At 37.7% G+C, this 243793-nt stretch overlaps 5 protein-coding genes across 15 annotated transcripts in view; 3 read left to right on the top strand and 2 right to left on the bottom strand.

Annotated features, from left to right (window-relative positions):
- The first annotated feature begins 8151 nt into the window (after positions 1-8151).
- On the top strand, positions 8152-17859 carry opnpl.L (pinopsin-like [provisional] L homeolog). The gene is made up of 5 exons (XM_018245714.2): positions 8152-8532; positions 14326-14508; positions 15016-15161; positions 15855-16094; positions 17580-17859. The coding sequence occupies exons 1-5, from the start codon at positions 8196-8198 to the stop codon at positions 17712-17714; spliced, it is 1041 nt and encodes a 346-aa protein (XP_018101203.1). The 5' UTR covers positions 8152-8195; the 3' UTR covers positions 17715-17859.
- Positions 17860-18901: 1042 nt separating this feature from the next.
- Positions 18902-62907, bottom strand: LOC108708317 (inactive serine/threonine-protein kinase TEX14). Of its 4 annotated transcripts, none has more exons than XM_018246903.2 (25): positions 62811-62907; positions 62494-62630; positions 60148-60262; positions 56465-56630; positions 55472-55608; positions 55188-55248; positions 53183-53313; positions 51382-51495; positions 49056-49179; positions 48459-48637; positions 46550-46701; positions 44973-45163; positions 43388-43526; positions 39457-40337; positions 37554-37639; positions 36022-36104; positions 35511-35593; positions 34724-34831; positions 33866-33950; positions 31872-31935; positions 30857-30951; positions 23363-23486; positions 22837-22911; positions 21704-21778; positions 18902-19547 (listed from the first exon to the last, which is right to left on the bottom strand). In XM_018246903.2, exons 2-25 carry the CDS (start codon positions 62627-62629, stop codon positions 19517-19519), a joined length of 3435 nt encoding a protein of 1144 aa, XP_018102392.1. In that variant the 5' UTR covers position 62630; positions 62811-62907; the 3' UTR covers positions 18902-19516. The 4 variants fall into 4 exon arrangements, with proteins under 4 accessions (XP_018102392.1, XP_041438173.1, XP_041438174.1 ...); XM_041582239.1 differs by having other exon boundaries at positions 62802-62880; XM_041582240.1 differs by lacking the exon at positions 51382-51495.
- Positions 62908-62956: 49 nt separating this feature from the next.
- rad51c.L (RAD51 paralog C L homeolog) lies at positions 62957-106670 on the top strand. Of its 7 annotated transcripts, XM_018246904.2 has the most exons (9): positions 62957-63282; positions 65190-65433; positions 72329-72495; positions 73404-73537; positions 87547-87678; positions 97975-98041; positions 100236-100296; positions 103718-103778; positions 106475-106670. In XM_018246904.2, exons 1-9 carry the CDS (start codon positions 63126-63128, stop codon positions 106577-106579), a joined length of 1128 nt encoding a protein of 375 aa, XP_018102393.1. In that variant the 5' UTR covers positions 62957-63125; the 3' UTR covers positions 106580-106670. The 7 variants fall into 7 exon arrangements, 5 of the variants coding, with proteins under 5 accessions (XP_018102393.1, XP_018102394.1, XP_041438176.1 ...); XM_018246905.2 differs by lacking the exon at positions 87547-87678; XR_005965463.1 differs by lacking the exons at positions 97975-98041; positions 100236-100296; positions 103718-103778; positions 106475-106670 and adding an exon at positions 73620-73689 and having other exon boundaries at positions 62958-63282; positions 87547-87681.
- A 14163-nt stretch (positions 106671-120833) lies between these two features.
- ppm1e.L (protein phosphatase, Mg2+/Mn2+ dependent 1E L homeolog) lies at positions 120834-229316 on the top strand. Its single transcript, XM_018246902.2, has 7 exons — positions 120834-121169; positions 206024-206142; positions 209810-210009; positions 210216-210404; positions 222916-223059; positions 225175-225268; positions 228257-229316. The coding sequence occupies exons 1-7, from the start codon at positions 120988-120990 to the stop codon at positions 229288-229290; spliced, it is 1962 nt and encodes a 653-aa protein (XP_018102391.1). The 5' UTR covers positions 120834-120987; the 3' UTR covers positions 229291-229316.
- A 12929-nt stretch (positions 229317-242245) lies between these two features.
- The window catches only part of trim37.L (tripartite motif containing 37 L homeolog), a 49639-nt gene continuing 48091 nt past the window's right edge, over positions 242246-243793 (bottom strand). For both annotated transcript variants that reach the window (XM_018246900.2, XM_018246898.2), the window contains exon 25: positions 242246-243679. In XM_018246900.2, the coding sequence (XP_018102389.1) occupies positions 243676-243679 (4 nt within the window). In that variant the 3' untranslated portion in view covers positions 242246-243675. The remainder of the gene's footprint in view (positions 243680-243793) is intronic.

Raw genomic sequence — 243793 nt, 5'->3', positions numbered from 1 at the left:
TTAGAATCGGACTCAACTGAGAAGGTGTTAATTAAAAATACACACCTTAAATAACACAGCTTAATATATGACACCAGGTTTTTCCTCATTTCCTTTAATGGATTATGCTAGCTCTAAGGCATTGTAAAACAATAGTGTATATTTTTCCAGTAAATAAAAATACACACTTATGAGAAAGAAACATAACACAGCTTGCAAAATAACACTTTACATTACACCAAGTTTTAAACTGGTTTTTTTTGTCTAAAATATTTTACAAAAAACGATATACATCCCAATGCAGTTTTCTCTTTAGCAGACCCAGATTTGTGGCCTTGCCACAAAGGCCGGAGCCTAGGGTGGCACAAATAAAGGGGTGGCATGCCGGCAGCCACATGTGGGGAACTCTGGGGAACTATAGCTTGTGTGTGCAATCCTGGGGAGGTGGTGCGATGTGGAGGATACCTGCCTGCGTGTCCCATCCCCCCCCCCTGCATGTGTGCAGTCCTGAGGAGACGCAGGTGGATTCCACTTGTTTTTTTTTTCACTTTGAACCCTGCCCAGCAGGTAGTAAATCACCCCTATTATATCTGTTGCACACATTGTAAAATTTGCAAATTGCTCTTAAATAAAGGATTGTAATAATCAAATCAGCACCCCAACTGTTTGAAGAGGGTACTGGTATGAAGTTAATAAATATGTCTTTCTTATGTAGAAGGTTACAGACACAGTAACTAATATGGTGAATAAACATAAATCTCCTCTGTGTGCTTTACATTTTTTTCAAATGTGAATATGCTATTAAGGATATTATCTAATATAAGTGTGCCATTTATGCACCTTTTTAATGTGCTTGTTTCTTGTACTTGATATTATAACTGTAATTGTATTCATACTTAAAACTCAGGTAGTTTTCCTGTAAATTGCCGTTTCCTGTTGATTCATTTCAGTGCAGAAAATAATTATCCAAATCCATTTTACCCCTTTGCTCATGGTCATTTGCACTAGGGATTAAGGATTTGGACAAGGGATCGTTTTCAGTACTGCTAAGCTAAACATGACCACTCCAAAGGGTAGAATGGCATTTGAATTCTCAAAGCAGCCTAACACATCTTTGTTAATTGTGTCAGTTTAATAATGTTTGAACTGCTGGATCACTCTATGACACTGGAAGGCTGTTGGGTCCCAGCAACACCCCATGCACCCCTATGAGCATTTCTTTATATAACATTTTTTGATAAAAAAATCCATACCCTGACTAAATAGAATTATAGGGTTATGTAATAAAAGACACTTAGTTTGCCCAGGAGCATTAACCCATAGCAACCAATCAGAAGGTAGGATTTACTGGTCACCTGTTTAAAAGCAAAGTTCCTATTGGTTGCTATGGGTTACTGCTCCTGTGCAAACTTGGTGTCTTTATTGCATATAGAGGCTAGTGTCTAAAGAGTATTTTAAAAAATGTGTTGACTCCTGATCTTATATAGAAAATTTCCGCACCTCCTTTCCTATGGTACTACTGTCTGGTGCCTGGTGGAGCTCCCTAGACGGTCAGCACACGTCAATCATATACGAAAAGCATTGGAAGAGAGTCGCACAAACACCCTATTTCTTGCAGGTGGGGAGCTTACCCCTTTTATTTTTCACCACCTGTGCATCATTGACTCCTGATCTGCCTATTAAATTTGAGTGCAGTTGTCCTTAATCACTGCATACAGTTATTTCTTTCTTGTTACAAGGCACATGTTCCTACTATAGAGCTGTTCAAATATTCTGGACATGTTTGGGTTGTACATGAACTAGAGTTAGAAAGAGGTACATTTAGCAAACTGTAATGGAATGCTTAATAACAGATAATTGGCCAGATTCAATTCCATGAGAAACACATATCTTCTAATTTAATTCTAAAAATTCTAACTAAAAAATCTAAGGCAGTGTCAGGCTCTTTTGGAGACTTAAGTAGGAAGAGCAGTTAGAACTGCTGTTAGTGTACAGCTTGCTCGATGGAAGGAATGCAAGTTGCAGAAAGCGTGGTCGTAGAACACCTGCCTACCGACAAGGGTCGGTAGGCAGGCAGCAGTAAACGTAGTCAGGGACAGGCCGAGGTCAGAGGCAGGCAGAAGATATTCGTAACGATGATCAGGCAGAAGGTCGGTAGGCAGGCAGAAGAGAATCGAAGTCCAAAGTCAGGCCGAGGTCGGTAACAAAAAAGCAAATCCAAGAGATAATCAGAGAACACGGTAACAAGTACTAGCAAGGGAAATCACCAAGCACTGTTTGCTCTTGCTGACGTCTTTTTACAGGGACAAGTTTGGCGCCAAAACGTAACGACGCAGCGTCAATGCGCCCGCGTCCATCGCAACGCGTCCGAATGAACGGACGCGCGCCCGCACAAAGACGCGCGCGTCATACGCCGGAAATACTCAAGATCCTGAGCACCCCGTGCCCGCGCACCAGCTGCAGCTACAGGTACCTTACATTGCCCCCCCCTGAGGGGCGGCCTCAGGACGTCTTTAGCAGGTTTCTCAGGGTGACTCCTATGGAAAGCTGAAACCAACCTCGGAGCATGAACGTTTTCCACTGGTTCCCAGGAATTCTCTTCGTTAGGAAATCCTCTCCACTTGACAAGGTACTGTAATATCCTGCCTCGAAGCCTTGAATCAAGAATCTTCTCCACCTCAAATTCAGTCTCGCCTTGACAAGAAACCGCTGGAGGAGGAGGAGGAATACGACCAGGAAAAGTATTTGGTAAAAACCTCTTGAGTAGAGCAGAATGGAACACAGGATGAACCTTCAAAGCCTTTGGTAAATCAAGTTCAAACGAAACAGGATTAACAACTCTTTTAACAGAAAAGGGTCCCAGAAACTTCGGAGCCAGTTTCTTGGAGGGGTTAGAAAGGCGTAGATTCAAGGTAGATAGCCAAACTTTATCACCCACCTTGAATTCCGGATCCTCTCCTCGTCTTCGATCTGCGAAGATCTTAAAGTTTTGTTGGGCCTTGCTGATGTGTGTCTTCAGAGTCTCAGAGTTTTGCTTCAAAAACTTCAAGCGATCCTGCAGCGAAGGAAGAGTTATTTCAGGCAAGATATCTGGGAACATAATAGGATGGAATCCCACGTTAGAGAAAAACGGTGTTTGACCTGTGGAAGAATGTATAGAGTTGTTATAACAGAACTCAGCACAGGGAAGAAGTGAAAAACAATTGTCCTGAAGATATGAAGAAAAAGTGCGAATATATTGCTCAAGAGTCTGATTGGTTCTCTCGGTTTGACCATTAGTCTGTGGATGATAGGCAGAAGACCGGGATAATGAAATACCTAAAGCCTTACATAAAGCAGTCCAGAACCTTGAGGTAAATTGTGACCCTCGATCGGAGATAACTTCATTGGGCAGGCCATGTAGCCTCACAATCTCTTTAATAAACACCTCTGCGGTAACTGCTGCAGAAGGTAATCGAAGAAGCGGGATAAAGTGAGCCATCTTAGTAAGACGATCTACTACCACAAAGATAGTGTTATATTTGTCAGAAGGAGGAAGTTCCACAATAAAATCCATCGAAATAGAACTCCATGGTCTCTCAGGTAAAGGTAAGGGGCGAAGTAGCCCTACTGGTTTGTTACAAGATGGTTTAGACCTTGCACAGGATTCACATGAACGTACAAAAGAGACACACTCTTTTACTAAAGAAGGCCACCAAAAAAATCGTCTAGCCAAATCTAAAGATCTTCGAATCCCCGAATGTCCAGCCAAAGGATGGTCATGAATATGCTTAAGAGCCTCTAAACAAAGACTAGGAGGAACGACCAACTTGTTGTTTCGTAAAAGAAGATTATCTTGAAGAGACAAGTCATTAACCCCAGGATAATCTGTTAGTGACTGAGGAAAATTTCTTAAACTTTCGATAAAAGAAGATTGCAAAAGTAAAAAATGTCCAGGCTGAAGAATCGTGTCAGGTACCAAATCATTCTTTTCTACAGGAAAAATTCTGGAAAGAGCATCCGCCTTCATATTCTTAGAACCTGGCTTGTATGTGATATGGAATTGAAAACGGGAGAAAAAGAGTGCCCATCTTGCTTGGCGAGGATTTAATCTTTTTGCTGTGCGTAAATATTTCAAATTTTTATGGTCAGTAAAAATGATCATCGGATGCACAGCTCCCTCTAAAAGATGTCGCCATTCTTCTAAGGCTCCCTTAATGGCTAACAGTTCCCGATCTCCTACGTCATAATTTCTTTCAGTAGGAGACAACTTCTTAGAAAAGAAGGCTACTGGGTGTAAAATATCCTTAAGACCTGTGTGTTGGGAAAGAATTGCACCAATGGCCACCTCCGAGGCATCAACTTCAAGAATAAAAGGTTTGGATACATCAGCATGTACGAGAATAGGGGCAGAGACAAACAGCTTCTTTAAACATTCAAAAGCTTGTTGAGCAGCCGGAGACCAAAAAAATTTAATCTTATTGCTTGTAAGATCGGTGAGAGGTTTGATAATAGCAGAAAAACCTTTAATAAATCTTCTGTAAAAATTAGCAAATCCTACAAAGCGTTGAACACCCTTACGATCCACAGGAGGGGGCCAATTAACAACTGCCTCCACTTTTTTGGAATCCATCTTGAAACCTCGATCGGATACTAAAAAGCCCAAAAATTCAATGCTGGATTTCTCAAACTCACATTTGGAGGCCTTGGCATATAGTTGATGTTGTCTGAGGCGAAGTAACACTTCCTTTACATGAAGACGGTGTTCCTCCAAAGAATTAGAGAAAATTAGAATGTCATCAAGGTAAACAATGACGAACTGGTCCAACAGATCATGAAAGATGTCGTTGACAAAATGTTGAAAAGTGGCAGGAGCGTTGCAAAGACCAAAGGGCATAACGGTATATTCGAAGTGACCATAACGAGAACGGAAAGCAGTCTTCCACTCATCTCCCTCACGAATACGAACCAAATTATAGGCTCCTCTGAGATCAAACTTTGAAAAGATCTTAGCACGACAAAGTCTTTGAAAAAGATCAGGAATGAGGGGTAACGGGTAACGATTCTTGATAGTTACTTTATTGAGTTCACGGAAGTCGATACATGGTCTTAAAGAATGATCTTTCTTCTCGACAAAGAAGATGCCTGCTCCAGCTGGGGAAGTAGAATGTTGGATAAAACCCTTAGCAAGGTTTTCATTGATGTAATCCTTTAAGGTAGCCAGCTCAGGTTCAGATAAAGGATAAATTCTTCCGAAAGGGATGGCTGCACCGGGGAGTAAATCGATAGGACAATCATAACTTCTGTGAGGAGGAAGAGAGTCCACCGCTTTCTTACTGAAGACATCTGAAAAATCGTGATACACTTGAGGGACCAATTGAAGAGTCTCATCATCCACAGTGGTAAGGTCTAAAACTTGCGGGGACGGAAGACAATTTTCCCGGCAGTAGTTAGAATTAAAAACAAGTGTTCCAGACTGCCAATCAATACAGGGATTGTGACTTCTTAACCAAGGAATTCCAAGAATGACAGGGAAGAGAAGATTTTCCATCACATCAAATTTTAATAACTCAAAATGCCCCTGAACAGAAAAGGTCAAAATATGCGGGGTCTCCAAGGATACTGGTCCTGAAGCAACAAAATTTCCATCCGCCATCTTAACAGGAACGGGCTGGATCTTGGGAATGAGTGGAATTAAATGAAGACTTGCGAAAGCCTGATTAATAAAACAGCCACAGGCTCCTGAGTCCACCACGGCATCCACTTCAATTCTTCTTTGGTTCCACTGAAACGAGAGGTGAAGTAGAATATAAGATTGCAGTGATGGAATGCAAGGCAACTTGTAAGTTTGGGATGAAGGAACTTTACCATCAGGTCGTGTGGGACAATTCTTAAGCAAGTGTCCAGCCAGGCCACAGTACAAGCATAGATTTAGACGTCTACGTCGAAGTCTCTCTTCCACCGAAAGTGCCTTACGAACCACACCAAGTTGCATGGGTTCTGGGTCAGAAGAAGAAGAAACTGGGAAGACTGGAGGAGGAGCAGTAGGGAGCACCCAGTCCGGAGTAGGAGAGCTGACACCTCTTTCTTGGCGCCTCTCCCTGAGTCTCTGGTCAATTTGAACAGCGAGGGAAATCACTTCCTCCAGTGAAGAAGGCAGACCAACCCTTGCCAATTCATCCCTTAAGGTGTCTGACAGTCCCAAACGAAACTGATGTCGAAGGGCTCTATCATTCCATAGGGTATCTGGGGCCCAACAACGAAACTCAGCCACATACTCCTCTACTGGACGACGGAGCTGACGAAGGTTTCGTAGGGCTGCCTCAGCTGTATCTACTTGGTGAGGGTCTTCATAGATCTTAGACAGGGCCTGAATGAAGGAATCCGTCGTAGCCAAGAGAGGACTGTTCTGCTCCAATAGACGATGAGCCCATGCCTGAGGCTGCCCTTGAAGCAGAGAAATCATCACCCCAACCCGAATCTGATCGGTAGCATGAGACTGAGGTTTTAATGTGAACAGAAGACGGCAACTATTAATAAAGGTTCTGAAAGTCCTTCGGTCTCCAGAAAACTTATCAGGCATAGCTACCTTGGGTTCATGGAAAGGAGAGGAAGAAGTTTCTCCTCCGGCGGCAGCTACCGATTGCCCAGAGGTGCAAGCGGTTGGAGGAATCGTAGACATCTGTAAATCTTGCAACTGCTCCTGCACCTGCAAATAATCTCCCCGGAGTTCCCTCACCACCTGGGTGAGTGAAGCGATTTGTTGGGACAAGTCGACCAGGGTAGGCAGCTCTTCCGAATGCTCCATCTTGGCTTGGTGATTCTGCCAGGCTCTTTTGGAGACTTAAGTAGGAAGAGCAGTTAGAACTGCTGTTAGTGTACAGCTTGCTCGATGGAAGGAATGCAAGTTGCAGAAAGCGTGGTCGTAGAACAGGCAAAGGGTCGGTAGGCAGGCAGCAGTAAACGTAGTCAGGGACAGGCCGAGGTCAGAGGCAGGCAGAAGATATTCGTAACGATGATCAGGCAGAAGGTCGGTAGGCAGGCAGAAGAGAATCGAAGTCCAAAGTCAGGCCGAGGTCGGTAACAAAAAAGCAAATCCAAGAGATAATCAGAGAACACGGTAACAAGTACTAGCAAGGGAAATCACCAAGCACTGTTTGCTCTTGCTGACGTCTTTTTACAGGGACAAGTTTGGCGCCAAAACGTAAAGACGCAGCGTCAATGCGCCCGCGTCCATCGCAAAGACGCGCGCGCGTGCGACAGACGCCGGAAATACTCAAGATCCTGAGCACCCCCGTGCCCGCGCACCAGATGCAGCTACAGGTACCTTACAGGCAGTGATCCCCAACCAGTGGCTCAAGAGCAACATGCTCACCAACCCCTTGGATGTTCCTCCCAGTAGTCTCATAGCAGTTGATTATTTTTGACTTTCAAGCTTGGCGGCAAGTTTTGGTTGCATAAAAAACAGGTGTACTGCCAAACAGAACCTCCTGTACATTTCCAGTTCACATAGGGGTTACCAAATAGCCAATCACAGTCCTTATTTGGAACCCTCAGGAACTTTTTTCATGCTTGTGTTTCTCCCCAACTCTTTAGGCATTAGCAATATTAGAAATAGAACTCTTTAAATGTGACAGCTTGATAACAGTTGCCAATTTGTTTTCATTAATTCTACATTACTGTTAGATTCATGTAATTTGGATTGTTTTGTTGTTGCCTGTTAGGAAATATGTACACACACCGCATAGCACCCAAAGCAAATAAAAAATCAAGCAACATCTTGGAGGTTGTTTAATGATGAATTGAAGGCAAATATAGCAAATGAAACAAAATCTTGGCTCCTAAAATAAATTCAGTAAATGTCAGAGACATTTCTAGATTTTGAAATGCACATACAATATGTTGCCATTGCTCAGTGGTTTAACTTTAGGTCCCACTGCAAATCCTCTTGTGATGCTAATCGTGTTAAGAAAAGTACAACATTTGTATATACTTTGTTAATTAGGTTATGTGCCTTTGAGGTAGGTCACCTTCTAAATGGCATCTGTTTCGGTTGATCTTTGTTTAAGTAAAGAAAAAGAGAGTGGATTACAAAAACTCCACTGTAAGAAAGCTTACTGTCATTTAAGAAAAAGATCCTCTTTGGAACATTAAACCTCCTGGACTTTATAAACAGGGCTTTTACACACAGAGGAACACTTTTTTTATTCTACTGCAAGCCTGAACTTAGTACAACGATGCGTGCTGGAAACATATCCGCTTACGAGGCCCTGGGACCCTTTGATGGCCCCCAATGGCCTCATCTAGCCCCTCGCAGTACATTCTTCACAGTTGCTGCAGTTATGTGTATGGTTGTGATCTTAGCTTTCTTTGTTAATGGGATGGTGATAGTGGTAACCCTTAAGTACAAGAAGCTAAGATCCCCACTGAACTATATTTTGGTGAACTTGGCAGTAGCAAACTTGATGGTCACAATTTTTGGGAGCTCTGTGAGTTTTTCCAACAATATAGTGGGCTATTTCTTTATGGGCAAGGCAGTGTGTGAGTTTGAAGGCTTCATGGTGTCCTTAACAGGTAAGGAAACATCTTTTAAAAAATATGACTTTTAGACATGTTAAAAATGTATTATTATTTTTTTTTATAATACAAAAAAGCCATGAATATCTTGTAAATTATATCCTTATAAACGGTGAGTTCTGATGTCATCAGTTATAAATGGTGAGTAGTGATGTCATTTCTGTCACATGACTCACTGAAACTTGTGTATTATAATATATAAAGTACCCCCTGTTGCAAAATATAAGGATATTAGGAGTTACCTTGGAGTTCCATGACCTGTATAAAAACAGTCAGCCTTCGGCCTTGTGTTTTTATATGGTCATGAAACTCCACGGTAACTTATAATGTCCTTATAATTTACAAGGGGGGGTACTTTATTCACTATATAAACATGCACGCACACTCCTACACAAATATTTTTTGTTTTTTACATTTAAATCACAGATGATAAAATGCAATATTACTGTAGCCAGTAACATGTTTAAAACATATATGTGATTCTATTCACACACATATGGGGTTACCACAAAGCCTTGTAGAACTAAACTTCTATTGGAGAAGTTTCTGCCTGGTCCAGTTCCCTCTTGCATTGTTTGTCATGACAAGCCGGGACTGCTTTGTGGTCAGGTTGTAGATTCTACTAGATAACCAATTGTAATGTTGATAGAAACAAATATATGCTGCATTGCACTATAGTAGTTTTAACTGGATGGTCTATATTGACTGTTACCAGAATAGTTTGCTGAAATTTAGATATGGTAAACATAGGGCTGATTGATGCAAAACATTGGATAACTCCTTTGTATTTTAAGCATGTAAGCTTATAGAGTAGGGCGTGCCTAAATATATTGCAGTAGTCAGCTATTCTCCAAAGTAGACTCTAGTTTCCAGAAATTAGAAATATACCGCCTTCAATAGCAATCACATTTACAAATAACCTTAACATAGAACATTTGCAATTTAAGTTTATTGGAAGGATGCTTAGAATAAAATTTGCTTCTTTTATTTGCATACAAAAATTATTTGTAAAAAAATGCAAATTTGGCTTTACAACCCATTTAAGACAAGAGCTTGACCAAACAAAATTCAATACAATGTACCGATATGGGATCGGCTATCCAGAATGCTTGGGGTTTTCCAGAAAAGGGGTGTTTCTGTAATTTGGATCTTCAATAATGATTAATTAAATGTCAGTCTAAATGAAGGACAAGGTACTGTTTTAGTATTACAGAGAAAAAGAAAATAATTTTTTAAAATGGAATTATTTGGATAAAACTGAGTTTATGGGAGACGGCCATCCATTCTGGATAATGGGTTTCTGTATAACGGATCCCATTCATATATATATATATATATATATACAGTATATATATATATAAAGTCAATTTAGTGAGCGCACTCTTACCGGATTTCTTTCGATGTGGGTGCGTTGGTCAAAGTTTCTAGTACAAAATAGTAACCCGCACTCCAATGTTTTTGTGAAAAAAAGTGTTGAATTTTATTCACAGGTGTATATCCAACGTTTCGGTCCACAATGGGACCTTTCTCAAGGATATATATATAATAGTCCAAATTCAATTTGAATTTGCAAAAAATTTGAAAATTCCAATATCTAAATTTATCATGTACTGTCTCTTTAAAAATTCGATTTCGACCTGACGAATTGCTGTTTTAGCCTATGGGGGGCTTCCTAGAACCTATTTGGAGTCAATTGGTGGACTCTGAAAAATCTCTGAATCAAATTAGATCGAATTCGGCTGAATACGGACCCATTCAATCGAAAACTGACCTATTCGACCCAAAAAAAGTTGACTAAATTTTCTGTTGGTCTTTTTGAATTCGAATGTCGAAGTTTCTTCAATTGGAAATTTGACCCTTGATAAATATACCCCTTAGCAATGTGAAGTAAAGTTTTTCTACCATGTTGGCAAGTTAAAAACTTATAAGTATAAAACATAACAATAGTGGTGTAAATGTGATCGCTTTATTGATTAACTACTATTAGATGTGAAACATTCTAATTACTTTAAATGGCAAGTCAACCCTAAAATAAAAATTTGCTTAAAGGGATACTGTCATGGGGAAAAAAATTTTTTTCAAAATGAATCAGTTAATAGTGCTGATCCAGCAGAATCCTGCACTGAAATCCATTTCTCAAAAGAGCAAACAGATTTTGGGGCTAGTCAATTTCCCAGCTGCCCCAAGTCATGTGAATTGTGCTCTGATAAACTTCAATCTTTACTGCTGTACTGCAAATTGGAGTGATATCACCCCCCCCCTCCCTTTCCCCCCACCCCAGCAGCCAAACAAAAGAACAATGGGAAGGTAACCAGATATCAGCTCCCTAACACAAGATAACAACTGCCTGGTAGATCTAAGAACAACACTCAATAGTAAAAACCCATGTCCCACTGAGACACATTCAGTTACATTGAGAAGGAAAAACAGCAGCCTGCCAGAAAGCATTTCTCTCCTAAAGTGCAGGCACAAGTCACATGACCAGGGGCAGCTGGGAAATTGACAAAATGTCTAGCCCCATGTCAGATTTCAAAATTGAATATAAAAAAATCTGTTTGCTCTTTTGAGAAATGGATTTCAGTGCAGAATTCTGCTAGAGTAGCACTATTAACTGATGTGTTTTGAAAAAAAAACATGTTTTCCAATGACAGGATCCCTTTAATAAAAGAAAACATAATTCTAAGCAAATTTTCAGTATACAGTACATTCATCAAACATTTCCAGTTATTTGTAAAAACAACAATTATGTTTTCTCTAATTAGGCAAAATTATTTTTAGGGTTGACTTGCCCTTTAATCACTTAAAACTTATTGAAAGAGCGACTAGAATATTCTGAAAGCTTGTAGTGATTTTGTTTTCCAATAAAGAGAACACTTTTACACCACTTCTGTTATATTTCATATTTAAAGTTTCACCCTATAACTGAGAAATATGATGTTTAACCCATGTGAGCAACAGAAAGTGCTCTGTTAGTGGTTGTACATTTGCCTCTGTCTTGCAATATTTGTGTGCATACTATTAAAAAGCCAGTTGCTATACAGGATCTAGTTAAATGCAGCATAGGCAATCATGCCTGAGAAGGCTGCAATCTACGTCATACTTGAATTAGTTGAGTCTTCCAAAACTATTAAAAGGTAAGCTTTCCTAGATCTTCCATATTGACACCTAAAAGCTTTTATAAATAAAAGTCACAAGGACATCTGATTAAGTGGATAGTAACCCACAAAGCCAATCAGTTTGATGTCTACAAGCCAGTTAAGTGGTGTTTGACCTCTATTCTGTAAATATGTTTGACCAGACATCCTTTTTAAAAACATTCTATATGTGTGTTGATTTAAAAAAAAAAAAAATATATATATATATATATATATATATATATATATATATACATATACACACACACACATGTCAGCTCCCAATAAGCATAATGGCAAATACGGTCCCTACATGAACTCCAGGCTCTTTGTTCTGAACACCCAGGATTTGCAAACAGAATCCAGATTATTTGTGCTGTAAAACGTAAGTAAAGCCAAGCAGGCTAAAGCCATCTTCATGAGCTGAAAGTCAAGTTTGAGAGATGCGCTGAATTCTTTAGAAAGAGGATAGTTCAGGATTACCAACGGCTAAGCTTTGAAACTGAGATTATTGGATTTGTGAGAACTGAGAACTTTCTTATCTGTTTAGTTGGCTAGTTAGTAATAATAGCTGTGGCTAAAATCAAAAGAGCTAAGGCTGATAAGTTATCCTGTCTGGTCCTCAATGAACTAGGGTCATCGGTAAATATGGTGACACCATATTTAGCTTGAAAATTCACTAAGATGAATTCTAGAGAAACTCTACATCTTGCTAATTCACACTAGCAATGTGTTGACTACTGAAACACAAAATTAACAAAATAAAATTATTCGGGTCTAACCTAACAGTTTCCAAATACTCAGAACGGATTCCAGTTGGAATTGTGTTCTTGTTGGAATTGTGTCTTTGGATTTAATTGGTTGCAACTACAACTCCCACACACTATGTGGGTTATTTACTAAACTCCGAATGCAAAAATCACAAAAAATTTAATAAAATAGAATTTTAGTATTCACGTATTTTTCAGGATTTATTAAACCCCGAGGATGGAAAAGGCCGAATCTGAAAATCTGGCATCTCAGACCTGTCGAGGTTGCATATAAGTCAATGGGAGGAGTCCCAATGATTTTTTGATGTGCGCTGGTTTTCGTGCAATACCCCAGTTTTCGGGTGAAAATTCCGACAAAAATCTTGAAAATCGGATGGAAAATTTGTGACAAATGGATTTTATACCGCAAAGCAGATTTTCGGGAAAATGTAAACAAATAAGCGTAAAAAACCTGAGCGGGTTTGTAGCAGAAAATATTGAGATGAATTAGAACTTTGATAAATAACCCCCACAATTTGCACAATTACCAGCTAATGCACGTTATCTGGACATCATGTTAATATGTTTATTTGTTTTCTACATATATCAAAAAAAGCTTGGGTGCTGGTGTGAAAATTTGCATTGTGTTCGCTGGGAGCTCCCACTATAGATTCTATTGATGGTAAAGGTATTATGTGTTAAGTGTGGTGAGTTTCAAATGCATCTTATGAATAAAGATGATCTTATAAAGGTACCCTGCAGAGTGCTGTTTTTATGGCTTCTGTGTTTGGTCACTCTTACAAATTGAATTAAATTCAGATTAATTTGCAGTGCATTTAGCCACCCTTATTTATCTAACCTAACAGTTTCATAGCTTTGTACTAAGCTTTACATAGAGCTATATTAATCAGTTACACTCCTGAAATGATTGATAGCCCAGTGATTTAAACCCTTTGCTTGCTGACTTTGTCACGTCACATTCATCTGGGAAACAGCAAAGAAAAAATCCCGGAACCTTTGACTTTACTTTAATTCACTATGGATGTTACAGCATGAAATGTTCTAAATTTAGCTTTCTTCCACAAATACAAACGCATAATCCCACAAAATGCATATATACTTGTCATTAAATAACAAATTCAAGTGTTTTAAATGTTAATGCAAACTATTCTTGTACTGACCACAGATAGCCTAAATACATTGCTGTCTGGGGAAGACTATTTCTGTTCAGGTACAAAACAAATTTGTATGAGAACAATACCACTACAGCACTTTAAGATACTGTATGTGCAGTTGAAGATGCCCCAATCTTGCTTCTGCTGAATCACAGCACATGTTTTGGGCCACTTCACATTATTTTAGTAATTATTTCAGATTCACATCATTACATGGTCATATAGAAACCTGTCCAATAATGAATGAATTAGTCAAGCAGAACTGTAGAATGCATCACCATAATCCAATTTATGTTTGCCCATCGGTACTTGTTTTATTATTCCTAGACTTCGGAGCAGATTTAGTAAAGGGCGAAGTCGCTAGCGAAAATTCACCAGAAAATCCAATCCGCTGGGAGAAAACAGTCGTAGAGGAAAATTCGGCTTTTAGTGAATTTGCCCCATTGTTTTTATGACATAACATTGTTAAGAGGTTTCCTGTAGGGTATTGCTTACATGCAGTGTGCCGATTATATGTCATACCACATTTTGAGAGCTGATTTATAAGATTATGTAGAACAAAGTTTAAGGAGCACGTGAACTGTGACAACAGAAAACCATTAAAGGAACACAAACAGCCAATAGCCATCCAATTGTATATCGCTGCTGTTGGTTTTTTTTCTCCTGAGCCAGTCTTCTCAAAGCACTTAATTTTGTCTATGAATTCTCAAGATTTTGTTTTGTGCTTTGCAGGTATTGTAGGACTCTGGTCTTTGGCCATCTTGGCATTTGAAAGGTATATGGTGATTTGCAAACCAATGGGAGATTTTCGTTTCCAGCAGAAGCACGCAGTCTTAGGATGTTCTTTTACATGGGTCTGGTCTTTCATTTGGACTTCCCCACCTCTTTTTGGATGGTGCAGCTATGTTCCTGAAGGTATGTTTAACATTTTAACTGCCCACTAAATATAAATGCTTCTTAGCAATGGGGAAACAGACTCCAACTTTCTGGGGCACGTCTGGATTAAATCTTGGTTTACCACCTCTGTATTTAAATGACACATTTGCAACCATGTACTGGTGGATCTATTGGGCTACTAGGGTCGATCCTTATGTTAAATTGCTCTATGAGCAGTAGATAGTTAGAGCTATGTAGTTAAGCTCCCTTGAACCCACATTGGAGCTTAAGGGTGCTTGACTACATAGCTCTAACTATCTACTGCTCACAGAGCTCACAGAGCAATTTAACATAGGGATCAACCCCTACTCTTGCTAATTCTGGTTTGGAAGGTTACCGTCACACTAGTTTAAACTGAAAAGCCAGTGTTCTTACAGTAATTAACCCAGGTTGCTTGTTGATACCACAGTGTGGCCACAGTCCTTAGGTATATTTTTAAGCATTTAATTTTAGTAATTAAATATCTATGGGTTTTCTTTTATCTAGGGTTGAAGACATCTTGTGGGCCCAACTGGTACACAGGAGGTACCAATAACAACAGTTATATTATGGTTCTGTTTCTTACTTGCTTTATTATGCCCCTGAGTACAATCATTTTCTCATATTCCAACCTCTTAATGGCACTGAGAGCTGTAAGTATAATGTCAACAATTATGGCTTTGCATATTCTACAGTTCTGTTTCAAACTGCAAGTTGCTGCTAAATATGTGTGTCCATACTGTCACTAGAAAAAACCTTTATCCCTGTTTTATAAATAGAGGAACCCTAACCCTCACACCACTCTAGATGAACCAAATACCTGTGCAGCATTTTGCTTGTTTATTGTTAATGTATAAAGGACTATGCCATAGCAAACAAAGGAAGTAGTTCCTGTGTATTAACTAGAGGACCACAAGATATTGGTGTGCCTACAATCATCACATCAATGAATACTTTAAACTACTTTAGACTATGTGCATAAAACAGTAATAGTATATGACTTTATGACTGTAAATATCCCTGCTTTCAGTATTATTTTGTTTTTCTTTTAACAGCATAATCTAATTGCCATGATTTCTTTGTAACATTTTTTAATTGTACACAATGAAACCTTAGTTTGCTTCTTGAAACTGTGCAGTATGCTAAAAATTGCTCGGATTTGTATTGACACAACAAAACAGATATCATTGTAGCATGCACGTATTAACTCCTTTTGCTATTGGCACAATATACAGTATAATTTTTAAAATATCTTTACTCCACCAAGATGGAAACCATTACTCTTTCTTAAGAAAAAAAAAAGAAATATATATTCAAATTAACTGAAATTGTCAAAATCTTTTTAGGTTGCTGCACAGCAAAAAGATTCAGAGACTACACAGAGAGCTGAGAAAGAGGTGTCAAGAATGGTGATTGCCATGGTGCTGGCTTTCCTTATCTGCTGGTTACCTTATGCCACATTCGCTGTTGTGGTGGCAGTCAATAAGGACGTTGTCATCGAGCCAACAGTAGCATCATTGCCATCATACTTCTCAAAAACAGCAACTGTTTACAATCCTATTATTTATGTGTTCATGAACAAGCAGGTGTGTTGAATTTTAAAACTTCATTAAGATTATAAAAAAATGTATATTCAGTCTCATAAGTACAAGTTCAAGTGCTCTCTAACCCTTTAAAAATAAATTACTACAACTTGCAGTGACATAATTGGAGTAACTAAGGCCACAGCAAAGCCACAATTGTTTCACTGCTTACTACTCAGGGCTACACTGCATCCTAATACATATCATAAAAATAAGTTTATTTAAACTGCAGGTATATTTTGCTTCTGTTGGAAATCAGTGTTAAGGTTTACTTAGCATATGAAAGCTTTAGTTCTATAGAGCTACAGAGTAGCACATGATCTCCAAGAACATTTTGGTAAAACACATAGGGGCAGATTTATCAAAATGTGAGTTTATAACTTAATAAATAAAAACTCAACTACTTTCTAATCATTCCTATGGGGTTTAGAACCGTATGTATCAAATGGTGAGTTCTAACTTTCACCCATTGATAAATACAATTCTAAATATCCCATAAGAATGTATAGAACGTGGGGGAGTTATTTATTAAGCTCTAAACTCAAATTTTGATAAATCTGACCTGACCCATAGACTCTATTTTATCCAAATAATACAAATTTTAAAAAATTATTTCCTTTTTCTATGTGATAATAAAACAGTATCTTGTACTTAAAGAATTAATCATTATTGGAAGCAAACCCAGCCTATTAGGTTTATTTAATGTTGACATGATTTTTTATTAGACATAAGGTATGGTGATCCAAAGTATGGAAAGATCAGTTATCCAGAAAACCTGAGCATGCTGCATAACATGTCCCATACTCTATATAATTCAAAGGGCATATTATAATGAGACTATATTTCCAAAGAGAAAACAATACATATCCAAGCATAACTTATTTTTGGTCAAAACTCCCATTTTTGGGTTAAAAAAAACTTGAATTTTTGAGATTTATTATACCCTAACCCTGGAAATAGCTTGAATCAGAAAATATACCAACTAAAACCTGTCAAAGTCATGTAGAAGTCAATGGCAGAGGTCCCTTGAAACATTTAAAGATGTTAACAGCCTGCATGATGTTTTTCTTTGAGGGTTTTGCCCGAAAGCTCAAATAATTTAAGGAGTTTTCGGGACTCAAATTCGCAGAATATGGTTTTCCCGATTCAAGTTTTTTCTTAAATAAGATACCCTTCAAGTTGTGAGTTCATTCATGTTCATTTGAGGTATAAAAAATTCTAACACTCAACATTTGATAAATTCCCCCAAAGTTTTCGATATAAAATATAAATATGTCATTAGTCATTATGTCCAACACTTTAGCCTAGAGGCTTTTCGGTGTTGCTAGTTCTGGGTTGTGTCAGGAAACTACCAGTAGCCAAGCACTTTACATTATCACACAAATTACCTTTTCGAATATAATCTTCACCAGTTTCATAATCAGTAAAATAAAATTATATTCAAGATATGCTTCTTTTAATCAAATGTGCATGTATTTTCTATTGCAGTTTAGGAACTGCTTGATGACTCTTTTATGCTGTGGACGCAGTCCATTTGGAGATGATGAAACCAGTACTTCAAGTGCCCGCACAGATGTCACTTCTGTTTCAGAAGCAGGTGGAAATAAAGTCACACCCGCATAATCCTAATACACCCAACCCGCTTCTCTTTCGGTTTCGTTTGGTTTTTTTTTAAACATGTTATAGGTTTGGTTATGTACAATACAATGAGCAAGTTTGGCTTTAAATGTGAAATGCAAAACAAAATAAAACATTTATTCTGATCAAATGAATGAGTATTTGTTATCAATATCTTGTTATTTACTGTTTATCTAAGGAAAAATAAATTGACTACGCATAATTTAGGGGGGAAATGTTTAACTCTAGCTATTCATGCAGAAGCTATTGCTTTTACATTGAATGTGTGTGCATTCCACATCAGCTAAACAACAGCTAAACACAGAACAAATTGTGCATGAACTATAGTGTAAGCTGAAATTGATAAGCATGTGTTGCTGTTGCTATTGCACTGCAATGAATAATAATCAAACAGCACTTGGATCTGATCAGCTGATTGCAGCACAATGTGACTATATACAGAGCAATATATTTGTGACAGTTTGGGCGACTTCTTCCTTATTACCAAATCAATGTTGTGTGCACTGGGGTTTGTGTACCAGAGCAAACCAGGCAAATCTGCTCCAGTACAATACACCATAGCAACGACTTAGCAGTTATATGTGATCAATCTGCTCCAGGTAAAATTTGTTTAGGACTTGGCGCACCATAGATCTTATTCTCAGGGGCTCTCTAAATATTCAAATATTGTAATGTCTTGGTAAGAGTGGAGAAAACCAGCCTGCTAAACAATAGTGTTGCCAGGGGAACAAGTCTACAAATGTATACACCACAGATGTAAATTTAAATAACACAAATCACCCTCTTCCCATCTCTGTTGCTGTTCCATAACCTTTATTTAACCTATGCTTTCACCCTACTTTCCTTCTTTTTGCATCTCTCTTGTGCATTTCCCATTCCCTAGGCAGCACATCTCCTGTAAGATTTATCCAATACAATTAAGGCAAGTTCTAGAAATACTGCTAACCATTAACTAACCACCAGGTAATCCAGGCTTAGAGAATGGGGCAGGCAGTGCCCTGCTACCGAGGTTCTAGTATGGACATTCAGGCTAGCTGGATACCCAGGACTTTAAATAATTGCTGTCGACCGCATCAGTTTGTGATCTGCTTCTGCAGATAAAAGAATAAATTGCTTAGAAGGGTACACTTTTATCAGTATGGGGATATATATAGTAATAAATGCCAGCAAAATTAAAATGTATGCTTTTAATTAACAAAAAATACAACCCAATTCAAAATGTAACCATACATTAAAAATACAAGAAATTACGAATTAACTTGAAACTGTAGATCTGAAAAAAAGGTGCACACCATCAGGTGGTAGGAACCATAAATTACCAGAATGAAGTGGCATTACATAAGAGGATTCTAAGATTCATATCCTAGAAGAATAGTATGTTGTTTTCCAAAATCTAGCTATAAACCATCTATCCAAGCCCAGCTTCTGTTTTGATCCACTTATACATTCGGAATGTAAATGTGTTCCCTATGACCTTTTGCTCTTTGTTATTCAGCACAATATTCAGTAATAATGGGTTTTCCAAAAAATTACTTTTAACTTTAAATCAGAGGATTGCTATGCAGTATAAATATGAAAACATTCTGTGGCTACCATTTCAAATCTTGTTCATAAAGGGCAATTGAAACATTTACCAATTATGTCTTTTAGTATAATGTACTTGGGCCACAAGACTGCTGAACAACCCTGCAGGTGTACGAATCACCCTGCAATTGTATGTGGAACTTTTTTTACATACTGAATTTAAAATGCCAAAAAAAGAACAAAAACACATCAACGGTCTCCATTCAAGGGCCATCCTTGTCCAAACTGCTCATCCTACAAGATAAGAAGACAAGATAAAAAATAATTTCACAAAACAGAGGTTATTTGTTCATGGGTAATAATAGGTCTTGAAATATTCCTTCTCAAACTATTGAAACCAACATTGAAATCAAAATTATTTCAGTGTTTATCTGAAATTAAGTGTGCATTATGCTCTACTACTCTATATATTATGCATGTGAAACAAGCACTTACTGTAGTTGCTAATGTCTTAGTTTTGGGTTAAGGCTAAACTCACAAACTCAATAAGTTACCACCATCATAGAAGCAAAATTACAAAATAATTATCTGTGCGTTCCCAGTAGTGACAATGAAAATGTATGGTATGTTCAATAGTAATATTTTCTACATACTGCATAATATAATAATAATATTATAGTATAATAATACTTGATTTATTCCCATGGTGTAAATTATTGGGGGGAATACAGCTTAGTTTGAGCACCAGGTATTGAGTTGAGTGGCAACGGACCAAAATACTGCACTGGCTGCAAGGGAGCATGAGTTGTTGCCAAGCCTAAGTCAGAGCAAAAGTAACCTTTTATGATACGAAACTGCCTTAAGCAGACTGGGTACTATAGAAATCTCTTGTTGGGCCACATCCAGCATACGGGCCTCCAACTGGACAGCCCTATATACAAACATTTATTAAGAATGTTTGATGTCAATTAATGGAAACTGCTATAGTACACAGGATACTGTATGTACTTTGTATTATAAAGAACCCTTGTATTGTTATAAACAATAGACTAAGATCCTCAATATATATTCCAATCATATCTACATTTAGATTGTCCGTCAAGTTCAGGTTATCTCCCAGCACCAATGACCTGCAGTGGTGGAAATGCACCTCTCTAGACTGCGCCTCTCTGTGTTGTGTACATATATTATATATACATATACTGTACGAGGGCCAGAACTAATGGTAGGCAGAAGAGACACATGCCTAGAGCACTTCAATGGGGCACGCTAGGCACATACCTCTTCTGTCTGGGGGGGTGAGGTAGCTATCTGGATTGCCTTTGGCACCTGTCCGCCTTATACCAGCACTGGCATATACAAATTATATTTTTTTTATTTTTATGTTGGCAGGGTCACTCAACCCCAACCACTACTGTTATTTTTTAAATCCACTGCTGATATTTTACCCATCATCTTTCATGTTGTCACTTCTAACATCCATAATGGCTGGAGATGTGATAAATGGGGTAAAAGAGGGGGTCCACTGGATTAGAATGCTGGGGGTTTGAGAAATCCAATAACTGGTGTTGGACAGTTGCTCAATACTATATCTGGCAGCCACGCTACGCCAGAAGGCAAGGGAAATGACAAAAGGCAGAACTTATTTGCTAGTTAAAGAGCAAATCAACCCCAAAATAAAAACATAATTTTAAGCAATTTTCCCCAATAAAAAATTAATATTCAGTAATTATTCCGTGCTTTTAAAGTTATTTATTGTTTTAAAGTTATCTGCTATTGAAAGCAGCATTTTATGAACTCCTGGTTGTTACTTTTTAAACAATGTTATAAAGCTGGCCATAGACGTGCAGATATATCCTTATGTCCGGAAAACAATCATGCAGAGCCCTCTCCCAACCTACAACTAAACATTCATGTTTTGGTCAGTAATTGACAGCAATCGTAAAGAGTTATGTCCAACAAATAGTAGCAGGCAATACAAGAGATGTCATCAGTAGTCAACAGAAACCTAATCTACCACGTCCAATCAACTGAACTAACCAATCACCATGGTATGAAAAGTGTCGGGATGATCCACACACGGTCATACGAAACGAAGATTCGTATGACTTTATCTTTGCGTCTGTGGCCAGCTTTACTTCCCCAGCAGGGGTCATATTTGGTTGAGTAAAGTTTTGTGAATGATTTTTTATGTAAAACCAGAAATTTGGTGCATACCTATTTATATATTAATTGATATATTAATTGAGATAAAACAACTGCTGTAATACAAAAAAAATGACATACTAAAAATACAAAAAAAAAGACATAGTAAAATGACAACTGTTCCTTTTTTGAGTAGGTATTAATATACCCAGGTAAGTTTTAAAATGAAACACATTAAAAGGAAAAATATTAAAATAACTGCAACAATTATATTTACCAGCTCAAATCCACTGGTTTTACAATACCTGTCAGTAACTTCTGTTTCCTTTGCTTGTGAATGCATTATTCTTTCCAGTGCCTCATCCAATGTGCTGTGAGCTCTAATAGTAAGCAAACAATTTATAAACAAATTTTGATTATAACATTAGTTTAAATTAAAAAAAAAAGCTACAGAACAAAATACAAAACTTAAAATGCCAAAAAAGTATTCCCACCCATCATGGTGTTCAATTGAAAGTGTGCTAAAGCATTATTACTGAACTTTTAAGGCTTCTGCCATTCATATGTATGACTTTTCATATGGAAATTATATAAAATAATATCTATAAAATAATATTGGACACTTTTATTACACATTGCCAAATGAAACATGTGGAGTACTTAACATGCCACTGTTTTAGTTACAGATAATGTAATATTTAGGTTTTGACTAATTTGCTTGTGCAAAATTAGGGTTCAGATTATGTTCAGTATAAAGGCAAATCTTTTTAGGAGGATTTGGTGTATAGCCAAATACTAAAATTACTGATTTGGTACATGCATAGTGTATATATTAAAGGAGAATGAAAGGCATCCTGCACTTGGGGGTGCCAAATATTAGAAACCCCAAGTGTATTGACTTACCTGAAACCCCGGGTCGGTGCTCCTAGCAGAAGAAAACTGCACCAGCTCGGGGTTATACCAGTGAGCACCACAAAGCAATCCTCTTCCGGCTTCTTCTTGCTTCAAATTTCTCGGGGCAAGCGCATGCGCAGTTGAACGAAATAGACTTTTTAGTTAAAGTTTCTGCTTTTGGTTCTATTGTGCATGTGCAGCCGCGCGAAGAAAGTGGAAGCGGAAGAGAAGCACTCCGTGGTGCTCACTGGTATAACCCTGGGTGGGTGCAGTTTTCTGCTGATAGGATCACAAGCCCGGGATTTCAGGTAAGTCAATACAATCACTTGGGGTGCCTTACATTTGGCAACCCCAAGTGCAGGATGCCTTTCCTTCTCCTTTAAAAAGTGATACTTAGAACAATTTATTTTACAGCTGTTCACTTTTTTAAGAGAGCACAAAAGACACTTTTTACCAGTCCACAGGTAATTGCTGCTACGAATCAAATTATAAGGAAATACTAAAAAGATAACTTTGGCAGCTATTAGACACTGTTTTACAATACCTGTCAGTAACCTCTGTGTCCATTGCTTCTGAATGCATTATTCTTTCCAGTGCATCATCCAATGTGCCATGAGCTCTAATTCATAAACAAACAGCTATATTCAAGAACTTACGTCAAGATTGTTGTAAATGAATTAATTAAATCTACAGTACAAAATACAAAATCAAAAATATCCCCACCACCCATGGTTTTCAGTTGAAAGTGTGTTAAAGCATTAAGCACTGAACATCACATGACTTCTGCCATTCATATGTATGACTTTTTGTCTACGAACCAAAAGAAAGTAAGCTATACTATAGTGGCCACATATTTACACCCTCTACACGCAATGACATACTGTATAAACCTTTACATACTGCATAAACCTCGACATACTGTACATCCCTCCCTAACTTGTAAAAAGGCTGGGGGATAAGAAGAGCAGGAATTTGGTACTTTAAAATAAAGCTAATGCAGTAGCCAGTTCATTAGAAAAATAATTAAGAATGAAGGAACTGAAACAATTTCAGCAAAGTTTTTGTTTTACCTGTCAGTATCATTGTTAGAACTAGTGGTTCCTTTATTAATGCCTTTATTTTCTAAATAAATCCTTTTGTAATTGTTCCGGGTTGTATTATTCTCTGCTGTATCCAACACTGAGGAATCTAAAACTGATTAATAACAGAAATAGAATGGAGAGTTGTTAGCAGCCATTAATTACGCTATACAGAATACAGATAACTCAATGTATAATTAAGTAGTCATGACAATATCAATCCCATTTAAGGGTACAAAATGCCAGGGAAGAGTTAATTTTCGAGTTTATTTCTGAAGAGAATGGGGAGGATTCTTTCTGGAGGAATCAGGTATGGCATTCCAAGTCACTGGCAAAAATAGTAGCAGGCAGGAATACGGAACCTCAAAATTGTAGAATTCATGAGACCATTGTTTAAATAATGTAGATTTTTATTTTACATTGTGATTAAAAATAAACAGCCTGTATATTTGTAATCATAATGTAAAATAAAAGTCTACATTGTTTAAACAATGGACTCCTAGATTCTACAATTTTGGGTTCCTGATTGCTGCCTGCCTGTCACTATTTTTGCCAGTGATTAACTCCCTATTGCTGAAGGTCTGGGGCATGAGCACCCGGACCCACTGTTCGAAAGGGTAAACTTATAAACATGGTCCAATGAACTTAGAGTTCCTCATATTTCGTGGTATTCCAAATGTAAGGAACTGCAATAAAAAAAAAAACGGTTTAAAAAGGAAAATGTACATTAAGTGGGAGGTGCAACCAGACTGTGCTATTAGAGGAACAAAGGAATCGGGTAGGAATGAATGGTGATTATTTTGTGGGCTGGTTAAAGTGAAAGTCTCAACCTATTCCTATTTGCGGCTTCAAACAAGTTTATTTTCAACAGCTCCTCTGTCCACTGTAATTGTTCTTTGTTGCTGGATAATTGGCAGCTGGCATCTACTTAGTAGGAGACAATGCCATCTCGGGTGGTTCCTTAGCAGTATTTGCTGTTTGTTTGACCAGGATGCATCGCTGTTCTGCCCGTTTGGGAATTCCATAGTGGCTGGGTTAGTGCACTTAAGCAGGTGAGAGAAGGATAATACAATAGGATATTGCAGGCCTTGGTGAGAAGCCTAGAGGTTGTGTGTCCACTTTCTCCAGCTTGAAGGCGACTACCCCATTATCAAAATGATACTATACACCATGTTATAGGGCTATACTAGGACAATTGCAGATGCAACCACAAACCTGTAAACACATCACCTCATTTATTTAGCTCCCTTATTCTATAATTATGAAGGTGTTCAGAAAAGTGAAATTACATTAACTAACACAGTTACTTGCTTCGGTGTTTTTTAAATGTATATTATTAGCTATAGGCTAGTAAATATCTATAAACATTTGACAAATGTATGTACAGCTATTCAGCTTATTGGAACAGTGCTTTAGAAATCTAGTAGTGTACTGCTGGGAGTTTTTGATCTATACAAGAAATCTCCATAAAATCTACACTTATGTGGTATTGGCGATTTCAGGAGATAAGGGACATACCAAACCAGTTGTATGTGTGTGCATAAAATAAATTATGTTTCTGATATATGTGTGTGAACCATCCTCCCCATTTTTTAGACATTTAGAAGTAGCAGAAGTGCCAAATTGGCTGGCAGTGAGAGAGTTAAATGCAATCATTTCAGTATATATCTACACATATATCTTATCTAAATCTATATCTAAAAATACCTGTAATTTCTAACATTATAATAAACAAGCCATACTTATCCTGTAAATTATTAGTACATTTTGTAAGTAATACTGTAGCTTCTAATGCTAATGGACTTCTGCTACAAAAATATGGCAGCCCCCTCACAGAGGAACATGGGGGATCAGATAGGTAATATAGAAGCATTGGGCAAATACATTTTCAACAAAAGTCCTATTTATTCTGCTCATATCAAACAAAGTAGTACAGGTGTGCACTACCCTTTTAAGTAAATAAACAGGGTCAGAATCATAGCATAGTTCTCTTCACACCTACATTTTGAAAGCCTTTATAATGAAAAAGGAAATATTTTGCTGGTAGAAGACCTATTTTACCTAAACAAGGCTAGGAGTAAAGGTAAGAATGGCAAAAGTACCGTGCCTTGTTTGCATTTTGCACCTGGCAATACCTGAATTTGCAGCTTGCGCCCAGATACATAACTCTTTGCACTCCCAGAATGGTGTGGTATGGGGCACGTGGGAATTCTCCTAGCTTGTGCCTTATTCAGGGAACTGTTTACACACCACTGGCATCTGACATGTTAAATTCAAGGCTCGATTGCCCCTGCTGCAGTCTCCACTTTGTGCTGGATTTTAATCACTAGCAGTGTGGACTCCTGGAAAGGCTCAGCGCAAGTGCATGGGATTCAAAGCACTGTGATTCTGCAGTCCTTAGCACTCTCACACTCTTGCTTATTCCTTTGTGAAGCATTTTAATTGCATTCGTTACAGGAAAAGATGATGCAGTCAGTTATTCCAGCCGAGTATGGACTGTGAAGGGCCAATTTATTTTTACACTACTTCATTATAATCCACATCAATGAAATGAACACAACACTATCATTATTTCTCAGACTCCATTTATACTGCAAAGTGACAGAAAATTGTCATGTAGGGAAAACTGGAAAAGGGCAAAAAAATGCTTAGCTGTACAGTGCCACATAGATAACTAGTGCTATATGAATAAAACTATGCATGCATACATACATACATATACAATAAAATTACTACTTTCCAAAAAGGCTAAATGGTAAAAGTAGCCACCAGATGTCACTATTAATATGCCAAAGAGAAAGAATGTAACAAACCACTGAGTATCATTAGTGAATGCTCAACTTTAAATTCATTGTGTCAACTGATACATTGAGACTTTTGCAATTTTTATCATTTTTTATCAATTTTTAATCATTATTATATGTAAATGCATAATCTTGTATTTTATTCATTAAGTTCATGTAAGGCAGATTAAATGAATTCTAATTAATTATCTGCCCACCATTAAATAAATCACCATAAATTGAAATGAAAGTGATCGACTATCTAAAGTGCGTTAGTGTTAAAGTTTCGATAAATGAATTATTAAAAATACATAAAGTACAATGTGCATATGTCCACCGTCCAGGACTTATTACAATTAATTGATGTTTGATAGAAATTGATAAGTGACCAAAAGTAATAATTAATTAATTAAAATTAATTGTAATAAGTCCTGGACGGTGGACAAATACAATTGCACTCTATGTATTTTTAATAATTCATTTATCGAAACTTTAACACTAACGCACTTTAGATATTCGATCACTTTCATTCCAATTTATGGTAATTTATTTAATGGTGGGCAGATAATTAATTAGAATTGATTTAATCTGCCTTACATGAATTTAATGAATTAGCACCTTAATTTATAAGTTTTAATCATGGAATTCAATTAATATTTTTAATGAAATGGATTAATAGCATTTGCACTTTAATTGACTAAGTATACATTTAATTGGGGTGAATTTAGATTAATTTAAAGAGGATATTGAAATTTGAAGAGGGGTTGTTTTCTCCTTTTTCTCTGTTGTCACAACCCAACATGGTAATCAAAGCCTGCCCTAAAACACAGAAGTGCCATTAGCATAAAACAGCAAATGATGGCAGAAAGTGGCCTAGTGTGCGACCTAGAAACGTAGTTTGTTAGAAGATATTGTAACTGATCTGACCTTCAGATCATACCCGTACTCATAAATAACTGATTGTTGCCTGAAATCGAAACTTCCAGAAGGTAACTCAACCCACTGAAGAAATCTATGCGTATACTGTAGGTAAATATCAGGTGTTTATTTTTTAATATGCTCAAAATCACTACTGATCCTGATGAGACATGCCACTGATGAGTATGGGACATACTGGGAGCATAGGGCAGGCAGAGTATGGCACACACAGGGAGCATAGGGCACGCAGAGTATGGCACACACAGGACGCATAGGGCAGGCAGAGTATGGCACACACAGAGAGCATAGGGCAGGCAGAGTATGGCACACACAGGGAGCATAGGGCAGGCAGAGTATGGCACACACAGGGAGCATAGGCCAGGCAGATTATGGGACATACAGGGAGCATAGGGCAGGCAGAGTATGACACACACACAAGGAGCATATGGCAGGCAGATAGAGAATGGCACATACAGGGAGCATAGGGCAGGCAGAGTATGGCACATGCACGGAGCATAGGCCAGGCAGAGTATGGGGCATAAACGGAGCATAGGGCAGGCTGAGTATGGCACACACATGGAGCATAGGGCAGAGTATGGGACATACAGGGAGCATAGGGCAGGCAGAGTATAGCACACACAGGGAACATAGGGCAGGCAGAGTATGGCACACACAGTGCATAGGGCAGGCAGAGTATGGCACAAACAGGGAGCTTAGAGAAGGCAGAGCATGGCACACAGGGAGCATAGGGCAGGCGGAGTATGGGACATACAGGTAGCCAGAGACGTAACTAGGGGGGGCGGGACGTGCAGCCGGGCCCCACCTGCATTTCCATTAGAACAGGGTGGCGCGCGAGCTGCCGGGGGGCCCTGGCCCAATCGCACCCCCTGCTCCCCCGGTAGTTACGCCACTGCAGGGAGCATTGGTCAGGCAGAGTATGGCACACACAGGCAGAGTATGGCACACACATAGGGAGGGAGAACAGAGCAGGAGACAGGGAAACCACTCTAAAATGAACAGTTCATACTGTGCTAAATATGGAGAAACAGTGCTGGTGCCCTTTGTCTGAGGTGTAATCAATGTAGGAACTTTCATCTGTGTCTGAGCTGTGAACAGTACAGGACTTTTGGGGTGTGAACAATAGAGATGTTACAAGTGTGAACAATGTAGGGGGGATTAAATGTGTGAACAATACAGGGGATAACAGTCTGAACCAATGCAGGGGGCAGTTAATCTATTTTAAATCTTACACAAGTTAAGGAATCACAGCAGGCCACCTTTTATGGGGGCAACACAAGGTACTTTGTGATCTGCCTAAAACCAGTTCAAGAACTACTGGTATATATATTTATGCTATATGAAAAACTAAATTACTTGAGGAAGTAACATCTTTATTAGGAAGCTAACATTACGAAACACCGTTCATATCAGTGATACCCAGCAAATAACAACCAACATATTAAGTAACATCTGAAAAGCTTCAGGGACATTGGAAGATGGGATTTTTAGAGGCTTACGTATCAAATGGTGAACTTTCACCCTTTGATAAATACGACTTTAAAAATCCCATTGAAATTAATGGAGAGCGGTATTTCACTCTATCGGACTATGGTGATCTGTAACTTCACTCTTTGATAAATATACCCCATGGTGTTAGACATCTGCTATTGGTGGAGAGCTGTAGCGGTTTCTGTTATTGTTCCAACACTGTTCAATAGCTCAGGTGCCATGGGTTAATGGGGCACAGTGATACTGGTGTAATCACCCATTAAAAGAATTGTTCAATATAAAAATAAAAATGAGATAAATAGATAGGCTGTGCAAAATAAACAATGTTTTCAATATAGTTAGTTAGGCAAAAATGTAATCTTCCACTGATTCCACTGATTGGTTACCAGGCAGTTATCAATCACTTCATAGAAAGACAATTTATCCAGCACTCACCAAGAGATCAATTTCTTGTTAATAATCTGGTGCACGTCATTCGGTTATCCACTCCAACCGACTTCAAATATCCAAACAAAATGTAGCACAGACACACATGTATATTATATCTTGGATAAAATTGTGTTTCGTGTTCAGCTCTATAATATCACTGGATTTCATATGGTAAGTAGGATAAACATGGCATATGGTTTTCATGGCCATAAAACAATTTAATGACCATTGCTATCCCATCAGGATGTGATATCTATGGTTATCTTTCCCTCTATATGGACAGAGTAAACCATACCAAGCATTGAAGAATATAACTCTCATGTAAAAAGTAACCATTATCATGCAATGTGGAAACCAGGGGTCCAAGCCTACTGGTTGTGAACTCATACCTTTTTTCAATTACTTTTTTAGATGAGAGTCACAGACATAATAATGTATTTTTGATTGGAGTGGCAGAAAGAGGACACTGAAAAGTATGTGGCCTTACTTCACAGGCATGCCATTCCTATGTGCATAACTGCATTACTTTGAGAAAAAGCTTGGCACTCTCACCCTATTATTGTACACAATAATAATATAGTTACTACTTCCTGGCCTTTAAAAAATAGAACATAGTGTGACATGTTTTACTGACATCAGCACACTGTAACATGAAAACATAGAAACATAGAAAAGTTCACAGTCAAAGTGCAAATTTGGACTCTAGTCACCATGTTTTTTTTTACCTATACAGCAGTTTTTCCCAACATTAGATGTGCCTGATGCAATTATCAGATACAAATGATCTGGAAATTTTCATAGATGGGTTGCGTCATTATGATGCGTGAGAAGCTCAAATACAATGCACCTATTTATGCAGCCCTTTGTGAATAGCCCGGAGCTACAGCTACCTTTGAGGCAGAAAGGATGCAGCAGCACAGAACACAATCATGAGTAAATTCAAGTAGTGGCTTTGGATGCAAGTATTTTTAATAAACGTTGTCAATTTGCCAATGTGTGCATCAATTTTTGCACAACCGCAAAAATTAAACAATTATAGAAGTAGGTTCCAAGTATATAATATGGTGAGAACAGAAACATGCAAAATAGATTTGCACCTACTGAATAGAATCCTAAGGCCACTTCTGTTGCCCCTATGAAAGTTTTTTATGGCAGAAAAATGTAAACAGAAGTTACACAAGACTTAAATTCTGTGTCAGTGCATACAACATTTTGAGTGATAGTCAAATCAGGGCAGGCAGAAATTAGAATATTCAGAAACAGGCACAGAGTAAACAGCTGAAATAAGCAAGAACAGACAATTTAGAGCATCCTCAACAACACAGTGCTGGTGTAATAATGGCACAGTGTGTACCAGTGCAACAACTGCTTATTTACATCTGCACTGATAAATCATACAAGTTGCGCTCTTTACTTGTCATGTTTTCTAGTTCTAAAAGAAAATATGTACAATTATACTCTGATACTTTGTTTTCTGTTTAAGATGACAACATATCAATAAACGTTAAATTAAAAAAAAATCATACAAGTTGCATAGCAAGCTATTTGCTATTTACATGGAAATAATGTGGAAAATGTTGCATTTTGGGTAAAACATGGTTGGCTTTCCATGCATTTATAGTCTTGCATTTTGCATATGTGTTCTAGTTTATATTACATTGCCTGCTTATCAACATATCAATAAACGTTAAATTAAAAAAAAAAACATAGAAGTTGCATAGCAAGCTATTTGCTATATACATGGAAATAATGTGGAAAATGTTGCATTGTGGGTAAAACATGGTTGGCTTTCCATGCATTTATATGCTTGCATTTTGCATATGTGCTCTAGTTTATATTACTTTACCTGCTGCAATAGGTGTACTGATTCTTGTGGAAATCTTTCCTGCTCTGGGTGTTGGTAAATTAATAGTAGATAGCTCCTGAATATCTACAAATGAACTGCATAAAAGGAGACAAAAAAATTAAATTAATTAATTAATTTTTTAAGAAATATCATAAGAAAACCAGTGCAGATCAGGATGTCAAGAATTATCTTCAGGGACATCTGCCATTGATTTCTACATGACCGTGACAGGTTTTAGCTGGAGTACTTTCGGATTTGGATTTTTGCATTTAACATTTAGGGTAAGCTCAGAGGCAACAATGTCTGCAAAGTACAGAAAGAAAAGAAGAAAAGATTGCCTCAGTGCATAGTCTAAGCAGAGTCTTGTGACACACAATGATAAATAGGCAATTTTACTAAGGAGGTAGTGAGTAATAAAGTTATAAATAAAAATCTCACAGCACGAAAGTGGTTTGTTAGTAAAACATTCGCCATTTGTGAAAAGAGTGATAGGGAAAAAGTAATCTTTAACCTTGGCTTAAAGGAGAAGGAAAGTCGTTTACCACTTTAGTTAAAGTTCGGCTTTTCACTCTAATGCGCATGCACAGCCAAGAGAAGAAAGAAGAAGCCAGAAGAGGAGTGCTCCATGGTGCTCACTGGATAAACCCCGGGATGGTGCAGTTTTTTGCTGATAGGAGCGTGGGCCCGGGGTAAGTAAACTCATTCACTTGGGGGTGCCCCCAAGTGATGCCAAATAATGTAGCAGCACAGTTTCTGCATTGGAGTATTGAGACTATACACTTTAGTAAGGCCATAAAGTTGGGGACAGTATACTAAAATTTTTCTGGCGCAAGCTGAGCCCGCATACTAAGCAAGCTTTCAAGTGGTAAACGACTTTCCTTCTCATTTAAAAGTCAGTTCAAATCTACAAATGCATTTCTAAATGATTTATTTCAGAAAACTGAATATTAGTTGTAAGGGTGGAGATAATAATGTTTATTCTAACTAACTCGTTGGTTTATTCTAATGAATTCACCTTGTATGATGTATGAAGCTTAATTTGTTTACCCCAACTGTGGCCATTTCAAGCTGGTCAGAGCCTGCAAATAAGTTAAAGTTGATTAGTGCACAGAGATAAATCATAATTTTTCCTTTTACTGTAGGCTTCTCAACAGGCTGCAAACCCTGGGCTGGTTTCAGACTCTTACAAATGCAAAGGAAAGATCACCCAGAGAGACTAATTACTGGGCCAGGAGAGCAGCCAGCAAGTGCTCATCTCCCATTTATTTTCTCTTCCACCTTTTTTCCTGTCTTTGTTTCATCACCCCAGAAGCCTTATTGGTTGGTTTGGGTCAATGAGGGCTGACATTGTCCTATATAAGCCCAGTCCTCATCATTCACTTCATGTGCCTGATCATTGTCCTATGTGCCTGAGCACAGTGACGCATCCCTAGCTCTATATTCCTTGCTCTGGCTCTTTTTGACCTGCCCTTGTTCTCACCCCTGTCCCTACTCCGTCCTGTTCTTGCTGTAGTCCTAGTCCTGTTCTTGTTCTAGTCTCTGGTTTCTACACCCCTCCATCCTGCCACCTGTTCTTCACTAGCTCTGTTATGTTCCAGTCCTTGTCTCTACACCTGCTCCGCCCTGTCAACGTTTTTTCGTCCACTCTGTCTCTATCCTGTCAGACCTTGACTCCTCACCCTTGTCACCCCGTTTTTTTCTGCACAATACCAGACCATGCTTGAAGGACTCACACGTCCCCTCTTTAGAGATCCATGACTATTCCATACAGTTTTGGTCCAGCCTTCTTCATTTAATATACATTTTAAACTAAAGTTGATTATTGATGAACTATCAAAATTGTTGTAGCGTACTGTTGGTGGACAGTTTTCTGATATTTGACAGCAACCCAAAGCGAGAAAGCATTAAACAGGCTAAAGCTGATACAATGTGTGTAAGGAGTTGTAGATGAGGAAGAATGATAGGTGCAGTAAAACAGGTAATAGAAATATGTATACTAATAAGTCAAATCAACTGGACTTGCTGAATTTTTCTTTTTCCTTGAAGACGTTTCCTTGGCTTTTTCAATTCAGAAATATTTCTGGTTATATACCCTGGAATCTTACTCCAATTAGCATAATCTGTTTATTAAAACCAGCACGGGGTCAGAGACCACATGGAAGCACGGTGTTGTTTTGTCACAATGGGTGAAACTAGTGATCTCATGGTGCAGTCATGCTTCTACCTTTAGAATTTATCCTTGTACTTCAAATAGGTGGTACTTAGGCATAGGTCCAATAAGGAACACACTTGATCTAGGTTAAGTTCTGTTGTCAAGAATGTTGGCAACAGTAACTACAGGACACCATAGTTTCTTCTGTGCCCAATACTAACCCTTGGATTTTGCTTGTAAAATCCTGGGAGTTCTAGATGTGATGCTCTGTATTTCCAACCAAAGGGGCTAGGATATTGGCTAGGTATTTGGCCATGTTGTAGGTCACAGAGTTGATGCTGCTAACAATTGTTCTGAGAGGGGCCCCTTATTTATGTATCATAGGAAGTGTAGCCTGATTAATAGCTTTGTGTTTTTGCAGCAGTTTTAAGAGGTATATGACCTTTTTCTTGAACTGTTGGTTGGCAAAATATTTTTGTACAGGACATTCTGAATTGAGAAAGCGAGTCGGATTGCTAGCGAAACGTCTTCAAGGGAAAAAAAACAAACGTCTAGTTGATTTGAATTATTACTATAGATATACCGTGACCTGGATGAATGAGACATGTTATCCTGAATTCTTGGGATCTGGGGTTTTCCAAATAAGGGGTCTTTATGTAATTTGGATCTCCAAACCTTAAATATCTTTAAAAATAATCATTTAAACATTAAATAAACCAAACAGAATTGTTACTCCAATAAGAATTAATTACCGGTATATCTTTGTTGGGATCAAGTACATCAATGAAAAACAATGTACCCAAGAGTTGTATTGCAAAATTGCAAAAAAATGGCAAAGTGAAAATAAAGTTTTATACCTAATTCAGCTTGTTTGTATCTTCCAGATGGACACATTATCAAATTACTTGTGCTTTGTGTTACATTGATTTCCTCTCTAACACTCTAAAATTAAAGAAAACAAATTATCTTATATAATAGAGAAATGCTTGCATACTCAACTAAATATATGTTTCAGTTGTTTTCTACATTGTAGAATGCCATTGTAGACTCACAACATAAACAACTAAAGGTGTGTGAATGAGAAAATGAGTTCTCAACAACAGGTAAGTAAAATATATTCCTTAGATATAAAATTATGCCTGACTGAATCTTGTTTTGTTTTCCTGCAATATCAATGACAACATATAAAAACAGCCTTTTAACTCTGCTTTGTTGCCTGACCAGAGTTTTCTGAGCTGCTACATAATCCAAGTAGAGACTTTCTTGAATTTACACTCATCCAGCTGTGCCTTGATATGTCAGACTAGTGGCCCTTATATACTTGCCATTTGGACTTGTCATTGATGTACATCTGTCAGACCTTTTAGGTTTAGAGTTCTTCCCTGTTTCTTAATGCCATTTGATGACTGACTGCAGGCCACATTAAAATGTAGTCTATGAAATATCCCTCAGTTATGTATTACATACATGCCTACATTTATCTATCCATATGTGACCCAGAAAGAGAATAATGAATAGTGAATGAGCTGGAAATAGTTTTGTATGTGTTCAGAAGACTTCTGATATCTGGTTTCAAGTTTCTCTTGTTTGATTTACAAAGACACAACTTAATCTTAGGGGCCTTTGAAGGCCAATTTATTGAAGAAATGTGTTAACCCTGCGAGGGTAGAATGTTGAATACCAGTATGCAAACAATGCTGAAATGACAATATTACCTCAAGTTCAGGATACTGGTCATTGGAGCAGCAGGAGAGTTCAAATTTGGCAGTAAAAAATTCATCCTCAGTACAGTTCAATGACTTATCCAACCCAACACGTAAGTCCTGTTTAACATCAGAAAAAGAAGATGTTGATAAGTACCATTGGTATTATAGACTACTTCAATATTTGGGTCTCAACACAATGGCAAACTAATTATTCAAAATTAAAAACCTAATGATTATATTTCTTTTAAAAGCATAGATGTCTGATATGCTGTAATTTGGATAAAAGGTAAAACAATTGAGACAGATGCAAATGTTTCTTAATGCTTATGAGAAATGTAACATTTTTGTAATAACCATAGGATGACATGACCATTGTTTGCATTGCTGCTTTGAAGTGGTTAATTATTTGGTATAATTCCGATCTGGGCAATGTCACCATCTTAGTGGGAACGTGCTCCAGCCCCCCCCCCAAAGTCTGAAAAAAACTTAGGTTATATTTGATATATATAATTTGCAGCACCATGTGTTAAGGCTAACTAAAATATGTAATAATAAAAAAACAAGCTAAAAGGTGTATTTTGCCATGAACATGGATTAGTGCTAGCTTAGTTATCATCTCAAGTACAAAGAAATGAGTATCACAAGAGAGCTAAAATATATCAGCCAAATTGTTTAAATAGGATACTATAAGTGGTATTCCCATATTTTGGAGCTTTCTGAATAACAGGTTTCAGCACCCATACCCCAGCTTATACTCAAAGGCACTTAAAAGGTATGGGAACTATTGTTTACTTACAGTCCTCAGTATGTCCGAAGCAGTTGTATGCTCTGGTATAACGTTTCTCAGAGTACATGGTTCTGTTGAATGGTCTCTTGCACCTAAAGTGAACAATGAACAACAAAACAATTTAAAAAAAAAACTACAAAAATTATTTACATCCAGACTACATGGTTCTGCAGTGTATAGAATGCAAAGTAATACAGTAGAAAACATAGTTGCTATACTTTTACTTATCTGTAAAAAAAACTGCAGCATATTAAAAAAAGCAATGCACCATTACTCTTCTTACTCATCCCACACTTCTTACAAATCATTTCTTGTGCTGTTTTTGCTTCTAGAGTGTTCCAACTATGGAAACATTATTTTTGATTGAGTGTCTGGGTATATTTAGGTAATAAATGTCTCCAGATACCTTTGGCTATTTAGCGTATTAATGGACTGCAAATATACAACAACAAAATAGAAACCTAAATACATTTTATAATGATATTAATCAAGTTAGTGCAGATGTAAAAAATATACTCACTACTCCATTCAGATGATGCCATTCCAGTTGTTCTACCAACATTTTCTGTCCTGCCTTGGAGAACATTTGCTTTTGCACCAAATCTACAAAATGACAATTACAGGATCATATACTAATGCTTAAATAAATTCAAGAATAACATGAGTGTAGTCCAAGCTGTAGATCTTCTAACAAGCAAAAAACTCTTTATTGTAGTTGCATTACAAAGTGATGTATTTTATAGGTCACCAGCCATATTCTAGATACATGAAAACATATAAACCAAAGCTTGCTGACAGAGAACTATACACCTAGGGGCAGATATGTTCAAGTTGTTTTTTTCCACAAAAATTAGAAAAAATTGATCGAAAGTTTTTTTTAAAAAACCTTGAATATTGGAGATTTATTATACTTCGACCCTTGAACTAGTTCGAATCCGAAAATACACCCCCTAAAACCTGTCAAGGTTCAATAGAAGTCAATGGCAGAGGTCCCTGGAACCATTTGAAGAGGTTAACAGCCTGCTTGATGTTGAGTTTTTTCTTTCTGTTGAGGGATTTTCACAAATCTTCAATTCGAGAACTCGATTTAAGCTTTTTTTCCGTCTTAAACTCAATCAATCCGAGTTTTCGGGTTGTGGGACTCAAAATCGCAGAATCAGGTTTTTGCCATTCATGTTTTTTCTTAAATAAGATACCATTCAAGTTTCAAGGTCATTCGAGTTCATTTGAGGTACAAAAAAACTCTCAGCCTTTGATAAATAACCCCCTTAATGTCACATGAACATCATAATCCAAGCTTTAAATTCACCATGTAGACATTCATCTAAAGCTATATTTGATCATCAAACTGGCTCTCTGGAACCTTGCTACACAAGTCCTTGGGGTATTGTAAGTGTACTGTGCTCTTCCACAATAAAAAGTTAAAATCCCTACTTAAAAAAAAATGATAGTTGCCCCAATTAGAAGCTCATAGAGGCTTCCTTAAAGGTTTGAAGGACAACTAAAATGATATTATTTTCAATAGAGGGTGCTCCCCCCAAAATAATTGATAACCGTTGATGTGTGGCAGGTGCTCCTTTTCAAAAATGCACAGGGCCGTGGGACCCCACAGTGAGCCCAAAATAACTTTTCTTTAAACTCCCCTTTATGAAACAGTATAAGGAGGCATTATACTAGTGGTAATTCAGTGATATGAAGACTGTCTAAATTAAGTATTTCTATAACTAGAAGCAGTGAACAAAAGGGATGCTGAGTCTTACGTCCTTAATTCATTGTTAGTATCAAAATGAAAAAAATATTTACATATAGGTAGAACAAATATAACAAATATTAAAAAAAACTGTACTTCCTGTGTTTATGAAGAAATTATCTAAATATAGATTAAGTTTTTAATATAAATTTATAAATACTACAATGAAACGGTTTTTATATGTTACCTTTGTGGCCCTCCACCCTATAGGGACAATATATGAAAATAAACATGCAAATATGCAATACACTATATACTAGATGCAAACAAATATATATGTTTTAAAAATATAGACAACTTACAGTATTTCACGGTATTTCTTAGACCTTTTTTTGTTTACTTCAATATTGGAAAATTTTAGGTTGTCTTCAGCATACATTCTGTGAGTCTGTAACAATTCAACAATTTATAATCAGGTGATAAGACACATATAAAATACATAAACAATGTTTTCACAATTTACTGCATAAATAGTATACTCAGAATCCAAAAAATATAACATCTATAACATTAATACAACAATACTGTATATTCAAAACATTAAAGGCCTAATATCACCACAACCCTTTTTTTCCTTGTCATCAATAACAATTAGGAACAGTACGCATGGGTTGGTGAACTTTTCAATGGACAGACACACTGGCCTAGGGTCTAAGTTAGCAATGATATTCACTGGGGGAGGGGGGTGACTAACACATTAGCAACTTCGTTGAATTTCCTTTTCTTTGTACTTTAGAAAACTAAACTAGATTTATAAAACTTGGTTAAAATATACTGCCCTACATGGGTTGGACACGGTCCCCCTCCACATATGACATGTAATGAGTAGATTTAATAACTTTTTATTTATTTATGTTAAAGGGGTTGTTGAGCTTTAAGTTAACTTTTAGTATGTTATAGAATAACTAATTCTAAGCAACTTTTAAATTGGATTTCATTTTTTAAAATAGTTTTTTTTAATGATCTGCCTACTTCTGATTCCTTCCAGCTTTCAAATGGGGGGGGGTCACTTCCCCAATATTACACTACAAGGCAGTGTCTCCCCCCTGTCTGCATACCTCATGTCAGTCAAACCCTCCTGACGCTTTTTGCGCTATTGGGCGCTTCATCAGAGGGGGTGAACAAATGTATTGTTATTAATAATTTTTAATTACTCATCTTTCTATTCAGGCAATCTCCTATTCTTTTCCAGTCTCTGGAATCAATGCATGGTTGCTAGGGTAATGTGGAGCTTAGTTACCAGATTCCTGAAATTGCAAACTGAAGAGCTATTGAATAAAAATTCTCAAAAAATGCAAATCGTCTCAGAATATCACTTTCTGTGAACAACCCCTTTAAAAGACCTGTAAACCCTATTTCATTCGGGGAGAACCAAAATTTTAGGCACCCCCCAGAGAAACAGATCACTAACATGGGCTTGTGCTCCTGTTATGAGAAAACTGAACTGGCCCTAGGAAAATTCTCTTCATTCCTTTGTCTAGCAGCAATCAATAATAAGCAGAGTAAAATGTGTGGGGGTTGCTCTGCTGAGCTAAAATAAATTTGCACCTATTCAAAATACCTGTAATTGGGCCTGATCTGGCATAACAAACAATTAAACATAAAATCCAAATTTATCTAATTTTTTTATTAAACAAAGGCCGACCAAACTCGAATCCAAGATTTTGCCTTATTTATCATTAAGTTAACTCAGATTTGGGAAAAACTCGATAAAATCAGGTTATTGCCCTGAATTTTTCGGATTACTGGGCTAAAACCAGTGCAAACCACGATATCTTCAAATTGGGATAGGGACATCTGCCATTGACGTATCCATAACCTCAACAGGTTTGAGAAGGCGGATTTTCAGATCCAGGCTTTTTGCAGCATCAGGGTATAATAAAAAGCCTGACCAGAAAATCTGAGTTTTAGTAAATATACCCCAATGTGTCAGATGCTAAATAGTATATTTTTATAATTTTATTTTATTGCAGAACCCTGCAATAAAGCCATTTTTAATGTATTTACTGCCAATCCTGTAAAGTAATAATGTCTTCTTTTTGAATACGTTTTTTTTTTAAAGAATTTGGAAAATGTATTGGTTTTAAAGTTTTATACATCAAATATGAAAGCAGTGTTCCAGCTTTTCATGTCCAAGCATTATAGAGCTACATGTTGTGTAATAGTGATCATGAATCTGACAAAAATGAATCATAAGGTCCTTACCTTTTTACGGGTATCTTGCCCCCCATCACATGTAGTTTGAGGTGAACAATAATCTTTACAGGAAAGTTCATTTTTTACAGTCTTGAGACGAGCACCCATAGCATACTCGCTCTGAACATTTTTCTTGTCACTTTGAGTGTACATATGAGAAAGTCTTGGAGGTTTATACTGAGAAGGGGGTTCCACAGCAGACCATACAGCATTAGATTTCATTTTTAATGCTCCACACATGTCATCAACCTCATCCCGAGAGATTTCATCAGATATCTTGCAGGTAACACATTCCTCTGCTTTCTGTTTCTTGTAAGTTTGCATGTGAGTATTATCAGATTTTTTTAACGCATTCTCTACAGAATTAAGGGCTTCATTAAGCTTTTCCAGTAAATTGGAAATGGCCAGTTTGTCAGTGATGGAACTGATGTGCTTCTGTAAGGAAGAAGCTCTGTTACTTCTCACAGTTTCTCCTATCTGGGTGTCTTTGACAGGATCAACTATTTCACATAGGCTATATATTTCTTCTGTGTTAGATTCTGAATCTGTTTCAGATGAGCTATTTTCAGTTATTACTTGATGGTAAACTACATGTTTTTCCTCTGCATGTGATTCTAAATTATAGGTATTTTTACCCATTTGTGGTTTGGTCTTTTGATTTTCCAACTGATAATCTACATCTGTTCTCTTAGAAAATGCATTGACCTGTACACAAGAGATGGTGTCTTTATTCTGATCATCTTGGGCAAAATCACTTACAAGCACACTTTGGTCTGCCTCAGTGTGCAAAGTCTGTTTGTTTGGATTTTCAGAATCCAAGTGCCAAGTCACAATAGGTCGACAATTGCAATGTATTTCAGTCTCTTCATCTCCAAATGTTTTCTTATGATCTGTTCAATAAAGTTAAAACAATAGCTAAAAAATAACTAAAAACATGGAATCTCTAAATATTAAACCATAACGGTATACAGAGGCATTTTATTGCCAATAGATTAGCTGCAATAGTGCATGATAGAATGCTATATTTATTCTGTAGAATGTTTTACCATACCTAAGTAAAAAGCTCTAGAAGCTGTCTGTTTGTTAAGGATAGCAGTTTCAGTATTAGCTTGGTGTAACATCACTTCCTGCCTGAGCCTCTCCCTCTCATGCTCACGTATAGCTCTAGGCTCAGATTACAGCAGAGAAGGAAGGGGGGAAGAGAAGCAAACTGATCATGCTCACGCCCGGGCAAAGAGGTTTAAACTGAAGGCAGGAAGTCTGATATAGAAGCCCATGTGTACACAATAGAAGGAAAGAAATGCAGTGTTTCTTTTGACAGAGGACTCAGAGCAGCACTACTTTGAGGGTTTACTGGTATAGTTAGGTGGATCTTTCTGATAAGGCTATCTTAGTTTTAACCTTTCCTTCTCCTTTAATTGATACAACACATCATATTCTTTAGTGCAGTGATGTCCAACATCTGTGGTACCGAGGGCCAGAATTTTTCAGGTCTACATGGTGAAGGGCCGATTTTGAAAGCCAGCGTTAACCATTCCCTGTATTAAACCACATCCATGTTACCACAAGACTATGTCCACCTGAATTGTGGTAGCACACCAATGGTGCTCACTGCAGGGATATAATTTATCACTCATATGTGAAAAAGGTAAATCATATTAAGACATAATCTTAACACAGCACCTTCCCAGCACATGATTGAACACCTTAGGGGCCCCTAACAACAATTTTCAAATGCTAACAAAACCCCAGGACAAACCCCTACCAGGCTGTTGTTCCACAGGCAGATAAGGGCACACACAGGCAGAGTATGGCACACCCAAGGAGCATAGAGAAGGCAGATTATGGCACACCCAAGGAGCATAGGGAAGGCAGAGTAAGGCACACACAGACAGAGTATGGCACGCTCAAGGAGCATATGGCTGGCAGATTTTGGCACAACCAAGTAGAATAGGGCAGGCATAGAATGGCACACACAGGGAGCATAGGGCAGGCAAAGTATGGCAAACACAGGAGCATAGGTCAGGCAGAGTATGGCACACACAGGGAGCATAGGGCAGGCAAAGTATGGCAAACACAGGGAGCATAGGGCAGGCAGAGTATGGCACACACAGGGAGCATAGGGCAGGCAAAGTATGGCAAACACAGGAGCATAGGTCAGGCAGAGTATGGCACACACAGGGAGCATAGGGCAGGCAGAGTATGGCACACACAGGGAGGATAGGGCAGGCAGAGTACAGCATACCCAGACAGAGTATGGTACACACATAGGGAAGGCAGAACAGAGCAGGAGACAGGGAAACATATCAGGATCACTCTAAGATGTACTTCATACAGCAACAGTGCTGATTCCCCTTCATATGAGCTGTGAACAGGTGAACAATGTGGGCAGTTTTAGTCTGGGTGGTTTCAAGTGTGAACAATAGAGGTGTTACATGTGTGAACAATGCAGGGCGAATTACATGAGTGAACAATGCAGGGGTTTAAAATCTGAATACGAGAGTAAAAACAATGCAGGGGCCAATTAATCTATGTAGTGATACCTTTGAAATTTTACACATGGTAAATAGACACAGAAGGCAAACTTTCGCATGGGGGCAACACAAGGGGGGCTGCCAGTTGGACAGCAATGATTTTGTGTTTTACAGAGATTATACATAATTCAATTTTTTTTTAAATACTACACGTGACTTACCTCCTTTACAGGATTTGCTAAAGTAGGCTATAAATAATAATTATTTTGCTCAGCATTTTAGTCCCCCATAGGGATCTTTTTCAGAACTGTTCAACCAGACTTACAATAGTGTGACAGGGTTTTTGGTGGGGTTTAAATTCTCTTGTTGGCCGAGCTCCTCAGTGATTTCTTTTCCTTTTTTGTCGGGCGCACGCATCATCATGTGTTAACCTTCATATGCTTTGCATTCTGGCTACAAGAAATTTGCAGCACTCCCAATGGTAATAAAACCACCTTTTTAGGTCCGAAACTTTGCTGCTGTGCCATATGTGAAAAATAAAAGCCGTTTTATTACCATTGGGTGTGCTGGAAATTCCTTGTAGCCAGGGGGGTTTAAATACTGTCACAAACTGTGGATCTGATTTTTTTTTAATTTTGAGAAATTTGGCATCTTTTTTTTGGGTAAATAGATAGGCTGTGCAAAATTAAAAAGTTTCTAAAATATTTAGTTAGTCAAAAATGTAACGTATAAAGGCTGGAGTGACTGGATGTCTAACATAGCAGAACAGAACGCCACTTACTGCTTTGCAGCTCTCTTGGTTTCCACAGATTGGTTACCAGACAGTAACCAATCAGTTACTTGAGGAGGGCTCATGGGTCATAACGGTTGCTTTTGAATCTAAACTGAATGCTGAGGATCAATTGCAAACTCATTGAACAGTTCTGTCCCTTGTGCCCCCCTTTCATGTAGCTGACTAGCTCAGAGTTAGAGAGGTGAAAGCAGGAAGTTGGATTCTAGCTATTATGTTAGACATCTGTTCACTCCAAACTTTATAGATTACATTTTTGGCTAACTATATCAGAAACATTTTTTATTTTGTACAGTCTATTTAGCCAGTTTTTATTTTTATACTGAACTGTTCCATTAAGGTTATTTGGCATAGGCTATGCTACTGAAAGCAGTATCTGTCTACAGTGATGGTTTTTACAACTAGAACTATCTGAATCATAGAATTCAGACATCATCAACCTTCATCATAAAAACAGGGTCATTCCACAATTCTTGAATTCTTTATCTGTCTTTGTCACACACCACAGAATCTAAAAATAAAAGGTTTTATTGGCATGTGAAAAAATGCAGTTTTAGTTGGAATCACTGGCATAGCTCAAGTCTGGTGATATGATTCAAACTATTACCGGTAATCCATAAACTTGCCAAAAAAAACACATTAATATTACATGTACTTATAGCATGCATCAACATACCAAGTGTATCAGTCTGAAGCTTGTGAGGCTCCTTACTTAATGACCGTCTGGGTTGGAAAAGGTTATTAACATTAGGATATAGATTTTGGCATTCTGTGCCTAAGGTTTCAGAAGTACTTTTTCTGGACTCTAGAAAATCCTGCAATCACAATGAGATCATGTTAAAACTTAAATGTTTCCACAGTAAGAAATTTCCCCAGAAAATAGCAATAGCGAGAGTGAGTGGCTACAGGGAAATAGCATAAGGGCACAATTTAGAGCATTTTGTAGCTTTGTAAGATGGGTACAAACCCCTCAAAACTGATAACCATTAACTTTTTATGAGTTGCCTGAAGGCGCACCTGCACTGATGGGTATATTTATTATGCTGTGGAAAAAAGCTATGGAAAAATACACCACACATCTGCAGGTTTCACCATGTAAAAAAAAAATATTTTTTTTTTACACAGTTTTTTCAGAGAATTTCGTTTAACACAGCATAATAAATATATCCCTTAGTGTCGCTTGGAAATTAAACAGTCAGCATTTCTATTGCCACTAAAAGTGAACAGAGCTACAAAATGCACAAATGACACGCCTCATACTATTGTAAAAAGGGTAAGAGACTCTGCAACAATCTGTTACTCCCCATATTTCTGTTTCCTTCAGTATAGCTAACATAGAATAAAAGCCAAACCTTATTTTGCATTCTAAGTTTTAAAGTTTGGTTTTTGGTGCCACCACACACACACCCACAATCCTCTTTTTTTTTACATTTTCTAATTATTTGTGCCAGTCAGACATCTAAAACTAAGTTGTTAATATTATGCTCCAAATACATAATTGTACTCTTCTAATATAGTTGGGGTAGAAATGCTAATTTGCTAGCAAACATTTGTAGAACAGTTCTGTATATCTGTTGGATTGCTCAGTTTAATTTGTTCTGAAACAAATCAACATTTCATGTTTTAGCTTTACTGGAAAAATCCATATTCTGCAATAGTGTACGGATTTGTTTATTTTAGCATTTTAAACAAAAGGTAGCCCATGCTCAAATGGTCTGTTTTCCAGCTACACAGACTTATATGATTTACTGTAAATAAGGAGATGACTGCAGTAGGTGCTTATTACAGAGATGAGGAGGAATGTGCTGATCACAAAAGTAGAAGTGAGGTGGCATATAAACAACATCTAACCCTGTAGGACTTGTTTAAATAAAATTTAGTCAAAGGATGTCAGAGGCTATGGAAAGTCAGGTGTACTGCATATAGGCTGTGTTTATCTAACAATATAGGGGATGTCACAAAAAGATTATTCAGCCTCAACACCCTGTATAAGCAACAGCAAGTGAAATGATAAGATGAAAAGAAAATGGCTATAAAATCAAAATTTTAAATGGAAGAGGTCCTTAGCCCAAGCATAACCATCACTCCGCACTCATAAACTTTCCAGTGGTGTTGCCTCCAGGCTTAGAAAGATTTACATAGGGATGTTCTGACCCCTCCACTGTAGATAAACTGATTGATTAAATAATTGGTCAGCGCTTCATTTTCACTGATCTTTTCATTACAAATGAAACCACTCTAATAGGAAATAAAATCATCACCTCAATATCCTTCTTTAGCATCCAGCGAATATCCTGCAAGCTTATAGCACGATCCTTTGCCATCGCTTGAATTCCTGTGCTCACAATTTTATCATAGGGCTTAGCAATTCTGAGATCAACAGCTAAGTTTTGTCCAGAAACCACTGCATTTTTAACAGTTAAACCATCAAGGCCATCCCAGGGAAGAGTGTCTAATATTATTGAAAAAAATATTGAGTTAAATAAAATAAAGACTGAATATGTCAATAATATATATATATATATATATATATATATATATATATATATATATATATATATATATATATATATATATATATGTATATATATATAATTTTTCTATATTTATAATTTGTCTCACGGGCTAATAAGGTACCCTGTGCACTTGAACATTGTAAACCAGTTTGATTACAAAAAAAACATATTTCTCTACACGGCCCTACCTTTTAGTACAGGATAACTGGGTCAAGTTGCTCCTCTTTGGAGACAGGGCAAGCTAAAGAACACTTCTTTCTCCTCCCTTCTCTTTCTGTGTAGCCACCAATTAGTTTTTCTTGCCTTGGAGGCAACAATATTTGTGTCTATTACTGTTTTTTCACTCAGTATTAATCTCTGTGCTCCCTTGTCACTAAGTATGGTAACTAATAGGTTGATATCCTTATACAAACATGGATTGAGCCTTTATATAGTATGCATCCTTAAAGAAACCCTGTTTTGCTCTGCGAGCGACCTTATATCAGTTTTTTAGGGCTATGCCGATGCAGTTACAGAATGTAGAGGTGGCTTTAAGAGAAGGAGTCAATATTAGAAGCTTATCAACACCCTGGCCAAAATAACGTTTTTCACATAGGCTTCAGTGGATCTAGTGAGGTCTTGTTCCAGAGCAATGGCTTTCTCTGTTGTTTGGAGAGAAGCATTTTGTGTAAAAGCATGGAATGAGGACAAGGTACATTTATGCCATCTAGCTTTTGGGCAAATGTTCAAAAAGTTTGTCAAAAGGAAAAACTGACCTGCTTACAGGCAGATGCCTACCATATGGAAATATAGAACAGCACAATACTAGAAAATGTTCTCTCCTAAACCCCTTCTCAAACTGACATCAGTTTTAAAATAAAATTCAAACGTAAGGTGCTGAACGATGATATGGAAAATATTGAAAATACAGTTAGCTAAAATTACATTTTGTAATGTCACAACCTTTGTTTCAATTATTTAAGTGTTCTACTTTGTGCACCCAAGGAATTCCCGTATGTGAAAAGCTTTAGCCCTGCACTAATTAAAGATTCCGTCAATACTAGGGATGCACCGAATCCACTATTTTGGATTCGGCCGAACCCCCGAATACTTTGCGAAAGATTCGGCCGAATACCGAAGGGGAAAACATTTTTTACTTCCTTGTTTTGTCACAAAAAGTCAGACGATTTCCCTCCCCACGTGCAAATTAGGATTCTGATTCGGTTTGGCCAGGCAGAAGGATTTGGCCGAATCTGAATCCTGTTGAAAAAGGCCGAATCCTGGCCGAATCCCAAACCGAATCTGGTGCATCCCTAGTCAATACATGTTATTTTTACAGTTACCTGTTAAAACTTCTTGCATTACAACACAAAAACTAAAAAGATCTGATTTTGTAGAGATTGTTTTCCCCATGATGACTTCTGGAGCTGACCAACGATATAGATATGGTGGAACAGGAAAATGGCTGACATCAGTATGCACTTTGCCATCTTTACTGGAAGACCAAAAGAAACATACCATTAGATGTTTTTTTTTCAATTATTTTATGAAAATAAGTAAAATTGCTAATTTCTAGTTACCGTGGGAATTTTTAACAAAACTGCCACTGAAACTTGATTTTAAATTAAAGCCAAACAATGTGTACAGCAAAACATGCACAACTACTCAATGTAAAACACCACATATGTACCAATGTGCCAGCTGTACCTACTAATATGAATAAGTCAAAACTTTTTTTTTATTCATAATTTTATTATTTAAAAAATATATACACAACTAGGTGTGCTGTACATAAAACATGTTGCTCCCCAACCCCTTGGATGTTGCTCCCAGTGGCCTCAAAGCAGGAGCTTATTTTTGAATTTCTGTGTTGGGGAAGTTTTAGTTGCATAAAAACAAGGTGCACTGCCAAACATAGCCTTAATGTAGGTTGACAATTCACATAGGGGCTACTAAATGGCCAATCACAGCCGTTATTTGGCACCCCATGAACATTTTTCATGCTAGTGTTGCTCCCCAACTCTTTTTACTTTTGAATGTTGCTCACAGGTTCTAAAGGTTGGGGATCACTGGGCTATAAAGTAAAGTAAAACATTTTTCGATACATTTTGTTTTCCTACGTTTTTTTTATTTTTGGCTGTGCGCTAAAAAATTATTTTGTGCAACTTTTAAGGGCCACTGTACATATTTGTGAACAGCATGTTTGGAAAAGTGGCCTCTGTCCTTTAAAACATGCTCATGGAAAGGTTACATTTAGACAAAAAGATTGAATTCCATGGACCTTTGTTATTATATTTGCTATCAAAAAGTCCAATTGTATTACTCATTTGAGTTCTAAGATCTGTAATATGCTATGTTACTTGCTATTTACAATTTCTGTTTATCTATACAGCGTCTCTTTTACTCATTATTTTCAAAAAGCATTCAGTTTAATCTGTGCTGGGTCATTTACAATGCAGACTGATCGTAGCAAAACTTTTATTTTTACTTAGTGGATTTATTTTTTTATGCACTTTTTGCTTAGCTAATTTATGTGGATTATGATGTGGCTACTTGTTTTTTTTATGCTCAGAAGTTATGGATGCAATTTGTCTCCAGGATAAATGTGCATATTTCTTTTTTAGCCCGAATTAGTTCTAGTATATAAGCCAACAGAGACTTGCATGTTTACTCAACAATTTGTATTTATTGCAACGTGTCTGTGATATACCGTAAGCCACAGAGAAAATAATAATACCATCAGAATGTATTGCAGCATTTATTTGGACTTATTAAACTCAGTAAATGTCTATACGGAACTTCTAATTGCATTAGAAGATTTCTTCTTTTACTTGAGTTGAATCTGAACTGTAACTGACAAAGAGACTTCCTATAGAATTTTATATTTCATTCAGTGGTGTCCAGACTGCTGTTTGTGGTTTACTTTTAGTGGATTTATGGCATCATGAGCTACCATTTCGGATGCTAAACTGCTATGGGATACTTTATTGCATTATCCTGAAAAAACTGATTGTGCTGTGATTAAACAACACCTATTTCTGAAGACATTTTATTTAAACTCTGAATAAGGGTGATCTGATGGGAGTTTTTTTTTGTCACAATGGTAGGCTGCTGTGATCTACTTATATACTAATCTCAACTTTGGGCACCCCTGATTTAATTAATCAATGGCAGATGTCTTAATTTAAAATCAAAACAAAAGCATTACATATTTTCTTATTAAATTAGTTAATAGAAGAACACAGCAGTTACCTTTCTGCCATGTACTCAAAGTTACTTAGCTTAGCCAAGCCAGGAAGAATAATATTAATGGCATGTGAAGAAAACGCACAATGGATAAAGCCACGCCAATGCACAAATATCAAAGCATCAATCACTTGAAGAAATATATTCAGAATAGTTTCCATATCCAAAATAGGAAAATCTGTACGCTGAAAAGTAATAATTATGGATTATCATAATTAATCTGATGACAATAAACTATACCGTGAAATTATGTGCATATTATATGGACCTCTAAACAGATTTCTTAGCATAATCAAACATCAAAGTCTAAAACATAATTTGCATTTAAATGCCCCATTCATTGTACACGGTAAAAATGCAGTGATGTCTATTTTTGTGAAGGAATGCTTGTTATGATTGGAATTGGAATGGAAGTAGTGCATTTTCATTGCTTTTGCTCAGATTGAAATAGGGCATAGAAGGAGAATTAGAGGACTTTCTATTGTTATATTTACAGCACTATGCAACTGACATAAACTGTTCCAGAAAGCTATCTAGCATGACATTGACTTTGCTTTTTTCATATTCACTTTAAACAAAAAGAAATCATTGAGAAACATTCACCCTTTCGTGAAGAATGCTGTATAAAGTTCCAGAAATGACCCTCTCAAATACTAGGCGTGTTTTTTCAAGATCAGGGGAGACACACACTGCAAGGAGTTGAAGTATGTGAGGATGATGCAGTTTACTGTTAAAATAAAAACAAATAGAAAATTAGAACTAAACCAAAATGGTTGCTAAAGGTAAGAAAGACTTCACAACTAGCATGACATGTCCAACAAGTAGAAATAAAGGAAAATACATTTTTGTTCTGGTATTTAATGACTTTGCAGTTAAAGTCTGTTATACCACTGTTGCTCAAGTATAAATACTGCAGTCACAGACAAGTTACATTGAAGCACAAGGCCAAAGCTCTCTGTGATAACATCCAATATCTAGTATTAGTATGGGGCACATTATTTATCATAATCTACCGCTAGACATTTCCATCGTGCTCGTGTGTTCAACCTCGTGTCTCGCCCACCCTTTTGTCACTTCTTCCTAAGTAGGTGCCAACCCCTTATGCCTCTAGTCCATTTTGCCTTTATGATCTCCCACCCGTGCTCCTGCACTGCCATCTGCCTGTTCCCCTGTACCTCGTGCCATCTGCTCTTGGTAGGGGATGTTTTTAATAAAAGTCATGGTACTCTGAAGTGACTTCTAATATCCTGCAATTTTACAACAGGCAGCAATTTATTTATTATAATTGAGTCAATTATTGTTATTTGTTAGGAAATACTTTGCAACAATACACCTATTTAAAACTGCCTCCCTTTCATGTAATAAATAAAAACATATTGTGCCACAAATCCCAGAGATTTACATTATTACTGTTTTAGAGAGAGGAAGGGGGTTGCTGCCAAAATTCCAAATATCAGTAAGGCTCAAGCACTTCTACGAATGTCTCTTTGTAATTAATTTGCATACCATTAATCCTACAACCAATAGACTGATAAATAAATAAGGACAATGCACACTAGTACTTATCAGTAATTTCTGCACAATGGCTCCCTCTTTTACTGTGGCTGATCTCTGCACAACTGCTGTAACAAGCAATTAAGTAAGAGCTTAACTGTAATTTTAATAAAGGAAGTATTTTTCTAAAAAAAACTTGAATGTAAAAATATTGAATGAATGCAATCGGGGACGACGACTTAAATACTCTAATTAGTGATGGGCGAAACGTCGATCGTTTTTGACGGCGACGCAGTTTTTGACGCCGGCGTCAATTTTTCGGAAAAAATTTTTTTGGCGCCGGCGAATATTTGCCGCGAATTTTCGCGAATTTATTCGATGGCGGCGAATCGCGCGAATTCGCGCCTGGCGAATAAATTCACCCTTCACTAACTCTAATTGATCGAGTTATCTGCAAAAAACCTCAAATAGCTCAAACCACCAAAGAACCCAAAAATCATGAAGGCTAAAACATCTTCAAATGGTTCAAGGAACCTCTACCACTGACTTCTACATGACCTCGACAGGTTTTAGCTGGAGTATTTTCATATTCAAAGTTTTTTGCAGCTTCAGGGCATTATAAAGATAAAAAATGGGTTTTTTTTTTATCCAGAAAAATTCAAGGTTTTAGTGAAACTACCCACAAACACTCCAATTTTTAGGGAAAAACCTAAACAATTAAACTAGACGTTTACTGCATGCAAAGACCAACTACACTAAGGAAGGACCAGGGGTTTACCAGATAATGGATCTTTCAATAATTTGGATCTTCATACCTTAAGTCTTCTAGAAAATCATGTAAACATTAAATAAGCCCAATAGGCTGGTTTTGCTTCCAATAAGGATCAATTATATCTTAGTTTGGAACAAGTACCATGTAAGTTAGGTTGAAAAAAGACACATCCATCAAGTTCAACCTTTTAAATCTATTTAAACCTGACTAACTACTAGTTGATCCAGGAAGGCAAGCATCAGAGGGGAAAAAATTCCTTCATGATGCCATAATTGCAATCGGACTAGTCCCTGGATCAACTTGTACTATGAGCTTACTTCCATAACCTTGTCCCGTATTCCCTCACTTGCTAAAAAGCCATCTAACAGTACAAAGGACTGTTTTAATATTACAAAGAAAAATGAAACTATTTTTAAAAATGTCTATGGGAGATGGCTATTCCATAATTCGAAGCCTTCTCAATAACGGGTTTCAGGATAACGGATCCCTACCTGTTGTATGTATGTATGTATGTATGTATGTATGTATGTATGTATGTATGTATATATATATATATATATATATATATATATAAAGATTTATAAATATATATATTTTCATGTAAGAATAATCTATTAATGAGGACATGGTTCTGTTGGGTAATGAAATTTACATAAATATTACCTCAAGTATTCTTGCTCAGCAAACAGAAGGTCTGAAAAGTACGACTTGTTGCAGGTTTGCCGTGTGGGCAGCATTAGTTCCTTCACCGTTACCTCACTATAACCCCACATTAAACTATGGGAAATAAGTAAAAAATAGTATTTTGCTTAATGAAATAATACCCTGGGGCTGGGAATTCACAAACGTAAATGAGATATTGGAGTGCAATTCTTGGTTACATCAGAATATAATTTATGAAAATCACTTTAACTACAGTTTGACATTTTTATACCACTTTATGCTGGAATAGTTTAAAAAATTTGGAGTAATGGTTTGAATTTGATGTAATTTAAGCAAGCACAATTGAGATGACACCAAAAACAAACAACTCCAAAATAAGTTAAGTTGTGTCAATCTTAAATGGTACTCAAAATTCATAAAAGTGGCACCAAAGCATACAAAAACATAGCATTCAAATACTGGACTTAGGTCTTGCGAATTTGTTTTTTCACATTTCTACAACCCCATGATCAATGATTCAGGAAGTATGCACCAAAATGTCTAAAACTTACGATATCATTGTAAGTGCTTTTTTTATTCTAATACAATTAAAATAAATGCCACTATAGCATAAAATTGTACTAGCCATGGGATACTCTCCCCCTAATGAGTAATAGGCAAGTTCCTGTGATCCACTATGACGTCTGTTCAGATCCACTCATAAAGCTAGGCAAGGCTGAGCGGGTTGCCCTACAGGAGAGCCCTACCTAGTTGCAGTTTTAGGCCACCAGAACATTAGCCTAAAGGGTTGTTATCTTTTACACACATGGCACAGCAATGGTGAAAATGAATGGTGTCTACTCAAGCAATATAGTCTCAACGTTTTTCTAATTTACCCAGAGTCTAATCAAAGCAAAAATGCTCTTTTGATCCCTCTTATTCCATCCACATGTTCACTGGAATCGCTGTGCAATGTTCCTGTCTCAATTACTTCCACTAGGCATCCTATATTTCTCCTTATACTTTTTGCCTATCTCTGATCTCTCTCACCACTGCATCTGTCTATCCACATCCATAGTACATTATTTCTGTACCAGTTGTTTTTTCTTCCATCATGGCTACTGTCTCTCAATCCCTCTCTAACCTATCTGCACATGTCTCAAATGAGTCTCTCTGACCATTTCAGGTGTCATCTGTATACAGGAAGTGCACAGAGCATTAGGGTTGTTGACATTTGGGCATTCAACAGCTTTTGAGCTTAAACGGGTTAATGTAATAAAATTCACAAAGACAACAAATTTGTGAGTAAAAATGTGCATGTCGCAATGTAATATTCTTCATTAAAGGGGTGGTTCACCTTTACATTATCTCAAATTTCAATCAAAATACATAACAATACACATCACACACATATAAAAAATTACTGTATAGTATTTAAGGGGTAATTTCCCTTTGAGTTCACTTTTTGTATCCTATAGAATGTCATATTATCAATAACTTTTCAATTGATCTTTTTTTTTTAGTTTTTGACTGATCTCCCTTTCTCAAGCATTCAAAAGGTTTCACTGACCTCCCAACAACTCCAAACAGCAAAACTACTATTTGACTGTTAGGCTATTTCTATTTTTATTACTTTTTACTACTTATCTTATAATCCAAATCAAAAGTTTCAAGACCAACTGCAAATTGTGTATGTTACTGCTATATCACTGTTATATTAAAAGAAAATTTAGGGTGAAAAATGCCTTTAAAATAAAGTAAAGTTTCAACATCTTACAAAAATTTGGTTAGACTTGTGAAGCAAAACTATAAGAAATCTTACTTTGTCATGGTCATATATTGTCCAGCAGAGAACGAAAACACAGGTTTATCATTTCCTTGAACTAAATCTCTTTCCTCAACATAAGGAATATAAGCCATACACGACAAGTAACTGTCATCTGTAAAATATAACTGAGAAAACAAATGAAGAAAAAAAGATTTAATCACAAAAGATCTAATGGCACACTACGCTTCAAAGAAGTATTACTTCCTAAGGAAGGAATTAAGTATTAAAGTGATTTTATATCCAGATAAGACACACTCCTTTGTTTTTATAGCTGCCTCTACCTTGCTGGTTGCTTCGGTCATTGTAAAGAGCACTGCAGAAAGACACAGACATATGTCCTAATGTTAAAGGAGTGGTTCACCTTAACGTTTAAGTGACTGTAGTCTGCCCTAACATATTGTTTAAGTAACTGTTTAGTAACATATTAAAATCTTTACCTCAGGTGCACTTTATTATTACTAAAAATAACCTTGTTAGATTTTAGGTTAGAATTTCCAATGTTTTATTTTATCCTTAACGTGCCCCTTAGAAGCTGCTGAGCAGAAATATTGGTTAAAGAAGAACTAAAACCTAAAACTGCTAAGAAGTTAAGCTTAGGGCTTGTTGCAAATCATCAAGCAGAAAATGAGGTTCATGTGTCAGAAGCTGTGCCTACAAATGTTAGGCACCCCAAGTGAATGTAATTACTTATTCCAGAAAGCAACACAGAGCAATCCTCTTCCGGCTTCTTCTTTCTTCAAATTCCTACAGGGCAGTAGAATTTAATAGCCAGCTTTTAAGTTAAAGTTTGGCTTTTCACTCTTATGCGCATGCGTAGCCGCTAGAAGAAAGAAGAAGCCGGAAGAGGATAGCTCCGTGGTGCTGGATGGAATAACCCCGGGCTGGTGCAGTTTTCTGCTGATAAGAGCACCGGCCTGGGGTTTCATAAGTAAATACATTCACTTGGGGGTGCCTAACATTTGGCACCCCCAAGTGTGAAACAACTTTCCTTCTCCTTTACGCATTAGTTCTCCTTTAATAGATAGGGTGTTAAGGAACTGAGCCCACATCACCTGTGTATTGCTAAGTGACAGAAACTTCTTGTTATTTCTACTGATCTAGTATAGGCTGAATTTGATCATGATCATGTTTTTTAATATGTTTATTAAGTATACATATATTTTTGAGGTATAGCTATTCTGGCACTGTAATTTCTAGTTTACTCTTTTATTCCCAAAGTACTACCCTTTTCTTTTGTCATGTTTTTTCCCTCTTCGTGGCTGTTATCCTTGTATTTTAAGTTTCAGATATTATGGAGCATTTATTTTCTCTTTCCATCGATTTTACCATGCTGTTCATCCTGACAATATGGATTACTCCAGCCCCCTACCATGCTACTCTGCACTTTTATTGACATAAGGGCTCAATCCTGATCTTTATTTTCTTGAACTAACAACTGTTATTGATTTACCTGTACCAAGCCACTTGTCTCAAATACAAATGGGTGTAGTTTTGAATGTGTAACAAAAAATTTGACACATATAAGACTGTAATAGGGGATTTGTCAACATAAAAATGTTTGTTTTCAGATATGCATAGAAAGACTTGATTACATGTTTTGGAATTTAAACATATTCCAAATAGTTTATTATTATTTATATAGTGCAATCATTACCCACAGAGCAGATACAGAGTGAATGTATACAAATACATAAAAGTTTAAATACAGTATACATTTCACCAGAATTGATTCAGTTACAATTGAATTTTGTTAGGAGACAATAGGGGGAGGACCTTGCTCACAAGACACATATGGCAAGGGTAACCAGTGTGGTTGAAGAATTTCTATTGGTTAGGATTGTAATGGTAAGTCCATAGTGAAAAAGGATACCAGCAGTTAGTGTGTGTGCTTTCATGAATAGTAGGCACTGGCTTGAAACTGGGTCAAAATTATTAAGCATACTTTATCTACATGCACAGTGCATTACCACAGGAGTATCTCTAAACAGACAAAACATACCTTTCCGTATCCAAAGCTGCTTATGGTCTTTGTTGAAACCCCGCCATATTTCTCAGCATTTCTAAAACAATGAATAAAAATAAATCAATGTTTAAAATGTATTTATGGCTCACAAAAAAACAAGAACACTATGGTAATTTTAACACCATGGATCTGGAAAGAGGCATAATGCACTGTACAGGAGACTTGTGCTCATTTATTTTTGCACTTGTTGGCCCATTTTTCATAAATTACACCTTATATCCTTTTTTAATAATTCATGTACTTTATCATGAATCACATACCCTTGAGAAAGTAGATCCATTAATGATGAATTATGAATAAGAATACTTGATGAGTCCACCTTTTTTAAAGCTTTATATGGAAAACACTGGACTAATGCTTGCATGTGTGCAGTGCAACGGTCAATAAATTCAATCATCTGCAACATAAAAAAGGAATTTAGATATTTAAGATATTATCTTTCAGTGGGATTATTGTGTGCATATCTACTTTGGTAATATAATTAAAATACAATACATTTTATATCCCTTTATCTCTTGAGAGCTTACAGTCTACACATGGAGTTTTCCATTTGACTAAAGAGCAGGTCTTCAGGGGTATGCATAGATTAGGTTTATAGGCTAAGTGCAATCATTTGGATTTTGGGACTCAACTTGCCTTTCAGCTTCAACGGATAGAATTTAAGAAAGACAGATAGCAGTGTGGGTGATTGTAGCTATATATCTATAAAGGTGTGCCAGGGTCTTAGAATCATTGCACAGAACAAGGAATAAATCTGTTGTCTCCAGTCATTAGTATTGCTAGCACTAGGCTAAATAGTTTCAGAAACACAGATGCTTTACTGATACTTTTTGATAAATGTGTTCACAATGGGAGATGCCATAGTCCTAGGAAGCTTCAATTTAGACATACTTAGGCTGAGATTGAGCTAAGGCAGTGAATTGTTTTTTTCTGTAGGGACAAAGGCAGTAATGTTAAAACAAGGATGAGGACTGGATGGCATCGAATCTGAACCATCGAAGAAGGGATGGTTAAAATGGAAACATACACATACACTGACAATGATTGTCATGCAACTATTGACCATTATGTGCCAGGGTGTACATCCAATTCTTATGTGCAGCAAAGGAAAACTGGTGGTAATTTTGGTAATCCTGAACATGAAACAAAAACCTGAACTTACTGTGTACCATAAAACTAAAGATTTTTTTCTGGCCAAAAATGTTTTCAAGGTTAAGTGATGAGAATGCAGTGTTTTATTTATGCATTATTACCTGTGCATTATTGTGCCTTCCAGCTAAAAGGGCCCAGCAGTATGGTTTCCTACAGTCTTGATCATGAAGACGCAAATCTCCTCCAGCGTCAATGAGCATGCTCAGAATCCACTGGTTCCCAGAAAAGGCAGCAGCATGAACGGGAGTGCTCCAGTCAAAACATCGACTTCAAGAAGCAGAATAATAACATATTTTATTATTTGTTTTATTCAGAAAAAGTGCAAGCTAAACTATATTAATAAAATTTAAGCTATACGCAGAAGTTATACGCAGAATAATAAATGACAGCCCATAGGCTGAGCCTATGACTTGTCCAAAATGTGTAAGGCTTTTTAAAGAATATGTAAACCACCCTGCTCATCTTTTTAGCAGGTTACACACACCTGTAACTGCTTTATCTGCCTTCCTGAAAAGTGAAATGCAGCTGACCAGTGACTGAAATTTCCATCTGTATTTATAGCACACAGTACTCTTTTTTTAAATCTATCAGTATAGAATGACGGTGCTTAATGGGAGATATGAGAACTATGTATAAATAAGCCATAAATACAATTGAGTGGAATAGGCCTGCACACTTTTTTCAAAGTTTTTACCAGGTGCAAATCAGAAAAGAAATGTCAGCTCTCCCTTCAGCAGTAATAATCCAAAAAATACTTTGCTGTACTCTAAATACAAAAATATGTATTTATTGTATCATATTGAAGTTTAAACACCCCTCTGTGGTGTCGAAGTGTTGACATGACACAATAAAGAAATATCTTTGGAAAATCCAGAGGACAGCAGAGTATATTTTGGATTTCTAAGGAGCCATACAATAAACTCGCTCATACTTTTAACAGACGCAAGTGCATTTACTTAGATTAAAAGGAGGTTCCATCATACTGTCATAAAAAGGTTTTCTACAGTGAAACAGCTGTGAAGTTGTAGAATTCTCTCCCTTGAGAGGTTGTACTTGCATATTCATTAGATAGCTTTAAGAGGTGATTGAATGGCTTAAGTGAGCTATTAAATTTATCTTTTAGCATAAAGTTGATCCAAAGACTGAGCCTACTGGCATCTTGGGGACAGGAAGAATTTTTTTCCTCCCCTGAGGATTCACTATTGTCTTTTTCGCCTTCCTCTTGATGAACTAGCTAGATTAAAGGGTTGAACTCGGTAATGTTTGTGTAATAAAATCTTAACCTTTTGTAGAATTTATTTAATCCAGCTAGTTCCACAAGAGGTTAAGATTTTAATACACAATCATTACCGAGTTCAACCCTATAATCTAGATAGTTCATAGTTTTTCCATCCTAAATTTGCAATCTGGGCTGCCCATGACAAGGGTTATAGGGCCTTGTAATGTAGATAAATTTGTAACATAGTAAGTTAGGTTGAAAAAAGATACACGTCCATCAAGTTCAGCCTTTTAAATCTATATACAGTATATAATCTACCTAAATGCTAGTTGATCCAGAGGAAGGCAAAAAAATCCCATCTGAAGCTTCTCCAATTTGTCTCAGAGGGGAAAAAAAATCCTTCCTGACTCCAAGATGGCAATTGGACTAGTCCCTGGATCAACTTTTACTACGAGCTGCTACAACAAAATAGGCATGTATGTGAACAATGTTGATGGCATAGTTATACTATTATAAGGCTGTTAAAGTTTAGCATAAAAATAAAACATTTCAAGCCTTATTGTTTATTAGGGGCTGTGTATGCAGTTGGGCTCCATAACAATAAACAGAGTTTTGTTTATACAGGCATTTTTGAATACATGTATTCATGATGCCATGCACACATTTGTACACTAGTCCTTAAAAGCTGCACATATTAATTATGTTGCTCACAGAACTTAAAACATGGATAGTATATTATACAGTTTAATGAAGAGTTCATGAAATACAGTACCAAATTCTTGCTGTATGTGGCAGGTAGTTTGTGTATTTATAATTTGTGGTATGTGAGTATTGGCCTGCTATTTTTAGCTTGAGCTAAGAATTTGGCATCTTACAGTAGATTACCAAAGATATAGAATTGTCTCTGGCCTATTGGCTGGGTGTATTGGAAAGATTTAATCTCTCCAGTTAATTTAATGTTTGAAAAATGGAGTCTATTTTAGTTGCCCTGCTTTTCTTGTTTTTAATGTTTAGAATTGACAAAGGGGAGTAGTGTTGTCTTCTTTATGTGCTTACCACAGGCAAAACAGGAAAGGAATTTTTCAGGCAGTGATTTCTTATTTTTTCTAAAGACCCTAGTTTTAAAAAAAAAAAGATTAACACCTAAAACATGGCAAGCTTTTACTTTAAAATATGTAGGGGAAAAACATCATATTTGTGGGAAAAAACTTTTGCATCCCCCAAACCCGATGTCTGAATAGAATATGATCTGATCAGACTATATTATCAATATTTGTGCTCAGAGTAGATTCTAAACTAACTCCCTCTGAATATTATTTGGCCTTCAGTCACCTGAGCTAATATTTTTATTCAAGTTTGTCAGTTACATTTGGGCATATATATTTATTTTGTAAAGATTTTCCCTTCAATTTAATAAAACATTCCTCCCATTTGTGTCAATATTAGAAGCCAGAGTAGGGTCAGATAGTAGTATAGTGACTGTAGCAGTAGTATAGTGATTGCTATCCCCTTTAGCTTCCGGGTTGAGAGACAGAGGCAACTATTTAGGGGACTGAACACAGATAATAGGCCTTTTGTCTACCTGTATTTCTACACAGGAAGAGAAAAAGTCTAGTGTGCCTCTGGCCTACAGCCAAGGGCAGATGGAGCGTTAGGTTCCAATGCTCTCAGTCTGTGTATTTCAGGCTTGGTGCCCCACCTACATTCATTTAAACTGCTTTGGTGCAGGCACAAGCAGCAGAGGTTGGCCTGAAAATACATATTTGGGCCAACCTCTGCTGCCCTTGATTGCACGCAAGCAAATCTAATGGAACTAATCCGCTTCTCTTAGCTTGAGAAAAATACAAAGGTTGAAAGAAGCGGAGCCAATGCTCCATCTGCCCATGGCTGAAGAGTGTTATCGAGAGTCAGATTCCGTGCTCGTACTTTGGTTTCTGCAGCCGGAATTGATATCTAATAAATACAAGAGATATGGAAGTTTTTTTTAAAACTCAAGGGTAAGTAAAATATATTTCGTGGTAGATCAAAGTATATACAGTATCAAATTTTTTTTGTTAAAAAACGTGCATGCTTGGAAGGTATGCAAGATATTTCTTTGAAGTATTGGGCAGGGCCCTTTTCACCTCTTCAGTATCAGTTATTGGTTGTTTTGTATTTAATTCAGTATGTTCAATGTATAAACCCATTTACAAAAGCTGTGGCACATGTTGGCAAATGTATTTAAGTATTTCTAAAATTACTAAAGTATTACTAAAGATAAAAAAACACTCCAAGTTTTTTTAAGAAAACCTTTAATTACAAATGTATAAAAAAAAACCTGCAACCAAAAGATCAACATATGAGCAAAATAACATCATAATGTTCTTACTAGATCAGTGCACCACCCTGAAATTTCCTAATGAAGTGAAAAATAATAACAGATTTCAGCTCAGCTCCACCTGATTGATGTGAGCCCTCAATACTTTGCTAAGAATTAATAACTAAAAAACATCAGATTATATTTCATGTGAAATATAGCCCTGATTTCACAATAGACAGTAGAATGACTAATGGTAACATGCTTACTGGTTAGGATTTGAGCCATATCTCAAGAGCAAATCAACCATCTTTGAATGCCCAAGCAAGGCTGCAATGAACAAAGGAGTTTGACCCAAGGAATTAATAGAATCTGCAGATATACCTGAAAATTAACAAATTGACAGGTTACTTTACAATTTTCAGAGCAAATACCATACATGTGATCAGTCAATAAAAACTTCCATAGCAGTTCTAGGCAAATCCCAGAAGCAATATTCCTAAAATTCAATGTCATCTGGTCCAAGATTTCAGCATATTTTAAAGCATTTAATAGAGTCCTCTGCCCAAAGACTGACTGAAAAGTCTGATATTCCTTTTCTTACCTCCATAAAGGAGCAGCATATTTACTAGTGGAACTTAATTCAAGTTAATAAAAATGCATCAGCCTGCTCTTAAATATAGCAGACTTGGAGGCACGACTTTCACAGCAGAAAGCTTTCCCATAGCTTACCAATATCTATTGTGTATAATTCATTGCCACTGATTATCAAAACCCACTAGAAAGTTATATTCTACTATTGTTTAATGAATACAGTAACTTCTTTCATCCCCCTGCCAATCCTTGTTGGTCTTTTTCTTTATGACTGAAACAATAAATAAAAATAACCTATAAGGAGAAAAAATATTCATACTAAAGTGGCAATATGCCTCTTCAAGTCTTTTAGAAACAGCCAGAGATAAAAAGACAAGCATAGCTTCACATACAGTAAAGGTTTAGTTAGTAAAGGTTTAGTTATTATTATATATCATATATTAAATATATATATAATACACAAGAGCCATGAATATTCTATAAATTATATTCTTATAAATGGTGCTTAGTGATGTCATCTGTTATAATCGAAACTTAATGATGTCATTTCTGTCACATGACTCACTGAAACTTGTGAATAATAATAAATACTCCCCCTGTTGCAAAATATGAGGCTTCGGCCTTGTGTTTTTATATGGTCATGGAACTCCTTGGTAACTTATAATATATATTTAACAATAGAAGTACTTTATTAACAATTTATATATACAGATAAATAAAACAATATCATTTACAGGATATTCATGGCTCTTGTGCATTATATATATATATATATATATATATATATATATATATATATATATATATATATATATATATATACATCTCCAAATTCTACTGTTATATATATATAGATATATATATACATACAGGTATGGGACTTGTTATCCAGAATGCTCGGGAGCTGGGGTTTTCCCAATAGGCTGGTTTTGTTTCCAATAAGGATGAATTATATCTTAGTTTGGATCAAGTACAAGGTAATGTTTCATTATTACAGAGAAAAAGGATATCATTTTAAAAAATTCTGATTATTTGGATAAAAACAGAGATGTCCTTTCCGTAATTCTGAGCATTTTGGACTAGTCCGATTGCCATTTTTGAGCCTGGAAGGAACTGGAGAAGAAATGGGTTTTTTTTGCCTTCCTCTGGATCAACTCGAAGTTAGGCAGAAGTGTCTTTTTTTCAACCTAATTTACTACATTACTTACTATGGATAACAGACAGGGTTGCCAGGTTGGCGGTTTTCCAGCCAAATTGGGCTACTAATTTAAAGCCCAGGCTGGTTTTGAAAGTGCAAACTAGCCAAGGTATGGATTTGGGCTACTTTTTGGGCCTTTGGCTGGTTTGTACTTTGGAAACCAGACAAAGTTTTTTTTGCCCTAATATGCCAAGCCTGAGTCTCCCAACGCATGTTGGATAATGTAGTTTTTGTTTAACAATTTGCCCACTGCCAAGTTTAATGTAAGACTGCAATACCCAGCATGCAACTGACTTGTGAAGAAGTCTGAAGTTACCAGATTTTGGGCTCTGTACCCCAGTCTCACATTTTTCCGGTGACTTTCCTCTATTTCAAACAAATTTGGGGCAAAAATCTGCTGGCCACCAAAATGTCTAGAGGTTGAGCTGTTTTACCAATATTTATTGAAATTGTATATTTATTAGGGCCTTATAGGGCACCTGTACTTCCTGGGCCCCCTCTGTAGTTATGCCCCTGGTTACAGGCAAATCTGTCTCATTTTGCTTCATAGAAAGATTTGTGAAAGTGAAAATTTGAAAAAGGCATATTTTCACATATATTCATTTATTTTTTAGACTTTTTTCACTGCACGTATTGTGCTATTTTTTGGGCTACTTTTGAAGTGCCTCTTGGCTAGTTTTGGGCTGGTTTTGTTGCTGGGCTAGTTTTGATAATTAGACCTGGCAACCCTGAGAATAGATCCCATACATGTATATACAGGACAATTATATATTAAAAAGGAGTATTAGAATAATACAACTATCTAGGAAATGGCATGCTTTACCTTTTTTGAGCATTTGTTTAACTTTTGTATAACAGCCATATTTTACATCCTCATGGAGTTGCTTTTCATCAGAGTCATATTTAATTGAGCCAATCCGGACAGGACAGGGTTGTAGAAGACGGATAGAGTGAGACATCCTATCATAAAATACATATGACCAAATATATTTATTACTTAACCACAATATTCTCTACGCTACGTTTACCCCTGCCAGTACACAGAGCCCCTATTAATATGAATTACTGGGTGAGTTTTCGGTCATTTTGGGAATCAGTTTATTCGTGATGTTACACAAAACCTGCGCACACCTGCAATACCTTTCTTGCCGCTTATCTTCCACTCTCGCTATCAGTGGAAAAGAAACTACGCCACCTGTGTTCAAACTCCAGCCAATATGCGTTTCCAGCCAATGTCGTCAGACGTCATCAACGCCTGACGACATTGGCTGGAAACGCATTGCACGATTGTCTTGGACGTTCCAGGCGAATCTAGCTATCTCTCTAAAATTGTCCTTCGGTGCTTTCCATACCTGTAGGGGATGGTAGTCGCCATGTCTACTGATGGCAGGACTGGCAGTTCTGCATAATGCACTTAGAGAGGTTGCGGTTCTGTGACTCAAGCACGTACGGGTTATGTACTGTTGGAGTGTATGGGAATCCTTTTTTGGCAGCATGCAGAGGGATGTAGGCAGTTTTCCCTTGGCACCGGCCTTGAGGGTAAAGTTGATCGCTACCGGCTTCCGTACAGTGGATACTATCCTTGAATTCAATGCTGGGGAGCTGAGCAGAGGTAGGATGGGAAGTAAACAACTCGTATTGTGTATAGGCAGTGAGGAGGTGCAGCTTAGTTTACTTGTAAATAGTACATTTGGCAGTATCTATTACAGCTGAAGTACATAACTTTGTGACTTTAAAACAGATTTTCATTTCAGAGCATGGCATTTCAGTGTTGCAAACCGTACACAATTCTATAATGCAAACAATTACTGAAAGTTTATTTTGTGTGTAAATAGGCTCGCTAATTATGATGACATCTGAATGAAAGAGGTTGTGTGGTCCTAATTAAAAAAATTTGAACACATTTGGAAAAGCAACGTTTTCGTTATATATGCAACTATGGCTTATTTGTTGCCCTGGTTGATGATAAAGGATCATTTGAAATATGTTTTATTAATAAATATGTTTTAATTTCATTAAACAGGGCAAGTTCTGAAACTGTAACTAAAACCATGTTCTGCTTTTTCATACTAGCACAATCAAAACAATTCAACAGTCTACAACTGTATGATGAGCAGCTGTCAAAGCTTAACAAAGGCTTCTGGAGATGTTTTTTTTTATAAAGATGGCTTCTGCGTGGGCTGATGATTTGTTTTGGTTGTGCACATATCAAAGGGAAGTAGAATGTGACTTTACTTTCAGTTTCAGATTTTGCCCTGTTTAGTTCAAGACAACAAAAAACAGATATGTCCTGCATGATAAAAGTGGAAGATATCTATATATTGGTTAAAACAATAGGAAATAGTGTGTTTAGCACAGGCTCTGTTTATTTAGCTATTGTTGAAAATGGGGAAAATACAGACACTTTAACAACTTAAAGTGCTACCGAGACATTGTCATAAAAATCAATAGTAACCAGGCTGCTAAAATGGTATAGACAATATTTTCATTTTGTAGAAATTTTCCTCCAAGCCAAGTACAGTAGTACTTTTACACAACCAACATTGAGACTCTACTTTAAATCCCAGAGGTCTTGTTCTGTCAATCCCTCTGGGCTTGAGGCAGCACTATCCTTTAATACTCTGGACTTGAGGCAGCACTATCCTTTAATACTCTGGGCTTAAGGCAGCACTAGCCTTTAATAAGCTTTATTGGTACTTTATTGGTACTCAAGCCTATGGAAAGATAGCACCTCCTCCAGCCCAGCATGGCTGCAGTGTTGTGTTAATAAAACATTTTGTTATACAGTTTATAGTTGACCTTTATTGGCAATACTTTGGCTACTGGAAAAAAAGATAAACAGGATTAAAATGGAACATTAGTGTCTTGCACGCAAGTAAAAATATTAAGTGGTAAGGTCAGGGTGCACAAAAACGGATAGGATCAGTTGAGGGGCCATATATGAGTGTGCATAATTCAAATATATTTTTTAAAAAGTTACAAAGGTAAATCATTAACTCTATATAGCATATATTATTTGTCATATTCGTGACAGCTGTTCTACAAGAGATCATGTTTAAGCTGCTTGAACTTGTATGATTTTTAGCAGTTTTAAGGCAATGTGTATCTCCCCTACATATACAGTGCTATTGGTATGTATATTACAGCTGTAGCTGAACTGTACATTAGCCTAATAGTCAGGAAAATATTTGCAATCTTTTGTACCTACTTTACTGTGCAGTTTTCCTGCCACTTTAGAAAACCACTATTTTGCAAAATACTTTTTGCCTTTTCAGATTGCTCTACAAATACATACTTAAGTGTTATAACACCCCCTCCTTCACGAAACATCACTTTCAAAGGGGGCTTTATAGACAGAATATTAAACACATTTTTGCAAAAAGGATATTTACCCTTCTTTATGTAAGCTGCGTAATGCACTTGCTACCACCTCCCCATTCACTGCATGTTGTAGATTAAATGTGGGCACACTTAAAAAAAAAAAAAAACATTTTTAATACATTTTGTTTTGATCTACAGAAGCTGGTATCACTAATGAAGAGGCTGTGGAAGTTCTACAAATTGTAAAAGGAGAAGCGCAAAGCAGCTCATCATGCCAGATAATCCAGAAGCGCACAGCACTTGATCTGCTTGTGCAGGAACAATCTCAGGGATTTATTATAACATTCTGTTCAGCCCTGGATGAAATCTTAGGTGGAGGAGTCCCAGTAGCCAAAGTTACAGAGATCTGTGGAGCACCTGGTGTAGGGAAGACACAGCTGTGGTAATTAAATGCAAATTATTTGATAATTTAATAGAAAATATGGGTAACATTTTATAATTCCTCCTTTCATCAACTTGTTTTGTTGTGCGAAAGTTCAACAATTCACCGCTAGGCTAATACCACAAAAGATGTTTCCTCTTCTACCAGAGAAAATGCTACTATCACACCATTGGTAGGCACATACTAATACAAAAGGCATCACAGGCTGGATTTCAGTCTAAAAAAGCACACGTGTGCTTTTTTTGATGAAAATCACCACATCTGACAAGATGTTACTGTTCCTGTCACTGTGCACAAACCAGGGGACAGATTTTCTCCAACAATGGTTTTCCACTGTAGAAGAAAATGCCTCAGGCCATTAGCCTTAGTGGAATCTGAAGACAAAAATTAATACATAAGAGATTTAATGTGATAATATACTTTCTATATTGCACAAACTTTGATCAACCAAAATGAGAAATGATGTACACATGTGCACTAACTGCGGGTCTGTATACGTTTATACCTTTGCATAGAAATAAAACATAGCAGTTAAACGTATGCCATTGCTTCTTATGGCCATGTATGTAATGTATCCAACAGTTCAGTGTACAATATGACCTACCAATTATATAACAAAAACTATCTCCCTTAAAATATGTACAGGGACTTGCACACATATATGAGACCCACCTGAGGCCAAATTTAGTCAAACAAATTCCATCACAGCAATATACAAAATCCCTGGCCAAGACGGGTACTCCTTAGGGACTTATACATATCTGGGACCTTATCTCCCCATTTTAAATGCATAAATGCAGCTTACCAGAAGAAGCTGGTAAGGACAGAGCTGGATGTAGTCCAGTGTAGGCAGGCCGGATCTAAAATAAAAAACAATCTTAGAATTGGCAAATTTATAACCATGAACAAGCCGGTGTCAAAGCAAAGGAGTCAACATAAGGATTAGGGAAGTAGAAACTAGGGAACAGCTGCAGCAGGAATCAGAGCACCAAATAACAAGCAGGCTTGACCTATAACTGACAGACAGTGAGCTCAGTAAAGGGGATATATTAGCCAGATTGATTGCTAACTCTGAGCAGGGGTATAACATACTGTATAGTAACCTGCAGGTCACTGGTTTAAATCTGGACATGATGTTACAGGTTCACCACCATCTAAATCCTTTCTGTAAGCTACTATTACTAATACACTGCTAAGACTGGGTAAAGGACCAGTTAATTGCATCAGGCCTTTATCTCTGCTTACCAAATTCACGGTTAATAGACTGAAACTCTTTTCTGTAATCTGTTATGCCTCTATTTTTCCACAGTGAAGATTATGTTTAATGGAACTCTTTCAAGGTTGTGTAACCTTTTTACCAGGACAATATAGGGTTGCCTCCTTTCATCTGTTCAGTAACTGAACTACTCCATAAGAAATAATCTCCAAGTTCAAGGACCAACTACAGCAAACTAAAGTAGCATCAGCATTTCCAGGTGACCGATTAGTGTAGGTTGTTAGTTGTGGGGCTGTAAAGCTGGCTTCAGTCAATTGCATGAATCATATTCATTAAATGCACTTCCATCGAAATGCGCTCCTTTCACTTTTGAATAGTTGCCGTCTGCACAATTGCCTCCTGTCCTGAATGTGAGTGCAGCTGCAAATGAAATGGAGGAACTCTGAAGCTACCACTTCTGCCATCTCCAAATAGAATGTAGCTCCAGGGTTTCCACAATGGGCTATGTTGGTCACCACACTGCAGTTAAGCCAAAGGAACAGGGTGCATTCATCACTCTGGACCAATTTTTTGCTGAATTGCATCCAATTCAATCAAAGTGTGAATGTAACTGCGTTCCTTTTAACATGCATTTTCTGTTTACAATGAACTTTATGGAAGATGGCCTTCCTGTAAAGAGTAGTAAAAGTAGCCCTACTAAAATGTATTTGTTTATTTTAAAGCATAGCTTTGGGACCTATTATCCAGAATGCTCGGCCCGGCTTCCGATTAACAGATCTTTCTGTAAACTGAATCTTCATACCTGAAGTCTACTACAAAGTCATATAAACATGAAAGAACCCGAATAGGCTGATTTTGCTTCCAATAGAATTAATTATATCTTAGTTTGAATTAAAGTTACAGGTCAGTGTAAAAATAAAAATTGGATAAGTAGATAGGCAGTGCAAAATAAAAATGTTTCTAATACAGTTAGTTAACCAAAAATGTATAAAGGCTGGAGTGACTGGATGTTTAACATAATAGCCAGAACACTACTTCCTGCTTTTCAGCTCTCTAAATCTGAGCGACTTGAAGGGGGGCCACATGGTACATAGCTGTTCAGTGAGTTTGCAATTGATCCTCGGCATTCAGCTCAGATTCAAAAGCAAACAGTTATGACCCATGTGCCCCCCCCCTCAAGTCACTGATTGGTTACAAATAAAATGTAGCAGACAGCACCATCCAGGAATTCAATTAAAAAGCCTTTATTTGTTACTTTTTGGCTTCATAATCCGGACAGATACAGATCTGTCTGTGCTACATTTTGTTTGGATATTTGAAGTTGGTTGGAGTGGACACCAAATGACGTGCACCAGATTATTAACAAGAAATTGATCTCTTGGTGAGTGCTGGCTAAATTATCTTTCTATGAACTGATTGATAACTGCCTGGTAACCAGTGGAAGCCAAGAAAGCTGAAAAGCAGGAAGTAGTGTTCTGACTATTCTGTTAGACATCCAGTCACTCCAACCTTTATACATTACATTTTTGCCGAACTAACTATATAGAAAACATTGTTTATTTTGCACAGCCTATCTATTTATCCAGTTTTTATTTTTATACTGAACAATTCCTTTAAAGCACTTTATGATCATTACACCGGTATCACTGTGCCCCGTTAACCCATGGCACCTGATCTATTGAACAGTGTTGGAACAATCACAGAAACCGCTACAGCTCTCCACCACTGGAAACCAAGAGAGCTGAAAAGCAGGAAGTAGTGTTCTGGCTATTATCTTACACATCCAGTCACTCCAGCCTATCCATTTACCCAATTTTTATTTTTACACTGAACAATTCCTTTAAGTACAAGCTACTATTTTACTATTACAGAGAAAAGGGAAATTATTTTTAAGCATTTGAATTATTTGGATAAAATGGAGTCTATGGTGTAAAAGCAAATAAAAATATGTTACAAAAAAATGGAGTCTATGGGAGATGGACTTTCATTTGGAGCTTTCTGGATAACTGATCCCATACCTGTTTATCAGAAGCCCCTATTCCTTATTTCATACTGTATATACTAAGCAAAATGCTGGTTTACCTCATTTGGGGTAAAAACAAAAAAAAGAAACAAACATTTCCCAGGCCTGAAGAACAACCATGTGGGGGTCTGCAACAAAATACTTGATTGAACACCCACAATAAAGTTAGATCAAGAGGGTGCAAACCTAAGGGGCAAATTTATCAAGGGTCGAAGTGAATTCGCGGGAATTTTTGAAGTAAGAAAATTCGAAGTAATTTTTTGGTTACTTCGACCATCTAATAGGATACTACGACTTCAAAATAGTGTCTCTTTAAAAAAAACGTCAACTTCAATACTTCGCCAAATAAAACCTGCCGAAGTGCTATGTTAGCCTATGGGGACCTTCTAGGTTTTTGTAAGTCGAAGTAAACTAAAAAATAAGTACGAATTTACTTAGACCGCAGGATACCCAAATTCGATGAAAAAAACTTTGACTTTGAATTTCAATTCGATGGTCGAATTTCGAAGTATTTTTACTTTTGAAATTCGACCCTTGATAAATCTGCCCCTAAGTGATTGGTTGCAAACACAGGACAGTCCTATGGTTAATGCCTTTTTTAAAAAATCCCCACAGTGGTTTAATTACACCATTGAATAAATACGTGCAGATTCAAGCTGATTTTGGCCAGGAGGTTTCTTTTAACTTTTCATGCTCCATTGTGATTATCAGTAACATCTCTTTTCATTTAACATTGGTGTAATTAAGTAAACGTAATTGTGAGGGCCACCATTAATGATGAGGTAACATGCTCCATGTAGTAACGCAGTGACAAATGCTAGCGCAGTCTTGAAAACACAGGATGTTTTAGCAATTTGTAGTAGCTAACATTTTGTTTGCATTACAGACCATATTGTTGTAAAGTTGATGGAGGTTTTAATTCAGTGCCAGTAAATGCACTGTCCTGCATTTTGGTGTTTTTTTTTTGTTTTGGTTTTTTTATACCCATCGGAAATGCATATTTTTGCCATTTGGCTGATCCAGTGAACTTATTGAAGCTGTATAGATTGAGCATTGCAGGACTATTTTACTGTATGTTGGCTGTAACTTGATACACTTAAAATCTTTATTCAAAACCTTTCTCTTCTTCTGATTCCTCCTCCTCTATTCCTTTCAAATAATAGCTTACCACCCTCCCCATCTAAGTAAACCCCCCCCCCATACAAACACATTTAGTTCTCCTATAATGCTGTATATTCCCAGGTTTTTTACCAACCCCTCTAAGCAATACTGATGCTATACACATGATCTATTAAACATTAACAATGTATAGTTTTTATCTCTTATCTATACATACTGTCATCAAGATTTGTATGTTGTATGTCTGTTAAAAAATAGAAATATCTATGAAAAAAGGATATTACCTATACAGGGGTGTAACTACAGAGGAAGCAGACCCAGCGGTTGCAGGGGGGCCCAGGAGGTATAGGGGCCCCATGAGGACCTAATTAATTTACAATTTCAATAAATATTGGTCAAACAGGTCAATCTCTAGACATTTTGGGGGCTGAAAAATAATTTGATGTGGGGCCCAGTAATATCTAGTTACGCCACTGTATAAAAAATACTTTTCATAACAAACTAAATCTGCTGAATTCCTTAATTACAGCATTTGATCAATGTTTGTTACAGCCAGCAGATGGTGCTGTAAGTCCATCATAGGTATTGTCATCCAAGCAATCTACCGCTAATAAACAGACATTATATACAAAATATTTAGGACTATTCAACAGCAAATGCTGCTATACATTTGTGTTATGTGTGCCTATTTGTCTGTGGTCTCTAGCTTCTGATGTAGGCAATAATATTATCATTATTAATAATATTAACAGGAATAAACAAAGAATGAATTTATTATTATTATGCAAGACTTAGCGTGAATTTTACTATGATAGGCAGGGGCAGATTTACTAAGCTCAAGTGAATAATTCGAATGCAAAAATATTAGAATTTCAAAGTATTTTTTTGGTTACTTCGACCATCGAATTGGTCAAATTTGATAATCGAAGTACTGTCTCTTTAAAAAATACTTCGACTTCATACTTCGCCACTTTAAACCTACCAAGGTGCAATGTTAGCCTATGGGGACCTTCCCCAGCACTTTTCTACGTTTTTTTAGGTTGAATAAAAATCCTTCGATCGATCGCTTAAAATCGTTCTAATTGTACGATTCGAACGATTTCATCGTTCAATCAAACTAATTTTATTCGATCTTTAAGCTTTTGCATTAAAATCATTCGAATTCAAATTTGAAGGATTTTACTTCAAAGGGTCGAAGTAACCCTCGAAATTCGACCCTTGATAAATCTGCAGTTTATAAAAATGTGAAAAAATCTTGTCTTGCAGGTTTATGTTTCCGGAAGGTGACATAGATGTGCTCTATGCCTTTGGTTAACATTGACTTTCATGGTACTTCTACATTATATTAATGGGATTTTTTTTTTCCTCCTGGGCAGTATTTCAAAATTCAATGTTCTGTCTCAAAATAGACAAGGCAAATTCACTCTTTAGAAAATTTACCCATTGCTTCCTATACAGTATTGACAGTGGTATATTGGTATTGGTACCGACCAACAAATGGAAACAAATGTTCTTTACTAGTAGTAATTGTTTTTTATTTTTGCTTTTGTGTACTTTGTTGTAATTATTGGACAATGTTAAAAAAACATTATGTAAGACTAAAGTGTACAGTGCAGCAAAATGTTTAGATACATTCAGATTTGGACAGCATGCTAATGTAGGGAGAGCATTGCTGTATTGTACCAATGAGATCCTAGGTTTGGTTGAATTAGTTGGTTAACCCTAGTAACAGATCATTAATTATATACTTATGGTATGGGACCCATTATCCAAATTAAAACCTGGGGTTTTCTGTATAAGGGATCTTTCCGTAACTTGTCTGTCAAAAATAATTTAAACAATAAATTAACTGAATTGTTTTATTTAGTCTCCAATAATTAATTATATCTTAGTTAGGATCAAGTACAAGGTTTCATTATAGAGAAAAAGGAAATAATTTTTTAAAAGGTGAATTATTTGATTAATATGAAGTATATGGGAGATGGCCTTCTCATAATTTGGAGCATTCTGGATTATGGGTGTCCAGATAATGTGTCCTATACATGTATTATAAATTCATTAGCAATTGCTTTTTATAATCATGTTAATCTGTAACAATGACTGGGCAGATAAAGCCTGCCCCGCAGCTCAACTCATTTAATGCAACAGGACTCACTTAGCCCTAGGCTGCATCCCACCAAGCAGAGCATTTTGCAACATGAATCCTGTTAATGGCATTTGATTAGTGGCAGCGCTGAACCAGAAGTAAACAGCAGCAATTAGGCTGTTGCCATACCATGCTAGATAAGTATACAATATTGGGTCACAGTGTAAAAAACATAATCTGTTCCCCGTTAGACATCTCCCAGGAGACCTTATTTGAATTCCTACTGTAGAACATTATTCAGCTGAAGAAATAGTTTTTGGAGGGTTCTCCTGTTAATACTAAAATTAAGTTAATGGCAAGTTACGTGTGCTTATAAGCTCCTTGTTTGCTACAAATCTGTCTCGTATCCAGATGACCTATTGCTAAAATCCATCAATATCATCTTCTACAGTATGCAACTTGCAGTGGATGTTCAGATCCCAGAATGTTTCGGAGGTGTCGCTGGCGAAACAGTTTTTATTGATACAGAATGCAGCTTCCAGTTAGAGCGGCTAATGGATATTGCTAATGCTTGTCTTCTACATTGCAATCTTATTGCACAGGGTCAGCAAGATGAAGGTATACTTCCAAATTTAAAGAATTGTGCTAAATGGCTTGCATGTTTATTAATGATACAATCATGTGATCTGTTATCTGAAAAGGAGTTGGGTTTTCTGGATTAGGCATTTTTTCTCTCTTACTGTAGATGTTATTAACCTATAACAAACAATCATTGAAAGAAAAAAAAAAAACATTTCCTGAACAGCTTAGCACCGTGGGCCATCCATATAACAAGCTATTTATCTATTATCCAGTACTCATTTTGTATATTTCCAATATATTTTGCTAAGCAAAAATGAAGACTTTCTATTTGCTCTGATGTACAAGGTATTCTCATTATGCATATAAATAGCCCGAGCCCAAGAATACCTTAGAATGAAAGTTGAAAGCCATACCTCACTTTTTAGAACTAAGGGAGAAAAACATAGCAACCAATCAAAAATTAGATTAAGTGTAAACATGGATTACTTTCACACAAATTTGCCTTTTTCAAGGACATATAATATGTGGTGGTGTATTGTAAGACAACTGTTTTTCATCCCAGTCAATTACAATTCCTTACATATGTCAGAGGCTCCACAATGGTAAATGCTGACCAGGAACATGCACACTAAAATCCAAGATCAGGTCATCTGTAAGAGCTTATGTATTGTTAAAGTATTCCTCAGTTTCCTTACTTATATTCCAGACAGTTAGGTTGGCCACTTTGCAAACTAACAAAATAGGTTCCATTATGACAGGGCACCCATGCATAAGTAAAAATTAAGATATTTGTTTGTTTTAAATTACTGCCACTAACAAAGAAGCGACGAAGTATACGAACTGGGTGGTGGATGGTTTAAACGTGTTTTTTTATAAACATATACATTGTATATGTTTTCTTCTTTTTGTTGTAAAACATTGTATTTTTATGTTATAATTTTCAGATCATGTTAAGGCGATGCAGACCTTCACTCTCAATGAAATTCTATCACGGATTTATTACTTCAGTTGCCATGATTATGTTGAACTGCTAGCACAAATTAACTTACTCCCAGACTTTCTTGCCAATCATCCAAAGGTAAATCATTATACCATTGTCTAATATATGTGAATGCCCAGCTTTGATAAATTAACGTGTTTTTTTTTACGTTCTGGTGCAGGACAAATAAGCAGCCAGCTTTTTTCAATTGCCAATACATTTAACAGATATTTTGCCACAGATCATAAATTGTGAGTAATGCTGGAAAAATTATTTTATCCCTGTTTAGAAGAGCTAATATTCTATGTTGCTAAAGGTAGACATTCTTTGTTATGTATGACTATTAAAGGTCTGAGAACAGGAAATATATATGCTGTGAATGTATTAGCACATAATATGTGAATTGTCCGTACTTTTAAAACCTGTCGTTTATGCAAAAATACATGTAGCTTCGTTTTTGTAATGTTTCCAGAATTGATCTTGATTATGAATTATTTAAAGGGGGACATAAAATGACAGATTTATCAAAATGTGAGTTTAGAGCTTAATAAATAAAAACATACCCATGTTCTATTCATTCCGATGCGATTTTAGAACCGTATTTATCAAATGGTGAGATAAAGGGGTGGTTCACCTTCAGAATAAAGTTAGTCAATGAATTCATGGGCATATATTATTCATTTTACTAATATACATTAATTAGCAAAAATGAACCATTACATAGTTAACTAACCCGAAAGACACGACTCTACTGCACTAAATCTTCTCAGACTGTCTCTTTCAGAAGGGTTCGCCGACACCACTCCACGGTCCTCCCCCCTCCCTTCAGTAAGATTTCGTTATCGCTACTGTGGGCTTACAGCTGCTTCAATCGCTTTGTGTGCCGACTCCTGCATTTCGTCTCCTTTCACAAATGCTGGGTGTCATTGATCCCGTGGCCTTCAGAAGACCACCCAGCTTTACAAACACTATATTTACTGCCCATCTTTAATATTTAAGCCACGGCCTTCCTTCTCACTTTGCAAAAAAAAGAAGCGTTTCCATCAAAGCTTTTCTTCTCTGACTAATCACGTGACATGGCTTTTGCCTGCTTGGCTCATTTGTTCAGACACAGACCAGATGGTAGTTTTCTGCGCAGTCACAGATCTGCTCCCCAACGCACTAACAGGGAATGTCGCTGACCCAGCGCATTAACAGAGAAGCGGCTGACAGTAGTCCACTGCCTAAGCGAGTAACAGACCCTTGTTAATACTGATGGTTGTTTGGGAGAACGGGTACTGGATGTTAGGTTATAAAGCTAAAGCGATGGCTATTTGCACAGACTCTGAGAATTGCCTTGCGCTATTGGAGAGCGGTTTCTTCTGCTAGCCAATCAGAGGCTAGTAACGGAAAAACTCCCACATGACACCTCCCCCTTTAAAACTTTCGCCTAAGCCTGTGTGAGATTACCAGCTTTTCGAGTGAATTTAAAATTGTACAGTTGGCAAAATGTACACAATTATTGCGAAAAATAGATTACCATGCTTAGGGGACTATAATCTTTTGTTTTTTGGGTAGCAGTGAAGAAAGGTGAACCCCTTTAAATACAATTTTAAAAATCCCATAAGAATGAATAGAATGTGGGTAAGTTTTTATTTATTAAGCTCTAAACTCACATTTTGATAAATCTGCCCCATAAAGTGTAGTTCGAAACTTGCTTTATAAGATGTTCTGTGTTTTAAATTATGTCAATCAACTATAAACCTTAAAATGATGAGTCGCTTTAAAAAAAAAAACATAATTTTCCATTGATATTGGCTCTTGTATCCATCTGTGTTGAAAGGAACATTAGGCATGTCTGACACAGTGCCAGGAAGTGGTCATCTTTTTGTAATCTATAAACTTCTTTGCAGGATCACCTATTGTTGAAATATAAAATTGTATGAAATGCCCGAAGTTGGAGCAGAAGCAGGCAACAAAGAGGGAATAGATGTTATAATATACAAACATTAGAAATTAAAAAAAATGTGCAGTGAAGATAAAAAGACAAGGCTCTAACCTAGAGACATTACTAAATACTTGCACAGCATAGCAGGGAACGCATGTCACTGGTGTGCTAAAAGCAAGCTCCAAAATAAAAAGATACCTTGAATAAACTCACAACTTAAATATTTTGGTAAAACACAACTAGACCTTTATTAAATAACCCCCTAGGTATCCAAATTCCATTAAAAAAAAAACCCTCAAACAGAATACCTCAGGTCCCAAGCAATCCAGATAATACATTCCATATATGTATTTTTGGAAAGTACACATTCAAATTTAATTAAAAATAAATTCAAAATGGGTGAATGTATTTCAACTCCAAACTATATTAAACATTCAAATATGAATGCAAAGAATTTTCCAAGCATATACCCAGATGCATAGGATTACAAAACTATGGGGCCGATTCACTAAGCTCGAGTGAAGGATTCGAATGAAAAAAATTTGAATTTCGAAGTATTTTTTGGGTACTTCGACCATCGAATTGGTTAAATTTGTTCGAATTCGAACGAAATCGAATGAATCGAACGAAAAATCGTTCGACTATTCGACCATTCGATAGTCGAAGTACTTTCCCTTTAAAAAAAACTTCGACCCCCTACTTCGGCAGATAAAACCTACCGAAGTCAATGTTAGCCTATGGGGAAGGTCCCCATAGGTTTGCTAACCTTTTTTTGATCGAAGGATTTTCCTTCGATCGTTGGATTAAAATCCTTCGAATCGTTAGAAAAAATCCTTCGATCGATCGAACGAACGTTTAGCGCTAAATCCTTCGACTTCGATATTCGAAGTCGAAGGATTTCAATTCGAGGGTCGAATTTCGAAGTATTTTTAACTTCGAAATTCGACCCTTAATGAATCTGCCCCTATGTGTCAAGTATTGACCCAAAAATACTTTAATTGCAAAACAAGTAAACTCTGGTTTTACATTCCTTTATTTTTTGTTTTCCCAAAATGTTATAGAGTTGTTGATTGACAATACTGCCAATTCAAATGCATTTTTATTGGTGCTTTTCCTGTTTTCCCAGATTTTACATCAAAATTGTAACTGTTTTTCAAAAATGCAGTTTTGCAAATTTGTAGCCCTTTTTCACAAGCACACAGAGTGACAGAAAGGTCTCTATATTAAAAGCAAACACATTTTTTGATGCCTTCAATCTTGCTTTGTCTTAGTTTAACAAAAAAAAAAATCTGTAGTGGGACAAACATATATTTAAAGTAGCCCTCATTGAGTATGGTATGCAATGTACCTCAGCCAGTTCCATAACCACAAACAGATTTAGGGATTGTTTACAAAATAGCATGAAAACATATTAAGATGTTACCATCCAGATAATCAACACTATAGTAACTAGGTAACAAAGAAAACCTTCACGGAAACCAGTAATGATCTCACTGCTTTATGGAAGCATAAAATAAATCATATCATAATCCATTATTATGGTCAGAGTTGCTTAGAAACTGTAAAACAGACATATCTATAGAAATGTAAAAGATTTAATTTATATGTACCGTAAGTAACACTAATATCTCTATAGTCTATCTATAGTACAAATTATCTTTTAAATGTGACGTTCTGCAGAAACCAGGATTACCTAGATCTTAAAAAGAAATATAAACAGACTATTACTTTAACTCATTAACAACAAAGTAAAATCTGCACTGCTGTTTAAAAAAAAAAACTTAAGAGTGCCTGGGATAGGAATCCTACTTTTTTGTTTTTATTCAAATGAATGAGGAGAAAGCATTGCTATGCAACATGCTGGTCCCAGAGTGACCATGGATACTGGCAGTTAAAGGGTTAATAGATTAAATACTGGTAAATTAATATTTAGGTTTTCATTTTGAACTATAAATAAATATAGAGGGTCTATCTTATAAATTATGGAAACTCCGGATTACACTTGTGCTTAAAGGAGAACTAAACCCTAAAAATGAATGACTAAAAATGCCTTATTTTATAACTTGAACTTATTGCACCACCCTAAATTTCAGCTTCTCAATAGCAGCAATGATCCACTTGTCGCAGGGGGGTCACCATGTTGAAAAGTGTCTGTGACACTCGCATGCTCAGTGGGCTCTGTTGTTTAGAAGTTAAACTTAGGGGTCATCACAAATTATCAAGCAGAAAATTAGGTTTCCCTGTAATATAAGCTAATGCTACGAGGTTGATTATTAAATGCTGATGCTGGTTGCACTGATTTCTGTGATGCAATGTAGTAATTATCTGTATTAATAAGCAGCCTTATATTGTGACTTCTATTCTATGTGTACTGTATATTTTGAGTGGGTCCCTAAACTCGGTAACTGACAGCAGCATGTGCAGTGAATCATCAGAAAAGAAGATGGGGAGCTACTGGGCACAGATCTTCCCTACTAAAGGGCTGTGGTTGCCTTGGGCTGGTACAGAAGCCCAAAACATAATGTACAAGATTTCTACCCTACATTTTTAGTTAAGCTTTAGTTCTCCATTAAACTTTTCTTAAATCTTAAGGTGGCTGGCTATACATGGGTCAATAAAAGCTGCCAACATACTTATTGGCCCTTATTGGTAGGTTATTGGCCTGTGTATGGGGCCCTCTGATGGGCTCCCCCAACCAATGAAGACATGCAAAATATTGATTGGACTAGTTTAAAAATCCAGATGGAGTGAGGGCCACTTTGGCTTGTTGATGTGGTCCTTGCTCCAACTGCCTGTATCTCCTTTGTTGTGATCCCAGCTTTAGAGTTTGTTCCTTATCCAGTTAGAAGTCATTGGTGATTAAACACATATTGCATCCTTATGTTGAAGAGCAAATCATAATGAACTTTGTTTTTGTGTGTGCTGCAGAGTACCTGGGATGGCCTGCCAGCTTATATGAAAATCTATTGTTAAAAATCACTGTTTGAACTAGACCATCTGAATTTCACAGAATAACAGATAATGACGAATGACATTGGTAGATATAGTGGTGTCATGTCTATGTGCTCTGATAAACTTTAATCACTCTTTACTGCTGTACTGCAAGTTGGAGTGATATCACCCCCCTCCCTTTCCCCCCCAGCAGCCAAACAAAAGAACAATGGGAAGGTAACCAGATAGCAGCTCCTAACACAAAATAACAACTGCCTGGTAGATCTAAGAACAGCACTCAATAGTAAAAACCCATGTCCCACTGAGACACATTCAGTTACATTGAGAAGGAAAAACAGCAGCCTGCCAGAAAGCATTTCTCTCCTAAAGTGCAGGCACAAGTCACATGACCAGGGGCAGCTGGGAAATTGACAAAATGTCTAGCCCCATGTCAGATTTCAAAATTGAATATGAAAAAAATCTGTTTGCTCTTTTGAGAAATGAATTTCAGTGCAGAAGTCTGTTGGAGTAGCACTATTAACTGATGCATTTTGAAAAAAACATGTTTTCTGATGACAGGATCCCTTTAAGAATTCTACTATTGAATATACTTTTAGCCTAAAGTTTAGGCCAAGAAAAAAGAACCTCGCTTTATAAGAGTCCTTCCAACACCAAACAAAGGCATTGTATTGATGCAGATTTGTTAACATTTTTATTGCACTTTGTTACTTGGGGGACTTTGTCTAGTATTATATAAATTGATTTTTTTTCTACTTGTGTATCTCCCTTTGTAATGTTAAGATTGCTTGTGTTATCTTTTTCATTGTGTTAATCTATGCCAGTGCACTAATTCAGTTATGGAAAATGTAACTCTAAGTAGAGAAAGTAAATTGGAAAAAGTGTTTTCTTAAGAGAGTAGTAATGATTGTTTATCAATAACAGAATTTTTTAATACCCTGGAATCATGGACTTTCTAAGTGCCCACAAGGCATAAAACTCGTAAGGCTTTTTTTGAGATTTTTTTTTTGCTTAAATGAATACTTTTTTAACTGCATCTATTAATGGAGTGTGGTCCAGTTTGTGCTAGCCTATCTTTAAATATGTACTCTTAATACATCTTCTAGGCAACAGTAGCACCCCTAAAGATATATTGGATCTAACTGTCATTCAAAATCAGCCTGCCAGCTCCTGCTTGAAGAGAATGAAGAAAGGCAGATGCTGAGAGGAGGATAGTGAAGAGCAACTTGAATATTCCAGAAATGTTTAACTGATTATATTTAGAAAACTTATTATTTCAGTACGATGAAGCTCATATTAATTTTTCATTTTCACAATAGTTCCCCTTTAATGATTCAGTGGAGGTCAATTTTAAAGGGACTCCTCATTGGAGCAATTGATTTTCCAAGTTTCCTTTTTATGATACGGGTATTAAATAGGTATGCAAAGATTTTTCCATTTAGTTTTAAGATTGTAAAATAGTCTCAATTAAATAACGATTTTCAGTTTCAACACATTAAAAGCAATATAGAGAATATGGAGAATAAAGTTATAATGTTGAGAGTTGTCTGTGCTCTTGGCTAATATAAGAAGGTACTTAAATATCTAGAGCTCATATTTGTAAGTGCTGCTGAGTAGCTGAATAGCTAAATAAAATCAGATAGATTAAAATCCAAATTTATCTTATTATTTTCTGAAATATACTCCGACCAAATCCACAAGGGTTATTTCCTTTTATTTATCAATACATTTTTGCCGAAACATTTCCATTGTGAAAATCGTATGGAAATTCGAATTGTACAAATTTTTTGGATTTTAGCCTGAAAACCAAATCTTCAGATTCTTGCATGAAACCCAGAGCAGATTAGGATATCTTCTGGACTTCTCCCATTGACTTATATACAACCTTGGCAGATCTGAGATGCCGTATTTTCAGATTCAGACTTTTTCCATCCTTGGGGTATAATAAATCATGAAAGATACGCATTCGGACTTAAATAACCCCCTAAGGTTTATGGTGTGTTCGCCTTAGGCAGGGATCCCCAACCTTTTAAACCCGTGAGCAACGTTCAGAAGTAAAAGAAGTTGGGAAGCAACACTAGCATGAAAGATGTTCTTGGGGTGTCAAATAAGTGCTGTGATTGGCCATTTGGTAGCCCTTATGTGGATTGTCAACCTACATTGAGGGTCTTTTTGGCAGTGCACCTGGTTTTTATGCAGCCAAAACTTGCCTCAAACCTGGAATTCAAAAATAATCACCTGCTTGGAGGACACTGGGAGCAAAATCCAAGGGATTGGAGAGCAACATGTTGCTCACGAGCTACTGGTTGGGGACCACTGACCTTAGGGCTATGAAACGGTGTTGTTTTAAAATCCAAGCAACGTTGCTATTTGCCTTCCTTTGCCATCAACCAAAGAAACTGGAGGCAAGATCTACCATCTTGTTGAACGCTTGAGTAGCCAGTGTTGAAAATGCTATAGCTGCTTTGATCTTAGATAACTTATTCTGTGTGATGTATGTTATATGGATGGCTTTTGTCTGTAGGCATCTGCAAAATAGGGCATGATTAATTCCATGTAATTGTTTTTTTGTAATTTTCATTTGTATGATTTCAGTGTTCCAGGATGATCACGCCTCTGCCTAGTTATGCAGTACAACAGTTTTAATTCTATTTTGACTAATTTATAGCTTTTAAAAATGTTCACATATAATAAATGTATATGATGGACTATTAAAATGCTTTCATATCCGCCAAATGTAGTTTTCCTAGTCACCCATGGCCAGCATTCACCAATGGGTTAACTGCCCTTCGGGCCAATGGACAGGACTTCCTCCAAAGTTAAAAGTCAACTCCTCCCCCCACTCACCTGTCTTTTTTTGTCCTGTCCGTGGTCAATGGATAATGGATGCAGGTCGTCGGTAATGCGGCCATTTATCCCAGCACTGGGGTTTTTTCTCTCAGCCTCTCTCTTTTTCCCCTCGTTTGCCTGCTGGAAGCCCAAATGCTCCCCTGTTAAGGGGTTAGCTAAGGGGGGCCGAAACTGGTGCAGGGGTGCCAGGAGGCCAGCCATACCTCCCCATAAGCGGGTTAGGTGGCGGGAGCGCAAGACAATGTGGAACAGGACAGCGTTCGACGCTGCTGTGTGGTGCGGCGGAAGCCAGGCGGACGCGCTCTGATGACGTCACTGGAGGCGCGCAGGCTTCGGATACCAGCCGCATCGCTGAACGAGGAAGCGATGAGTAGGGAGACATGCGCCACGGCTGGAAGCTGAGAGGCGCATAGTCAGACGATCCTTGCGCCCTTACATCCAAATAGGATATTGTGAAGAGTGGGTAAGCTGAAGCCTGGGGCGCCATGTTGGGTAAGGGCTGGGCAATCAAAGCCCTTGGCGCCAAAAGTATCAGGGGAAGGTCAGGGCCAGGCAGTATGCATAGGCATAAATAGAAGGTCCTGTGCTGCAGTTTTAGAGTTTTATGCTTTACAAGGCATCCTCTTTATAAGGGGTGTGTCAGGTAGGATCTTGCCCTTCCTGTTTCTGAGAAGTAAGCTGTGTGGCAAGCAGCTCGCGTATGGATCCTGGAATGCCGGGCAAACCACCTCACCCCAAGGGGAAAAGGTAAAAAAAAAAAAAAAAAAGGGAGAGAGAAAGAGAGAGTGTGATGCTTTAAAGAGGTAAACACTTTTTATTTCTGTTGTCATTTTGCAGCCTTCCTGCCGCTGAAAAAAAGGACAAGCCTCCAGAAAAGTCCAGTCCTATGACACAGAATCAAGAGGAAGCAGGGGTGTCACAAGTTCCAACATCCCAAGCTTTTACGGATTCCTTGGCGGAAGTGATAAAACAAGCAGTTGTACAGGGTTTCCAAGAAGTGTCGAATGTCAAGAAGAGACCGAGACATTCCTATACAAGGCCAACAGAATCTTTTTCGGATGTTTCAGAAGGCGAATTGTCTGACATTTCTGAGTTCCACTCATTTGGAGGTTCAGAGGAGGGGGAGATAGACTCTGAAGAGGAGTCAAGTTTGGATCTGGCTATCATAGAGCCATTGATAAAAGCAGTACGTCAAACATTGACATTTCCTTCAGAACCCTCGAAGCTATCCTCAGCAGACAGATTGTTTCCAGCATTAAAGAAAAGGTCGGCCTGTTTTCCAGTCCATGCTTCTATTAAAGAAATAGTAAAGTCGGAATGGAAGAAGACAGAGAAGAGACCTCAAACATCAGGAAAATTCCTAAAGAAATATCCCTTTGAAGAGGGGGAAGCAAAATTCTGGGATGCCACTCCTAAGGTGGATGCGGCAGTAGTGAGGCTTGCTAAGAGGACCACGTTACCCGTGGATGATGCGGCTGTATTTAAAGAACCGATGGAAAAACGAATGGAGTTCAATCTGAAAAAATCATATTGCGCAGCAGGGGCCGCGTGTAGACCGGCAGTGGCGCTGACATCGGTTTCTAGAGCCCTAAAACTCTGGCTTTCAGACATTGATGAAGCAGTTACGTCCAATGTAAAGAGACAAAGACTGCTGGAGATGGTGGCAGATTGTAAGGCGGCTGTTGAGTTTATCTCAGAAGCTTCAATAGACCTTGTACGCTTCACAGCGAGATCCATGGCACTGTCAGTAGCGGCAAGAAGGGCCTTGTGGCTGAAGCCTTGGGCTGCGGATGCATCTTCCCAAGTATAATTTGTGCCAGCTTCCGTTTGAGGGAGAAATGCTCTTTGGAGAGAAGTTGGACGCAATTATAAAGAAAGTGTCTGGAGGGAAAAGCGTCTTTCTGCCTCAGGACAGGAAGAATAAAAGAGGAAGATTTGAGCCTCCTTTCTCGAGAGATAAGGAAAGATTCTTTCGAGGGGCGAGACAATATAGACCGGGGAGAGAGTTCTCCAGACAGACATCATGGAGATCCGGTCGTCAAGTCCCCAGAGGGAATGTTAGAAGAACTAGTGTTTTTCCCACCTCAGCCTCTACCTCACAACGACAATGAGGGTGGATCGGCTCAGACGGCAGTAGGAGGCAGGTTGGCGTTATTTGCTCAAGTCTGGGCCGAAAATATCCAAGATCACTGGGTGTGCAGTACAATACAGGGCGGATTACGCCTAGAATTTGCAAGTCTGCCAAGAAAGCATCATTTTTTAGTTTCTTCTTTTCGAAACTCAGAGGAGAGTTATTCTTTAGTTCAAGAGTACATAGACCAATTGTTCAGGTCGGAAGCGGTCGAGATGGTACCGCAAGACGAAAGAACCGAGGGGTTCTATTCAAGGCTTTTCCTCGTAAAAAAAGCTTCAGGGGCCCTGAGACCAGTGTTGGATATGCGCAGGTTGAACAGATTCCTAATAAAGAGAAAGTTCAAAATGGAGTCCCTAGGCTCGATCATTCAAGCCGTCTCAGTAGGGGATTGGATGTCGAATATAGATTTAAAAGATGCATATTTCCATGTACCTATTTGCCCGGAGCACAGAAAATACCTAAGATTCGCAGTCGGCGAAATACATGTCCAGTTCAGGTGTCTCCCCTTTGGCCTGTCGCAATCACCAAGGGTTTTCACAAAGGTTCTGGTTGTGCTGATAGCAGAGTTAAGGAAAGAAGGCATATCAGTTTTTCACTATTTGGACGACATTCTGGTGACGGCAAGATCACAAATGGAAGCCGAAGTTCACACAAGAAGGGTGCTAGACTTCCTTCAGTTTTTCGGATGGGTCGTCAATATAGAGAAGAGCAACTTGTTCCCCACAAGATCTCTGACGTTTCTCGGGGCATTATTTCAGACAACACAGAATCTGGTAAGCCTACCAATGGAGAAACAAGAGAACATGATCCAAGCAGTTATGTTTTTCAGGAGTCAGGAGATCATAACAGTGAAACATTGTCTGAGGATACTGGGCTTGATGTCTTCAACTATACAAATGGTGAAGTGGGCAAGATGGCACTCGAGACCCCTGCAAAACTTCCTATTAAGAAAAGTGAGGAATCCCCAGTTAAATCTACACAAGAGACTGAGAATACCACAAGATGTAAAAGACAGTCTAGATTGGTGGTGCGTCCAAGACAATCTGGGAAAGGGTACGTACCTGGAAGAACCCAAGTGGACGGTCATAACGACCGATGCTTCAGGAACCGGTTGGGGGGCACATATGCAAGATCAGTGCGTTCAAGGCTTATGGAAGAGCAATCAAGATCCGGCAAATATTCTAGAGCTGAGGGCAATAGGCGAAGCACTTTCTTCCTTCACAGAGTTTTTACAAGAAAAGGATGTAAAAATCATGTCCGACAATGTGACAGCAGTAGCATATGTTCAGAAGCAAGGAGGTACCAGAAGTATGGCGTTGCTAAGGGAAGCAGAAAGGATCTTTCAGTTCGCAGAATCACGTTTAAGGAGTCTGACAGCGGTACATCTGCCAGGAGTAGAAAATCGAAAGGCAGATTTTCTGAGTCGAGTGTTTATAGATCCTGGAGAATGGAGCCTACACGGAGACATCTTCCGGGACCTAGTGGAGACATGGGGTCTTCCAGATATAGATGCTATGGCCTCAGATCAAAACAGGAAGTGTCAAGTCTTTTTTTCAAGGTTCCCGTGCAAGGGAGCAGCGGCCCTAGACGGCCTAACTCAAGATTGGTCCATAGGGTTGATCTATGTCTTCCCTCCGATCCCCCTCATTTGGAAGGTTCTGAAGAAAATAGATCAGGAATCATCGGAGGCTATAGAGGTGATTCCCTTCTGGCCGAGGAGACCATGGTTCCCACTACTTCGCAGGTTGGCGTGCTTTCGGCCCAGGAAGATTCCAGAATTTCCAGGATGGTTATCCCAAGGGATGATCCATTGTCAGGAAGGAAATCATCTATCCTTGATGGCCTGGAGGTTGAAAGGGAGAGGCTCAAGACTCATAATCTGAGCAATGAGGTTATTGATTTTCTTCTGAAATCAAGGAAAAATTCAACCTCAGCACAATATTATAAGATCTGGGAGAGATTTGTGCAGTTTTCAGTAGCAGGTGGTAGAGATCCTTCCGAGGTGTCGGCCTCTCTGCTGGTAGATTTCCTTTTTGCGGGGTATCAAAAAGGCCTTCACATAAACACGCTAAGGGTGCATGTTTCAGCAATTTCAGCATTGTCAGGAAGAAGTTGGGCGCTGGATCCACTAGTCCAAAGATTTTTTAATGCTTTGATGAGGATTAAACCATGTATTAAGAATATTTCCCCACCATGGGATCTTCCATTTGTGTTGGACACTTTATCTCGGGCTCCATTCGAACCACTGCAGGAGACTTCGTTGTGGAATCTAACCCTGAAAGTGGTGCTACTAGTAGCAGTGACGTCAGCCTGCAGGGTAGGTGAACTTTCAGCATTGTCTGCCAAAGAGCCCTTTACGACTATCTTTGAAGATAAAGTTATCTTGCGGCCTGCTTTCAAGTTTCTTCCTAAAGTCGTATCCAAGTTTCATATGGATTTGGAGGTGATACTTCCCTCATTCTGTCCATCTCCAAGGACGGAAAAAGAAAATCGTTGGCATACTCTGGATCTGGTCAGAGCAATTAAAGTCTATCTGGAAAGGACAGAAGACTGGAGGAAATCTGAGCATCTGTTTGTGATTCCTGGTGGCTTTAGGAGGGGCCAAGCTCCCTCCAAGAGGACCCTGAGCTCTTGGATAATAGCAGCTATTGCCAAAGCGTATAACACAGCAGGCAGGAAGGTTCCCCGGGGACTTAAAGCCCATTCCACGAGGGCATTGGCCAGTTCCTGGGCGATGGAAGCCAAAGCATCGCCAGAGATGATCTGTAGATCTGCCAGGTGGTCGTCAATCAACACATTTATAAAGCATTATAGATTAGATGTTTTGGCCTCGCAAGAAGCAAGATTTGGGAGAAAAGTCTTGCAATCAGTTGTACATTTCACTGAATAAATTTTTTTCTTTCACTGCATTTGTAGCGTATTCCCTCCCTAGTTTTTAGCTTTGTAGCTCCCATTGGTGAATGCTGGCCATGGGTGACTAGGAAAACAGGAAATTGTTTATTACTTACCGTAATTTCTGTTTCCTGGTCACCTTCCATGGCAGCATTCACCAGGGATTTCCCACCCTGTACGGACAAGCTTATTACCAAGACAGGTGAGTGGGGGGAGGAGTTGACTTTTAACTTTGGAGGAAGTCCTGTCCATTGGCCCGAAGGGCAGTTAACCCATTGGTGAATGCTGCCATGGAAGGTGACCAGGAAACAGAAATTACGGTAAGTAATAAACAATTTCCTGTTTTAGTCTTATATGTTAAAAAAAATAGGCTGTTTTAATGGCTCAGTTTGTTTTTGCAAAATAGTTTACATGCAAGTAAAACAAAGAAAGCTGATGGAAGTATTCCCATGATATGAATAAACCCAGTAACATCCTTTGAAAATATGTTCTGCCTACTGTTAGTAGGACATTTAGTTTTTATAAATATTATTAAACAGTATTATTAAATGATATACATAGAGCACAAATTAGGTTGCTCTGACTTGGACCCTATACTTTTCCCATCACTTTCTTTGCCACCCCTTATTCATTTCATAATGACACCTTCTTCAGATTATAATGCAGGGCTCCTTATCCCTTCACACTGGTAAGAAAAACTATTTAAAATGCAAACGATTAGAATTCACAAGGATCGACTCAAACGCAGCTTTACTGCTCAAACTTTAGTGTTTTATTGTTTTAACACAACATATTTCGAGTCTTGTATGACTCTTTGTCAAGTCGCTTGACAAAGAGTCATACAAGACTCGAAATATGTTGTGTTAAAACAATAAAACACTAAAGTTTGAGCAGTAAAGCTGCGTTTGAGTCGATCCTTGTGAATTCTAATCGTTTGTATACTTAAGTAGCACACACGGCGGAGGTGCATCACTTGGAATTCAACCTTAATTGAAACTGCATGCGGTTAGAGGTAACAGCAACTCATATTTATTTGTATATAAAATGCAAATCAAGCAAGAAGATGTTAGTGTAGTATACTCAAATGCACAAATTATATTTTGATTAAAATATATATAATATTTTATTTTCTAGGAGTTCAGAAACCATTGGAAGACTGTATACTGAATGTTTTCCCATACAGAAAATGGTTTATGTTGTTAGCTGTTACCCTGTGCCACCTTGTTCTCTGTATAAATGCTGTGCTTAGACTGTAACCTTTGTATACTTTTTTGTGACTTGCTTCATATTCTTGTAAGGTCTTTCATAAAGTTATATATAAATATATATATATATATATATATTACTTTGTTATAGGTTAAAGTTATCCTGATTGACAGCATTGCCTTCCCATTTCGTCACAGTTTTGAAGACTTTTCTTTGAGAACACGACTACTAAATGGTTTTGGGCAGCAGCTCATCAGTTTGGCCCATGATCACAACTTAGCAGTAAGTACACAAGAAATAGTAAATGGACTTGTAATGTTCATGGAAGGCCTGTGTTTTTGTCATATGAAAATTGCTGATTCCAGCGACAACTATTGCAGATCTATATATAGGTATTTGTGAAAGGTCAACTAGTTGAGTGCATTGTTATAACTTATGTTTTCATTATATTGTCATATTTTGGTAAAGAATGGTAAAAAACATGTACTAGTAGCACTAAAGTTTAACTGCATTTGTGTCCTTTAGAGTTATTAAAACTGGTTAAAAAATTGTGTAATAACACAGAGGATGAAAAATAGAACACACAAATGCAAGAAAAACCTATCCTGAAGGGTTTGTTCACCTTTAAATTAACTATTAGTATGGCAGAAACATTGATATTCTGAGACAATTTGCACTTGGTTTTCATTTTGTATTTTTTGTTTTTAACTTAAAAAAGTGTAACTTTTTGTTTAGTGGCTTTCAATTTGGCATTTTATCAGCTATCTGGTTGCTTTATTTTTACTACCTGGCCTTGTTTACCTTCGCAACAAGGCAGTGGTTTTTAAAGAGAGCATGGAATATGAATAGAAGAGTGACTGAATTGAAAGATAAGTCTACAAAGTAACAATAATGAAATTTTAAGCTCACAGAGCACAGAGATATTTGGCTGCCAGGGTTAGTGACCCTCATTTGAGAGCTGGAAAGATGTAGACTAGGAAGGCAAATAGTGCAAAAACTATAACAAAAAATCCTTTTAAGATGGTAAAATGTAGTATGCCAGGGAATGTGGTTGTATGCTGTAAATTTCAAGTCTTTGTGCTAAACATACATCCTGCACATCCCATCTCATAGAATATACAGTAGAGCCCCCATTTTATGTTTTTTCAGTGACCAGAAAAAAATGGTGTTAAAATACGGAAAAATTAAACATCAGGGAATGCATTGTGTTTTTCATTTCGTGTAAAACAAGGGAAGGGGAAAACTTATATCAGGTTATGTAAGCCAAAACGACCTTAGTGCCTAGAATGCTGTGTAGATACTGGTGAAGGATAGCACCAAAGATATAACCTTACAACAAAACAGAATAAATAAATTCATCTGGTCCAACAAACCACCACGCATAAATAAACGTACCATGTATAGATCTCCTATAAGCAGTGGGATAGGACTACCGAATTTACTATAAAAGCAGCAAAACGTTCCCAGACTACGCAATGAAATGATTGGTACAACTGGAAGTATTCCTGGCTCACTCCACAGAATTGACATCCTACTTATGGATGGATAAAAAAGCAGGTCAAATCCTTCCCGATAAAGACACACCATATAAACATGGCATGATATTTTATAGAAATTCCACCTAGTTCAGAGTAAGAGTACCTTAATACAAATCCATAATAACCCACTTTTCCCTCCTGGTTATGCAATCCCCACATATCTATGGTGGAAAGACAATTACATTAACAGGGTGCAAGACATGCTCTTATCTACTGGAATTAAATCATTGCAGTACATGCAATTCACACAAAATCTCCATGAGAAGGAGACTTATAGATTTTCTTAACTCTACCACTTTATCAAGTCGATACATCCTTTAGGAACCGACCACCTACATTACTTAAAACATGTTGTCAATGAGCGGGGAAGCTTAAAGGGGAACTAAAGTCTAAAATAAAATAATGCTAGAAATGTTGTATTTTGTATACTAAATATGAACATGAACTTACTGCACCAGAAGCCCAATTAAACAAATGATATAGGCTTTCAAAGTTGGCAGCAGGGGGCTGTCATCTTGTAACTTTGTTTGCAATCTTTGCAAGACCAAGACTACTACGCACATGCTCAGTGTGGTCAGGGCTTCAGTTGGGAGGTTAAGTTTAGGGATCATCATAAATTATAAAAACAGCAAATAATATTTGCCATAGAAGCCAAAACAGCAAGACTGATTAATAATCCGAATATGCAGACTGCACTGGGTCTGTGGATACAAATCTCTACACGGTAGCCCGCTGCTCTACAGGGAAACAAACAAAGTGTTAGAGTTCTGGGAAGTATGATGGTTTTCCCTGCAGAGCAAGTAGGGACTGTCAGCAGTCAGAGCAAGTAAAACAAATGGGGAATTTCAATGCATACAGTCAGATTTCTTATAAAAACGGCAGACATTTTTCAATTAAAGTATATTGGAGATGGATTTCTTTTTCATTAAAGTTAAAATGGGATTTTATTTTTTTTGACTTTACATCCCCTTTAAGGGAACTCTTTCCCTCCTATATAACAAATTATATCTTTTAATACTGAGGACCCCTTGAAATATATGATCGATTGGGAAGCAGATATAGGACAACCAGTTTCCCAACAAGAGTGGAATTTAAAGGAATTGTTCAGTGTAAAAGTAAAAACTGGGTAAATAAATAGGCTGTGCAAAATAAAAAGTGTTTCTAATATAGTTAGTTAGCCAAAAATGTAATGTATAAAGACTGTAGTGATTTGATGTGTAACATATCAGTCTGAACACTACTTTTCAGCTCTCTTGGTTTACACTGACTGGTTACCCTGGTTACCAGACAGTAACCAATCAGAGACTTGAGGGGGGGGGGCACATGGGTAATTTCTGTTGCTTTTGAATCTGAGCTGAATGCTGAGGATCAATTGCAAACTCACTGAACAGAAATGTACCATGTGGCCCCCCTTCAAGTCGCTGACTAGCTCAGAGTTATAGAGCTGAAAAGCAGGAAGTTGGATTCTGGCTGTTTTATTAGACATCTGTTCACTCCAGCCTTTATATATTACATTTTTGGCTAACTAACTATATTAGAAACATTTTTTATTTTGCACAGCCTATCTATTTACCCAGTTTTTATTTTCACACTGAACTGTTCCTTTAATCTGGGATACCATTTCAAAAATCTCTCCAAATACGGCTATAAAAGAATCCGTATACAAGGTGATGATTCGTTGGTACACACTCCAGCTAGGAAACATAGATATGATCCTTCCACTTCTTGTACTTGTTTTAGGGGATGTACAGATATTGGAGATATACATATCTGATATAAACACAACTGGTGGACATGCCCCGTAGCAGTTCAATATTGGGGGTTTTAACAAACCCATTGCTTTAGATGCTCACTTAGCATTACTAGCTCTTCCCACTAAAGTGCTCACTAAAACTCAAAATAATGTCTTGGGACAAATTTTAGCTGGCAAAGCAATGCTTACAACTGTCTATTGAGTTCATCTCATCTCTATATTTTACCAACTCTGAACTATTAATGTTTGCTCCATTATTAAAAAGTATAAAAAATCCTAATTTCTGATGAACTATCTGAAAACAACTGAATTGAAAATAAGTGTTGGAAGCTTGAACATCCCGTTTAATATTATTATGTAGTTCCTTTCCAGAGGAAATAGAAGTATATGTGGGTTCACTAGAGCAAGGTGATCATGATACAAAGAGGAACCATTATTTGAATACTGTCCTGCAAACAAGTGTTGCAGTTGTATCATTTGTATTGTTTTTTAGGCATTCAACCAAAGGAAACCACCTTACAACGGTCACAAGTAGATAATGGAAAGTAATTGGAAAAAGTCTTTATTTCTGGGTAACTATCTGAAACCAACTGAACTGCAAAAGTGTTGGAAGGTGAAAAAAACTTCGAAATTCGACCATCGAATTGCAATAGTTCGATATTCCAAGTCAAAGTTTTTTTGATCGAATATGGCTATATTAGATCAAAGTAAAATCGTTCGATCGATCGATTAAATCATTTGATTCGAACGATTTAATCGATTGATCGAATGATTTTTTTTTTTTAAAAAAAATTGACTTCTAAAAACTTAGCCAAATGTTAGCTATAGATTCTAGGAGGTCCCCATAGGCTAACATAGCAATTCGGCAGGTTTAAGGTGTCAAAGTTTTTTAAAGAGACAGTACTTAGATTTTCGAATGGTCGAATATTCAAAAATTTTAAAGTTGAATTTGGCCTATTCGATTGTCGAAGTACCAAAATATTACTTTGAAATTCAAAGTTTTTCAATTTGAAAATTCACTTCGAATTCACTTCGACCTTTAGTAAATGGGCCCCCTAGTTGTAATATTAGTGTGTAGGCAGCCACCTCAGGTCATTTTGCATGGTCATGTGCTTTTAGAAAAAGCCAGTGCTGCACTATGGAACTGTTTTCTGACAGGCTATTGTTTCTTCTACTCAATGTAACTGAAGGAGTCACAGTGGGACATGGGTTTTTACTATTGGGTGCTGTTCTTATCTACCAGGGAGCTGTTTTGGTTACCTTTCCATTGTAGTAATGAGTGACTGAAGTTTATCAGAGCACAAGTCACATGACTGGGGGCACCTGGGAATCTGGAAAAATGTCTAGCCCCATGTCAGATTTCAGACATATTAAAAAATATGTTTCCTCTTTCGTAAAAGGGATTTCAGTGCAGAAAAAACATGTTTTCCCATTACAGTATCCCTTTAAAGTTGTTCATTCAAGGTATATAAAACTCCTAAAATTCAATCTTTGACAAATAACCCCCATAGTCTACTAAAAACATTATATTAATATTTAATTAAACCCAATAGGATGGTTTTGCCTCCAATAAGGATTACTTATATTTTAGTCGGTATCGAGTACAAGTTACTGTTTTATTATTACAGAGAAAAGGGAATTTTTTTTTGAAAAATGTGTAATATTTGATTAAAAGGGACTCTATTGTACATGGCCTTCCCGTAATTCAGAGCTTTCTGAATATTGGGTTTCTGTATAACAGATCCCATACCTGTATCAAGATTCTGTAGCTCCAACAATAGGCAATATGAAAAAATCTTTATATTGTGCCCAGGGAATTGCGCAATGAAGGAATTAACAGCACAACATACTGTACCTTATTAGTTTTGTAATGTTGTATATAAGAGTGATGCTTGTGCATATTTTCTGGAATTGAGCCAGTTTATTTTAGCTGAAGAAACAACATCCAAGTTGTCTTGCCTTATTGGGTATTGCAGATTCAGCTGATGTCTGCCTTATTATATTACTTCTTTCAGATTCTATTTTATTTGTATAATGTATTTATTGTTCCAAAGATAATAGCGTGGCAGGATTTCAAATGACTAATGCTGGGGTTTGGGCTGTTGAGCTAGGGCTACAAGAAATAATGCTAGACTGCATTCTTAGAATACTGTCTGCTGAAAGAAATTGCACACCCATAGTGCCAGGACATTTAGGGGGTTATTTATCAAAGTTCGAGTTTTGAGATGCTTTCTACCTCGAATAAACTCAAATGTTTGCTTATTAATGAAAAAAAGCCAAATGTAAAAAAATGGTTTGAATGCAATTGGGGGTAAAAATCAAATACCTCAAGTTTATCGAGTTATAGGCTAAAAAAAAACACCTTAAAAAAAATCCAGAAATCATGAAGGCAAAAAACATATTCAAAAGGGACCTCTGCCATTGACTTCTACATGACCTTGACAGGTTTTATCTGGAGTATTTTCAGATTTGGGCTTTTAGTAGCTTCGGGGCATAATAAATCGTGAAAAATGTGTTTCGTTTCTTTTACCCAAAAAAATCAAGTTTTTTTTTTCTAGTGAAACTATAGAAATCACAACTCGACCTTTGATAAATACCCCCTTAAAGAGCTATTTGGCCAGAAGAAATATTTTTGTGCTAAACATGTTTTGAGTCATGTGAATAAAAATACTGATCTAGAACATAAGTGCAAGGTAGATAAGTACAACGTAGATATAAGTACAAGGTACTCTTTTATTATTACAGAGAAAAAAATATTTTTACAATTTAATTTTTGCTCATAATGGGCTCTATGGGAGTTGGCCTTTCTGTAATTTGGAGCTTTCTGAATAACGGGTTGCAAGATACAGTATTCCTCCCCTTTATTTATGTGTGGCAGATATTCCATAGCTAGTGGTACCACACTGCAGCATTCTGCTTCTTTCTGTTGAAAACATCTACAGGTATGGAATCTGGTTATTATAGAAGTGTTTTGGGGTGAATTTTTCCAGAGAGACAAATGTACACCCAAAGTTTCCTTGTAAGGCAACTTCAGGTGACTTCAAAAAACAAAGCACTGCTTACGTTTTCCCTTCCGCGATTAACTTTATTGCTGGAAGGGAAATAATTTCAGGGAGATTTGTATCCCGCAGTAGCTCAAATTTAAACGCAGGCAACATATCTCCCAGTATGCCATTACCCTTCGCTATCCAATTAACTTAGACTGCAGATGAATGATTCTTATAGACTGTGTATATTTGTCATTACTAATCAGGCAGGCATAGGTTATCTCTGTATATCAGCTTTTTCTGAAGAAGACAGACTTCAAGAAGAGATGTGCATAAAGTGTCTTTGTATATATACAATCTTTTTATGCTGCCATTTCTTGTTGATGGAGGACAATTCTAAATATGGAGATAGATGTAGAACCTCAAAACAAATTAGGGACATCAATCAGAATGTTTTGAGTGGGTACCAGAAAGTTTAAAGACATTTAAATGTGTTTAAATGGAGTTTGATGGAGAACTAAGTTTGCTGTTGTAGCAAAAGAGTAATACAAATAAAAGAAATAGTAGCTATAGTGGACCGATCAGATTGCTTACTGGATACTTAAGGTTACTATACCTCATGTATATTTATATATATCAGGCTCTCTGTCTAGTCAACTCTTAAGCTGGCAGTGTCCATATTTGCACTATAATGAATACATAACTGGTAAGAGTTTTTTACTAAAAATGACTGGAAGTCAAGTCAGGATGTTTGGTGTGGGTTTTTTTTTTTTAAATTTATGCTGTAATATTTCTTGTCATCAAGAGAGGTAGATTATCTATGTTCTTATTGGGCACATTTATGCATTAGATTGAGTATCTATAATAATTCAGCAAGTAGCTGGGGGTTCTTATTTGGTAAACAATTTGGATATCTGCTTGGCATTCCTTCACCGTATAAAGGCATTATGTATGTCTGAAGAAGGGGTCCTCTCAAAAGGCTTGTTAGGTATTTCTTGTGCTCTGCAGATACATGCAGCATGGCTTTGTCTGGGCTACCAAAAAATCTCTGTTTCTCCAACATACATAATGTATGTTGTATAAGAGCATGTGAAATCCTTATATTTTACAACAGGGGATATATTACTTTTTAAAATGCTTCATTGAGAATTGTTGCTTACAGAATGTTTGTGACTTGTTTCTGACTGTATTTTATAGTGAATACTATAGCCCCAGTTGCAGTATAAAAGGATATTATAAATCACTGAAGCTTTTATACAAGTCATGGATCTTTTTATATCCTCACAAAAGGGGTACATAATTTATTATAATACATGTTTCAATGAGTTTACATCACTAAGCATAGATGATAACTGATTACATCTTTTCACATTATTTCACATACATTATTTCACCGTCACTTCATGTAATATGGTTATTTTGTGTATTGTACTGCCGTGCTGTTGTTTTTTATATTTTATACAATCTTCACTCACTGTCACTTATGTAAATAACATGGTTCATCTTGCACTACATCTGCTCTGCTGCTATACTTAATTTAACAGTTTTCTTAATATTCTTATTTTTTTATTTTTTTTATTTTATTGTGTTGCTTACCATATCTGTTCCTGTACCTGATGTGTTGAGGATTGACAACAGGCATTGGGACAAAATAAAATGTTAACCTTAATGCAGGGTATAATTAAATAGTAATACTTCTTAACACTTTTATGGTACATTTGGAAAGTCAGTGTTATCAATGTATTATCAAATTAATTTTAAACAATTAATATCAATTATTTTAATAGAATTCAATTATATTTAATATAAATATTCATTATTATTCAGATCCTTTACATTGTAAACTCTTGTTAGCATGGTCCTCTAACCCCATTTTTATTCTGTAATTCTTGTTTGTTAAATTATTGTAATATCCCTGTTTGTTATAAATTAGTGTAACACCCTGCATAACTTGTTGATGCGATATATTTAAATAAATATATCATGATGATGTATTATTCTACCACATTCTATCACATTACACCAACTCAAGATATTTTCTAGTTATTTCGCATTAACGTTCCCATTTAACACCACTTTTCAGGCACTGATGAATCCTGGTTTCTAGGTGTGGGCAAACATAAGACTTTTTATTACATTATTTCAATATTTTTATTGATTACAACAAAAAGAAATGCAGTGCAATACAGGTATGACATTGATCAGAAAGTACAGCATTACACCAATTCTGTTCCATACAAATCCCATCATAACCTAGTATTACTATAAACAATAAGCGTCAAACGCTTCATGATAGAAACAGTCAAGAAACGTCGCTCTAACAAATGACAAAACCTAGTATTGAAATTACAAGATTCATACACTTAAAGGAGTAACACGGTAAAGTAGTACTTAAATACTCAAAAGAGCTACAGGAGGGTCAGCCCCATATCTATATGCCAGCCAAGGAGACCAAACCGCAAAAAATTTTGGTGGGAGTCCAATAAGATACTGGATAGTTTCTCTTGACCCATAATCCAGTCAATTTTGTTTTTGGTAGCGACAAAAGAAATTTGTTTGGTTTTCCATGACTTTGCAATCGTCTGTTTCGCGACAGTCATTATGGAAAGAACTAATTGGAATTGACTATGGGATAATGAATCTAGCTTCTTACACAAAAGGGCTCTACTAGGATGTTTAGGGATGGAAATATTGAAAATAGAAAAAATCATATTATAGATCCTAGTCCAGTATCTTAGGGCTATTGGACTTTGCCACCATACATTAAACATGGTCCCCTTTTGGCCGCAGCCCCTAAAACATCTATCTGTTACTGTAGGGAAAATTTGAGCTATTCATGCAGGAACCAAATACCAGCGAAATAGAACCTTATAGTTGGCTTCCAATAAAGCAACGTTCCTAGAGGATCTTCTCACATTACTCCATATCGATTCCCAGTCATCAAGACTCATATGATAGTCCATATCCTTGTGCCATGCCTGTATATAGGTTAGATGTTGACAATCTGTAAGTTTAAGGAAATTACTGTAGAGAAGTGAGACTACTTTCCGTGCTTTAGGGGCTTTACAACACCAAAATTCAAAAAAGGTACGCGTTCTAACCCCTTCCCGAGGAGAGTCCCATAGAGAACGAACAAAATGTAAAAGCTGGCAGGCCCTAAAACGTTCATATAAAGGAACATTATATTTAGTAATCAAATCTTGCATGGTATATGGACCAGATAGAGAAAGTAAATGTTCAGGGGTCAAAAAACCTTGGGTGATCCACCATTTAAAGGCCGTTTGGTGAAGACCAGGAGGAAACAACGGGTTTCCAAACAAAGGGGCAGCTGGTAACCTTAAAGATTTCAAGGTGAATCGATCACATACATTGTCCCAAGTTCTAAGTGTATGCCGTAAGCAAACGCTACCTATGTTAGGCCTAGTGCCCTGCTATTGTTTTACTAGGTATTTAAAGGGCATGTAAAGGCAAAAAAATTAAATCCAATTTTTACTTTTTTAATGAAAAAGAAACCTTTCTCCAGTATACTTGAATTAAAAAATGTGTACCATTTTTATAAGAAACCTGACAATGAAATTCTCCCTTCATTTACTGTTGTGGATAGGAATTGTCAGACGGTCCCTAACTGCTGGGCAGGGAAGCAATCATACTTATGAACAGCAGGGGGAGCCCCCGCTTTACTTCAAAGCCATGCAGAACTCAAGCAGCTTTGTTTGTTTTCCTGTGGAGCAGTCAGCGAGTCTGTAGAGATTTGTATTGGATTTTATTTTTGCCCTTACATCCCCTTTACTGTTTCCAACTCCAGCTGCAGGGACAAAGATCATGGAGCCAGATTTAAACAGATAAACTGGGATTCTATTTGGAGGAAACTATAAAATCCACATTAGATTACATGACAACACGGACCCAGTGCAGTCTGTATATTCTGATTATTAATCAGTCTTGCTGTATCTGCTGCTATGGCAGATATTATTTGACTTCTGCTGTTTTGGTAATTTATGACGATCGCTAAGCAGCCCAGACCACACTGAGCATGTGCACAGTCTTGGTCTTGCAAAGATGTTTAACAAAGTTACAAAATGATGACCCCCTGTGGCCAAATTTGAAAGCATTAATCATTTGTTTGATTAGGCTTGTGGTGCAAGTAAGTTCATGTTTATGTTTAGTATACAAAATACTGCGTTTCTAGCCCTATTCTGTTTTAGACTTTACCTCCCCTTTAAGCTTATTGTTTAGGTGTTTGTCTTTAAAATGTGTTTATATTCTTGCAATAAGACTTTGGTGTTTCTTTTTTTGATAGGTAGTATTAACAAACCAGATGACTACAAAGATTGGGCCAAGTGAATCAAAGTTGGTACCTGCTTTAGGTATGATCTCATTTTATCTGGACTGGCTAGTGTTCTTTGCAGATTCAATGGATGTGGAAGTAGTTTGCCTTCCCAAAACTTAGCATTTTCATATAGTGTTTTACATATAACAAGACCTCCATGTTCCCATGAAGTGGGTAGTGTGCCTACCAATGCTAGACTTACAATTCTATACATTCTATACATATTTCATTTCTTGTAACTTTATACTTTACTTGAGTCTGTAAAAGAGATAAAGGAAAAACTTTACATTTTAATTGTTTGGTTAAAGTGAAATCTATGTGAGATGGCCTTTCCATAATTCAGAGCTTTCTGAATATTGGTTTTCCAAATAAGAGATCCCATATCTGTATTTGCATTGGGGAATAATTTAACTGTCTATCATTACATGTGCGTACTAAAATATTGTTGCAATCATTTATAGATAAAAGTATACAAAACTGAATGTAAATAATCTTAGACCTTGAAGTCATGTCACTGAGGATGAATTGCATTATTTAAATAAAATTCCTCTATTAGCTGCTTGAGCTTTATCAGTCGCTGAAAGGCAAGTCTTTGAATAAGAATGACATTTTGTGCCAGAATATTTGTATTTGTAATCTCACTTCCCTTAGGGTTTGGAGCCTTACTTACTGAATGACATTTTATTGACTGTGGGTGCAAGAAGCAAGCTCCAGTGGGACAATTAATTCTGTTTCTCAGCTATTTGTTTTGCTACAAGCAGCAAATCTTTAATTATAAAACAAGCAGAGGCTGCCTTCAGCTGACAAGTTAGTTTATTGGAATGAGGAATTCATTTTCTAAAACATTTATGAACTTGCAAGTAACTGCAATAAGCTGTCCCAGGTTCTGTTTTTGCTGTGCTTCTTAGATATAAATAGCATAGTGGATGCATCATTTTTTTTACAAATAGGGTTACCGGTAGTTATTTTTTCTTGTAGTTTATGAGACATAGATGATTGTTAAATTACATTCATCAACCATGCATCCAGCAATCTAGTTATTATGTAACATATTGGCATTACAGCCTTAATGTGTTCAGAGTCTGAAAAAATATGTAATGCATTTTGTCTAACTTTGTATGAAATCAATAATAGCATTTCAAGGGTAAATTGAGCAGGAAGAATTCTCATCTGAGCATACCATACTTCCCAACTGTCCCGTTTTTCGTGGGACAGTCCCGATTTTGACAGCTCAACCCGCAGTCCCAGATACAAAGTTTCTAAAACTTAATTGGCTTTTGACAGGGAGCCCAGAATACTTGGCAGGTGCACTTAGATACAACTGTAACAATTTAAGATAAGCAAAGAAACAATGGTAACCATTTAAGATAAGCAAGTCTCTCGGGGAAACTAACTGGCAGCTTAAAGGGCAATTCACCATCATTAGCAAAACTCTTATAACACATAAAACCTGACCCTAAAACCCCTAAAAAATGTTCAAACTTTAATAACCTGCCACTGGTGTGGCCACCAAATCTTTTTGTCCCTCTTTCCATTTCCAAAATGTTGGGAGGTATGGAATACTTTTGCATCATTTAGACCACTAGCTCTTGATGATTTTAAAAAAAAAAAGGTTTTTCATGAGGTGTTGCTTTAAGGATCCAAAAACTGGATTCTTGACAGTAACCCTTGATAATGCTGATGAGTTCTGAAATCATTCTGTTGTCAAACTCTTGCAATATTTCGGTGGAAGGACATTGTTATAGAAGATATACCAGTATGTCACCATTATACATTTACTTAAATGTTGTGTTTATTTTATTATTGTCATGGTTCATTATCATTTTCATTTTTGTTTGTACTTAAAGGGGTACTTTACCTAAAAAAATATATATTTTAGAGTCATCCTCTCAACCCAGAATCCATGGAATTAAATGTTTAGTTTCAAAAGGATTTTTGGTTGTGTGTCTTCCAAAACTTAAATAAAGACCAGTTTCTGCAAGTGGGATATACTTCCCAAGCAAGTGTATTTCCATGGCATTTGCCATTGGTCAATGCCATGGAAGTTTGCCGGCACATACATTTTTTTACTTATTTTGTAGTTTTCACATTTTTGGTTTCCATTTTTTTTATTTTCTTTCTGTGTTTTTTAATTTTACAGGAATATATAGTTCCCTTCATTTGCTTAGGGCATTCTTTGTATAAGTAATTGTTAACCCAATACGTCTACAGTGGTGTTTGTGCCTTCACAGGAGAAAGCTGGGGACATGTATCTACCATCCGTTTAATACTCAATTGGAAAAGGAAACAAAGGTATGTATACAGTAACATAGTAGAAGGTTAGCAAACAGGATATGATTGCTGAAAGGGTCATATCTGCCTGCAGCATTTTGTTTAACAACTATGTTAATGCTTTTGTACACTTAGAACACGTCTCTTAAGTATCCTTTCTATTTAATGTAATGACTGTTGTGATTTTTGTAGAGGATAATAATGTATTGTAGATTTTCAGATGGTGTAAGTGAGTTAGCTGAGTGACATGAAAAGTTAAAAATAAATGAGATGAAGTGTTATGTACCACATAGGGTTAGTGAGACGTGTCCTGTTCATGTTTTCTCCAATTGCAATTAATTGATGTGGACATGTGACATTATTTGTGGTTGTGTAGGCACTTTATTTAACCATATATAGGTTTGAGATACAGACGGTTATAAGTTACATACAGCACTACACACCAGCCCATTTCAGAATTTAATTCTTTGGTTATTTGGTTATGAATGGTAATGATGAGATTTGTTTCGTTTGTTGAATTATACAATCATTATACTAGGTTTGTTGTGAGTTTGAATAATGTTTTTAAAGATGAATTTTTTGACTGAAAGGAGAAATGCTTCACTGTTCAGCGTTATTTACTGTTTGTACTTTTTTATTCAGATCTTTGAATAAATGTCATGACATTCGTAGTTTTAGAGAAAGTGACCACTAGAATCCAACTTTTAATAAATAGGCCTCCACATCTTAGTGATTTGTCTAAAAGGCTTACTAATTCAATTCCTATCATCCTATCATGTTAACAAATTGTCTCCCATAGACTCATTTTTAATCACATAATTGACATTTTAAAAAATGATTTCATTTTTCTCCATGATAGTATAGCAGTACCTTGTACTTGATCCAAACTAAGTTATAATTAATCCTTATTAAAGGCAAAAAATCCAATTGGGTTTATGTTTAAATTATTTTTTGGTAGACTTGAGGTATGGCCATTTGTAAAACCCCAGGTCCCGAGAATTCTAGATAACAGGTCCCATACTCTTACTCCCAAATTTATGCATTTCCACATCAATATAATTTCATAAGCCTGATTGTGCTGAACAAAAATAAAGGAAGCAAGAGCATTATCAGCCTGAGTCATAGTATGGGTTTTCTGTCTGATGTTTACAATGAAGGCAGATTAGTATTTGGGGGATATACATTTGCTTGCTTGCATAGATATTCCTGGGTGCTCACCATGGAGACAGGTTTGGCTGACCTTTGAGGTAAATACTTATTTGCTGTCCTGAAACTGTAGCATGATGTCTGAAAACACAGTGCTGATATATATTTTGAGTGGGCACTAACAAATGCTAAGCCAGAAAGGGAGTGATCATCCAACAATTAAAAAAATACAAAGATACAAAGCTTCTTTCATTTATGACTTTATTCTGGATTAGCTTTGTCTGTAAATTGTTGCCATGGAGTCCGCTGTGGAAGACAGCTGTGAAAAAGATTTTATATGACTTGATTTGTTTGGATGAGAACATGTCACTAAGATTAAATTTACAGAAGAGTTTTTCGCACACTTCACACAATAGAGTGCACTCGTTTTACTAAACAGATTTAACATGCATAATACATCTGTAAAAGCTTCTCAGTGATGCTTGTATTTTCTACATGGGTATGGTGAAATTGTCTATTCATTTGGAATGCATTGGGGCAACTTCTGCATGTTGCCTTGTACCATCTTTAAAAATAACAATATTCTTATCATTCAAAATCCTTGCTTTACTGAACAAAATATTACATGGTGAAAAATTACTTTTTTATATTGAGAGTAGCTGCTTTTATCAGCTTAAAGGACACAGAAAGGTTAGAGTGGAAATGTGATAGGTAGGTAGCTCCCAGTGAATTCAATTACTAACTTTGTCACTACCTAACATATTGCCACCATCCAGTAAAATAACCTTATCTTGTCCTTTAATACAGGAAACGTTAACGTGCTAATGTAGTAATCCACAGTATGTTCTTAGTAGCCTTTCCCATCACTGTAAATTTTTAAAGGTACATTATCATGGAACCAGGATTTTAGTTAGTTCCCAATAGCAAGACTATTTTTTAAATGCAATCAAAGCTTTGGAAGGATTCTAGAGGGTATATTAAAAATACTTTTCATCAGTCTTACTATGTGATGTTCTCTACAGGTACATGAATAGAACTCCTTATAAGTTGCCATTTGGGGGTGGATATTTATTTGCAAACCCAGTAGGAGAGTTTTGCTCAAAATCCAAGTTAAGTTGGTCATGAATGTACAGTTCAAGGGGCTTGATAATAGTTTAATAGTAACTATACAGTACCATTTTCCTTCTAAATTTTGCTTCATCATGGTATGATCATGGTATATTTGCGCACAGGCTATGAGGTAAGATGGCAACATCCAAAAGACTACTCAGGTAGTTCTCTAATGTGGCACTAAGGGGTGGCTTAATGTAGAACAGTATGCTTCCAACAAATCAAATTTATATACTGTATTTACTAGAGCTTTATAATGTACTTAGTGTTTGCACTAAATTTATCTAGCATTTTTAGCATCCTTTCATATATAAAATGTTTTGGAATAAATCTAACTATTCCCCTAACTAGATTAGGTGATAATATACAGAAAATGAAAAACATATTTACCATTCAAAAGGGCAAGTAGACTCAACTATAAATATTTATATTATTTAATATTGTTGTTTTTTGCATATTTGTTAAACTGAAATAACTGAGGTTGAATTAGAAAGCATCACTGCTTCACCTCACCATCTGGTAAGCATTTACTTTTAATGTAAATATAATGAGAGAGCAATTGTTTAAAATTAAAATTTAAAATGAAAAGTTTTGGAAAATTACTTATTTAGTTAAGTACAAACATACTGTATTATGTAGATTTTATTGTAGGACAATGCCCTGAGTGCCAAAAATCATATCAACTCTCAGATTCTGTGATTAAAGGAGAATTCAATCCTAAACTTTGAAAATCCCTACCCCCCTACCCTACATACACCCCCTCTCTCCTCCCCCCAGCCTAAGTGTTACCCCGGGCAAATGCCCCTAACGTTTTACTTACCCCTCGGTGCAGATTTAGGCATCTGAGTTCACAGGGGCCATCTTCTCCTCTTCAGAAATCTTTGTAATGAGACCAGCATGTCGGCACATGCGCAGTTGGAGCAATTATCTGTTTCGCAACAACTGCGCATGTGCCTAAAATTGCAGAAGAGTCACATTACGAAGACTAACGAAGCGGCTGAAGATGACGCCCGTAAACTCTGCACCGAGGGGTAAGTAAACCGTTAGGGGCATTTGCCAGGGGTAACACTTATTCTGGAGGGAGGGGGGGGTCTATGTAGGGTAGGGTTTTTTTAAGTTTAGGGTTGAATTCTCCTTTAAAGAAATCCAGTGATACATAGTAATTGTTGTTTCAACAAAATTACAGGTTTGCAACATTGTATAAATCTCCAAGTCAAAAAAAGGCTACTGTACCATATGAAATCACGGTAAGAGGTTTTTACTTATATTTAATTGCTGTATTATTAAATAATGTATCCCTTTCGTTGTCCATGAGTGTCTTTTGTCTACATCCCAGGCTAGACAAAGTTCTGTTAGGTTCTGTTAAAGGGTGGGTGTGAAGTACTGGTTGTTTTGTTCCAGTTATCAACCACATTTTGCTGCTTAAAAAATATATATGTGTGAATTTTAATCATTACATTTCAACTATCTTTCAGTTTTATACTGTATTAAGGTTGTTTCCACTTCAGTATGGGAGATAGTTTATTGCAAAAACTAGACTAAATGAGGAATCATTTTTACATACACAGCACAAAACTTTTAGTCCTAATATGCATTCTTTCAACCAGGGGGACTTAATTTACCTAGAAAAAGTACCAAGATTTTCTAAATCTGTTCATGAAAAAACTACCCATTTTTCATAATATAGAAAAAAGATTAGAAATTTCATTTATTAATTATTAAATGTAATACTGCTGATTTGGAAAGTTCATGTCTCTCAAGAACACCAAATATGTATTGTTATTATTATTATTAAAAATCTTGACCTGTATAAGTCAAAAACCTGTACACTGCCAGATTTTACATGCACCTCTTGCAGCAAATTTTAGATTGCAAGGTAAAAATGGCACTGTTCAGTTTACTCCAGAAAATGCTATATTTTTGGAAAATACACCGTTTAACACATTCAAAATGGGTAAATATACAGTATTTGTACTCTAATCTACCAAACTTCAAAGCTGTGCCTCATTTAGTTTATTTTATTACATTTCTAAAAATCACCTCAAACCGCAAAAATAATTTTCCCATGTGTGGCTCACCATTCGGCAATAGGTCTGTAACATGATTAAGTATAAAAAGATTCAGAGAATCCAGAGAAATCTCTACACTAAGTACAAGGCCAATAGTCAGTATTGAGTGGTCATGATCTTCGGGCTCTAAGGTGGCACTGTTTTAAAACTAGACACAATTCTGTAGTGAAAATCATTGTATGGGCTCAGGAATACTTCCAAAAACATTTGTCTGTGAACACAGTTAACCGATACATCCACAAATACAAGTCACAACTCTTCAATTCAAAGAAGAAACCATGTATAAATATGATCCAGAAACACTGCCACATTCTCTGGACCTAATTACATTTAAGATGGACTGAGGCAAAGTGGAAAACTGCTTTTCTTTTCGAAATCATGGACGCTGTGTCCTTTGGGCTAAAGAGGAGAAGGACCATCCGGCTTGTTATCAGCACACAGTTCAAAGGCCAGCATCTGTAATGGTATGGGGGTGCATTAGTGCACATGGCATGGGTAGCTTATACATCTGGGCAATATATACAGGTTTTTGGATGGCATGTTTTTAAGGAATGCTTTATTACAGCAAGAAAATGCCAAACCACTTTTTGCATGAATTACAACAGCATGGTTCTGTAGTTAAAGAGTTTGGGTGCTATAGTAGTCTGTCTGCAGTTCAGACCTGTCGTCCATTGAACATTTGGTACATTACGAAACAAAACACTATAAAGGAGACACTGAACTGTTAGCAGTTGAAATCCTATATCAGGCAAAAATGGGACAACAATGTTTCCAAACTGTTTCAGAATGTTGTTTAAAGAAAAGGCAATGCAACACAGTGGGAAACATGCCCCTTTCAACTTTTCTGGTACATGTTGCCAGCATTAAGTTCAAAATAAGAGTATATTTTTCGGGAAGGAACAACAATTCTCACTTGTAGCATTTAGTATGTTGTCTTTGTACTAAATATATTTAAATATATGGTTTGCATATCATCCCATTTTGCAAAATGTCCCAACTTTTTTTTGGAAATGTGGTTGTAAAATGCACAATTCTAACAATTAAAAAAAATATAACTATAACTACGTCTGTACGAATGATGATACCTCTTGGAAAAAAATCATGGTACTGGGTTTATGAACTGAGAGATAAGAAAGCCTGTTTTATTTTATCAGTTTTTACTGCATAGAACCATGTAAGACTGTCACAGCTGATAGTCTCTTCACCTGCACTGCCTGCCGCACTGCCTGCCATTGATTTTAATGGCAACCACCTATTACCACTGGTACAGACCACTTTTGTTCTTAAAAATTGCATTTTTGACTTAAAAACACCTGTACTAATGTTTACAGACAGCTGCCATCAAACTCAATGAGAGCTTCTAAACTAAAGCTGCTGGGCATTCTCAGCTTAAAGGACAAAGGGTTTCGTTTTTTAGATATCTACCCAAAAGCTGTGTACTTGAACTTGATTCTATATTGAATGCCAAATTTGAACATGTCCACATTACAAATGAATGACCCCCGAAGTTTATAGATGCTCATATCATATTCACATAACCTACAATACTGATATAATTCTTAATACCTACTTCTTAATACAGAATACCTACTTTTTCAAAATATGGTATTTTATTTGTATATGTTTTAAATGTATTATTGCCCCAATAGCACTATAGATGAAAATATCAGCAATGTTATTTCTCTGTCTTTATTTAGAATGTCTCATCAGCATTCTGGCAAAAGAGGATTAAATATTAAATAAGAAAAAACTTAAAACCTGTACATGTGCAGTTTACTTCCCTTTATGAATTTTCTACCTTGAAGTATGCAGTCACAAACTGCACTTCTGGGAAAATATGTATTATTAATTGCAACACATTTGGTACTCTGCAGCCTCAAGGTTTTCGAGATGCTGAAATTGCAGAACCTGAAGTAGATGCGCTTATACCTGCATCTAACCCACGCAAGCGTCCTCGAGTTGAAGATGATGAGGTCTAACCATATTGCATCATGAGCAGCACCATTGTTTTACTATAGATGTAAATATTTATATTTGTGGATTTATAACAAATAAAATGTATTTTTACAATTTGCCTGATATTGTGTAGAATGTTTTGACACTGTCTTTATTAGCGTCTTTTACCTACCAATAATTTCTATCTGTATTACTTAGTGTGATTGTGTAATAACAATTTTTGCAACATGCACATTTATTACAAATACTCGAGGTGCATTCTGACCCTGTATTTAAGTATAAGCTACCTTTGAATCACTAAAAAACAAATATGATGAGGTAAGAAGCAAGTCTTAAACCAAGGGGCAAGCCAAACAATGTTCCCTCTTCCCTTTTTTGGGGTTTTGTGCACCACAGTACACCACAGTGTTTGACAGAGCAGGCTCAACCACGGTATTTGTACTACATGCCACTACAAATGGCTAGAAAACCTTCAAATCATCAAATAAAAATTTTATTTTGCCCTACACATGTGCCCACTGTCTAGGTAAGTTGCCATGAGTCAGGAAATGTAGGGGGAAGGAGGGGAGCCCCAAAAAAATTTTTCGATCTTTTTCAGCCTACCACCCATAATGTAGAAAACACGCCAGCGTTTTTTGGGACTTAGAAAAATTTTTGACTTTTTTTGAAACAATCCCTATCTACTCTATTGCGCTTCGCCAGGTCTGAGGTGGTGAAGGAAGTCTAGCGTAAAAGGTAGCGTTCAGTACACTGCGCGCGTTAGTGAATTTGCGTAGTAAGTCGCTAGCGAAACTTCGCCAGGCGTAAGGGTGCGAAGTAACACTAGCGAAACTACGCCAGCGTTCGTTAGTGAATTTGCGCAGTAACGAAAATGACAAACGCTAGCGAAGTAACGCTAGCGAAGTAACGCTAGCGAAGTAACGCTAGCGAAGTAACCCTAGCGTTCGGCGCTTAGTGAATTTGATTTTGGGAAGCTAAAACAAATATAAACATTAGTAAATCAGCCCTTAATAATTCCTTTATTTATATACCTGTGCATCAGGTCCTTACCCATGCTGTAGAAATAAAAGTAAAGTAAAGCCCCCTTGTCCCTTACATTAATGACAGATCCTTTCTTGCCATCCATCCCTTATTGTAACCATATCAGTTTGGTGAGGGTCATCCTTTTGTTAAAGGACACTGCATATATCACTGTCATGCTAATGGAATAGAGTTAGACAGTTCTATACCCACCTTAGATTGCTGTCTGTTGAGCAAAAGGGTTTTACCTGCCAGTCTATATATCTAAAATGAGGTTCACAAGCTAAAAGAAAAAAAAAGACTTTGGTTTAAGACCGCAAGCGTTAAGTTCTAAAGGGGGATGGAGGCATTGTATCCAGTTCATTTTCTGTGCTTATAACACCATGACATCCCAGAACAAAATCCATAGTCCAAATGTGATTTTACATATTGAAGCAGCTGCTAAAGCATAATAAAACCGAGAGTTTGGTACACATGTACTTATGAAGATTGAAATTCAACATATTTGTCCTCACCAATGGTTTTAACGTTTTAAAAAACACATTTAGATTTGGTAACATCTGCACACAATCTCTTTTTTTTTCAAACCCATTTTGTTAATAAATATGATATACGGATCCACTCATTTATTCTGAAACAAATAAGGACATGCAGCTGCCAGTTAGCATTTGGAAAATTACATGTTGTTGGTAAAGACCAATACGTTGCTTAGAAACATGCTGTCCTACAGGAAAAAGAGGATACCATGTTGTAGTATTATAGGCTTCTCTAATTTATCAGTGTGTGTTTAAAATTTGCACATTAAAAAAGAAATAGAAGCTTATATTCAATCTGGTATTCTCATTTTCTCAATATAACGTCATGAGTCAATGAGCTTGAATTTAAAAAAGCACTTTTTACCCATTGCATTTTTCCACTTTAGAAATAAATGCCTGGAATATCAAAGTTCCCTATATTGTTATGTGCAAATATCTAATTATAGAGATGGTCATCTAAAACAATGCATTTTCGTTGAGTTGAGCGTATTCATGTAGTGATTCACTGAACCCATCATTTTTTGGATTGTTCTGAATTCATCTGAATACTCATGACTATTTGTCAGTTCATTTTCTGCTTACAAATTACTCTAGTCTAATATTTTTCATCATCATCAGTCAATGCCGTAAATCAGGTATCTTACCCTAATTTAATTCTTGTCCTATTTTTCACCATTATAACCTGATGTCTTACCACTTACTTGAGCTAACACCTGATGCATGCATGCTGGAACAAGGGGTGGGTTCAGTTCAGATTTTAAAATGTAAAATTATTTAAATTTAAGATTATCTTCTGAGCAGCCACATCCTCCTCGCCAGTATGGCCAAGGCCACATTCACTGTATGCTTTTCTCTGCCCTTGTATTGTACAAAGGCAGAGAGTAGCAGATCCACTTCTGTGTAGTGATCCGCTGACAGGGATGCTGTGCTGTTGTTGATAATGCAGTCACACTAAACAGAGATTGGCGCCAAAACTGCAAAAACATGCATAATCTACTCTGTGTAGCTGCCAATGCTGTGTCTGCCAGTGGAGCTACACACAGGAGTAGACTAGAGCAGATCCTCTACCCCCAGTGTGCCCTTGGCATTAGATATCCAAGTCAGCTGTATGGGGAACACATGCATGCAGATTGGGTTAAACATGGACTGGATTATATCACATATCTGTGCATCTATAGTCATCTTTTATCCAGATGGCCTGGTGCAGACATCCAAGCAACAAAAAATTGTATACAAAGCATTTTTTCAGTTATAGCAAACCTAGAATTCCTGCTTTTAACAAACGTATTAATATGCCACATGGTATTGGAATCAGTACAAGGAAACAACCCACTCACCTTTCATAATATAACAACAAGAAATCCTAAACTACCAAGAATAAATGTGTTCAGTTAATGACAAAGCATTTACAACCGGGAGATATACCTGGGCATCATAATGTTAATTTGCTTTATTTACATTGCATAACTTCTGTGAAATTACTTTGCAGAAAAATTACTATTTAAGTTTTTTTTAAAAATGTTGCTTTTAATATTTATTTTTTTTGGTATTTAAATATGTTGCAGTAAAAGGAAAAGTTTGCCAAAAGGTCCCTCTACTATTTCAATCCTCATTTTACCCTGGATAAAAACAATACAGATACATACAAATAGTAATAAAATCCCAAAACCTTTTGTCGTTAAAAAAAATTAAATGGAAATGTGTTTCCAGCACAAATCAGAACTTAATTGACCAGGAGCAGAGAAAGCGCAAACACATGGCATAGTTCTTACTAAGCAGAATTGCCTATTGTTGGACTTCAAACTTTAAAACCCACTAGCAGCCAATCAAAGACTGAGACAATACTGAACTTGTGAAAAGTGAAATCCATTGCATCTAATCATAGAGTACGTTATGTACTAGTGCCAAAAAGGGGAGGTGTTCTTAGAAAGGGAAACTGGAGCTATTTATATTTAAATCATTACAGTATACTCATGGAAAATATTTCCTGTATTGTTTTTATTAAAAAAATTTATAAAACCAGAGCTCATGGAGGTTATATTATGTTACGGTAACCTGTGTAACATGCATATTAAGTCTGATATGAAATTCATTGCAGATGTTATGAACGTTAGGTCACCCAATTATGGTTAAATGGTATATGTGCTATCTATGCTGTTTATAGGAATCATTTTGGTGAAGTTTTTAGATCACATTTATTTGAGAGTGGCACTCATGGCATGAACACTCCCTTCTATAATGAACAGGTGAGGTTCATCTGCCCTTCTATAATCCATTAATTCCTGTCTAGAGTATGCAACCTAGTTTTGGTCTTCAGCACCAAACTACATATATAATATACTGAATACAAGCTATTCTGAGATTGTTATTTTGGAGTTAGGAAAGAGATTCCAAGAGAGTCTAAATCGTTTATGGCTTGAGATGGTCTTTTTCCACTGTCGTTTGGGTCAGTTAGAAGCATAATATGATTAAAATTTGAACCTGATGGTCATCTATTCATCTCCGCTTCTGTATAACTATTTTACATTAGTGCTCAAGATTAGTTGGGGGATGACCTCTAGTTTGTGTGGGTTGACTTCTGTAAAAAAAAGTACATTTGTTTCTTCTGCTAAAGTCATTCAGGGTCAGCTCTACTCATTGTTAATGGGGTAGACATGAATGATGACGTTCGAGATGCAGATGACTTCATTCATTATATATTTAAGCAATTCCTCCTGAAAGAAACCACCTTATAAAATGATTCAATTGATCCATTTTTTGTTATATTATCAAAATGAGATAACTTGGAAAGTTATTCCATTTCATGTCATCTGAGATCATTACATGTTCAGGTAGAATCCTTGAACATGTAACAGCAGATTCAGATGTAACTGAGCTAGTTAATATATAGGATGGACTATGCCAGGAATTTATAGATCCAGATTTACATATGGTGGAATGTGCATTGTGATTATTCTAGGGACAGAAAGAGTCAAAGCATTATAGTGTGTCATGACAATTTCTCATCAACAACCAGCTTACCTCCTAAATGTTCCAGCTGCATTACCAGCATACTCTACTAACTGCGATGCAAATTACATTTGTTAGGTTTGTAACAGTACATTTTAAGCATATTGAGAAATAGCAGCATGAAATTACACCACCACAATTTCTGAACTAGATACTACAGTGTTACTGTAAGTGTAAGTGTTACTTGTTAAGTCTTTCATGTTTTAATTCACAGTTAAGTATTCAAAAGAAAAAGGTGTCTTCTCTTTTTTTTTAACTTAACCACTTTGGTTATTTTTCATCTTAAACTGCACTGGTACAAGAAAACACAGAGAAGTTGAAAGCAATGTATTGTATTGATCATTGTCACCTATGTGCAACTACATGTTAGAATTATGTGGCATTTATAACTGGTGCAATTGTTACCCACAATGCAGCTTGTTACCTCCAAGGTGTTTTTTATAGGCATAATACTTTGCACTCCCTGAATGTAAAGCAAAGGGTGATACTCATCTGTGTATTTAGGCTACAAGTCTGTAAATGGTGACCTCTGGCTCCTACATGATTGATTAGCAGTGAGCAATTCTGTGGAAGGTAAATTAGATTAGGGGTGGAGATTTGAATGGGGTATCATTAATGACAAGGAGGGACCATAATGTGTATATACACAAGAAACAAGCTACCAGTATCCGGCACCGGTATGAATGTTTACAAATGCAAGAAGCTTGGGTGGCAAAATGGGAGAGCTGCAGGTAATGACATTATGATGTCATTGTTTAAACATGATCAGAGTGAATCAACTGGCAGTAAATATATATATATATATACACTCATACATAAACTATATAGACTTATAATAAATAGCTGTAAATCTAAAATCCCTGTAGCCGTGGATATACAGTTATACTTGCCATCCAAGCCACACTTAAAGGCACCCCAACATTCCCCGGCAGGGCATTCCACAATTTCACTGCCCTTACCATGAAGAACCACTTATGCTTTGTCAAATAAAAAGAATCTGTTTCAATCACAAGCCTCTTTTCTCAACACATCTCCAGAGAAACAACACCAATCTGGACAGTTTTTCCTATTGGTTAAATTGTTCCACTCCTTTTACCAGTTTAGTTGCACATCTCTGTACTTTCCCCTATCATCAATATCCTTCTTAAAGGAGAAGTTTAGGCAAAAATCACTGGGGATTGTCATGTTAGGCACCCCTCGGTGATTGTATTCATTAATCTGATGCCCGGGCCAGTGTCTCTATCAGCAGAAAACTGTCCCAGCCAAGGGTTCGTCCAGCAAGCATCAGGGAGCGATTCTCTTTCTGCTTTTTCTTTCTCCATGGTGCTTGTTGAGAAGAACCCTGGGCCAGGGCAGTTTTCTGATAACAGGAGCTCTGACGTGGAGTATCCGGTAAGAATCACTTAGGGTTGCCTAACTTTTGGAGGCTGCCAGAGCCGAAAGCCAGCAGTGTAAGATCGCATGAGGGAAAAGCAGAAGGAGAGGTCAACTCAAACCCACCCGCGACCTGCAAAATGTGTGTTTAAGTCGGACCAAACCTGCATGACGTGTGGATCCCGTGGGCGTTGAGCTGGACCACAGATCACTACTGCATACATACTCAAGGTGAGGCCTTTTCTGGAACCTATAAAGAGGCAAAATCATGTTTTTATCAACGTTATGTTTTAACCTTATTACTATTTTTATGCCTAGAATTACACTATTTTAATCAGAAATTTGATTTGTCTAACACGATCTATTGCACATAAAGCCATGCTGGAATAAACAAAGCATTGTGATTTGCAATGTTTTTAAATTTCTTATATACATGGCAAACTTGCTGAAAAAGCTTTAGCCACACCAAACTTTGCATTCCAGCAAATTCTTTAACAAAATGAAACCACAGCAATTGAATAAACAACGATGACTTAAACAGTTTTTAATAGAGAATTATATCTTTTTGTTTTTTGTCACCAGCCTGTTAGTAAGCAGCAAATCTATGAGTGAGAAATACCTAGGGGTACTTTAACTTGCAATTAAACTTAGCTGGAGAAGAGGTGCTTAAGCAGGATAAGATAACTATGAACATAACCTCTCTATTTCCTTATTTACCAGTAAGTGAATTAGAAAATTAGAAAAAGTTAGTTTAGGATGGCTTTTTAGCAATTAAGGGAATGCAGGGTTACTGAAATTATCTTTTAGCACCAAGTTGATTCAGGGACTGTTCCAGTTTGAACTCCCTGAGACAAATAATAAAGGATGTAGATGGGGTTTTCATCACCAAGGGCTCTAAGTAACCTATGAGCATGTGGTATTGGGTTGTGTGGCTTGTGCCTCAATTCAAAGGTGCACACCTAAGTTTGTTTCCTCCATGTATATACATACCATCTGCCTTAAGTCAGAACTTACATAGTCAGATCTAATCAAAGAGGTTAATGTAGTTATTACTCACTATGTTGGGCAATGGTCGCACAGTGTTGTAGCAACTGTACAGTGGGACTTATATGTTCATTTCAAACCAGCTTTTACTTTTTCATGAGCAGAAACAAAATCTGATCCTCCAGTCAATTTTACTGTATCTGTGTTCACAGTATACCAGCTCCCTTGTCTTGTGTGTATGTTGCCATTGTAGTAATGAAATATACAGAGACATGTTATTTTACAGCTTTTTACTCATTATCTCCTTTTGCTTCTAAATATCAGCTGTTTCTACAGTTACTAAAGATAAATTCTTTATTTTTCCTTACCAAGACACTTTGGCAGTAAAACAAAAATGAAGCTTCAGAACAGAAGGATTTATCTCCAAAGATTTATCAGCAATGTGTTAACACTGCAGAATACAGTGCGTACTTCTAAGATACTGTCACAAATGTAAGCAAGTCTGCAGCAATTTTTTTTCACTAATACCTTTTACATGTAAAAGCTTCTTCTTTTATACATCTCTGCCGACTGAAATGTACAACTGTAAGTACTGAATTCTTAATAGAATCAGATTATTTGAAGAAACTTAAAATAGATAAATGATTGTCTTTTCAGAGCTTAAGGCAATGTCTGCACAGAAAGGGGGACTTTTCATTGTATTTATTTTCAGAAAAATAGTTTTATTATTGTATTGGCAGTATCCACAAGAAAGTAAATTTAGGGGTTTAGCGCCAAACTTCAACTAAAACCAGGAGGACTAAAGAAACAGGGGGTGTGCTGGTCACAGTAGCAACACACAGAATGGAAACCATGGAACAAGAAAAAAATGCACTCACAGAGACTGTTCCAACTGCACCCCCTCCTACCCTCACTGGGGATGCAAATAGTGCAAGTAATCGGATTGGCAGGAAAAGGCCACACATTAATCTTTCATTTAAAACAGCTTCAAATATGGTAATAGTTTTAAATTAAACATTTAAAAACACGAGTCGCATGAGAATAACAAATACATTTCTAATGGGTACATAGATCTAAGAAGCTGGAAAAAAGGCTATACCTTGTTATGCATGAACATGCCACATACTACCATTTGTTCCAAATGAAATGAAAAGAGGAGAAAAGGCACAGGTTAGACAACATATATGCTCTGTAGAATACAATGGGTTCAGATTCACCTGTAAGAACTGAAAACATTGTATTCTACAAGTGGGACTGTCTAGCTGAAAACGGTTGGGAGGTATGCATTATATTTTAATACTCATTTTTTAATGTTACTCTTCCTTTAAAGGGGGGCTTTCATGATAAAATATTAGGGTGATCCCACAGAAATAAGTAACCATAGCCTTTTTAAAGTAATTCTTCCCGCTCTCAATATTCAGTCTCTTTTCAGGGAGGATTCAGAGTCAGTCTTTATGATGCAGAGTTAGACCTGTGTTTTAAAAATCTGATTGCCTGCATATGGAGATATCGTTGGCAGGGGAATAATGAAGAATATTTTGATTATTTCAGAAGTGGTACAGAACTTTACATTGAAAATCAATATGTAAAGAAAACATCTGGCATACTGTACTAAGATTACAAATGACACAGGTATGAAACTTGTTATCCAGAATGCTTGGGACCTGGGCTTTGCCAGATAAGGGGTCTTTCCATAATTTGGATCGCCACACTTTAACCCCAATATGTAATAAAAAGCACTAAGGTTGCCCAGGTGCAGTAACTTATAACAACCAATAGGAAGTTTGTTTTTCAGTGTAAAAAAAACTGGGTAAATAGGCTGTGCAAAATATAAAATGTTTTTAATATAGTTAGTTAGCCAAAAATGTTATGTAAAAAGGCTGGAGTGACTGGATGTCTAACATAACAGAACAGAATATAACTTCCTGCTTTTCAGATCTCTAACTCTGACTACTTGAAGGGGGCCACATGGGACATAATTGTTCAGTGAGTTTGCAATTGATCCTCAGCATTCAGCTCAGATTCAAAAGCAACCGTTATGACTCATATGGCCCCCCCTCAAGTCACTGATTGGTTACTGCCTGGTAACCAATCAGTGGAAACCAAGAGAACTGCAAAACAAGAAGTAGTGTTCTGGCTATGATGTCAGACATCCAGTCACTCCAGCCTTTATACATTACATTTTTGGCTAACTAACTATATTAAAAGCATTTTTTGTATTTACCCAGTTTTTATTTTTTTGCTGAACAATTCCTTTAATGGGCCCCGCCAACCCAGGCCCGTTCCTCTACCCAACCATCCTATCTCATCTCATCACAACCACAAAATTAAGAAGGTAAAAGGTGTGCAGCATGCAATGGCAGGGCAGACACTGGGAGATGGGCCCTTGAAGTTGCAGCCCTGGTGGGCCCCAGAAAACCCAGTCCAACCCTTCTGAGGAAGAGGTAGGCCTCAGTAGGAGAAGTCAGTGTCAGGAATAATCCTGTAATAGTTCACTCTAGGAGTGATAGAGATAGGATAACTGTAATTAGAGACCAGCCAGAGCAACAAAGAGACCAGAAGGGTCAGTACATAGCAGTGTCACCCACTAGTATAGGGACTCATAGGATATTCCTGAAGTAAAGCGGATTTGTGTTTTTTTTAAGTATCTATAAATGGAATCTTATTGTAGCATCTGAGCATAACCACCAAAGAGACTGTGTAAGATCCAGCAAATAGAATTAACTGTTGGTTGCAAGAACCACTGGCACCCAAGATATAAGAGAATCTGTTCTGTGTGTGTGATTCAGTGTGATTAACCCTTCCTATACCAATATAGCAAGAGCCCTTCTGAGAACATCCCATGTAACACCTTTTCTACCAGGAGTTACAGGGGTTTACAAGTATGGTCCTAGGTACCAGAGAGTAGACTATTTTCAAAATAGTGTTAAATAATGAGCCTTTCAGGATAACTAAAATATACACAGTTATGGGATCTATTATCCAGAATGCTTGAGTTTTATGAATGTTTTTTTTTCCATAATTTGGATCACCCTAAATGCAATAGGATTATTTTGCCACCAACACGGCTTATTGCGGCTGAGCTATGATCCAGTAGAAGGTGTTGTTTTATTATTACAGAGAAAAATAAATCATTACATTTTCTAGTTGATGTCTTTTGGAAATGGCCCAGTTAAGACATCTCATACCTATATTAAATATGTTATATATTAAAAAGAAAGCTCCTTCCTTATTTAACACCATTTACTGCGTCTTCCTAGAAATAGAGGCATGTTTTATCAGTCTGAAGGTGTTGTTGCTTTCTGAAGGGATAGTTGTTCTGGTTAAACTTGAAAGATAAATGGGAACAGTGTTCTGCACACAGTGGCAATTGCGGTTTTCTGAAGAAATCCATTTGGCCAGAGCCCAGAGAGTGAATGCACAGTACACCTCGGCTCTTTGCCTTAGCAACATCAAGAACTTCCTGCCAGTAAACATAAAACAGGATATGTCCAAAGGAAATGTAAATAAAGTTTTGTTAGCTGGATTGGCAGAACAAACTGTTGGAACTGGAAGAATTAATCCTTCATCAATTAGGTCTGCAGATGAATACTGCAAACCATGCTTATGACTTCCCATGGCCTGTCTTTAAAGGAGAAGGAAAGGCTAAAATTAAGTAAGATTTATCAGAAAGGTCTATATGAATACACCAGGAAACCCTCAAAGTAATGCTGCTCTGAGTCCTCTGTCAAAAGAAACTAGGGATGCACAGAATCCAGGATTCGGTTTGGGATTCGACCTTTTTCAGCAGGATTCGGATTCTGCTGAATCCTTCTGCCCAGCCGAACCAAATCCTAATTTGCATATGCAAATTAGGGTCTGAGAGGTAAATCGTGTGACTTTTTGTCACAAAACAAGGAAGTAAAAAATGTTTTTGCCTTCCCACCCCTAATTTGCATATTCGGGGGTTCGGCCAAATCCAAAATAGTGGATTTGGTGCATCCCTAAAAGAAACACAGCATTTCTTTCCTTCTATTGTGTACACATGGGCTTTCCAGGGCAGGGCTCAAGCATGCTCTGTTTGCTCCTCTCCCCCTCCCTGTTCCCTCCTTGCTGTATTCTGAACCTAGAGCTATGAGTGAGCAGGGAGAGACTCAGGCAGGAAGTGATGTCACACCAAGCTAATATGGCAGCTGCTATCTTAAACAGAGAGAGTTCTAAAGCTGTTTACTCAGGTATGGTAAATCATTCAACAGAATAAATATAGTCTTATAACTTGCACTATTGTGGTTAATCCATTGGCAATAAACTGCTTTGGTAGCTTTCCTTCTCCTTTAAATTTGTGGTTAATCCATTGGCAATAAACTGCTTTGGTAGCTTTCCTTCTCCTTTAAATGCATTTGTATACATATGCTGAACTGATACTCTCCAAGTAGTGTTATTAAAAATACTTTCCATCCATACATTCTATATGAGTTACACATATGGCTCCAAAAAATATGCAGATTTGTTTTAAACAATGTTAATAATGTGTATGTATGTATGTATATATATATATATATATATATATATATATATATATATATATATATATATATATACACACACACAGTATTTGTATAATATTTTCCATCACTAAAAAATTTTAAGGATATGTCTCCAGCACAGGGCCGCTCCTGCCATGAGGCAAGGTGAGACCCTTGCCTCAGGCAGCAGTGAGCGGGCAGTTACAAGGGCGGCAAAAAGCCACCACTTGTAACTTTAAGAGTCGAATTTCCGTGTTTTAACCTGGAAATTCGGCTCTGCTAGTGCAGAGAGCGCAATTGCGCTCAATGCACTAGCAATGCTGCACGCAATTGTGCTCAATGCAATAGCGATGCTGCCCTCTTTTGACCCGCTCCGACGCTGATTTTTAAGAGCGGAGCAGGAGGGGGGGTGACATCTGGGCTGCTGCCTCAGGCGGCAGAAGCCCGGGATAACCGCTGCTCCGGCATGCTGATTGTACCTCTTGATTTCCTATTTAGAAGTGTAATGGAGAGACTTTAAAGGTTTTCAGCAGTGAACAGTGTGCTTAGTCCTTCCCCTATGACTCAGTTACAAGGGAAGCTATAGCAAAGGGGTGAAGGTTTCATAACAGTCTGTTCTGATTGTAAGGGAAGAAAAAAGTAAGGTAGAAAGAGGAGAAACTGAATGTGACAGACAGAGCAATGTGTATATATATATATATATATATATATATATATATATATATATATATATATATATATATATATATATTTATATTTATTCTTTAGACTAGCTGTTTGATTATATGATTTAGAAATAATATTTTCCACCTTCCTAGATTATAAGCCTGTTGGAGACCTCTATTTGTCAAAATGTTTGTTTTGACATTATTTTTACTTATTTTGTCTACAATGCTGGTGAATTAGTATGTGCACCAAATGAAAAGTAATTACATCATATGGTAAAATATGCCACTCCACAAGTTGCTGTTGCATGGCTATATGGCAGTGATCCCCAACCAGTAGCTCATGAGCAACATGTTGTTCTCCAAACCCTTGTGTGTTGCTCTCAGTGGCCTCAAAGCAGGTGCTTAATTTTGAACTCCAGGCTTGGAGGCAAGTTTTGGTTGTATAAAATCCAGGTGTACTGCCAAACAGAGCCTCAATGTAGGTGGACAATCCACATAGGGGCTGCAAAATTGCCAATCACAGCACTTATTTGGCACCCCAATAACATTTTTCATGTTAGTGTTGCTCCCCGACTCCTTTTTCTTCTGAATGTTGCTCACAATTTAAAAAGGTTGAGGATCCCTGCTAAATGGTATTGAATGCCAACAAGTATGAAAACATAGCTGATGTAGGTACTTAGACTTAACCTCCACTCCAGCCTACTGGCTGCACAGTGAATAGATAACCCCATTACATAGATAACTTATCAAACACCAGTAATTTTGTGACTTGAAACTACTTTTATGTTCAACTGTTGTTGATGCCCTTTGGGAACAAATATTCTGTAAGTGAAATGGGATCAGGTGATAAGATGAGCACACACGCACCAAACATTGCTCCTTTTATTTCCATAAGTTAGGATCTTAGGGACTTTAGCACTCATTTTGCCAAAAGAGAAAATGATCTTTACCCTGCTATAGGAATTAAAGGTCCAACATAGCTTTGGTCAGGAGCAGAGATACCAGCTGACAGGTAAAATCTGATGCTTGATATGAAAGCTGGCAAGCCTTGTCAGAGGTTACATGATCTAGAAATTCCTTTGATAATGGAACTACCCAAAATCATCAAAACAGAATTTTGTAGGGTTCCAGCTGGCAGTTAAAATAAGTTTTTTGATGTCAATGTTATGAATAGGGGGAAAAAGTAAAAAAAAAATAATAAGGCCACTATTTTTCCAGAAAAGGTGACAACCCTAGCCAGGTTGTGTAGAAATTCCTTAGCTATTGGAACTTCCCAAGAGCATCAGAACTAGGGATGCACCAAATCCACTATTTTGGATTCAGCCGAACCCCCAAATCCTTCGCATAAGATTTGGCCAAATACCTAACCGAATCTGAAGCAGTGCTGATTCTGATGAAGACGCCACCTGAGACGGCTCCTCAAAATGCCGCCACCCCCCCTCGCCAGCTTACCTATTGGGAGGGGAGGCATCTGAGGCAGGAACACTAGTGCGGAGAGTGCAACTGCGCTCACTTGCACTAGTAAAGCTGAATTTCCGGTTTCAAAACCGGAAATTCAGCTCTTAAAAGTACCAGGAGCGGCTTTTTGCCGCCCCTGGAAACGTATAGAGCGCTGCTGCCTGAGGTGAGTGCCCCTGGTGGGAAGGGGAAAACATTTTTTACTTCCTTGTTTTGTGACAAAAAGTCACACGATTTCCCTCCCATTCCCTAATTTGCATATGCAAATTAGGATTTGGTTCCGCCGGGCAGAAGGATTCGGCTGCATCCGAATCCTTCTGAAAAAGGCCGAAACCAAATCCTGGATTCAGTGCATCCCTATACAGAACTGAGGTTTGTCTTATAGAATTCCGAGATTTTGGTTTTAGACTGCTTGCATATTGGGCTAATTTTGTAATATTTCATGTCAGTTTGCAATTGCATTCTAGAATACATGGTTGCTTTTTATTCTTTAATAACGACGTAACGTCTCGGCATTTGCTCCAACGTCATCTCAACAACCAATCAGAACCTTAAACTAATAATAATATAGGTCAGGGATTTCTTTCTCGCTTTTCATCTACATTTGGCCCTATAAACACTCGTCTCCTCAATTGATGCTTATGTAGACGTATTAGTCTCTATGGAAACGAGTAGGGTGGGCAGTTCTTGTCTTCAGGACACCAGATTCACGCCCCTTCTTTGGCCCCACCCCCTGCTGTCACGGAGCCCGCCCCCGGGAGCTCTCCAGCAGCTGTGCAGCCCGCACCCTCAACCACTGACAGCGCTGCTACTGGAGGAGTGAGTGCTGCTGCCGCTAGTCTTTCCTCTTGTTCCTCTTGTCTAGGAATGAGAAGCGATGTCCGGCTTATCCAGCGAGGAGAAAACCTGCCGCAGGTTCTTGGAGCTTTTCTTAGGGGAGTTTAGAGGAGCCTTCGGGGAGGAGGACCCTATCCCACTCCGGCCCGTGTCTGACCACATCACCCCTGAAGAGGTGGAAGGGGAATGCCTGGACCTGTGCCTGCAGCATCTCTGCAAATAGTTAAGTGGTTCGTGTGTGGTGGTCGGCGGCAGAGAGCATGAGTGCGTGGGTTTGTGCGTGGGTTTGAAGGGAAGCAGCACATGGTTCTGTTGGACTGGCATGGGGCACATTAAGGGATAGTAATAAAGGGTTTTTATTCTGGGCAGCAAGGACATTGCTGGAGCTTCATTGTATTGGCAGATTAAAGGGGATGCAAACCACCAACAAATACGATTTTGCCTTGGTAAAGACGATGGAATTCCAAGCTATTTTACATACATTAATTTCAGTTTGTAGAGGTTTTAAAGTTGTTTGTGAGTGTAACTGCAACAAATGAAGGCGATATTTTTACATCCCTTTCTGCACTGCTGGTTGTCATTGTTGAAACAGAACCTCAACCCTGCAGGTTTCTTCACAGGTCTGTTAATCAGATAGCACCTGCTGCATTCTTTCAAAAGTCAGAATCACTTAAGGCAGAGAATAGAAAGTAGCGTTTCCAGTAGCAGTTATGTTTGCAACCAACTTTAAAACCATCGCAAGTTGTTTAGAATTGCAATTATTAGGCAAAATGTTATTTTTGGGGTTTACTTACCCTTTTAACTTGGCGAGCGTTATCAGGATCCCCCCAGCTCTCGGAAATTTCTGCAGGTGACCCAGTATTTACCTGACTGCCCTATCACAGAGAACACCAGAATGTTTGGGAGATGATGATGGGCTGAAGCTCTAGATTTCTAGCTGCTAAATGCAATGAATAACAGTACACATTGGTGATAGTAGAACAACGCTGGAACATAAATCAATAACAATCCTATAGCTAAACTCGCGTTTCTCAGAATGGACTTTCCTTCGCCTGTGGCAAAACAATGGAGAAATTGACAAATAATAGAATTTGCTGCACAAGAACATTCTGTTTTAGTTTCATTTGAATTGTGCCATTGCTTCAAAGCTGCTATCTTTTTTTTCTCATGAATGACCAGTTTCAAAAATACATTGTTGAGTCTTTTACTGTGTTATCTTTATAAAGCTGTGTATCTGGGGGAGGGGGGGGGGGTTGCACGGTCTAATTCACACGGGTGGTGTTTGTACTTGTTCTTGAGTGGCATGGAGCTTGCAGGCAGGTCCGACAGAATGAAATGACAAGGACAGTTTTTTCAGGTGTTAAAAGTTAATTGTATAGATTCTATTACAGAACAAGGTACTGACTGTTTGTTCACCAATGTATTATTGACTTCCCAAATAAGGACTTGGTGAACATAAATATATACTAGATGTATGACCAGTCTGTGGGTCTTGGTTTCGATTGCTTAGCAAATATAAAGCAGTAGCACCTCATAATTTGAGCACTAGATAAGTGTTTAGAATGAATGCTTCCTTCACTTTTATGTAAACACAATGTCTGCATCATATTTGGAACAGGTTTTTTGATTTCTAAATGATGCTCTCTAAATGTATATTGTCACATTATTTAAGAAGTTTTATATATTTTACTTATAATGTAAGTAGACCCTCTTCTTTATTGAACATTGTGGATTTTACAGTTGACCATGAACTTTCATTTTACCTTATTGAAATGTATTTGTCCTTCATTTTATGGCCCTAACTAACTTCATTTTTTAAATGAACTTGCGTTTTCCTGTATAAAATGGCTTCCTGTGAAATGTGAATTAAAGGGGTGGTTCACCTTTAAGTTAACTTTAGTATGTTATAGAATAGCTGATTCGAAGCAACTTTTCAATTGGCCTTCATTTTTGTTATAGCTTTTTAAATATTTGTCTTTTTCTTCTGACTTCTTTCCAACTTCAAATGGGGTTCACTGACCCCATCTAAAAAAAAAACAAATGCTCTTTAAGGCAACACATTTTTATTATTGTTGCTACTTTGTATTACTCATCTTTATACTCAGGTCTTCTCCTAGTCTCCTATTGAAATCAGTGCAGAGTTGCTAAGGTAACAATGACCCAAGCAACCAGATTCCTGAAATTGCAAACTGGAGATCTACTGAATAAAAATCACAATAACTCAAATAACCACACGTAATAATAAATGAAAAGCAATTGCAAATTGTCTCCGAATATTACTCTCTACATCATACTAAAAGTTCATTTAAAGTTAAACAACCCCTTTATGGTTCTGCTACAGGGTAAATTGCACTTCTTGTCAGAAATAGGCAGAACTTTGTTTTTTGCATTAAAATTTTGCACATTTCCCACTATTTGAATGAAGGGCAGGCTGATGCATAGTTGAGGAACTGAAACTGTTGTATCCACGCCCACTATGCTTATGCTTTGGTGGGGCACATAGGAACAGATGCAATATTACCAGTTGGTCCACTGTGTACTATCCCTCAGTCCTAAATTCAATAAATAGAAACACTGTTTTAATTTCACATTTAACCCTTTAAATGCCACAGATCGTAGAATCTACGTTCTGTGGCAAAGGTACTTGAAATGCCACAGAACGTAGATTCTACGTTCTGCAGCACTTCCGGGTTCAGAAGCGGAGGAGCGGCTGTTAGAGCCGCTCGCTCCGTTCCTGCTCGATCCCCTGCCCCTAGGCAACGAGCAGAGCAGGGGATCGAGTGGCCCCTGGGGCGCGATCGCCCAGGGGCCCAAAAACAGCAGCAGGCACGTGTTACTTACGTGTCCTGCTACTGCAGCCTGCACCGGATCGTCGATCTCCGCCCCCACAGCACACAGACAGGAACCACGAGGCAGATGTCTTCCAGGGGCTCTTCCTGATCGCCTGCAACAGTCTCCAGCGATTTTTTCAGGTTAGTGCAACAATTACACACACAAACACACCAACACACACTTATTACAGTACTACACACTTAGATTCACACTTACACACACTTACACATACATTTTTGGGGATTGGGGGGGTCACTTACACTCACTGCACTTACACACATGTGCACACGCACACACACACACATAACATGTAATTTACCATTTGTACACACGCACACGCACATACATGGCATTGTGGCTTTTTTTTTTTTTTTTCTTATCGCATCGTCTCTTTTTTTGGCTGAAAAAAATGTTTTATTGCCATTACGAATAGCGTATTCGCTAACCGTACTGTGCAATACCTTTTGTATGTTATTTCGGTGATTATATTGCAATTTTGGGTATTTTGGTGCATTTTTAGCCATTTTATTGAATTTTTAGCCATTTTATTGCATTTTCAGCTCTGCATATGTTGTGTTCACTTGTTTCTAGCCGTAGAACCTGTTTGGCCCAGCTAAAATATTCAAACTGTGATTCTGACGGCCGATAACACTAGTCTGGAAAAAAAAACATTGATTTTTGTGGTTTTATTGGATTTTTTTGCATTTCACTCTTTACTGCCTTATTTTGTTTTGCCTTGTAAATTTATATACTATATATCCATTTGGGGGTCTCTGTGCACCACATAGTTTGGTATATCTATGCATATTGGGCATCAAAGTGTTCAGTAGACACCAGGTGTTCATATTTAGGATGTTTTATGCTGATACGTTACGAAATGTGGGGCATATAATGGGGTAAAAGTCAAGCTTTCTGCCAATTTTCAGAAATTTGATAAAAACCGTTATGTTCAGCATTGCTTTGCAGTTTGGCAGTTTGCAGTAGAAACACATATTTACCCATATTGGATTCGTCAGAATGTGTACTTTCTGAAAATATATGGTTTTCTGGGGTTTCTGTACTGTTAGGGGGGTCTAATGTCGCATAATACACACACCAGGTGCTTATATTGCAGCAGCCAGCGCGTCAGCCGTGAAAATGTATATACACTATTGTCATTTGGTGGTCTCTGTGCGCCACATAGTTTGGTATATCTATGCGTATTGGGCATCAAAGTGTTCAGTAGACCCCTGGCGTTCATATTTAGGATGTTTTATGCTGATAAGTTACGAAATGTGTGGCATATAATGGGGTAAAATTCAAGCTTTGTGACGATTTTCAGAAATTTGATAAAAACCGTTACGTTCAGCATTGATTTGCAGTTTGGCAGTTTGCAGTAGAAACACTTATTTACCCATATTGGATTCGTCAGAATGTGTACTTTCTGAAAATATATGGTTTTCTGGGGTCTCTGTACTGTTAGGGGGGTCTAATGTCGCATAATACACACACCAGGTGCTCATATTGCAGCAGCCAGCGCGTCAGCCTTGAAAATGTATATACACTATTGTCATTTGGGGGTCTCTGTGCGCCACATAGTTTGGTATATCTATGCATATTGGGCATCAAAGTGTTCAGTAGACCCCTGGCATTCATATTTAGGATGTTTTATGCTGATACGTTACAAAATGTGTGGCATATAATGGGGTAAAATTCAAGCTTTGCGACGATTTTCAGAAATTTGATAAAAACCGTTATGTTCAGCATTGCTTTGCAGTTTGGCAGTTTGCAGTATAAACACTTATTTACCCATATTGGATTCGTCAGAATGTGTACTTTCTGAAAATATATGGTTTTCTGGGGTCTCTGTACTGTTAGGGGGGTCTAATGTTGCATAATACACACACCAGGTGCTTATATTGCAGCAGCCAGCGCGTCAGCCGTGAAAATGTATATACACTATTGTCATTTGGGGGTCTCTGTGCGCCACATAGTTTGATATATCTATGCATACTGGGCATCAAAGTGTTCAGTAGACCCCTGGCGTTCAAATTTAGGATGTTTTATGCTGATAAGTTACGAAATGTGTGGCATATAATGGGGTAAAATTCAAGCTTTGTGACGATTTTCAGAAATTTGATAAAAACCGTTACGTTCAGCATTGCTTTGCAGTTTGGCAGTTTGCAGTAGGAACACATATTTACCCATATTGGATTCGTCAGAATGTGTACTTTCTGAAAATATATGGTTTTCTGGGGTCTCTGTACTGTTAGGGGGGTCTAATGTCGCATATTACACACACCAGGTGCTTATATTGCAGCAGCCAGCGCGCGTCAGCCGTGAAAATGTATATACACTATTGTCATTTGGGGGTCTCTGTGCGCCACATAGTTTGGTATATCTATGCATATTGGGCATCAAAGTGTTCAGTAGACCCCTGGCGTTCATATTTAGGATGTTTTATGCTGATAAGTTACGAAATGTGGGGCATATAATGGGGTAAAATTCAAGCTTTGTGACAATTTTCAGAAATTTGATAAAAACCGTTATGTTCAGCATTGCTTTGCAGTTTGGCAGTTTGCAGTAGAAACACTTATTTACCCATATTGGATTCGTCCGAATGTGTACTTTCTGAAAATATATGGTTTTCTGGGGTCTCTGTACTGTTAGGTGGTCTAATGTCGCATAATACACACACCGGGTGGTTATATTGCAGCAGCCAGTGCGTCAGCGGTGAAAATGTCTATACATGTTGTCATTTGGGGGTCTCTGTGCGCCACATAGTTTGGTATATCTATGCACATTGGGCATCAAACTGTTTAGTAGACCCCTATGTTTATTTTTAGGATGCTTTATGCTGGTAATGATACATGGACAATACGATGCTGGAAAGTTGAAGCTTTGAGGCAATTTCCAGATATTTCACCCAAACCGCCAAATTTGGCAAAGCCTTGCGACTCAGTAGTTTGGAGCAGAAAGGCATGGGTACCCATTTTAGATTCTGTAGAATGTGTACTTTCCAAAAATATATGGAGTTGGGGGGTAAACATATATTTCTGTGTTTTTACCCCACAAAAATGCAGTCAATGTGTTGATTTTTCATTAGCTGAAGTTACCCACGGGACTGTTTGTATGCGCTAACTTCATTTTGGGGCCTCTAAATGCCAGATACTTTGGTAAACTTATGAACAATGGCCACCAAAATGTTCAGAAGAACCCTGGCAATCATATTTAGGGTGCTTTTTCTTAGTACGTAATGACACATGGGTGATATGGTGCTGGGAAGTTGAAGCTTTGAGGCAATTTTCAGATAATTCACCAAAACCGACAAATGTGGGAAAGCCTTGCGACTCAGTAGTTTGGAGCAGAAAGGCATGGGTACCCATTTTAGATTCGGTAGAATGTGTACTTTCCAAAAATATATGGGTTTTGGGGGGTAAACATATATTTCTGTGTTTTTACCCCACAAAAATGCAGTCAATGTGTTGATTTTTCATTAGCTGAAGTTACCCACGGGACTGTTTGTATGCGCTAACTTCATTTTGGGGCCTCTAAAGGCCAGATACTTTGGTAAACTTATGAACAATGGCCACCAAAATGTTCAGAGGAACCCTGGCAATCATATTTAGGGTGCTTTTTCTTAGTACGTAATGACACATGGGTGATATGGTGCTGGGAAGTTGAAGCTTTGAGGCAATTTTCAGATATTTCACCAAAACCGACAACTTTGGGAAAGCCTTGCGACTCAGTAGTTTGGAGCAGAAAGGCATGGGTACCCATTTTAGCTTCAGTAGAATGTGTACTTTCCAAAAATATATGGGTTTTGGGGGGTAAACATATATTTCTGTGTTTTTACCCCACAAAAAATGCAGTCAATGTGTTGATTTCTCAGTAGCTGAAGTAAAGTCCTGAACAATTTGGATGTGCTAACTTCATATTGGTGTCTCTAAATGCCAGATACTTTGGTAAACCTATGCATAATGGGTATCAAACTGTTAAGTGGACCCCTGGCAATCATATTTCAGGTGCTTTTTCTTGGTAACTAATATAGTTTGGGATATGCGAAGCAGCAAAATAAAACCTTTGAAATGATTTTTCAGAATTTTGAATTTTTTTATGAAAAACCGACTATGTTCAGACAAGCTTTTATGTTTGGTAGTTGGGAGTAGAGAGACATAGTTACCCATTTTGTAATCGGCAGAATGTGTACTTTTCAAAAATGTATGGTTTTCTGGGGTAAACCTACGGTTTCAGGATTTTTTGCCTTGGAATCTAAAGCATGCCGTTTTCTGCCTTAGTGCTTTCAAAATTCGTTAATATACTGCCGGGAGTTTTTGAGGTACAGAAGTCCTAAATCTCCCTAAAACTATACATATCTGGTATTGGCACGTTCGAGAGACATAAGGCTTTCCAAATCAGTTGGATTTTCCTCCGTAAAATGAAATATTTTTCTGGTATAAATTGATATACGATGAAAAATGGTAATTTTTCTTTTTTTTTTTTGGTATTTAGCACTATAAATTTTTTTGCACAGGTGGAAATACATGAAAACTCAGGCAGATTTAGAAAGCTCAGTTTCTACCGAAAAAAACAATGTATAGTTTTCCTAGGTAAACTATAGGTTTCCCCTCAGAAAATGCCCCTAAAGTGAGAGAGCACAAAATGTTTCAAAAACGGCTGGCATTTCGCGTAACCAAAATGTGAAATTCTGCTGGCACTTAAAAGGTTAAGGTACAGGTCTGGGATCCGTTATCCAGAAACCCATTATCCAGAAAGATCTGAATTACAGAAAGTTCACCATAGACATCATTTTATCCAAATAATCCAATTTTCAAAAATGATTGCCTTTTTCTTTGTTATAATAAAACAGTACCTTGTAATTGATCCAAACTAAGAAATAATGAATCCTTATTGGAAGCAAAACCAGCCTATTGGGTTTATTTAATGTTTACATGATTTTCTAGTAGACAAGGTATGAAGATCCAAATTATGAAAAGATCTGTTATCTGCTCAGGCCCTGAGCATTCTGGATAATAAGTCCCATACCTGTATATATAAATGCATTGCAAAGTGAACACGCTTAAAACAAAAAAAAAATTACAAATGGCCACATGAGTACACAGTTAAACGTTTTGCATAAAAAGGCTACTTATAAAACAAAACCTTTTAAGAGTCTTTACATGGTAAAACAGAACCAATTTTAAATATAGTTTGAAAATCTGAATATATTTTAGGTTATCATTGGTGAAGCGATTGCAGTGGGACCACCAGTCTTTATGTGTACATTACATATAACTGCACAGATTGTTACAGCAGAACTTGCACTTATTGCCTAAAGATGGCCATACATGGAGAGATCCGCTCGTTTGGCGATGTCGCCTTGAGACGGGCAATATCGGGTTGATCCGATCGGATCCTAACGATGGGTAATGGGCGGTCAGATCGCTGGACCACATCAACGATCAACAACGATTGATAGTCCCGCCCAATCGACATCTGCCCGACTTTCAGACAGATATCGACTGGGGAAGCCCATCGGAGGGCCCCATACATGGGCCAATAAGCTGCCGACTCGGTCTGTCGGCAGCTTTTATCGGCCCGTGTATGGCCACCTTTATGCACATCAGAGAAAATGGCACAGTGGAGTATTTTGATCCTCGTAGTGGATTTTAAATGAATGGATAGCCTGGTCATAATGTTCATGGGAAGCAACTCAAGGTAGTTAGCAGGTATTTTGATAGTTTTATCATATTGGCAATGCTTGGGGAATAAAGGGTTGTGCAAAGGCATTTCCCAAGAAATGCATATGCCAAGCAGAATGACAGGCATTTAAAAAAACACATTGTTCATTGTTTAGTGGGTGTTTGCAATGCTTGTTCCCTGCATATAAATAGGCAAAATTGCTAAGCATTTCCTCTTGATAAAGCAGAAGTGTGGTCATGCTATTATGCAAAATCAGCTTGAGGAAACACACTAGAGCTCTGGAGTTTTATTTGTGCTACTAGATGCTGTGGGGCTAATGGAAGGTGTTATTCCTGCTTAGTGAAATGAAATACATGTTGTGAGCTGCACAGTCGAGCAACCAAATATACATTTGTTATGAAGAGATCATTTTTATTATTCCTTTCTATGGAAATGCATCATTATATCATTAGATCTCAGGAACATTTGCATTGGGCATCTTACTGTCTGTACAACATAAAATTCATCACATGCAACTTGATTTCGAAATCAAGCTGCATCATGTAATCAATCATATGCTATTTTCACAAAATAACATTACTTCCAATTTTAAAGGGAATGCCCTTCAAATTTGTGGTCTGATTATATTGGAATTCAATTTGTATTTTTTATGTGACTTCTTGAAGATGAATGAGAGTGCTATTCCTTGAGTACCTACTGGCTGTATCATACCAAGGTTGTTGTTGTTCACTCCCATTCTCATTTGGGTTAGCATGATGTGCATGGATTTGCGTGACAACAAAGGATGCCTCTTGTCATTTTGACTAATGACAGCCGATACCATTGGATAACTGACTTAACCTGTATGATTCAAAGGGCTGATGTACTAACAAAGGTGCTGAATTGTGCCAGTTCAGTACCAATACAATAATGTTAGCTGTGATTAGTCAATGTGTAGCTATGGGTAACTGCACTGCTTTGTACCACTTATGCTAGTAAATCAGGCCAGTTGTGTGCTATTTTTCTAATAGAATTAAATAAGATAAGTGCTTTGTTCTTTGTCAGTAACTTAATAAATTGTTTGTCTTAAGCTGTATTTTGGCAGGAGCAGAAATACTGTTTCATTAGAGCAATGAAGCAGCTAGGGTAAATCTTGCTTTTATGAAATGGCATTAATACCTACTTTTATAGTAAGTGGCAGAACAGATGGTGCTGCACCAGCCTCCCACCCACTTTGTCTGTGTGCAGATTGTCTGTTTTATGTCTTCATAATACAGACAGTCAAACACAGAGCAAAGCTGGAGCCAGTTGTATTATATGGTACAGGAGAATCTGGCAACATTTAGAGGCACATTTATCAAGGTTCGCATTTTGAATTCCTGTGAGTTTTTTTTAAACTGCCATAAATTTGAAATTCAACTAGGCAGCAGCATGCCGCCTCAGACAGCAGAGGGGCCTGGAGCAGTTATTAAATCTATATAAATCTACTTTGTGTATCTATTCATTATACTTACTACCTTTACTAAAATAGTAAAACCCTCTTATTTTCTCTAAATAGGGACACTTGTTAAAATATTGTTATATATAGAAATTATGTTGTATAAAGGTGTTCTGAAAATTGTACAAATATACTGGTGGCTTACCAAGTTTTACCTCTAGTTAAATGTGCCATTACAAAATGTATCTTTAGAATGGAGCTCAATAGAGTGTAGGTGTGTGAACTATACATTTATCTGTGAACACGTGAAAAGGTTTAGAATTTTAATGTGTTGCACAAATTAAGGGTGGGTTTTTGGGCTAATAATGTCAAGTACTCAGTTTTTGCATGGAAATATTTAATTGCTTATTAGTAATGAAGCTTTAATTACATTTCAAGTACATTACATTTAATTGAGCTGGCATAACCTTCATTTTATAAACTGTACTCTTTCTGAGGCAGTTCATTTGGAGAGGGTGAGAGGAGAAGTGAATCATTTAATATTAAATTGAATAATGTGGGTCTTAATAGGTTTGAGGAAACAAAATCATCAACTGTTATTTTACCAACTGAACCGTCAGGCTTAATTGGGAAGTTTTTGGCCACACCCCCTGTGCCCAGTCCACTCCCTCCCCATTCCCAAACTATACCCCAACCCCAATCAAAGGGGGGTTTATAAAAACAAGACTGTCCTGAAAAATACAAAAGAGTTGTCACTTGACAATCCCACCCAGCACATATTGCTTTACTGATTTATTTAAAGGAAAACTATACCTAAGGTCTCTATAAAAAATGGTGTAAAATAGTTCATACCCTGCTTCATCTAAATAAAACACTTTCATAAAAATATACTTTTTTTAGTTGTATGTGCCATTGGATAATCCTAAACCGAAAATTGCCATTTTAAGTACTAAGAGCTGATTCACGGTGTACACAAACAAACAAAGGGCACACATACATGTTAGGTTACATGAGCCAGTTAAAGTTCTGTCTTTTAGTCACACAATTCATCCTTTTACAGGTAGGTAGAAGATGTAAGCAAGGGTAATATTTACTGATTATTATAAGACATACTTTGAACCATGTATTTATACAGATTTATTAACTGAGATTGAGCAGATTTTACATGCTTCTTTGATAAACAAAGCATAATCATATTCACTAGGTGACTGTTTTGTACAGACACAAATATATGATTGCAGCCTATACCTATTGGGGGTTTTCAGCATAAGGGGTCTTTCTGTAATTTGGATTGTCATACTTTGTCTACTAAAGATAATTTAAACATTAAATGAACCTAATAGACTGGGTTTCCCTACAATTATGGTTAATTATATCTTAGTTGGGATCAAGTACAAGGTACTGTTTTATTATTAAATAGAAAAAGGAAACGTCTTAACAGTTTGAATTATTTGATTTAAATGAGTCTGTGGAAGATGACATTCCCATATTTTAGAGCTTTTGGATTACTGGTTTCTGGATAATGGATCCCATTCCTGTACTGTATATCTACCTAACCATAGAGTTTTAGTTGTCACTTTCAAAAATTCTGAATGTTTTCTAGCAAGGATGTTTATAATTTCAGTGTTTGTTGCGTTTTTTAAATTTTAATTATTCTCTATAGATTAAAGTGGAAAAAAAACATTTTAAAATGAACTCATTCTGTTGTGCTAAGTATAAAAGCTACATAAAAATCTGAACTTACACAAACCTACATGATTCCACAGATTGAGTGAATGCCATATTACTCATAAGAACCATCTCCCAACTCCTTCTTCCCTTTAATAGAAAACTGAACTGAATTGGTGGATGTCTACACAGAAATATGCTTCAATTAAAAACTGGACTTCTGATTCAAAGAAAGTTTTTATTTTTGATGAACAGGATTGCAAAACCTGGTATTTCAATAACAAAAACAATACTTCTCAAATGAATTTGCAGAAAAAAACTGGTTCACATGTTTCATATACTCAGGGCAAACACTGCAATAACTCTGCATAATACACATTGTGATTTTTGGAATTTTAATTTTAAGTGAATGTAAAACTCATTTATTTTCTGATCCCCGTGGTTCAGGATGGTCAAGTGGCATTTATAGGAACACAATTCTAATACATTTCTGCATGTGAACTGCTGTCACTTCTAATAGTTTAAAATATCTCCCTAGAGCATGTTAATTTAGTGCTCATTTATCTATGTTCTTTCACAAGGAATCAGTCACAATCTGTACATACTCTTAGGAAGTAATAAGAAAGGCACATGTAAGGTAAGTGGCATGTAGCTTGAGTGACCATGATTCTTCTGCTCAGTGATACTTTTTACAATTCTTTTTTTTTACGCAAAGTTTTCTTGCTACCTTATTGCCTGTTGAAGGATGCTGCCAATACTGATACTATTCTTTCACAAAAAGAGCTGAAATGATGTTCTAGTATCTTAGTACCTCAGAAAGATGTTGCTTATCCCTGTGGGGAAACCATTCAAGTATGAAGGCAAAATAAACAAATCAGAAAACCTTTTTTTCTTCCTTGTTAGTACAGAATGTTAATAGTAACTTTGTTAAATAAATACATTTTTATGTCCCTTAGTTTAGCCCTTCCAAAGAGTGCCCATTGCTCTTACATATAAATTGAAAAATAATTTTCCCAGAAGAAATTAAATTTATTTGTTTATTTGAGTGGCTGAAGTGATGGATAGAGGTGTCTCAGTAGGTTGTGGCAGCATTTTTTCTATGTATTTCAAGACCATAAAACAGATCTCCCAAGTCTTCTTCCAAGGCAAACACTGAGCTTTGTGCCATGAGAGAAGTTTCATGATAATTTGTTTGAACATGGTTGTTTTTAGTGGTTGCAGGTCCAATAGGAAGATTGTTGGGCACCATTATTTCTATAAACAGCTGCTGTTCGAGATGGGATATGTACTTTAATAGCAACAGGGCCACAGCAGTGACAGCACACTACTAAAGACTGTTGCATTCCTGTATTTTCATATTGATTATACCACTGTAACAGATGAGCGTTTTTTCTTGCTGTTCCTTGTGGTGGATCTTTCATGTGTTCCACCACAAGGAACCACATGAAGAAATGCAGCCTATATATTTAAGTCTGGAAAGTGCCAAACACAGGTGTAACACAACTTGGTGCCTTTGGCAAAGTGAGTACAGACTTATTGAAAAGAACAGGCTGCGTTAAGTCCTCCTATCCACTTCAGTGGAACACGTGAAAAATCCACCTGCTGGGGAACGCACTTGTGTAAGAATCCTAAAACTGGACAAACACTGACAGATTTTGTTTTGTGAAATAGTCGATTTTGTGACGATCTGATAAAATTGTCTACTAGTCGTTGCATGAATGTGGTCCGAACGATCGTATCGTTCCGGTAAAATCGTCCCAATTGTCAATCGGACAGGATTAAAAATTTTAATTGTGAACCGATAAAATCCGTCATTGTATGGAGCGGACTGATCATCATCATTAAACGATCGTTTACTGCGCATGTCTGTATTTGGAGCGGCAGATCCAAATGAGGAAGTAAACAAATGAACGATCGTACCCATGCTAGTCAAGAAACTATAGCAGTCAATATATAAATAAAGAGAATACAGAAAACTTTTCTCAAAACCACATTTATTGAATAGTATTGAAATCACAGCAGCATATAGAAAATGTACTATGTGTTCTATTGGAAGAAAAATCACACATTATTATATGAAAAGGTGCATATGTAAATACTGCAAAGCTTGTTACTGAAAAGATTGGTCATCCTTTGATGCCCTATGGCCATAAAGTTTAGAAATGGCGGGATACAAAGAACTTTCGGCCTATGCCCAACGATGGCGACTGTATAACGAAAATATACATTTCTTCCTTTTTCTGGTAGCTTCATCATTTCCTGCTCCACGATTAGATATCGCATTGTAGATGTATAATCGTTCGTACCAGTCGACAACGTTATGATGACATCTTTTCACAAAGTCGTTGCCCGTGGATGGTATATCGTGATAGTTAGACATTTGTGTACAATACGATCGTTTACTTCACAGCGAGCAAAATGTGCTCAAAATCTGCCCGTGTATGATAACCTTTAAGATATGACCTGAATTAGCTAAGACAAGGAATGTTGGCAACCAACAAACATTTCTGCATTATAAAGTATTTGGATCTACCAATTTGCATTCTTATAAACTCCTGCCACTGAAATTAATCCCCATACATCATTATCGAGCATGCCAAATTCACCAAAGCAACATTATGAAATGTCTAAGAGAAGGAAGAAACATCTAATCATGACAGGAAGAAGGAAGAAACATCTAATCATGACAGGATGACAAATTAAATAGTCCTGCTGAGCTGTGGCTGGGAGATATTTGTAGAAAACTTCACCCACATGAAATAACTGTAGAGAATTTCTGAAAAGCCTGAGTAGTATTCTCATTTCCACCAGAGGGATTTTCTTTTGGAAAAAAACTCAGTCACGTAGGATAATCCGGGGTGTCTTGAAGACAGCATTTCCATCAAGCAGCACTAATGTGTACACATAAGAATGGCGTAGGCAGGAATAGGCTGAAAATAAGGGATTCAAAAAATAGGATTTGGGTGGGATGTGTGTACAGCAGGAATGTGTTGGAGAATGTTTTCACAGGTACTAGTGATGTCCGGGCCGGCCATTACCCTGTGGGTTGGTCAGGTTCGGGCCGACCCCGCATCCCACTTTGATGGTGCAGGTCGAGCTCTTCCTCCTGCTCTCCCCGCCCGCCACCTTCAACTGCCGGCTTCTGGCTTTATAGCCGCACACCTGCTCGCCCTGCCCCTTTTGTGACATCATCGGAGGGTTGTGTTGGCGCGGGTCTATAAAGGGAAGTCAGGGCGGGCAAGGGCTGGAGGGAGGGCGGGTGTGGATCAGGTGCAGGTAAGGAAAGACCCAACCCTGTAAATACAACAATTCTGTAGCGTAAATAAATTCGTTAGTGGGCATAAGTAAGTACAGCTCTGTAGGCCCTATTCTTTGTTTCATGCTCACAGTGCACAGGGAAGCTATAGCTACAGTAAAATGAATGCTTGAGCCTGAAGGTGTTTTGAACAACATACTATACGGCAGACTTTGCCAGTTTGGAGATGTCATTAAACCATTAACTGTTGCCTAAAACCAGACGACGCATAAACTTAATACAAATTACATAAACATATAAAGAAGGAATTGTTCAGTGTACCTTCCTAAAAAAGCAATACGTTTTCCGAACGAAAGAGGTGTGATTACCAAAATAATGTGTTATAGAAATGAAAAGAAGTAAAACCCCTCTCTATTCAATTAACCACCAATTAAAGAAAATTCAAGTATTAGTGCAGCAGTGTCAGAGTTTATTAACAGTTTCGTTAAAGGTTACTAACCCAGTGTTGCTTCAATTATTGGGCAGCCATTGCTTGGTTACCCAATAGCATAGCACTTTATAGGGTAACCCAGCAATGGCTGCCCAATAATTGAAGCAACACTGGGTTAGTAACCTTTAACGAAACTGTTAATAAACTATGACACTGCTGCACTAATACTTGAATTTTCTTTAATTGGTGGTTAATTGAATAGAGAGGAGTTTTACTTCTTTTCATTTCTATAACAAATTACATAAACATACTACACACAGATTGCAATCTATATAAACAAAAATAATACACTTTTTTTTTTTGAGAAACAGATTTATTAAATCACTACAGTTAGTATTTTTATAGCAATAGTTCTCCATAAAACTAGTGTTTAGATAGCAGTCGGCCTGGTCAGCTGCTTTCTTACCTTTGGCAGGGGCAGTAGAATGAAGGCGGCCAGGAGACTTAAACATGGGGCTGGGAGGGGGGGCGGAGAATGGGCAGGAGGCAGGTTGGGGCTTGCACTGCGTTGGGTCCCTTCCAAGATTTTTTTCTTGCAGGGGGGCCCGGCGCACTGTAGTTACACCACTGCAGCCAATAAACATTTGTACTAGTCATCTGTTATTAAGCAACAAATAATTGGGTGTTAGAGGTTATAAGACCAGAAGTACCATTTGTAATATTAACTGCATCCTTACCTGCACCTGAAGGTATCCTTGGTCCCTCGTGCCAGTTATGTTCACCAGGGTTATTCTGCCACGTCACACCCTGTTCCTAGCTCCTCCCACCCATTCCTCACCCCAGCCCCATGCCAAAGTCTCCTGGCCACCTTCATCCTCCTGCACATGATGCAATTGTCAACCAGGAGCATTTACAATGCAAATAGATGGTTCTTGCTTCCACTGTGCATGCTCCGGGGGTGAGATAATTCTCCTTTAAACTTGCTGCACTGATCTCATATTGATGTTCTCTGATTCGGAAATCTGTGTCTGAAAAAGTTATTTTAGAATGTAAATCTGTGCACTGATTTAAACCAGAAGCTGTTAGACAGTAAAATAGCTAATTATAGAAAGTGCTTTAGTGTCCTATGCTGGTACTAGTGATGTGTGGGTCGTGTTTAGGAATAGGCACCCTCCCTTCCAACACCTGCGCCCGCCCCACTTCCGGCTGCCCTGGGCGGGGCAAGCAGGCGCACGGCTATAAAGTCAGAAGCCGGCAGTTGAAGGTGGCCGTATCCGCGGATCCTGGACCCGCCCGCCACCCGCACATCTGCTCATCACTAGCTGACACCTTTTGAAGTGCATTGTTAATACTGTAAGCTTAAGATACCAGTGACAAGTAAAATAAAATCTGCTGTCATTTACTGTAGAGTTGTTCTGCTGGAAGCCTCATTATTACTTGGAGCGCATGTGAGGACCAAGCCAATGAAGCATTTGCCTATTTTCCATACATATCAGAGGCACAGTTTGTGCCGCTAAGGCTCACTTTAAGGAGATTACTGGGTGCATATTGTTTGTAAATAGGAAGTTTTGTTTGGTGCTCATGGGCAAAGGGAAGCCAGTCAGTATAAAAATAACAAGCATCTGTAGCTATAAAACCTTTCACAACATTTTGTGCATTTGTTACACTCAGTAGGCCAATATTTTGTAGACTGTACCAGGACATATAGGAAAATTATAAGTGTGGGTGCGTATTAAATTCCGAATGCCCAAAAAATTTGGAGTTATTTTTACTATAGAATACTAATTTTTATAACTCTAATTTTTCGTGATTTATTATACCCCTAGAATGGAAAAAGTAAGAATCCAAAAATCCTGTATCTCAGACCTGCCAAGGTTGTATATAATTCAATGGGAGAAGTCACGAAGATATACTGATCTGCGCTAGGTTTCGTGCAAAAATCCAAAGATTTAATGGTTTTTGGGTGGAAAAATCCGAAAAATTTGTACGATTCTAATTTTTGTCATTTTCCTGATTATTTTTCCATCAAAATGTATTGATAAATAAGGGGAAATAGCCCATGCTGATTTGGTTTGAGCGTATTTCAGAAAAAAAATGGATAAATTTGGATTTTGATAAATAACCCCTGTAGTGTACCAAACTGTTTCTTAAAGGGTTGTTCACCTTTGAGTTAACTTGAGTGATATTCTAAGACAATTTGCAATTGGTTTTCATTTTTTATTTGTGGTTTTTCAGTTATTTCGCTTTTTATTCGGCAGCTCTTCAATTTTCATTATAAATTACTCTAGCAACCATGTATTGATTTGAATAAGAGACTGAAATATAAATAGGAGAGGACCTTACTAGAAAGATGCGCAATAAAAGGTAGAAGTAATAATAAGTGTGTAGCCTTACAGAGCATTTACTTTTTAGATAGGTGCAGCGAGCCCATCTGAAAGCTGGAAAGAGTGAGAAGAAAAAGGCAAATAATTATAAAACTATAAAAAAAAAAAAAAAAAAAATTAAAACCAATAGTTGGAAAAGTTGCTTAGAATTTGCCATTCTATTACTTACTTAAAGTTTACTTTAAGGTGAACCACCCCTTTAAACAACAGGATGACATATAGATAGTTGTCTCTTGTTAGGGAGTGGAATGAATGCCATTAAAAAGAAAATATGCACAGTGCAAACAGTTTATCTTTTGTGCAAACAATTTCCTTTATGTGTAATTAATATAAGCTTTGCAGACCTGTACTGTTAAAACTACAGTCAGTGTACAGCATATGTAACTTTCTATGTGAGTTAGTTTTTTCTGCCCAAAAAAAATTCACCTTCAAGGCAGCTTTAAAAAAGTGCTAAACGGTTACATTTCATATGTAATAACATCTTCTGAAGAATATGAAAACGACATATTCAAATCTTTTTTCTTCATTTTACTTTTTAATAAACATGATTTTCTAATATTCGCTCATTAATCTTTTAAAGAGTAAAGTGGGAGCCAGTTGGAAACTAGAATAGTGATGTTACGCTTAGGCGCCATGTGCACTTGTTTCTGACTGGCTCCCACTCCCCCATTCAGATAGAGCATTCAGATAGAGCATCTGGTGACCAAATAATGAAAGTGTTTTAAAGTAATTCAAATATATTGTATCCTAACATACCAAAAAAGGCATGGTTAGACAACCACTCTTAATCAAGGTCAAGTGGGTCAGTTCTATGTCTCCCACTACAGAGAAAGCAGACCCTGCAGTTGCAGGGGGCCCAGAAGTGTAGGCAAATACAAGGGGCCCTCTGCACTCAACCCATTATCAATATATTTAAGTCATTGAGACATTTTGTGCATACAGCTACTAAAAAATGCCTTACCCTTTAAACAAAACAGGGATTGTTTGTCCATATATTGCAATATATTTAAGCTGGCCAACTACGTCAACGTCATCCCATATCTGGCCAGTCCTACACTCCAATTGCGTCTGATTCAATAAGAATTCTATTGCTTCATTATACATTTTATGAAGGGACAAAGGGCAGGGTTCCATGGACGATTTGGCCGCGAAGTAGTGCAGCAGTTAATATAATCCTCTTGAATTTTATTATGGCATGGTGTTGAATAAATATTGCCTTTTTGTTCATGGTGACCTTTTGTGTGTAGTACAGCAGTAAATATAATTTTTGCACTGTTATATCTAAGTAATTCTTTCATGATTTACTGATGCAAGTCATGCATCATAAACCAATATTTAAGTATTTGTGGCACTCAATACTTATCACAATTGCTGCCATGCATCATTCACGTTTGAGAAGATGGCTTGAAGTCTTATGGGAGTTATCAACCATCTGCATTATAAAAAAGTCTTATACTCAGGGCTCATACAGACAAGTAATTTATTTTCTCCCTGTATGGGATCGTTCATTCATTTCAGCACAGGGGACCACAGGCCTGTGTTTTCTGTTAAACTGTAGGCTAGTGTTCTGTGTTTGCCACTTGCATGTGACGCAACGAGTTGCAGTGGAATGCATGAAAAATCAACTGTAAGCGAATGAAGGACCGACCATACACCTGTGTGTAAGAGCCCTCAAACTCCATTTTGCAATAACACTTGAAGAGAACAGGCTGCATTAAATTAGATCTTACCTAAGGTGCTGTTTGCTCAGGTTAACTTACTAGCTCTAGTGATCAACAGATACTTAAATGGAAATATTCCACATGTTTTAGCAACAGAGATATTGACTGATATGCTTAAACTAAATGTTAAACAAATTATTCACCTGAAAAGCTAGAAAATACTCTGGAGCTGACAGGTTTATTTGCAAGAAAGAAAGGAAATGTTTTAAAAGTGCTAAAGCAAAGTTGCTCCCCACTTCATGCGAGATCAGATCTCATTCTGCACTATATATTTGTTGAGAATTCTGACTCTTTATCATGCTACATTACCAGTGATGTTACTTAAAGCAACCAATCAGATCTTTGCTTTTGTTTTCTAATTGTTAAAGGCTGATTGGTTGTTCTGGGAAACATCACCTGTAATGCTTCACACCACGTTTTACACAGCAGGATAAATGGGCCCCAAAGTGTAGGGCTCCTTTGTGTGTTGTAAAAGGCATTCAGTGATACATCACTTGAGTAAGCACATTCATAAATGTACGTCCATGTCCTGCCTGCAGGTAACCCATATTTTCATGCAAATCTTTGCACATATCTGGCACAACATTTTGCACATAGTTGCAGCAAGTTGCAGTTTAATTGGAATTCTGGGAAGGCATGTGTTGCAATGTGTGTTCAAACATGGTAAATTGAGTAAATGTTTTAAACTCATTTAATTAATGGTCCATTTGGTCTCTGAGTAAAACAACGGTTGTAGGAAGGAAGGATATTCAATTGCAACACAGACAGTTTTATACTGCAGGCAAGAAAAGGGTTTTTTTTTTTTAGGTTTTTTTTTTTTTAATGAAATGTATATTTGTGCTATCAATGTGCTGGAGAAATCTTTTTTGGTTTGATTACTAAGGCACACTGGTTTGTGTGTGTACAAGGCTTATTTGGTGTATTTAATGTTAATGTGACTGATTTTCTGGCAACTAACTTGCTTGGTATGTTACCCTTTAAATATCCTCCTCCATCTTATTGTGATGTAATTTTGGTTGCTAGGGTTCAATGTACCATAGCAAACAGACATTGGTTTCAATGAGAGACCAGATAATGAGTAGTAGTGGGCCTGAACAGAATGATAAGTAACACTAAAATGCTTATCTTACAGATTAAATGATGTTTTGGTTGTAACCAAGTAACCAACTGCAGTTTATGGCCGGCAAGCAGTTAAACAAATGTATGTTGGCATTCAGATTTTTTAGCTTAGAAACCCTCACTGTACACAAATCAGCAGTGTAACATTTGAAATGACCCTCTGGCAATTATGTTCTTGTATGTCTTTTAAAAAACATGTTCCTTCCTCTCATACCCATTGTGGGCTTCTTTAACATTTCCCATCTATTTTTAATGCTTGCTGCCATGAGGGAAAGTTAGCCTACTAAATGCAGCTAAGTAATTGGAGCGTTTAATTTTCTTACACTGAATTTTACATATGAATGAATGTGTAGAGCTATAATAATCCAGTGCTGATCAGTTATAGCAGTGAATGCATAATAAATACATTCATTTCCATGTAAGACCATCGTCCGTTTTAGCAGTGGATATTTACTTATTCTCACCAGTTACTTACTGTGTATTGTTTCTAAGGCAGAGTACTGATATTGGTCTATGGTACCACATAACTTTGAGAAACCAACTGGGCAAATTTGAAATCTGTGGGATTTTATCTAAATGCTGTTAAGGGGAAGGGGTCAGAGCCATAGCATCAAGAATGGAATAAAGAGGATGGGTTGGAGGCAGGCTGCGGCTGAGTTTACTATCTATTACAGATTTTCCGGTTAGTGCATTTAGGGTTGCCACTATTCCTCCCGACTTAACTTCGTGAGGGGAGGCGGGCCATGACGTAGCAGTGGCGGGATGTGACGGGGTGGGGCTGTGACTTAAAGGGATACTGCCATGGGAAAATAATTTTTTTTCTCAAAATGAATCCGTTAATAGTGCTGATCCAGCAGAATTCTGCACTGAAATCAATTTCTCAAAAGAGCAAACAGATTTTTTTATATTCAATTTTGAAATTTGACATGGGGCAAGACATATTGTCAATTTCCCAGCTGCCCCAAGTCATGTGACTTGTGCTCTGATAATCACTCTTTACTGCTGTACTGCAAGTTGGATTGATATCACCCCCTCCCCCCCCAGCAGCATAACAAAAGAACAATGGGAAGGTAACCAGATAACAGCTCCCTAACACAATATAACAGCTTCCTGGCAGAGCTAAGAAAAGCACTCAATAGTAAAAACCCATGTCCCACTGAGACTCCTTCAGTTACATTGAGAAGGAAAAACAGCAGCCTGCCAGAAAGCATTTCTCTCCTAAAGTGCAGGCACAAGTCACATGACCAGGGGCAGCTGGGAAATTGACAAAATGTCTAGCCCCATGTCAGATTTCAAAATTGAATATAAAAAAACCTGTTTGCTCTTTTGAGAAATGGATTTCAGTGCAGATGTCTGCTGGAGTAGCACTATTAACTGATGCGTTTTGAAAAAAAACATGTTTGCCTACGACAGGATCCCTTTAACTACTGGCTTATCGTCGCGTCAATCTTGGGGAACTCTGCCCGATTTTTCTAATTTGGAAAACCGGACAGATAGATTTGACCTGGGCAGCCCTTTAAAAAAATCGTCTGTTTCGGGTCAAAAGCAGACAGGTGGCAACACTAAGTGCATTGCTGCCAAATTTGTAACACCCGCACCGGCCTGTTATTTTACTGACTAGCCTGGTGAAATACCGGCCAGGTGGCTGGTGGTTATAGGTGATTCTGTTAAAAGTTAGATAGGTAAGTAATTTTGCAAGTTAAGAACAGCGGAGCTGTCTTTCTTGTCTTAGGGTATGGTAGATACCAACAGTCTCAGTACAATAGATACAGGAAGGCAGAAGGAGGGTAATACATGGCAAAGAAGTGATTAGGGCAAGTTATTTGAAGGGTTGTTAAGGGATCATATTCAAAAACATGTTTTGGAGAATGTCATTATGAGTAGTAATCAACATGGCTTTATGAAGGATAGGTCATGACAAAATTGGTTGCTTTTCATGATGAGATTTTGGAGTGTAAGTGGCAGGTGAGATTCAATGTTGATTCAAATGTAAGGTCATGCTCCTGGGATGTAAAAATATCCAAGCCACTTATACCCTTAAGAGCACTAAGCATATCCATAATGGAAAGGACCTTGGAGTCCTTGTAGAAAATAAACTTGCCTGTAGCAAGCAATGGCAGGCAGCATCTGCAAGGGCAAACAAGGTTTTGAGCTGTATTAAAAAGGGCATAGATCCCGGGGTCATTTTTACACTTTACAGAGTGCTTGTAAAATATACAGTACAGCTTTGGTCTCCAGTGCTCAAACAGGATATTATTGAATTAGAGAGGGTCCAGAGAAGGGCAACTAAGCTGGTAAAAGTATGGAAAATCTCAGTATCAAGATAGACTGGCCAAGTTGGGGTTGTTTGCACTGGAGAAGAGGCACTTAAGGGGATATATGATAACTATGTATAATATATAAGGAGATAGCCCCCATGCATTTCTCTCTTTATGTCAAATCTGTCTCACATGTTTAACATGGACTGGATTGAAGCCTCTATACAAAAGGAAAAGCTGGTTAAAATTATTTTTGAAACATGGTATACAAAGCGAATAATTCTCCAGGATCCGCCAATTGTACTACAATAGTTTACACCATGTATCATTGAGAAATCGGGGGAAAAAAAAGACAATTGACACAAATGTTATACAAAAAGGGCAATAGCAAGTTGTGTTATGTAAAATGCACTATTTATTTTTTTCATAACGTACACTGTCTGGGTTATGATGAGGTTCTCCATTGCCATATGTATACAATTTTACAAAAAGAGGAGAGAGGGGGGAAAAAAAGAAAAATAATTCCATTGGGATGTTAATTATTACCGGTATATGCTGTATAATTATAATGCTTCTAGATGCATGAACCTGTAATGCCTATGACATAAAAAGCCTGTCTGTTCATCAATAATAAAAAGGAGTTAGATGGCTTTTTAGCAAGTGAGGAAATACAGGATTATGGAAGATAACTCATAGTACAATTTGATCCAGCCACTAGTCTGATTGCCATCTTTAAGTCAGGAAGGATTTTCCCCTTCTGTATCAAATTAGAGAGGCTTCAGATGGGATATTTGCCTTCCTTTGGATCAACTAGCCATTAGGCAGGTTATATATAGACTTAAAAGTTAGATGTGTCTTTTTTTCAATCTAACTTACTATGATACTAAATGGGCAGTTTAAAGCACTACTGTAGGGATAGGCTCCTCCTCAGCGAGGAGGGAACTACAATGGTTTAGAGGAATATGGCCAGAAAGTTTGAGGAGACATTTAAGTAGTTGGGGGAGACAGGGTTAATTGGGTGTATAGTTGGGGGGCATATAAAGTACAGGAGGACTTTTAGTCTGTCAATACAAAATGCAGGATACTGTATATACCCACCAAGGTTCAATTTGAGATTCAATTCAGAAAAACATCTTGTGGTTTATCATGTGAAAACTCTATTGAAGTCTATGGGAAAACTGGAAGTGGATTTGGGGAAAAGTTTGTTTTTTTTTCCTCCTAGAATTGACCGTGAGTTTCCACCTGATAAACCATGAGAACTTTTTCTCACTGAATTTTATCTGGCCCATAGTTTTTGTAATCAAATGTGTTTAGCGATTGTTAGGTAATCTAAATTAAGGACTGATGTGTTCACATCAGCTGCTAGTAATGATTAGTTTACAATATACAAATTGTGTTAAAAACAGCTTGCATGTACAGTTGAGTTACAAAAGTGTATCCTTCTCAAAAAAAGATTACATCCATCCAAAAATAAAGCATGTTTGCAATGGGAGATGTTTCTGTAAGAAGTAGGAAAGATGCCAATGTCTCAGCTTTATAGTCTGATGAGGACCACCTTTTTAGTCTTTAAATTAGCAGTGGCGGTTATCAGACTTTTCTAGTTCAGGCCTCTCTTGAAGGTCCACAATTTGGCCAGGGCCCCTTATCTCAATATAAGGTTAGGGCAATGACACAAGGGGTGATTTGTTGCCCGCACTACAAAATCTCCCCAAAAATGTCTTGCCTCTCCCTAACATTTTAATTGTTACTTGTAGTGTTTCAGATTACTATCTGGAAAATGCCTGCTTTTCAGGGAGAATTGTTGCTAGCACATTTTTAATGCAGGTGACAGATCTCTGTGTGTGTCATTGCCCTAACTAATATATGAAAACATTGGAGTATTCGTTTTTCAGACAGAGTTCAAACAATATCTACCAGACTGTTGGGAAAACTGACCTTCAATTTGGGGGTTCAGGCAAAATAGGAGGACGAATAAGCATTCACCCCAAATTTCACCCAAGCATACCCTCATGCTGCACCCCTTCCACTGCTCGAGCCCCCACATATTTGTGAATCACTGAACTGGAAGAATTTTTAAAAGTTTTTTTTTGTTTGTACAGTAAAATCTAAATTTTGCATACCCATGTTTTATATTTTTCCTCATTTTAAATTGTGTTTTTGTGTCCCACCAATTTATAATGTATTTCAGTGGGTGCTTTTCCCTAATTTTACACAATGTTTTCATGGATAATGGTGTCCCCAGAAATGGCTGTTTGTTCTCCATATATGTTGTTATTGGTGAAATTAAGAAGTTTAAAATACTAACCAGGTGACTATTTAAGCAAATTATGTAAAAAGTCAAATTAGTCTGTGCCTCATACTGTCATTCACTTGTAGTTTTAGGTTGTGTCAGACAGGCCTTGCACAGGCCATCCTGTAGTGTAACATTCATGCTGCAATGCTTAAACCCTTATCAATAACATAGTAAATATTGTATTTCCAAAGTAAAACTGACTCCTGTGCTAATATACTTTAAGTACTTGAAGAATAATTTGCTTTAACACTTTTATATTTTCCTGAATTTACACTATTTTTTTCCTGGTCCCCTGAAAAAATTAAATTGGGGGTTCTACTGTAGATTATAGAGTTTTGTTTTTTTTTTATACTAAATATTGAGAATTAGTGAATGGAGAGAAATTGCCCTGGTCCTCGATTTCACCTCAACACATCAGGAAACCAATTGGGACTGTTCCAAAAGTTTTCTGAAATACCACAAAGGTAAAAATGCCTGCTGTTTGGTTTTGGGGAAAAACAGATTGTTAATAGCTGTGTCCCTACAAGAGGACTTTATACATTTTATCATCATTTGATTTAAAATACTGAATCTACAAGATCAAGTTTGAGAACAATATACCCAATTTTTTTAGGAATGAATCCCTTTGTTTCAGTTTAGTAAAGCTTCATGCTTTGTGAACCGCCTGCAGGTCATACAGTATTTTGTTTCCACCCAGGCGATCATGTGCACAGAAAAGTGAAATCTCTGCTAATAAAGTAACTGAAATGTAAGGATCACACACTGCTAATGTCAATGTGGCATTCAGCTCAAAACAATTGGAAGGTATTTTTGCTGGATATGGAGTTATGAGAGGAACATTACAGGAAATGAATGGTAACAGATGGATTCTTTGCTAAAACGAATCAGCAGCCATTGTAGCATATTCATAGTGGGCTTTGTCATGATTTGTTGAGCCAGGAGAAAAGCCTGAACACTCAGAGGGATAATTATCACAGTGAAAAGAGTCTTAGTTCTTTTCGGTTATAAGTTGGAAGCAAATTTCTGTATTCATATATATGTAATCCAAGATCAAGTGTAGATAATTACTAACTGAAATGACTAATTAGTGTAGGAAGTTGCCATGAAAATAAATACATTGTAGGCTTTTACAACTGTAATGAGGTTAAAGCGAAATATTAAAAACATTAACATTTTCTGGGTGTTCTTACAGTACAGTCATAGAAAATATTTAGAGCTGACAGCGCAAAATGAACATATCAGATTATCAGATATTGTTCAGCATCTAAAAATGAGGGAAAAGTGAAGTTTGGCTGGTATGGGTTAAATGCCATCTCTAACCATTTTTTTCATAATGAAAGAAATGTAAGAATAAGAATCATTCAAATATAAATGTATCATTTTCAGTGGTTTTAAAGTTATTTGTAACTGTAGTTACAAGTGTTGTGTGCCTAGATATTTCCATTTTCAGCACTACTGGTTCTGACTCCTGAAACAAAATAGCTGGAGCCAGTTGATTATCAGACTTTCAAGAGTCAGAAGCAGAGAAGCAAAGTTCTGCATATGTTTCCCCACCAGGGATTTACATTATTGGCGGTGGGAAAGCATTTGCAGGCAATTAGTTGCCCGCTGTAGCAAAGATTTTTCGCTGGCAACTCATCTCCTCATGTGCCAGTACCCTAAGCATATGTGCAATTACTCTAAGAAAGCATGCAATGTTTTTATCAATTCTGGTTTATTTATTTTCGCACATTTGTATAATTATTTTCTATTTAATACACATGGGCATTACAGTTAATCATGGAGTTTATTGAAGCATAATAAAAGAATTATAATGTAAATGTTTGTGTGAAGGGCACTATCCTAATGTCATTTGCTATGTTTTTCTAATACATTTCTTTTTTTTTTTTTAATATATTTTATTATAAATTATCTTTTTGATCTTCAAATGTACATTCTACATTCAATCTAGAATCTACAGTAATTCCGGTTTTTGAAGCCTTTAGACAGAAATCATTTTCTAACTACCAGGGCAGCAGTTTGCATATTAGAGACGGCTACTTCCCTGTCCGTGTGGTGATGAGTTATAGCTGAAGTGCCATAGACTGCCCTGGGATATTACAAAAAATACTTCATTAGTAACTTTGTAGGTTGGGGCCCTGTGGATGTGTACTTTCTGCCCTACTTTCAGTTGCGTAACTACCGGGGGAGCAGGAGGTGCAATTGGGTCAGGGCCCCCCGGCAGCTCGCGCGCCACATATTCCAGCGGTTCCGGGCGTACAGAGGTGGGCAGGGGTAACCGGCTGTCCCACGCCAGGGCCCGCCCCCCTCTAGTTACGTTGCTGCCTACCTTAAAACCATCTCTGCTCCTCATATTTTATATCCACCAATCTAGTTTTTACTAGACTTTTCTGCTTATTAATCAAAAGGGAACATGCTGCACCCTCTGTTTTTTAAATGTGTCCAACAACTGCAGACTCCAACCCTTTGAGTTTACATGTGTCACTGTGTGCATACTGTGTTGTACTGAATATTAACTAATATTTTAATATTTATTACTCCGCAGTCTTGTTTTACCCCTTAAAGTGGACCTGTCACCCAGACACAAAAATCTGTATAATAAAAGTCCTTTTCAAATTAAACATGAAATCCAATTATTTAAAAATCTCCGCTGTCATTCAAATATTGTCTGCGGGGCAGACAATTACTTTCACTTTCCATTCAGCACTTCTAGATGTCACTGCTCTCCATATATTCCCCCATTCTCTTTACTATTTAAATGTGTAGCCAGGGCATGGGGATGGATAACAGGTCCCACATTCTGGTGCACAAACAAGATTCTGAGATTATGGAAGGCTTTTGTGCACAAAATGGCTACTGCCTGCTTGCTATAATTTTGAAATCCCAGACTGAAGGAAACAAGATTCAAATAATTTATATAGTGTAATTAAAGTTCATTTTGCTTGACTAATGTGATAAAATAGGATTTTAAATAATTTTTTTGGGTGACGGGTCCCCTTTAATATACTAAATGTTGAATAATGATGTGATCTGATATAACAAAGGGCATATTGATAAACATCAAGAACACTGCCAAGTGTATTATAAATGCAGGATATGTGCGTGTGCATATGAGTGCATATAATATTAGCTTTAGTACTTGCTTTTAGGGCTACTGGTGTATAGCGACACAGAAGGAAATCAGTGCATGGTCCCAGGATGTTAGGATAACAGACACTGGTTATTTTTTATTTAATATATTGCACCATAATAAACACAGTGAAACCTTACTGTTGTCTTCTTTTACTTTAGGATTCCGAGACATCCGGTGGTTTACAGTGATTTTCAAAATACACTGAAGTGGGAATTGAAGTATAATATTTACCAGAATATATTTGATTTCCCAGCCTGCAGCATTTTCTCTTTTCAATGTGTTATATCAGAATCCCCATAATTGCTATCATTAGTGCTATATACAGACAAGGAGATTATTTATTATTTAAGTCTGTAGCTTATCAAAATAGGATGTTTTCTAAGAAAACATTGTATATGCTATTTTCTTACCTATTTTGCATCTATATTACTCACTGTAATAAATAATCAAAGGAAATGTAATTTGCTAGAAATGAGTTGCTTAATCATTATCCACAGGTTTAATTTGATAAATGAACTCTGTCGTATTCTACTTCTACTGTCAGTTTACATTTTAGAATGAAGATTGATATTTTTTTCTTTGATGGTTCATAGAGTTGCTTCTATTTATAACAGAAATTTGGAGTGCCAATACCAAATACCCACTGCAGTACAATTTGCAATTAGTTTGTGTTGAAAAAATAAAAAAGTTCATCAAATTAAACCCTGCTAAATAAAAATAAAAAAAAAAAAAAAAATATAAAGTTCAAGGCTTAATGAGCTAATCCAACCAATTTGGTGTTGCCAGTAATCAGTATTGACCACTTACAGCGAATTTTTCACATTTCATTTGATTTCATACAACTGAATACTGCTTCGCTAAAAATCTTTGTTCAGAAAACACCCCAGTATTCAGATGTTTCTGGGAAATGAAAGTCATACCACTGTTATCTTTTTTGTTGAAAGTGGAGTAAATTATTATGCAGGCTGAGAGGGGTTCCCAAACTTTTTCATATGACTGTGTATATAAAACACAGACACACACACACACGGGTGCGGGTTGAGTTTTTTCAACCCACACATCATTAACACACACATACCTATAGAAACCTATCAATGGCCAGTAAGGTAAGCACTTCTGTCTTGCAGCGCTGGGGTCCCGAGTTTGATTCCAGCCAGGGAAAGGAGTTTGTATGTTCTCTTCATATCTGTTTGGGTTTCCTCCCTCACTACAAATAAATGATTCACTCCTTATAAAATGCCCCTGCTGTGTGCTGTGAATGTGATGAGGGATCTTAGATTGTAAAATCTACTGGGACAAGGACTTGAAGTAAACAATGTGTAATTTCTGTAAAGATGAGTAGAAAATAAATGCAGCACCTTTTATCGCCTCAGTATATTCATACCAGTAGTGCTCACATCGATTTGTAACAGGTCTTTTTGGACTTCCTGAAGATTCAGTAGAAACCATCCAGGGATTATGGAACCAAATATGTTTATATTTGCATTGTTTGGTGCCCTTTTTCACTGATACAAAATTACAAATTATATTTGGGCATTTATAAATCTGCTTCAAAATTATAGCATACTGTGATAGTGATACTGTCTTGCATTTTATTATTGTCATAAGCTTCTGGACATGGCCTTTCTTTTAACCTTGGTAAAGTGATAAACTGGGTTCTGGTGAAATGCCAGGTTTTAAGTAGCATGCTTTCCTGCTAAGCCAGACATCCTCTGCATATGTGCAGTAGTAACGAAATAAATAAGATATTTGACCTTGATCACTGTCATTATAAAGTTCTCTGCTGCTGTGTCACGTATGCTTAAGGATGCTTATGAGAGGTAAAAGACGAAATGGGAATTATTGCTCTCTCACAGGATTCAAACAGGAAAGATCAACAAAATACAGTGTCATAAATATACAGATATGGTATCTGTTATCCAGAAAGCTACAAATTATGGGTATGCTATCTCCCATAGACTCCATTATAATCAAATTACTCAAATCTTTAAAAATAATAACTTTTTTTTAAAAAAAACGGTAACTTGCACTTGCTCTTAACTACAATATATTTAATCCTATTGGCTTTAGTGTTTAAATTATTTTTAAATAGACTTAGGGGGTTATTTATGAAAGGTCTAGTTTTAGAGGTTTGTGAGGTTTTATACCGCGAATGAACTCAAATGAATTTTTACTAATTTAAGAAAAAACTGGAATCAGTGAATTCAAGGTTAAAAGCCCAAAAAACTTGAATCAATCTAGTTTTCTATGGGAAAAAACTGGAATTGTTCGAACGAGTTTTCAAGCGACCGTAAAAAACCTGAACATCATGAAGGCTATTAACATTTTTAAATGGTTCAAGGGACCTCTGCCACTGACTTCTACATGACCTCGACAAGTTTTAGCTAGAGTATTTTCAGATTCCAGCTATTTCCAGCTTCAGGGTATAATAAATATCAAAAAATTCAAGGTTTTTTTTACAGAAACCCGAAAGAATTAGTTATTTTTAACCCAAAAAATTCAAGTTTTTGACTAAAAACTACCCTAGAAAAACTAATTTTTTTGAGTTTCTTCTTAAAATGATATCCTTATAAATGGTGCTTAATAATGTTATTAGTTATAATCGGAGCTTAGTGATGTCTTTTCTGTCGCATGACTCGCTGAAACTTGTGTATTATAATACATAAAGTACCCCCTGTTGCAAAATATGAGGATATTAGAAGTCACCTTGGAGTTCCATGACCTGTATAAAAACTCGAATAACACTAATAATAAGAAACACACTTTAAAGTGTTAAAGTGTATCAAAACCTAAATCATTAATTTCTTTATAAAGCTCCAAAGGTTTAGGGTTCACACTGTTAAATTCCACAGATTTTTATTTTTAGTAAAATAGAATGCTTAATTCACTGTGCATCTTTTCCCTTCTCATAGAACTCCATGTTATGCAGTGGAAGTTTCAAGAGGTTTTAAAAACTAGCGAGTTATAATTAGCAACTTCATTCGGCATCTGTGCGTTCATTTCTACAGACACTATAAGTCATAAAAGAGGCAGCCTTATAAGGGGACTAGTGATGTGCGGGTCAGGGTTTTCCTGACCCGCACCCGACCCTAACCCACCCTGCTCCTTTTATAGACCCGCCCCACCTTCGTCACAAAAGGCAGACGCTAGACTATAAAACCGGAAGTCTGAAGCCAGCATTTGAAGGCGGTGGGAGGGGAGAGCTCAACCCGCACCCTCCCGCCATCCGCGAGGAGCAGTGCAAGGTCGACCCAAACCCGCATGTCCCACGGGTAAACCACCGGGTCGGCCCGCACATCACTAAAGGGGACCTAAATAATAGGTCTGCCTTCAGGTATTTCAGTGGACAGAGGAGTCTGTTCCCTTTTCTTACTTACTTTCTTTCTTTCTTTGCATTTGTGTATTTTAATTTAATTTCAAAACTAAATGAAAGCTATGTTTTAATCTATATAAGTTTATCACAAACTTTTTGTGGGATCTATATAGAAAGGGTTTTATTACCCAAGTATACATGAAGATTTATAAGCTGTTTTATGGTCTCCATCTACCATGATAACCATTCTGATAAACCTAGCCCTTGGTTCCTGTAAACTGTGACCCCAAAAGCTCTGTTCATATTGACTGAAATTGAGTTTAGTTTTGATGTAATTACATCTATTAGGAATCCATTCCAAATGTATTACAATTAGATGCATAGATACCAGGCACATGATAGTTCATTCCTGCAGGGGATTATGTTTTTTTTCTATTTTCATTTAATCAAAAAAGATTCCTCTGAGCTTACATGAAAAAGCCACCAGAAATGTTGAAAGCCATTGTTGTAACAACCTTTAGATCAGTCAGGTTCCAGCATATAGGACAGGACATTGAAGTGAATGACGCTGATCGCCATGTCATCAGTCCCGCCCCTGACATCACCAACCCACTCCGATGTCACTGGACCTCCCCACTATGTCACTGGCCCACCCCCCTACCCTCTTTATCAAAGAAAAAAAGGTGGCAACCCTATTACAGCACTTCTAATTCCATGACCCTTTTGCAAGATCAGTTTGCATTTTCAAACTTTTAAATAAAGGATTTTCATTCTATGTCTTTACCAATCTTTTTCTGTAACAGTTTCTAGCAAGTTTCCTACACCCATAGGGCTTCTGGGGACACTGGGTGTTTTAGTTTAACGTGTAATTTATTGTGCAAGGAAAGAAAACTTTGGAGCCAAAGCTACATTGCTGGACTCTATTTTTTAAATGCAGCTGCAATGTATTGATTATTACAATTAAAGTTCATTAATTCAGCATACCTCTTTGGTGTTATCCATCTTCAGATCCAAAATGGATGTACTGCTTATTGGATATCTTGCACAAATAAGTCAGAGTGCAGGATCTAAAACCCAAGAGACGGTTAATCCTTCAAACATATTGATGTTTGAAAGATTCTTGGGGTGTAATTTACTGACATCAATAAATTAATCCATTAATGCAAAAGGTCAGGTTATGGCTATTATTAAATAACAGCAATAATGCCTGTGAGTTTACTTCTCACAAGCTTACAATTAATGGATGCTTCACTCTAACTTGGAATTAGAAGATAAAAGGTGTAAATAAGTTTTCATATTTTCATGCCATTCCTGGTTTACTTTATTTTTATACATTTATAAAGCTACAGAAATATCTGTTTGGTATAGATCAGTTTATTGTCACTTTGACCTATTTATTATGAAATTCAACCAAGTTTATTAAACATTTGTCAACTAGTAGTATGCAATATTTTAATAATAGATTAAGTTTTGGAGACCTAAATATCTTCACCTAATGTGTACACGTGTTATGCATTTTCCTGTAGCCTGCAAGGTTTATTTCAACATACAGTACTGTTCCAAAGAAGCAAACCTCCTTCTTACTATGTCTGAAATATCCTACATCTCTGCCCTGGTTAAGAAATTACTTTTTTTGTTTTCTATCAGCTGCCCTTTGATTACTAGTCTTTTCTTACCCCACAGCCCTTTAATAATAATTCCTCATCAGTTTGATCCAGTTTACTTCACATTGCACTTAGAACATTACTTTTTAATAAACATTAATACGGATGAATGCCACCTCAGCGCCTATAAATTCATTAGAGTTATGCAAAAAAGGAAATCTTGAAGAAAACGTAAGAGTTGTTGAGATGAAATGTGACATTGTTCACAAATGGGATCTGTTATCCGGAAAGCCGTTATCCAGAAAGCTCCGAATTACAAAATGACTCCCATGTCTCCCATAGACTCAATTTTATCCAAATAATCCAAATTTTTAAAAATGATTTTGAAAATAATCATGTAATAATCTCTGTAATAATAAAACAGTAGTTTGTACTTGATTCGCACTAAGATATACAGTAATTAATCCTTGTTGGAAGCAAAAGCAGCCTATTGGATTTATATAGGGATTTATTAATAAAGGTTTGATTAGTGTTTTTCATGAAAATTTGAGTTTTTGATTTTGTTTTGGTCAAAACTCACATTTTTGGGTTACAAGTTTTTTCCTTTAGAGTTTTTTCTTAAAGGGATACTGTCATGGGAAAAAAATTTTTTTTCAAAATGCATCAGTTAATAGTGCTGCTCCAGTGAAACCATTTCTGAAATCCATTTCTCAAAAGAGCAAACAGATTTTTTTATATTCAATTTTGAAATCTGACATGGGGCTAGACATTTTGTCAATTTCCCAGCTGCCCCTGGTCATGTGACTTGTGCCTGCACTTCAGGAGAGAAATGCTTTCTGGCAGGCTGCTGTTTTTCCTTCTCAATGTAACTGAATGTGTCTCAGTGGGACATGGGTTTTTACTATTGAGTGCTGTTCTTAGATCTACCAAGCAGCTGTTATCTTGTGTTAGGGAGCTGTTATCTGGTTACCCTCCCATTGTTCTTTTGTTTAGCTACTGGGGGGGAAAAGGGAGGGGGGTGATATCACTCCAACTTGCAGTACAGCAGTAAAGAGTGATTGAAGTTTATCAGAGCACAAGTCACATGACTTGGGGCAGCTGGGAAATTGACAATATGTCTAGCCCCATGTCAGATTTCAAAATTGAATATAAAAAAATCTGTTTGCTCTTTTAAGAAATGGATTTCAGTGCAGAATTCTACTGGAGCAGCACTATTAACTGATTCATTTTGAAAAAAAATTTTTTTCCCATGACAGTATCCCTTTAAATAAGATACCATTTGAGTTGAGTTCATTCGAGTATAAAAAAAACTCTTAACATTCTACCTTTGATAAATAACCCCCTTAATGTTTGCATGATTTTCATGTAGACTTAAGGTTTGAAGATCCATATTAGGGAAAGATCCCTTACCTGGAAAACCCCAGGTCACGAGCATTCTCAGGCCCGGATTTGTGGCGAGTCCCATGCCTATAACAGCATTTTCTGCTGGTAGTTGCTTTTGCTTCATGGACTGAATAAATTGGACAAGTACCCTGACAATAGACATATCCAGAGCCCACAAGCTGGGAAGATCTGGTGAATGGTAATGTTTTTGGAAAGATGTTGGCTATGTTTTCAAGTGCGGGGGTCAGCAAATTCTTTTGTAGTAGATGACTATTGTGATCTTCTTGTGGACATCTAAACTAAAGAAAGAGTCTCTGCCCTTGTCTGTAATCAGGGAAATACAATTATATAATGCTGTTATAAGTAATAAAAAGGGCAAAGAAGACACTGATGAATTTCACTTATGTAGGTTTATAGAAAATGTACTGTATGATTAAAAAGACTATGCGTGATTAAAAAGACTATTATATGCGGTGATAGGGAAGGATGTGGCCAGACAGCCCCATAATAATAGAATCTTGGGCTAGAATAAAACACGTCACCTTTAATTGGAGCAAGGCAAAACAAGAGGAGAAATCTATATGTTAATCTTTTTAAAAGTTCCATTACACAAATAAAAAGGAGTGAAATCATAGGAAGAATAATCTTTACTAATCCATCATTAACAAATGATCTAAGTACTATATTGTTTCCATGAAAGCTAAAACTGCCAATCCATTCAAGGTGTTTTTTAGGTAATGAAGATAAATAAAATGGGTCTTGTTCCAGTTCTCAGATTCCTCTAAAGTGATTTTTGTATGTAACAAAATGCAAATACTGCCGTGGAATGTAAAGTGAATCCTAAATGTATGCACAGTTTGTTTTTTAACTAGTCCTAGCAGAATGCTGGAATAAATAAAAATGTTCATTCAGTTTAATTAAAGAACAACTGCTGCCCATGTCCAATGATCTGGAGAAAACAAGCAATTGTTTCCAAAAAAGTTTTCATACCATTAATTCACACATACACTTCCCTGTTAAGAGAGAGCAGGAAGAACATGGTTCCATGGTGCTTGCTGAAAAAAACCCCCTATACCAGTGCATGTTACCTTATAGACCAGGTAAGGTATCATGATAAGAGTAAAGTTGTAAAAAATTGAGCTGAAGTCTAGTTGTAAAGTAAGCTTTAAGGGGATTATCAAAGGTTTAATTTCAAATTTTTTGAGTTATTTATAAAGGTTTAAATAGTGAATTTGAATGTACTCACAGCTGGAATGGGAGGTTATTTATGAAAAAACTTGATTGTCATATATTCGATCGAATAGTCCTGACCCAAAAATTGTAACCAAATTAGAATCTAATTCAAATTGAGTTTTCCTCCGAAAAAAAACTTGAATGTCAGCAATGCAATTAACATATTCAAATGGTTCAACAAACCTCTACCATTGACTTATATAGGGATGTACTGAATCCAAGATTCGGCCTTTTTCAGCAGGATTCGGATTCGGCCCAAATCCTTTTGCCCGGCCAAACTGAACCTGAATCCTAATTTGCATATGCAAATTAGGGGTGGGGAGAGAAATCGCATGACTTTTTGTGACAAAACAAGGAAGTAAAAATGTTTCCCCCCTCCCACCCCTAATTTGCATATGCAAATTAGGATTTGGTTCAGTATTTGGTCAAATCTTTCGCTAAAGATTCAGGGGTTTGACAGAATCCAAAATAGTGGATTCGGTGCATCCCTACTTGTAAATGAACTCGGCAGGTTTTAGGTGGCGAATTTTCGAATTAGAACTGTTCCCATGATCGAGGTGAGATAAATCTCACATTTGAATTTACATTAGAGTTGGTGATTTTTGACACACATTTTTTTTTTAGAAGATTCTAATTTTCTATTCGAACCTTAATAAATCTTCCCCTAAGACTCAACTATATGTTCTAAAATTAGAATCTTATACCATAGGCCATGTTATTAATAATAGCCTGACTATTCTGAAGGTTCCATTTGTATAAAGGCTCAGTCAACTATTTTCATAATAATGTATCAAACATAGTCATGAATAGTCATCATATCATTGCCCTGAATACATGTATTTTCAGCATTACAAAAGGAGTCTCACTCCATTTATTGCATTCACTGTGTTCTATATGATATGCTATTGGTTAAATCTCACCCAAAGTTTCAGATCTCGAGTGAAACAATCGTTGGTAGTGCAGATTTCAGCTTGGGGACTGGCACACAACCATTTGGGCCACGCTTTATCAATGTATGTATCGCTTAAGCACTTACAAGGTTATGTAATGTCTTAATTAACCCCTAGTAACTAATCAGATGTTTGTTTCTAAAGCTGATCGGTTAATGCTACCTGCTGATTGGTTGGTATGGTTTAGATAAGTAGCAAACAAGACCATTTATTACATAATCCCCATAAATGAGGGGAATACAGAGTGTAAGCTACCGGTATGTGGGAAAGTAGTATGTTTTTTTTAAAATCTTTTTCATAGTATCAAGCTGTATGAAAACATGGGGGCAAATTCACTAAGATTCGTAGTTGCGCCAGGCGTAACTTCGCCGCACTTTGCCGCACTTCGCCACACTTCGCCAGGCGTAGTTTCGCCAGCGCTCCGCAAATTCACTAAAATCCGAAGTTGCGCTCAGGGGTATCGTGAAGTTGCGCTAGCGTTCATTCGCTAAGCGAAGTGAAGTTATGCTAGCGATGGTTAATTTGCATACGCGCCAAATTCAAATTTCAATGGAGGAATACGTAACCTTAAAAACATCAAATAAAAAATTTTTTTTGCCCTACACATGTGCCCACTGTATAGTTAAGTTGTCATGTGTTAGGAAATGTAGGGGGGAAGGAGGGGAGCCCCAAAAATTTTTTCGATCTTTTTCAGCCTATCATCCATAATATAGAAAAAACGCCAGCGTTTTTGGGACTTAGAAAAAATTTGAACTTTTTTTGAAGCAATCCCTATCTACTCTATTGCGCTTCACCTTGTCTGAGGTGGCGAAGGAAGTCTAGAATAAAAGGTAGCGTTCAGTACAATGTGCGCGTTAGTGAATTTGCGTAGTTACGTCGGTTGCGCAAATTCGCCAGGCGTAAGGGTGCGAAGTAACACTAGCGAATTTACGCCAGCGTTCGTTAGTGAATTTGCGAAGTAACGAAAATGACCAACGCTAGTGAATTGACGCTAGCGTTAGGCGCTTCGGCGCATAGTGAATTTGCCCCCATGAAAGAACAAACAAAAGATTACTTCTTTTTAATGTATGTGATCCTAGTCTTATCAAGAGCTATGATAAAAACACAGCATGCTATACTGCACCAAGGGCAATCAGCCATTACTTGATGGAAATATAAGATTTTTTTTTTTCTTATTCCAATAATAATCCGCATTTGTACCCTTTAGTAACTGTTTGAATAAAAATAAATATAAACTCTATAGCATTTACTACTCTAAAGCCAGATTAATAGTTCTCATTTGCTTTTACAAAAAAAAAATAGTGCATCAGAATGTCTGCATCAGATTTAATAAGCAACTGTCATGTGACTACATATTCTGTGTGCCAGGACATACAGTTCTTTACTTTAGATTAGGAAAAAAACCATGCAATAGTTTCCAAGGCAACGAGGAGCATCACATACTGCATGCTTATGAACATAAGAGTACTTAGAAAGGATAATAAATTTGGCCTCATTTTGATTATTTTTATTCTACTTTTCTTCAAGATTTCCTCATTTAGAAATATAGAAATTTAGCGTGCATATATAATTTTATAAAATTCCCTCACTATAAAATTTTACCATCAAAAAATGGCTTTTTAAAGTCATTAATAGTAGTGTAACATGTTCTTTTCCTTTCAAATTTAAAATAATAGCACAGGCTGATTTTCTTGTAATAAAAGCTTCTAACCATGATACATTGTGAAACAGTGTTTGATCCAGCAGAATTCTGCACTGAATCCGTTTCTCAGAAGAGCAAACAGATTTTTTTATATTTTATTTTGAAACGTGACATGGGGCTAGACATATTGTCTCCCAGCTGCCCCCAGTCACGTGACTTGTGCTCTGATAAACTTCAGCGCATTCTGTTAGATTTATGTATAAATGGTGCATAAACGCTACTGTATCTGAACTACCAACTAATATATATAAATGAATGCATGTTTTTTGTATGATGCCAACTAAATGGGCTCATGGTTTTTAATATGACTCTAAACCTACTGGCTAACTGTTGGCTATATTTAGTACAAGGATCAAAAAGAATGTTTAGGAAAATCAAAAAAAGTTTTAAAGTTATTCACATAATACCCGACTGGCCTTATGCAGTACTTGCTGTACTTTATTAATAACTTTTTAAGTGCAAAGTGCACATTACTTTAAGGGCTAAATATTACAAGTAAGTTAGACCTAGAGATTACTTATTTTTCCCCCCTAATGGACTACATCAAATCTTGTCAACAATTGGGTTATTCTTTGTCTGTAAACATATACTTACATACATATATATTAACATACTAAAATTGTCAGCTCAGCCCATATAGATCAATTTCCTTTTCAGCACACACAGCTATACCACAGAGAGTAATTCTACTTTAGAATACCATTCTTCATTATGGCAACCTTGTGTTATACTTTCACTTATAGAAGCCTAGATTCAGGGATAATATTTTATTTAAGATTTAATGCAAGTTTAATATGAAACAAATGTATTATGCAAAACTTTGTGTGCATCTTTTTCTTTTTGTTTCATACATTTGTTTTTACTTAAATGCTTTCATATATGATGTATTATGGGCAGTGACGGAACTACCGGGGGAGCAGGAGGTGCAATTGGGCCAGGGCCACCCGGCAGCTCGCGCACTGCCGATTTCCGGCCGCATCGGCCGATTTCGGGTAAAAGAATTTGGTACGGATACGTTACTGCACCTGGGCAGTAACCCATGGCAAACATTCAGATATTTGCCTTCACTGTTCAACCTGCAGCTGGCTGCAAAAAAAACCTAATCACTGATTGGTTGCTAATTGTTACTGTTTATAAATGAGCCCCGGTATATTTATACTTAAGAAAATTAAAATTAAACATCCCCAAATCAAATAAACATAAAGTCATTTAGGTTTCCCAGGTCAGGTCCCTATACTTGAAGAGACATTTTCGTCACTACAGATGCAATATTCAGCTACTGTGCCCTTTCAGAGAGATTCTATATGTGTGGGCATTTAAGAGCGTTTTTGTTGTGGGTTACTAGTTCAGTTTTCTGTAGACATTTGACAAACACTGAAAGGTTAGGAGTGAGCAAAACTAAAGGCAAAACACATCAGACTACGCAGGGGAATTCAAGTGAAATTGGCTGTTTGTGCAAAAACCTGTATATAAGAAGTGCATGACATTTTCACTGCTGAAATAAGCCTTTAGGTTATTGATTCTTAACCCTGTGCTCAGTCCTCCAAAAATGGATCATATTCTTGGTGATCTTTATGGTCTGAATTATATATCTATATACATACTGAGGGGCAGTTTTACTAAAGGGCAAATTGAGTAACGATTGTGACGATTCACTAGCGTTACCACTTTCAGGCACTTCGCTGATTTACTAACGGGTGCAGGTGTAAAAAGAGCGAAGAGCTAGCGTTCATTCTCACTCTATCACCAGGCAAATTTTCACTCTGGCGAATGGACGTTACTCCCCAAAATGACTAAGATGTGGATTTTACTGAATGTTGCCTCTTTTGCCAGACTTGCCTTTGCCAGCTCAGACCAGCCAAAGTGCATTGGAGTGCATAGATCTTCCTCAATCTTCTGTTACTTACATCACTGACTACCTTGTTTATTCAATATATAGGTCAGTTGTAACAAAACATAGGTAAATTCACAGAGAAACTGTACTTCAAAAAATACAGCGAAAAGCGAAAGTAATCCACGACCATGGCACGTGATCAAGAAACTGCACAATCCACAAAACCCTTTTCATTTTATACACTAGATCAAAGGCTTGGTGTGTGTTTGGCTGTGAGCCAGTAAGGTGGTAGTGATGAGAGTGTTGGGCCAAAAACGTTGGACCCTGAGTTGGGTGGGTCCCAGCCAACAATCTACTTGAAGGCATAAGTCTCAAGCTTACAGACCCATCTCGCTTGGGCAGGCATGGAATTTGTGAATATTGGTACAAAGCTACCAAATTAGTATAGCTTTTCAGAGGATTCTGTGTCAATTTTATTTTTTAGAATTATTTCATTAAATGATGCATTTCCTGTGCAATAAATGAAAATCTTATTCCTATCTGCTGTATTTCTTACAAATGTTTAAGACAACATATACACATGTTGGTGAATATAACACCAGTCTTTGCAGAGGTTTGCAGCTATAATTGTCACTTCATTAGTGATCATTTAACTTGCAATGCCAGATTACTAACTGTAGCTGTGTGACACCTGAGGGACAAGGTCAAGAACTGCAAAGTTTCAAAATCCCTCCATTCATTCCAAAACTCCCACACCATTATTAAACTGGTTGATTTTAAATGCGGGTTATCCTTCTTTCTGGAGTCTAATTAATACTTCATCCCAGGAAATTCATTTTATGCACCAGCAATAATTCAGTCTTATTTTTTTCAAGTTTGTTCTAAAAACATTTTAACTAAGAAAATATAAAATGCAGGAGATAATAACATGGTTAATATGCAAAGTCAAATATACTTGTCTTCTTAATATGCAGCCGTTCCTAAATTGTGTCATAATTAGATAGGGGATAAGAACCTTATATGGCAGTGGAAATAAGTAGATTCAGTTTACAATTTGCATGGCATATTTTATGATAGGGCACCTTAAAGCACAAGCTGACAGATGTAAAACAGCTTGCACTTCTGAGCTTAGGTTGGCTGCAAAAAATAACCTTATTATAAGCAGGGGACTTCCCCTTTTAATGGGATTAATTAGGCAACCATCCTGACATACATTTTACTTTAATCTTCTAGCATTATTCCAGTTCTGGCAGCATTCCACTGTGCTCTTAAACTCATCCATGCTTGTTGAATCTGGTTTGTATTGATATACAGCAACAAATAAGAACTTTAATGAATGCATTATACTCTGTTAATTATGGTGCTTGTTCAGTGCTTAGTCCGTTTGCTTTCAGACATTACTCTCTATGAATTGTGCCTTTTTTTATGGACCTATGGGATTGTAACTGTCCCTGGTTGACAGGAAAGATTGGGACAGGGATGATTCTGCCCCCCCCCCCCTGCTGCCATGAGGTGTCTTTCATTCTTAAAGTTACTAGAAGCAACTTTTTGCTGCCCCTAGTAACTTGTTGGGTGCTGCCTGGATTTGGGGATTTTTTTATCATCCTTTTTTTTATATATATATTTTAATCTGATTTCTTGCAGGCAGCAAGAAAGCAGCTTGTGAGTCATTGTCCTAAGGGTATAGAAGAGGGCACCTTAACCCTGGGACCATATCTCTTTGGAGGAAAAATCTAGTTGACAAAAGTGCCAAGGGCAGATGATATTGTTTAACAATTGACAGATATTTTCTGTAATCCTTTGCTGTTAAAAAGAATCTAGGAGCTGGATATCTCTCTATATCTTTTTTTTTGTCATAATGGGAAACGGGTCTGTTGGTAAGATAGCAAAAGAATGTTGACTTAACTTGTACTGCTTCCATGCAGCACTGAGGTCATGATTTTAATTCTGACATAGGCATTATCTACAAAGAGTTGCTATGCAGTGGCATAACATAAATTAAACAAAATTAGCACCCAGCTTCACTAGGGGCTACTGACATTAAGCTCCACTGGGGCATGGAAGTGGGCGATGAACAATCTCTGTAAAGTGCTGAGTAAAGTGTTGCCACAGTAAAATAAAAGAAATATAGGGTAATTGGGTAGAGTACACACTTCTGCTTGCTTTGTATTTTTTGTTCTTATCAGTAGTACTTGCTCAGCATGTGCTGTTAATCCACTCTCTCTCTCTCTTGGTAATGATAAATCAAATGCTTCTGAGTGATCACACGTTTCCTGTCTGAGATATAGATTTTTGGAGCTATTTCTGGTGACGTCTGGGAGCTTGATATTAGCTGAATAGTTGTGCTATTGAAGCAATTCCCAGGATATTCAATGTGTGCAATCTTTTATGATGAGAGGAGCAGATTCACTAATCCCTCTCTCCTGACTGACATGTGTCAGAATTATTGGTGCTGTTCCAAACCACGCATCAATCTCCACACAAATATATTTAGATTTTTCCTTCTAATTGTTTTCCCTCTACTGTGCATATCGTAACTCTGTATCTTTCTATACTGCATGATTGAACTTTTTTATAGATATAATTCAGGAAGAAAATGCTTTTTGGTTTATTCTCTTTTTGTAAATGGTAATAGGACACTGATACCTCTAAGCTTTTACTATGGGGGTTATTTATCAAGGTCCGAATTTATCTCAATATCGGCTGCTACAAACTGTGATCTAACCCGCTTATTTATTATCAAATTTTCCCTGAAAATTTTCTTTGTGGGAAAAGCTCAGATTTTCACGTTTTTTTTGTGAATTTTCCCCGAAAACATTGTGAAATTGCCGAAACCCCCGACACAAACAAAAATCAATGGGACTGTTCCCATTGACTTTTATGCACCCTTGACAGGTTTGAGATGCTGTGTTTTTTATATTCTGGCTTTTTAACCCTCGGGGTTTAATGATTTTTTTAAAAGTCAGATTTTATAAAAAAAAATCACGAATTTTTGAGATTTCGGGGAATTTCGGGTATTCGGAGCTTCGTAAATAACCCCCTATGTGTTTTGAAGTGAGTGACAGACTTCTTAATTTATTAAATAAGTCACCACTTTGACTTTCCAATATTTCAAATGAAAACTGACAGCAACAATGTTTCAAGACCTTTAAATAGAACATAGCAGCTGAAAGAGTTACTGGAAGACTGGTACTTTGTGGCTGTAATTGCATCATGATCTGAAAAACCCACACATCCATCAGCAATAACAGAGCTCTAAACACTTGTCCAAAGCAATATAAAAGTATCTATGTCACAGGACACAGCTCTATCAAAATACAGGCACCTTTTACATATCCTCTGTGTGCAGCATCTAAGCTGAGGATACATGGAGGGGCATAATATATGATTAATAACACACATTACTCTTTCACACCAGAAAAGAAAAATGTACTCTTTGAACCACTGAAGTCTGTTTTTTGTTTTTTTTTTGGATGGCTTGTGTAAACTAAACTTTGTGATACTCATGTATATTTTGCTGCATTTTGATCAGATGGTTAATTATCCAGAAAGCTCCACAATATGGGAATGGCATCTCCCAAAGCGTCCTATTTAAACAAAAATGACTGATTTTGTCTGTCTCTGTAAATTAAGACCATGCCTAACTCAACATAAATCCATGTCGGTGGCCAAACTTTTTATTTTTTTTCTATCTAAATGTTTTTATTAGCCTTATAAATGGTGCTCCATATTACAGAGGGACCTCTATTTCACAAAACCCAGCTCCCAAACATTTCCGGATAATAGATTCCATTACTCTTGTAATAATATTTGTATACATCTTTGACGATCAGTTTATTTTGGGTACTATAGTTTTAGGTAGGCCATCTGGCCTTAGGGGTCAGGAATTGAATTCCCAACCTGTGCTGTGAGCCCTGATCTCAAAATACAAATATGCATTTATTAACTGTAGGATGATACCTCTGTGATTTACTAAGAATTATAAACGACTGTTTTTACCTTCTTTTGCATTTTGTTTATAAAGAAATCCTTGCTAATATTTGCCATACCACTCAAAAATCAAGAGTTTTTTTCTTTGTAGTGAAATTTTAATAATGATTGGCAGTATTAGGTGGTCATCGGTGCCTTCTAAAACAGGTGGGAAAACAGCTTAGTGTTTCCATTCTTTTAATGTATTGAAACAGTGGCGTAACTATAGAGGAAGCAAAAATGTGGTGGCCCAACTGACAGGTATCCACCACAGATCTCTTGCCTTTGACGTAAACTGTAAATGCTGTGGGCTGCCCTGCATGGCAGATATTAACCAAAAGTGAGCACAGCTATTTATGCACAGAGTGTACATATATGTCTGCTTGTGGGGATTAACTGTATGCCATAGCCAAATCCCACATGCTTTAAGCATTTACTTACTTTGACTTTATTCCTGTTAAGACAAAGGCAGTCAGCTGTGTGAAGATACATATATATGGGGTAATTTATGATTCCCCTAGGCAGAAGAGCAAGAGCAGTAAGATGTGCTCATTCAGACAGGGAATATGGCTTCACAATGTGCCTCAAACTGCAGTAGCAGAAGGCAGTGAGCAAAAAAATGGGTGCATTGCATACTATCCTCAAGTTTGCAAATTACCCCTACTGTGTGGTGTTTTCAGAAGAAATTAGCGTTTAAGAGGAAATAAAAGTAAACCAGTAAAAACAAAATTAAAAATGTTGTTCCACATATAAAAAGAAAATAGAGCAGAGGTTATAGACTTTCCAGATATCACACCAAGGACATGTCAGGCATTTTAGGCAAACAGCCTACAAATTCAGGCTTTTAGCGGTCACTTTTGGCAACAAACAATCAGTCCTGTTTCTTATTGACACTGTAGGTACGATGATACGATGACCTTATTCCATTACTGACTCTTATTTTTCATGCACTGCTCATTATACCATTGTTTGTTTTTGTCATGGTATCTAAGAATTTGTTCTGATAAAACGTGCAGCATAACAAGGACCTCCAGATACAGAGCATCATTTCGGCACAGCTACTGTATGTTACTTTGTTTAACAGTAACAGAGCATTTCCCAACCCCCGGGCAGGACATCTCCAGGCAAGGTGGGGGAGTGTTTGGTCCCTCACAGACTGGTGCAGAGAACTCAATATTTAAAATATTGTGTAAAAAGGGAATTATCCAATGATCTATAATGTACAGAAGGTGTGATTTCTTCTAATCACTAAGAAGCAAATTTATGATTTAAATAGAGCTCTTTATTTTAATGTGAGTCTGTGGGAAAGTCATTCTTATACTGTCTTGAAGACTATAAATGAGATTCTAAGTGGTTTTTCTTCTTGACATTAATTATTGAATACATTGTTGGACTTTACACTGCCTGATAATTTCATCTTCCCTCACATGTGGGTGCTGTGATCACTAGGTGACACAGGGTTATAAAAGTCTGATAATTAGAGGGTATCAAGTCCTGAGGAAAGGTTGGTGTCACTGTGCCCTCTTCAGAACAAGGAAAATCTCGGTATATTCCCTCTGACTAAATATACTCAAGGGCACCAGTCATGAGTCTGTATATGTGCTTTTCCCAAGCGGTGAATGACGCACAGCTGTCCCGGTAATCCTTCACATTTCTAAAGTTAACATGGAGAGGCAGTTTCAGAGGATAGAGTATAACAAAAAGCTGGGGAGGAGGAGTAGTGAGGTTCAGACACATCCAGCTGTTGCATTTAAAAATAGCTGCACATGTCGTGGTGATAAAGGGTTTCCTTGTGTTGTCATGGTAACCACAATTCCAGAGAATCTCCACATATTGTGATGTGGGGCGTTTTCCATTGCATTTAGATTTCAACAAATGGAAACATCAGCCGAGAGGCATTAACCCCTGCTTTCCACTGGTGCGGGCTCTTTTTGCCTGCTGGGAATGATGTATCCATCTGGAAATCAGCCTAGCATTATGTGATAGAAAAGCTGTGCATTGTGGGAGGATTCTGTTTATATGACTTACATGTCAAATGATTGAATTTATTGATTTGCCTGTTATGTGCATCTGACAGATTAATTTGCTATGGCTGAATGTCCTGGAAATTTGTTACAGTATTTTATATGCATATTCTTTTATGCCTTAGAGAATATATTCAAATGTAAATATACAGCAAAAATATGATTAATGCATACCCAGGCAATGGGGGAAGGCTTCCTGGACACTTTCCTAAACATATTAAATATATATTAATCTTTTTCAGTATGGCAGCACTATGGACTGCTATTGTGTATTTTTTATTTTCTCCCATATTGTTAAAGGAGAGGTAAAAATCATGTAAAGTGCCAATTCGTGAACCCCCCCCCCCAGTGATTATCTATCATCAATAATTCTTCCGCAGGTTGCCATCCCATTTTTTCATCCCTAGGCACTGACCTGACAACCAGAAACCAGACTGACTATGAGGTTTTCATTCTATAATCTTCAGGATTTATTAGCTACCTGCTTAGGAGACAGAAAGGTAATTATATAATTAAGTGCCCACTTATTATTCCTGCTAATACTCTCCTGAACCGTCTTAATTGTTTTTTTAAAAAATTTAACTGTTACTAAATCTTGATGTAGTCTATATGCAGAAGATATATAAAACTATCACTATAGTGGGTCCCCTATGTACATGTGCAATTTCACTCCACCTATTGCTTTAATGGGTTGGTAATATACAGTATATCTTTCACCAGATAGGTAAATTCCAAGTTTTAAGGTTCTCTATGGCAGTTTGCAAAACTAAAATGGAACATTTGGTAAAGGTGGGCTAATTTGCAAATGGTAGTTACCCATGGCAACCAATCCTATTTCTGCTTTTAAATTATTCTTGCAGCTGTCTAAAAAAGGCTGATCATTGGTAGGATCCAATTACTGCCCATGTGCAATTTTTCCCATAATAAAGGAACCTTTACTTTTAAAGTAAATACATAACTTCCAGCTTCACTACTATAACCATGGACCATGCCCACATCCACTCTAGCCAAGCTCGCCCACCCAGCCTGCTTCCCATTACAATTGGTAAACCAAACTGCTAATCCACGGATCAAGTCCGTAGGATTTTAAACTGGAAGTAATGGGAACTATATGTAAAGGATGTGCTGTGTGCATCGTATATCAGCCAGATAAAAAGATTAAATCTACTGCCTCTCTAAGCTGCAGCAACAAGCAGAAAAGTATATTTACTTGTCCATGCCCGGCACTTGACTTTCAAAAAAAAAATAGCTTTTCAGCAATGGGTAAACCCAGTTGTGCCAGTTAGGTACACAATATTGTTCTATGTCAGATTTCTTTGATTAATGATTCAATGTGTGAAATTTATTATGAATTAACACACATACATCAAGTGCAGAAAGGGTAGTATATCTTGCCCATTCTTCATTATGTCAGGTGCCTTCTTCCTCTGATATGCTTCTATTCTGCTGCTATTTTGCATAACATTCTATTAGGGCAGAAGGCAAGGCTGCCTAGAAAAACCCAAAGAAATTTTATCAGCTATAGAGTAGATGTTGTGAAGCCTGCTGATTATAGGTGTAGAATGCATACAAATAGTTAATAACCTGGTGCTCTGTTTAAAAGTCTAAAAACATAAGGGCACTAAAGTTGTTGTTTAAATTGTGATAATGCACAATTTTTTTATTTCATGTGACTTAATGTTTTGTATTTTTATCTTAAGCTGACAAAGGGGGCTGCAGATAAAGATGCCTTCCTCTTTCTTTTACAGTTTTGCTGAGAGCAAAGTTTTAAGATCAGTATAAAAAGGCTGATTTGCACATTGATCCAGCAGGTCACTGGACAATTTGACGTTCTTCCCAAACCCCATCTTATTTCCACTTAGCCTCAGCCTTGTATCACAGATCACTATAAGGCAGTCTTAGCTAAACTGGGACAGTGGGGAGGTATGATAGCAAGCCCCGGAAAACGAAAATCTAGTCATCACAATTTTGAAATGCTTATGTAATCTGTGCCTTGGTTTAGTTGAGTAAATTTCCGTAAAATCTCTTGGGGCAAATGTTTCTAGAGGTAGAAGGTAAAAAACAGAGGTTGGGTTACCTTAGTGTTCTGTTTTTGAATCTTCACCATGTTAATCCAGGAGAGGTTTCATAGTATTGTATTTAGTCATTGAAATAAAATTACCCTAGTCAATTTTTACTTTCTGTAGTTATTTAAATAAAACATGCAGTGATGTTGTCTCAGGTTGCTCTTGTTGCTTCAGATCCCCTTTTTCTTTGTTTTATCTGGCGCAGTTGACTCTATTAATATTCTAGCACTTTTCCTACTGTTAAGGGAAAGGGTGGTTACACACAATAGCTCTTAGCAGAGTGGTAATTATAGGAAAGAGAAAGTAACATCAACATAGTATCCTTTTTGCATTTAGCTACACCAGGACTTTTTGTTATTGGAAAATGCCCGGCTTCTCTGAAATTTATTATATAGTTTCTTGAAAAAAAGGCATCATTACAAACACAGATTTAATTTATGAAGTGGTAGATTAGTAGTGATCGGATGAACTGTTTACTTAGCGCAATGTTATCCAAATATTTCCATATAGTGGACCGGTAACTTATAATACTGTTTATCAGGGGACAGTTTATAAGATTTATGTCATCCAAAGAGGTCAGGGGAGATTCGGGGGATAATAAACCTAAATATGTCTTGGAGGGACTCATTTGACCCTAGTGCAACAGTTTCCATTGAACTACAATCAAATGGAGAGATTAAATTCCTCATTGTGGTTATAGGCCTCTGTAGGTGCTCTAATCAGGCTGTGGAATGTGTAGAGCAGCGATTGTGGTGACAGTGGGGAGCTACCCTCTTTTCCTCCATGTGGGCAGCATTCTCACTCAGTTTTATAACATTATTCATTAGAAATTGAGAATAACAGAATATCCAACTGGGAATTAATGCCTACATTTGAAGCAATTATACAAATATAGATACTAAAAGTTTTTTTTCACAATCAGTAACTGTAAGGCTTGCAGGTATGGATGTAAGATAAAATGGTTTAAGGTTTACATAAAATGCTCACCATCTAATGTAATGTACTTGCCAGAGTGCTCCTGTGTCAGATTGGTACTTTTTTCCACAGGTAACAATGCTATTTTCATGAGGCAAGGGTGAACCTTGTAAGCAGTGGGCACAGTAGCACCCCTGTTTACAGTGCAGTAACCACATCCAGAACTGAAGTACTAAAAGGACGAAAATGTTGTGCTCGCTATTTAATATAGTAATTGGTTTATTTCTGTTAATCTTCATGTTAAATGAGAAAATCATTCATTTAGATGGAAAAATTCTACTTCTTGTTGTTATAGTTTTCACTGTAGTGTGTGGGTCAAATGACTGGCCTTGCCTGTGGCTGGGGACTCCCCAGAAAGTTAAAAGAACCGATTGCAGTCACTTTAGATTAAATATACTCTTCTCTTAATTGCCAGTGAGTATAAGAAAAAGCAAAGACTGGTTAATTATGTTAGCTGTACAGAGACCGGGAAAAATCAGCAAATATAGTTTTATTGCTTCTGTTTGGAAACCTCTCCATGACCTATTTAATGCCTGCAGGATCAGGTTTATTAGGATAGATACTATCCAAATTCAAAATAATCCAAAAGTTTCTACTTGCAATAAAATAAAGAGAGAAATAGAAGACAAAGTGGATGCAGTAGTGGTATAAGAACAGAGGGTAAAAGGCATACAGAGGGTGTGGCTAGGACTGAGGCACAATTATTCAATATTTGTGGCTACTTTCCAGTGTCAGTATTTGGGGTCACTCTCTAGTGTCAGAAATGTTAGCATTTAGGGTAGAGCTCAATTTTCTCAGTTTTTCTCACTTCTCTGCTTTTTGCTTGGCTCTTTGATCTATGCCTCAGGTGCTGGCACTCCTGTGGTTAAACGTCAGGATAGATAAAGTATAGTAACAGTAGAATATGCTCATGTAATACTTCTGTACTTTGAAACTGTAGTATCTCTGTTGCTCTAGGTAACATTTTGGTTTGCAGTAAGTTTATCAATCAATAGTTTGAGATGTGCCTAGGGTTATTTTTTAATAAATGAATAGACTATAGTATTCTTGACAGTAGGCTTAATTTGATTGCAATGAATCCGGATATCTGTAATTGAATTTGTGCCAACCTTCTGGCTTTTGTAGGAGAAAGATGTTCCATGTTCCCTCGCTCTTCACTTGAGTACGTAAAACTTATTTCTTTCCTCTTCAAAGTTGGGTACTGGGGGCAAGTCAGACAGAAAAACTGTTTTTGCAGCTTTTGGTTTATACTACAGCAATAAGGCTGCTGTCTAGCAAAGAACTGGAGATTGCGTGATTCTTGCCCTTTTATCATGGGAGAGCTTGAGGGTAGGTCAGAAAGCCTCAGTGTCAAACACATGACACTTACCAGACTTGCTTTTTCCATTACTTCAATAGAATTTTTATTTCTTGCACATATCCATTTTTCTCTTTTAATTTTGCCCCTTTCAATAACTCTCCTGTTTGCCATTTCAGCAATCTGATTGCTAGGGTCCAAATTACCCTAGAAACCATCCATAGATTTGAATAAGAGGCTGGAATATGAATAGGAGATGCCTGAATATAAATATGAGTAATAAAAAGCAGCAATAACAAAATATTTGTAGCCTTACTGAACATTTGTTTTAGATGGGGTCATTGGCCCACATTTAAAAACTGGAAAGAGGCAGAAGAAGCCAATTTAAAAATTATAAAAAAGACAAAATGAAGGCCAATTGAGAAGTTGCTTTTCATTGGCCATTCTATAACTTACTAAACGTTAAACGTGAACCACCCCTTTAAGGGGAAATGTTTTGCCCAAATTTAATATAGCTATTGAGTATTTAGCTGCCTATCTGCCAGTGGAAAGTAGATTTACATCGTTTCATAGCTAATTTGGATTGAAAACAAAAGTCCACCTAGTTCAAACACTCCAAACTTATCCCAGTGCACATACTCATCCACTCCTACCAACCTTTGTACAGATTTGTGTTTTATAGGTTGCACCAGTGCACAGTGCATGTAAGAAAACAACTGGCTACCTTTAAGCAAGTCTTTTGTTATGCACAATTATAATTGTCTAAAAAAAATTGCACAATGTTATAATGTAATGTTACATAATGTAATTGCATAATGTCTAATGTAAATATTACATTGCAAAATTCAAATATTTATTCGTATGTGTGCAAATGCTTTTGCCTGTTTACATGCCTTATTTAAGAAGCCAGGTGGTTTTTTTTTTTTGTACTTTTTTTTTTTTTTTTTTTTTACACCAAGGGGCCGATTTTTTTTACACCAAGGGGCCGATTCATCAAGGGTCGAATATCGAGGGTTAATTAACCCTCGATATTCGACTAGGAACTAAAATCCTTCGACTTCGAATATCGAAGTCGAAGGATTTAGCGCAGATAGTACGATCGTACGATAGAAGGATTATTCCTTCGATCAAACGATTAAATCCTTCTAATCGAACGATTCGAAGGATTTAAATCCAACGATCGAAGGAATATCCTTCGATAAAAAAAACTTAGGAAAGCCTATGGGGACCTTCCCCATAGGCTAACATTGACTTCGGTAGCTTTTAGCTGCCGAACTAGGGGGTCGAATTTTTTTTTAAAGAGACAGTACTTCGACTATCGAATGGTCGAATAGTCGAACGATTTTTACTTCGAATCCTTCGATAGTCGTAGTCGAAGGTCGAAGTAGCCCATTAGATGGTCGAAGTAGCCCAAAAAAACTTCGAAATTCGAAGTTAATGAATCGGCCCCCAAGTGTAGCAGCACTTTATAGTACTAATACTAAAATGTAGCTTACCCTGAATAAACTTCTGTCTGCATTCACAGGGGGTGGCAACTGTCCATGTTCCTAGGCTTAAGTACAGGGCAGCTCTGCAACCCAAGAGCACACTATACTCTGCACCTCGCCCCTTTGCTCTTATATTCGCTCCTGGGGCAATAGTAAACCCTCCCAACTTTTATTGCATTTCAACATTAGTCTCTTAATGCCTTTGCAACTCAAGTCACAAAATGTAAGAAGTTATATTGTAGACACAAAGTATAATTATCAGATTTTCAGTTGTTACTTTTATTTAATAATAAATGGTATTTTATTTTATCTTTCCTTAACCCAGCTATCTCATGGCCTGTTTTTTAATTACACAGAATTATTTTTCCTGCCTCCATTATTCTGTCATAATTAGAGCTAAAAGAGACTTTGATGCTTTTAATTTGCTTCTAATTTCAATCTATTGTTTCTAAGCAGGCAGGCTGGCTGCTAAGAATCAGATGCAGGTGTCTTGGTTCAAGGTGTATTTATTAATAAAAAGCTCTCATTTATTTTATATCTACATTCTATGCCTTAATTGGTTTCTTCTACTGTTAAAGATGTTTAATAGGACTATTCTGGATTTGTGACTTTCAAGTAACATCACACAAATCAGCAGGCAGCCTTAGTTAGAATGTAGTAGATGAGCTAGGATTGCCAGATCAATTAAAAATTCAGGGAGATACATGTTGCAGGGCTGCACTGAGTGCATTTAATTCAATTGCAAAATGTGCAGCCTTTCTAGCTGTTTTTTCTAGACCTCTCCCTAAATTTTCAAGTGATCTGGTAACATGGGGTTACTGTAAACTGAGTAGAAAATGGAGCAAATCTGAGAAGGAAAGCTAGAGGCACGTCACCTATAGCCTACCAACTATTGTTCCTGCCTGCAGATTTTGAGAGAACAGTACAGGGCCTCAGGCACGGTGCCGTTTTTCAATGTCATAGTATTCTATAGTTCATATTTTGCATGATTCTCTTATGTCCTTATCCTTGGAAGACACAGATATTCTCCTAGAATGGAGCTCAAATAACTGCTTCTTGCTTTTAATACAGCACACCCTGCATTGGCAGTGCTGCATTCAAAGGGGGCAGGTGGTGGGTGGAATGTTGGTGTTCTCTAGAACACCCCCTAATTGACCTGTCATTCAGATACACAGGCTAGGGATTGCCAGGGGGGCGGCAAGATGGAGGTGACTGTACAGTGCTCTGCACCTTGCGTCAGATTTTTAATTCAGCCCAAGATGCATAGCCCAACATACACAGATTGCAATCATGCATGCATGTGTCTGTCATTTACACATACCCGTTAAAGGAACAGTTCAGTGTAAAAACAAAAACTGGCTAAAGGGCTGTGCAAAATAAAAACTATTTCTAATATGTAATGCATAAAGGCTGGAGTGATTGGATGTCTAACATAACAGAACAGAACATTACTTCCTGCTTTTCTCTAACTCTGAGTTAGCCACCGACTTTGAAGGGGGGCCACATGGGACATAAATGTTCAGTGAGTTTGCAATTGATCCTCAGCATTCAGCTCAGATTCAAAAGCAAACAGTTATGGCCATGTGATCCCCCTCAAGTCACTGATAGGTTACTGACTGGTAACCAATTAGTGAAAACAAGGAAGCTACAAAGCAGGAAGTAGTGTTCTGGCTATTATGTTAGACATCCAGTCACTCCAGCCTTTATACTTTACATTTTTGGTTAACTAACTGTATTAGAAACTTTTTTTATTTTGCATGGGCTATCTTTTTAGGCAGTTTTTATTTTCATACTGAACAATTTCTTTAAGGAAGAAGTGGTCATTATAGTGCACTTACATTTAAGAATAGTACAGGACCTGTGGTACATTTTACTCATACCTCCCAACTGTGGCGTGCAATCTTGATTTTGACAGCTCAGCCCACAGTCCTAGTATCTTACTGAAATGTCTAGTGTTTCTCTTTGATCTCTTTGCACTGATTCCAGAAAGAGATACAAAGTTTCTGAAATTTAATTACATAAGAGACTTTTGGCAGAGAGGCCAGAACACCGAGCACCTGCACTTATACAGTTGTAACCATTTAAGATAAGCAGGTCTCTTGGGTGAACTGAGACTTTCATCTTAAAGGGCAAATCAACTTCATTAGCAAAACTGTAATAACACATATAACATAACCCTAAATCGCCCAGAAATATGTTCAAACGTTCCATAACCTGCCAAATTTTGTAAAATGGACATGCTATTTAGGGGCCATAGAATTGGAATTTTCACATGCATAGCGCAGCAGATCTTTTTGTCCCTCTTTCCATCTTTCAAATGTTGGGAGGTATGTTTACTAAATGTTACAGGAGGAAAGATGCAGTCACTGTTGGGTGCCAAATGTTCGCATCTCCCTCTTTTATTATACCCACTTAACAGAGACCCCAGGCCTGTACTCCTGTTAGCAGAAAACTGCACCAGCTTGGGGTACTTCTGTACAACACCACAAAGCAATCCTCTTCCACAAAGCAATCCTCTTCCTGCTTCGTCTTTCTTCACATCGGTGTGAATGCCCAGCAGATTGAAGCTGTACTGTAAGCAAAAAGCTGCCATTTGACTTATATGTGCATTCATCAGCCCGGGAGCATTAAAGAATGAAGAAGTAAAAGAAGACAATGGTTCCAGTGTGCTTGCCCTGAAGTACATTGGGCTGGTTTTCTTCTAACAACTAGGGGTGGCTCACATTGACCCCCCCCCCCCCAGTGATTTCATCTTTCCTTCTTCTTTAAGGGGCACCTATCACATCTAAAATGCTTTCTCCATGGAAGCTGCATGTTGACATAATCTACTAATTTGGGGGATGGAATAACAAAACTAAAAGTGCTGTGGCTAGCTAGGCTTACATGACATTATGGTAGGAGCCCTTTTTTTTGGGAAACCCCAGGTCCCATACATTCTGGATAATAGTTCCCATATCTGCATCTAATGGTGGCCATAGACTCCAAGATCCGCTCGTTTGGCGACATCGCCAAACGAGCGGATCTCTCCCCGATATGCCACTAAACTGCGTGGCTATATCGGGGGTAATTCGAACGATCGAATTACGATGCGCCAAGCGGCTCCGACGGGTCGGTTGGGTAAAAATCCAACCTTCCCGATCGATATCGTGGCCAGATATCAATCGCGAAGACCCGTCGGAAGCCCCCATACACGGGCAGATAAGCTGTCAAATCGGTCCAAACGACCGATATCGGCAGCTTTATCTGCCCGTGTATGGCCACCTTAAATCTTCCCAACCAAGAATTGGCATATTACTGGAACATTTTCTATTGGTGTTACAATGATTGTTCAGCTTTAACTTTTTATCTTGTATCAGCCGCTCTTCTTTAACTTAACTGTCACAGGCAATGACCAATGATCCTAGTCACTGTTGCTATAGTTACATTGGTAGGAACATAGACTGATGCCAGCTAACTAAAAAAGGAAAGTGCATGCTGCTTAGTCATCGTTTTCATGTTTTAAATTACTTGTCAATACTGATGGCAAAGTTTGCAGCTTTCTTCCTCCACCCCCCATCAACATATGGGGGTTTGGGATGATGCCATCATCTGCTTAATTGTTCCTTCCTTAGCTTATCACATCAGTATCGTGAAAAAGGCATGTACTATTTAGTAATTCGTTATGCACTGTATAATGTAATGCTTTACAAACAGACGGTCACCTGTGTGATTACTGAGAAGATATTAAACATAGTATAGCAATAGCCCCCAGCCTAAATCCGGGCCATAAAAGAAGGGCAAAGATGAAGTTATCATACATGAAGACTGTAGGTCTAATGGAGGCAAAAAAAGACCTTCAGTACATTTTATTTCTTACCAGAAGAAGACAGCAAGGTTAATGCATGACTATTTCCATCCCTTGCAAAGTTCTTTGGTTTCATATTCATAACATCCTGGGAAAACTGATCAGACCACAAATTAAAAAGCTCTTGACAGTTAAAACAGGGGAAACCACATTCCATTCTGCTACTTTTTACTCTTGTGGAACTCCATCCATCATGGCAGAAGCAATTGGATTGTTTTTTTCACTTACATACTTACAATGAGCCCCTGTACTGTATGTACCAATGTTGCAATTTCCTGTTTAATGCTGGCTTATTAGATCAGGGCACCACATAGAAATGTGGTAAAAAAAAAACTACCACATTGCCACACCAGGCAATCTAAAAAAATATTTTATAAAGAGAAGCAGAAAGCATATTTAAGGAAATTGTTTTGTACTAGCTGATGATAAATTATAGCTTCTTTGTCCTGATTGAATGCTTCAATTGACAGAATAACAGTCAGAGTGCTATTTAGTTTGTTGCCACAGTGATAAAGCAGTAGAATGCTAATAAAGCACAAAACTAATTATGTTCCATGACATTCCCAACATTTGGTCTGAATCTTTATCTCATAGCATAGCCCTGGCATAACATTGTCCATATGTATTATATTTACCCCATATTTGGACAATGGAGTCATTTTGGAGAGTCAACATTTACGTCACCATAGCTGACATCCTACAAGTGATATTCACTTTGCATGGTTTCATTGACCCCCCTCCTTACATTAAGTATTGCAAATCCCAAATAAAATTGGATAGTATTGGCTTTTATTGGTAAAAAAAAATACTTTTGTCCTAGAATGCAAAGTTTATTTGTTACTAATTTCAAATTATGCATTATGAATTCTGTTTCAGATTTTCCACCCTAAAAATGTATTTTACTTAGTATAATTGTTTCTTCATTCATGGTATTTTAGGAGGTGTATCTGTTCACTCACATGACCTCTGATGCAGAGAATAGGGACACATTATTTGAAAAAAAGAAAACGGTTTTCTGTTCTGAGCACTACAGATGCTTGCTTCATGTGGATAGATGTCGCCTGTATCTGTCAAAACCTGTAAATTGAGTCCAGTAAAACCAATGTCAGTCATTCTTCAAATCTTTCATCTAATTAATTTTGAATAAATTACATTGTAATACACAATGGCACTTCTACTGATCTCCATCTTTGTGCTATTGCTTCAGTTGCCATATTTTGTATAATAGGAGGTACTACCTTTGTACAGATATTCGAGGGGCTTATGGTGTCAAGCAGAGTGAGGGAGGTCTTCTGGAATATCTATATATTCCATATAGGAATGATAGAAATTCTATATCTGGTTTAGGATAATTTCTCTAGTATTGGACACCAGTCTGAAAATCAAATCTACTTTCTTTAGATTTAGATTATGCTTAAGAAAATCCTAATGTCACTGCAAAGATAATGGCAGCAGAATTTTTATTGTGGTACCGTAGCAAATCATGCCAGGCAGAGGTGTCTTCTTGAAATGTGTTTCCTGAATAAACATAACTTGTACTTTTTCTTCCAAATAGAAACTCATATTACTAACTCACACAGCAGTACATTGTAACTCATACATTCTCTTTGTGACTTTTGAAAGGCTGCATGCATCATGAGCTTTGGCATTAGGCGGTGATAACCGTGTCAGTATGTCCTTGTGCTTCCATGCATGGCTAAAACTGATTTTCCTTCATACAGGAACATTATCTAAAACTTGTAGTGAAAAGCTAGCATCCATGGGGAAAATGTATGACCAGCTCCCTATAGTAAATGTTTGCGCATGGCAAGGGTTACAGAATTAGACATTAGGTTCAGCAGGCCCTACTCAGAAAAGCTTACCTATGATTATATACATTTTGTGTACGTTTCAGTATGACTCATGCAGGAGGGCAAGCAGTGTGCTGATAAGTCAGTTTCTAAATCTGTGCCTCCCACTTCATTCTCTTGATAGTAGCAATTGTGTGCTCGATTGACAGTTGTTATTTATAGAATTCTATTTTAATTTCTGTGTTGGCAGTTGAAATTTTAAATGCATGTACATTTTTTTAAAGAACTATAATATGTCTGCTATGTGTTGCAACAATCTTTTTATTGTAGGACGATCATTACAGCCATCCCACCGTTTGTCTTGCACACGCAAAGAAGAAAGGTATCATTAACATTTAGAAAGCTTGTTAGAGATGCATGGCAGACACTAAGAATTCATAACTGCTTATTTAGAAATTAAAAGGAAAGTAAGCTATTGATTTGAACTCTTTTAGTGAGGATCTGGAAGTGTGAAGCCCACTTGAGGCTAAGATGATACTAGCACATGACAAGCATTGACATTTACAGATATTGCAAGGCAGACTGGGAACCAACATTACTGACATTGTTACAGGCTCCTGGAGGAGCTGAAGGTGAAATGAAAAGGAGGGATAAAAGCACTTTCTTTGAAAAGAAGCAACTACTGTTAAAACCCATAACCTTGTAAAATAGTCTGTGATATATTTACAAGACCCTATACAATAGGAATTTAAAAGCCAATATTTAAATTCTGAAAATGGCTTAGCAGAAAATGAATGGTTGGAACCATATTTTTAAGTGATCAAGACTTAGGTGTTAAATGTATGCCCTTAATCTAGCACATTTTTAGACTATTGTCTAGTGAGCTGACAAGGACTGTTGTGCATTCTTTACAACTAGTTACCTACCAAGGTCTTGGTTTGTTGATGCCTATTGCATTGTGTTTCCAGTATTGTATTGTTCAGTGATGTAAAAAACTTTGCTGTTTATGAACAATCTGTAATAATAATTCTGATAAAGTTTGTAAAGCAATATCAAATAGTATGGTTAAAGCAGTAGGCTATAAATGATGTACATTATGTTTTAGGCTTCTGTACCAGCCTAAGGAAACCACAGCCCTTTAGCCGTAAAGATCTGTGTCTCTAAAGATGCCTCAGTAGCTCCCCATTTTCTTTTCTGCTGATTCACTGCACATGCTCTGTGCTGCTGTCATTTACTGAGCTTAGGGACTGACTCAATATATACAGTACACATAGAATAGAAATGTCACAATATAAGGCTGATTAGTAATTAATACAGATAACTACATGGCAACACAGAAACCAGTGCAATTACAACCAGAATTTAATAATCAGTCTTGTAGCATCAGCTTATTTTACAGACAAACCTCATTTTCTGCTTGATAATTTGCAACAACCCCTAAGCTCAACTTCTCAACAGCTGCTCAGAGCCCACTGAGCATGTGAGTGTCACACACACTTTCCAAGATGGTGACCCCCTATGATAAGTTTTCAGTCCTGAAACATTGCTGCTATTGAGAAGCTGAAACTTTACAAGTTCAATGTGTAAAATATGGCATTTTAACCATTTTTATTTTTAGGGTTTAGTTTAAATGTGGCATACGTGGCAAAAACTCCCCTTTCCTGTAGATTTGCTATGAAATTGCCTGCAAACACTTGTACCAGTATTTGTCAGGCAATAGTTGCCTGGAAACACACACTAAAATGAGAAGCACTGGCCAATGATTTTAAAGGAGATTTCAATGAACATTTATAGGGTGCTTTTTTGGCTTTATGATTGCAGTGTTATGGTGGCACACTCAAGAATGTAATTAAATAAGCAAAGTAACCAAAATCAATCAAAAGCTTAGTAATTTAGTGCAGTTAGTCTAACTAGACCAGACAGTTGCTGTTACTTGAAAGACCACAATCCCCCATATGTGAAAAAAAAAAAAAAAGGCACTGTTTGTTCAGGAGCAGTAACATATAACAATCAATCAGCAGGTAGAATTTACTGGTTATCTGTTTTAAAGCACACACCTTATTAGTTGCTATGGGTTACTGCTCCAGGGCAAACTTAGTACCTTTTATTACATATGGGGGAATGAGTTTTATCATTACTTTACAAATTTACAAATAATTTCCTTGTTTGGAAATTAAGTGAATTCTACAGCATGTATCAATTGATAAAATGTGTTGTTTATATCATGTTGATGATAATGAAAGGAAGTTGTCAAATCCAATTTCATACATTTGCATTGGTATTATACCCAGTGACTGACTGTGAGGCCAGGAACCCACCAGAAAACCTTCGATCCCTGGACCAATTTCCAATCGATTTTCCTTCTCTCTTATATACTATTGTATATCCTTCCTTCCAATTCTTCTCTTTGTTCTTATATACAAATGGGGAATGTTTGGGTAAGCAGGTCCACTGAAACCTGGGTCTAGCAAGAATTTCCTAGTATCTTTGTGGGCCAGTCTGACACTGATTATACCCTAACTTTTAAACTGGCACTCACAGTGCTAATAATACCAGAAGCATACGTTTTCGAAGCTTATCAGGAGCACAAATGGAATTTATATCAGTTTATGGGTGGCTGGGGAAGTGATTGCACACAACAGATGGCCTACAAAATAGTGGGCATTCTGGAAAATAAATATACTGTTGCTTTAAAGTTTTAATTTTCATAGACTAACCATGGGCACCTAATGGATTTTAAAAGGTAGGGTGTGTGTATAAATTACTAGCTATAGACCATGTGCAGAATAGTGCTACGTGTGCTAAATACTAATGAACCCAAACAAGGGTGTTGCTGTGATTCAATAAGCACTTTCTACAGAAAAAAAAAATGGGCAAGTACCATTTTAAAGGGAATTCTTAGAAAGTGAAGTATTGTATAGATAAATCTAAATTCCATTCCGGAATTCCTGTAATGCATGCGAAGGAAGTGAAACTGTTATCACTGTGCTCTATTATAAGCATCCTCTAATGTTTGCATTTATTGGTAGCACATTAAAATGTAAATGCCCTAGAAGTTATAGCAATAACTAGGTCTTTGAAAATTCAGCACTATTTATAGAAAGTATTACATTTTTTTTTTTAGAAAATACCTGTCAAAGCTTTTCAGGGACGTTTATGAATATTTATTACTGAGGCTCCACTGGACTCAACAGATCAGCTGGGACTTTGTGTAGACACCAGATTAATAAAGATGGCTGAAGTTAGTAGTGCTGTTAGCATTTAATGGACACTTTCACTTATACAGGATAGTATTTTCTATTTCAGATCAAATTAATATTTATGTCAAGTGCTTTAAAATAAGCTGAGCCGCACATTTTTTTACAGTCATTATTAACACAGATATCTATCAAGCTGTCTGTATTTACAGTGTTATAATCATCACAGTAATACAGATGTAGAGCCTATGATCCAGAACGTTTGGGACCTGGGGTTTTCCGGGTAAGAGATCTTTCTGTAATGTAGATCTTTATACTATAAATCTACTAAAAAATCATTTAAACATTAAATAAAACCAATAGGATTGTTTTACCTCTAATCTGGATTAACAAGGTACTGTTTTATGAATACAGGAAAACAAAATCAGTTTTAAAAATCTGAATTATCTGATTAAAATGGAGTCTATGGGAGGCTGCCTTCCTGTAATTCAGAGCTTTCTGGATAATGGGTTAACATACTTGTATGTTGCACAGTAGATTTAACACATTCCTATTTAGTAAACTACAAGTAATTGCAAAGATGAAAAGCACTATTTCTGTAGGGTTCTTCAGTCCCTTAGCCATTGTGTCAGCCTTTCAGTATGGTGGCACGGTAAGGTTAAGAAGAGGACTACATACTGGCATAAGATGCAAGAGGCTGAATTAGGAGGAGGTACTCTACAAAAAAAGCTGCACTTTATCTCTGCCTTTTCTTTAAAGGTATATTATAGTCATTAAATAAATAATGCATTTGCATACGTAACCAAAGTCTAGAAAGAGCTTCTATAATACAGTATGTGTGAGGGCCCTTTGGGAAGATTTAGAGTATTGCAACCAGAGTATAAAAGCTTGTGGGGAATATAGCTTTAAAACTAAAAAAAAGCTGCAGCTTGAATAGCTGTCAGTGTTGGCCCAATGCAAATTTGCAGTTCATTCACAATCAACCCATATAACGTTTATGTGCGCATGCAGCCTAAATATAGCAACACACTGCAGGCTAGAGGAAAGCTGCTGTGGATCTGGGAGGCTCGAACTGCTTAGAAATTCACTTTCAGTATTCTGAAGCTTAGGCTGAAATGTAACTCTTTCAGTGATCTACCCCGCGTACTTAAATAAGCTTGCAAATTCATTCTAATTTGTCGGGCAGTATTTTCATTTATGATTCTGAGATGGTGTCTTATAAAAAAATAATTTTCTGGCCACAGTGCTTTAAAATCTTTATTATATACTGTAGTTACTGTTTCTCAAAATATGGCCATATGGCATCTTTCTTTTTCCCAAGACCTGTCAGTCTGATGATCCTCTTGAAAACCAACATACATTGAAGCAGAGCCTGCCGTGGGTGGGGTATGGTACTTAAATGTGTAAGCATGACAGAGATAGATCCAAGCAGCTGTTTTTTTCTGTTTTTCATGAATACTATGAAACTATCTAACAGTTGTACTTAAAGGAGACATTTTGTGTAAAAAATAAGAATGTACCAGTGCATTATACTCATTTAGATATAGAAGAATTTTGCTTTAAAAAGTAGTGTTTCAGGCTGATTTATTGACTATTTCTGAAAAAACCCAAATAATCCCTCCCTTCCACTTGCTCCCTGAATTCCCAGGCTGTGCAGGGGAGCCGGCAGCACTCAGCTTACTGCAGTGTAGGACCGGAACCAATCAGCAGCTAGCAGGACCTGATAGGGAACTGAAGCCTGTCTGTGCTTGTGTGGCTGCAAGACTGTGATTGGCTGTCCCCTCCTACTGTTCTTCTGGCCGGGACCATTACTACACGCCCACTCCTCATTTGACACAGACAGGGACCAGAGAACATCTATAGGGAGCTCCAGTAAAGGGGCTATTTTTTAAGATATCAATTTTTAGCACCATGTAAAAGCAACATCATATATTTATTATAATTGGCCACAATATTAGGGTTTTTTCATTTATCCTATATGTCTCCTTTTAAGAATTGCAGCTATTTTTATATTTTGAAAGGTTTATGAAATGGAATCCTTGAACCCTGCATAGCCCCTTCCACAGTTGCAAGGGGCAAGCAATGAGCCAAACAGGTAAACTTTCATGGCATTTCAGCACCCCTGTTCTAATCAGGATTGTATGGGTGTAGTGCCTTGAAGAAGGCAAGAGCAGACTCATTTACAGGCAAGCCCCAGGTTGGCTTTCCATGACTACAAAAAGCTGAGCGATTAATCACTGCATTGATGCAAGTTCTAGTGATTTGTGAGAGGTTTAAATCTGGAAATCTGTTCATCACCAAAGGAAGTTCAGTTTGTTTGTTATATGGATATAAAAATATAACTTATGAAGCACAGAGCTTGTTTTGTCAGTAAGAGAATTGTATTTGTATTTTTTGCTCATTTCTGGATTCTAGATCAATTTTTTCTTATTTTTTTTATGAAACCGAAGCCAAAATTCATACATACTGTATAGTAAATAAGACAAGGCACATTTGACACGATCTTGTTCTATTCAGTTTTGTCTCACCTACGAACGTTCCTGTTTGGATGTTTCTTTGCCTATCCTTAAACACCCAACACAGTGCAGTTAGTAATTGAACCAAATATAACAACCCCATCTCACAATGTTAAATCATGTTGTTAGCTATGTATAATATATGAAGGAATATGATTGACAATGGGGGAAATGGTTTTTCAAATGGAAAGCCTGCAACATCACTAAAAATAATCTTTTTTTTTTCTGCCATGTAATGGTTGCCTCCATTGGATTTTTTCCCGATTACAGATTAAAGGGGTTGTTCACCTTCAAACAACTAGTTGTTTTCAGAAAGATCACCAGAAATAAATTTTTCCAATGACTTTCTACTTTCTATGTGTCATCGTTATTATAATATTGAAGTGTAAAGTGTAATTTTTCACCTTCTGAAGCAGCCCTGGGAGGAGGGGGGTCACATACCCTGTAAACTGTTCTAAATGGATACATTTAGTTGATACATGTCTTATCTTTGTCCCTGCTGAGCAGAATCTCTGAGTTTCATTACAGGCAGCTGTTAGAATTGATACAATAGTTGCTAATACTCCAGAGATGCTGCTGAGAAATGTTGCAAAATTCTAATAGTTTTAGAGTCTGCGCCTGAATTACTGAGCTGCCAGACTCAAACACCACAGACAAGAACATTCAACTTTAAGGGACAGATTTATCAAGGGGCGGAATTTCAAAGTGATAAATGCTTCGAAATTTTGAAATACTTTGACTTTGAATATCGAAGTCGAAGTATTTTTCACTGAATTTGGCCGTTGTACAATAGAAGTAAAATTGTCTGATCGAAGTAAAATCGCTCGATCGAACGATTAAACTTTTCGTATCAAACGAACGATTTTACGTCGATGTGTAAAGACTTAGAAAAATGGTCTAGAGAAGGTCCCCATAGGCTAACATAGCACTTCGGCAGGTTTAATTTGGCAAAGTATTGAAGTCAAAGTTTTTTTAAACAGACAGTACTTCGATTATCGAATGGTCGAATATTCGAACGATTTTACTTCAAATCGAATTCAAAGTCGAAGTCGTAGTAGCCTATTCGATGGTCGAAGTATCCAAAAAATTACTTTGAAATTCGTACTTTTTTAACTTCGAAAATTCACTTGAACCTTAGTAAATCTGCCCCCTGAACGTACATTTTGGAAAAATAAATAATGGAAAGTAATTGAAAAAAGTCTTTATTTCTGGGGAACAATCTAAAAACAACTGAATTGAAAAAAGTATTTGGAAGGTGAACAACCCCTTTAAGAAGCCAAATATGTTTTACAGTGGATAACATATTGATCTTCATACAATGCATTTTGTGAAAATGGAAACCATCATTCTTCACCATGTTCTTAATGTTCATTTTATTGAAAAATGTTTATTACTGAAAAGCATATTTAGAGGCAGTTTAGATACTGTGTCACCTCCAGTTAAGCACATTATTATTATTTGTGTCAGGTTTTTTTTTTCAATTTGTGTCTTAACCCCTTCCCCTACACTTTAGTAGTTTTTTTTTCCCATATACATTTTATTGTGGTTATCCCTGCTGCTGACAACAAACAAACAAACAGATCGTATAAAATAGTGTGTGTTCCAGTGAAGAAAGTAAAGCGTAGGTGCCTATGATCACTGTACATATGGCACGGGGGCCAGAGGATTAGATTTTAGGGGCCGTCATCAATGGCACAAGCTCGACTGTCCATGACCACATCCTTTCTTTAGTTCACACACAACCTGCATACACAAGAATTAATGTGCACAAGATGCCCAGCACAACCTTTAATAAGCAATTATCGCTGGAAGCCCCAAGACTATGATATATTATTTGGTGAATTACAGATTATAGAATTCATAGAGGCATAACCACACAATGGCAACGCACAGCAGCTCGTCCAACTTTCACAGAATGTGCAACCACTATGGCTGTACTAATAAATATATCAAAAATTATTTTAAAATGATAGAGGAAGACAAATTGTCTCTTCAATAGTAAGCAATGATATTTTATATTTTGTCAGATGGATGCTTTACTACTTTGCATGTAAGTGTATATGTTTAGCTTTATACGTTAATAGCTATATGCTGGAGTAAAGAATGATCTATATAGCGTTTACAAAACGTAGAAATTCATAGAGATACTTTAAGTACATGCAATCTTTATATATTGGTCTGTGTCATAAAAAGGACAGACTCCTGAAATGTATACATGCTTGGACTTAACATACTGTATTCTATTTATGCTTTATTTAAATAGCATCACTTTGCAGAGGTGGTCTCAAGTGATTCACGTCAATCCTTGTCCAGTGGGGTTTTCAAGTTCCCTTCCATACACAAAGACACACTAAATCCAGTTTCATCAGGAACCAAGTCCAAAAGAGGGGAAAAAATAGCTAAACTGTTATATTTATATATATATATATATATATATATATATATATATATATATATATATATATATATATATATATATATATATATATATATATATATAGTGACAAAGAGCTATGTCCCAATAGGCTGCCTGTATATGATGGGAGGTATATAGCACCCAGCCTGAGGTATTGGCTCCTTTAAATCTCCAGGGTAAGACAGGTTAGGACCCTGGAGCAAGGATATAGTTCAGTATGCTGCCCAATTAGTCCGCAGGTGGGGCTGTTTAAGGGAGCCTGGCGGGGAGTGGGTGTGTGTTGTACTGGGAGTCAGAGAGAACCTCTGAACACACGCTGTGAAGTGTTTTGTGAAACAAACTGTGTGTTTGACTGCAACTCCAAATGGCAAATGTTTGTTACCACCGCAAGGAACTTTCCTATGGACTGTAACACTGCAAACCGGTGAGGTTTACATTATTATTTGACTGTTTAGCACGGAAATTGTGCCTGTTTAAGTTGTCCGGTTTGAACAATAAAACCCCAGGCAGGAGCCTGTTTCACTTTTGTTGCAAACCTAAGCCTCCTGTCTCCTCTGTAAGAACTGTTTTACCTGAGCCCTACCGGCTGCTTTGAGCTATTCCCCACAAATGGTGTTTCGGATGCGGGCAACAGAGAGACAGTGAGCATAATAGGACAACCATTGTTAAAAGGGCAGTGCTATCTGCTGCAGACTGTGGGAGTTGTAGTTCAACAACATGGAGGAACTTGTGTTGCAGCTGGCCAAAGTCAATGCTAGTCAGCAGGAGGCAAATGCTGCCCAGCAAGAGACCAATACCATCCAGAGGCAGAGTATGGCCACCCAGCAAGAGACTAATTGTTTGCTTGCAGCTCAACTGACAGCATTAGCAAAAGCGGTTGAGGCTGATCGACAACTCTTGACGGATGTGGTACAGCAGATGATTGCACTGGGGTCCAATGTGTCGAGTGGGGCCCCTAACACAGATAGCTCCATTAAGGCCAGTCGTTTTCTGCAAAAGATGACGCCACATGATGATGTTGAGGCATATCTGCATACTTTTGAAAGGACTGCCGAGAGGGAGTCTTGGCCCAAGTCCCAGTGGGCAGGTCTGGTAGCGCCTTTTCTGACTGGGGATTCGCAAAAGGCATACTTTGATTTGACCATAGCCGATGCCAAAGACTATGACAAGTTAAAAACGGAGATACTCCACCGCTTGGGTGTCACCTCAGCCGTGCGAGCTCCACGGGTGCACAAGTGGTCATACCAGCAAGAGAGGTCTCCCCGTGCCCAGATGTATGACTTAATTCATCTTGTGAAAAAGTGGCTGCAGCCAGAATCTCTGTCAGCTCCTCAAGTCGTGGAAAGGGTCACTATGGATCGCTTTCTGAGAGCTCTTCCGCCATCCTTGAGGAGATGGGTGAGTCATGCAGATCCCCAGACAGCCGATCACCTGGTGGAAATGGTGGAACGTTATATTGCCGCTGAGGACAACTTAGGATCGTTTCCACAACACCGCAAGCCAGCCACAAAACATCCATCTGCAAGGTCCCCAGGAAAAGCCAATGATTCGTTGCCTCAGGATACTGGGGCTGACCAAAAGGCTATAGAATGGTCTAAAGGAGCTGACAAAACTCAGCTGTCCCCTCCAACCAAGGGTCGAGGCCAAGTGCAATGCTGGCGATGTAATGAGTGGGGTCATGTTGCTGCCAGGTGCCCACTACCTGCAGAGCCCATGGATTGTCACTCGGCTCAGCAGGTGTCGTTGTTTGCTCACCCTGCGTGCACCGCAGACACTGACTTGCATATGGCGGTGGTAAAGGTGGGTGGAAAGTCTGTTCAAGCTCTGTTGGATTCCGGGAGCTTAGTCACAATGGTGCACGCCAGTTTGGTAAGCCCAGACCAAGTTAATGAACGTAATCTTGGGGTGCTCTGTATTCATGGAGACTGTAAAAGTTATCCCACTGCTATAGTGACATTTGAAACTGTTACTGGTACTGCATGTCATGAAGTGGGTGTTTCCTCTGTTTTGATGCATAGTGTAATTTTGGGACGAGACTTTCCCCTCTTTTGGAAGCTCTGGGGAAAGGAAGGTTCTCCACAGGGGTCTGAGAAAGGCATTCCTAAGGATGCACCAGGGGTTTGTAAACCTAACTCAGAGGTAGTAACTGAAGGGGAGACCATGCTTGAAGCAGATAATTTTCCCCTAGAGGTACTAGCAGGTGAAACAGAGTTGCCCTTGGAGCCCTCCGAAGCATCCGATATGCCAGACTTGGAGGTCTCTCGGGTTAACTTTGGAACAGCCCAAATGAGGGACCCTACCCTGAATAGGGCCTGGGAAAATGTTAAGGTAATTAATGGTGAACCTCAGGAACCTGGGGCTGAGAGTGTATTCCCTCATTTTTCTGTCAGTCAAGATTTACTGTATCGGGTTGACAAAGTCCAAGGGGGGGTGGTAGAGCAGTTGTTAGTGCCCCAGCCCTATAGGCGAATGGTCTTGGACCTGGCCCACACTCACCCCCTGGGTGGTCACCTACGTCAGGAGAAAACCCAACAGCGAATTTTACAAAGGTTTTATTGGCCCGGTATATTTGCGGAGGTGAAGGGGTATTGTGACTCTTGCCCAGAATGCCAACTGTCTGCCCCGGTACCTCACTTCCGTAGCCCTCTAGTGCCATTGCCTATCATTGAGGTCCCATTTGAAAGAATTGCAATGGACTTGGTAGGGCCACTGGTTAAGTCAGCTCGGGGCCATCAGTATATTCTCGTAATTATGGATTATGCTACGCGGTATCCTGAGGCAGTCCCTTTAAGAAACACAGCCTCCAAAAATATTGCTAAAGAGCTGTTCTATATGTTTACCCGCACTGGCATTCCTAAAGAAGTCCTCACAGACCAGGGTACACCCTTTATGTCTCGGGTTATGAAGGAACTATGTAAGCTCTTGAAAATTAAACAGTTAAGAACTTCTGTTTATCACCCCCAGACTGATGGGTTGGTAGAGCGCTTTAACAAAACCCTGAAAAACATGTTAAAGAAGGTGGTAGATAAGGATGGGAGGGATTGGGACTGTCTCCTGCCATACCTTATGTTCACCATTAGAGAGGTGCCCCAGTCATCCACAGGTTTTTCGCCCTTTGAGCTATTGTATGGTCGTCATCCCAGGGGTCTCTTGGATGTAGCAAAAGAGACCTGGGAGCAAGAGGTAACACCCCATAAGAGTGTGGTGGAACATGTTACCCTCATGCAGGATAGAATTGCTGCAGTCATGCCCATAGTCAGGGAACACATGCAGCAAGCACAGAAGGCCCAGAGTCGGGTTTACAACCGTTCAGCTAAGGTTCGAACTTTCAACCCTGGGGACCGAGTATTGGTTCTTGTCCCAACAGTTGAGAGCAAGTTCCTGGCTAAGTGGCAGGGCCCGTATGAAATAATCGAGAAAATAGGTGAGGTGAACTATAAAGTTTACCAACCAAATAAAAGGAAGAAAGAACAGCTTTACCACGTAAACTTAATAAAACCCTGGAAGGACAGAGAAGTCCTCACGGCTATAATTCAACCCCTTCCTCCTACCCAGGACGGTATACAAAAGGTGAAAATAGCTGAAACCCTGTCAGAGCCACAAAAGCAAGAAGTCAGGGAGTTTCTGCAAAGAAACACTGAGGTGTTTTCTGACATACCAGGTTGTACAAATTTGATAAAACATGATGTCATTACTGATCCTCAGGTTCGGGTCCGCCTTAAGCCCTATCGGATCCCAGAGGCCCGTAGACAGGCAGTCGACGAGGAAGTGCAGAGGATGCTGGATTTGGGGGTAATTGAGAAGTCTGTAAGTGAGTGGAATAGTCCCATTGTGCTTGTTCCTAAACCAGATGGGTCTATACGATTTTGCAATGACTTCAGGAAGGTAAATGAAGTCTCAAAGTTTGATGCTTACCCTATGCCAAGGGTTGACGAGTTGATTGAACGACTAGGTCCTGCTAGGTACATAACAACTCTTGACCTAACTAGAGGGTATTGGCAGGTACCAATGTCAGAAACAGCTAGGGAGAAAACAGCCTTTTCTACCCCACAAGGGCTCTTCCAGTATGTTCGTATGCCATTTGGCCTCCAGGGGGCCCCAGCCACGTTTCAAAGAATGATGGACCAAATTCTTAGACCTCATCAACATTTTGCCTCTGCTTATTTGGATGACGTGGTCATTTTTAGCAGGGATTGGCAAAGTCACCTCCCCAGAGTACAGGCCGTCCTAAATTCCATTAGAGAAGCAGGCCTGACGGCAAATCCCAAGAAATGTGCCCTAGGTTTGGAAGAAGCCCGTTATCTGGGGTACACTATAGGGAGAGGTGTTATCAAGCCTCAAGTGAACAAGGTGGAGGCAATTAAAGACTGGCCCCAGCCACTCACTAAAAAGCAGGTTCGTACTTTTCTTGGTATGGTGGGCTATTATCGTAGGTTCATTCCAAATTTTGCAAGCAGGGCTGCTCCTTTGACCGACCTGACCAAAGGGAAAGGGTCCACAATGATTAAGTGGGGTCCAGAGGCAGAGGAGGCATTCCATGATTTGAAAGTGGTTTTATGCCAAGATCCAGTGTTGGTCGCACCAGACTTCAAAGAGAAATTTGTTGTGCAAACTGATGCCTCTGGTGTTGGATTAGGTGCGGTATTGTCACAGTTAGTTGGGGAAGAAGAGCATCCAGTGGTCTACTTGAGCAGGAAGTTGACCCCTGCAGAAAAAAATTATAGTATTGTTGAGCGGGAGTGCTTAGCAATTAAATGGGCACTGGAAGCTTTGCGGTACTACCTTCTGGGCCGCCAGTTTGTGCTCATTACGGACCACTCTCCCTTAACCTGGATGTCACAGGCAAAAGAAAGAAATGCAAGGGTCACACGTTGGTTCCTTTCCTTGCAGAATTTCAATTTTACAGTGGAACACCGAGCAGGCAAACTGCAAGGTAATGCAGATGCCTTGTCAAGGGTCCACTGTATGGTGGCTAATGGTGTCCGAAACCCCGGGTTCGAACAGAGGGGGGAGGTATGTGACAAAGAGCTATGTCCCAATAGGCTGCCTGTATATGATGGGAGGTATATAGCACCCAGCCTGAGGTATTGGCTCCTTTAAATCTCCAGGGTAAGACAGGTTAGGACCCTGGAGCAAGGATATAGTTCAGTATGCTGCCCAATTAGTCCGCAGGTGGGGCTGTTTAAGGGAGCCTGGCGGGAAGTGGGTGTGTGTTGTACTGGGAGTCAGAGAGAACCTCTGAACACACGCTGTGAAGTGTTTTGTGAAACAAACTGTGTGTTTGACTGCAACTCCAAATGGCAAATGTTTGTTACCACCGCAAGGAACTTTCCTATGGACTGTAACACTGCAAACCGGTGAGGTTTACATTATTATTTGACTGTTTAGCACGGAAATTGTGCCTGTTTAAGTTGTCCGGTTTGAACAATAAAACCCCAGGCAGGAGCCTGTTTCACTTTTGTTGCAAACCTAAGCCTCCTGTCTCCTCTGTAAGAACTGTTTTACCTGAGCCCTACCGGCTGCTTTGAGCTATTCCCCACAATATATATATATATATATATATATATATATATATAGAGCTTTAATGTCTCAGAGACATAAAAATGGAAAAAGGAACCGCATACTGTTTTGAATTGGTTCAACAACCTAAGCAACCAGTTGGTTTATTTTGTAATTATTATTTATTATTAATATGTATTTATATAGCGCCAACATATTGCGTAGCACAGTAAAGTAAATGTGATTACACAACTACTGCCCCTTTGTTGCATTGTTGCACAACTTCAGCATTTTCTATGGTTGCCTTTATCAAGGGAACTATAGAGTTAGAGTTTGTCCAAGAGGAACACCGGAATTGGTACTGCACTGGCAGATATTTTTCCATTTTGTCTTAAGACTGTGCCCATGCTTCAAAATTCTTTGCAATACATGTACTTGAGCTTTAAACTGTCAGAAAAAAAATCTTGGAAACACATTCAGTCACCAAAGCTTGTACCATGTCTGGTAACCCATGGCACCCATATAGTTAGCATGAAAAAGCTAAACAGAAATAGATTTACTGACACTATGCACAATAATTTCATGTAGGCACAGCACAATGATCAGAGCTGAAATTTGACTCAATGTGGCACTTTCAAAACATTTGCATTTCCATTTGAGTAATTTAGCTCTCCAGCTGTTATAAGATATATCTTCCAAAATCCACTATTACCCTCAGCTGTATTATTGGGGCTCGCAGATTTCCTGTCTGTATGAAATCTGCTCTTCGGTATTGTTCAAAAAAAGTTCAACACTGAAAATACTATGGACATGTGTAATGAAAACATTGGAGATGAGCTTAAACTTCTAATCTGAAACATCAATGTCATCCACAGGAGAGGTGTTTGTTTATGGGAAACAGATCAATGCATAAAACCGGCAGGATAGTGACTAGGGACAGGTTCTTCACTGCATAAATAAGCAGAATATTGAACAATGCACATCCCTGGCTGCCTGAGTATTGCATATGTGCTCAAGAAAGAAGCCTAGAAAATGCCACCATGAATAACAAACCTGGAATTACAACCATGTTTGTACAATTTACAAGTATGCAGTGGACAAGCTATGAATACAACAGGCATAAAATAAGACTTGACTGTGCTCTGCTTTGATGGCTTTACCTTGAAATGCTGCTGCCTGTGTATCCTTTATGTAATCATAACAACAATCAGGGCCAGTCAGTATGTGGCCTGGCCAGTACAGTGACATTGACGCCTACTTAAACAAGCACACCCACAGGTTAACCAGTCTCAAACTTTTCTGTTTGCGTCATACAGGAAATCATGATTAATACAGGGTAAATTGTTTAAGGCTGCTGTACCTTTATCAAAGCATATTAGGTTCACATTTCTGGGTCTCTCAAAGAACGGCATGGTCAAGCGTGGATTTTTTACTCCGTGTAAATATGTGCTACAATGCTCCACCTTTACAGGTGGGTGCAATGATGTACCTATATGGGTCATTCCTCTTGTAATACTGATTTATTTTATCTATGTACTCCAGTGCCCCTATGGCCTTCTGTGCATTGAAGAAACCGAAGTACAGGATTGATTTTCACAACATAGTTCTTCCATTAAGTGCAAGCAAATATCTCTTTCCATTGCAAGACTGTTCACCATATGAACATTATCTATGCAGTGCCCTCCATAATGTTTGGGACAAAGACACATTTTTTTTGATTTACTCCTCTACAATTCCAACCTGATTAAAAGTGCACGTTCCAGACTTTAAATTAAAGTTATTTGCATATATTTCAGTTTGAAAGAGCCTGCAGAATTCTGGAAAAAGGTGTTATGGGCAGACAAGACCAAGATCAACCTGTATCAGAGTAATGGCAAGAGACAAAAGAGGAACTGCCCAAGATCCAGAGCATACCAGCTCATCTGTTAAACATGGTGGTGGGGGTGTTATGGCTTTGGCATGTATGGCTGCTAAGGTACTGGCACGCCTATCTTCATTGATGATGTAACTGCTAATGGCAGTTGCACAATGAATTCTGACATGTATAGAAACATCTTTGCTGCTCAAGTTCCAAAATGCCTCTAAATTCATTGGACGGCGCTTCATCCTGCAACGAGATAATGATCTCAAACATGCTGCTAAGGCAACATGTGAGTTTCTCAAAGCTAAAAAATGCTTCATTCTTGAATGACCAAGCCAGTCACCTGATTTAAGTTCAACTGAGCATGCCTTCCGTATACTGAAGATGAAAGCTGCCTCAGGGGGCGGAGGGATTCTTTGTCATCTTTAGAAAGGACCTGGATGGTCCAAAACGTTGCTGTATGAAATAATAAAGGCAGTTTTATCTTTACAAGATGGGAGTGCTGCTATCTTCTGACTTCAGGCGGTGGAGGGGCTAGTGTTGCCCTGCAAGTGGTCATTGTATGCAAGGGATATGCAACAAAGTACTAAACATGACTGCTTTAATATACCTACCATTACTTTGTCCCAAACATTATTGTCCCCTGAAATGAGGGGTTATAATTTCTACATGGTGAAATGGAAATGTATGCAAATAAATCTGCACTTTAATTACAAAGGAAGATGGTGTGTGTGTGTGTGTATATATATATATATATATATATATATATATATATATATATATATATATATATATATATATATATATATATATATATATATATATATATATAAACTGATGAATTTTTTCTCCAATAAAATTCCTTCAGGGTTAATCATAAGGCTAATGGCACACTAGGCGTTGTTATCTGACCTGACAAGAGTGACGATCAAAATACCCCTATCTGCCTAAAACTTGTAGTAGTGATGACAGGCAGGCTTCTTGGCTCCGCAGATAATACAAATGAAAAGTGAGATAACTGTTATTTATGTACTGTATATGAGCACAAATAACAAGCAAACATTATTTTTAATGCATTTTTTTATTCATTTGGTTGTCAGTACTTGGCTTCTTCATGTATTCTGGAGTAGAGGCTTTCTTGGCAATGACAATTATTACTATTGTTATCCTTTTATATAGTGCTGACATTTTCCACAGCACTTTACTGAGATTATATGTCTTTCACATCAGCCCTTTCATCAGTGGATCTTAATGTGAACAGAACACATTGCACACATTGTTGTAACTTTTGTATTGCTGCATGATTGTTCCACATTCATGTCCAAATAGTATATCTTTTCCCAACAACAACCATCCTCTCAAATTCATATTCCTTCACTTACATATATTCCAATAGCCCTATTTTACACCATTTTTTCTGGTCCCCTAAAAAATGTAAAATGGGGTTTTACTCTACATAAAGTAGAGTAACAACAACAGGAAGAGGCTGTGCACAATGAAACGTTACTAGCATAGAATCTATGTTTATACATTTTATTTCAGTCTAGGGGAAATCTGCTTTGTTCCCAGAGTGGCAGAAGGGTTAAAACATAAGTCATCCAAAAAGAAACAATGGTGGTGAGGTGCAAAAATATATAATGTTATTGATATTTCTATATATACAAATATATAGTGAGGCAGAGGTTTATTAGAGACAGAGAGGTGAGTGTGAGGTAACTCAGCAGAATGAGAAGGGAAAGGGTAAAAGAGGAGAGTGAATAGAGTGAGGTTATGGATAGATGGGGGATTCAATGGAGCAGCGGGGCAATGTGCTTTGTGGCAAATGGTTGTAGGCAAAACCCACAGCCAAGCTGTACCTATAAGATTGAATAATGAATGTAGTGACACAGCTATACATAGGTTCATTATAGTCTCTATAACTTACACACAGTCTGTCAGACCTTCTTAAACAAAGTTACCCTTACACACATAAACACTGGCATTCACGCTATAAGCTTAACACAACAGATTCACACTCATCTGCCCTGGGAAAGAAGCTACTTCATCAGAAGAAGATTCTCTACTATGATTCTCTCATTCCTCACACAGTTGAAGAGCAGGAAGCTTCTCACAGAGGGAAGGGGCAGAGAGGACGAGAGAATATCTTTATTATAAATTCCAGGGGGGGGGGGCAAGTGCCCCATCTGTGGATGCCCATGGGTAGGCAGAAGAGGCACCTGCCTAGTGCACAAAGATAGGGGGGTGTTGTGTAGGTACCTATTATAGGGACTTCTGCCTACCCCTAGTCCGAGATAGTTCCCCTCTGCCATTCTCCCCTCTATCTCCCTCTCTCCTCTGTCGCCATCCCCTCTATCGCTCTCCCCACTCTCTCCTCTGTCGCTCAACCCTCACTCCCCTCTGTCGGTCGACCCTCCCTCCCCTTTGTCGCTTGACACTCCCTCCCCTCTGTTGTTCGATCCTCCCTCCCCTCTGTTGCTCAACCCTCCCTCCCCTGACCTCTGCTGGTTCCCTCCCTCCCCTCTGGAGCTCACCTCTGTTATGCATCATCCAATGCACCCAAAATCTCTCAGATTAGATTTCTTAATATGTCGGGAAGATTGCTGTATATAATAATCTGTATTTATTTTCAGAATCTGGTTAGCTTGCTCAGTTAACATTATGAATCATTTGATTATTTACATGCAGAATGCTGATATGTTTGTAACCTACATGTGATTTAACAAGCTGACTGCTCCCACTTGTTATGCCATCCATGTCACTGTGTACCAATTAAAAGATTTTCTACAAGGCTTACATCGAGTGCGTTACAAGGTAACGCATACAAAATAAAACCATCAATTCCATTTACAATTGATGAATGGCTGTTTATTTGTTTCACAAAAAGTGAAAAGAGGGATGAGTGCCAGAGTGAGTGCCAGAATGTTCTACCAATTCTTCTCTTGGAGGAACAGGCTCTGATCCTTGAGACCTCTCCCAGACAAAGCTCTGATAAAAGCTCTTTGTAACTGCTCCTTTCACAATCCTGTTTGTGGGTGCATATATTTCTTTTGAAACAAAAAGCCTTTCTAGAATGTTCAAAAACATTTTGATGATAAATTGATAAACTGATGTAAGGGGTTACTACCTCTAAAGCTAACACACATGGGAAATAGGGAGGTTTAGAGAAATCTGTGTGAGCAAAATTTTTTTTTGTACATTTTCATTATCTGGAATAATTTTACCATTGCATCAGAAGTCTTTTTACTCTATTTGTAATAAAGCTGAATATGTATAATTACTTTATTTAAGCAGACATAAAGGTCTCAATGTGCACATTTACTTCCATGGTCACCCTTAAACATTTTTGATGTGTGGAGCAGCTCAACTAACCTGTAATCAATAGAGAATTAGTTCATCAGATAACCCTTTTAAAGACAAAATGTACCACCCTTTTTCACATAAGCTCAAACAGTTTGATAATGGTCTGCCTAATGGTCTGCCTGTGACTTGCATGGATCCTATAAACATTCAACCTCCTTTACTAACATTTGGCACCCCCCCGGTGATTTCACCTTTCCTCAAAACCTCAAAAGTTAGGCACCCCCAGTGATTGTATACACTGCAAGAAAGTGCCCTATGTGTCAGAGCCCTAAGAATTGTACATGTGAACTTCAAGGCATTGTGCAAAGCGCATATTTAGCACATTTACTTAACACTTATTGTAAAGGAAATTTTACTCATGGTCTGGAAAGCGTTTCAAGAATTAACATGTTATCAGTGAAGATGTATGTGTCAGTTCATCAGAATGTGCTCCACTGCTTTGAGCTAACACAAACAGCCATTATTACTGCTCTGTAAAAAAGTATACTTGGATAATAAATCTGCTCCTTCATCTACTTCAGTCTTCTGCTCATCAACCCACTGTTTATCTCTTGGTTGCACTTGAAACGCTTTATCATTTTCTGGTGAGCTGACTCTTGACTAGTAGTTTACTAGCAATATGTGGCTGGAATAAATACACATGAGAGTCAGGCTGGGACTGCACGTGGAGACAAGAGGCCATTCTTACCTGGAGGACCCTAGTTGAAACCAAAAACAGCAGCATAACAACGTGCCGCCAGCCCCCCCCCCGACAATTTACTTAACTTCAGTGTCGGACTGGGGGTCCTGGGCCCACTGGGACTGCTACTTTAGGGGCCCACTCACAGGCCTGGGACACCAGGGGCCCACCCAAAAACTTTAGACCAGAATCAGTACTATTATTCTTCCTCTCCTCACTCAACCTTTATTCTCCTAGTCTCTTTTCTTTACATACTATAATCTATTCATCCATCTATTTAGTTTATTTGTTCTCATAGAAATTGATAATGACCATGAGGAAGCAGGCCATACATCCCGGGCCCCCTTGTTCCCCGGGAACCCTGCACGCCACTGCAAAAACAGCCTCTGACTTAATTTAACTCTCCGTGAGGTGCCATGTCTATATATTTATATCCAAACTAAAAGTGTCCCTTTAGTGTGTTGTTACCTCAATAAACCCCAACACCATCAAAATATACAAGGGATCTGCAAGTCTGCACACGTTTTATAGCCTGGACTTTGTTCTCAGATACTTGCTGATTTGTGTTTACTGGAGTGATTGGCTTTAAATATATATAAATATTCGAAATGGCCAAGCACTCCAATGCTGTATTAAACAATTAGCCCAGGTGCTATGTAATTGCATATATATATATATATATATATATATATATATATATATATATATATATATATAGATATATAGATATATAGATATATAGATATATAGATATATATATTCCTCCTCAGACTGGAGCACTCATATAATGAAGGCCGACTGCCTGGGTGCAGGTTAAGAATAATGTGTACAAAAGAGTGTTGGAAAAACCGCACACACAGGACTTGTATAGATGAAAAAAAGAAGAAAAGTTTATTACGACGTTTCGGCTCTGATAGCCTTCCTCAGAGCAGAAACGTCGTAATAAACTTTTCTTCTTTTTTTCATCTATACAAGTCCTGTGTGTGCGGTTTTTCCAACACTCTTATTTATATTTATATTATATATATATATATATATATATACACACATACACTTACACTCAAATTTCATTTCATGCCTGTCAGATATTGCTTTGATGTTGAATTAGGGGATCCACTTATAGGAGTCTTTGCTAGGCTGCAAGAGATGGATTACATTTAATGATCTGTATTCAGCTGTGTCCCATTAGCTGCATGACAAAACCATTTTCTTTTATATATACCATATTTATTGCCCCTGAGCTCCATAAAATACCTGATCTGATATAATCAAAATACGGTTATGAGTCTGTGCACTGATCTTTTTGAAATATTAAGGTTTTAGATAAAATAGAAAAAAACAGCCTACACAATTATACATGAAATTTGGCGTGTGTTTGAGTGTGTTATGAGCTTGGATGTTGAAGGCCATGAAACAGCTATATTTAGTTCTCTGCGTTAGCAGCTACGCACGATTTTCTTTTTTTTTTTGTCTGAAAGAAACCTGCATAAAAACCTGTTTCTATGACAGATCTATCATCATCATCAGAAATATATGGACCTATTTAGCAAACTAAATTCTGTTAAAGCTACCTTTAACCTATGTCGGCCTTTTGTGCCTCACCTTTTAATGATTGATGTGAGTGGGGAGCAATGATTCATGCGAGAAAAGGCACAATGGTTTCACTGTACAGAGGTATTGTTTTGCTGCACAGTAAACAAGCAGCTGAATATTGCAACAAATGGTTTCCCAAATCACTTCGATGCTCCTCATGTTTGTTTCCTCCCCTTATTGTTTATCTATCTGGTGGAGGGAATGCTAGTTAAGAATGGGTAGGCTTATTGTCCTTAACATAGGAAAAAACTGGACCCCTAGCTAAAAGCAGTATGTACTGTATTTCAAAAATTACTTTCAACATTACTGTCATGATCTGTGAAGCAGGAACCAAGGACAAGAATTGGTGATAGAAAAAGTCCTTTTATTGAAAAAATTGGCAGCAAAAGTAACATCAGAGTGTCATGACAATGAGTGCTGCAACCGAACCCCCTTTGCAGAATCATGCATAGGGGCTCCCAAGTTTTCCTAGGAAACTTTCTATGAAAAGAATTAAACCAAATGGGAAGCACGAGTATAACTAGCAAAAACCCAAGTACTCTCTACAGGATCCAACCAGTTCCACTGAATTAAATATTGAATATTACCTCTGGGGTTACAGGAGTCCATGATTTTGTGGACCTGAAATTCCTAATGCCCTTCAACAGAAACAGGAGAACTAGGAAAGGAAACATTCTAGACTCCAGTTTTTCACAAAGCTTCCTTGATCTTGAACAGACCAATAAAATGAGGAGCAAACGGGAAAAGGTAGTTGTAGCGGCTTTCACCAGAGCTCGGTGAGTATAAGTCCAGATGGTTTTGAAGGAACAGTTAAGTGTAAAAATTAAAATGGGTAAATAGATACTCTTTGTAAAATAAAAAAAAAAAATTCTGATATAGTTAGTCAAAAATGTAATCTATAGAGGCTGGAGTGACCAGATTTCCAACATAATAGCCAGACCACAACTTACAATATAATATAACGTTACTGCTCTCTAACTCTTGGTTATCAACTTGAAGGGGGGCCACATGGGGCATAACTGTTCCTTTGTTTGTTTTTGATCATTAGCATGCAAGTCAGATTCAAAAGCAAACAGTTATGACCAATATGCCCCCCCTTTCAAGTCACTGATTGGTTACTGGCTGGTAAGAAAGCTGAAAAAAGCAAAGCAGGAAATTGGGTCCTGGCTATTATGTTAGACATCTGGTCACCTCATCCTTTATAAATAACATTTTTGGCTAACTAGCTATATTAGAAACTTTTTTATTTTATTTTGCATAGTCTATCAATTTACTCAGTTTTTATTTATGCTGAATAATTCCTTTAAAATCACAGAGGAGACAGTTGAGGAGGGAAACCCATACAGGCAGAACATTTCTTTAATGAAAATTTTAGTCAAACAATCCTGAGACCAGAGCTTCCATCATCAAGATCCACTACCGCTAGAATGGAAGTAAGCACATGCAGAGCACATGCAGAGTCAGCGAAGCGGAGCTCACGGGCGCCATCTTCCGTCGCTTTGTTATGGAGAGACAAGATTCCACTGACCCCCTCTATGTCCCCCTACTCCCTAGATTCTTTCCGAGTAAGAGCTGTGGCAAAATTCTGTAAAAACCTGTAGTAAATCCTCAGAAGAATTTGGCAAACCCCAAAAAAAATTGATTGTCTTTCAAATCCACAGGAGTGGGCCCATCCAGTACTATACATACTTTGTCAGGATCCATATCAAAACCAGAAGAGGAGACATTGTTACCCAGAAATAGAATCTTGTGTTTGTGAAATTCGCGTTTCCAACTTGCATAAAGGTTATTCTCTCTCAGACACTACAGAAATATGTTGAGTGATATGTTCAAACAGAAAGGAGGAAAACACTAAGATTTAATCTAGATAGGCCATGACACAGGGTTGCAGTGGGTCATGAAAGATGTCATTGATTAAATCTTGGCAAACTGGTGCAGCATTACATAAGCTGAATGGCATAGCAAGGCACTCACAATGACAGTCCAAGGAGAATGTTTTGGCTCTTTTAAGTCTGTCAGAGATCAGGAATTAGTGGAAGAGGATAGTATTTTTTAACAGTAATTTTAATCTATGCAAGTCTCCCATTCTTCTTTAAAACAAAGAAGAAACCAGCTCCAGCAGGAGATGCAGACTTTCTGAAAAACACCTTTAGGCAATTAGGCATTTTTTGGAATGTATCAGCTCTGGAACCTATTGAGAATAGGGCAAGGCCTTTTATTTTAAAATTGCATCACAATGCATGCAGTAGGCACCTCTTTTAAGTCTTTACTGTTGGATACAGAAGGAAAGCTCAGAAAGGAAAAGGCTAAATACATTGTGGAACTGGAGTCTTGACTAGAGTAGAGCTGACTTCTGTCTAGTTAAGGCTATATTTGGGGATGAATGCTTTTTTTTATTGTCTTGGAAAAAGATTGGGGCTAGGGCAAGGCCTTTTATTTTAAAATTGGTGGCATATTGCATTACAATGCAGTTAAGTGACACAATACACGCCGTAGGCACCTCTTTCAGGTCTTCACAGTTGAAGATTGAAGGAGAGCTCAGAAAGTAAAAGGCTAAAATACATTGTTGATAATGAGTCTTGACTAGAGCAAAGCTTGACTTCTGCCTTAAGGTTATATTTAAAAATAAATGCTTCTTTATTGTCTTGGAAATTCTTACAAATCTAGCAATGCTGTCTGTAACCTTGTTAAAAGACAAGGGGTCTGAACAAGTGATGGGCGAATAAATTTGGCAGTCATGGATTCACGTTGAATTTCCATCAAATCAAAATCAATCAAATCAAAATTATCGGACATCCGTTGACTTCAATGCATTTGGACAAAATAGTTGAGCGTATAAAAATTGTTGCTTGCGTCAAAATTGACGCTTGTCAAAATAATTTTGACACCTATTGACAAATTTTTCGCCCATTATGTGAATTTTTTCAAATTTGAAGCCTGGTGATGTGTGGTGTATTATCCTGCTATTTTCTACACAGCATAATAAATATGCCCCTTAAAGTGGACCTGTCACCCAGACACAAAAAGCTGTATAATAAAAGTTGTTTTCATATCAAACATGAAATCCTATTCCTATTTTTTATTAAAGCATTCATACCTGTTGTAAGCTCATTTAAAAATCAGAGCTGTCAATCAAATATTGTCTGACCCTCCTCTATGCCTTAGGCATAGAGGCGGGGCAAACAATTACTTTCACTTTCCATTTAGCACTTCCTAGATGTCACTGCTCTCCCCACATTCCCTGTTCTCTTTACCATTTAATTGTGTAGCCAGGGCATGGGGATGGACATCAGGTCCCCCATTCTGGTGCACAAACAAGATTCTGAGATTATGCAAGGCTTGTCTTAATAACAGTGTCCACAAAATGGCTCCTGCCTGCTTGCTATAATTATAATTTCCCAGACTGAAGGAAACAAGATTCAAATAATTTATATTGTGTAAATAAAGTTCATTTTGCTTGACTAATATGATAAAATAGGATTTTGAATCATTTTTTTGTGTGACAGGTCCCCTTTAATATTTTAGGATATCTACACAAATGCACAAGGTGGCACAACATTCCAAAAATGCATACTTGGGAAAAAAATGCTATGCAGGACTGTGCAGCTTCACATTATATGTATAGAATAATCAGCCCTGAGCCACCAATATCACAAAGGGGGTCTCTTTGTGGAAGGAAAGGAAATATAGCAAGCACACCAAGCAGTAATGGACAGCAGTTGAGTACCTTATCTGTTCTGTCTCAACATGATATGCTCTGTTAAATCTAAATACAGAGACCCCACCAGGGCCAGATTTACATAGTGGGCACCCCTAGGCCCACAGCCATTCGCCCCTGTCTCCTCCCCTTTATTCATGCAAATTTTCATCATCTGGACCGGAGCAATGTGGATTGGTGCATGGGAAATATAAAAAATGATTGCATCTCCAGCGCATCCCTAGTGTTTTTGAACTAATGTGGGTGTGGTTGGGCAGTATGCGGCCCCCCTAAAATCCTGCCGCCCTAGACCCGGGCCTTGGTGGCCTTTTCACAAATTCGGGCCTGTACCCCACAGAGTTTATAGTTTGGATTACAGATAAATCTTTCACTGTTACATTGTACACAGTATAAAAAGTCGTTCTGGCACTGTGTGGTTGCCTCCATGTCTACGTAAAACGTGTCTTTTTTCCGATAACTAATTAAGGGAAACTGTCCATCATAATCTTCTGAAAAGCGATTATCTTTCTCTTCTTCCCTTTTTACGCTTTAGCAGGGCACTCCCCAGACTGTTAGAAGTGCAGCTGGAAGTGTGTTAGATAACACCCACGCTGCCAGCATCATAAAATAGGATGCATTACCGAACCCGATACTATCTCTAATGAGGTCTTTAGTGACAGTGTGTAGGTTTGGGTATAGTATAAAATACAAGACTAGGAAGAAGAGGTGGGCTATTGACGCCAACTGATGAGCCTCTTCATGCTTTAATCGGCAGACTGGATTCTAATTACAGAGATTAAAGAGATCTATTTTTATTTTGCACTGTGCGTAACAACATCTAAATGCTGCTATTTTCAGACTTTTCTCGGCACAGGTAGCAAAAGAGTGTAACTATATCAATACGATTCTTTTAGAGCAGCATGTTTATTTTGCAGCTAGTGTTTTAGAATAATATCCAAAGCCAAGCTAGAGTAATGTGTGCACTTGCCCAGGCATCCTTATTTTTGTTACTTTGTTACTTAGCTTTGTACTGCTATGTACGGTAGTAACTGAAATGCTTGGTTAGTTCTAATATCCTATTAAGCATTCATGAGGGGTACACATGATACCCCTATATAACAAATAATTATCAGTTCGCAATATATCTACATCTATACTACAAATACTGGAAATATACATAATATTATAATCGTAATAATTTTAAATTGTTACAAAGCATGAAGAATTAATATGCAATGATATATGGTGCTACCTATGCTGCACATACCTGTATGATTATTGTAAGAAGTTATATATATATATATATATATATATATATATATATATATATAATTTTTTTTTTTTCAGTCATTCTAAAGAGGGCTAAGTAATATAAGGTGCTACAGTTCTTAGCACCTATAGCAACCAATTAGAAGGTTGCATTTACTGGTTACCTGTTTAAAAGAGAATGTATCAGTTGCTATGGGTTATTGCACTAAGCATAGAGGCAGACACAAGCATAGATGCAGATTAGTCTGGTGAATAAACAAGAGACCAGAAGGGATAAATAATATAAAACAAGCAAAAAAAAAACAGGGAAACCAGAAGTGGAGAATAGGCCACAATACAAGAGCTAAAGGGTATGCGACAAAGGAAAAAAAAAAAAATTTCAGTGTGGAAAATAGTTGTCCATATCCATTTTCCCTATATGATATTGTATCAGGGAGTAAGGATTAAACACATATTTAGGAAAGTATTATAAAGTAGGAAAGATCAAACTGCTGGGAATCATTCTGGATTTCCCAGTTGAATCATTACTAGATCTGCCGCTTGCTATTCTTTGCACAACCTCTGCCTTTTCACCAAGTGAATAATCCTGTTGCCATTGCATATTACTTTACTGTTGTATGTGGTTTAAGGATATTGGGAATTTAAACTATCTGTTCCATTGTGGAGAAACATATTACACTTGACAAGCAAATCTGCCCTTTTATATGGTAAAGTTTTACTCTGGAAAACTACTGCTTGGTACTTTTCAGGTTACTGGTCGTACAGAATGCTTCTGATGTAAGGCTTACAAAAAACACATTAAGCATTAGGGGTGATAAATTGCCTTTAAATGGATTCCAGTGTGTACAAATTAACGGGATATTGTCTCCTTCATACCAGCAAAGGATATAATGCAATAGAAATGCTTCCACTTCTGCTATTAAATTGGATTTCACAAGACACATCTGCAAGTTTAATCAACCCATTTACAATCGTCCCCTGAAGGAAATAAAGGGCCAGTATTAGAGGCAGCACAAGGCAATACATTTTTTTCCCCTGAAAATTAGATCCACATAATGACTTTCAGGGGTTTTCAGAGACAATTTACCATCCACTTGTGGTAAGATCAGAATTGTCTATGCACAAGAAGAGGGTGAATGGATGTGGAAATAGAAGCAATAACTCAATATGCCTGGAGAAGTCAAGCTGTTAACCTATAACATAATGTATCGCTCAGTGTGACTATAGATTTTTTTCCCCTTTTTTTTCTGCCCTCCAGTTTCAGGAGGCTAAATAACTGACGGGGGGTTTGTTAAACCAGTTGTCTTCTTCTCTTTTTCCTTTAGTAATTGCCCATCTTTCCTGGCTGCTGCATTGGCAAGGGCAACAGCAGATGAAATCCAGCAAAGCGACCTATCTGTGTACTACTCGCCAAAGCATGTGGATGGCACAGAGGGGATCATACGTGAGTTAAAGCATGACTGTGTATTCCAAGGTCGATAGCTCCAAGGCATTTCAGTAGAATAGTGGCACCTGAGGCTTTACATAAGAGCATTGTTCCATCCTGCAAATAGAGGGTTCATGTAACAAAATATTCATGTTGCTGTTTGTCTTTCATTTTTGTTCCTTTTAATCCTTTCACTGACTACAGCAACAACACTAACTTTGGTCAAATATTTTAAAATGTCAATTTAAAGAACAACTAATTTGTATCAGTAATATAAGTGGTTATTCACAAACAATATTGAAAGCTGAGCCTGAAAATGGTGGGAGCCCAGTTTAGCTTGGGGCCAGAAGTTTGCATACACTGACTTTTCCCAATATACTAAACCTGTGTCTGACATGGTTTAGTTACTAATTTTAGTTACTAATGTTAGTTACTAGGGTTCAAATAATATGCATTGATTTAGAAAATGCATGCTTCATGTACCCATGAGCATAAGAGCACATTAGCTAATTTAGCATAAAGCAAGATGCCAAAATGGTGCTTAAATGCGCCTGCCCTGCTGTCAGAAGGAAAAGAGACGTTTTCTAATGTTACTCTGCTTAGCAAGGATATTGGAAAGGGCTTCTGATGCTTCTGGTCTCTTTTCTGAGCAAAGAAACATCAGCATACGCCTTTGTTTTTCTTCTGAAGGTGTATCTCGTTGATAGTCTTTGACTGTGCAGTTACAGGAACTGATCAAGCAACGCTTTTAAAAAATTCACATACAACCATCCTGCTTAATGGGGAAGGGTTGTATACTGGTAATCGAATTACTGTATTTACCTACCAAGGAGCAAACATGGAGTAACTTCAGTTTCCATGTTAAACGCAATAGGTACAGTATGTTCAGCACATCCATATTCATTAAACATGTTCTACCCATTTCCCCAGTGCTGGAGGGAAGCAGCCTTTCTTGTGTGGCGCAACTGTAAATTTCCTGGGGACTGAGCAAGTAATAAGCAGAGAAATATCTCATTGGAAATTAGTACTGATCATAATGCTCCGTAGAGTTTTGGCTCACGTCTGCCTTACTGATGTAGCAGCAGACTCAGTTGTGTATTGTCAAACATCACAATTCTTCACTCACAGTAAGCCTAAAGCACAGACTTTCCAAAGGACACACCTTATAACACCAGAGGATCATTTGCAATTATCCCTTCAGTTTCAGTTCTATTGTTGTTTTTTGTGGATTTCACTTACACCTGCACTTGAGTGACCTTCTGCGGGACTGCCATTTGCAAGAGCTAGAGGTGGGCCCTAAAATGGAAATCTGCTATCTGCATACTGTGGAAGGGTTTGGGTTTGTGGGCGAGTGGGTTTGGGTGAATCACATATCGATTTGGGCCTGCAAGATTTCTTCATTGGTTCCCATTTTTACTTGAATGAGGACCCTGCTAAATTTGTAGTATGGGGCCCCATGTTTACCAATTCCCTTGCCTTTTGTGAAGATTATGTGGGAGAACTATTATTGTTACAGGCCCTGTCCTTCTGGACAGTTTTCAAATGTATTTAATATGTAATTTAAGTAGTATTTAATATTTGCTACTTTCTAATTTGGACACAGCACCATTTCTTCAGTTGTCACTCTGTGCAGTGCTGAGAGCTGTAAGAACAAAGTGTTGCTTTAGCCCAGCTTAATCTCCAAGCTGCCTTCCACCGTCTCGTGCCTTCAGTATGAATTTTTTAAGTGATACTTTTATTCACATAAGGAAAATCCTTGTTTGCTATTGTTACTGAGTCAGTCGGGCAAATAAAGGATCATGAACATGACCTGACAAAAGACAGCAGTGGAAGAGAGGCTTGGTATGAAGGGAAGCCATTCCATCCCTCCATACACAAAAATGAGATCTACTATAATATGTTTTGTGTCTGCTTTATCGGTTGCATGTACTGTAGGATTGTAGAACTGACATGGGTTAACAAATAATAACTCTGCGAAATCCCACCGGACATCATCTGGTAGCCCCAGCTCTGTAATTTATTTTGCTGTAGCACACACTGAGTGGTGTAATCAGTTGCACGTTTAATCCATTTACACAAAGTATCTGGTCCCAGGCTCCCTGCACACCATGCACTCAGACACATCAGTATAATAGCTCTGAGATCAGGTGCGAACACTTTCTTTTACACTTTATACAGCTTACATTATTCGGAACATATGCCATTATGTGTATTTTCTTTTGCTGAGTGTACTGTTTGGTTAATTGTATGCCCTGTCACAGTGGAGGTTGTGCTTTGTTTGCACTATCCAAGTCACATAGGGATACTCTGGAATAGACACACACACACACTGGTCATCAAATTGTTTTCTCAGGATTATAAAAATTTGCTTTGATCTCCCTCTGTTAAGAGATTTGATCTGTTTTCAGAGAGAGGCTTGCATTTTCTGACTTTGCAGTGCACATTAGGCTTGTTTGTGAGGAAAGGGCTTTACTGGAAGCTCATATTAACAGTTTAATGGCTTGCCAGTAAAAAAAAACATAACCTTGATTGAAGAGTCAAGGTCAAGCCATCTACCTGATTTTCCAGCGGATATTCAAGTGGCAGAAGATTGAAATTAATAGCAATCATTTCTCTCCTAGAGAAATACCATGCATACAGACAAAACAGCTGGGCATAGGGATAAAGCACTCGAAATAATAACATTTTTATTTAAGGCTTATTTAATAACTTTTGTTTATTTTTCAGTGAAGGGAATAATTTAATCGGTAAAAGTTTAAATGTTTCATGTTAAATGTCCTTTTTACGGCTAAATGCCTGTTTTGCTCTTTGTACGTTTAGTCTGTCTTCACACTATTTTGGGGCAATGTTCTTAGTTTAAATGTCCCCATGTTTGCTTCCCTCATCTTAACAAATTTGGTTAGAAGAGAACAAACACTTAAAAATATGGTAGATTTGAGTAAAAGGGATCCTGCTATTTGTGTGAGACACAGAACTCTGTCCATTACTTAGTGGCCCTCCTTAACAGTGTGATTACTACATTTGGAATGAAGCAAAATGGAAGCAGTTTCATACCATAATGAGCAGAGGTACATGTAATCAGGAACAGTTTCATACCTAATTATTAATGGTGCATGTAAGCTGGAAGTCTTATTTGTAACTCAGCTTATTAGTCTTAAAAGAGAACTACGGCAAAAATGAACATTTTATATAAGCTTCTTCATAATGAAATAAGATTTCTTTTAATTAGTATCAATGAAAAATTCTGATCTGTTTCTGAAATAATCAAATTCCTCTTCACTCTCCCCCTCTTGGCATCTGTCTCCCTTAATTCTCTCTTCATACAGGAGTAGGGAGTTTGATTTTATATGACAGCTAGATCCAATATCTCTTTTAGGGGGGCTCCTTTTGCCTAGAAGATGTATTAGAGCTCACTCTTTTAAAATCACCAGAAATCCTGTATCTTTACATGCAGGATATGTGTAAGTCAGTTATTTTGTTAGATTTTTTTTGTATTGGAATCAGTTATTTGAGTTAGCTCCAATACATATGCTAGAAAAGGAACCCCCCCCCATAAGTTATATTGGATCTAACTGTCAATGACTATCTGACACCCAACAAGCATGAAGGATTATGGCAGTTTATAAATCATCTGTGGAACTGTTTAATGTTAATGACAGTTGTTTAAACTTTCTCTTCATTTTAGAACTTGAGGCCATTAAACTTGCCCGTGGAGTGTTTAGCAAATTGCATGAAATCTGCTGCAGTTGGGTAAAAGACTTCCCCTTGCAACGCAAACCACACATGTATTATGACATCTCTATCCACGCCATCAAGAACATGCGAAGAAAGATGGAGGACAAGCATGTCTGCATCCCAGACTTTAATATCCTGTTTAATCTGGAGGTAAGACCATCATTTATTGTAGTTTTGGCAATGTGAGCTGCTGGCTAAGCAAATGAAATTGGATTCTGTCTTTTAAATCAAGTGGGTTTTTTTTGTATGAGTACAGAAGTCTATAGAAGTCTGGTATGAAACAGAAACCCCCTTTAATAATAAAAGGCATACTTAGATTTATCTAACTACTTAACTGTTTCCTTTTCTCTGCAAAGGATCAGGAAGAGCAAGCTTACTTTGCTGTGTTTGATGGTCATGGAGGAGTGGATGCTGCCATTTATGCCTCTATCCATCTGCATGTGAACTTGGTGCGACAAGAAATTTTCTCCCAGGATCCAGCTGAAGCACTGTGCAGAGCATTTCGTGTTACAGATGAGAGTTTTGTGAAGAAAGCAGCAAGGGAGGTTAGTTTGGCTTTTGTCTGCTTGTCGTGCACAATTTTTGTGTCACCTATAATGTTATTATAGAACAGTACTTCACTTTTACGGTTAACTACTATAAAATGCTCATCCACTTAGTCTTGCTTTCAGGCCCTCCAAAAGAACTGAAGCTGCCCTCATTTTTTTTCAAAATGAATCAGTTTATAATCCTGCTGAACCTGTAACTCCTCTTCCATGTACAGGTATGGGATCCGTTATCCGGAAACCCGTTATCCAGAAAGCTCTGAATTACGGCAATCTCTCATAGACTCGATTTTATCCAAATAATCCAAATTTTAAAAAATGATTTCCTTTTTTTCTGTAATAATAAAATAGTACCTGGTACTTGGATCAAACTAAGATGTAATTAATCCTTATGTTTTAATGTTTACATGATTTTCTAGTAATAAAAAGAAAGATCTGTTATCCGGAAACCCCCAGGTCCCAAGCATTCTGGATAACGGGTCCCATACCTGTACACATGGGTGATGGGGTGTTAAGCTGCTTTTTTAGAAGCAGGCAGAATAGCCCAGAGGCAAGCTGGTAAGGGGGCATCTATGCCTAAGGCTACTAGCTCTTTTTTTTTTTAAAGGTTAATTTTTATTGAGTTTTAACAACAGAAAATTAGAAGGAAGAAAAGCAAGTGAGAAAGGAAAGAAAAGAAAGGGAAAGTGGGGAGAAGGGGGTACGGCTGAAGAAGTGTCCATTAACAGTTGGTCGAGGTGGCTGGCGACTCGAGCCAAGGGTTCCAAATACTCTCAAACTTCTTTGGGCATCCACGTGCTAGGTACGTGAGCTTGTACAGTTCCAGCTGCGAATTAACCAGTCCAATCCATCTACTCAGAGACGGTGGCGATGGGCCCATCCAGTGCAGGGCAACGACCTTCTTCGCGTAAAAGAGGAGCAACCGCATCAGGCATCTGGTGTTAACTCTAGGTATCACGGAGTCAAGGAGACCCAGAAGACAAGTAGCAGGGTTAAGTATCTGGGGAAGTTCCAGTTCGGTAGCCAGGAAGTTCAAAACTGCCCTCCAAAATCTGAGTATCACTGGGCAATCCCACATTAAATGTATGAAGGTAGCTACAGGGGCACCACATCTCAGACAGCTGGGTGAGGCCACTTTTCCCATAGTAAACAGTTTCTGAGGGGTAAGGTACGTTTGATGTACTATCTTAAACTGTATGAGCTTGTCTCTTACACTTACTAATGGGATATATAAGTTATCTATGATTTCTTAAGGCTACTAGCTCTTTTACCTTGCTTTTGAGGTGGCCCTGCAGTACAAACTGGAATTCTGGGTACTTTGCAGTGTTATTGGACCACGCACTTTTTATAATCATGGAAGTACCCTAAAGGCTAACCATTAGTCACAAATGCATAACAGGTTTAAATTTGTTGGTGTTTCAATCAATATATTCTAGATTTGTATGCCCCCCCAGGTTACCAGGGGTGGCACAAAGATACTCTTGGTAAGTTTAAAAGCCGAAATTCTTAATTTAAATCAGAATTTTGCCCCTTCTAGTGCAGAGACCGCAACTGGGTTTATGCTGGGTATTCTGCAGTAGAACTTAAGTACCAGACACTTTGCATTATACCTGGGCTGTAAAACTGGTTTACTGTTTGCAACGTAAATGGGTTATTACCAGGCATCAAGCAGTACAGGGTTACTGGCACTTTGCACTATAACTAGGCTAATAGTGAGCACCAAGAGTACAGTTGGGGTACTGGGCTCTTTGTGGTGTAACTAAGGCATTAACAATGTGACTGGACACAGGGTGCTTTCATGTATAGAGCCGTCACTTTGCATGTTATTAATGGGATACTGTCATGGAAAAATTTTTTTCCAAAATGAATCAGTTTATAATGCTGCTCCAGCAGAATTCTGCACTGAAATCCATTTCTCAAAAGAGCAAACATATTCAATTTTGAAATCTGACATGGGGCTAGACATTTTGTCAATTTCCCAGCTGCCCCATGTCATGTGACTTGTGCCTGCACTTTAGGAGAGAAATGCTTTCTGGCAGGCTGCTGATTTTCCTTCTCAATGTAACTGAATGTGTCTATTGAGTGTTGTTCTTAGATCTACCAGGCAGCTGTTATCTTGTGTTAGGGAGCTGCTATCTGGTTACCTTCCCATTGTTCTTTTGTTTGGCTGCTGGGGGGGAAAAGGGAGGGGGTGATATCACTACAACTTGCAGTACAGCAGTAAAGAGTGATTGAAGTTTATCAGAGCACAAGTCACATGACTTGTGGTAGCTGGGAAATTGACAATATGTCTAGCTCCATGTCAGATTTCAAAATTGAATATAAAAAAATCTGTTTGCTCTTTTGAGAAATGGATTTCAGTGCAGAATTCTGCTGGAGCAGCACTATTAACTGATTCATTTTGAAAAAATTTTTTTTCCCATGACAGTATCCCTTTAAGCCACAGGCTGGCTTGCTCAATAAATTTAATGATTCAGGACAAACCCCTCCCTTTGCCATTCCCGAATTGATATAATTTGCAGTGTTCTTTGCAGTGTACTGGGAAGTTGACTACTTTGCAGTGCAACAGGGTTACTAATGGTAGAAAAACTGAGCACTTGTAATAATTAATAATTGTCTTACAGTTATTGATAAAATGAGTGGGCAACAACAAAGTCTGTTCTATACAAAGAGTTTTTATATAGATCTATATATTTGGCAAGCAAAAATACAAGGTTTCTCATTGTCCTTTTAATTCTTTTATCATTTTTTTTTGCCAACCATTTCTTCTTTCTAAGAAACGCAAACAAATTATCAGTAGGTGAACTGCCTGTCTTACTTCAAAGGTTAAAACTGTCTTTTTGATGTTTGCTATTGCTATGTGCAAGAGACATTTCTGCTGTGTAGTATTTACCTTGCAGTATTTGTAAGTTACCAGAGCCCCAACCACTATTTACTTGCATGCGTATTACTGGCGCACATTGGGCATAACCTTATACACTTCCTTTATGCCTATTGTTGCCTTTGTTATTTTTTTTATCTCTTCCCATTGTTTCTTTTCTACCACTAATACTGTATGCATTGAGCAAATCCAAAGAATCTTCAGTATTCCTCAATTACTGAGGGGAAAAAGGAACTAAGGCAGGCCTAGATTTTTCATTTTTCATGTGCTTTGAAATTTGGTAGCTATTGCTTTCATACACATTGCAGTTAATTATACCTCGAATGTCAAAAGTGATTAATAGCCCACAGGACTCTGCTCTGCCCATTTCTTTCATGCACAAGCAGGATTTTAATTCAGCTTTAGAAACAGAAGGATACTAGCCAGCTCCTCATTTTTTATGTAAAAGGGTGCTGGTTTTCCAAAGAATTTGCAGTTAGGGAAATATTTTCAAACGTCACTGGCTATGGGAAGGAATAATGGCTAGAATTAATGTTAATACCTGTAGTAAACCAGCTTCTTATACAACATGCAAGAAGAGCAACTGTGTATTAAGGAAACTTTCTTGCCAAAGAAAATGACCTTGATTATCTGCCCAGATAAACGAGATCCCTTTATTGCATGCTATTCTTGTCTCTTAATTCTAGTCCCAGTGGCTTCATATTTCTCCATTAAAGTGCTTCTATATAAAAGCAGAGGTCTTTTTTTTTTTTTTCAAGAATGCAATTTTATTCTCTGCCAAAATTATTATTTTATTGTTTTTCTTTTTCCATACTGGCAAGGCTATAAGCTCTAAAATGTTCCTTATATTTACATTTAGATGCACAAATTGGCACAACAAGTATTTCTTGGCCTCCCTGCATGACAGTGGCATGGTAGGTCAAGCGCCTGATAAAAGGGCTTTGCATCAATATACGATGTGTAGACTTTTTTACCTCTGCTAGATATTAGCAGATCTCACATTCCAGTGTTATAGGACCAAAATAATTCCTTTTTCAAATGAGTATCTGTTCAGTTTTGCTCATTTTGTTCAGTGGGAAAACCCTATGAGTCACGGACCACAGTGAAGAAGCCTTATTTGTGATTAGATCACTGGAACCAGAGCCAAGTGATCATATCGGTCTACCACTTCAATAGCTGAAACAGATAACGGGGATCACCTGGCCAAACAAGTTCATCTGTACAAGCATGGCCAGCTTTGCTCATTGATTAAGCCCACGTTTTGGGGGGGGGAGGGGGGATTTCTACAGGCTAAAAATCACTGGCCTCCTTCCTTGCCTGCACCCGCAAACATTGTATTGGCCCAGGTACAGCCTCTTTTAGTGGTGAATTGTGGACAGCCATTGATTGCATCACATTTCAAACAGTGTCAATACATGTAAAAATTAGTTTTTAGTTTTTTTTTGTGAATTTTGTGAAGTTGCAGTGCCTACTTTTTAGAGTGTGGCATCAATTATGGCACACCAGTGCATGCAGCAACTAAAATAGCATTAGTGTTCGGTTCACTTTAATGCAACACAAGCCGATGGGGCGAGCCTTGAAAATACTCTCGGGCCCAAGCTGCTGGTAGTTAAAGTAGCATCCATGCATGCTATTTTGTGTAGTTTATACCTCATATATAGGTGCAACTAAATTAGCAAATAATCTCTAGGAAGCTGAAAGGATGATCTACCACTCTTGTATATGAGCGTAACGGATTTTGGGAATAGCATCAATACACACTGTAGAAATGCTCTGTAACATATCTCACTTGCACAATTTGATGAGAAAAAGCAAGAGTTTTAATAAATCTCTTCCTCGGTTTTGAGTGTTTGAGATTTCTCAAGAGACCAAACAATAGGAAGCGTCCTTGCATTTTGATGAATGCAAATATGCAGATAAATTAGGCTTACATTATACTATACACTCTATCATTATTAGTAGCCCTTATGAATATAGTAATGACATATCCCTTTGAATTTTACATCATCATTAGATCCTGACACACTGGAGCTTACAGTCTAAGGTCCCTATTACATTCACACACTAGGGTCAATTTAAAGAAAGGATAAACTGTATGTATAACCAGTCTATGTTTTCCTTTGAAACCTGCAACCTGGTATTCACTATTCTCTCCTTACTCTTATGACAGCCACATTCCAGGCTCACAATGTAATCTTCCTTTGACTACACTGATTCAAAGAAGTGAATTGCTAAATGTAGCTTCTGCACACAACAAACAATTTGCTGTCATCCCTTGTGATTGTTACTTGAACCTGGGCCGATCAATGTTTTTAATTCTGGAGCAGTCACAGTGTGCACGATGACATGAATTCTCCCAGGAAGGAGTTTGGAGACCAAATCAGACTAAATTTAGCACCATAGTCATTGCTGTATTCCCTTTGCTAGGTTACAGTATTCTCTTAAATGTGCTAAATTGAATAAATGCACATTGAATGTGAAACTATGCTTTAAAATAATTGATGGGCCTTGCATGGCAATTGCTTTACCTCTTCAGAGATTACTCACACACAAAGCCACGTTTTTGTCTAACATCTGCTCTATCTGTACTTTATCTTATAGCTGTAAACTTAATTAAAACAAACTCTGTTTGCATAAAATAATACAAAAAGGGGATTATGGACTTCACTCACTAAATAATAACCCTATAAGAGAAGGAGGGAACTGCCTAAACCACCTTCAGCCATTGTTAGAGGTTTATTGATGACAACCTGCCTCCATTAAATGTTCACATATTTCAGTTCACAGTTTTAGTGTCAATATATATGTGTGTGTGTGTTACAAAACTAAGGAGATTGTAGGGCTGACAGCCAGATGAGAATAAGCACATACAACTTCAATAATAAATGGACTCCTTGCTCCTTCCTTCCTGCACTGTAAAATAAATCGTAGCTGAGGTTATGTGTTTTGAAAGAGAAAAGAACCAACAGAAGACTCTTATCAAATTGGCTTATACATTTCAAGTTTCATGTTTCCGTTTTGCATATTTAACCTTAATCAATCATTTTATGATGCTGTACATGCTCCCTCGTGGGACACCTGACAGGTTTTCATTGTTACAGGAAGCCAACATAACCCAGCTTGCCTGCGTGCGCATGGTTTGTGTGTGAGCACAGAACCTCATAAGGGCCAGAGGGATTGATTCAATTGTGGCAGTGTTTTATTTTGCAAAGCTCCAGTGGAACATATTATAAGAAAATTAACTTTTTCATTAAATATCCTTATTCTATGTTGAAAATTATTTTAAATCTGGATTCTTTTATTTTATATATTTTAAGAGATCTGCTTCGTTCATCGGTATAGTATCCCTGAAAATCTGCCTTTCATTTTAGTCCTTTTTCTTTTCTTTCTGTCTTATACAATATTAAAATCCTGATACTAAGCATTTAAAATTGGTTTTAGAAATGTAAAGTGATCTGAAACTGACTTTAATAGTCATTGAGATCATATAAGTTGAATGGGCATATCTCTGAAAATCTTATCCGCTGCATTTATTACCTATGTAACTTATATGGTAAATAGCTTGTGCTGACAAATAAATGAGGCCACAAGCGCCTTTCATTCAGTGGTGTTAATTCCATGACATTATCACAGCATTGAATACTTAGGGCAGGAAACAGAATATTTTCAGACCATTATCTGTGTGTTTGTATGTTTTACCTATCTTATTGGCATGTTAAATGGCTTGTGATGACTCAAGAATCAAAAATACTCTGTTCGGTTACTGGCACACGGTGTGATTTGTCACCAAAGATTAACTCTGCGGCACTGCAGGCGACAAATCTCCCCAAAATACTTTTCCACCAGCAAGAAAATGAATTGCTGATGGAAAACATACACTGTGCTTTGTTTTTCTGAGTCTTCTGAAGTTTTTAAATGAGGCAGTCTCCCTGTGTGCCATTACAAGTCATCACATCATCACAAACCAGCCAGTAGGTAGAACATACCAACACACAGATAATGGTCAGATAAGATTCAAATCTGAGACTCCCATGCTTGCAAGGCAGAAATTCTATTTGCTGCTGTAAGTATTCAATGTTCTGAGATAATGGCATAGAATTAACTTTACAGAAGGAAAGGCACTTGTGTTGTTTCATTTCAAGTGCACAAAAAGAAAAACGAATACAGATAAAGTATATGGAAGTACAGTATAAGGTCCCAGTCCTGAATGCTGATCAACTCTATTAATTTATCCTTCTGTGTTTTACCAAGACCTTATACTCAGCTAAGCAAAGGCGAAATTCTTGCAGGGAGTGGCTCATTCTTCATGTTTTTGCTCCCTTGGATGCTTGAATCTTCTATGGATGTCACTGCCTTGTCGTTAAGATAAAATACCACTCCTGTGCCTTGAGCACCTAAAAGACAATTGGACAGGGACATGCTATGACACTCAAATCAACCATGATCAATAATTTGCTTGAATTTTTCTACATGCAGCATGCTGGGTCACTACCAGGTGCAAATTTGGCCAGTGTTTATAAATGACCCCCATTGTGCCTTGATAGAATTCAAGTGGAGAAGCAAGTAAAATGACTATGGGACTTGGACTCAATGAATGATCAACAATCTCTGAGACACACTGGTTAATGTTGTGGTAGAGTGACCAAAACAATATGGGAAAAGGTATGCTTTCCCTTTAAGTTCTCCATAGTGGGGTAGGCACCAGGAAGGGTGTTAATAAACTGAGAATAGGTTCTTAGTTTAAAGGCTTTCATGGCCAGGTCCTGGAAACTGGAGTATTCTGGAAAGAATAGGCAAGCCAGGTACTCCAATCCAGTAGTCCAGCTCACAGATTGAAGGCTGTCCTGTGGAAAGGCATTTAGTTCTAGTGAGGCTGAGGTATCTCTGAGCAGGGCACAGAGCAAGGACACCTGCCTGTACGAGGAACTCCCAGAGGGGCTGGGGTGCTGCCTGCCACTGCAAGGTGCAGAGACAGATGACAGCGAGTGACAGTCTGTCTGACTGAGGAAAGCCAGGAGGTTGAGCAATCCCCCAGGAGATATGTGAGTACAGGGGTGACCCCTACTTATGTGTTTACTTACTGGTGGTCCACAAGGGGCCCAGTTTAGTAAGGGAACTCTTCATGTGTGAAGGTAGCACCAAGTGGGAAGGATTTTGATACCAAGTGCAATTTGATATTTATTTTACAACTGTGGATTATTGTATAGAATATAATAAGAAATTTCTACTGATGGTTGAAGGATTAATAAAATCAGCAGATTTCCCTAAAGAACTTGCACTGATCAATACACCTTATTCAGCATTGTCCTAGGTGATGCATTTGTGTATGATTAGCATTATCAGACTGAATTCAAAGTTGATATAGTACACTTCTCAAACTTCTCCAGCCACCTTGCTCAACACTGCTGTAAAGCATCTATGGTTGATTTTCCCCATCACAGTGCTCTAACATGCTGGCCCAGTGCATGTCTCCTTGTGGATAATAAGCCATAGATGATATCACTAAGGAGACCACTAAACCCATGCATTTGTTGTGTCAAGAACTGCTCTGTAGCCATCTGCTATGCTAGAGTTCACTGGCTTCCTACCTACACACACTGCTTCAATTGGGTTCAGATCAGGTGACTGACTTGGCAATTCAAGAATATTCCACTTCTTTGCTTTAATAAACTCCTGGGTTGCTTTGGCTGTATGTTTTGGGTCATTGTCCATCTGTATTATGAAACGTCTCCCAATCAATTTGACTGCATTTAGCTGGATTTGAGAAGACAGTATGTCTCTGAAATTCTCAAAATTCATTCGGCTGCTTCTGTCCTGTGTCACATCATGGATAAACACTAGTGTTCCAGTGCCACTAGCAGCCATGCACGTCCAAGCCATCACACTGCCTCCGCCATGTTTTATAGATGATGTGGTATGCTTTGGATCATGAGCTGTTCCATGCCTTCTCCATACTTTTTTCTTGCCATCATTCTGGTAGAGGTTGATCTTGGTTTCATCTGTCCAAAGAATGTTTTTACAGAACTGTGCTGGCTGTATTAGATGTTTTTTTTTAGCAAAGTCCAATCTAGACTTTCTATTCTTGAGGCTTATGAGTGGCTTGCACCTTGCATGGCACCCTCTGTATTTACTTTCATGCAGTCTTCTCTTTATGGTAGACTTGGATATCGATATGCCTACCTCCTGGAGAGTGTTGTTCACTTGTTTGTCTGTTGTGAAGTGGTTTCTCTTCACCATGGAAATCATTCTGCGATCATCCACCTGTTGTCTTCCGTGGATGTCCAGGTCTTTTTGCGTTGCTGAGTTCACCAGTGCTTTCTTTCTCCGAATGTACCAACCTGTAGATTTTGCCACTCCTAATATTGTAGCAATTTCTCAGATGGGTTTTTTCTGTTTTTGCAGCTTAAGGATGGCTTGTTTCACCTGCATGGAGAGCTCCTTTAACCACATGTTGTCTGTTCACAGCAAAATCTTCCACATACAAGCACCCCCCCCCCCCCCTCAAATCAACTCCAGGGCTTTTATCTGCTTCATTGATAATGAAATAACAAAGGAATTTCCCACACCTGCCCAAGACATAGCCTTTGAGTCAATTGTCCAATTACTTTAGAACCCCTGGTCCAATTACTTTTGAACCCCTGAAATTAAGTGATTGTTTTAAAAAAAAAGGCTTTAGTTCCTCACATTTTTATGCTATTTTCTTTGTTCAACCTGATGAAGGCTCGAGTCTAGGAGCCGAAACATTGAAATAAAGTCAAGCACACTTTCTTCACTAAAGTCCTAGGAGTGCGGTTTCATTTTGTTGTTTGCATACCTGTATATAACCATTATATTGGGGCTAAGGAACCTAATTGGTGCATCCAACATAGTTTTCCTAAGAAACAATTTACAGACTCCCCCTTAGTTAGGTGTATTGACCTGTTCCAACACCGTATATTTCAAATACGAGTTTGCTTGAGATCTAATAAATCATCATAACCTTACAGATGTTAGCAAAGCAGTAAATAAATCAATTGACTGTTTGCTGTGGGTTACTGGACCACCAAATATGCTTATATTATAATGCACAAGGGAGAACTTCACCAAAACACCTGGCTTCTTTCAGACATTCTCACCTTGCTGTTGATTTTTGCAACAAATAGAATCTGACATATGGTTGAGAAACAACAGTATGAAAAAACTTTTAATAGCAGTATGAAAGTTCTTGATAGCGCTATTAAATGGGAACCCATGTTGCGTTTGCAAAACTGGAGCACAGCTTAATTTGAATGTTCCCTGTATAAAGCAGGTTACTGAAGCCTTAGCTCTCTGAGGGAGATTTCTTAAGCAGCAGATGCAGCCCACGCATTCCCCACCACAGTTCGTACTGATTTTGTGTGGAAGCCAAGAATGATTGACAGGCGCACAGCAGCTTTATGGGAAATTGGAGAAGAAAATGCAGTTGTAGAATAATGTTTACTGATTTTGATGTTTAAGTTGTGAGATATGCTGACACCAAATTCCGCACTGTTTCTTATTTATACATAGAGGATGGTTATATCACTAAGGAACGCACATTAATGTTCAGAAGCATTACAGTTTCCTTTTTTTTCAACTCTGAATCGACTGCATAAAGCTCCATAACTGACAGGGGGAAGAATAAATGATTCTGCGCACGAGAAATATTCACTCGGATCGAAGCAGATGTGTATGTGACATAGTGAGATCTATCATACTGCAATGCAAAGCTCAAGGTGACATTGGCAAAATAACAAACTAAAAAAAACTGCTGTGACCATCTTTTTGTAACCTCCAAAGGGGTTTTGGAAGTAATGTTTTTTTTGAATAAAAAAATTCCAACTTTTAATACATTACACACAGATTTAGATCTCATGTGTTTATGTATTTTAAAACTTGTTTTACTATCACCAGGTCCATTGGACCTAGCACTAGTGCAGAACCAGTTGTACAATTAATATCATATCTGGCACAAGGTCCAGACAGTACAATAACCAGCCCAAATCAGGGATTAAATAGAGGACTCTAGAGCACTTTTGGTTCCCTGGCACTCGTTCTGTGCACATCATGAATGTGAGACACAATAAAAAGGCATGCCAGGGGCCACCCACATCCCCTTTATATGCCTCCATGCTTGAATTTAGCGGGGCCAGCAAGTGCTCCATACACAGAAGGTCAAAACATTTTGTACTTTCTTCACAGAAAGCAACAAGTTAGATCTGTGAACTTGAGGGTGAAATGTAGCCAAAAAACATTGTGGTTTGTGCATGTAATTAAGCCCGTATAGCTCTTAAAGGGGCAGTTTACCAATATATACTAATAATCTCCCTGTATAATGGACCTCTGCTTTTCTGTGCACCACAGATACAAAAATCAAACATGTAGTAGTTCTACATGCTTGTTTGCCCTGTTTAGCTTAAGAAATAACACTACAGATCACTTTTTAGTAATCAAAACAAAAGGCAAAATGTATGTTTGGTACAACTCATGTTCAATGAACTCATTTTGAATAAGAAAGTTACATAGTAACATAGTTAAATTGGGTTGAAAAAAGACAAAGTCCATCAAGTTCAGCCCCTCCAAATGAAAACCCAGCATCCATACACACACCCTTCCATAATTTCACATAAATTCTATATACCCATATCTATACTAACTATAGAGTTTAGTATCACAATAGCCTTTAATATTCTGTCTGTCCAAAAAATCATCCAAGCCATTCTTAAAGGCATTAACAGAATCGGTCATCACAACATCACCCGGCAGTGCATTCCACAACCTCATTGTCCTGACTGTGAAAAACCACCTACGTTGCTTCAAATGAAAGTTCTTTTCTTCTAGTCTAAAGGGGTGGCCTCTGGTACGGTGATCCACTTTATGGGTAAAAAGGTCCCCTGCTATTTGTCTATAATGTCCTCTAATGTACTTGTAAAGTGTAATCATGTCCCCTCACAAGCGCCTTTTTTCCAGAGAAAACAACCCCAACCTTGACAGTCTACCCTCATAATTTATGTCTTCCATCCCTCTAACCAGTTTAGTTGCACGTCTCTGCACTCTCTCCAGCTCATTTATATCCCTCTTAAGGACTGGAGTCCAAAACTGCACTGCATACTCCAGATGAGGCCTTACCAGGGACCTATAAAGAGGCAGAATTATGTTTTCATCCCTTTACTTAATGCCCTTTTTTATGCAAGACAGAACTTTATTTGCTTTAGTAGCCACAGAATGACACTGCCCAGAATTAGACAACTTGTTATCTACAAAAACCCCAAGATCCTTCTCATTTAAGGAAACTCCCAACACACTGCCATTTAGTGTATAACTTGCAGAAAGTATACTGCTTCTTTAATAAAAGGCCTATTCATTATATATATTATGCCTGTTGAGCAAGAAGTCATGATGAAGTGCCCAAAAAATGCCTTCCCATCTGGATCAATTGAAATCACATGTAAAACACTTTACATACAGTGATCCTGCAAATGATCAAATGTGGAGGAAGGCAGTATTGTCATGTAATTACAGTACATGGGACTATTGGTGGTAGCTAAGTAATGCAATATATGGGAATTACAAAAGGCGACAATACAAATATTTATAATAATAATCGTGGTTGTTCTCTTTTTTTCCCTACAGAATCTTCGTTGTGGAACAACAGGAGTGGTGACCTTTATCCGAGGGAACATGCTCCACATTGCATGGCTAGGAGACTCACAAGTGATGTTAGTACGGAGAGGTCAGGCTGTGGAGCTAATGAAGCCACATAAACCAGACAGAGAGGTAAGGACTGTTGGGGCATCACTATATTTTGAGACCAACAATCTCTTTGATACCATTTTTTGCTTGTGTGGTCATGCTGCTCCTTTCAAGCAAAGGGTGACCTAGATATCTAGCTAACCACCTTTATTTCATTGGTAGATAGCCATGGGGCTTAACATTGTTGGCCTGATTTTCTACCACCAAGTAACATGTTATCATTAACTCTAAAGACACCTTGAATGACAAAGCTGAGCCTTCAAATCAGTTTCCCCTTTTAGCAAAGTCTCTCTTATCCATGAACAAAAGAGTGTCAAAACAATGTATTTTAAGTTGAGCTCAAGATATGCTGTGGAACTGTTTTGCGTAAGCTTTGGAAGCTATTTTCTGGTTGTTTATTTAAGAGAGGTATCTCTAATAAAGATAGTGCCTGTTGGCTGGCTATAGTATGTCCCCATGGTGTCATAAGAACCTCTTTAGCACTAGGATGCACACCTTACAGACTTTTTATTTTAGCACTTTAAGGGCATTATAACTCAATAGGGAGGTGATAATAGTGATTGTAGCTAGTCAACTCTACAAAATTGCATCTTTGGGCTAAGATTGCAAGCTGAGCGAGCCAGTAAAAAATATAGACAGTTCTTTTCAGTAGACAAACTCAAAATGAAAATGTATCAAATAAAGGCATGTTGGCCTTTCAATGGCTGCTTTCTATTGGCTAACATCCAGGAAGAAAGGAGGCAAATAAAAGTATAAGGAACAATCTGCAGCAAAAGTGTATGTTTATAAATGCTAAATGTAACAAGCTACAGAACTCATCCCTTATATTATCTTTTAATTCAACTACTTATATTTTCTGTGTAAAAGCAACCAATATTATAGTTCTGCCAAGTTGGTGATAGAATGTTGATAAATATTTCTCTGCAGTTTACTGTGTTATAAAACAATGCAGAAATCTGCCAGCCATAAATGATATCAGACATGTGAATCTAATGGGCATTTAATAAAAGAACAGTTATCCAAGTGGTTACCTGTGATGTGGACAGTGTGTTAAGGCTTTAGCTGAGTTTTGGAAGTCTTCCTGAATAGTCTATTTACACTACCCACGGCCTGAGGCTGGAAGCCGGATACTGTGGAAGAGTGCATTCTATAGAAGGCTGTAATGGTAGTGAAGAGTAAAAATAGTGAGCATCACAAATAAATGACGAGATAAAAGTCTGAACCTGAGATGTGGCACTGCCTGCACTAATTTAGACTAAACCAGACTACGGTGCTCCCAGTCTACATTCTAAAAGAGACCTTAGAGCAGTGTTCGGTTGGATAATGGATGGGGGGTGGAGGGGGTAGGCACAACCCATATAGGCTAAAATGTGTGGGTTTCTACACAGTCTTGGCTACCTCTAAAACAATAGAGGTTGAGATTTCCATAAAAATTTTATATAGCTATAAGCTTGTAATGAACTCACTGGAGCCCAACTAATCATTTCACCATAAAGGGTTATTTTATTGTCTCAATATCTCCTCTTCAGATCAATGTATATAGTCTTATGACCCCTTTCCCTATGCATCTGAATCATACAAAAAAAAACACCACTGTGTATAAGCCCTCAAGTACAAATCAATTTACCCAAAAATAAAGGAAAATTAGGGACTGGAGAGCCTTCCAATGTAGTCTAAATTTCTTTATTGAAGTACTACATGATTCAGACCACAACGGTCCTTCCTCGGGTGCATGGAAGGACTGTTGTGGTCCGAAACATGTAGTACTTCAATAAAGAAATTTAGACTACATTGGAAGGCTCTCCAGTCCCTACTTTTTGTCTATGATACTATGTGGAGGTGGCTACTCCAGCAACTGTCGACGAGTCTTAAAGATTGAAAGAATTTAAACAAGTAGATTAAGGAATACATTGCTTATTTTCCCAAAATAAGTCTAATTTTTTCTGCCAAACATCTGTTTATATTTACTTGAACATCCTGCATATAATGGATATGTGCAAAACCCCTTGCCCTGCCACCCTGATATCTTCTCTAGCATTTGGTTTATAATGGTCAAAACAACATTGAATCTGCTCTTGTCTCTGTGACTCTGTGTGACTGAAAGGAAAATGTGTATGAATAGCTTGTGTTTACTTCTAGGATGAAAAGCATCGGATCGAGGCCCTGGGAGGCTGCGTTGTCTGGTTTGGTGCATGGAGGGTTAATGGAAGTCTTTCTGTCTCCAGAGCTATTGGTAGGAATGCATTTAATTATTTCTTCCTCTCTTCTTCTCCTTGTGGCCCTGATTTTAATTAAGCATCTGATGATCTCGAGCATACAAACATTCAGCAGACGGTAAAGGAATCTGAAACAGTCACTGAATGATACAGGGGAATCCTAAGTCAGCTCATCTAGCAGCCAGTTAAGCCTGGATACATGAACACTAATCAGTGCAGCCTGATATGTCTCAGCTTGTCTAATCATTTCAGTCTATATATGAAGAGATGAGATAATGACTGGTGACCTTCAGTGGGCTTCCATTAGCTCCCTAGGGGAGGGATGTCTTGATATATTTATATATATATTTTTTTTCTGAATTGCAAATGCTTTGTTTCTAATTTATTGGATTAAGTTATTTATTGAGAATAAATTAAATTATTAGAGTGCTTAAACCATGGCATCAGCACTGCGCTTTTGATCCATAGTTTACAGTATTAAGTTAAAACATGTTTGTGAATTGGCAACTTCTTATTTTATGAGAGAGCATAGTTATGGAATACATTTATTATACAAACTTATTGCATATTCCAAAATTGAATTAAAACACTAGGGTTTTGTATAATAACCCCATTCCCTCACTTACTCAACTACCTGTGTAGCTTTAAGAGAACAATGGTAAAATGGCTGCATGAAGTGAAACTCATTAGATTACCATACCTCTCAACTGTCCTGTTTTCCACGGAACAGACACGATTTTGACAGCTTAACCCGCCGTCCTCCTGGGTTTGTTAATGAAATGTCCAGACTTTCTCTTTGATCTCCTGCACCGAACAGCCAGAAAAGATACAAAGTTTCTAAAACGTAATTGGCTTTTGGCAGAGAGCCCAGAATAGATACTTAGATACTTTTGTAACAATATCAGATAAGTCAGTCTTTTTGGGAAACTGTGACTTGCAGCTAAAGGGCAAATCAACTTCATTAGCAAAACTGTAAGAACACATAAAAACCACAGAAATGTGTTCAAACTTTAATAACCTGCCAAGTGTTCTAAAATGGACATAGTAATTAGGGGTGTGGCCACAAAATTGTGCGTGGTCACACATTTTTGCCGCGCTCCATGCAGCACATCTTTTTGTCCCTCTTTCTATTTCCAAAATTTTGGAAGGTATGGGTTACATTATAAACTCCTCATGGTACATGTATGGGACCTGTTATCCAGAATGCTTGGGACCTTAGGGTTTTCCAGATAATGTATCTTTTCGTGATTTGGATCTTCATACCTTAAGTCAACTAGAAATCATGTAAACTGTAAATAAACCCAATAGGCTGGTTCTGCTTCCAATAAGGATTCATAATATATTCGTTTGGATCAAGTACAAGGTACTGTTTTATTATTAAGGAAATCATTTTTAAAAATTGTAATTATTTTAAATAAAAGGGGAGACGGCTTTTCCATAATTGGGAGCTTTCTGGATAATAGGTTTCTGGATAATGGATAAGTAATTCCACCGGCACACAGGTCTTAGTTGCAAGCAGGGACAACCCTTGCTGTATTTTATTTGCGTGATGCAACGTTTCGGGGTGATACAACTAAGACCTGTGTGCTGGTGGAATTACTTACTCTGAAGTTTGTGGGTTTCCGAAGCCTTCTCAGCCGGGCACCGGCCAATATACGATTTGGAGAGCCAGGGAGTGCAAGCTGGTAACTATACCTGTTTCTGGATAATGGATCCCATACCTGTAGTGATATTTTTTGGGCAGGGAAATAGAAAGAGGCCAATACCCCTTGTATCTGTTTATACAAAAAAGACTGTCGGTCTGTGTATCTCTGCCCTAGTAGACCAAAAGGTATTCCCAAAAGTTACACTGTCAGAACCAGCAGCACAGAGGACAGAAATGTACAGAAAGATGCCTGTTTCAATTGCAGTTACAAATACATAAAAATGACTAAATATTTATAATGAATAAGTTGCTTAGAATTACATATTCTTTTATTATGCAAAAACAGTTTTTGGGTGGAGATGTCCTTTAAAGGAACCTTATTTTGATTTTTTGAACTTATTTATTTAGAAAACAACTGCTTTTCTTGCTGTGTAAACCAAGTGTGCTCCATTCTAACATTAACATGAAGAGTTATTTCAAATTGACAGAGTTCTTATATAAAAAAAAATGTGTAGCTGTATTCCAGGGTGTTAATGCTACCAAACCAGCAGACTTGGCGAAATTACTTGAGTAAAATTCTAAACAACACAGCAGAATATGAAACACTTTCCTAGAAAAGTACACTTGTTTCTGAACTATTCTGGTTATTGGAGCAGTGAGAAGATAAAGGGATTCTGACATGATTTTTATGGTGTTGTTTTTATTTCTAAATTACACTGTTTAAACTGCAAATACTTCACTCTACCATATAAAATGTCATTCCTAACCCAACAAGTGTATTTTTTTTAGTTGTAATATTGGTGTGTAGGCAGCCATCTCAGGTCATTTTGCCTGGTCATGTGCTTTCAGCAAGAGCCAGCACTTTAGGATGGAACTGCTTTCTGGCAGGCTGTTGTTTCTCCTACTCAATGTAACTGAATGTGTCTCAGTGAGACATGGGTTTTTACTATTGAGTGTTGTTCTTAGATCTACCAGGCAGCTGTTATCTTGTGTCACGGAGCTGTTATCTGGTTACCTTCCCATTGTTCTGTTGTTAAGCTGCTGGGAGGGGGGTGATATCACTCCAACTTGCAGTTCAGCAGTAAAGAGTGATTGAATTTATCAGAGCACAAGTCACATGACTGGGGGCAGCTGGGAGAGCTGTCAGAATTCAAAATTAAATTTAAAAAAAAAATGTGTTTGCTCTTTTGAGAAACGAATTTCACTGCAGAATTCCGCTAGAGTAGCACTATTAACTGAGGCGTTTTGAAAAAAAACCAAAAAACTTTATCATAATTCCAAATATAATAAATGCAGTCAGTGACGAAATGTAAGTGAAACACCCTTTGGTTTATTTTCTTAATTATTTTTTTGTCAACAGGGGATGCTGAGCACAAGCCATATATTTGCGGAGAAGCTGATTCTCTCTCCACTGTCCTTGATGGCTCGGAAGATTACCTCATCCTGGCATGTGATGGATTCTATGATACAGTAAACCCTGACGAAGCTGTGAAAGTGGTGTCTGACCATCTGAAAGAGAACAATGGAGATAGTAGTATGGTTGCCCATAAGTTGGTGGCATCTGCTCGTGATGCTGGCTCAAGTGATAACATCACAGTGATTGTGGTATTTCTCAGGGACCTGAATACAACGACTAATACTGAACAAGAAAATAATCAAACGGAGAACTCTTTTGATGGTGGTCAAGAAGACAATGGAGATGATAAAGAGAACCAAGGAGATTGCAAAGGGTCGTGGCCTCTTCACCAGTGTTCAGCCCCTGCTGACCTTGGAGGCTATGATGGGCAGGATTCCTTCACAGACAGAACTAGCTTGAGCCTTGGCCCTGAAGTAAAAGTTTTAGAAGATCAAGACTACCTAAACCCATTGCAAGGGGATGATGGCAAACCACGTAGTGCCAAATGTTTACCGTGCTCCCAAGTGACCAGTGCTAGCTCACCAAAGAGAGCCAATGGAAGGAAGGAGTTTTTAGAAGGGGCTTCATTCTCTTTAGAAAAAGGCTTTCGTGAAGGTGATTCCAGCAGTCAAGGATTGGGATGTATTGATATTTTAATGCCCAGAAAGGAGGGTTTACTTTGTCCTTCTTGGGATATGAAAGATAAATGTTTGGAAGCAATGATGAAGGTCCCTTTTCATTTAGCTCCCTTACATTTCAGAAAGAGGAGAGGAGGAACCAAGGCAAAACCAAAGTGTTCACAGCTTCACTCTTCCCAAAAGCCTTGTTACAAAGCTCAGTGTGTGCCCGTGCAAAGTGTTGTGAAAAATAGGGTTTCAATCCATAGCTCTGCAAGATGTAGGAAAGGTAGTCATCAAGATACTTTGATGAATAGAGCATTGTTAAGAGAGAGCAACTGTATAGCACTGGCAGATCGACACAGAAGCTATAACATGTAAAAATAAATTCTACAATCCTTGTGAGTTATGTAACTGTAGTGCTCCAGTGAATTAGGTTAGATAGACCTAGACTTAAATGATATTCTTTTCATAACTTAGTGTATTGATCTCACCCCATGCAGTGTACAGTGTGGAGCCCCTATCTAAAGAGAACAAACAGTTCCTCAAGAAAGAGAACTAAACCTTAGCTTCAGACATTGGGAAGCACTTTGTCATACTTGTCATTACTCCTGTTCATGTCATTACTCCTGTTCATGTCAGTACTCCTATACATGTTAGTACTCCTATACATAAGCATTTCCCACTTCAGGCCAATGACCGCATCAAACAGCATTTAGCAGTCGGGGGATGATCCTAGAATGAAGACAGATGAAGTGTTCTAGCTACACTTTCACAAATGTGGATTGCTAGAATAATGCAGGCTTTATTCAACACCCTGGTGATAATGTCACATTTATGTTACGTTCCATTTGTGTTGGTAACAACTGACAACACTGCTGGTGTGACCTGTACAGGGTAACCTTTAATGAAAAGGTCATGATATATCCATTATGTACTTTGGAATTCTTCAAGACTAGTTTCCTGAAAACAGTGGATTCCTAGTGGGTTCTTAGATAAGAACTGATTCATTTTATTACCCCTGTAAACAATTACAAGAGTCCTCAGCACTCAACCCATTATCAATATATTTAAGACAGAGACATTTTGTGCATACTGCTACTGAAAAATGCCTTACCCTTTAAACAAAACAGGGATTGTTTGTCCATATATTGCAATATATTTAAGCTGGCCAACTACGTCAAAGTCATCCCATATCTGGCCAGTCCTATGCTCAATTTTCATCTGATTCATTTAAGAATTCTATAGTTTCATTATACATTTTATAAAAGGGACGAATACGTTTTACCTGCAACTTACTAGCTGCTCTCAAAGTAAAACTCCCAAACTTGGCTGCCCTTTTATTAGACACCAGTGGGATCACCTGACTATAGCTGGAGAGGGTGGGAGCTACAACATGGAGCTGGTCACTGCTCCTGTAGAACTATAACAAACTATTTACCCCTGTAAATGCAAGCCAATAACAAAAAACAACACTAAATTAACATTGATTATAGGAAACGGGTTGTTTCCATTTATTTCCCATTAAATAGACAATGAAATATGACATCATAGCTTAATGTGTGACAGAACATTTCTTCTCTGTGACGTTAACATGGGGACTTTTTACTCAAACTACCACTACCAATGTATTATTAATCATGGTTAATTGTTGCAATTACATATATTTTAAACACTGGGTTTTTAGGGATGTGTGTATAGCATTAGAATTATATGACACCAACACGACTCCTATCCCATATTGTTAGTTTACCTCTAGACATTGCTGGCACCATTATGTGTGGTTGCATTTTCTTCAGTAATGTGACTCGGTGACAAATCATTCTTTGGCCAGCTGGGCTTTTATTTATGAGGAGAGATCTCCAAAAGCAACACACACCCATTATCAAAGGCATCGAACCCTTTTGTCCGTCCTTACTGCTATTCTGCTAAATCTCATAGATACAAAGAAGGCATGGGAGCACAATCAGGCTCTTTTCATATAAGCAAAGTAATAATTAAGCTGAAAATTACAGCTAATAAAGTCTGGTGACCAGTGCACATTCCCAGACCCAATGTACTTTTGACATAAAAGTGCAAGCTCTTTGCTCAACAGAGGCATTCTCCATATAGTGTGGCAGCCCCACTTATATTTTATTTGCAAACATACAGGGAATGAATGTTCAATACAGAAAAGCAATAGGCTGTATCTTCTTCCTTCAATGTTTATTTAAGGGGAACTATATGGAAAACAAATGATACTTAATATTGTTTAATGTATCAGTGGGTAAAGAGATCTTGTCTCGCCTCTTTATGGCCAGCATTTAATAGAACATATGAGAAGTATGCCCAAACAAGCTCGGCTGCCTACTAAACATTATCTGATTCTGGGCCCAAAAGTGAACTGTCAGAACAATCAATTTTTAAGTGGCCTAATGTTTCCTGTATTTCAGTAGCCAGCATTTCACTGCAGTCACTACTGCATTTTTACATCTGTACTTTAGAGAGAAAAAGGCTATATAAATATATATATATATATATATTAATAGCTTATTTTTATAGTGGAAGATGACACACTTTCTAACTGCAATAAGGCACTGCTAGAGCATATTCAGATCTTAGTTAGTGATTACTGCCGATAACGGAAGCTCTTCAGTGCAGGGAAACTCAGGTATGAGGATATTGGGTCAAGAGATGAATCGCAAAAAAACACGGGATCATTTCTGACATCCATTCATGATTCACAGCCAACGGTTTCTTATTGTTTGAAAGTGATTTTAACCTTACCATGAGAATCTGAGATTCATTTGCAAATATCATAATGTGCAAATGGAAAGAAACCACATGAGAAGGCATCACCACTGATCTCCAACTGCCAACTCCATTTATCATCTAAATATAACCAAACACCTCTTAGCTTATATTATGGGATGAATTATGCTGTGAGTTATTCCTCTGTCATTATATGAAATCTATTCCTTAAACAGCACAGCATGCCCATTTCCATATGGATTCAATGTACAGACAGGAGCTGCCTTAATTTCATGCTCCATTTTCCCTCTACGGAAAAACTGTTTCAACATCCTTATTGACATATCTAGCATTGAGTTTGTTTCCAGCTGCATTTTGTTTTCTGCACCGAATATACAGTAGAGATACCGGGGCTATAAATGTACAAGCTGCAAATTTCACTCCCAAAATTCATTCAAGTCCCAATTGTTAGTAGCCGAGGATGAGTAAAGTATAACAGTGCTTTATTAGCAGGCTCATGTAGGCATTACACAACAGTAAGCAACTCTAACACCACAAACTGTATAGAAAGTATGCACAGTATAAGTCTTGAGCACCGTGACATCTACAGGCCATTTGTATAAACACCACACCAATAATGTCACTGAGTGAGCGATGTCAGTCTTGTCTACACTTACTACTGATTTAATGTGGCTTCAATTTCATGAGGGCCACACTTGTTGGCTGGTCCTAGCTAACACTTACATATGTCCAAACTGTTATCAACGCCACCCCGAGAAAGTCAAAAAGTTCCAAGATGAACATCCCTGTATTCATTTATTAATGGGCCTTCAAAAGGAGAATTTCAGAATAGTTGAAAGATTCACCCTTTAGTAAATCTAATAATATAATCTACTGCATCCTCAAGTCTTCATCTTCTCAGACATCCTGGCCTGCTTGGGTTGGTTTCCCACTGTCCTCTGTCATTGGATGATGCAATGTGAATGAAGAAATGTTCCACTGCCAAAACTAGATGCTCCTGATAACTGCTGCAGAAATATATAGCTGTGATTGAACTGGTCAGAGGGGGGGTCTAATCAACCAGGAAGACCTTACAGTGATGATTTAGTATTAAGATTTGATGTAGGTAAGGGCAGTATATAAATCCACTCTATTATCTACACAGCCATATTTGCCCTCTTTGTACAACTGCCAGCTTGTCCAACTTCATATAGATACACAGTGAAGGGTTAATGGCATCCAATGGTATCGCCCTTAGCAGGTTTCTGTGGTTTCATTATTATTAAGGTCTTTCTAAGGTTCAATAGGATCAATCGGTATTTCCCTCAGCAAATTACTTGTGAACAAATTGGGTATATATTTTTCTTTCTAAAGGAATATTAGATTCATCCATAAATGAATTGCATTTGAGTATTTTACAGTGATGTTTTACAGCATCTTACAGTAGTACTACCCATATGAATTAGGTAGTGATTTGCACTAGTTAACCAGAATAAGTATTGTACAGGCAAACCGTCTCCTACTTTTTGTCCTGCTGATTCTCTCAGGTTGGATTACCTGGAAGTTTTGCAGTGAAACAGCTTGTAAAAAATGGACTGAGCCTAAGGAAATTTTGGGTCTCACTTATACGTGGTGTTTAGGCATTTAGCAGATTAATGATTCAAACATAAATGTCTAGTGCATTAGAATCGGAGTTACAAACTAGTTCTTGAGCGATTTACTGAACAGGTAAAAGTATTGCCTTTTTTTCTTCTTTTTTGGATTGATTGCCACTGCTATATTGAAAACGTACTCATTGTACATGTAATTATACATTATAAATTGGGGTTATGGCACAAACACTGTATATTCCACCTTGGCAGACAATGCTCAATACTCCTCTGTGCCACCAACCTCCATCCCTGACATTCATTTTTTTGGTCTGAAAAAGCAAAGCATAGAGTGGTGTCATGGGATAGTAATCAAATATGCATAATGCCTCAAAACAGCCCAAATCTCCTCACCTAGGCAAGTGTTCCCCCTACAGACTATCCAGCGAGTTTTACTGGAGAGATAGCACCTGTTGTATTCAATTTTAGAAGGCTGTCAACTGGAAAATTTATATAGCAGTTAGGTGGGAGTCAATACTCTCTCAATCTGCATTTTCTCTACCTACGCCTGTTAAAAGTGTTAAGGGGAAACCCTGGTGGTTTAGCTATGACCATGTAGGTTAGATGTAGATACTAGAGATGTAAGATACTAACAACTAATAGAACATTTACTGAGCAAATGTTTTGTAATATATTGTAGGCTACGGTGTATAAATTGAGCAACTGGATTCTGCCAAAATTAAAGCAGGTCTGACCCTATAGATCTCCATACCACATTTCCATTTCTCCATAACAAAAGCATTGTAATAAAACCTGCCCCGTCCATACATCTATCTGTCTTATAACCTCTATAATCAGTATATGGATTGGTGATGCAATAAAACTGATTTCCTTTATCCAGAAATGTTGGTGCATAAAGAAAGTAGTTATTGTATTATGGAGTCTGGGATTGTTTGTGCAGCTTTGACTAATAAACGAAAGGGAAATATGGCTGCACTTAATTACTGCTCTTTTACTATTTCAAGCATTGAACCACCTACCCCCCAATACCTGTATAGTATAAAAGCAATTTCAGCTGAAAATCGACTTGCGTCGTCACTGTACTAATCTGGAAGATGTTGGTATTGTTATATATCATCTCCCTGAGGATTTAATTGGCTAAGACTGTAGAATCTTTTCAGTCTCCTTTCCTGGACACAACTGTAATTATCTAAAAGAATGCTGCGCGGCAGGTTTATAGAACACGGTGTCGATTCTTCCAACCAGTGCTCTGTAAATAGCCTTATTGAATATTCCTGAGCATTCATATGTTTCTCGTTCCCCAGAGCTAGCAGTCATTCACATATCACTATATTATATATATAGAGACTTCCCTGTCTTGATGAATTGATCCCGGTAATCCATTGTACTGATAAATAAGAGAACAAGTCAAAAGGTTCATTCATCCACTGGAAAGCACTGCCTGGTTATTTACTAGTGACCCCATTTCTATGTCAATATGGAATCACTTGTTCATGTAGAACAGTGATCCCCAACCTTTTAAAGCAGTGAGCAACATTCAGAAGTAAAAGGAGTCGGGGAGCAACACTAGCATGAAAAATGTTCTTGGGGTGCCAAATAAGTGCTGTGATTGGCCATTTGGTAGCCCCTGTGTGGATTGTCAACCTACATTGAAGCTCTGTTTGTCAGTACAACTGTTTTTTAAGCAACTAAAACTTGCCTCCAAGCCTGGAATTCACAAATAATTTAAGTGCTTTAAGACCACTGAGAGCAACATCCAAGGGTTTTTGAGCAACATGTTGCTCGTCAGTCCCGGACTGGTAATCTCTGGGTTCTGGCAAATGCCAGATGGGCTGCTATAAGGTGCCATAGAAAGTCAGTATTTAGTGGGCTGGTGGGGGCTGTTTGGGCCTCTGTGTGGGCTGACTGGGCCTCTGAAATGCCAGGGCCTATTTCAATTCTCAGTCTGGACCTGTTGCTCATGAGTTACTGGTTGGGGATCACTGATGTAGAAGAATAATATCTAGTGTAGGGGTCCCCAACCTTTTTTACCCATGAGCCACATTCAAATGTAAAAAGAATCGGGAAGCAACACAAGCATGAAACAAGTTTCTGGGCTATGCCATATAAGGGCCGTGATTGGCTGTTTGGTAGCCCCTATGTGGACTGACCTACAGGAGGCTCTGCTTTGCAATACACCATGTTTTTATGCAACCAAGAATTGTCTGGAATACAAAAATAAGCATCTGATTTGAGAGCAACATCCAAGTAGTTGGTGAGTAACATGTTGCTTGTGAGCCACTGAATGGGGATCACTGATCTAGTGGATTAAAGGAGAAGGAAAGTCTCTAAACAACATTCCCTAAAAATCTCAGCCTTAATATAGTCTCTAACATATTCCCCCAGCTCAATGTAATGTTGCTTAGTTTGCCTTTGTAATGGCAAAGTCAGGTCCTGCTATTAAGTACCTGTTTCAATCCAGAGCTGCTTCCTTTCTCCTCCAACAGAGATTTCCCCGGGCAAACACATGCGCACCTCACTGCTGAGCTGCTGCTGCCGTTTTTTTTTTTTTCTTCATTAGCATATTCAGCCTGTACGTGCTGAAAGTCTTGCCCTCGTTAGCCCCGCCCACTTAATCCCATTGTCCAATCGGAACTCTCCTCTGTTTTTTCAAGACAGTCCTGCACAGCCCCTCTCCCTAAAGCTGCAGTTTACAGTGTAAGAGCAATGGCCGGAAGTGATGTCAGCAGCTTGAAAATGGCAACTGCAATCTATTTCAGAGAGGGCTCACTTTCAAGGCAGCAAGATGGATAAATAATGCTCATCCAGAAGAACTGCTATAGCTGTTTGGGAGGCAGAAGTATGGTAATTATATTAAAGGGATTTTCATGTAAATCCTTTCCTTCTCCTTTAAGGTGGCCCCGCCCTCCACACATAAACACCCAGTTGCTAGAATAATGCACTACATTAATACCACTTGTTGGTTTCCATGTCACTGTATCTAATTCATCTACATTCCTCCAATCTATCATTCTGCTCTACCAATAGCATTGCTGTTTATCCGTCTGACACTATTCCGCTCTGGATTCCGCATTGTAGACAAAATCAGTGCTTTGTGAATTTCGACCGTGTTCTCTCTCTTCATTTAACTGGTGGTTAGAAAAGCTGTGCCCTTATTTGCTGCTTGCTAGTGTAAGCAATAAGCCCACCCCCCGTTAACGACTAATAATCTAACATTTCCGTCTCTTGTCATTTATTATGGTATTAAAATAATGTAAAAAGAGAAATACAAGACCATTATATAATATAGTATTTATTAACTGTTAAGACTGAGGCGTAATCCTTAGCTTCTATGTCCTGTAATTGTTAGTGTGTTCCTAGTAGTGATGGTAATGTGCAAACCTATGAGGAAAAAACCCCACAAAATATTAAAAAAAGAAATCTATATATTTGCGCCTCAGATTTAGGACTGGAGTATCCCTTTTTTGCCATTAGATAAAAAAATAAAAATGAAACTTTTCTCAACATCCGGTAGATATGAAAGTGTACATTTTCGGTTGGTTTTGAGAGAAGCTTTTGAAGCCATCAACCTAGCACTGTTCAGAACTTGCTTGTAAGCTGCTCACTGTGAGTTTGAATCGGGCCAATACGGGATTGGTCGGCTTGTACGCACTTACGTGGTTTGTTTTTGTTTGGTTTTTTTGGAAGGGATTTCTTTTCCCTCTCACACTGCTGTGATCTCCCACCTGGGCTTGGAACACAGAGGTGGTTGGGAAAACTTTATACCGTATACATCTGTAAATATTTTTTTTTTGTCGTGTGCTTAGAAGTGCCATCCGTTGTCCTTGCAAATAAAACATCAGACCATTGTTAGAGTTAAAACCACAATGAGAAGTTATGATCTTGGTTCTTTCCGGCTAATACTGTTTTTTTTCCTCCAGTTTTCCAAGGACAACAACAGATTTAACTTGTATTTTGATTCATCTAATGCTGCATTCATTGGGCGCATTCTGATTGGTCAGTCTGTGCACTTCATAAGGGGAAATGCTGGGAATTAGAAATAGTCACTCGCTGGGACACTCGTAGCAATGGCAATTGTGTTTGCTAATAATTGGGAAACCTGCCATAAAGTGTCCCATTTGTAGCCAGCATTAAAAGCAAACAGTGTTGTGAATTGAATTTCACTGACATGTCTTAAAAATAAGGATGCACCGAATCTACTATATTGGATTCGGCCGAACCCCTGAATCCTTCACATAAGATTCGGCCGAATATCGAACCAAATCCTAATTTTTATATGCAAATTAGGAGTTGGATTCGGTTCGGCTGGGCAGAAGGATTTGGCCGCATTCAAATCCTGCTGAAAAAGGCCGAACCGAATCCTGGATTCGGTGCATCCCTACTAAAAAATGCCAAAAAAATTTTAGTTCTGCATATTTAGGATTTCCTTGTTACGTATAATCCACAGGTTTTAAGGGATGGTTCACCTTTGAATTAACTTTTAGTATGTTATAGAATGGCCAATTCAAACAACTTTTCAATTGGTCTTCATTATTTATTTTTTTATAGTTTATTTGCCGCCTTCTTCTGACTCTTTCCAGTTTTTAAGTGGGGATCACTGACCCCATCTAAAAAACAAATGCTCTGTAAGTCTACAAATGTATTATTATTGCTAACTTTTTATTACTTATCTCTCTAATTAGACTTCTCCTATTCATATTCCAGTCACTCATTTAAACCAGTCTGTTGCTAAGGTAAACAAGACCCTAGCAACCCGATAGCTGCTGAAATTTTGACTGCAGAGCTGTTGAATAAAAATGAATATGATATAAATGAAAACCAATTGCAGATTGTCTCAAAATATCACTCTCTACATCATATTAGGGTGCAGATTTATTAAAGGTTGAGTTGTGTTTTCCATGAAAATTCGAGTTTTCAAGGTTATTTTTTTGGTCAAAAATAAATAAAAAACCTTGAATTTTTCAAGATTTATTATACCCCGACCCTGGAAATATCTTGAATCAGAAAATATTTCGAGATTTATTATACCCCGACCCTGGAAATAGCTTGAATCAGAAAATACTCTAGCTAAAACCTGTCGAGGTCATGTAGAAGTCAATGGCAGATCCCTTGAACCATTTGCTATGTTAATAGCCTTCATGATGTTCGAGATTTTTTCGGAGGGTTTTGCTCAAACTAGATCAATTCAAGCAATTTGAGTTTTGGGTTGTTAACCCCAAACTCGCTGATTTGAGTTTTTTCTTAAATAATATACCATTGGAGTTGTGAGTTCATTCGAGGTATAAAAAAACACTACAATTTGACCTTTGATAAATAACCCCCTAAAAGGCAGTTTAAGGGTGAACATCCCTTTAAGTAAAATATGCTGTATTTTTTTTTTTTAACAAGTACCAAAACCAATAACAGTTCTGCTCGAGGATGGTTTCCTATTGCACTTTCCATAATGCTTGTGTGCCGTACGTTTCTTTTTGCTAATTTTCCATTTCTTATTTTCTGCAAGGTGTTCATATACAGGGCTGTATTCAGACAATAGTAGAGCATTTCTCTATCCACTGACATAATATTAATCTTTAACCCAATTATTTGTTTATAGGGTGCCTGTGGTGTTGGCTTGCCCTGGAATGTTCAACTGGATTCCAAGCAATCTTGCCAGGGGGGTGTCTATAAACAATACTATGCACTTTGTGTCAAATTGGGGAGTTTACTCTTGTAACAAAGAAAGAAATGTTCCTCTGGATTTCATTTCAAGATGTTGTCAAATAAAAATGTTGTTGGGATTTAACCAGTATAGTAATAAAAAAAAGACAACTGCAAACAGTCTTCTGGCTTTTATTTTTGCCATGAGCTTTGGATGCGTCCGTTTTTTGGTAAGGTTTGGCTGCAATGTTCTTTGTTTTCCGAAGTCGCCCAAAGAGGAAACTTCAGGCGACTTTGGAAAACGAAGCACTTCGAGTGACTTCCCCGGGGGCGATTTACATTCTAGCCCGGGGGGGGGGGGAAGGCAGTTCAGGGAGATTAGTTGTCCGAAGAAGAGGCGATTTGTTGCAGGGCGACTAATCTCCCTGAATGTCTCTGCCCTAACAGGATCCCTTATCTGGAAACCAGTTATCCAGAAAGCACCAAATTACTGAAGGCATGGTACCTGTTATCCAGAATGCTCGGGCCTGTGTTTTTCTGAATAACAAATCTTTATGTAATTTGGATCGTCATACCTTAAAGGAACAGTAACACTAAAAAAAAAATACGTTTTTTAATTGAATGACAATATAATGTACTGTTGTCCTGCACTGGTAAAACTGTTATGTTTGCTTTAGAAACACAACCATAGTTTATATAAACAAGCCGTTGTGTAGCCATGGGAGCAGCCATTCAGGAGACTCCGTAGAATAAAATTAATAAACCAAATAGACTTTTGCTTCCAATAAGGATAATTTATATTTTAATTTGGACTAAGTACAAAGTACTGGTATTATTACAGAGAAAAAGAAAACATTTTAAAAAATTTGGATTATTTGGATAAAATGGAGTCTATGGGAGACAGCCTTTCCGTAATTCAGAGCTTTCTGGATAATGGGTTTCCATGTAGCTATCCCATACCCGTAATTCAATTTTTTTAATGAATGATTTGAATGATTTGCCCTGTAATAAAACAGTAGCTTGTACTTGATGGTACATAAGATGCATTGGTGGCAAAACAATCCAATTGAGTTTAATGTTTTAATTACTTGTATGCAGACTTAAGGAATGTGATTCAGATTACAGAAATATCCTTTATCTGAAAAATCCTAGGTAAAGAGTATCTTCATTTTGTGAAAGCTTTAGTAACTTTGGTGCCTTATCAGCGCAGTTAAATGTATCCCATCATCCCCCAAGGGATGGTCTGTTTTTTATTTCAATGTTATGAAAACTGGATGTATTTTCCATTCTTTATAGTGCCAACGCACTGACGCAGCACATAGAGGATATAAAAATGATTCTATGGAGAGGTTTTCTTTGTCTTCAATTAACTTGCTAAAAATCCTTTTAAGGCTCAAAATTCCTGGGAATATTCTTTCATGGGAAAATCATTCATTGATGGCAAAAGAAGCAGATTTTATAGATGGCTCCTAACAGGAATGCAAATCTACTATTCTTATTCCAGTCTCTTATTCAAATGAATGCATGGTTGATAGGGTAATTTGGACCCTAGTTACCAGATTGATAAAGATGCAAATTGAAGAGCTGCTGAATAAAAAGCTAAAGCTCTAAAACCTTCAATAATGAAAAATGAAAGCCAATTGCAAATTGTCTCAGAACATCAATCCCTACATCATACTAAAAGTTATCTCAAAGGTTAACAATCCCTTTAATGAACTTTCTATAATGTTATATTTAGAACCTAAAATTACAGGTAGCTTTGCCACCTTTTTCCTCTATAAATCCCGGCAAGAACCAAGAGAGGGTGGTGTGACCTCACAGTGGCATCTTTGGTGCGGGGAATTTGCACATCAATGTCTGTAGGGAGGCCCTTCTCCTAGAGTGTAGGTCAGAGAAAATGCCACGTGAGGGGGGAAAATTTTGGAAACAGTGGCAATAAGTAATTTACCAGTACATTTTTAATACTGGCCCTAACAGGTGAGTTTCTGGCTGGGTGGCAACCTTAATTGCAGGTCATTTTTACCCTTGCAGCTAGTTTACATTAAAGGACAAGGAAAGTCTAAAATAGAATAAGGCTAGAAATGCTGTATTTTGTATACTAAACATAAGCATAAACTGACTTCACCACAAGCCTAATCAAACAAATGATTTATGCTTTCAAAGTTGGCTACAGGGGCTGTCATCTTGTAACTTTGTTAAACATCTTTGCAAGACTAAAGGTGGCCATACACGGGCAGATAAAGCTGCCGATATCGGTCGTTTGGACCAATTTGACAGCTTATCTGCCCGTGTATGGGGGGCTTCCGACGGGTTTGATTTTTAACCGACCGACCCTTCGGAGCCCCTTGACGCATCGTAATTCGATCGTTCGGCCATACGGCCGAAAGTTCGAATTACCCCCGATATAGCCATGCCGTTAGTGGCATATCGGGGAAAGATCCGCTTGTTTGCCAATGTCGCCAAACGAGCAGATCTTTGAGTCTATGGCCAGCTTAAAGCTGTGATTGTTTCCCTGCAGAGCAGTTAGGGACCATCTGACAATTCCTATCCACAGCAGTAAATGAAGGGAGAATTTCACTGCATACAGTCAAGTTTCTTATAAAAACGGTACACATTTTTTAATTAAAGTATATTGGAGATAGGTTTCTTTTTCATTAAAGAAAGTAAAAATGGGATTTTATTTTTTTGCCTTTCCTTGTCCTTTAAGCTATAACTTGCATTGTGGGAGTGGAAAGATTTCCACTAATAGGACATTTTCTTCTTAGCTAAAAATAAAAACAGACTGGATTTGTGCCTTGTTGGTCACTTTAAAGGATCAATAACATCAAAAAAAAAATTTAAAATTTGCTAGTATACATAGAAAAAAACAGCAGCAAGACAAATTAAACTTTAAAATGGCAGTCTTTATAAAGAAATAACTTACCGAAACTCCGCTTGCGCTCCTCTTCAGAAAAGGCAATGATCCATCATGCGGTGCTCGATTTCTCCTCCCCGGCTGTCCCCTATAAGGAAGGCAGGGAGGAGAAATAGAGCGCCACACGATGGATCGCCCAATTGCTTTCTGAAGAGGAGCGCAAGCGGATTTTCAGTAAGTTATTTCTTAATAAAGACTTTGGCATTTTAAAGTTTAATTTGTCTTGGTGTTTTTTTTCGATGTATAATTTTTTTTTTTGATGTGATTGGTCCTTTAATCTTCTGCCTCAATGTATTGCCCTGCACTGTGCCTGGGAACATAAATGGGGCTGGATTTACTAGAATGAGAAACATCACACAATCAGGATATAGGAAATGTTCCCCATGAGCTGTGATGGATCCACTGTACATCAGCCACGTATCTGAACCACACAGAAAACAGACTGTTGGATGTTACAGTTAATTTTTATTTACAAAAAAAAAAAAAAAAAAATGAACGTACAAAACAAAGCCAAAATTAGACATATAAAAATATGAATGAACAAGAGACAGAGAAACAAAAGAACGGACTTAAATATCTAACATTGAGATTGCTGTAGTAATTGTACCCAGCAGAAATAATGCAGTCAGTCAGCAGCTTAATGTTGGCAAGTTCAACTCTTGCTCATACAACATGGAAGGCGGTACTACCACTTCCCTCATCCTATGGCTTTGCATGGTGGTTTCCAGCAGAGCAGTTTAGTGCAAGTTTAAAGGGTTAAAAGTACCAATAAGTGTAGTATCTAGAAGCCATTTCTGTGCTTTGGCTGAAAAGCTTTAGAGTTACGCGCTCATAATAAGGTGACACCACATATGAGTAGTGATTGGCTACATATCAACTTGAGTTATTGATGGAACAGGCTCTGAGCTACACAAACACACAGCACATCCACTACACAGAACACTAATACAGTGTCAGCAGACGATGCACCAATAACATCTCAACACAACTACTTAGTGGGGAAAATATGGTTCATTCCTTTAAGTAAAGCAAAAGCAGTTTACCTTGTTCTACTGTAGCCATGAGCCAACATCTGGGGACACGCAAGAATGAACAGCCTGTGACTGGCAGATTCTGGAATCAGATTGCTTGATAATAAATGGACTGGATTTACTGATACAACTTTAGCACCCATGTCTCTTTAAATGACTGCACCCTACAATAAAGAAGGTGCATTGCTACAATGTTAAGTTTCCCGTGTGCTGCAGATACACTGGAGCCTTTCCTGGCAGAAAAGAGAAACCAGGCTGAGACCATTATCCCCACATGCCCCACAGAACAGAGGTGATTGTTACAGTTCATCAGTGGAACACTAGGGCACTAGCAGACAATGAACAATTACATGCTCTCACATACGTGAAGCAAATTTCCAAATAAAAGTTTACAGCCTGTCTGTCTGGGGAATCATTGAGATGCCCAAGTCAATAAGATGAATAGGAAAAGCCGTAACGGTAACACTGAAGCTTTAAAAACAGACCTATATTTGAACAGGCCCATCGGTGTGAATAATTATTGCTGGTCACATCCAGTCAACTAGATCCCCTCTAGCTGTGATATGTATAGTCAAAGGCTTTTGTGTTTGTTACTTATTAAGATCTAACCGGTGTTTAGAATTCTTATTTTCAGTGCCGTGCCACAATAAAAAGAATATAAATAAAAAAAAAATTAAAAATGAATTTTTGCAAAACTGCCCAACCGCCTGTTGCAGCCATGCACAGAATAAATAGGTTACAGTGAATGTGCATCCAAAATGGAACGTTTTGCTAAGTAGTCTAGTGTTTTAGGCCTTCTGGTCTTCAGCACGAGCGAAGTGAAATGTTCATATTCTCCATGAAATTACCTAGAAAAAGAAAGGAAACAAATTAGGGAGTCATGTGAGTTTTCTAAAGCTGATCTCATCGCTGGGAAAAAGCAGGCTGAAAAAGCATGACCATTTCCCGGCTCTGTACTCATT

Source organism: Xenopus laevis, chromosome 2L, assembly GCF_017654675.1.
Source record: "Xenopus laevis strain J_2021 chromosome 2L, Xenopus_laevis_v10.1, whole genome shotgun sequence".
Taxonomy (NCBI): domain Eukaryota; kingdom Metazoa; phylum Chordata; class Amphibia; order Anura; family Pipidae; genus Xenopus; species Xenopus laevis.
Note: the sequence above shows the minus strand (reverse complement) of the source record. Positions and strands in the feature narration are given on the sequence as shown.

What these genes read in the sequence shown, in the direction of transcription:
- LOC108708317 (XM_018246903.2), bottom strand. Translation starts at nt 62,629, where the DNA reads ATGTCTCACTCTATCCGTCTTCTACAACCCTGTCCTGTCCGGATTGGC. An exon ending in CTTCGGACATACTGAGGACT is followed by an intron (nt 34,832 to 35,510) that starts GTAAGTAAACAA and finishes GATGTTAAACAG; the next exon opens with GACTTACGTGTTGGGTTGGA. An exon ending in GACACAGAGGTTACTGACAG is followed by an intron (nt 21,779 to 22,836) that starts GTATTGTAAAAC and finishes GCTTACTATTAG; the next exon opens with AGCTCACAGCACATTGGATG.
- opnpl.L (XM_018245714.2), top strand. Translation starts at nt 8,196, where the DNA reads ATGCGTGCTGGAAACATATCCGCTTACGAGGCCCTGGGACCCTTTGAT. An exon ending in GTGCAGCTATGTTCCTGAAG is followed by an intron (nt 14,509 to 15,015) that starts GTATGTTTAACA and finishes TCTTTTATCTAG; the next exon opens with GGTTGAAGACATCTTGTGGG. An exon ending in ATGTGTTCATGAACAAGCAG is followed by an intron (nt 16,095 to 17,579) that starts GTGTGTTGAATT and finishes TTTCTATTGCAG; the next exon opens with TTTAGGAACTGCTTGATGAC.
- rad51c.L (XM_018246904.2), top strand. Translation starts at nt 63,126, where the DNA reads ATGTACTGTTGGAGTGTATGGGAATCCTTTTTTGGCAGCATGCAGAGG. An exon ending in TTCTTGCCAATCATCCAAAG is followed by an intron (nt 73,538 to 87,546) that starts GTAAATCATTAT and finishes ACTTTGTTATAG; the next exon opens with GTTAAAGTTATCCTGATTGA. An exon ending in CTGTACCATATGAAATCACG is followed by an intron (nt 103,779 to 106,474) that starts GTAAGAGGTTTT and finishes GGTACTCTGCAG; the next exon opens with CCTCAAGGTTTTCGAGATGC.
- ppm1e.L (XM_018246902.2), top strand. Translation starts at nt 120,988, where the DNA reads ATGTCCGGCTTATCCAGCGAGGAGAAAACCTGCCGCAGGTTCTTGGAG. An exon ending in CTGCAGCATCTCTGCAAATA is followed by an intron (nt 121,170 to 206,023) that starts GTTAAGTGGTTC and finishes TTTTTCCTTTAG; the next exon opens with TAATTGCCCATCTTTCCTGG. An exon ending in TTCTGTCTCCAGAGCTATTG is followed by an intron (nt 225,269 to 228,256) that starts GTAGGAATGCAT and finishes TTTTGTCAACAG; the next exon opens with GGGATGCTGAGCACAAGCCA.